Source organism: Papio anubis, chromosome 16 (assembly GCF_008728515.1).
Source record: "Papio anubis isolate 15944 chromosome 16, Panubis1.0, whole genome shotgun sequence".
Classification (NCBI taxonomy): domain Eukaryota; kingdom Metazoa; phylum Chordata; class Mammalia; order Primates; family Cercopithecidae; genus Papio; species Papio anubis.
The window spans coordinates 90686546-90928246 of NC_044991.1; the positions used below are offsets into that span (position 1 = coordinate 90686546).

The 241701-nt window shown below is 54.7% G+C and overlaps 9 protein-coding genes across 37 annotated transcripts; 4 read left to right on the forward strand and 5 right to left on the reverse strand.

Moving 5' to 3' along the window:
• Positions 1-9404: 9404 nt before the first annotated feature.
• PCMTD2 (protein-L-isoaspartate (D-aspartate) O-methyltransferase domain containing 2) lies at positions 9405-30251 on the reverse strand. 4 transcript variants are annotated; one of them, XM_009215695.4, is made up of 6 exons: positions 30224-30251; positions 24764-25094; positions 20569-20671; positions 19621-19792; positions 16666-16789; positions 9405-12232 (listed from the first exon to the last, which is right to left on the reverse strand). In XM_009215695.4, the coding sequence occupies exons 2-6, from the start codon at positions 25068-25070 to the stop codon at positions 11853-11855; spliced, it is 1086 nt and encodes a 361-aa protein (XP_009213959.1). In that variant the 5' UTR covers positions 25071-25094; positions 30224-30251; the 3' UTR covers positions 9405-11852. The 4 variants fall into 4 exon arrangements, with proteins under 4 accessions (XP_009213959.1, XP_003904505.1, XP_009213961.1 ...); XM_003904456.4 differs by lacking the exon at positions 30224-30251 and adding an exon at positions 29503-29669; XM_009215697.3 differs by lacking the exon at positions 30224-30251 and adding an exon at positions 29440-29618.
• A 14011-nt stretch (positions 30252-44262) lies between these two features.
• MYT1 (myelin transcription factor 1) lies at positions 44263-159488 on the reverse strand. Of its 7 annotated transcripts, XM_003904455.5 has the most exons (23): positions 120758-124102; positions 99975-100075; positions 91409-91463; positions 90406-90436; positions 82909-82971; positions 82267-82514; positions 79652-80497; positions 76844-76978; positions 75546-75636; positions 74188-74301; positions 68206-68420; positions 66459-66583; positions 65501-65770; positions 63616-63770; positions 62505-62567; positions 62320-62388; positions 58244-58306; positions 57750-57833; positions 53331-53552; positions 49752-49843; positions 49011-49114; positions 46625-46768; positions 44263-46201 (listed from the first exon to the last, which is right to left on the reverse strand). In XM_003904455.5, the coding sequence occupies exons 3-23, from the start codon at positions 91461-91463 to the stop codon at positions 46061-46063; spliced, it is 3330 nt and encodes a 1109-aa protein (XP_003904504.2). In that variant the 5' UTR covers positions 99975-100075; positions 120758-124102; the 3' UTR covers positions 44263-46060. The 7 variants fall into 7 exon arrangements, with proteins under 7 accessions (XP_003904504.2, XP_031512773.1, XP_031512774.1 ...); XM_031656913.1 differs by lacking the exons at positions 44263-46201; positions 46625-46768; positions 120758-124102 and adding exons at positions 134251-134461; positions 159231-159488 and having other exon boundaries at positions 49055-49843; positions 66459-66664; XM_031656914.1 differs by lacking the exons at positions 44263-46201; positions 46625-46768; positions 120758-124102 and adding exons at positions 134251-134461; positions 158998-159488 and having other exon boundaries at positions 49055-49843; positions 66459-66664.
• A 12027-nt stretch (positions 159489-171515) lies between these two features.
• NPBWR2 (neuropeptides B and W receptor 2) lies at positions 171516-175286 on the forward strand. The gene is made up of 2 exons (XM_009215701.4): positions 171516-171887; positions 172328-175286. The coding sequence occupies exon 2, from the start codon at positions 172419-172421 to the stop codon at positions 173418-173420; it is 1002 nt and encodes a 333-aa protein (XP_009213965.1). The 5' UTR covers positions 171516-171887; positions 172328-172418; the 3' UTR covers positions 173421-175286.
• Positions 175287-178506: 3220 nt separating this feature from the next.
• OPRL1 (opioid related nociceptin receptor 1) lies at positions 178507-196690 on the reverse strand. 11 transcript variants are annotated; one of them, XM_017944621.3, is made up of 10 exons: positions 191922-192036; positions 191485-191637; positions 190674-190723; positions 190396-190533; positions 189922-190016; positions 189559-189671; positions 185766-185938; positions 184951-185216; positions 180992-181347; positions 178507-180888 (listed from the first exon to the last, which is right to left on the reverse strand). In XM_017944621.3, exons 8-10 carry the CDS (start codon positions 185181-185183, stop codon positions 180365-180367), a joined length of 1113 nt encoding a protein of 370 aa, XP_017800110.1. In that variant the 5' UTR covers positions 185184-185216; positions 185766-185938; positions 189559-189671; positions 189922-190016; positions 190396-190533; positions 190674-190723; positions 191485-191637; positions 191922-192036; the 3' UTR covers positions 178507-180364. The 11 variants fall into 11 exon arrangements, with proteins under 11 accessions (XP_017800110.1, XP_017800109.1, XP_021799884.1 ...); XM_017944620.3 differs by having other exon boundaries at positions 190666-190723; XM_021944192.2 differs by lacking the exons at positions 190674-190723; positions 191485-191637; positions 191922-192036 and adding exons at positions 195944-196150; positions 196424-196690.
• LKAAEAR1 (LKAAEAR motif containing 1) lies at positions 192044-193101 on the forward strand. The gene is made up of 3 exons (XM_031656924.1): positions 192044-192668; positions 192771-192893; positions 192983-193101. Exons 1-3 carry the CDS (start codon positions 192060-192062, stop codon positions 193040-193042), a joined length of 792 nt encoding a protein of 263 aa, XP_031512784.1. The 5' UTR covers positions 192044-192059; the 3' UTR covers positions 193043-193101.
• A 94-nt stretch (positions 196691-196784) lies between the features above and the next one.
• Positions 196785-203425, forward strand: RGS19 (regulator of G protein signaling 19). Of its 5 annotated transcripts, none has more exons than XM_009215705.3 (6): positions 196805-196916; positions 199811-199908; positions 200119-200240; positions 202101-202175; positions 202263-202497; positions 202597-203425. In XM_009215705.3, exons 2-6 carry the CDS (start codon positions 199879-199881, stop codon positions 202786-202788), a joined length of 654 nt encoding a protein of 217 aa, XP_009213969.1. In that variant the 5' UTR covers positions 196805-196916; positions 199811-199878; the 3' UTR covers positions 202789-203425. The 5 variants fall into 5 exon arrangements, with proteins under 5 accessions (XP_031512786.1, XP_009213969.1, XP_003904511.1 ...); XM_003904462.4 differs by lacking the exon at positions 196805-196916 and adding an exon at positions 196949-197498; XM_031656925.1 differs by lacking the exon at positions 196805-196916 and adding an exon at positions 197532-199655.
• An 833-nt stretch (positions 203426-204258) lies between these two features.
• TCEA2 (transcription elongation factor A2) lies at positions 204259-218981 on the reverse strand. Of its 6 annotated transcripts, XM_003904464.5 has the most exons (11): positions 217153-218971; positions 213144-214082; positions 210167-210229; positions 209739-209844; positions 208638-208725; positions 207173-207303; positions 206843-206899; positions 206185-206339; positions 205963-206109; positions 204678-204749; positions 204259-204449 (listed from the first exon to the last, which is right to left on the reverse strand). In XM_003904464.5, the coding sequence occupies exons 2-11, from the start codon at positions 213213-213215 to the stop codon at positions 204441-204443; spliced, it is 900 nt and encodes a 299-aa protein (XP_003904513.1). In that variant the 5' UTR covers positions 213216-214082; positions 217153-218971; the 3' UTR covers positions 204259-204440. The 6 variants fall into 6 exon arrangements, with proteins under 6 accessions (XP_003904513.1, XP_031512782.1, XP_009213974.1 ...); XM_031656922.1 differs by having other exon boundaries at positions 204259-204749; positions 209674-209844; positions 210167-210299; positions 217153-218981; XM_009215710.4 differs by having other exon boundaries at positions 204259-204749; positions 217153-218975.
• Positions 218982-225972: 6991 nt separating this feature from the next.
• Positions 225973-227960, forward strand: SOX18 (SRY-box transcription factor 18; the record flags this gene model as incomplete). The annotated part of the gene is made up of 2 exons (XM_003904467.3): positions 225973-226393; positions 226576-227960. Coding segments are annotated over 2 exons (1218 nt in total), but the record flags the coding sequence as incomplete, so codon positions are not given.
• Positions 227961-236600: 8640 nt separating this feature from the next.
• On the reverse strand, positions 236601-241407 carry C16H20orf204 (chromosome 16 C20orf204 homolog). Its single transcript, XM_021944195.2, has 4 exons — positions 238961-241407; positions 237146-237421; positions 236900-237052; positions 236601-236738 (listed from the first exon to the last, which is right to left on the reverse strand). The coding sequence occupies exons 1-4, from the start codon at positions 238961-238963 to the stop codon at positions 236601-236603; spliced, it is 570 nt and encodes a 189-aa protein (XP_021799887.1). The 5' UTR covers positions 238964-241407.
• Between the last annotated feature and the right edge of the window lie 294 nt (positions 241408-241701).

The following is a 241701-nucleotide window of genomic DNA, read 5'->3' on the forward strand; positions in this document are numbered from 1 at the left end:
AGAGGATTTCTAGGGTGTTTCTTTCTGCATAGGTACCTCTTCTCCCTCCTACCCACAATTGACAAGTGCCCATCCACTCCAACATTACAGATGCCACTAATATGTGAGTTTTTGGTGGTCCCTCCAGGTGAGCCTTCCCAGACTTTCCCTTTTCCAGGAGCTCCCCCTCGTGTTCATGTCTAGCTGTCTATCTGCTCTAACAGAGCCCACTATCCTGTGTCTTTTGGATTATTGGAAACCATATGAAATGATATGCATGTAGATGAAAACTTTACAACTTATACAAATAATCACTCAAAATCATCCTTACACTAAAAATGCAAAACTATACAATTTCTAGAAGAAAGCATAGAAGAAAAGCTATGTGCCCTTGGGTTTGCTAATTAATTTTAACAAACGACACAAAAAGTCAATATACACAGAAGAAATAATAATGTGGATTTTTTAATATTAAAAGTTTATACTCTGGGCCGGGTGCAGTGGCTCACACTTGTAATCCCAGCACTTTGGGAGGCCAAGACGGGCGGATCACGAGGTCAGGACGTCAAGACCATCCTGGCCAACATGGTGAAACCCTGTCTTTATAAAAATACAAAAAAAATTAGCTGGGCGTAGTGGTGCATGCCTATAGTCCCAGACACTTGGGAGGCTGAGGCAGGAGAATCGCTTGAACCTGGGAGGCAGAGGTTGCAGTAAGCTGACATCGCGCCACTGCACTCTAGCCTGGTGACAGAGCCGCACTCCATCTCAAAAAAAAAAAAAAGTTTATATTCTGGAAAAGACTTTGTTAAGAGAATAAAAAGACAAGTCACATACTGAAAGAAAATATATGCAAAATACAGATTCAAGAAAGAATTTGCATTCAAAATATACAAAAAAATCTTAAAGCAAAACAATAAGTTAAACAGCCCAATTAAAAATGTACAGAGATCTAAATAGACACCTCACCAAAGAATATCTATATATGGCAAGTAAACATACAAAAACATGCTCAACATAGCAAAGAACTGAAAACCACAATGAGATAGCACAGCTGGTCTATATCTGTTAGAACTGTTAAACTCTTAAAAAATGACAAATTGCTGGAGGAAAGAGAAGAACGATTTTCATTGCTGGTGGAACACAGTGTAGAAGACCAGAATACGCCACCCCAATATATGTCCCTTTGGCATAAGAATTATTCCAAGATTATTATTTTGAAAAAAAAAATGCTAACAAAGGAAGTCCTGAAAACAGAGTAGAAGTTACCCTTGTGTAAGGAAAATTTACATCTATAAAGGAAATCCCCATTTAAAAGCTACCTCTCTCTCCTTCTGCACCAAGAAGAGAAGGATAACTAAATCACTAAAGAGTCTTATCAATAGAGAACGCATGGACTTCATTCTGTATAACAAACGTTACTCTTGTCTAATGTGGCTTTGCTGGTTAACTCCCCACTACTGCATCTCAAATCTTCTTTAAGTTGAAGATAGTATTTACACTTGAATTGAAAGCCACCTGCTGGAGATTTACTCATTTTTCCCTGGGTATCTCCCATGTATCCATAAGGTATACATGTTTTTAAACTTTTCTACATTTTTCTCATTTTAATCTGTCATTTGTTACAGAGGGTCCAATCTAAGAATTCTGAAAAGTTAGAGAGAAAATTATTTTTCCTCCCCCATTACAAGTTGGGTGGTTTTTTCCAAAGCTGAACAAGTCTCACCTTACAATCCAAAAATCACATTCCTAAGTATTTTAACAAATACTTTGATGTTATTTCCAAGCAAAAGCTACCACACAATTATGTACAGAAGCCCTATTCATAATGACCAAAGGAAAAAAAGGAATCAGAAAGTCTTACAATAGATGACTGTGTGGGGACCCACTCAGACATCAACAGTTGTTATAAAGATTGTTTAAATGAAAACATTTGAGATACTGAAGATGTAGAAAGAAATCTTATCAGAACTTACTTTATCCAATTAAAGCAGAGCTCCCAGAAAATACAGCTGCCATTAACCCTATCCAAGGAGTTTCTTGCAAATTCAGCTGCCATGAAGATAGACTGCTTATTCCCATTAGCACTGATAAATGAAAATGAAATCCTAAGCTCCCAACTGACTGAACAGACCCACACTTGGCTGAGGGAATCCCAGAGTAACTTTCAAAACTGAGTTCTCAGCTTGGCCAGGATGGGATGATGGGGGTCAGATACACCTCGTTATACCCCCTCCTTTGCAAACCATGATGAGGCTTTCTTCCCTAAGGGTTTAACAGAAACCAGTCGTTTCAAAGCCTACAACACTGATATCAACCTCTCCTTTCTTGCCTGATAAGAGACCACCCATGACGGAGAGGTTCTGGACAGCACGCAGAGGATGCACAGAGTGAGTTTTCATGTCCTCTGCTTCACCTTTTAACGTCAGAGGGCTGAAAACTCCACCCTGGGATCATGCTAACACCGCCATTTATTGTACATGGGACCCATGAAGGAGCAAAAAACTCAATTGGGCAAGCACGCATTTCTCCTTTCATATTCATGACTCCTTCTAGAGCTTGTTAAATATGTGTATTTGGCCATGGCACTCAGCATAAATTACTGTTTCCTTTACCTCTCCCTTCAAGTGTCTGTTTCTCGCTTCTGGCTGGAGGCTATGCCTCCCAGCCTGTCAGAAGGACTACCCTGCAGGCTGCAACCCTTTACAGGAAATAAATCTCTCACTGGGTGCGGTGCCTGTAATCCCAGCACTTTGGGGGGCCAAGGTGGGTGGATCACCTGAGGTCAGGAGTTCAAGACCAGCCTGGCCAACATGGTGAAACCTCATCTCTACTAAAAATACAAAAATTGGCTCGGTGCAGTGGCTCACGCCTGTAATACCAGCACTTTGGGAGGCCAAGGCGGGCGGATCATGAGGTCAGAAGATCGAGACCATCCTGGCTAACACAGTGAAACCCCGTCTCTACTAAAAATGCAAAAAATTAGCCAGGCGTGACGGCGGGCACCTGTAGTCCCAGCTACTTGGGAGGCTGAGGCAGGAGAATGGCGTGAACTCAGGAGGCGGAGCTTGCAGTGAGCCAAGATCATGCCACTGCACTCCAGCCTGGGCAACTGAGCAAGTCTCCGTCTCAAAAAAATAAATAAATAAATTAGCTGGGCGTAGTGGTGAGAGTCTGTAATCCCAGCTAATCGGGAGGCTGAGGCAAGAGAATAACTTGAACCTGGGAGGTGGAGGTTGCAGTAAGCCAAGATCATGCCATTGCACTCCAGCCTGGACAAGAAGAGTGAAACTCCGTCTCAAAAAAACAAAAATAAACAAAAAACATAGAAATCTCTCCTTTCCATATTTATGAACCTCATCATTCTTCAGTTGACAGCATTAAAAAGTTCAAAAAGACCTTCCATACTCTCCCACAGAAGCCCTAGAAATTGTCATTTTGTTAATCATTTTGGATGCTTGAGAACTGAGAATCTGATAGTGGCCTAGTATCTGGAATATACACAGAACTCTTACAACTCAAGAACAAAAAGACAAACAACCCCCACCGACCTCCCACACAAAATGGGCAGAAGAATTAAAGACACTTTTCTCCAAAGAAGATACACAAATAACACATGAAAAGATATTCAACATCAGGAACCATTAGGGAAATGAAACACAAATCTAACCTACAATAAGATACCACTTCATCCCTATTAGAATGGTTACTACAAAAACCGAAAGAAACAGAAACTAACAAGCACTGGCCGGGAAGTAGAGAAATGCGGACATTGCTGACGGGCACGTAATCTGGTGCAGACACTGTGGAAAACAGTTTGGTGGTTCTGCAAAACGCTGAACATAGAATTACCATAGAACCCAGCAACTTCACTCCTAGATAAATATACACAAAAGAATGGAAAAGAGATATTCAAACAAAAACTTGTATACATATGTTTATAGCGGTGTTATTCACAATTTTAAAAAGTTGGAAACAGGCCAGGCGTGGTGGCTCACACCTGTCATCCCAGCACTTTGGGAGACAGAGGCAGGCGGATAACCTGAGATCAGGAGTTCAAGACCAGCCTGGCCAACATGGTGAAACCCCGTCTCTATGAAAAATTAGCCAGGAGTGGTTGCGGGTGCCTGTAATCCCAGGTACTCAGGAGGCTGAGGCGGGAGAATCACCTGAACCTGGGAGGCGGAGGTTGCAGTGAGCCAAGGGCACACGATTGCACTCCAGCCTGGGTGACAAGAGCAAAACTCCATCTCAAAAAAAATAAATAAATAAAACACACACACACACACACACACACACACACACACACACACAGCCCAAATGTCCACCAACAAATGAACAGGAAAGTCGAATGTGGTATATTCCTTTAACAGCATAATATTCTGCTGTAAAAAGGGTTGAGGTACTGATATTACAATGTGGACGAACCTCAAAACATGCTAAAAGAAAGAAGCTGAACACAAAAGGTCGCATGCTATATGATTCCATTCGTGTAGAATATCCAGAATATGTAAATCTACAGAGACAGAAAGCAGATGAGGGGTTGCCAGGGGTCAGAGAGAGGGCAGATTGGGTAGTAGCTGCTTTATAGGTAGCGGGCTTCCTTCTGGGGTTTTGGAACTAAGAGGTGATGGTTGCACAATATTTTGCAGTTTCACAATGTCACTGAATTTTACATCTTAAAACAGTTAATTTTATATTATGTGGATTTTACCTCAATAAAAAAATAAAATCCCATCCCAGCATTCCCTCACCAGGGTGAGCCCTCTTAGCCTGGGGTTCAAGGTCCTGCACAGCCCAGCGCTGCCTAGGCCTGGCCAACAGCATTCTGGACACATGTCTGCCAGCTCCTAAACCCATGGCCGTTTCATCATTCCAGATCCAGGTCACCTTCTCTCGCCTTCACAGACACCCAAGGATCAGCAACACCACCTCAGGGCTCACAGGGTCTTTTGAACCTTGTCCTGCTGTAATCCAGACCTTGGCACATGCTCTCCGAGGGTTGTCCCATCTCAATAAAAGGAAATCAGAGTATTCTGAGCTCCAACGTGTGCAGGTGTCTTGCTTAGGTGAACTCCCTGCTATCTATAGCTAGTCCCCTGGCCAGGCTCAGGTGGCTGAGTGACTCACCTGACCTGCAATCCCACAGCCTCCAGTGGCTTCACACTCAGGTTCCAGCCCAGAGCCGGGTCTCCAGGTGCCACCCAGGGAGTTTGTGAGTCAGATGAACGTGTGTCCAGCCCACACAGGAGAGGCATCGAAGCTGTGGGGTCATTTTTGTGATCTTGAGGTACTCCAGGCCCCATGAGAAACTTCACGAATTAGGCAGACCCTGTTTCTGTACACCAACCCAAGGCTCCCCAGACGCCAGCTCCAGAAAGTGGATTCACGCTACTATTTGATACTTAGTTAGAGCTGAGGACACCTGAACCTTGCTTCCGTCCACACCCTCCCATTCTCTGGATGCTAAAGATACATTCTCAGGCCTGCCTCAACCCTGCTGACCAGGATCTGGTCTGAGGCTCCCCACAAACCTCAGGGGCTCAGAAGGCACAGAGGGTAGGAAGGATGCTTATCTGGGCCAGAAGGCTTTCGCCTTTGGGGGCCTCGGACTGCAAGTACTTTTTTTTTTTGCCCAAGCCACAGGAGCATGGGAACCCCCAGGAGAGGTGCTCCCTGGAGTTTGGGGTCCAGAGAGGGACCCAGCCTCTATTTTACCCTGCCTTCAAAACTTCAGCACCCCCAACCCCATAATAGTCTCATCCCAGCCCTCACTGGGCAGAGGTTCCCAGCACCAGCCCCATCCCCAGCAGTCACGCCCTCCTGTGATCTGCCTGGGGTACCCTGGAAGGGGATGGAGCACCCTGGAAAGGGCCATGGTGCCTTTGGGGCCAGGAGGAATGTGGAGATCACTGGCACAGGCAGGGACAAGGTTATACGTTGAGTTCCATCCCTAACAATTCATATGTTGAAGTCCTAACACCCAGTACCTACAAATATGGCCTTATATGGAAATAGGGTCTTTGCAAATGATGAAGTTAAGAAGTCATTAGGACCATCCTTCATTCACGATGATTGTGTCCTTATCAAAAGGGGAATGTGGACACAGAAATGCACACAGGGAATAAGGTTTGTGAAGACTGAAGCTTTGCCGTCACAAGCAAAGAAACTACCAGAAGCTGGAGAAAGACCCTGGAACAGATGCCTCCCTCGGGCCGGCCCACCAACACCCTCATTCCAGACTCTGGACTTCAGAACTTCGAGACAACAGATCTCTGTGGACCAGAAGGGATGGGGCTGGGTGGCCTCCCTGAAGCTGTTCCCTGAGTCTCTACCTCACTGTACCCAGAGCTGACCCTAAGCCTGCATCCTGCTGTCACTGGAGCCCAGAAAACCCAGGGCTGCCCAAACCCCACCCCTCACACCTCCCCTGGCTCCTCCTCCAGCTATCAACACTTTGGAACAGCCATTATGTCCCTTTAATGTCTAAGAAAGGTGTCTCAGGAAGGCACAGAAAGAGGCACAAGATGGTGCCTCAACTGTGTCCACTGGGCCCAGGCTGGACCTTTAAGGAGGTGAGGGCAGGCTGTGGGATCACGTCCCTCTTCTCAGAGAGGCCAGGGATAAGGCCAGAAAGGGGAGAAGGGGAAGTGTTGGGGTGGGGGCGGTGCTGTGGGCAGAGGATGCTGAGGGCAGTGGCCCCTCCCCACAGGTGCCGAATGGAGTGGGTGAGGAGGAGCCTTCAGCCTCCATCTGGACCGGACCTCTAACCATTGCATAGGTGCCACTTCTTGGGTGGTCCAGTCCCAGCCAAGGTTCAGCTCCAGAGATTTTATTTTCCCCAAAATGGACATGATGCAACTGGCTAAGTCATGGTTCTAGAACTTTCAGGACTGACCCTGTTACCTGATGAGGATGAGTGGACAACACACCCTGGAGGTCCTCATGTAGCCCGTGCCTCTGGCTGTGACCAGCTAACACCCAGGCACCTCCTCACACAGTCCCTGGGCCCTGCTGGTCCCAGGAAAGGCTACCGGCAAGGGCTGGGATGGGCCCAGGCTCTGCGTGTTTCCTGTGATGGCAGACGGGTGGCCCTCGCCACCTTAGCGGCTCAAGGCACAGTAGTCACTGCTGCTGCCCTCTTAGTCTGTGGGAGCTGGCCAGGTGGGGGATATGGGGCATTAAGACAACCCTTATCTCTGACACAGAACAACAGGCCTGGGGGCAGGGCTCATGCTGTTCTCCCTCTTGACCACCAGAACCACCACCTAACCACCCAGTGCCCAGCTGCCCAGGGCCCTCCTAGATCAAAGGGACTTCCTGATCATGTGGTCTATGACTCTACCCCTGCTTTCTGCTATTTCCTCTTCCTTGCAGAACTTCAGGTGCTAATTTGGACATTCTGGTTCCAACATAGTAGAGTAATGGCTTACATCTCTGTCTCCAAGAGAAAAAGAAGGGAAAAGATATAAGCACAAGGTCCACAGTTGTTCAGAGTCAGGTTGCAAGTGGAGCCCCTGGTGATGGGCATCTGACAGGGAGCTGGGGCACAGCAGGGTTAGGGTTAGGATGGTCTGCAAGGAGCTCGAATGGCGGGAGAGCATCCTGATGCCCAGCAGCAGCAGGGAACCAGAAGGAAGGGATTTCTGCGGACGGATCAAGGCGGCTCACTGATTCCAAGAGACCATTACCCTTCACATGTCCAGGCCCCTGGCTTGAAGACCAGCTCTCCTCATCCCACAATGAGGTTAGCCAATGACTGTCCCTACTCCAGCCTGGTTTGTAATTACAGACGGGCAAACGTGAGTCTCCAACAGTTCAGTTAAAAAAAAAAAAAGAGACACAGCAAGAAATGAAAGATCAATATGATCAAACTGCTAAGTCACCTGTAGGGGAGTAAGTCCCCACATTCCTTCCTTTCTGGCCGTTTCCTTCTCTGTTCAAGGAAGGGCCAGAATCCACATTCCCACCTCTGATGAGGCAAAATTTTAAAAAATTCTAATTAGGATCCTCAAAAAAGTCTAAGATACTGCATCCACTGAAAGTAACAGTATATGCAGGTGTGATGGCTAATACTGAGTGTCAACTGGATTGGCTTGAAGGATGCAAAGTATCATTCCTGGGTGTGTCTGTGAGGGTGTTGCCAAAGGAGATTAACAAGTCAGGGGACTGGGAGAGGTAGACCCACCCTCAATCCGGGTGAGCACCATCTAATCAGCTGCCAGCTCGGCTACGATAAAAGCAGGCAGACGAACACAGAAGGACTAGACTGGCTGAGTCTTCTGGCCTCCATCTTTGTCCCATGCTTTGCTTCCTGCCCTCGGACTCCAAGTTCTTCAGCTTTTGGACTCTTGGATTTACACCAGTGGTTTGAAAGGGGCTCTTTGGCCTGCAGTCACAAACTGAAGGCGGCACTGTCGGCTTCCCTACTTTTCAGGTTTTGGGACTCGGACTGGCTTCCTTGCTCCTCAGGTTGCAGATGCCCTACTGTGGGACTTCACCTTGCGATCCTGTGAGTCAATACTCCTTAATCAACTCCCTTTCATATATATATCTATCCTATTAGTCCTGTCCCTCTGAAGAACCCTGACGAATACAGCAGGAAGGAAAATTCAGAGATCAGTAAAGACAGCATGAAATTATCTTAAAATATATAACTGTCAAAATAAAAAATTAGAAGGCAGAATGTAAAACACATCCCAACAAGCACATACAATAAAAAAGAAAATATGGCCGGGCGCGGTGGCTCATGCCTGTAATCCCAGCACTTTGGGAGGCCGAGACGGACGGATCACGAGGTCAGGAGATCGAGACCATCCTGGCTGACACGGTGAAACCCCGTTTCTACTAAAAAAACAAACAAAAAAAAAACTAGCCGGGCGTGGTGGCGGCGCCTGTAGTCCCAGCTACTTGGGAGGCTGAGGCAGGAGAATGGCGAGAACCCGGGAGACGGAGCTTGCAGTGAGCCGAGATCGCACCACTGCACTCCAGCCTGGGCGACTGCGCAAGACTCCGTCTCAAAAAAAAAAAAAAAGAAAAGAAAAAAGAAAATATAAGCTCTTTGGGAGATTGGTCCCAGAATTTCAAGATATTAAATAACATTTGTGGTCTGAACAGACAACTGAAAACGAAAAAAAAATTTCTGCCCCTTAAAAAGTTGAACGTGGGAAAATTACGCCAAAAACATTAACTGCAATCTTCAAGGCCCTATTCTCTTATGTACTTGGAGCTAGCCACTTCTCCATTTGTCCATTCCAATTTCACATTTATTAATGAAAAATAATGCCTTCTCTACATCTACTGTGAATTTCACAGAATCAAGCAGTAATACAAATATTTGCTGAAAGTAAACACATGTTAATAACGAAAAAAGGTTCTTAAGATTTTGAAAAGAACATACTCAAGAATTGGAATCCCACACAGGATGCAGAAGCAATGCTAAGGATAAAATATCCTGACTACCTTTATTGACATGATTTGTGTTTACCAGCTCATTAAAATCTATGTTGCAAATTCCTTGGATTTTTCCCAAGTTCCAGACTGGTAAAAAGTATTTTTACATACACACTTGATTCTTTCATTACAAACTTAATATCTATAAATTTGAAATTTGTTTTGCACAAGTCTATGGCTATACTACTTTTCAAGACAAAAGTCACATATTAAAATACAAACTACTCAAAAGTAAAGAGTTGTCAAGAATGTGGTTTACGAGATAGATCTTACAGACAATACAGACTATATTATGATTTATCTGTTTGAAAACAGAAAGTAGTGTATTATATTATATTGAATTCTGCTATAAGGTGTACAGGAAACCTTACTTACAATCCTTTATTTTCATAAGGTAAACACCAAACTATTTCTCACATATATTACAACCATATTTTTTTAAACCAAATTCTGGTTTAAAAATCACACACTGACAACACAGAAATACGAAATGCTAGGAAAAGTCTAGCATATGAGGGAAAAACATGTCTTATGCATTGTAATACAATTTTTTTTTTTACAATCTAGCATAAAGGCATATGTGGTTTTTTAAAAAATGCAGTCCATATACAATTATAGAAAAAAACCTGGTCAAGCCACCTAATATAACCAATTTCACAGATACCACTCATTTAATATTATGTCCAAAAATTTCCAAGTAACTGTCTACATGTTAGAATAATGCCCACAAGGATCTCCAAACTACAAAATATTAGCAAGTAAATGTAAATCACATGTTTCTCTTTGAAAGAATGAAGCTTGACTATGAGTTAAAAGGCAACAACTATGAACTAACTTTCTTTAAAATGACTTAAACTGGCCAATCTAGAGCAATACACGTTTCCCAGCTATACATGCAAACTGGATTGTGTGGTAAAAATGACTCAGTTACTTAAAAAAGCAGAAAAGATCCAAAATAACCAGAGCTTAGCTAACATGGCAAAACCACAGAGACACTGAAGCCCAGCAACTCCCAAGAAGCTGAGGATTAAGATTAACAATAAACTCTGGATACCGAATCCTATATCGACACTCTGAATTTATGTTTATTGTTAATAATTTATATTATTCTTTTCTTTGGGTAAAAAAAAAAATGTTTTAAAAAGAATCAATGTTTTGGAATAAGCAATGTAACTCTGATCATTTTGCTATGTGACTACCAAAAACGCTGCTGTTCTTTTAGACCTACCACTTGGTAAGATAGAAAGCTCTCCACACACAAGGCTCAGAGAAGGCTGATACCACAAGTCAGTGCGAGTTACACTGTTCTCATCAATGGAGCTACTAAAATACATACATTTGCTCTTACAAAAAAATTACAAAACTAACAAATCTCTTTTTCTCCAGAATTATAAAAGATAGAATCTATGAATCAGTACTCTAATGTGATCGCAGAAAAATAGCAAACTGAAGTCAAAAAGCACAGGCTGTCCATCATAGAGTCCCCAGTCTAATTCCTTTCTACCTAGAGTCCCAGTCTATTTAACACTTTCTACTTGCTCTGAGGATGGAGGGTGTCAACACCTTAGAAAACCATGATGATCTTTAAAACTGGGTACAGAATCATCCCTATGGTTACGGCACATGTAACTTCGCTTATTGCTCACACACAGAAAAAAATTCACTTCCTTTTCCAGGATATTCTTTTAAAGGTATCAAAACATGTCATTAAAAAAAAAAAAAACCCTCTTTGGAATTCTCCCGGAATTCCAGAAAGATTATTTGGCAGTTCATTCCTCCACCCCATCAAAATTTTTCCTTTGAAAAATTTCAACTGACAACTCACATAAGATTTAATTAACTTACTTAAAATAAGGGAGGGCTTCTCAATAATGTTTCCCCACTAGAAAACTAAGAAATTCAGTGATACTCAGTGCCAGTAACTAAGTGGCACGTATCATAAAAATTCAAACTTGGATGCAGGTGCGTCACACCCAGAAAAGATTTCATACATTTATAAGCTTGTGCTTTCACACTTTATAAGCAACACAGGTTAGTTTCCACTTCGGTTTTCATCTTTAGGGAGTAACGTGCATGTTGTATGAGGGACGGTCGTCAAACAGTCTCTCTTACACACACTTTAGTGTTTCATCAGAGCCGAAAAAGAAACAGCCTTCTCTTTTTCTCTATGAAGATTCTCTCCACTTTGGGAAAACAATCTTCTATGCAATGAAGGTCTTGTGGAATTACGTAAAGAAATCATACAACTGAATACAATTTTAGAGGCCAATCAGGAACTAGAAGAAGAAAACCATGATGTGGATGAGCCCAGCAGTTCCCTTCCCCGCAATGTCTGCCTCCAGGTTCAACAGCACGTAGGCAGCACAAACTTCAGACTCAGCAATCTGCTCTTCCTCATTTCCCCCTTTCAAACAGGAGACTTATTTTTCTCTGTAATAAAGCAAGTAGTATTTCAGGGGATCTGGCAGAGGGAGGCTCAGGACCTTCTGGCGTAGGAAGTTCACTGGGGGGTCTGGCTTTGTTTCAGGCGGGGTCTTCTCTTCTTCTTCCCTCCGTTCCTCTTCCAAGTCTTCACAGCTGTTGTCATCTGAGGGGTTGGAAATCCGACTGGCAAAGACTTCTTTGTCCAAAAAGACAATCGTTTCCATTCGACGGCGGCGAACTCTCCTTCGTTTAAACCTGGGGGTGTTCTTTAGTCCGTTTCCGTTTTTGCTCACAGTTTCCTGATGAATAACCTTTTTAATGGTGCCCCGGATGGCAATGCGAGCCAAGTCCTGGAGGCTGCGAACTGCCACTGGTGCTGCGGCACAAAAGAATGAGACACAGTCAAACTCATCTGAGCAACACGACCACAATGCCTACACATCTAAGACCCGTAACTTCATTTGAATTAACTTGCAAATTTATGAATATGTTGAAAGAATATGAGAGCAGGCTAAGCAAATGTCAATTAGTGCTCTGATTTACAATCATATGGTACTTTTCAAAAGACATTTTCAAATGCATCAGTTCTTAACTTTGAAAGGGAAAGGAAGCAATACTGCTTGGCTACATTAATCAGTGGTGGAACCAACACCTGGGTTACAGTTTGTTTTCCTGACAGCCTAGTTTCATTATTCCATTGTCTGCGCGTTCATGTGTGTATTAATACCCACCTACTAGTAAGAGAGTGAATACGTCTCCAACAGCCTAGTTTCATTATTCTATTGTCTGCACATTCACGTGTGTATTAATACCCACCTACTAGTAATAGAGTGAATACGTCTCCAACAGCCTAGTTTCATTATTCCATTGTCTGCGCGTTCACGTGTGTATTAATACCCACCTACTAGTAATAGAGTGAATATGTCTCCAACATTCTTGTTTTTGAGACAGAGTCTTACTCTGTCACCCAGGCTGGGGTGCAAGGGTGTGATCTCCACTCGCTGCAACCTCCGTCTCCTGGGTTCAAGTGATCCTCCCGCCTCAACCTCCCCAGTAGCTGGGACTACAGGCACGTGCCACCATGCCCAGCTAATTTTTGTATTTTTAGTAGAGGCGAGGTTTCACCATGTTGGTCAGGCCGGTCTTGAACTCCTGACATCAAGTGATCCACCCGCCTCAGCCTCCCAAAGTGCTGAGATTACAGGCGTGAGCCACCGTGCCCAGCCTAATATTCTTTTATCTACTAATATTTTCATAGTTATTCACACATTGAATATTTGTTCCATTTTTATTAAAGTACAGAAATGCAAATCCAAACATTTTTCAGAAAAAGCAAAAACTCTAAAGCACACCAAGGAGAAAGAACATTTGACAATTAAAGCTCACAATTTCATGCAGGCAATATTTCTCAAAGGGAAAATTACATTAAACTTATAGTTTAGTATTAATTATATATCATTAATCAAAGTAAATCAGCACCACTTTTCCCCTCCAGTGCTCCACTTCTCCAAAGAACAACAGTCTGCACTACAGGGAGAGCTCTTGTGTTGCACACATTTATCACCCAAATCAGAAAGGCCTGCAGAGAATCTCTCCACTGCTCTTCGGAAACCCTCAAACAGGCTTGTGTCCCAGGTCCTTGGCAGTAAGTAGCACCTTCTCCCTTCAACCTTTCCTGTTTTTCTGACTCCACGGACAAGAGGTCCCTTCTCCTTTCTCCAGGACAGGCTCTGGCACTTCCTTTGTCTTCAATCCTGTCTCCTCACCAAACAACACGATCATGCCTCTTGCCCCATCTGTGACCCAGCTCCCTCCTCAAGTACAGCCATCCTTCCTTCATCATCTCACATCCAGAAAGATTACTTCCAGAGCACTAGGATCTAGCTGTTGCCCCAAAAGGCTGAAACAACTTCTTCCGAGGCCCTCAGGGTCCCAGCCTTCAGCTCTGGCCTCTCCAGATCGCCAAGGTGTCGGCTTGGGATAAGCAATGTGGCTCACTGCTACCCTGGCCCAAGGCACAGCTGCTCCCTCTGACCTCCACAGCTCTTTTCTCTTGCAGGCTCTTCCTCTTCCATCCAGCCCAGTGATGCTCCCTAAGGTTCCAATTTCCACCATTTCCCCCTCTCGGTATGACTGCTAGTCCTTGGTTTTACATCCATTCTGTGGCTTTAAATAACAGAGGCCAGCCAATAGCTCCCAAGGTTCTAATCCAGTCTTGACCAGGATCCTGAGCCTCCCATAGACCCAGGTCTACAACAAACAATGAACACCCCACATGTCCTTCCTCAGAAGGACTGTATCATTGTATGTATCATTCAATCTTCTCCACTGTAGAAGCCAGTCTCTTAGTTTTCATCTTTATATCTCGCCTGGAAAATTTCAACAGCTTTCCACTGGTTCCTGCTTCCAATGTGACCTGTGTCCATTCAATCTGAAAGCTAACCCATCTACCCCACACCACACATATCTACACTCACGTGATCCCACACCATGCATTTCCGTACTCATGTGACCCCACACCGCACATGCCCGCACTCACATGAACCCCACCGTGCACGCCCGAACTCATCCCACACCGCACACACCCGCACTCACACGACCCCACACCGTGCATGAACATTACCCCACACCGCACACACCTGCACTCACCCATCACGCGTGCCCGCACTCACACGACCCCACGCCGTGCATGCCCGCACTTACATGACCCCACATCACGCGTACCCACTCACACCTCACACCGTGCACGCCCGCACTCATGACCCCACAGCACACGCCCACACTCACAACCCCACATCGTGTGCCCACACTCACATGACCCAATACCATGCATGTCCGCACTCACACCCCACACCGTGCACACCTCAAGTCATGACCCCACACCGTGCACACCTCAAGTCACGACCCCACACCGTGCACGCCCACTCACACAACCCTGCACCGTGCACGCCTGCACCCATGACCCCACACCATGCACGCCCACACTCACGACCCCACACCGTACATTCTCGCACTCTCATCACCCCACACCATGCGTGCCCACACTCACACGACCCCACACCACGCACACCCACACACACGTGACTGCATTTGCACACTGCAAATGTCCACACTCATGACCCCTCATTGTGCACGTCTACGCTCTGACCCCATATCATGCAGGTCTAAACTTACACACCCCACACCACGCATCTACACTCACATGATCCGGTATCACGTATGTCTAGACTCACAGAGTTTTCTATTCCACTGTCTTCACGAACATGACTTTACTAGTCTAGGAAACTCTGGCCCAGGAAAAGAAAAGTTGCAAATAACCCAATGGGTCACTTCAGAAACTCTCAAAGCATCACATTAATATTGATTATCTAACATTCTCTTCAAAACCATCTCCGCAAAACAAGCATCCAAACTGCCCACCACATTGTCATGATTCTTAATCAGGCCAGATGAAGCCCTCACAGGGAAAGACTCATTTTCAACCAGACCCTCAAAAAGTCTCATAAATACCCCACAGATGCCCTTGCCTTCCCAAACTCTGTTAAGGCTCTGGAAGCTGGTGACCTCCCAGCCAAGAGCAGCACTTACTTAAAAAGGTTATTCTGGTGAGATTTTCAGAGCATGCATTTGACAGATTCACCCTCCACCTGACCACCAGGCTTATCCAGGATCTTTTGCTTGAAGCATCTGATAGCTCTGCCCAGCCAACGTAATAAACCCAATTCTAACCTACATACCAGTAGTTTCTCCCACCAGTCCCAACTCTGACTATACGGGGAACATGCATTTTGACTTCTGCCCTACCATTGCTGGCACTTTTCTCCACTTTCTCCTCTTTAGGGAATTGCTTTTTGCCCTTGAAGGCCGAGCACAAACATCATCCTCTGCCAAACCTTCCCTAATTACTCCAACCGTTTTGCATGTCCTATTGTTGCTCATTATCAAATTTCAAGAACCGTGTCTATTTCTTAGAACCTGTACTTAGTAGAGACCAAAGCAAAGTGTAATCATTTAATAGATGATTCCTAATAAACCAAAAAACTTTTCTGGAAGAGATTTGCCAAAATGTATTGTCTCTGAGTGGTGGGACTATGCAAAACTTTTTCCTTCCTATTATTTGCATTTCCCTTCCTAAAATTTGCATTTTCCAAATCTTCTAAATGATCAGAGAGCATCCTGATAGTTTTATTTTAAATAAAATCAATTGGAACTCTCGTTTCTGTGTGAGTTGTTTAAATTTTAAAACATCAGGAGGTTTTGCTATCGTGCTGGCCCTGGTATCAGTTCCTTGCTCAGTTTGCATCCTGAACTAGTGAAACACAAAGGCTCGGCTGTGTAAGGTTCCACGGAAAGTCTCCTATCCACCCCAGCAGATTAGCCGGAATGTGTTCTCTGCCCTCGTCTACTCATGAGGCAGCAGGCGCTTGGTGCCCTGGGGAACAGATGCCCCATGACTCTGCAGGAGCCCTCTCGATGGCTCTCTCTGAAGACCTCACCCAGCGGAAGCGGCAAAGAGGCTCAGTCTCCCACGTGGCAAAATGAGCTCCCTTTTATGTGCGTCCTACGCTTTCAGTGGCGTGACCAGCAACAGCTCTTTGTAGATTTAAAAGACAGCTAAAATAACCTGAAATAGGCTAAAAATAGATTATAACTTTTTTAATGCCTGAAATTGCTTGTAGAATTTTAGTTTCAGCATGGGAGTGGTGCTTTTTAATATCAAAAGGTTCTTTGTAAGCTTTGTTTCCTTTTAAAATCTAACCAGACGAAAAAGATCTAAAAGATAAAATAAGTAAAGACTGGTATACTTACGTAACTGGACAAGTCTTGATTTTCCTGACTCTGAATGGCAGGGCTGGATCAGAGGAGCAAAAGAAACAGCAAGAATCTTTTTGGTTTCCCAAGCTGAAGGACCCGTGCGTGTTATCTTAGTCAACTATCCCAGAGACAAAATGAGAATATTCAAAAGATTTGGCTACTAAATAGCTCATATTTAATCATTCCTATACATACTACAAAAATACATAGATACGCTTACAATAAAATGAAATATCTTGACATACGGACCCCTAATGTGATGTGCCATGAAGTACATCTGTCTTATGAATATTCCTGCAAAAATGCTTAACCTGAATATATTCAGGCCCTAGGCCTAACTTCTGTTTACAGAAATTATATATTATAGAGAAACTAGTTACAGGAGAGCAAGAGGAAACAATCACATAGAGAATGTGAGGATTCTTCTAAGACAATGCTCTAGCACTCTCCAAAAAAGTCAACATTGAGGGTGAAAAGGGGGTCTGTTCTAAAGTATAAAGTAATTAAAGATATGTTAATAACCAACTGAATCCTGACCTGTTGTTACTGGGGGCGGGGGGAGGGGGCGGCGGGGGGAGGGGCGGCGGGGGGAGGGGGCGGCGGGGGGAGGGGGCGGCGGGCGTAACTCCTGATAGGCACTGTAGTCACAGATACTGTTATATAGAATCCCTGTTACTTTTTTAAATGCAAACTTGTCATCTTGGATGCCTGGGCAATTATCCTCATGCTTTGGAGACAAACACCGAAGTGTTTAAGTGAGCCTTGCCCTGACATCACCCCCACGAAAGCACCGGAATCTGGTGGCTTAACATACTCCAGTGTAGGTCATCAAAACATTTCTTTTGAATTCAAGTATTCGGAGCACCAGAGAACACAATCAGACATGACCCTCTGTGTGCTCTGTGTGGCTGGGTCAGTCTCCAAGTGGCCTACACAGGTCACAAAACTATTTTTGGTCAGTTCTTTCATGCTATGATTACATGCTGGCCTTTTCTAAAAATATCTAAGTCAGTAAATCCTCTAAAAACTAAGATTCTATGTCACAAATCTCATAACTTAAAGGATTAAGTAGCCATGTACTAAGTAAACATCAACATTCTTATATAGCAGCAAAACATATGTTTTAAACATTTTTAAAAGAATGTCGTTATAATGAAAAACAAGTATTTCCATATAATCAATAAATGATGTATAAAACCGTAAATAAAACTATAAACCCCTATTTCATATTCTACATAAGCAGACGAAACATTGTAAAGATGTCCACAATCCTCAAACTAATCGAGATGATACAATTTCAATAAAAAATCCAATGCATTTTTGTATAGCAACAAAGACCTGTAATTTCACTTGTATAAGCAAAGACATTTAAAACAATATTCTGCCAGGTGTGATGGCTCATGCCAACAACTCTGGAGGCTGAAGTGAGGCGACTGCTTGAGGCCAGGAGTTTGTGATCAGCCTGGGCAACACAGTGAGAGCCCGTCACTAAAAAAATAAAATTAGGCCAGGCGCAGCGGCTCAGACCTGTAATCCCAGCACTTTGGGAGGCCGACACGGGCGATCACGAGGTCAGGCGCTCCGAGACCAGCCTGACCAACATGGTGAAACCCTGTCTCTACTAAAAATGCAAAAATTAGCTGGGTGTGGCAGCGCGCACCTGTAATCCCAGCTACTCAGGAGGCTGAGGCAGGATAATCGCTTCAACCCAGGAGGCGGAGGTTGCACTGAGCCGAGATTGCACCACTGCACTCCAGCCTGGGCAACAGAGTGAGACTCTGTCTGTAATTAAATAAATTAATTAATTTAATTAAATAAATTTAGCTGGGCATGGCAGCACGTGCCTACAGTGCCAGCTACTTGGATGCTGAGGCAGAAGGTCACTTCAGCCCAGGAGTTTGAAGTTATAGTCAGCTATTATCACGCCACTGTACTCCAGCCTGAATGACAGAGCAAGATCTCATCTCCAAATTTTTTTTTTTTTTTTTTTTTTTTTTGAGGCGGAGTCTTCACTCTGTCGCCCAGGCTGGAGTGCAGTGGCACGATCTCGGCTCACTGCAAGCTCCGCCTCCCGGGTCCGCGCCATTCTCCTGCCTCAGCCTCCCAAGTAGCTGGGACTACAGGCGCCCGCCACCGCGCCCGGCTAATTTTTTTTGTGTTTTAGTAGAGACGGGGTTTCACCGTGTTAGCCAGGATGGTCTCGATCTCCTGACCTCGTGATCCGCCCGCCTCGGCCTCCCAAAGTGCAGGGATTACAGGCGTGAGCCACCGCGCCCGGCCTCATCTCCAAATTTTTATTGAAACAATTAAAACCTCCTAATTTTTACTATTAGTGTTTTCCTAGTTCTTTGTGACTGGGAGACATTCTTCTTGGTGACCAATTCATGTCTGATTAATCTGTTCATTTATTATGAACTATTTTTCACAGTGAAACACAGTAACACAGACAAACATGCATGACCAAATAGCAAACTTGGACAAGACTCCCACTAAGTAAAGGATTCCTGTAAAGTGCATAACATCAAGGCATTTAACAATTAGACTAATGATGAGAATAGAATTACTCTAATAATGTTATATATAATTCTAATAACAGAACAATTATAACAGATTAACAATTAGAATTAAAACTCAGAACAGCTGGGGGGAAGGAGAAGGGGAAGGAAGAGGGAGGTGAGGAGGAAGGGACAGAACAAGGAAAAGGAAAGAGAGAGAGAAGGAAGGGGGAGAAAAAGGGTTTCATGTGTAGGCTCTGAAGTACCCACCTGAGTCAGGTTCTGGCCCCACCTAGGCTATGTGCATGACCTGGCATCTCCCTCACCTGTCCCTGCCTCTGTTTCCTCATTTATGAAATGCAGGAAATTGTTAAAAGAGTAAGTATACATAAACTGCCCAGAACAGACCTTGGCAAACAGTGTGCAAAAATGTCAGTTACGAAGGGAATCTGACCTTCTCCTCCAGTGGCATGACAAGGATCCCCCCCACTTTGAGAAGATTCTTCATGTATTCTTCATGTTCTCTCTGCACACCAGCCCCGCAGTATACACGGTCATACTGAGAACAGTCCGGAGAAATCTCCAAGCAGTTCCCAGTAACAAAGGAAGGTTCACAGAAGTCAAACCTGGAAGTAAAAAATGCTTCTTGCAACTAAAGGTATCACATTGCAACAAGTCTATACAGTAAACCTATGCTGACCACAGGTTAAAATCCCACCGCAATGTAACACAGTTTACAGAGCAAGGAGCTGGAAGAAAAGAATTACAAACGTCCAAGAATTACTTCCAAAAAGAATTATACTATATAACGAGAACTCTAGAAATGCCAAACAAAACAGTATGAAAGTGAGTATCAAACGTATTATCCATATTTAACACAATCTCCAATCACTGTTGTCTGTGTCATCTTCCTATCATCTTATGTGAGATCTATTAACACAATGAGTGAGATGTGGGGGTGGTGAAACTGCACTTGGTGTTTCTAAAAATTTTAATCCCTAAAATAAGAACTTTAACGTCTTATTTTAAAATGGCAAAAGCTAGTTATATATACTGTTTAAAGAAAAATGCAACAATTTCATTGTAGGAAAAATTAGGTGGTAAAAAGTTGTCTTAAATAGGAAACATGAATACTGAGCAAATGAACATTTTCTGTTTTCTTCTATTCTTATATTGGTCAGAAATTACCTTACGTAGGTGTAACAGTTTGAAATACCCTAAAATCCTCAAAAACACAGAATATTTTTTAAAACTTAGGACGGGCACATAGGATCATCCTACCACAGTTTATTTACGTTTGCTACCACTTGAACACTAATAAGCTGATTTCTTTCTATCTGAGCAAAACTTGGTAAAATTATAATTCACATTATCTGAGCCAATGGATAGTATTTCATCTTACTTGTCAAAACTATCACTTGTTCTGATGAAGAAGTCCAGTTTCTGCTTTGCATATTCTATCACATCTGAGTGAAGTTCCACCCCATGGTTCACGCCAAAAGGACCTAAAACGTTTAAGAATAAGAAAACATGTAGAACCAGAGCAAGAGCTCCTGCTCATTTGTTTACTTCTACCAACTGTGACGCATCTGATTTAGCATCCGCAACTGCAGACACTCACCAAGTTTTGAAGTCTCATCACATTATCACGGCTCACCACATCATAAATACTTGGGGCCTGGGCTTCTCTGCTCTCAAACTTTTAAAGAATCTTTGAACATTGAAACAAACCAAGTGTTCAAGTCTTACTAATGAACTACAGAAGAAACATGTATTTGCAAGTGCAACTGACACAGGCCTCACCTGTTTGTCCAGAGGTAACATTTAAGACAATTCTGCTTTCCCTGAAAAGTTTCCCAAAACACTCAGACGTGTGCATTATAATATTCACAAAACAGGGTTCAATCATCATCATTAAGATAAAACTATGCTTCCAAGTCACAATGAAACATTTTTTATATCAAAGGATATTTATCAGTAATTTGAAATAAAACTGAGAAATGTTACAAGTCCACTTAATGATGAAAGCCCTCCTTCCATATAAAACTGCCCCTACGTTAACTGAGAACACAGTACTGACACTCAGTATGAGTCTCTCTGTTATGGGAATCCACTTACACGAAGGTAAAAATCAGGCAAAATTCATCTATACTGACAAAGGCAAAACCGTCACCACCGTTCTGGAAGGTGCAACATTGGGGACCTTTCTAGAAGGAGGAGGGGCATGGGAGCCTTCTGGGGTGCTGCTTCTACTCTGTATCATGCTCCGGGTAGAGTTTATATGGAGGTGGATGCACATGTAAAAGTCCATCAGAATTCACACTTCACACTTGTTCATTTACATGGTAAGTTACACGTCAACTTTTTAAGTCTACATGTAAAAATCAATAGGGCACGTAGGACTTTACTTAGTAGACGCATCTACCACAGTGATCATGCAGCACTGGACCCTACAATCTCACAGAAATGCTGAGAAACGAGCAACCTTCTGTGCCTCCCACACCTTTGCACCATGCGGGCCCTCCTAGGACAAGAGTTACCAGCCCAGGAAAAGGCTTCCCTGGCCCCCATTTGGACAACTGTACCTGCTGCTCTTCCCTCTCAACAGATTTCACACACAGAGCTGCTGCTAAAACATTACCTCATCAGAATACACCCTACCTGAGAGTTCAACTTTTCACTATTTACAACATGAAATCCTGAATTACTCCGAATGTCAAGACCTTCTGACAACTCCCCGACTTCAATTCCCGACTCTGCCACTGTGCCAGAGACCAAAAATAGCTGCTTGATTTTTCCTACTCATCTTATTTTCACTGACCCCTCACCTTCACTATCAAGCACTTAATAAGCAGTTAATTCTAATAACAGATATGAGATATGTGTCCTATTCCCAAGAAGCTTAACACCAAACAGTAGTGACACAAATATCTCAACCCACCTGCTTAACAAAAAGATGACTAGCAGAGGAAGGAGGACACAGGGTGGCTGGGGGGTGTCAGGAACACGGCACCTGGAACACAGCACTGGAACATGGCACTGAAGCCAGACCTGCAAGGCCTCCCCTGGCAGAGTCACTCCCAGCTATGCCCTGCTTCCTAATCACACAGCATTTTTTCAGGTAGGTGACTTATGAGTCAACATCTCTTAGTATCTACTGTATTCTCCCCTGGTTGATGACAAACGAAGGTAAGGACAGCCCTGAGCAAAGGGCAGAGGAGGCCACAGAGCAAGCACAGGAACATGGCTGACCTAGAATGCAGCTCAGACTACGTGAAAGGCAATGAAGGGTCATAGTAAAGAAATCTGTCAGATGAGAGACCCACATTCACAGGCACTGGGAAGCCAATGAGCTTTCACTCTGGAGTGCTTTGCACAAAGTGCTGTGAAGGTTGAATAAGCTGCAGCATCTGGAGACGCAGCCAAGACATGCATCCATGACAGCAAACCCTGAAGTCACTTCCTCCAACTGCATCAAAGCAGCATGTCACATCCATTACAGCAGAAAACAGGCCTGCCTTCCTTCAGACCTCTCTTCTCCCAAAATCCAACGAAATTCCCAGTAAACAGGGGATTCAGAAAAGACAAGCAACAATATCAAGTTGGAAGGCCTTTTCTTATAACTTCTAGGGGATGTCAAGTACAGCAAGGCCATTTCAGGCTTACTTTCCTTTTTTCTTTTTGAGATGGAGTCTCGCTCTTTTACCCAGGCTGGGGTGCAGTGGCGCGATCTCTGTAACCTCACTGTGACCTCCGCCTCCCAGGTTCAAGTGATTCTCCAGCCTCAGCCTCCTGGTTAGTGGGATTATAGGTGCGCACCACCACACCCAGCTAATTTTTTATACTTTTGGTAGAGATCGGGTTTCACCATGTTGGCCAGGTTGGTCTCAAACTCGACCTCAAGCGATCTGCCTGCCTCAGCCTCCCAAAGTGCTGATATTACAGGCGTGAGCCACCACGCCTGGCCATTTCAGGCTTACTTTAAGTCATCTTTTCCTAAGCATTTTGGCTCTTTTCAACAGCATTTCTAATCTAGTCAGCTAGAGCACCTATTTCTCCCCAAGGTTCTACCTTAGCTATAGCTCCAATTTTTCAGCTACATTGGAGGAAATCACAATTCCCAAATTCAAAAATGATAAATAACCTGGGCACCGTGTTCTCTTCTCAAAGCACAAGGATCACAACAGTTTCAATCGAAGAGAAGTTAAAGTCAAAAAGCATTATAAAAATCTACACATTTTTACACCTGAAGGTAGCAATCTATAGCCTAAAGTCAAAATAATCGGTCTCAAAACTTCACCAAATTCCAATTTATACAGACTTAGGAAAAAAAAACAAAATTCTCATTCCATATCCACAAAACTCAATTAGAGACGAGGTCCCGCTCTGTCACCCAGGCTGGAGTGTAGTGGCGCAATCATAGCTCACTGTAGTCTTAAACTCCTGGGTTCAAGCGATCCTCCAGCCTTGGCCTCCCAAAGGGCTGGGATTACAGGCATGAACCACCAAGTCAAGCCACATTCTTGATGTTTCTTTCACAACCATATACAGTCCATCCGTAAATCCTGTCAGTTCTAACAGGATTTAGAAAAAATACAGACTCCAGCTTCTCTGCACTGGTTTCATCCAGTGTCTTAGCCAGCATGCCTCAGCAGCCGGGCCCTGCTTCCTGTTTAGAGCAAGGTTTTACAGTAGAGATCAGCTCCTACCACGCCTCTGGCAAAACTCTTCCACCTTACTGAGTTAAAAACAGATGCCTTCCCCGCCCCCCCGTAGCATTTTGCACCAAGTGATGTTTTTCCTTAGTTATCTGTTTCTTAGTTATCTGGCCAGGCATGGTGGCTCATGCCTGTAATCCCAGCACTTTGGGAGGCTGAGGAAGGTGGAGAGCTGGCGCCCAGGAGTTTGAGACCAGCCTGGGAAACACGGTGAGACCCCGTCTCTAAAAAAAATTTAAAAATTAGCCAGGCATGGTGGTGCACGCCAAGACCCCATCTCCACAAAAAAGTTTTAAAAATTAGCCAGGTGTGGTGGTGCACGCCTGTGGCCCCAGGTACTCAGGAAGACTGCTAGAGCCCAGGAGGTCAAGGCTGTAGTGGGCCGTGTTTGTGTCACGGCACTCCAGCCTAGGCGATGGAGCACGATTCCGTCAAAAAAAAAAAAAAAAAAAAAAAACTGCTTAGAAGTACTCCGAAAGGACTTTAAAGTTAATTACCATCGATTCAGAGAAGGAGTGCCAACGAAGACTGAGTGATAAAATTAAATCAAGAAATCACAGCGGGGTCAAGATTTACACAACTGTCTTTGTCCTCCACTGTCCAGAGGACAGGTGCACAGTACATACAGGCTGTGGCAGTACAGGCAGAGGGGACAGAGAACAGGAGAGGTCCCCCTGGAGAACCCGGGGCCATGAGATGCATGCAGGCCTTCCTCCCTCATCCCTCCATCCACCACCCAGTGATATGTCAACGTCAGATAACTACTGGGAAGGCTGGGGTCTCGACCCAGGCGGGCCATTAGCAGACTACATTTTCTGTCAAAGGAGACGCCTCCTTCCCTGAGACAGATGAGTTTTCAGACTCTCCTTCCACACTTACCTAGAATGAGGCCCACCATGGAGCTCAGGTACCCAGTGCCACTGCCCAGGTTCAGAAATGAGAGTCCAGGCTGCAGATCTAAGGCTTCCATCACCTCTGAATAGATGCATGGGGCTGAGAGGTGAATGTTTCCATGCTTCCATGCCAAGTCTTTATAAGCATTTTCTTTAAATTCTTCAAGATAATAGTCTGCACGATCGATAGCTCGGAAAGCCTGCTCTACCAGCTCAGTCCGGATATACTGTGCTTCTTTCAAATTATCTATCAGCTCATCATTGTCTTCACCAGCACTCACAGCACCGCCCATGTTCAAGATTACACTTAGGCAATACTATAATTAAAAATTTTAAAAAAGAGTGGTTTATGTTAAAAGTAAGAGCAGAACAATAAAAGTTCTAAACAGATACCACTTTCGAATTCTGAATTCTGAAAATAATAGACTATCTTTTGTCAACACCCACCTCATCCCCCGCCCCACCCAGAGATGCTAGATTTAGAAGGAAAAAAAAAATCCCAGTTCCATTGGAAATTCAGGTAAACAACACCACTAAAAATTATTTGAGATTTATTTGAAATTCAAATTTAGGCCGGGTGCGGTGGCTCATGACTGTAATCCCAGCACTTTGGGAGGCTGAGGTGAGCGGATCACCTGAGGTCAGGAGTTCGAGAACAGCCTGGCCAACATGGTAAAACCCCGTCTCTACTAAAAATACAAAAATTAGCCAGGCGTGCTAGTGGATGCCTGTAATCCCAGCTACTTGCAAGGCTGAGAGAGGAGAAAAGCTTGAACCCGGGAGGCAGAGGCTGCAGTGAGCACAGCTCGTGCCACTGCACTCCAGCTTGGGCAACAGAGCAAGACTCTCTCTGTCTCAAAAAAAAAAAAAGAGAAAATAAAAAAGAAAAAAAATTTAGGTGGTGTCCTATATTACATCTGGGAACTCTACATCCCCAACATAACACAAAAATACCCACCCAAGTCAAGCAATCCATTTGACCTGTTGATCTGGATATTTTGATGTTCAAATTTTAGACAAAAAAAGCAAGAAAACACTCTTCCCAAATTGAACACACTGTGACAAACACCTTCTCCTAACAAATGCAAATTCAACTTCCTGGCTAAAGTTTAAGTGTAGGAGGGGCTGCTACCAGAACTTCCTACAGCCTCTTCTTAATTGCATGATATGCAGCTTTCCCAACTCTTTAAAAATAACAACTACTTGTCTTACCTTCTCCCAAGCTGCCTTCAAGAAGAAAAAGCGCAGAATGTGTCACCTCTGAGCCTAACTATTAAAATACAGTGTAGCTTCATCTAACTCACAAGAAAACACTCTTCCATATGGAGAAGTCTTACTCTTCTTAAAACTACAAAAATATCCTTTCCAATTTTATACTTACCCCATGTAACTTTTTCAAAGTAACTGCTTTAACTTCACATAAAATGGTAATGCTTTACAAAACACCAGATACAAATTGTTGGGGGAAAAGACCACCAGACCTCATGAAGACATTTTCTGAAATGAACACAATCTTTTTAACAACCTGTTATAATTATGATGAAGTTTATACTTGCTTTCCTCCTCACATTCCTCTGGTTTTCTAACAGCAGAATGAGGATGGTTAAGAAATACTGCAGGGTGGCGAGGGGCCGGGGGCAGATTTCATACACACCCACGTACACAACAGGCGACAGCGGTGGGAGAGGTTTTCCCAGGAATGAAAACAATCACGTAGTTCCTTACAAGTGAACAAAAAGGGTGCAGGCTATGGCTTAACACAAATTCTCTTCTATTTTTATGGTGGAATACTCAAACTTCATACTCAAGATTTTAGAGCTGAATATTAGGTTTTGCAAATCAATAGGATGGTCCAGTCATTAAATTTTCACACCCTTTTTGAATTTTTTGAATTGTTTCAGAGCCCTTGTTAGATTATGGTCCACAGCCAGTTGACTTAGATGGAATTAAGTCCTAATGAGGTCAAGTTTAATCCTGGATAAGCCACTTAGCTCTGAGGCTGCACCCGTAGCCTGGCACAGTCATCTTAAAATTTAGGTCAGTGGTTAAAAGCAGAATCATGTGTTTGGATGCTTAAGGTTCTATTTAGGAAACGAGCTGGAAATCACATACTCTCCTCAGTCAAAGCCACCTCCTCACCCAGAAGCCTGTATATAATGTTCTGACATTCTGTCTCAATGCCACATCTTTAGAAGGCAACCTCAAACTGTATGCTGGATAGGTTTCATTTTCCATTAAGTAACTATTACTTATTTTGAACTCTGTCCTTAACTGGAAAGTTTGGACAGCTTTTTAGTAAAAACAAGCACCCTTTTCCAGGTACCACCTGCCAGTCATGGCCTCATTTACACTTCACAACATTAAGGAGCAAATTGGAGCTGGCCAGTTAATTTGTTCATGATCACGTCAGCCAATTTGTGAGTAGGGGGCTGGATTCAAACCCAGGACTGTATGGCAACAGGCCTGTGTTTTTAATACCACACCAATGCAGCTTTTAAAAATACTCAAGACGGCAACGTTCTTTACCACACAACACACCGGTAACCTTTTGACTATGGGGCAACCCTATCTATATCTATTGCCACTGGTAGGATCCATGTGAATAGCTGTGGGGTCTGACATTTATTACCATCTTTGTCTGGTAATCTAACACTCCCTTACGCTGGAAACCATCGCTGTTTACAACAGACTGTGGATGTGATCAGTCATGATGTCACCAAAAACACTGACAACTAAGCTCTTTGCCAAACCAAATCCTATCATTTTCACCTAGATTCTACAATCTAGTCAAATCCAAGTTTTCAAAGTGTAGAATCATTTTTAGAATGCTGCACTCGATGATACTGTGCACATTATCTGCTGTAATTAATCCTTACTATAATTCACTACTCTGTAGTAACTAGCAACAGTCCATGACAACCTGGCTGCTCCTTACAATGCCAACTGCCAGGGCACATGAGGGACACTCGCTGGGTGGTGACAGGCATGGGAGGGTCTCAGAACTGACACCTCAGGAGGTTGTGATTGTGGCTGTGTCAACACAAGCATGAAGCATGGTAATGGAGCTTTGGGAGAAGACCACACTCCAACATGGATGTCACTTCTTTTTTTTTTTTTTTTTTTTTTTTTTTTTTTTTTTTTTTTTTTGAGACTGAGTCTGGCTCTGTCCCCCAGGCTGGAGTGCGGTGGCCGGATCTCAGCTCACTGCAAGCTCCGCCTCCCGGGTTTACGCCATTCTCCTGCCTCAGCCTCCCGAGTAGCTGGGACCACAGGCGCCCGCCACTTCGCCCGGCTAGTTTTTTGTATTTTTTAGTAGAGACGGGGTTTCACCTTGTTAGCCAGGATGGTCTCGATCTCCTGACCTCGTGATCCGCCCGTCTCGGCCTCCCAAAGTGCTGGGATTACAGGCTTGAGCCACCGCGCCCGGCCGGATGTCACTTCTTAAGGGTAATATGGACACAGTAATTCATTGTGGAAGATGAGTGGGAAAAAGGACCCAAAGCCACATCTCCTTTGGGCAGAATGATCAAACAAACACACAGATTTCTCACCTTGAAAACCAGAACTCTTACAAGGAATGCAAAGGGACTTTTTTCAAATACAGATGGTCTCCGACTTAGGATGGTTCGACTTCAGGTTTAACGACGTGTTTACTGGGATGCGACCCCATCACAAGTCGAGGAGCATTTGTACCTGAAAGGCTGTCACATGCACACTATTAATGGGCCTAACAAAAGCCAGACCAGTGGTACATGCTGGAGACAATGCCTACTAAATACACAGAGAAGCTTTCTAACAAATGAAGTTGCTATGAATGAAAGGAGCTCTTGACAACCCCAGCCGAGTTCCACCGGAGGTACGAGCTGGGGTGGGACAGGGAGAAAGGCCCTGGACCCATCACCTCTGAGGTCTCCTCTCATCACCTGAGTGTAGGGCTCTATTTCCCCCAAGCACGGCCACAACACTTTCTGAGTTGCTTATAGGCACCTCAACATTACTCATTCTTGAATGACATTCTATCAAATGCCCACATCGGAGCTGCTTAGCCATTCCCTTGAGAAGAAAAACGAAAACTAATCTAGGCACACGAGTAAAGAGGGGGTGGATAAAGAGGGCGTGGATATTTAGGTGACTTATTTGAGGTGCAACGCTGGAGCAAACATTCATTTGGGAGACACAACCCTCTCACAAAAACAAAAGGCACGAAGCTCAGACAAGTTCTTCCTCCAACTAACAAAGATCTCTTTCGATGCGTGAAGGGAAGTCCCAGAGCTCTGCTCCAGTTCTTACTATCTCCAAGGCACGGGGCGGGGGGAACAACTTTTTAAAAAAAATTGTCATCTTCTGAAAGGGTCCAAGGTAGACTTTGTTCTAAACCTTAGTTCTTGGCTTGCCTTGGAATTGCAAACGTTGCCCACTTGGGAAATCAAGGACAAGCTGCAGGTCTGGACTAACCAGACCCAAGAGTGTGAGTGAGCAACGGGCACCGGGAGAGACCGAAGGGAAACCGCGAGCGCTCGGAGAAACGCGGGGCGCCCCGGGGGCCGCTGGAGGGAAGCGAGGGTGCCCGAGGTGGGGAGAAGCGAGGCCCCCAGAGGAGCGCTCCGGGCGCAGCGGTGCCGGGGGTGGGGGAGGAGGAGGGAAGGGGCCGAGGGGACACACCGCCCGCTCGCCGCAGGCCGGACCGAGGAGGGGGGACGGCGGCGGCGGCGGCGGCGGCTCTACCTCCAGGCTCGGCCGGCCGACGGGTTCGGACCGCCTGGGCTGCGACCTGCAGCTCCTCGGGCGCGTCCCTCGTGCGTCCGCTGCCGGCAGCGCGGCTCCAACCTGGGCCGCCGTAAACATCCGCCGCCGCCGCCGCCGCCGCCTCTGCGCCTGCGCACAACGGCCTGACTGCGCATGCGCCGCGGGCCTGGACCTTAAAGGGGTGATGGCGACGCAGGGAGGGCCCCACTCCCGTGGGCTGCCCGCGTCCGCCCGCCCCGCTGAGCCCTAGGCCGGGTCCGAGTCTCGTGGGCGCGCCGTCCGCGCAGTGCTCAGCCAGGACGGACCCCGCACAGGCTGCCTGAGGAGCGTTCCCTGAGGGTCACCTGAGACGCCCTTGCTGACCCACGGCTGGGGGCGTTTCGCATCTCCAGGGTGCCCTGCGCGGCTGACTCGGGGCCGGCGCTGCCCTCGGGCGGCCTCCCAGCACCAAGCACAGCCGCCCTGGGAGCCCCGCCCTGCCACCCGGCCCTGGGGCCCTCCTACCCAGCCGGCTTTGTGAAATCAGCTGTGAAAGGAAAATATCCTGGGCCCCCAAGATCACTGAGGAAAACTCCAGCAGGGAACTGCTTAGGGCAAACCTGCTTCCCATTCCCTTCAAAGTCACTCCTCTCTCTGCTCACTGAGACAGATGTGTATCTGATTTGCCTCCTTTGGAAAGGAGTAACGGTTTGTGTCTCACCTATCCGTGACCTGGACGCTCCCTCCCCGCTTGGAGTCTTCCTGCCTTTGCTTCAAGTCCCGCCTTTCCAGACCGAAGCAATGTACTTCTTACATGTATTGATTGATGTATCATGTCTCCCTAAATGTATAAAACCAAGCCGTGCCCCGACCACGTTGGGCACAGGTCGCCAGGCCTTCTGAGGCTGTGTCACGGGCGCGTCCTCAACCTTGGCAAAATAAACTTTCTAAATTAACTGAGACCAGTCTCACATTTTCAGGGTTCACACAGCCCATTGCCCAAACTTCGCGTGGGGCTTTGCAGATGGGCTTTAGCTGCAGAACCTTTTCTTCAAGTACAGCCATGCAAACCACCCCATATGTGCAGCAAGTGCCAGCGTCGCTGCTGCGGACGAGTGGGCCTGGGTCTCCCGTCCCCGCCTCCCTCCTGCCCCGCATTCCTACCCAGACCCTGGAGCTCCACTTAGGAGCAGAGTTTGAAAACCAAAGGCCGGTGCCTTCAACACGTTATGTGGTCCCAGGGAGACCTCACTTCTCTTGTTGATCCATGGTCCTGGATCCATGGACCTGAGATGGCCCACTACCTCATGACCTTCATGGGGCTCTCAGTAGTGTCCTTCCACCTGAGAGCTTTATGTTTCAAATTACAGAAGCCCTGGAGTCATCCTTGACCCTCTTCCTACTGCCAGGGGACATGTCCTCCATACATCCCTCCTTGCCCTGCCCCAGCTCCCCTCACCTCTCCCCACCCCTCCCACCACTCCCCTGGGCTCTGGCGAGTGGTCCTCCTAAAACAGTGTGATCACATCACTGCTGTCTTCAGACACTCCCTTTGTTCCTGGAACCAACTGACGGTCGGGCGCTACTTCTCCTGGCCCAATAACAAGATGCAGGTAAGCTGGGGAGTAAGGGAGGTTTTATTTCCTTGACCGGTTACAAGGAGAAGGCCTGGAAATTATCACCACACCAACTCAAAATTACAAAGTTTTCTGAAGCTTGTATACCTTCTAAGCTGTATGTCTACGTGTACGTGTGCATTCATCTAAAGACATAGTGATTAACTTCTTCTAATCTATAACTAAGATCTAAGTCCTGAAGACCCTCTCCTGGAGCCTCAGTAAGTTTACTTAATCTAAATGGGTCCAGGTGCCGGGGTGATTACCCTTATCTTATCTCCTGCTAAATCATAATGGTATGGGCAGTTCCTTTAGACCCCCATACACTTATTTGTGGAGGCCTGGGGAGTTTCTTCAGATCCCTAATACAATTTGTTTAATCCTAAAAGGGTCCTGTTAAGAGTTCCTTCATTATCTTGTCATGCTTCAAGGCCCAGGAAAAGCCTAGGCAAAAATCTTGGTGGGCTCTTTGTTACATTCCAACCTTTGTATAAGGGCATTGGCTCAATCAGCTTTTAATGTTTAACCTGGCTACTCAGTCCGTGCTGGGACAGTTGTAATGGACGCCTGTGTTAGTGAAACCTGGCCTGCCACAACTTCAGACTCTTGCTTGGTTTTCCAAGGTGTCTCCTGCATTCCCCTCCATATCAGCTCCCACTACCATCAGCATTCATAACCCTTCACAGGGTACATGCTAAGCACTCTACATAGGTTATTTCCAAGAAATAGGTACTAGTATGACCTCCAAGAAGAAAAGTGGACCATGACATCAGGAACTGGCCTGGCGCTCGGATGGAGGCCATGGGGTCTCCTATTGGACATAAATACTTTTGTAGAGAAGCACCATCATGATCCAAGGCCACATCATAATTTTGTCTAAGCACAAACAAAAATAGGGTCACTGTGTCACCCACAAAATCTAAGACATATCCTCCCCAAGTTAGTAGCAATGACCCCTGCTCCTCTACCAGCTACAGCTGAGCCTCCCTCTGCCCTGGCTGCCTCACAGATAACATCTACTGAGGTGCCCAGAGAACCGCCCTTTCCCCCCATCCACTCCCCCAATTCCTGACAGCATCTGATCCATGAAAAAAATCACCCAACTTAAGCCCATAACCTTTAGTAAGTTTTCCCGACACCTCTTACTGAGATGCCTTGCAGTTCTCCATGATCTGCATCCTTCTCGCAGCAATGAGAGATAATCCCCAACTCATTCAATTACAGGCAGGTTCCTGGTGGCCTTTGGCTTGACGGCACTGATACCTCCATTTTACAGATGAGGGAACTGAAACTACAAGAGGTTAGCTGGCTTCCTGTACTTACCAGCTAGTAGTAAGCACAGGAAGGTGGACAGGAATCCAACTGCTACTCTCAGCCCCCTCCAGGCTTCTCCCACACCCAGCCACAGGGCGCCTTCTGAGTATGTCTTCAGTGTCACCTTGCCTATCCCCTTGCATCTGTCCACTCATCTTTGTCGTATCTGCAGAGGAGCCTCGGGACAGAGGGAAGGTCGTGCAAGGGCCTGAGACGGGTGCGGCCGGGTATCTGGAGTGCAAGTGGCTAGAGCCACATGTGGGAGGTTGTGTTGTTGTCTTCAAAATACACTATTCTTATTATGGTAAAATATACAAAATATTTATCATTTTAACCATTTTTAAGTGTACATGAAATACACTGACATTCTTGTGCAACCTCACTACTATCCAGCTCCACATTTTTTTCATCATGCCCACATGGAACTCCATACCCGTTCATGTTAAAAATTCTCACCCAGCTGGCCAAGCAGGGTGGCTCATGCCTATAATCCCAGCACTATGGGAGGCCGAGGTGGGCAGATCACAAGGTCAGGAGATTGAGACCATCCTGGCCAACATGGTGAAACCCTGTCTCTACTAAAAATACAAAAATTAGCCGGGCATGGTGATGTGTACCTGTAATCCCAGCTACTCGGGAGGGTGAGGCAGGAGAATAGCTTGAACCAGGGAGTTGGCGGTTGCAGTGAGCCGAGATCACACCACTGCACTCCTGCCTGGGCCACAGAGCGAGACCCTGTCTCAAAAAATAAAAATAAAAAATTCTCACCCAGCTAGTAATAGAGGGGCATTTCCTCAACTTGATAAAGAACATCTACAGAAAACCAACAGCTAATATCATACCTAATGGTGAGAAAGTGGACCCTTTCTCCTTAAGTTCAGGAACAAGGCAAGAATGTCCCCTCTCACTACTTCTGTTCAACATCATATAGAAGTCCTAGCTGATGCAATAAGCGTGAAAACAAGGGTTACAAAATTTGGAAAGAAGAAATGAAACTGTCTTTATGCACAGGTGATAAGATTAACTGTGTATTATACTCTGAAGAATCTCCAGTAAAACTCCTAAAACTAAGGAGTTTTAGTTAGTTTTTTAGCTGGATACAGCAGTCCCCCCTTATCCTTAGGGGATACATTCTAAGACACTGTCGGGGATATGTACCAAACCCTATAGTACATATATGAATGCTTGAAACCAGGGATGGAATCAAACCCTATATATATTATGTTTTTTCCTGGATCATCTATGATAAAGTTTAATTTATAAATTAGGCATAGCAAGAGATTAACAACAGTAACTAATAATACAGTTGAACAATTATAACAATATACTGTAATAAAAGTTACATGAATGTGGTCTCTCTGTCACCACAGAGAGATTAATGGGCAAGTAGTGTATATGGCACGGATATGCTGAACAGAAAGGTGGCACATATACTGGGTAGCATAGAGCAGGACGGCACGAGATTTCATCACACTACTCAGAATAGCACACAGTTTAAAATTTATTAATTATTTCTGTAATTTTCCAATTAATATTTTTGAATTGTGGTTGACTGCAGGTAACTGAAACCATGGAAAGCAAAACCACAGATGGGGGACTACTATGTAAGGTTAATAAACAAAAGCCAATTGCTTTCCTATAGACCAGCAATGAACGATTGGAATTTGAAATTAAAAATACAATACTGTTTACAATAGCACCAAAAAATGGGATGCTTAGGCGTAAGCCTAACAAAATAAGTACAAGGTCTATATGTGGAAAACTGCCAAACTCTCATAAAAGAAATCAAATATTTACATAGGCAGATATTCCATATTTATGGAGAGGAAAACTCAGCAGTGCTATCAGTTCTTTCCAACTTAATCTGTAGATTCAATGCAACACCAATCAAAATCTTAGCAAGTTATTTCATGGATATCAACAAACTGATTCTAAAGTGTGTATGGAAAGGCAAAATGCCCAGAATAGCCAACATAATACTAAAGAAGAACAAAGTAGGAGGACTGACACAACCAGATTTCAAGACCTGTAAAGTTACAGTAATCATGACAGTGTGGGGTTGGCAAAAGAAGAGACAAATAGATCAATAGAATAAAATAGTAAGCCCAGAAACAGACCCACACAAATACATTCAACTGTTCTTTGACAAAGGAGCAAAAGCAATTAAATGGATAAAGAATAGACTTTTCAACAAATGATTCTGGGACAACTGAGCATCCACATGCAAACAAAAAACAAAAAAACTAGACATAGATCTCAAACTTTTTATATAAAAGTTCTACAAGATAATATAGGAGAAAATCCTGGTGGTCCTGGGTTTAGTGATGACTTTTTTGACAAGTCAAACATACAATCCATGAAAGTAAAATTTGGCAAGGTGGATCTTGTTAAAATTAAAATGTCTGCTCTGTGAAAGACACAAGTCTTACCTTATGGCTTAGCATTTGCACTCCTAGGTGCTTACTCAACCACTATGTCCATACAAAAAGGTGCACTTAGATTTTTATAACAGCTGCATTCACAGTTTCCAAAAATTGGAAACAACCAAGATGTCCTTCAATAGGTAAATAAATAAACAAACTCATACATGCTAAACAATAGAGTATGAATCGGTGATAAAAAGAATGAGCTCTGAGCCACAAAAAGACAAGGAGGAACCTTGAATGCTTATTGCGAAATGAAAGAAACCAGGATACAAAGGCTACGTATTAACACTATATGATTCCAATGATAAGACATTCAGGAACAGTGAAAACTGTAGAAACTGTGAACAGATCAATGGTTGCCAGGGATTGGGGTTGAGGAGAGGGAGAGATGAACAGGCAGAGCACAGAGGATTTTTAGGGCACTGAAACTATTCTGCATGATGCTGTAACGGTGGATACATGTTATTATGCTTTTGTCAAAACCCATATAACTATCCAGGTGCGGTGGCTCACGCCTGTAATCCTAGCACTTTGGGAGGCTGAGGCAGGAGTATTTCAAGACCAGCCTTGGCAACACAGCGAGACCTCGTCACTACAAAAAAAAAAGAGAAAAAGAAAAAAAAAATTAGCCGGGCATGGTGGCACAGGCCTGTAATCCCAGCTACTCAGGAGGCTGAGGTAGGAAGGATCGCTTGAGGCTGGGAGGTGGAAGCTTCAGTGAGCAGTGATTGTGCCACTGCACTGCAACAGAGCCTGAGCCTGTCTCAAAAAAAAAAAAAAAAAACCCCACAAAACAACAACAACAAAACATGTAACTGCAACACAAAGAGTGAACCCTAATGTGAACTATAGACTAATTAACTATTAACTAATAGTTAAATAGAATAAATAACTATTAACTAATAACTATAGTTAATAGTAATGCATCAATATTGGTGTATTAGTTGTTACAATGTACCATAGTGATTCAAGATGTTAATAATAAGGAAAACTGGGTACGGGAGAGGGGTTTATGGGAACTCTTTGTACTATCTGCTCAAATTTCCTGTAAACCCCAACTGCTCTCAAAAATAAAGTTTGTCATTTATTTTAAACAATGAAAGATTTTTCTCAGACATGCAAAGCTAAAAGAATTCATTAGCAGACCCACACAATGTGAAACGTTAAAGGGAATTTTTCAGGCAGATAGCAAATGAAGCAGATAGAAGAGTAGATCTACATTTGAAAAAGGACACTGGAAATGAGAACTCCATGGGTAAATACGTAAGGTTAATTTCTTTTTTTTTTTTTTTTTTTTTGAGGCGGAGTCTCGCTCTGCCGCCCAGGCTGGAGTGCAGTGGCCGGATCTCAGCTCACTGCAAGCTCCGCCTCCTGGGTTTACGCCATTCTCCTGCCTCAGCCTCCCGAGTAGCTGGGACTACAGGCGCCCGCTACCTCGCCGGGCTATTTTTTTGTATTTTTTTAGTAGAGACGGGGTTTCACCGTGTTAGCCAGGATGGTCTCGATCTCCTGACCTCGTGATCCGCCCGTCTTGGCCTCCCAAAGTGCTGGGATTACAGGCTTGAGCCACTGCACCTGGCTTGTGTTTTGTTTTTTAGAGACAGAGTCTTGCTCTGTTGCCCAGGCTGGAGTGCAGTGGCCGGATCTCAGCTCACTGCAAGCTCCGCCTCCTGGGTTTACGCCATTCTCCTGCCTCAGCCTCCCGAGTAGCTGGGACTACAGGCGCCCGCTACCTCGCCCGGCTAGTTTTTTGTATTTTTTAGTAGAGATGGGGTTTCACTGTGTTAGCCAGGGTGGTCTCGATCTTCCGACCTCGTGATCCGCCCGTCTCGGCCTCCCAAAGTGCTGGGATTACAGGCTTGAGCCACCGTGCCCGGCCTGTAAGGTTAATTTCTTAGCATGTCTCAGCTCTGGCTAAGGAGGCAACTTCTCATTTAATTTACCTCCGTGATGTTTGTTTGTATGATGTACAATGTTGCTTTTGCAATGACAATTTAATTTTTTTTTTTTTAATCCTCTAAGGGTTTTACAAGTGCCCTATTCTTTCTCTCTCTCTTTTTTTTTTTTTTAATGAAGTCTCATTCTGTGACCCAGGCTGGAGTGCAGTAGTACGATCTCTGCAACCTCTGCCTCTCGAGTTCAAGCGATGCTCCTGCCCCAGCCTCCCAAGCAGCTGGGATTACAGGTGCCCGCCACCATGCCTGGCTAATTTTTTTTGTATTTTCAGAAGAGACAGGGTTTCACCATGTTGGCCAGGCTGGTCTCAAACTCCTGACCTCAGTGATCCACCCGCCTTGGCCTCCCAAAGTGCTGGGATTACAGGCGTGAGCCACTGCGCCCGGACAGCACCCTGTTCTTGAGGAGGAGCTCCACTCCTAAGTACCAGACAGTGGCTGCCTTGCCATTTCCCTGCTCGGTACTTGGTGTTGTTCAGGGGTGGCTGAGTCAGGACTGGCTAGATGAAGGGGAGTCAGAATAAGACACTCTGATAGATGATGTGTCAGCGGTTCTCCCCGCCATGCGAGCAGAAAGCAGTTCACAAGGGAAGTGGGTAAATGTGTGGAGAGGCCCCTGCAGCAGCCGCCCTACATCCTCAGCCCCTTCCCTGCCACTCTTCCAACGTCTCCTGGGTGCTTTTTGCAGTCCAGTGAAGGGGCAGGTCTCACACCCACTGTAGGTATCCTGGGCCTCTGAGATACTTACCCACAGTCTCATCAAACACAGGTTGGCTTTGTCAGGGCCACAGGGGCAGGGGCCAGAACTCCTAGGGAATGGCCTTACGCCTGGTCTCTCTTGCCTCTGGTCGGGGATAGGGAGCCGGGGGGGCGCTCATATGAGGAATTTACTGCAAGGTGTCATCGCTGCACAGCTGCTCTCTTGGGAGGAGACAAACTGGGTCATCTGGAAGGGGAAGTCGTTCTTCTCATTTTAAGCCCCGTAGCCAGAGAATGGAATGAGCCAGTCTGTTTTCCGACATCTGTCAAGGCTTTGCTGCGATTCATGCCACACAAGTGACAGCAGTTTGATGCTGATCTGAAAATACCGGTAAACTCAAGTGTATTCACATACATAAAATGGTTGGGAATGATTCTCAAAAATTATTTCTCATCTTAAAATGACCACTTTTTGTGGGCATAGGGAAGAGGTCTGCGATGGCCAATTTTATATCAACTTTGCTGGGCCTATGTAAGAGGTACATATGTATCCCCTATTGGTTCTGTTTCTCTGGGGACCCTGGCTAACACAGGGTCCTCACAGACAAGTGGGGTCAGACCCAGGGCCCAGAGCCCTGTCCACAGGAAACCTGAGGTGGGAGTGCCTTGAGCTGACACCCACACTTCTTAGGATGTGGGACCCAGGGTTCTTGGTGACATTGCTGTCGTAACAGGAACTCCCCTGTGCCAGCTCTTCCTCCACTCCCCACTCCTCACTGCCTCTTGTGAATTGTGAAAGGAAAACCTGGAGGGGAACGTGCGAGTGGGTATTGGCCTTGAAGAAGAAGGGGCTGCCCCAGAAACGTCTTACTGCAACAGGTGGTGGAACAGACTAGTCATGAGGATGAGGTGGTAGCAGAGGATGTTTTCACTCCCTGGGCACCATGTGGGTGGCAGCTGGACCTGGAGGTGCAGACAGGAGGGCCTTGGGTAGCACTCCCGAACCAGGCTGGGCTGTTGTCAGACATCTGGTAGCCAGCAACCCACCAGGGTCAGACCTCGAAGCCAAGAGGGGTGGCTGGTATAGATGGGAGATGCAGAGATGTCCCTGAAGTGTCATAGGTGGGTGATCTGGGACCCAGTGCACCTTTGCAGGATGGCTTTATGTGGCAGGCAGGGGTGCCAGGCACAGGGAGAGGTCCCCAGTTGCCAGCTGTCTGGAGAGTGAGCTCCAAGTCAGCTTCTCCCGGGCAGCCCAGTCCTGAGATCTGGGTGAGGATATGCCATGTGGAGCCCCCTGCCCTGTCTCAGCACTCATCCAGATGTCCCCAGTGACTTGAGGCCAGCCCTAGACTCCCCCTCCCTCCCTCCACTCAGCACTGTTTGCCTGCAAGGGCAGATTGCTCTCTTGACCCTGGGCATCCAGGGTTAGTATGACAAGACCCTCATCTCGGGGATCTTGTAGAGTCAAATAAACCAGAAAACACATCCGCAAGGTCACTCCACTGCCCCAAAGCCCCAGTGTTTGCATCTCACACAGCGTCAAAGTCTGGCCATGGCTGAACTCCCTCATCCCTCATGCCTCCCGCTGCCCCGCCCCTTGGCCAGCCCCACTGGCTGGCACCCTTCCTCCCTCCCACCAGGGTCCCTGCCCCTGTCCCAGACACCCCTAGGGCTGGCCTACGCCTCCCTCAGCTCAAGTGCAAATCCCCTCAGGAGGGGCATCCCTGACCACATTGTGCCCCATTTTTTCTCCATGATTTCTCTGTAGCTCTCTTCACCAAATATGGAGGCAGATGAGGCTGGAGAATCTGACTCCATTTCGAGGAGCCTTAGTGGTCTCCAGCCAGTCCTACCTGCCCTGGGGAATGATCAGATTGTCCCCGGAGGCAATGACATCTACCTGGCCTCCCCTGGCCTCCTCTTCAGGCATCCTGACTGGGGACCCAGATGGTTCCCAACTCTCCTGAGGCTGGAGCAACCCAGCAGTGAGCGCCCATCTTTCCCTGCCCAGGCAGATTCTTCCAGGCGCCTCCTGCCCTTCCCACTGGACTAGGGACCATAGCAGCCCCTTCTCCCTTGGCCCCTTGGATACCCACTGGATCCTACTGTTCTGCGAGGATCTGCTCTTCTCCTCCTGGATATGCTACAGACACCATCATGTGGTTCCCAAGGCACCAGCTCTGGAGTCAGGGGCCTGCAGGCAAACCTGTGTGGCTCTGAGCAGCCTTCTGGGCCTCCCTGGGCCTTGGTTCCTTCACCTGCAATGATGGGGACAGTCCTATTGCCTGTATCACAGGTGGCTGAGAGGTGGAAGGAGCCCATATGTGTAGAAAGGGATAAGATTCAACAATGGGGCCGGGCGCGGTGGCTCAAGCCTGTAATCCCAGCACTTTGGGAGGCCGAGACAGGTGGATCACGAGGTCAGGAGATCGAGACCATCCTGGCTAACACGGTGAAACCCCATCTCTACTAAAAAAAAAATACAAAAAAACTAGCCAGGCGCCGTGGCGGCGCCTGTAGTCCCAGCTACTCGGGAGGCTGAGGCAGGAGAATGGCGTAAACCCGGGAGGCGGAGTTTGCAGTGAGCCGAGATCCGGCCACTGCACTCCAGCCTGGGCGACAGAGCGAGACTCCGTCTCGAAAAGAAAAAAAAAAAAAAAGATTCAACAATGGTCAGTCTTTTTTCTCCTTATCTGCTCAGAGCTGAGCCAAGTAGGCCTTCTACATGGGGTGGGAGTTAGGGCAGTCATCATGGAGCCCTTCTAGATTTGGTGCCTGATGGGTTCTGAGATTATCCACCCCCCAGGGGTCCCAAGCAGTGGCCCAGGGGGATACGGGGTGGAACCTGCAGCACTTCCGGTTGGTCTTTCCTAGGCAGCAGGGCTGGTTCTCACATGGCTCCTCACCATCTTTAGCCATAAACGTTACCAGGTCTGACTTCTGCTATTTTGATAACTTCTACAGAGAGAGCGGTGACAGGATTAAACACAAGGAAAACACTTTTGACAGTGAGTGAAATCAACAGGCAAAGGTGTGTCTAATTTGGCAAAAGGTGCCCCATGAGCAGAGATGAATGTGCCCTATGAAGAGGGTTCGCTGGGTGCTGGAGTGGTGGCTGCGGTTTGCTGCTCAACCTCCTGCTCCTGGGCTCCTGTGGGGGGGGTGGCAAGGCTTCACAGGCACCCCTTCCCCTCCAGCAAGGTTTCTCATCCTGGGGGTGGTGGGTGCTCAGGGATGGTTCTGCAGGGCTGAGACTGTGCCACATCCTTCAACTTCATGGTGCTCCCAGTGAACCCCTCAAGACCTACACTGGCTCACGAGGCTGCCAGGGGTGTGGCCAGCTCTCAGGAGCTACAGTCAGCCCAAGTAGACAGCTCAGCGACACTGTGACGCTAGCTACTGGGAGGGGCTCTCTAGGAGCTCAGGGGAGTCGCTGTGTCCACATGGTGGGCAGGGCACAGACTGTGCTGTTGTACATGTATCCCTGCATGGCTTTCCCCAGGATCCAAAATAACCATCCCTTCTTCCCCCACATCATACACCTGCCCTTGTCAGAGCTGCTCTATGGTTGGCCTCATGCGGTGGCACAGCAGAAGCTGGGTGCTCCCCAGGGCATTTACATTCACGTGGCACATCAGGCAGCTGTGCTTAGGGGCTCTCATGTGGCCATGTGACCTTCAGCTGCGTGAGTGAAGACCAGGGGCTGATGGGGATTGGTGTCTTGCTGGGCCCAGAAAGGACCAGGTGGGAGTAGTGGGCAGGCGGTTGTGTTCACCCAGGCATGTGTCCTGATGCCCCTGGGGCATCCAAGTGCATACCCAGGAGGTACTAGAGCCAGGGAAGAAAGGACTGGGGGACAGTATGGGAGTTCTCTGCACACAGCAGACATCAGCTTTGGGAATGAGGAGAAAGGGGCTGGGACAGCCCCGATGCAGCTGCAGGGTAGGGTGGAAATCAGGAAGGAGGAGAGGCCAGGAGCACATAAGCAGATGGGAGGAAGATACAGTAGAGGGAGAGGAGGAGGGAGCCATAGCAGGTGCCGGAAGAGGAGAGGCCAGGCTTTAGAAAAGTCAGCACACACGGAGACCTGCATGCTGAAGACACTGAGAGGAAAGGAAGAGAGGCAGAGACAATGGGAGCAGCCAGGAGGGGTGGTGGGCTTGGGGTGCAGTGAGGGCCAGAGTGGCTCAGAGCATAGCTCTGCCAAAGGTCAGCTGCCTGGCATCAGCCCAGGCCACCCACGATCATGGATAAGGGTGCCCTTGTGAAGACTTAAGACTATTAGAGAAGTCCACACTCCACCTCCATATTTTAAGAATGGCAAAGGGAATGGCACAGAGGCTATAACCCCTGGGAGCATGGATGGCCTGTGTTGCAGGATTCACAGTCAGGTGATGGTTAGGAAACCCTCCACATCCATGTCTTTAGCAGCCTCTGAGAGGCCACCAGCTTCAGAGAGACAGAGTGGTTAATAGGAAAATCTCGCCTGAACTTGAGGCTTCAATTACTCATGGGGTGTTGTCGACCCAGCACTAAGCTGACTTCCCGTCTGTTCAGACAGACAGTCATGTGCTCATCAGCTTGAAGCATACCCATTCAGGTAAGGAAAGCAGGTGTATATGTGTATTTACCTTTGTTGTCTCTTACACCTGGCTAAAATGACAGATTTTAAGGCATAAATCGGCAGGAGTGAGCAGATGAAATTGCAACAAAGCAATTTAGAAGCCAGAAAATTCACAGATGCAAAATAAATGGGCTAGAAGACCCAAAACACTGAATTCTGGCCAGAGTGTAGAAAGTTCAGAACCAACACTGTCCACACCTCAGAACCCCCCAAGAACTGGTGGTACCAAATTCTGCTGGAGATGGGAGAAGACGACTGGGAGAAAGTGTTTCGGGGGCCAGTAGCCCCCTTCCCCAGAACTCCACCCTGACTCTGAGAGCCAGGCAAACACTCCCCTCCCTCTGGATGAAACCTTGAGCTTTATTCTCTGGATATGGTAAACAGGAGGGTCTGCAGGCTGGTAGAGAAGGCCTAGCTGTGGGGTCCCATACCAAAAATAAATCCTAAGAGAGCACATGCCTGTGACTCTAGACACTTTTTCTCCCAGCTCCCAGTGGGCTGGTGGCCCAGCCAGTGCCTCAAAGCAAAAAGTGAGAGAATCTTGTTGGGGGTGACCAGCTCATGCCATTATCAAACTGTGGGATTGTGCAGCTTTCTAACATCATGGTAACAGCCTGTGGCCCCTAGCAGGAACATCATAGTCCCCATCTCTCCAGCCAACTCTCATGTCCCCCAGAATGATTTTACCTCAGCTTGCTGAGGGGACGCTGCAGACTTGATCTTGCTCACACCCACCCCTGCATCTGCTGTGCTGATGTGAAGGGATACAGCTCCAGGCCACTGGTCTCCCTGTCACAAATGGGGCCTCACCAAAGGGGACCCCCAGGAGCCCTTCCTCATAGTTGAACAGGTTCTGCATAACCCACTAGTAGGCACTGGCACCTGCTCGGGCCCCCAGAGCCAGCAGTTGGAGCCCTGAAGGCAGATCAAATGTCCTCCACAGGTGCTACGGACCCTGTCTGACTACAACAGAGGTTGGAAACTCAGTCCAGAATTTCTAAGAATTTGTCAGTGAAGATGGATCCTTTGTTTGCATATCAGATGAATGCTCCAGGACTACCACCAGGGCCAGATTCCAGGGAGGTCAAAAGCATGTTGACAGTTTAGGCTGAATGTGACTAGAAGCCCCAAGTCCAAGTCTTACTCTAGGAGCACTAGAGCTCCACCTGACACAAAAGTACAAAAATGAAAAAGGGGAGAAGTCACTTTTTTTTTTAAAGCTGGCTTGCATTGGCTTTTTGGCCTTGTATGCCAGCTTGAAAAAAAAAAAAAAAAAAAATCCATTGCCTTACATAACTGGGCAGTTCAAGGGTGGAGTGCCTTCAGACATGGCTGGGTCCATGAGCTCTAAAAAGATCATCAGAGAGCTCTCTTCTCCTCCACATCTACCTCCATTGTCAGCTTTGCCCACCTCCAGAATGTCTGAACTCTCTCCTATTACTGATGGCTTCCTCCTGTGGCCAGGAGAGAGAGCCCAGGCAAACCCCAATTCCACACCCCCAAGCCTAACGACCTCAGCAGGAAAACTTTTTCTCCCTGACCCTAAGAAAAGACTCCTGGGAAAAACTTCAATTTGCAAATGACTGGTCATGTGGGAAGGGGCAAGATAGAGTGACTTAGACCTTCTAGAAACACACATGGAGGCGGTAAGCAAGGGTAGTTTCAAAAGGAGATACTGGCTAAACTGACACAAGGGGGGCCCCACGTGTGGTATCAAGGAGAGACCAGAGATGGATGACTCCCCTCCTGCCCACACGCTCCCAGGAGGGTGCATGATAGAGCCACCAGGAATGACTCCCAGGAGGGTGCATGATAGAGCCACCAGGAAAAGCTCCCAGGAGGGTGCATGATAGAGCCACCAGGAATGACTCCCAGGAGGGTGCATGATAGAGCCACCAGGAATGATTCCCAGGAGGGTGTATGATAGAGCCACCAGGAAAAGCTCCCAGGAGGGTGCATGATAGAGCTACCAGGAAAAGCTCCCAGGATAAAATGATAGAGCTCACCAGGAAAAGCTCCCAGGAGGGTGCACGATAGAGCCACCAGGAATGGCTCCCAGGAGGGTGCATGATAGAGCCACCAGGAATGGAGACAGTGTCCTCCCCACAGACCACAGCACCGACTCACAGTCAGAGTGGACTTTTATTAGGAAATCACCCTGCAAACACACCATGGAGTGCTGTGGGTTCAACGCGTTTCCTGAGGAAGGAGGGTCACAGTATTGGAGCTGTCGGAGGGATGGGCGGCACAGCCTGTGAGCCCAGCGGCGACTCGAGGCTGCCTGCGGCCGGCACCCCCTCACAGCAACAGGACTCCACCGCAAGGGCCGACACGCAAACGCGACACGAGAAACATGCCCAAGCACACACATCTGCGCTACACTTAAATAATAATAAATACAGAATTCCATTTGCTGTGATCCGTGCTTGAAACAAAAGGAACCCAAAAGGGAAAAAGAAAACCAAAACATCTTTCTCTCCACTGGACCAAGGGAAAAAAATCCCCAAATTATCAAAATTCCTCAGTTACAAAATACTTTTTTAAAAAATTCCACTATTAAAAGAATAAATAACAAAATATATAAAAAATAACTTGGTTGCATCAAAATTATAACTAGGAGTTATATCAAGATTTTTTGTGGCCTACATTATAGTCAAATAGTTATTTTTGCTTTGAATTCACTTTTCCCCTCTTAGGGTGCCCTGGTGTGGGGTCTAGTTGAAATAGTATAAAATTAATAAATAAAAATGTTAAATAAATAGCAAACGTTAACATAAGAGGTTGTGAATATAAATACATCTTGACAAAATTAAATAATTTACAGAATAATTAAACTAACTACTTTTTAATTTTTTCCAGGAAGTGCAATTTCTCTACTTTTAAATACTAACTTGGAATTGCAGTCACAACTGACTTGGATTCTATTTACACAGTAGGAACATTGTGTTTTTAACACATTAAATTAAAATGTACCCTTTTTTCACATACTGGATGGATCTAAAAGAAGCGAAACCTTGGTGGTCTCCTGTTAGGAATTTACCCTCTGACCTTGATGATGCCATTGCCACCTCCGTCGCCATGGATGCAGAGGTCAAGCTCGGCCACGACCCGGATAATGTGGCAGTGATGGGTCAGGGGTCCGGGTGGATGCACAGAAGCCAGAGCGGTCCCTGGACGTGGATCCCAGACCCAGGGTCTAAAGGCTGCAGCCCCAACAGGGAGCTGTGACCCAGGGCCACACACATCTCCAGAGCCTCAGCGCGCCAGCTGCCCCCAGACACTAGGCTGATTTTCAGGAGTCTCCCAGGTTAAAATTCCTTGACCTGACAGGGGCTGCGATGCTTGTCAACTGTCCGGAGTGTCCTCTGGGAGGCACATTCCTAACTTTCCCTCTGGGACAGAGCTTTGTTCCACCCTTAACACAAAACTGAATTAAACGAAAACAGAAAACGCACTTGATTCAGCCGCCCTCACTGAGCACAGGCACGCTGCCCCAGGCATGTCCTCCAGGCCAAGATGCCACTCACACCACCCGCCCACCACGCTCACGGCTACCCTCCCAGCCTCGACAGACAAAGGAATACTGTGGTTGCAAACTCCAAAACTTCCCTGAGAACCTTGTCCATGAGCTTCCACTGGAGACTTTGAGCTGCTCTTCAGATTTCTTTCAGAAAACAAAAATAAATCACTTTGTAATTCTTCAGTGCCCCTGTGCGCACAGATGGGGCCGCCACGGCCCCAAGCCTGGAGGGAGCATCGTGGGAGAGGCTGATTTCCAGCCATCCCTTTGGATAAACCCACCCGAGGCCACACCGGGCCGCGAACGGGAAGTCACTGTGAGTTGGGCATCCCCACGGTGTGGGGCAGGGCGGGGGAGGTAAACGGTGTGGTGGGCTGGGACACTCCTGGGTACCACACGGCCTAGACCTGGATGCCCCTCACAGCCTGCTTGATGCTCTCCAGGAGGTCCTTGTTCTCCGGGTTCTGGTAGCACTGCTGGTTGGAGTACATGTCGGTGAGGGTGCTCACATAGGCATCGAAATTCTGTTCGCATATTGGCTCCTAGAGAACAGAACCAGGTTAGCAAGCCCTATCCATGCAGTGGGCCCCACACCAAAGAACCTGATGTGGGAGCATCAAACCTGTGCCCCCGTGTGACCCGAGACAAGCCCATACCAACTCGGGGCAGCACTGGCTGCCCTGCCCTGGTTGCTTTGAGTGTTTCTCTCTGCAGCCATCCCAGCAGTAGCCTCTCTGCTGATGGAATCACCATTTTGCTTCGGATTCATTAGCTACTCAGGAGGGCTAAAGCCACCATAGCCAACCAATGCCCAGGCCATTCGGGGTAGAGAGAATCTCCACCAGGGCACAGGACCCCTAGGGCAGGACCCAGAGGCAGAGGGGGTGGGAGATGCCCTGCCCTCCTGCTTTCCGGAGAGACCCTGGGGGGCAGCTGTGGTGCCGGCAGGTCCGCGTGCTGCCTACCATGTGTGGAAGGCGGATATTGGCGAGACTTTGGATGAGGGCCTGGCTCAGGCCGGACAGCTCCAGAAACAGGGCTTCATTCTGCTCCTCAATGAGCTTGTTCTCCTCCTCGATGTTCTTCAGGTTCTTCTCCATGGAGGAGATCTGTGCCAGAGAGAGGTCTGAAGTGCTGCCTGCCCTTGGCCCCCATCCTCCTGGGAGTCCTCCTGGGCTGCCCCTCACAACCCTCTGGGAGAATACAGAACCCTGGGGTGGGGGAAGGGGCAGGGACCCTGCCTTCCTGTAAGTGTCCTGCCACAGGTGAGGGGCTGCCAGAGGAGAGAAAGGCAAGAGCCCTCTGGAGACATGGCCTGACTCCAGGGAAGCCAGGAAGGGGCTCGTGTGGCACGTCTCCCTGTACCATGCTTTCCAGATGGAACCGAAACCCCTGTGCAGCAGAGGTCCCCCTCCTGGTTTTCTGAGCCCCTCTGTCCTGAGGGGATGGGGTGGGACCACAGATTTCACAGCGCCCTGTCTCAGCTTCAGACTCCACCTGCGTGGTCTTTGCTTCACCATGCTTCCTGCTTCTATCTGTAAGACGGGAATCACTGCACCCACCCTGTGGGGTGTCGGACGGCCTTTGGGTCTTCCCCTCACTAGAAAGACCAACAGAGAGCCTCCTCAGGGCCTTCCCCAGGCCAACCACAGGCAAGTCTTCTCACTTCCCCACCATGGCGGTGAACCTGCCCAGGGCTGCGTTGGCCCTGAGGCCTTTGGTGTCCAGGAACAGCCGCCGGCCATCTGCAGGGAGCCGTGGGGGCAGAGGCTACACTCACAGAAAGACAGTGTGGGTGACACACAAGGCAGGAGTGGTGAGCTCCTTCCTGGGAGGCTGTGGATGGGGTCAAGCATGCTTCTTCTGCCGCCTGGCGACAAGCATGTGGCTCTGAAAGGGTTGCATGGGAGACAGGGACCTGCCTTCCCTTTGCCTTTGCCCTTCTGCAGAGGACACCACTCACCAAACTCCCTCAAAGGGACAGGGGCTTCTGAGTCCTTCCAAAGGGATGCCAGTAAAAGGTAATAATTTGTCTTTAAAAAGATTGGTTTTGGCAAATAAAGAGAAATCAGAGGTGCTACCCCAAGGACACTGACACTGATGAAGGCTCTGAGGACTTTGAGAAGGGGAGGAGCAGGGAGCACAAAGTGGACACCCATACAACAGTGCATCTCCACACTCGGAGACACCAGGAGGGGATGGGGATGGCTCTGCCAGGAGGGCCGTCACCCCTTCTCTGTTGTCACTGCCTATGAACCTGGGGGCACGCAGCATTGACATGTGCATGACAACGAAAATCCTTCCTGATCCCTGTGGGGTGATGCTATTTTTATACAGGCTCTTGAGTAACAAGCGGTCAACGTGAGCCTGTTTGCCAGTAGAGACAAGAGCAGAGTAACGAGACACATGGGGCTGGAGTATGTCACTCATTTTCTGCCGCCTTGGTGGAGGCCGCCGTCTCCCCATCTGTCCCTGCCCAGAGGGCCTCTGCCCAAATTCCCTGTGGGACCTGGTCACTTCCTTGTCCCTTTGTCCCTCCAGCCATTAGAGGCACAGTTATGTGTGCCCACTCCCCCACTGCGGCTGCAGACTCCACTCAGCAGCCACAGGTGAGGCATGCTCTTATTTTCAAAATAAGATCTTTAGTGTTTTTCTTTTATTTTTCTGATTACAAATGCTCATTTTAGGGAAATCAGGAAATATGACACAAACATTTGAAGTAATTTGTAATCCTATTCCTCAGCAACAGCAGCTCTCATTGACCACACTTACTCTGGATCAGGTGCTTATGCTAAATGTTTTCCTCATAGAAATGCGTTCATTGTACAATAACCTGGAGTAGAATCCTGTTCTTACCTCCATTTACGGAGGAAAAGGCTGAAAGGTTTGTCAGGTCCCTCAGCTGGTATGTGGCTGTGCTGGGGAAGAAACCTGGCTCCAGAGGCCTGGCTCTAAGGCATCACACTCATGGACTACTGGTGCTCACAAGACCAGTAAGCCTAACGGGACCACTAGCCTTGACAGGACGAATTCTAATGAGAGTAAGAGACAGTGCTGCTAATCTTAATGGGACTAGTATTATTAGTAGTATTATTAACGCTAACGAGACCACAGCCCTAGTGGGACAACCAGCTCCAGCGACCCGCCGGCACTCACAGTGTGACTTCACAGACACCACAACGTGAGTGGCCAGCACGTCCTAAGTGTGCCTGTGTGCCAGGCACTGCGCTGTCCGTCAGCTCAGCCCTGACGGCAACCTTGATGAGTGCCGACGGATGCCTCACTGTTCCCAGGATGAATGTTTGGGTTGGGAAGGCAAAGAGCCCAGGAGTGGGGGGCGGCACCACCTACCTGGGACTGCAGCTGTACCATGGCGGCCTCCATCTCCGAGTTGGACTCGTTCAGGTCTCGGATCTCCTGGTTCAGCTGCTTGATCTCCTCATCATTCTCCAACACTGACCCAGTGAGAAACCTGAGCTGTGGCTCTGGGCCTCACGCAGGCCTGGGCCAAAGTGCTGTGGGGAAGCCTGCTTTCTAGATGGAACTGCAACCCCCCGTGCAGCAGAGGTCCCCCCTCCTGGTTGTCTGAGCTCATCTCTCTGGGGCTCATACCCCACATTGCGTGCTGGAGAAGTCTGTCTTGAAAATTCTGAGATGAGTGTTTATGGTTTGCCTCCTGAGCTGGGTGGCAGGTGGAAAGGCTTAAATCTCTTTGGGAGATATTAATTGCTACATTAAAGATGGAAGTTTGTTCAGGCGATGCTGAATTTCCTCACCTAAGTGGGAATGAGCCTCACCTCTCCACAAAATCATAGCACGTGGGCTCCACTGGACTCTGATCCCAGTGGTCACCAAAGCCACAGGTTACAGCAGGCATGACCTCCTGAGGGCCAGGGGCCCCAGACACAGGTGTCAAGAGCTGCAGAGCCAAGGTCCAAAAGGCTGTCAGCTCAGGTCAAGGGATCTGCCTCTGCCATGACTCATTCCAGGAGGGGCTTCATCTCTCTGCCTTCTTCCCACCAAAAAGGTGCACAGCTCTCTCTCACCCGGGCACCCAGTCATGAGCAGGGAAATTCAGGAAGCCATCCTTACCATCGCTCGTCTTGAATTTTGGACTGAGGACCTCATCTCCTGAGAATTTTCCCTTCTTTCCAGCAAATGTTGCTCTGGGACAGCCTGACAAACTGGAAGCAGAGGCCACATATCATTCACCAGCACAGGGTCACCCACCACGGCCAGCCCAGAGTCACATACCACGGCCAGCCCAGGGTCACCCACCACGGCCAGCCCAGGGTCACCCACCACGGCCAGCCCAGGGTCACATACCACAGCCAGCCCAGGGTCACCCACCACGGCCAGCCCAGGGTCACCCACCACGGCCAGCCCAGGGTCACCCACCACGACCAGCCCAGGGTCACATACCACAGCCAGCCCAGGGTCACCCACCACGGCCAGCCCAGGGTCACCTACCATGACCAGCCCAGGGTCACCCACCACAGCCAGCCCAGGGTCACCCACCACGGCCAGCCCAGAGTCACCCACCACGGCCAGCCCAGAGTCACCCACCACGGCCAGCCCAGGGTCACCCACCACGGCCAGCCCAGAGTCACCCACCACGGCACGACTGCCAGCCCAGGGTCACCCACCACGGCCAGCCCAGGGTCACCCACCACGGCCAGCCCAGAGTCACCCACCACGCCAGCCCAGGTCACCCACCACGGCCAGCCCAGGGTCACCCACCACGACCAGCCCTGGGTCACCCACCACGGCCAGCCCAGGGCCCACCACGGCCAGCCCAGGGTCACCCACCACGGCCAGCCCAGGGTCACCTACCACGACCAGCCCAGGGTCACATACCACAGCCAGCCCAGGGTCACCCACCACGGCCAGCCCAGGGTCACCTACCATGACCAGCCCAGGGTCACACACACAGCCAGCCCAGGGTCACCCACCACGACCAGCCCTGGGTCACCCACCACGCCAGCCCAGGGTCACCCACCACGGCTGAGCCCAGAGTCACCCACCACTACCTTCAGCCTGTGGTCACCACCACGGACAGCCCTGGGTCACCCACCACGGCCAGCCCTGGGTCACCTACCACGGCCAGCCCAGGGTCACACACCACGGCCAGCCCAGGGTCACATACCATGGCCAGCCCAGGGTCACCCACCACGGCCAGCCCAGGGTCACCCACCACGGCCAGCCCAGGGTCACCCACCACGGACCCAGCCCAGGGTCACCCACCACGGCCAGCCCAGGGTCACCCACCACGGCGAGCCCAGGGTCACCCACCACGGCCAGCCCAGGGTCACCTACCACGCTGCCCAGGGTCAAGACAGACACGGCCAGCCCAGGGTCACCCACCACGGCCAGCCCAGGGTCACCCACCACGACCAGCCCAGAGTCACCCACCACGGACAGCCTCCAGGGCTCCACCACGGCCAGCCCAGGTCACCCACCACGACCAGCCCTCCTGGGTCACTCCACTACCATAGCCCTGGGTCACCCACCACGGCCAGCCCAGGGTCACGCACCATGACAAGGCCAGGGTCACACACTATGGGATAGTCTAGGTCACTACGACTAGTTTGGGGTCAGACACCATGACCAGCCCAGGGTCACACATTATGGGTTAACAGAAGGCATGTCCACCTCACCTAGATGACCCGGAGGGCCTCCCTATGGCCAAACTGGGTTCTACGGGGAAAAAGAAGCTACATCTAGGCAGGGCAGAGGCTGGGAAGGGGACACTCCAGAGCTCACCTCACCTGGCACAGCCATAGCTGGCCCTACCTGATACTCGAGGGGCCGGGGCAGTGGTGCTCTGAGTAAGGCTCCCTCTGGGGTCTGAGGTCCACAGGACCCGCTTGCCCGTGCTTTGCAGCCCGGACCTCCCAGAGGAGCCGGTCCTGGCTGACTCTGCCTCTGAGACACCCTCTAGGATGTGGTGGTAACGACAATCACAGATCACTCCTCGGATACAGACACTCGAGCAGAAAAAGGCATTAAAATTGTACATTCTCAGGCATGATTTCCTTTATGAACTGATTGTATCCACACCATAAGTAAAGGTTGATTGAGGCAAGTGAGACGTCCTTAGGAAGCCCAGCCTGAGTCTCTGCCCACCTGACCCTGGCTGCAGCGGCCTCCTTTAGTGGCCTTCTTGGCCTCTGCGACTGTGACCGTGCCAGCTGCCCGTGCCAGATCTAGTCTCTCCTCTGCCTTCTGCCAGGCCCCTCACTCACAGTGAACACTGAGTCCTTGCCAGCTGGCAGCCGGATAAGCCCTGGCCCAGAACTTTCTACCTCATTTCCTTTCGCTGCCTCTCCCTGGCTCCAGCCCCCCAGCACCTCCAACCTCGTCCAGCGGACCAGGCTGTTCCCAGCTCCAGCCACCTCACTGAGGCCTTGTGCCCCAGACACCTCAGGCCAAGCTGCTACCTCCTTCTCAAAGAGGACTTCCTTGTCCTCTTTGTCATTTACGTATTTATTTGTTTATAGGCTGTCCCACCTACTCTGCCCCAAATGCACTCTACAAGGATAAGGGTTAGTTGTCCTTTTCTTCTCTTCTCTCTCTCCAGGGCTGGGTACATGGTGCAAATGCTTTCGTTGAATGAATGAGTTAATTAATCTTGTAGGGGAGGAAGGAAGGGAAAAGGGAGGGGAGGTGAAGAAAAAGAAGAGAAGGTGAGGAAGGGAGGGAAGGGAAGGGGAAGGTGAGGGGGGAACGGAGGGGAGAGGAAGAAGGGGAGGAGACGGGGTGGGGAGGGGAGGGGAAGAGGAGAGGAGGGGAAGGGGAGGGGAGAGGAGGGAAAAGGGAAGGGGGAGGGGAGAGGAGAGAGGGAGGGAAGGGGAGAGGAAGAAAAGGGGAGGGAGAGGGGAGGGGAGGGAGAGGGGAGGGGAAGGGAGGGGAAAGAAGGAAATGGGGAGGGATAGGGGAAGGGAGAGGGGAAGAAAGGGGAGGGAAAGGGAAGGAGGAAGGGAGGGAGGAGAGGAAAGGAGGGAGAAGGGAGAGGAAGGAGGAGGGCAAAGGGGAGGGGAGGGACAGGGGAGGGAATGAAGAGTCAGCATTGGCCCTAGGCCCAGACACAGGGTTTCTGATGGGACCAGGCACTTATTGTCACCATAGGACACACACAGGAAGTGGGGGCTGGTGAAGCAAGGTCCGTCAGCTCCACAGCAGGTATTGGAGGGCAGGTGAGAGGTGGTGAGTGCTGCCCAGGTCACTGCCAGACAGTGAGGGGTCGCCAGCTCCTTGCAAAGCAGGCAGGGGTCTCTGCCCAGAGTTCAAAGAAGAGGTGTGCATGGGAGAGACAGGGCAAAAGGTGTAGGAGACACACTTTTCCTGAGAAGTTGTCAGCCTGTTAAGAGAACGTGTCAGACCCAGGGCTCTGCTCATGTGTGGCCTCTGTGTCCAGCATAACACCCAGCCTGGAAGAGCTCCATCAGGATGGGGAAGGGTGGCTTATGAGGGAAGACGCATGGTGAAGACATAACCAACAGCATCACCTGGCACAACAGACCCGCTAGCCTCCCCCATCCGCTACCCATGTGGCCTGGCCTTTCCCTTGAGAAACTTTGGTCACACGGAGCCCTGGTCTGGCTTCAGCCCCAGGCCCCAGGCAAGGGTCCCTACTGACTGCAGAGGGGCAGGGCCTGCAGGCACAGTTACCTCCGGTGGGTGAGGAAACTCCCATTGGCGTGGCCAGAGCCATCACAGCCCGGGGTGGGGCAGGTCGGTCCTTCATTCTTCAGGGACTTCCAGGAGAATGACGAGCCATTGAGGGAACCTTCCTTCTGCCTGCGGGCGGCCAGTGGGCAGCCGGACGCGCTCCTGTGAGAGGCGTATTTTCCACTGATGTGACCAAGCCCCACACAGCCTGGAACTGGGCACCTGGGCACAGAAAGGCCAGGGTGAGTACAGGGGCGAAGGGTTGGGAGGAGAAGCCTGGAGACACTCCCAAGCCAGACACGAGGGAGCCCAGCATCACACATTAAAGGACTTCTGAGTGAGGCAGGGAGGGCAGCTGAGGTCCTGGAGCCTCAGGGAAGAACCTGGCCCTTCCCGGCTGCATGTGAAGGCTGCAGGGCCACGCTCCCTCTTCCGCCTCGGCCTCACAGGCCCTGTATGGCTGGAGTCTCCGCAGCCACCTTCTTTCCGTGCCCTCCAGCAGCGATGACCCTGGGCCTGGGGGCTGCCCTCAGGTTCACTCCGAGCCTTGCTGCTGGAGTCACTTCTGTGTCACTCAGCAATGTGGAGCCATGTTGTCAGCTGAGACCACCCAGAGGCTACTCCCTGGGAGCTTGCATCACGCATAGGCCTGGGGGCCTATGGATCCATGAGAATGACAACGTACCTTAAGCAGGGGAGCTCAGGGACAGCAGGGGCCTGTCACCCCACAGCCTCCCAGACTGAGGCCAGTGCAATCGGGGGGCAATGCCCATAGACGTTGCAGCTTTGCCACAACTGAGACCTATGTTCTAGAAGGAGGAACACAGACCTCATGTGGGGGAGACTCACTAGGATTTCCCATAATCACTCGTGCCTGAGGCTGGCCTTAAATGGTGATTTCCTTTCCTTTGTTCTGGGTATTCCAGGAGAGGGATAGAGGCCATTATGAAAATAACATAAATTCAGATTGGCAAATGCCTTGAGCACAGTGTGGGTCAGAGACAAACAGGACAATGACAATGCAGAGGGCCCGGGCCCAAGACCTCTCTGAGTGTCTGTCCCCACTGCCTCAGGGAAGGACCTGGACCAGGATTTGGGGATCTGAGGGACCAAGTCATCCAGGAACCCACTCCAAACCTAGGACAAGATCTTCAGTCTGCAAGGCTCATTCTTATCTCTCCATCAGTGAAACTCATCCAAATTACCATTTGTCACACACTCACAGTGATGATTACCTGGCAACACAAGACCCCAAGAGAGGACATTGCTCCATTTACAAAGAGATCCACGGGGATACAGGGAAGTCACAGTCAGCGCAGGAAGCGCTCCGGAGGACGGTAGCGGGGGGCGGGGGCAGTGGCAGAGGCTCCTGCTGCAGGGGTGAGATGGGGGCACAGAGCTGCGCTACTCGGTGGGAGGTCAACAAGGCCTGGGCAGGGAGGGCAGCATCCGGCTCCTTGCCCCACAGTGGCCTCATCTCTGAAGCTGCCATTTCGGGCACTTCCCAGCCACCTCGGCCAGGGCCCTGCTTTCTCTCTCCACAGGCCCCTCTCTGGATTCTTTTCCTTTTGTTGCTCATCCCACCCACCCAGCCCTCAGAAACTCACAGGACATTCCCTGAGCCAGTCTAAGGCCGTCTCAACCCCATCCAGAGCAGAGACACTGCCAGCGGCCCCTATGGGGGCTTTGGGAAGTTCACATTCAATGTCCAGCCCCCCTCAGACGGGGATGCCTCCCAGCCATGGGGCCCTGGGGGGCACCTGTGCCAGGCACAGCTGACCCTGAGGTGAGGACCTGGGCTGGGAAGAGGCACTGGCCAAATGGGAGGTGGCTCTTCAATTACTCTACATGGTCGAGTCTGAATTATTATTATTATTATTGAGACGGAGTCTCACTCTGTTGCCCCGGCTGGAGTGCAGTGGCATGATCTCGGCTCGCTGCAACCTCCATCTCCTGGCTTCACGCAATCCTCCTGCCTCAGCCTCCCAAGTAGCTGGGATTACAGGCGCCCACCACCACACCCAGTTGATTTTTGTATTGTTAGTACAGATGGGATTTCACCATGTTGGCCAGGCTGGTCTCAAATTCCTGACCTCAGGTGATCTGCCCACCTCGGCCTCCCAAAGTGCTGGGATTACAGGCATGAGCCACAGCACCTGGCCCAAATCTGAATTATTTTTACTCCCTTTCTTGCAAAACACTAGTCCCCTTCATCAAGGGAAACTGTTTTTGTTCCCCTGGGTCACATACATGGAGAGGATTTCAGATTTCAGGTATGTTCTCTTTCTCACAACACCATGTGTGGAGACTTTCAAGCCGTCAGGGACGTCATGTTTGAAACGTGCTGGGGCAGGGGTGCGGGCACTGAGCTGGTGAGGCCTCTGTGCTTCTTGGGTGAGCTAGTGTTTCCTGTCACGTATTGGGGGGCAGAAGCCGTGTGTGCCAGTGACATGAGAAACACGGCCAGGACCAGGAACCAGAGGTGCATTTCATTTGTCGGGTGTCTGTGTGGCCAGGGGCAGCGTGGGCTCCCCTCTAGGGACAATGGGCAGGGCAGGGGACATTTGCCTCTTGACTCCCATGGTGGCGCCTCCGAAGGACTTTTATGACCAGTTATAAAGCTGTGGCAAAGGGATTTACCACCAAGTGCCTGATGTGACTCAGTTTTAAATAGTGCAGGCATGAGATGTCATAAAAAGGACTTGCTCCACCAGGCTCTCCCGATCACAGCTCACGCACGCTGACAAAATCCCGTCCCTCAGCAAGACCTGACACATCCATTCGAGTTTCTGCTTCGATCTGCATCTGTTTAAAGACGTTAGGCAATTATAAATGCAGTTAAAGTTTATGGCTGGGGAGGCAAACCCCTGTAAAACGGAGGCGTTAAGTGGTCAGGTTCCCTCTGCCATGGGGCCATTAGGAACTTCGTCTATCCTGCAAATGCTGAAATGTTTCTCAAAGTCGAGTCTCCACTTGGCTGCAGAACTCTTGTTTTTTTTAAAGCTAAGTTGACAGCACATTAGAAAGGAAAACTGTTTTTCCTGGTTAATTTGAAAAATGCTGATCTTGATTTTAGTCACCTGCAAATGCAGCACGGTTCACTCGTAACATCCCTGCCAAATCCATAAAGGTGTTGCACTTATATGATCATATCAAATTCCTGGATTCTCAGGGGCGAAATGTTTTTTCTGCACCTCAGCATTTAGTGTGCGGCCTTCATAGTACTAACGACCACAAATTCTGCATTGTTAATTTAGCATTCATTGCAGTTTTATTATAAAAAATAAACAAACAAGCCACAGCCTATTACACCAAACAGCTGCTGGGGCCAGCCCTTCCGAAGGATGTGATGTTGGTCAGTTAGGTTCCTCCAGGGGCACAGCTGGAGCGAGCTACCAAGAGGGGCAACCCAATCTCGGACAAGTTGCCCCCTCCCCGGGGGTGAGGTCTGCCTGCCCTTGGCCCAGCAGGTAACACAATCAGGGCAACCTGTTTCCTGTGGACATAGTAGGGCCCTGTCCCGACCAAGCCAGCCCCAAGGCCCTGGGCAACAAAGTGTCCAGAGCCATCATTTCCACCGCTCACCTGCTGGGGAACCCACTGCCCATTTTGCCAGATGTCAGCTCTGAAAGTACCTTGGTCCTGGGCACATTGGCCAGTGGGCCACCCGGTTTGAGTCTGTGGCAAAGCATTGCCCCCACCTACAAGTGGGCAGTGCAGGGGACCCACCCCCTATTGGAAGAATAGGCTTGCGAGGACACAAACCCCCACCGAGTAAGACAACACAGAGGCAGGGTTCACCTGTCAGCCCCACGAAGACAGTCAGCCCCACCCTGCCCCAGTGGGGAGAGCAACAGAGGAGATTCTGTTTGCCTCAAGGACTTTGGGTCACTTAAGGCCAAGGATGTCCTCTCCTTCACCCAACAGTGTCTGGTGTCCAGTTTAGATCATCCCAGCTCTCTCAATCTACCAGCTCTCTGCATAGGTGTGTGGGTGCACGGACACATGGGATTCGAAGCTTCAACGTCTTTCTAACCACCCTCTTCTCCTTGACTTCTGCATCTCACCTTTCCTGCAGACAAAAGTCTGCAGGTTGCAAGGCCCTGGGGCCCATTCCCAGGTGGCCCTAACACATAGGTAGAAGGGTGCTCTGCCTCTCCCAGCCCCGTCAAATACTCCAGACCCAAGAAGCCCGGAGGCTCTGGCACCCATGCCCTCCATACGACACTCAGGGCTCACATCTTCATAGGTGCCAACGTGCAGTATGAGAGCTTCCATAAAAACGAAAGTTGGCATTGATCAGTTAGGTGACCCATTGTATTAATGAAAAGGGACTCTAGTAGGCATTTTTTACATTACAAAACACAGGAAAATCTCAATTCTGCAAAGCAATGAAAGAGCCAGCATGGCCCAACGTACTTCATCAGCTCGGGGTCTTCCTTGTCGTCCTTGGTGGGTGCCACCTTGACTCCACTTTTCTTTGCACGAGGGCAGCCGGACAAGCTGATTTTGAAAGAGGAAAAAAGGCCACCTTAGTGCTAGAACAGCGGCTTCTCACACCCATTCATCTCATCCTCGCCCCTCATGCTCTGTGACCCCAGGTTGGGGTGGGAGAGAGTGAGGGCAACTGATGGATCCATTGTAAGAAGCAGAATCCACAGACACGGAGCCTTCGCACGAGGCAGCAGGGTCAGAAGAAGAAGCATTTCCATGAGCCCCTAACCTGACACTTTGTCTTTTTATCTTACTGCAGAGGGCAATCTAATCAGGTTCTGGAAATGGCAACAATTCAGATTAAAGAGATGGAAATGGACTCCAGCGGTCAGCAACATTAGTGTCTTCCGATCTTCATCTAAGGAAGAGATTCCCTACCCACCCCTGGGGCCCAGGACCTGAGGGCACGGCAGGCTCACCTCCGGTGTGAAGCGTAGTTCCCTGTGATATGGCCGGAGCCGTCACAGCCAGGCGTGGGGCACCTGCAGAGGAAAGCAGAACTGGAACCAGAGCCCGGGAAGACTGGAACCGGCCCAGAGCCCTGGGACTCCCAGAGGAAAGCCTTCCGGGCGCAGCCCTGGAGTGAGCCCACTCACATTCCCTTGTCCACAGAGGAACATCACTGATGTTCACCCTAGCTGCCTACTGCCAGCAACAGAGGTCTGATGAGATCATCTCAGGGCTTCAGTACTTTGCTCCCCTGTCTCCCCAAGGGAGACCAGGAAGTCTGAGAGGACAGCAGCCAACTGCTGCTCCAGCATCGGTTTACACCCAGACACCAAACCTGGGGCACTGGGACAGGCCTACAGGGTCCACAGCAGCCCAAGGACACGAAGGGCTCCCAGCTTGGACTTCTGTAGGGTCTAGGCTGCACTAAAGGCATTCAGAGCATATCTGAGCCATAACTTCAAGCATGAGTTCTCCAGATCCTAAGACCAGTTCATCTTCTTGGACGGGCTGGGAGCTTGCCCTCACAAAGGGTTGCCACTATGGGCTGGTAAATGAACAGAGGCTTTTTTGCACACCTGCTGCATAGCAGATGGCGCTGGCCATGCCAGGCCTGGCTGTTGTGTGGCGTGACTTCAGAGTTCACACAGCCAGTAGCTTACAGCAGACTAAGGAGAAGCACAAAAGTCCAACTTTGTACACCCAAAACTATGTGATGAATGCATCACGTAAGGTGGTACAAAATTCCACTTTAATATTACAAGCATGGATGCTATTTTCTTCCGAATGTCCACTGAGGAAAAATATGTGAGTTCCTGCTGATGTTAGAGTGGGAGGAGGTGACCTGATTGTGCGGGTAGATCCATCCCCCGTCAGGGCTGCTGTCTGTGCCTCACCCCTCACGAGCATCCTGACCCTGCAGGAGCCAGGCAAGAGTTCAGTGCTTGTGTCCAGATCACCTGCTACTCATGGGCACTTTGCTGTGGCGCTCAGACCCCAGGGAGGACGTCTCACTTTCCGTGCTGCCGGCCCTTCCTCACCGGAGTCTTCCACCAGCACATGTGACATCTGGCCACTGGGGCAGGACATCTCCTCGCTTAGAGGAAGATGCGGCCGGGCACAGCCTGGCACCCAAAGGGCTATGGCGGCACAGCAGGGCTGGCCCCACCTCTTGCAACCTTCTCTTCAGCCCCTAGGAGTTTTCTCGGGGTGCCCTCGTGGGGAGTCTCAGGTTCCTTCATCCTTGCCCTGTGGGCCACACGTTGGATACCTTGCTGGCCAGCCCAGAGAACTGAAGATGGCCTGACTCTCCTTCCTGGGTTGGTAGCTGTTCAAGTGGCCACGTGGGGCTCCAGCTCCTTGTCTCAGTGGCAGGAAAGCATCGGGTAGAGCTCCGGTTCAGTGCGGTGGGCAAGTGGCCACTCAGGTGCCAGAGTGACAGACCCACAGCAGCTCCAGGCCTCGACGGGGATAAGCACAGCATTGGGCTGTGAGTGGCATCAGCAGCAGGGCAGATACTCCCCGATGGCATCTGTGAGTGAGTCTCAGGTGGGGGTATAACTCCCAAGGGGCCATCAGGTACCTAACACACAGGTGGGGCCGTCCTGCACTCCTCACTGAGGCCGGATTCAATGGCTTTTCTCAAGAGTTGTGTCCAAGAGAGGAAAGTGCTCACATAGTCAGAGGAGCAGGTGTCCCCTCTGCATGCCCCTTATGGCCCTGTGGACCCCCAGGGTCAGCTGCAGGAATCTGGAGCCACCTCCACCCCTCCCACTGCCTGTTTCTGAGTGTCCCATCTGGGCAGAAGGGAGCACCATGTCTGAGGGACACCCTCTGCCTTGGCAATACACACCAGGTCTCACCTCTCTCAGCCCCATCCCCGTGCTGTGGACAGGCATTCTTCACTCTGCACAAAGCCTGTCATGCCCTGGCAGGTGTGTGTGGCTGTGGCCGGAGGCAACCATGTCCTCTCAGCCCTTGACCACATCAGACACATGGGAGGGGGGAGTGAACACCCTTGGGATTCACTTAAAACACAGAACACACATCATCCGACTGTCACTGCAGCCAGTTGTGCACAGGGAGGTCATGAAAGGAACCTCATTTTTCTCAAGGCCACCTTCACCCATGGCTGCCACAAGGCTGATCAGGAGGAGCCAGTGCCTGATGCCCCCTCACACAGGAGGTGGCAGAGAGCAAGGAGGTTGGTACACCAGGACACGTGGCGGGGCAGGACCACCATCGTCCCAAGCTCGTGCAGTGGTCGGAGTGGGGAGAGGAAGTGGCCTCCCATGGAAAGGACCCTGGGGGAGAGTGGAGCTTCTGAAGGAGCCTGGAGGCCTTGGCTGCCTGCCCACACCTTGCCGATGCTGATGAGTGGTTCACTTTCACACAGGGGAGGCTTTGGGTCGTTATTTCTAAAGAAGTTTGGAGTTAAAGTTCTTCACAGGCTCTTAGTCTTAAAAAAGCACTAACTCTCCCAGACGGCCATGTCTCCAGGCCGGAACCGTGCCAAGCTCCTTTCATCCACCTGGGCATCCACTTAGCAGGACAGAAAGGACACGGTGACATTGGGGCTACTGGGTGCACGCAGCCACATTTCTCGCCCTTCAATTATTCAGGCCCTCAAATGGGAAACACCACGGGAACTAATCATAGAAAAGAAAGCAGAACTGGAAAAAGAAAAAGGAATGCAAGAAAGATGGCAAGAGAAGGAGAGAGGGAGAGAGGACAGTCCCAGAAGCTGCAGGACTGAGTGTTTCCTGGGTTTCTAGGACTAGACAAAGTGAGGGGCAGAATGAATGAATAAGTCAATGTGTGAATCGGCTGTGGTGATCTAAGCCTCAGAAAATGCTTATGTTGAAGCTATTAACTTCCAGGAAGGAAACTGAGATGGTGTGCCCCACCCTGTGGGAACTGAAGGGCCCGATGACACACTCCTCCTGGCTGCTGGGGCCAGGGCAGCCTCCAGAGAGAAACAGAGACAAGGCTGCTGGTGGGGGCTCTGGGAGACTCAGAGCTTTCTGTCCAGCTCTGAGCCAGCTAAGGTCCCAGAAGCCTTCAGCAATTTCATTTCCTCATCTTAGAGGCACCAGTGCCCGCGATCCTGTCTGGCCCCAGAATGGAATGAGACGGGGTGTGTTGACCTGAATTCAGGGCCCCCAACACAGAGGGAGGGACACCCCTGGAGAGGGGTGCCCTGAGGAGACAAGAATGGGACCCCCTTCCTCCAAGGCTTCAACTCAACCCCGGTGCCCAGGAGGTGCTCCCCGTGGCTCAGGGTCACATAGGCTGTGGAGTCACAGCACAACTGGAGGCATGAAAACCAAAGGCAATAACAGTTCCTGACTCCAACCCCAAGAGGACACTGATACCTGGAAACCTCTGGGTGCTTGCGCCTGGTTGTGCGGGACTGTCAAGCAGGCTAGCTGGTGCCTGCAGGGCCTGCCCTGCCCATGTGTTAGGTAGGGGCAGGGAGGTGCAGAAGCAGAAACGGGTGAGCCCAGCAAACAGAAGGCATAAGCATGGAGGAAGGGCATCAGGGCCAAGGCAGAAGCAGCTGGAGCATGACAGGAGAGGGGAGGACAAGGAGCTTTCTCTTCATTATCAGCGTTCAGTTCATTCAGCAAGAGCTGCACAGCCTGTGGCCTGCTGAGCCACGGCAGGGCTTACATTCCCTGGTCGGTTCTGGGCTTTTCCCAGATCTCTAGGGCAGTGAGAAGGCAGGCCCAGACAGCCCTGTCGGGGGTCTTCAGGAGAGGCTGGAGGGTGGGGAATGGGGCAAGAGCAGCACAGGAGCCTGCAGCAGCCCCTAGCACCCAGCAGAGAGGTGAATAGCAGAGCTCAGAGCAGGGGCACACAGGCAGAGCAGCCCCAGCCAAGCGGAATCGGCCCCTCCACGGCCCTGCCCCTCTGCCTGTCTCAGGAGAGCTAGGGCCAGCTGAGGCTTGGCACCTTGGAGAAGGCTGATTTTGGCAGGAGCCTCATGGAAGGAGAGCACAGCGAGGGTGCCGCCCCAGAGACAGGAGGTCAGGGAGCGCAAACATACTTGAGGTCAGCAGAGTGGGCAGCCATGAGGTTTCTGAGGCTCTTGTCAGCAAGAGGGCAACCAGAGAGGCTGAAAGAGAAGAGATGGGATATCGGGGTAAGCCACAGAGGGGAGCAGAGGAGGAGGAGAGGAGGAAGACCCACCAAGAAGCACCCAGGCCAGACAGACCCGAGCGGGAGACAAACCTGCGGTGGGAGGCATAGTTCCCAGTGATGTGGCCGCTGCCGTCACAGCCAGGGGTGGGACAGCTGGACAAAGGAAAAAGAGTGTCAGGCCAGAGAGTGGTGTGTACCTGTCCCTCAGGCTAAGCCTGCTCTGCGAGGGCGACTGATGCCCACTCCTGGCCCGTGGCTCCTCCTCCCCTCAGTCCTTGGAGGACAGCCGGTGCCTCTCAGGCTGGAAGTTTCTCCCACACAACTTAACTCAAGAAGAAAAAGGAACCAAATTAAAGTTGAGCTTAAAGTTAGGGTGGGGGTGATGCACATGTGCTGTGTGTGCCCGTGCATGTGCCCATGAATATTTAGGCAGGGAGCTCCTCCCTTTTCCAGGCCCTGAAGCAGCAAGGCCTTCCCTGGATCCAGCCACTCCCAGGAGGGCAAGCCACAGGTGTGAGGGTACAAGAGGGGTTCAGGGTGAGGAGAAGGCGGACCCCAGAAATGTACTCTGAGCACATGTGAGAGCTGGATCATCTGTGGAGCAGGTGCCAGGCACAGCCTCTCACAGTCCCCTAGGAGAGGTGGCTGAGAATGAAGGCTGACCTGAAGGTCACTGACATCTGACCATTATCCATCAGCAACTTTGACTGTTCCAGCCCTGTGCGGAGCAGCTCAGACACACGGCATCTGGGCCAGCCAGCATGACAGAGTTGAGGGTGGTGAGCCCTAAAGCAGTACATTCCAGGCCTTGGCCACGGAGCCCTGGGCAGAACATGCCCAGCTGCGGCCTAAGGGAGAGGGCTGGGCCTCTGGTTGCCCCGAGGGCTTCCAGTGGAGCTCTCTGAGGAACTCTCCTCCACTCTGCCCTGCTCTGCTCTGTCCTGCTTGGTGAGCTTGGCCAGGGAATTTCTTTGTTCTTAATCACTTTTAGAAGATTGCAGAAAAGCCAACCACAGTGCAGAGGTGTTGGGAAACCCCTGGCTGCTCTGGTTCCTGTCGCAGGCTGCCCGGATCAAGGTGGTCAGGACAGGTCGGAGGAAGCCTGAGCAGACCCACTCGTCATGGGTCAGGACCGGGGCCTGTTCCTCCCCAGGCCACAGAGGGTCTCCTAGGAGCTGTGCCGGCCAAAGCAGGGACTCACGTGAGCAGCTCCTTCTTTATGTCCTTGGAGAGAAACTTCAGCTTAAAGTTGGTCAGGGTGACTTCCCCCGGATACTTCCGCTCCTCAAAATTCTCTTCCGACACTTCCTGGTCATCTGCTTCAGAAGAAGCAAAAGAATGGGCTGCTGGCTCTGACTGCAAAAAACCAGCAGGGAGATGTTTTAACCGGCTGGCGGGGAGGCCTGGGCGCCCAACCCGGTGGGCGAGGGAGAGGAACCCTTCAGGACAGTGCCTGGAGTCTCCCGTCTTCTGGATAAGGGAGGAAGACTTAACTCCCCAGCAACACACAGAAGACAACACGCCCGAGGGGCCGGATCCCTCCCCCACCTCAGCCAGAGCTCCTGGGCTGCCCCAGAAATGAGAAGGCCTGGTGCTGCCCAGTGTGGCAGCTCCTGACACCCTCCCTGGCCTCAGGTGCGTGGGTCCCTTCCACCACGTCACTCCACAGTGTAAACATCAGGATACTGTCCCTTCAGAGCCAGGGATGGCACTCAACAGACAGTAGGCACTAAATAAGTGTTACTGAAATGCCATGAAGATGAGATGGCACAACGAGGGTAATAATATACAAATTACGATCATTGCAGTGGTCTTGAAACCACCTGGCCCGACACGCCCACCAGTGCGATGCCTTGACCATGGCAGGTACTTGATAAAGGCTTCAAACTGAATGCTGGGTATGGAGGCTCAGTGCTGTGGACACAGGTAAGCAGGGCACAGTCCCCCCGACGGAGGGGCCAGGGGTCCATGAAGGGTCAGAAGGCCAACATTCTGCAGGATGCTGTAACCAGAGCTCAAATTCCAGTCCTGACAAGCACTCGCATGTGTCCCAGGCAGGTGGCTCAGGCTCCTAGGGCCCAGGTGCCACTCTTTCAAACTTGAGATAACAGCAGTCCCTCATGGGTTTTTGGGGGTCAAATGAGGAAATGCCCTTGAAGCCCACGGCCCAGCATAGTAACAGTCTTCGGACAATCAGACCTTGTTGTGGGTTCCCAGGCTCCTCCTCTATAAAATGCGGCAACCTGAGGGTGGTGTGGGAGCCAGTGAGGAAGTCTGGCTCCCCACTGAGGCCGGATTATGGAGGGGGCCTGATCCAGCCCGCACCCTTCATAGGGGCCTAGCCCCACCTCCCTCATTCCTCCTTGAGGGTCTGGGCCCTGCTCCTTCCACAGGGACCCCTTCCACCTCCTGAGGGGCTTTAGGGGAGGGGAAGGAGAGGGAGAGAGAGAGGGGCCTGCTAGTCTCACACACGCCGCTGCTGCCACCTGGACCCTGGGCTGCCCTCAGAGCTGGACTTTTCTCTTCAGGACACACACCTCCTCGGGAAAAGCCCAGAATTAGCCTCTGAGGGCTCTTCTTTCACATGTTTTAAGGAATAACTAAAAAGGGAAGGATCCCCTGCTTCCCAGATCACAGTTCTAACAGCCACGCCAGGTTGGTCCTGGTCTCAGGGACCTGGCACCGCCCACCATGGGCGATCCTAAGCCCATGGTGGTGGGAGGCTCAAAACCCAAGAAACCTGAGCTTTTCCCCAGTCAACTCATGGGATCTGAAAGACGCCTTTCTCCTCCCCATGCCTCCAGAGTGCCCACGTTGGTACTGGCCGCCACACTCCACAGGGGTGACAAGACCACCTCCTTCTTGACAGACAAGGGCGCAGCATGGCCCTGCTGCTGAAAATCCCACCCAGAGGGTGGGCCCCTGAGTCCCAGCCGCTCAGAAGATGAAGGACCCTTCACGAAAAGGGATGTCTCCCCCTGAGGCTCTGCCAGAACCTGTGAGGAGGAGCTTCCTTGAAAAGCCAACATTACAACAACCTCAGGCAGGGCAAGCAGCCTCCTGACTGCCCAGGCGCCTGCACCCACCTCCTCAGGCTCCTCCTCTCTCAGGCGGCTAGGCTTGGTGTAGTCCAGGGGCCGGTCCCACTCGTCCTGGCGGGAGGCCTGGCTGGACTGGGGAGAGGTCATGGAGCTGCTGGGGGCGCTGGTGCTGCTCTGGCGCTGGGAGGTGTCAGGAGACTTCACGCCGGGGCTGCTGCTGCAGCTGCTGCTGCTGGGGAAAGCCTGTTCTCGCTTGCGGTGTTTGTGCATGCTCAAGTCCAGGGTTCCATTCTCATCTACCTCAATATCCACAGACTGCAATTGCAAAGGGGAAATCTGTTAGCGATTGCAGCCCCTTCCCGTGTGTGCCTTCTGGTACATTTTAATCAAATGTACAGAGTCCGGAACACTGGTTCCCATAGAAGGAAGCAGAACAATGCGGATAGACAGGCAGCGAGAGCGGAAAAATCCAACTGCCATTTCCTGATTTCCCATGAAGGAGGCCCTGCAATTCCTCTTGCCCCTCAACAGCACAAAAACCAGTCCCTCAGGACATGTCATAAACACGGGTAGGACCAGGTCCTCTGAGCAAGGAGAGTGTGTCAGTAACCACAAGACTCTGCGGAAAACACGTGTGAACAGGGCACGTGCACTGCCCTGGACTCAGAAGGAGACACCTGGGAATGTGTGTGCACCACCCTCAGGCTCAGAGGGAGACACATGGGCGCACCGTGTGTACACAACCTCACAGTCAGAGGGGGAGACACGTGGGAACTTGTGCTCACAGCCCTCGGTCCCCCTTCACTCAGTACACCAGGTTCTCTTGGTGGACCCATCCAAGCTCTGCGGTCCTTGGGGCCATGGCCAGGAGGGAGAAAAAGTAAAGAATGAGAATTGCCAGCTAGACAGGAGCCATTCCTAGAGACATTTTGTGCGGACAGCAGGTGGGCCTGACTGCGAATTCCACCAACTCACCCCTCCCAAGAAAGGCGGACGCACTGACCTTGCTGGGGAGGTCCTGTGGCTTCGTGCTGAGGTTCTCAGGCATCTCCCAGCAGCGTGTGGAGAGGTTCAGGATGGCAGTGGCAGCCATGTGTGCAGCCTCGGCATCGTGTGAGTAGTCAAAGCCTGCAGAAGAGGATGAAGTGCTCCTCACATAACTACTGGAGGGGCTGTGCCTGGGGGAAGAGGCCTTTGGGAAAGGTTTGGCTGCAAAAAGGGAACAACACCAGGCTGATACACAACTTGAAAAGAGGCAGCAATGCAGACAAGTCAGTGGGGAGGGGGGACTTTGGGAGCGATTCGAGGGCCCAGGGCACAGCTATGTCGACGTGGGCCAGGGGCTTGGCCACCCATCCCAGTCCCATGTCCTCACACACCTCATTCCCACCCACCCTCCTCTAGGGGACTGAGGAGACAATCTCGTTTCTGGCTCAGTGAAAATTTGGGCGAAAAGAATAAAAGCCTCCAAGACATTCCAGCAGCCCTGATACTTCAAACAAAAATAACTTGTCTATCAGAAACGGAAGCATTCTGTAAATAGGATGAGTGTGCCGTATCGCCCAAATAGGAAAATTCTGTGACATCATCTCAAAAGGGTGTACCCATATTTAGGCTGACTTGGTGTCCCCAGTAACCATCACTGCCTCAAAAAAGTAACATTACTGCTCAAATGAACATGGCGAATGAAGGCACAGAATGTTATCTTTTCTAGTAATTGTACTGTAGCCGCAAAATCACTCTCATGCACGATGTTCTCAGCAATCGCGATGTCACCAGTATATCCAGAAAGGTCTAGATATATTGGAAAGCTGATCGTGCGGTCCCCTCTCCACTGGTACCGTTGCATTCCCTCATCCAAGCAGGCGTGTGTGCCCGGAGGCAGGAAGTCCTCCACCCTAACGAGCAGGCTCAGCCGAAGTTAGGAGGAGAGGCTCATACCCCACTGGGGCTGCAGCAATCAGTACTTATATTATTCTCATGTAGGAAACCCGTCACTGTCACGTTTCGGGCTGACAGCATCTGCCACAAAACGCCCCTCCCAGTCTCGTGTGCACCGAATGCTTTTCCATTCCACATGCATTTCGGGGCTAATGAGCTTATTCCACAAACTAGGACGTAAGTGACAAGACAAGACAGAAAGGATTGTTCTGAAAGATTTGTAGGAATGATTTTTGTCAGTACAATTACCCAGAAAATTTGTCACTAATGTCACAAATAACACATTGTATCCAGTAACACGGTCCCCACCAGGAGACCAGTGGCTTCCCGCCAGGGCACTGGGCCCAGCCCCGCAGTCATCTGGCCCCACCCAGCCCACAGCCTGACCCTCCCCAGAGGCAGTGCTGGGAAATGGACGCCCGGCTGCATTGGGATTAAACAGGTAGCACGAGGACAGTGGGGAGAGTGGGGTCTCCCAGGGTGAACCATGTTAGTGGAGTTGCTCTGAAGTCTTTGGACACACACACTCATAACGGATCTGGGTTTTGTTTCACAAATAATTAGGAGACACATAAATGTTAATGGTGAACATGAAGGTGGCAGCAGGAGTGAGATGCAGGCCCCAAGAAAGCCACCACAGTGCCCACTGGGACAGCTAAGACCTGCAGCCTGCATCGTGGTCCCCTCACGAGGGTAGAGAGTCCCTCCCTAGTAGCTCCTTGAGACGGTCCCTCCTCCACTGCCCCTTGAATCCTGCCCCTCCCAGGAGCGACACGGAAGAGAAACAACGACAATTCTCCCCAACTTACATTGAAAGGCTTTAGGTGAGGTTTCGCTGGTCTGAATCTTTGGGGCAAGCATGCGTTTGCCAAAAACCTGAGCATCGAAACTTGCGTAGTCAAAGGTGACCTTGGAGAACTTCTCCAGCTCCTTGGCCAAGTTGGCCCTGGGCGTGGTAGGGGCCACGTTGGGCCGGTAGCTCCCATATGGAGGGACCTCGAGCTGCTTCACGAAGCACATAGGCCTGGGGTGCAGTACAGGGATGCACAGCCAGTGAGATGGGACCCGGGGATGCCATGCCGCCCTCCCCAACCCCAATCCACAGCCCAGGCAGGGGCCTCACAGCGTCTGGTGAGGAAGGAGACTCAGGGAGATACTCCCCCTGCATATTCCACCATTAAAGCTGGGCAGTTCCACCTCCCAGGGCCAAGGGCTCCCAGAGCAGGCCCATGAAGAATTGCCTGCAGGAAGGAAGCAATAGGGCCCTCAAATAATCAATGCCTGTTCGGCTGACAGCATCAGCTAGAGGAGGGCCCGAGATTTTCCCCAGAACGTAGGAGACCAGGTTTCAAACAGCTCAGCTACAACTGGAGTGAGTACCGGGCAGAGGGCAAACAGTAGCATAGCCCAGGACAACAACAAGACACTCCAAAGCAGAATAAGCTAGAACTCCCCAGCAAGGAGGAAGTTGAGGAATCTACAGGAGACACTAGTTGTATCAGGTGCATTTCTGAGGAGTGGTCTCAGGGCCAGGCCTGACCCTTCTTCGTTCAGCCAGGGACTCAGCCCTCAGCTGCCCTCTTCTTAAAGCTGTGTTGAGGTGAACCCTCAAGAACTGCTGGAAGCGTTAATAACAGACACGGAAAAGCTACTGTGAGCACTCAGTTCACTGCCACTAATGCTCTTGGAAGACTTCAGGATTTTACATGCACAAAAGATGGCATGAAGAAACTGGCATAGAAGGCACAGCAGGCAGGAAGACTGGTGGTAGACGCCGGTGACCACACAGGCACAGAGGGGTTTCTGAACCTGGCAGCTCAGAGAAGAGGAGGTCCCAGCAAGCAGCCATGGCTTTCTTTGCTCCTGTCTGGACCAAGCAGTGACTTCAGTCTGGAAAATGTGCAATTGGTGGAATTAAGAAGGAGCTGACAATGACAGCCTCCAAGGTGCTGGGTGCTACGAGAACTTAAGTGTGGACTAAGAACAGAGCCCAGCACAGAGGACCGCCAGGCCAGTCCTGCAACTGTGACCAGCTCTGATGGGCCTGGAAGAACTGAACACTACCAGGACCTGGGTGCGTTCTCCTTCTCCAAGAAGGATGGGAGCCACAGGATGGACCCTGGCCCCAGTGGCAGATAGGCAGATAGAAGAGTTACAAGAGTGAGGCCAGGAGGGAAAAAACTAACTTTAAACTTAACATTGGGTCAGGTGTGGTGGCTTATGTCTATAATCCAAGCACTTTGGGAGGCCAAGGCAGGTCTCTTGAAGCCAACAGTAAGAAACCAGCTTAGGCAACGTAGTGAGACCCTCTCTACAAAAAAAATTACATGAAAAAATAGCCAGGCATGGTGGCGCACCTGTATTCCTAGCTACTCAGGAGGCTGAGGTGGGAGGATCACTTGAGACCAGGAGTTTGAGGTTACAGTGAGTTATGATTGAAACCACTGCAGTCCAGCCTGAGCAACAGAGTGAGACTCTGTCGCTAGAAATAATAATAATAATAAAGTTAACATTGGTACCACTGTTGATGGCTTCCTTGGCCAAGGCTTCAGTCAGAATCTGTGCACTTATTGTCCACAATGCCAACAAAGCTTGGCAAAGCCTGTCCTCACACCCCAAAGTTCGACAACCCAAAATGTGGGCTAGACAGAATCAACAGAGCCTGATGGGAGGCCTCCTGCACCCTAGCCACAGTCTCTAGCGTTCAGTGAGTGTTCACAGGGGCTGAGGGCGGCAGAGTCACTTGAGCCTCATGAGCGACTTAGTTTGTTGTCCTACTTTTATAAGCGAACAAACTGAGGTCATAGTCCCAGGGAGCGCAGTCTCCGAAGTTGGAACCTGTTTGACACCCCTGCCTGGCCTCACATGGGGGCCAAATCTGTGGTTTGACATTTTATCGGTGATTTAGATCAAAGAGGGAAAGGATTGAATTAGCAACTGACAGGAAGCTGGAGGGAACAGCAAATAAGATAGAGGAAAAAGCATCTTCAAACCATTGTGAGAGCCAGCTGGTGGAAAAGCAGCCTGCTAGGACCTACAGGGCTGAAGGTGCCTGTGTGTGGGCTGGCAAGCATAGAGCAGGAAGGTGAGTCTCTGTCCTCGGCCCAGAGATCCCCCGTGTGGGAATCGCACCTTCAGAGGAACCCTCTGGAGCAGGCCAGGGAAGGGCCTGGGTATGACACAGCCAAGGTGAGCAGCCAAGATCATCTGGCTGGGACTTTTCCAATTACGTGCCAGGAAGGGCTGGGGTCAGGTGGGCCCCGAAAGGAGGCAGACAGTGGAAGGGGCTATGCAGTCATTCACACTCACCCCAGCCGGGGTCTCCTACACTCTTGTTTGGTGAGAAAGATATGAAACAGGGGTCTGAGAGCTGGGGAGGAGGAGTGTGTGAGTTCTAGTTCCTCAGGGAATGGGGGAGCAGTGTGTCTGCAGGTGAAGACAGGAGCAGTGGAAGTGTCCTCTTCAACAGTGGGTACCACGGTCCAAGGACTCAGCCCCACAGAGGAGAGATTCTGAAGCCAGGCAGGATGGGCAGGGTGGCCTTAGGCAACTCTCTGAGCCTCTGGCCTTATCTGTGGCACTTACTTCTTAGAGCCACATGGAAGGAGGGGACACTAATGGGATGCATTCTGAAAGATCCTTAGTGATGAAAGCCAAATCTACACGTGCACACACACACGGACTCACACGCACGTGTAAACATACTGGCACATATGCAAACACAAACAGGCATGTGAACAGGCACACACACGCTCCACACGCTCACACACACCTACTGCAATCTCAGAACCTCAGGGGCCACAAAGCACTCGGGGGAGCAAAGCCTGCACCCACCCCTCCTCCTTGACTTGGGGTCTATCCCTGGGGTCGGGGAGGGACAGGCAGGATGGCCAAGGGTTAGTGGCTCATGGTGCTTCCTGGACGTCCGTGGTCCTCGGCTGGTGCAGTCTACTCTCTCCAGACAGGACCAGCATCTCCACAAATGAATTCCCAAGGAGCCTCAAGTGGTCACATCAGACGACTCTGAGGAGGCAGAGCACCATGTCCAGGGCAGAGGCAGCTGTGCGGGAGTTTGTGCTTTGGCTGAGGCACTGGCGAACGTGGCAGACATGAGACTCTGTCTTGTGTGGCCCCAAAACTGCCCCACAGTCCTGCTCCTGGGCGGCCTGGGGCATGTGCACACTCCTGCACGTGCAGTCACACACATGCACACACATGCAGGCACACACATGCACTCACACACGTGCACTCACACCCATGCACTCATACACATACACTCACACTCACATGCACTCACACACGTGCACTCCTCACACACATGCACTTGCATGCACTCACACCCACGCACGCACACACATACACTCACACACATGCACTCACACATGTACACTCACAAGCACTCGCACATGTGCACTCAGAAGCACACCCATGTACTCACACATGTACACTCACACACATGCACTCACACACGTGCACTCACACACATGCACTTGCATGCACTCACACCCATGCACTCACACGTACTCACAAGCACTCACACACATGCACTCACACATGTGCACTCACATGCACTCACACACCTACACTCACACGCACACACGTGCATTCACACATGTACACTCACAAGCACTCACACACGTGCACTCACACATACACACACGTACACTCACACACACACATGCACACACATGTGCACTCACACCCGTGCACTCACACGTGCACTCACACACGTACACTCACACATATGCACTCACATGCACTCACACACGTGTACTCACACACATACATTCACAGTACACTCACACACACACATACACTCACACTCACATGCACTCACACACGTGGACTCCTCACACACATGCACTTGCATGCACTCACACCCACGCACGCACACACATACATTCACACATACTCACACACGCATACAACCACTCGCGACACGTGCCATTAGCACACCCATACCACGTACACTCACAATACATGCACTTCACACACGTGCACTTCACATGCACTTTGCATGCACTTCACACCCATCACACATGTACCACAAGCACCACACACATGCACTTCACACATGTGCACTCACGCACTCACACACCTACAATTCCTCACACACACCCCGCCACACGCATTCACACATGTATACTCACAGCACTCCACACATCGCACTCACACGTACACACGCACACCACACACACACACGCACTCACACCCATGCACTCACACACTCACATCGCAGACCACACATCGACACCTCACATCGCACTCACACACATGCACTCACACATGTGCACTCACACATCGCATATCTACAGTGGCTAATTCACCAATAATACATGTACCCCACATCGCGGTGCACCACATGCACTCGCACGTTTCACACCTATGCACCGCCACATGTACACCACGACTTCATTATCGCACTCACGTAATTTCACATGCACTTCCGCCACACGACCACACACATCACATGCACTCACACACGTGCACTTCTCACACGTACACTTCACAAGCACTCACACTCACATGCACTCACACACGTGCACTCACACACATGCACTCTCATGCACTCACACCCATGCACTCACACGTGCACACAGACACACTCACACACTCACACACGTGGACTCACACGTGCACTCACACACATGCACTCACACATGTACACTCACACATGCACTCACACACGCACTCACACATGTACACTCACACACACATGCGTGCACTCACGTACATTCCCAAGCACTCACGTGCACTCACACATGCACTCACACACATGCGCTCACACACGTACACCCACACCTGTGCACTCACGCACTCACACACGTACACTCGCACTCACACACGTGCGCTCACACATGTGCACTCACACACGTACATTCCCAAGCACACAGTGCACTCACACACATGCACTCACACATGTACACTCACAAGCACACACATGCACTCACACACGTACACTCACAGGCACTGACACGCACTTACACACGTACACTCACAGACGTGCACTCACCTACACACAAGCGCTCACACACGTGCACTCACATGCACTCACACACGCACACTCACAAGCACTCACACATGCACACGTACATTACCAAGCACTCACACAGGTGCACTCACACACATGCACTCACACATGTAGACTCACAAGCACTCACACATCGCACTCACACATGTACACTCACAGGCACTGACACACGTGCACTACACACGTACACTCACAGGCACTGATGCACGCACTCACACACGTACACTCACAGACGTGCACTTCACACACACACAAGTGCTCGCACATGTGCACTCACACACATGCACTCACACACGTACACTCAAGCACTCACACACATACACACACACATGCACTCACACCCATGCACTCACAGGCACTCAGCACACACGCATGTGCACTCACACATGTACACTCACAAGCACTCACACACACACATGCACTCACGTGCACTCACATGCACTCACACGTGCACTCACACATGCACTCACACACATACACTCACACGTACACTCACAAGCACTCACACATGCACTCACGTGGCACTCACACACACACTCACACATGCACTCACGTGCACTCACATGCACTCACACACGTACACCTACAAGCACTCACACATGCACTCACGTGCACTCACACACATGCACTCACACATGCACTCACAAGCACTCACACACATGCACTCACACATGTGCGCACACAGCCTGCAGGAGACTAAGAAGCCCCCTGCAGGCATTTGGGAGGCAGCCTCTTCAGTTCTGCGGCTCATCTCACTCACCTGAGGATCCGATCAGAATTGGAGCTGCTCTTGGAAGGATCTCCCGTCTGCGGCTGCTGCTTCTCATGGGATTTGGCTAATTTTTCGGCGGCAGCAATGGGACACCCAGACAAACTAGAGGAAGGAAGAGGAGGGATATCTGAGCCTCCCCCTCCACGCCTGTCCTGTCCTGGGTGACTGCATGTGTGGGCGTCTCACGGCAAGGTCATTCAGATGGGAGAACTCCAGGTGTGCAAGAAGCCAGAGCCGGGAATAATCCTGTCATTCTGCAGGGCAGGGGTTTTCTCTCTGACTCTGTTCTTGAGCCCTCAAAGTACAAGCTGCCTAGTCAGTTTCTGTTTTGGAACATTCTATGCCAATGACACACAAAGATGAAATATACCCTAAAGGCCTTGAAAGCTCTGGGCGAAGCTGCCTCCCCTGCATGGCTCCGGGTGGCCGGCTTTCCCCTCCCCGCGTCCTCTCCCTTCCCAGCTTCCAGGGCGGGGTTCTGCAGCCATCTCTGGCTCTTGTTCCGTTAGCTGCCCTGGGCAGCCCAGGGCCCCACTTGGACCACAACCTGGGCACTGACCCTGGATGGCTCAGGCCCAGGTAAGCCTAAGACACGGAGGCAGCCGCTTCCTCTGTCAGAATTAAGTCAACTGTGAGCGCCAGCGCCAGTCCCGCAGCCAGCCCGGGAGGTGACGTGAGGGGGAATTGGCCTCTCTTCAAATGAAGTGACCTCAAAAGCTCTGGCAGTCCCTTCAGCTGAGCGTATGCTGGGGCAAAGGCATATCCCACCAAGGCCATGGCCACCCATGACACTTTGGGTAAGGCTGGGGGAGTAGACCCCCTTGCCATAGAAGACGCGTCAACAACTATACCTCGAGGGCGGCTGGGAAGCTTCACTTCCACCTGGGCCTCAGAACTGCCACAAAGCAGCCCAGAGTACAGTCCTGACCTGCCGAGGTTACTGTTCCTCTCTGCCCTTTCCACGCAGGAGCAAGAGCCAGTGTGCAGAGGTTTTCTGAATGTGGGCAGGACACAAGCATTCACCTGGCTCTCCACATGGTCACTGTACCTCTCTTCACAGAGGGTGCATTGCTCGCTCCTCCACAGGCTGCCCCCTGCTCTCTTGAGACCCCCAGCTCATAGGGGTCAAGGCAGCAACCCCACGAGGTGACTGCACCTCCAGTTGCTGCTCTGCCCAAAGGGCCCTCACAGCCCAGGTGTGCCCTGACCTTATACCCACTCCTGAGGGCAGCAGGCAGGGAGAAGGGCAGCCCACAGGGCCAGAGGGGGACACACAGGTCTAACCCAGGTGCCCTCCCACACATGGGCCCCCCCGGCCCCACCCTGGCCCAGTTCAGTCCAAGTACCTTCTGTGCGTGTTACGGTTGCTGTTCACGTGGCCCTGGCCTGTGCAGCCGGGAGTGGGGCACTTCAGCACGTTCTCATGCATGGCTAAGACTGTAAGAGAACCGGGGATGGAGGGAGCCAAGGCTGTCAGAGAATCTGGGGAGCACCAGCTGAGTGGGGAGCACAGGCTGAGGAGGAGGCAGGAGCCCTGTCCCAAGGCTGCTGCTTGCTGGGCGGTTGGGGGACACAGCAATTTAGGGCAGCAACGCAGGGCAGCTCCAGCCCCCAAGAGCCTGCAGACGTAACCCCCCACCCTCAGCATGATCAGGGCACACCCCCCACCACTGTGGTCCCTCCTAACCCCCCACCCTCAGCATGATCAGGGCCGCCCCACCACTGTGGTCCTCCCTAACCCCCACCCCCTCAGTGTGATCAGGGCACGCCCCCCCCACCCTCAGTGTGATCAGGGCACGCCCTCCCACCCTCAAGCGTGATCAGGGCACACCCCACCACTGGTCCTCCCTAACCCCCCACCCTCAGCATGATCACTGTGGTCCCCTCCCCTCCAGTGTGATCCATTTCATGGTCCCTCCCCACCCTCCAGTGTGATCCAGACACGCTCCCCACCCTCCAGCGTGATCGGGCACCCCCCACTGTGGTCCCTCCCTTTCAGTGTGATCCAGGGTGCAGCTCCCACCCTCCAGTGTGTGATCAGGGCCGCCCTCCCCACCCTCAGTGTGATCCGGGCCACCCCCACCACTGGTCCCTCCTAACCCCACCCTCCCAGGCCCAGTCCGGGGCCACGCCCCCACCCTCAGTGTGATCAGGGGACGCCCCCACCACACTGGTCCCTCCCTCCTGCGGCAGAAACCAGACTCAGCTTTAAAACCTCTCATTCTGTGGTTTGCTCCTTTAAATTTAATTTTCACAATTACTGCTTCTAGCCTAAAAATTAGAAGAAGTATTTGCTTCCCAAGCCTTCGGAGCACAGAGGTTGCTGCAAGAAGACCTCTCCCTTCCCAGCGTGGCTGGCACTGGCCTGTCCCCTCCCATCGATCTGTGACTGTGGGCTCTGACCCCGACTGGCGTCTCTAGGTAGACAAATGGGCTGGTTGCAGGGCCCCAGCCTCAAAGGGCTCAAGTTTGGGCTAAGGCCGTTTGTGGGGGGAGGCGAGGAGATGTAAGGATGAGCATCTGGACAAACCAAAGGGGCAGGTTATGGCCCTGGGCAGGCCACGCCTCCCCATAGACACCACCCCAAACACCAGAGGCAGCCTGAGTTTCAGAGTTAGGGCTAACACTGCACAGAGCTACTCACTCTCTGGGGGGATCCTATCCTTGTGGGGACAGCCAGAAAGGCTGCGGTGGTGAGGGTACAACCCGGTAACGTGGCCAGTGCCATCACAGCCTGGTGTTGGACACTTGATCTCACGCTTCTCAGCTCTTGAAGGATCTAAAACACACAAGTCACATCAGTTAGAGCCTGGAAGCTGGGTGGTGAGCAGAGAGGGGGCAGGGGTAGCTCAGGACCCCTCTCTCTGGCTGTCCAGAGAGAAGAGAGGCAAGACTGCCCATGAGCTTGGACAGGGACTGGGGCTGGACAGTCAGGTGACCCTGAAGAAACCAGCCCACACTGGCTACCTGTGTGCAAAAGCCCTGATACTGCCCTGACCATCCCAAATAGCGGTTTGTGCAGTGTTTTACGGAGAACCACCCAGACGGCAGCTGGAGTCCTCTTTTCTCTCTCCTCTGACAGTGCGGAGGCCTCATGGGTCAGGCTTCTGCCTAGAGAGGTCAAGGCGTTTGGCAACATTCCTGCCAGGAGATGTCCTTGGAATTTGACAAAACGAGGAGGACGAAGGAGCTAAGAAACTTATCCAAGGCTGCATGGCTAACATACGTCTGGGCGGAAATTTAAACCCACGTCTGTTATTGACCTCATCTAGACTCTGCAGGACCAGGCTGGTCACTACAGAGTGCAGGGACCAGCAGGAGCACAGAGGACCCTCAGAACAGAGCTGACGTCTCAGTGAAACACCTTTGGACGAGCTGCCCCTTTGGGAGGGTGCAGAGGTCACAGAGCCAAACGCAGAACTCCCACTCCAGAGGGGGAGGCCCCGACAGTGGGCTCCAAAGGGAAGGAGCTTTTGCTCTGCTGCCCCCAGCTCAAAGGAGCAGGAAGTCAGACTTCCACCCATGTGGACAGGCAGCGGGGTCCTGAGGGGCTTCCAAACCCGTGCCCAACACCTGCCTCCTGGGCTTGCCGCCCCGTCCCACAGCCTCCATTCAGAATTCTCGCCGCATCTGGGTCCCCACACGAGTCCCTTAGAAGCAGTCCCAGTCTCGTCTCTATCCTACTACACGTTCACATTGCACAGACACTCACAGCCCAGCCCGGCACTGCCTGGTGTTCTCAGGTTGGCCACCTGTGTCACCCGGGGCTGTGTCCCTTTGGGTCCATGCACTGAAAATCTATTCCTGAAGGCAGGACACCTTGCCTCTGGGTCCCCCTGTGTCTGTCCCACAGGTCTGAGACCCTTGAAAACCTGGGCCTGGGGCTGTCACTTGGTGTCTCTGTTCCTCATACGTGTCCCACCCAATTCTGCGCTGATCTGTGTGGCCCAAGCACACCACACCAGGCCCTTAACACCTGTCCCTAAGTCTCACCTTTAGCCTGTGTCTCTTTGTGCCCATGGCCCCACAAGGCTGGAGCATGACGGTGCTGACTTAAATCTGGGTCCCCAAAGAGCTGTCCCGCCATCTGGGTTGCCCTAAAGGGTGTCCCCTCAAAGCCTGGGGTCCATCTCACCCTGAAACCATGTCCCACCTGTGTCCCTTAGTATCTTTCCCCTGGGCTTGTCTCATAAGCCTGGGTGTTCCCAGAAAATATGTCCCTCATGTCTCCACTGACCTGCCTATCATGTCTCTTGAATTATGTCTTGCTCAGGTCTGTCTCTCCCATGAGCCAAGTGCGTCTTCCCAGGGTTGGCCTTGAGTCTGTGTCTCCTGCATTTTTGGTTCCTGGCTCCAGCACCTGAGTCACCTCCCATCCCAGTTCTCTCTCCTTATCTGCCCCTCCCTGGTCTCAGCTAACCCTTCCTGGGGGCACTCATTGGAAGAGTGCCAAGAACTCCCACTGCCCCCGTCCACCTGGAGAAGAGATGCAGGACTAGAGTGGGGAAAAAATAGGCTGAGGTCCGGGCAGGTCCCTAGTCTTAGGAGAAGAGAGGCCAAGTGCCCAGGTGCAGAAGGTTCTCTGCACCAGGCCAGGTGAGCCAAAGCTGACCTGTCCAAGGCCTGGCCTCCCTGGCATGGCTCACTGAGGGAGCAGCCCCTGGCCAGCCCTGCTCCCCAGGCCCCTGTTCCAAGGAGGAATCTGAGATGGGCAGTCAGCAGAGCAGAGCCAGCCTGCTGTCCAGACCCTGACACCCCAGTAACAGTGGAGGCCGCAACCGTTCACTCAGGATTCGTCCTCAGACCTCAGCACTCCAGGCTCCCAGCTGCTCCCCAACCATGTCAGCCCAGTCCCAAGCCCCTCCAAGCAGCCCTCCTTGTCTGTCCTCACCTCAACATCAGCCACTCAGTGCGGTCAGGGGATGCCTCCCCTATACCCTGCACACTTGAGAGCCAAATCCAGAGCAGATGCAGAGCCAGCGGCAGGCTGCTTCCTCTGAGGAGAAGGGCACCCCTCACCTCTGCCTGCTGGGCTCCACCCCACGAGAGGATCAGGATGACCCAGCATGGCTGTAGGAAACAGCGGGTTCTGTCATAGCACAATCCCTGCCACAAGTGTGAGTTGGGGTGGAAGGGACAGGACAGTCCCCACCCTCTCCGGATCCCAGATGCTGCTGTGACCAGTCACTGTGGGTGGGTCACTGTCCCTCCCACCTCCTCTCTCCCACCTGGTTCTTTCTCACACGTCTGTGCTCTACGATTGCTCTGTAAAGCAGTGTGGGAACCCATCTGCTCGGTATCTGACCACAGTCTGTGTCATGTATCTGTCCTTTTGTCTACTTTTCTGCCATCTCCCAGCCTCCTGTCCTAGAAGGGCTCTCAGCCTGCATTTGTACACTGGGGCAGGGGTGAGAGGATGAGTCTGCAGGGCCAGGCCACCCCTGACCCCTACCTTTACTGTAGTAGCTCTTCCGAACAGTGTCCAGGGCCTTTGCTGCCTTCCCTGGCTCTCCCAGGCCCAGCTGGCTCTGCTCGGCAGGCGGGCAGCCCGGCTCACAGACCGTGCGCACCTGTTCCGCCTTCAGGGCAATGGCCTGCTCCAGGAGGCCCAGGTTTCCCCGGGTCATCATGTCGTGCATCTCCGACTCGTCAGTGACTGTTGACTTCTGGGAGTGGGTGTCCTCGTCCTTGTCATCATCCGAGCGGACCTCCACAATGACAGAGTACTCCGGCTTGGGACTGGGTGGTTCTGGGCCCTGGAGCTCAGGTGCCTTCTGGGCAGAGGTGTGAGAGGTATCCTCCTGAAAGATCACATCAGGAGCTGCCTCTTCCTCCTCCTCCTCCTCCTCCTCCTCGTCCTCTTCCTCCTCCTCTTCCTCGTCCTCTTCCTCTTCCTCTTCTTCATCCTCTTCCTCCTCCTCTTCCTCCTCCTCCTCCTCCTCCTCATCCTCCTCTTCGTGACTCAGGATGCCTTTCTGCTTGCTGGACTCCTCACTGGCTGCATCCTCCAGGGACTGGGGACACAGGTCCTGGCAGCGTTCGGTGGTGACTTCTACGACCTCCTCGGCATCCTCTGGCTGGATGAAGAGGCCCTTTTCACCCTCCTCGCTGGCGGCTCCCTCTGTGGCCTCCTGAAGCAGGTGCACGACGCCAGGGCCTGGCTTGGCCGCCAGAGTCTCTTCAGCAATTTGACCCAAGTTCAGCAGAGAAGTGGCGATGATTCCCTGGTAACTGCTATAGCTGCCCTTGGAGGAGCCAGGGGGGTTGGATCCAAAATGGGACTTGATGGGGCTCCTTCCTGCACAAAATCAAAATCAACGTGGGGGCCAGAGAGCATGTGGGAAGACTCCAGGTCTCCAGTCCCCAACACACCCACCACCCCTCCACCTGACCTACCACTCACTCTTTACACGGGAGCCAAGCGGAAACACGAAACTCCCGAAGTGGGGATTCGGTATGGACTTTCTGTCAACCCTTCTGCCTGAATCCAGAAATCACGGTGAACATATTTCAGGAGGCAGGTCATGGGCCACTGATGTATTTTCTAAACTAAGAATTACTTGGATAGTTTTCCTTAATGTTCCTCTCTCATCACGTTTACTTTCCGAATCAGATCAACCTGCACTGTATACAATGGAGCTTAAGCAGCAAGTCAGATTTTAAAAAATAATAATTGTTTCATAATTGAAAAGCAGTAAATAAGAATGGGCGTGGTGGCTCACGCCTGTAATCCCAGCACTTGGGGAGGCCGAGGTAGGCGGATCACCTGAGGTCAGGAGTTCAAGACCAGCCTGGCCAAAATGGCGAAACCTTGTCTCTACTAAAAATACAAAAATGAGCTGGGCATGGTGGTGCACGCCTATAGTCCCAGCTATTCCTTGAACCCGGGAGGAGGAGATTGCAGTAAATCAAGATTGTGCCCCTGCACTCCAGCCTGGGCAACAGAGTGAGACTCTCTCGAAACAAAAACAAAACAAAACTAAGATATGGTAGGTGCTCCCCACACGCAGGCCCCGTAGGGTTGTCAGCAAGGACGCCTGGGCCAGCACGTCCCACAGTGGTAGGAAGAGGCCCTGCCATCCACCCACTTCGGAGGGGAAAGTCCAAGCCCAGGATGATGCCTCAACTCCAGATGCCCTTCTTGATAAGAAAGCAGGAAAATCTGTGTCTCTTCTCCCTGCGGTCTAGGACTATGTTGATTCCTCGGGGCAGCGCACTCACTCCAGGGCCCCCCTAGGGAGCTGGGGTTGAGGACCCTCTCTGGCTTTGCTTCTAAAATCCATCTCAGACCCTTCCCCATTGCAGAAGCTTGGGGAGTGTTGGGTGGGTGGTGGGGATGGCAGGGGGAGCGGACCTTGGGCCTCGTCTGACCCCAGTTCTCTACAGATCTGCCAGGGCTCTCAGGGGTACAGACCCCTCCCTCTGGAACCCAGGGGCCAAAGCACCTGCTTCACCCACTTCCGCCAAGGGCTCGGTGCCCCAACATGGCAGTCCTGGTAGACCCCCCAAGGAAATGGGGGACTCATCTGCTTTCCTCCTTCCCGTCTTGGCTTCCCCGGGCACCCCATTTTCAGAGGCCCCACCTGGTCCTCAATCACCTGAACTCAACCTGAGGTGTTTCCTCTGCATCTGCCTGTGAGTGCCTCAGGGGAAAGCAGACCTCTCACCCATGCCCCCAGGCAGGTCTCCCAGAGGGCCAGTCTAAGACCCTCCCTTCCCCACGTACAGACAGAGACATAGCCTTGTCTGTCTCTCATATACATGCAGACACCTGCCGAAACATGCTACAACTGCACACACACACACACACACACCAGCCGCGTGTCTGTGTCTGCCCTGCCTCCCTCCTACACACACAGTGTTCACACACAAACACACCACAGGCCCCATAAACACCATGGGCAGACCTCTCTCCCAGGAAGCCCAGCACATGTTGGGACAAGACATGCCTTGTTCTCAGGAAGAGCTTTCTCTCGCTCAGAGTGAGCCCCTCCCCGCTCACAGGCTGCAATTCTCCAGGGCCACACTAAGCACCCTTTATTCGGGGAAGAAAGAGCGACAAAGCACCTTCAGCTGGCTCGGGGCGATGAATCTCCTCCTGTCCTGACGTCTCAGCCTCTGCCCCCTCCAGAGTTCCTTCCGATTCATCCGAAACAGAGGCGTCCTTCACCTCGGTGTCCTCACTGCCGTCGCTGTCCACACCATAGCCCTCGTCCAGAGCCAGCTTCAGGGGGTGCGACTTCCTCTTGGACACCAGGTGCTCAGCCTCAACGCCCTCCAGCTTCCTCTTCTTGGCCAGGGGGCAGCTCTGTAAACTGGGAAGGAGGAGTAGGCAGTGGAGAGGGCCAGGCTAGGGCCACGAGAGGCCTCAGCCACCCCATGCGCCCCTCCCGAGGGTCCTCCCTCCCTCCCTCCCCCACAGACTCATCCAGTTCTTGCAGGGGACCCAGACAAGAAAACCACCGTGCAGTGCTGGGAAGTCAGATGGTCTGTCTTTCCCCACAGGGCTTGCCCATGGCCACGCGGGCCTCCAGGCTAGAGTGGGAGGTCGCTGCCTCGCAGAAGGGTCAGCAGCCTGGCCTCAGGAGCCGTGGAAAAAGATGGAAAGTTCTCCATCTGCAAAAGGGCCTAGAACAGAGTTGGGCGGGCGGTGGGGGGCCTCCAAATCTGCTTCCCAGGAAGCTCTGTGAGATCCAAGGGTCCTCTTACCTTCGGTGCCTGGAGTACTTGCCCCGGACGTGTCCTGAGCCAGTGCATCCCGGGGTGGGGCAGCTGAGGGGAAAGAAAAAGGCGAGGTCACATCAGGCGATGGGTTCAGACCTCAGGGCCCATCGCAGACCTTCACCCTGGGGAGCAGACTCTCTCCAAACGATTCATCTCAGAACGGCTGCTTGCAGTTTGCTGAAAATTAATAACTCACCCCATTCAAATAAATGAATGGCTCGTTACAGTTTTACAAGTGTTCAATTAAAGACTGTTTATACGTAAGAGCAAGACTTCCAACACCAGAGTCTCCCAGACGGCTCCCTACAGCAGGCATTCCACCAGCTGCCACCAGGTTTCCAGGAGCTTGGACACAAGATACTCTGAGGTGCCCTGAACACAGTACCCCTCTCTAAAGAGGGCCCAAGTCCAAAGCACAGAAGTTGGCATTCGCTGTGTCCATCACTAATGCTATAAGACCTATGGCCATCGGCGGCAACAGTCTCTGCATTCCCTGCCAGCTGTGACCTTCGTGCCCCAGCAAACTGAGCCAGGTCTGACAGGCAGAAAGGAATCTGTGGCCCAAGCCGAAGGCGGTGGTGAAGATTCCACCAGTGCCTGTAGCTGGTGTGAGTCCCAGCTTCCACGCAGGGAAAAGAAGCCAGGAGGGCCAATGAACCAGGAGCTGACAGGGTCTGCCTTAGTGGAAGACTCGGGCTAAGAAGGGTAGTTTGGGGAGGGGGTGATACTGACCCTCCTGCATCTCTCACCCCAGGGTTGGCAAGCACAAGGCAGGACACCCAGGAGTTCCTCTTCCTTAACCATCATCTGTCTCCCGATATAACCAAACCAGCAGGAAGCTCTGGAAACTTCTGAGCATGAGTACTGACTATGCCAACCACCGTGGCAGCAGGACCACAGCTCCCACAGCAGCCTCGGGGCCAAAGGGGCCGGTGTGGAGTGTGAGGCCAGAGTTCACCACATATCAGGCTCTTGCGGGCTGTCGGATGCATCCACGGCTCAAGGACTACAAGGAGCAGCCATTGTAAGACCCAGATGCCTGCGCCAAGTCGCCTAAGGCAAGTGGGAGGGGCAGGCCTGCGCTCCTTGCGGGAAGACAGAGGCTTTCCTGGCCAAGACGGGAAGACCTGTTTTGTTTTGTTTTGTTTTGTTTTTGTTATTTTATATATATATATATATATATATATACACATTATACTTTAAGTTCTAAGGTACATGTGTAGGTTACATATGTATACATGTGCCATGTTGGTGTGCTGCACCCATCAACTCGTCAGCACCCATCAACTCGTCCTTTACATCAGTTATAACTCCCAATGCCATCCCTCCCCTCACTCCCCATAATATGCCCCAGTGTATGATGTTCCCCTTCCCATGTCCAAGTGATCTCATTGTTCAGTTCCCACCTATGAGTGTGAACATGTGGTGTTTGGTTTTCTGTTCTTCCAATAGTTTGCTGAGAATGATGGTTTCCAGCTGCACCCATGTCCCTAGAAAGGACATGAACTCATCCTTTTTTATGGCTGCATAGTATTCCATGGTGTATATGTGCCACATTTTCTTAATCCAATCTGTCACTGATGGACATTTGGGTTGATTCCAAGTCTTTGCTATTGTGAATAGTGCCACAATAAACATACGTGTGCATGTGTCTTTATAGCAGCATGATTTATAATCCTTTGGGTATATACTCAGTAATGGGATGGCTGGGTCATATGGTACTTCTAGTTCTAGATCCTTGAGGAATCGCCATACTGTTTTCCACAATGGTTGAACTAGTTTACAATCCCACCAACAGTGTAAAAGTGTTCCTATTTCTCCACATCCTCTCCAGCACCTGCTGTTTCCTGACTTTTTAATGATTGCCATTCTAACTGGTGTGAGATGGTATCTCATTGTGGTTTTGATTTGCATTTCTCTGATGGCCAGTGATGATGAGCATTTTTTCATGTTTCTGTTGGCTGTATGCATGTCTTCTTTTGAGAAATGTCTGTTCATATCCTTTGCCCACTTTTTGATGGGGTTGTTTGTTTTTTTCTTGTAAATTTGATTGAGTTCTTTATAGGTTCTGGATATTAGCCTTTTGTCAGATGAGTAGATTGCAAAAATGTTCTCCCATTCTGTAGGTTGCCTGTTCACTCTGATGGTAGTTTCTTTTGCTGTGCAGAAGCTCTTTAGTTTAATTAGATCCCATTTGTCAATTTTGGCTTTTGTTGCCATTGCTTTTGGTGTTTTAAACATGAAGTCCTTGCCCATGCCTATGTCCTGAATGGTATTATCTAGGTTTTCTTCTAGGGTTTTTATGGTATTAGGTCTAACATTTAAGTCTCTAATCCACCTTGAATTAATTTTTGCATAAGGAGTAAGGAAAGGATCCAGTTTCACCTTTCTGCTTATGGCTAGCCAATTTTCCCAGCACTATTTATTAAATAGGGAACCTTTTCCCCATTTCTCGTTTTTGTCAGGTTTGTCAAAGATCAGATGGCTGTAGATGTGTGGTATTATTTCTGAGGGCTCTGTTCTGTTCCATTGGTCTATATCTCTGTTTTGGTACCAGTACCATGCTGTTTTGGTTACTGTAGCCTTGTAGTATAGTTTGAAGTCAGGTAGCGTGATGCCTCCAGTTTTGTTCTTTTGGCTTACGATTGTCTTGGCAATGCGGGCTCTTTTTTGGTTCCATATGAACTTTAAAGCAGTTTTTTCCAATTCTGTGAAGAAAACACTTGGTAGTTTGATGGGGATGGCACTGAATCTATAAATTACCTTGGGCAGTATGGCCATTTGCATGATATTAATTCTTCCTATCCATGAGCATGGTATGTTCTTCCATTTGTTTGCGTCCTCTTTTATTTCACTGAGCAATGGTTGGTAGTTCTCCTCAAAGAGGTCCTTACATCCCTTGTAAGTTAGATTCCTAGGTATTTTATTCTCTTTGAAGCAATTGTGAATGGAAGTTCATTCATAATTTGGCTCTCTGTTTGTCTGTTACTGGTGTATAAGATTGCTTGTGATTTTTGCACATTGATTTTGTATCCTGAGACTTTGTTGAAGTTGCTCATCAGCTTAAGGAGATTTTGGGCTGAGACAATGGGGTTTTCTAAGTATATAATCATATCCTCTGCAAACAGGGACAATTTGACTTCTTCTTCTCCTACCTGAATACTCTTTATTTCTTTCTCTTGCCTGATTGCCCTAGCCAGAACTTCCAACACTATATTGCATAGGAGTGGTGAGAGAGGGCATCCCTGTCTTGTGCCAGTTTTCAAAGGGAATGCTTCTAGTTTTTGCCTATTCAGTATGATATTGGCTGTGGGTTTGTCATAAATAGCTCTCATTATTTTGAGATACGTTCCATCAATACCGAATTTATTGAGAGTTTTTAGCATGAAGGGCTGTTGAATTTTGTCAAAGGCCTTTTCTGCATCTATTGAGATAATCATGTGGTTTTTGTCTTTGGTTCTGTTTATATGCTGGATTACATTTATTGATTTGTGTATACTGAACCAGCCTTGCATCCCAGAGATGAAGCCCACTTGATCATGGTGGATAAGCTTTTTGATGTGCTGCTGGATTCGGTTTGCCAGTATTTTATTGAGGATTTTTGCATCGGAAGACCTTGTTTTTAACAGGATTGACATTGTGAGTCTGAGCTCTTTCCAAAACCCAAGCACATCTTCCAGAGCCTGTGAAGGGAGGAAGGAAAGGGCTGACACCCCCACACCTGGGACCCAGAGAAAAGAACACCATCCCCAGCCTCTATCCAGACACCTCTGATCGTTTCTAATTCGACTGACCACAGGCCTGACTGCAGACAACTGTGGGGCCCAATGGCCTTGCAGGCTACCCTCCCCGACCACCTCAGGGAGAACTGTCAGTAGAATCCAGACCTCACCCTATCACCCAACTCAACAGCAGCCATGAGGTGGGGGAGTGCTCATGGGACGTTCTCTGCAGCCTTCAAGGGTGGTGCTTTCAGTGTGTTAAAAAGAAGACAGAAAGGGAGGGAAGGAAGGAGGGAGGAGGGAAGAAGGAACCCAGGCGGGAAAGGAGGGGAAGAGGGAGGAAGAGGGAGAGAGGGAGGGCACGCCACACTTACTGCGGGTTCCCTTTCCAAACTGAGGGAGTTGCTGCTGCTGCCACCCACCTCTCCCTGCCCCTAGTCTCTTCTAAAATCCAGGCCCACACTTGCTTTCACTCTTCGGAGAACTAGCTTCGAGACTTTTCACAAAAAGCTCCTTGTTACTGGGGACTCGAAGCTAAGGTCCCAGTCAGTCGATGAAATCACTGAGTTAATCAGGTAATTAGGTGACAGCCGCTGTGGGGACCGAACCGCCCCGAACACATCACCCACAGCTCCGAAGAGTCCCGGTCCCCAGAAAGGTGGGCCCGCACCTTCCCGCCCCAGCTCAGAGGCTGTGAGACAGGGCTGTGAGCCAAGTGCGTGGAGCCGACAAGGCCACTCCGGGGCAGGAAGCTGGAAACCCCTTAGATGCCTGTTCCCCACCCCACAGCCGAGGGGACAAGAGACCCAGCCAGGGCCTCCAAGGGTGCCATGCCAGCAGATGCCAGCCCTGCAGTTCACCTGCAAGCACACCCAGCTCTTATTTACTGATGCCCTCTGGGTGCTCAGGGCCAGAGCTGTAGGGAGAGGAAGACGGCCAGGGCTCCAGGACTCCTGAGCCTCTTTTCTCTGGGAGGAGGGAATTCCCCAGCCTTGACTCCTCAGCTCTGACTAGGGCTGGTGCGAGGAAAGGACGCACGTGAGGCTGGGAAGAGGGTGTGGCTCACAGTCACCCCTCGGCTGGCATCCTTCATGAGAGCTCTGAGGGACCGAAACTTGAAAAGTAGGCCTCAAAGAAGACAAGTCGGGAGAGGAGCCGAATCCCAGCCTGGAGCCCCGTGCTTCAGCTACAGCCTTTGAAGACACTGCCTTCCCTGCCTTCCCTCCCTCTCCTGGGGCAGGTAGAAGATCCCCCACTCCCTCCTGTCATCTGGATGGGAGTTGGCCAGTGGCTCAAGGAGCAAGGCTCCAGAAGAGGGAGGGTGAGCTACAGATGTGTTCTCTCTCTGAACGTGGAGATGGTCCTGAACTCTGGGTTGTTGGCGACTTGCTGTCTCAAAGATGCTAACCCCAACCCTAATCTTCCCTAGTCTTCGCCTCCAGCAGAGCCAGTCTGAGGCCATGTGACAACAGATGGACCCAGGCAAAAATACAAGCTGAAATGTCATCTGTTCTTCCACTGGGGTGAGAGGAAAAGTCATCAAACTGCTTCTTCGCTCAGGCACTCAGAGTGTTAAATTCAGGGCACACGGAAACTCCCAGTGGGCTCCAAGGTCGGAAACAGCAGCTCAGGGTCCAACTTGAGCCCAGTCCAACCTCTCCTCAGTTCACCTGGTAAACAACCAATGGAGTGTCTTCCCGGGAGCTCTGCCTGAGCTGGTGGGGAGACGAGCTGGGGTTAGGGGCACTGCAGGCTGTGAAGTTCTGAGTCAATGGGGTGCTAAGTCCCTCATCCACAGAGAAAGTCCTGCACGCAGGGGTTCCCCACAGGTGGCTCTGTGTCCGTGAGTTCATCCAGTGCCATGGTCTGCACACAGGACGTGGTGCTCCTCTCACAGCCCACAACGGTGCGTGTTCTCTGTGGGTCATGCTTCCTGTTCTGGTACCCACAGTGTGGGCCCCACCAGAACAGAGGTCTCATCTGCTCGTCCAGTCAGAGCCCAGGGTGTGCTGGTAAACAGGTCTTTGGGAGGGGGAGACATCATCAGCCCATTTCTGTGGTGTAAACGCTCCCACTATGGCTGGGGCACACAGTCAGCCAGCACGAGCCACAGGCGTGCCCACGTGGGGCGTGTGGCCAACAGATGTTTGAGAACCCAGGAATGCATGGTACCTTCTGTGCAGAGTGTATGGGATTCCTTGGAACATAATCTTTTTTCGATTTTACTCTAAGCATCACTTGTCAGCAATGAAGAATTGGTGAAGAAATTGCTGTTGGAACACGAGACGTCAACATGTTTTCCCCGAGTCTCTCCATTAAAAAGATCAAGGGTCTTACTCTTACCAAGCATGTAGGTTAGACCTCAAGGCTAGTGACGAGGGTGTCAAAATCCAAATGCTCACAGAACCCCTCACTTAGGCTGGACAGGTCCTCTCAGAACGTTCCAAAACAAACAAATCTATTGGAGAGTCATTTTTTCTTCCGCTGTTTCAAATCTACAAGAGAGCACCCAGCCATTTGTATTTGCCTTTTCAACTTCCTCCACACTCCATCTGTTACCAAAAAGCCTGGAATTTCCTCTACTCCTGTGTCCTCGCCTGGGACTATCCTCCATCTTTGTCTCCACCGTGTCCCCGGGTGACTGCCACGTGGCACCTCCTCTTCCCTTTTCTCGGGGCCCCTCTGAGCATCTGGCCATTGCAATCACTGCTTCCTCAGCAGGCTGGCCAAGCAGACAGTGTCTCCCTTCCAGGGAGCCGGCCCCTGTGCTTCGGGGGACTGTGTTCTGGGGAGCACCCGGTGGGTTGCTGAGGACACCTGACCGGAAGTGCTGGCACACGATCTGGTTTGGCTGAGGTTCCACCCCACCCCTCCCACCTGTTACCCAGGGCGGGGCTTCCAGCAGGTAGTGCATGTGATTCAGCGCCTTAGAGGAGGCTTAACCCCTGAGTCTCAGTTTCCGCACTTCACAAACAGGATAATAACATCACAAGGCAGTGCTTCCATGACCTTCCCAGAGATCAAGACTGTGATGTGTGACTGGTGCAGAGCCTGGGGCTTGCAGCACCCCAACTCCCTCCCGTAGCCCTGCCCCGTTCATCTCCAAGTTATGGGGCCTCAAGCAGAGGAGGGACACTGTCTTCCCATCCCACCTCTGCCAAAGGTTTACAAAGTGAACTCTGCAGTCCTCTTGTTTTCCTGATTGGCATCCACTCTTCAATGGTTTGCTGGACAATAAGATGCTCCCTGCCCTGGGAATCTGTATCCCTAAGAAGCAGGAAGAAAACGGTCACAGAGCTCAGCCAGCCAGGTCATCAGCACACAGAACTGCTGTTTGCATCCCGAGCCAATGGAAGACTCGGGACGTAGAAGATCCCCTTCTCTCATCTCATTCCCAAGCTGGGCCTCCAACCATCTGACACGGAAGCTCTTGTGAGAGTCCGCTAAGAGAGCGGCTCGTTTTTGGTTTGGGGGACCCAGTGACAGTCCAGGTCCTCTCGGTGACCAGGTGTGAGCACATTCATGTCCTCGCCATGATGCTGGGACACCACATGATGGGGGCAGGACAGAGGTGAGAACGGACAGAGATGGGGCCAAGACAGCTGGACACGTGGCCAGGAGAAAGGCAGTCTCCTTAGGGAAAGCAGGGGCTCACCGGGGTGTTGGTCAATCCAAGAAGACCCCGTTTGGGACATTTAGGATATCTCCAGGGTCACAGGCACATAGACGATGCTTGGTGCTAACAGGAAGACTTCCTTACCTGAGGTCTGCAGCTGTGGTCTCGGGGGGTCCTGGGAAAAAGAGAGAAACAGGGAAAACATGTGAGAATTGTGATTTTAAAGACTCACTGCCCTAACAGCATAAACTAAGTTAAACAGCCGAGAGGTTTGCCAAGGACAAGTGGAGGCAATCTCAGTGAGACCTGAGCAGTTTTCCCAGGGCCCTCACCCTTTCCTGACCTCCCAGAGAGTCCTCCAAGGTCAACAGAGTGAGCTGCTCCCTCCAGCCCGGTGCTCGCCCCAGAAGCTCCCCTGAGCAGTTTTGCAGAGTGGGACAGACGCTCCACCTCACACAGGCTCTCTGGGACTCAGGGCCAGGGATGGCGTCTCTTTCTCTAATTGCAGATAGAAGTCAGTTTTTGGCAAGAAACACAAACCACCAGATCAAGCTGGACAGAGAAGAGAACAACTGGACCAAGTGGCTGGTCCTTCAGTGGCGGCTGCAAAGGTGCACGGGGCTCTGACCAAGGCAGGAACACCTGAGATGCTTGGGCACAAGAGGAAGCTCCCGCACAGATCAGGGAGGTAAGTCTGGCCAGGGGCTGGGGCTCAGATCCTAGCAGAGTGAGCAAGGCCTTGGCCCCCTCTCCTCCCACTGCACTTCCAGTTCAACCCAACAACCTCCTATTCCCCATCAGCACCAAGACTGATCTCCTGGGAAGGAAGGGGCTGCTGGTGGAAGGCTGGTGGCCTCTCATTTCCAAACAATGGTCTCATAACTGAGCCTTGCTACTCCCACGCCATGGAGCTGAGTCTGCCTCTACATTTCTGCCCTCAAGGCAGGTTCATCCGGGCCAAAGGCCCCTCAGCAGCCCTCTGAGATGCCAGCTTCAAAGCGCAGCAGCCCTGAGGATGAACGAGGCTGAAGAGGCCTGAGGTCCCCAGGCGTCTCTGCACACGTGTGGTTACGGGTTTGTGCTCCCGAGGAAGACCGCGGAGGAAAGTGGCATTTACGGCCCTGGAGGAGGTAAGGGCAGCACTCACCTCGCAGGGCCTTGGATCGGGTGCGAGCTCGCTTGTCTTCATTTTCTAAGCTCATCTGCAAGCAAAAAGCCATGAGGTTAACAAGAAAACCCAGCCAGTGCCTCTGGAGTATAGAACCATCAGGAATGGTCTGTCCATTTTCTGGCTCAAGCTTTGACAGCAAAGGTGATTTTGGGCACAGAACAACAAGGATGGGCTCACAAGACAGGAAAGGCCTGGGGCCAGGAGCAGCAGGTGGGAGGGTGTGGAGAAAGGACCTTCTACGAGACTTGGAAGTGTCCCATCAGTATGTCGCCGCCCTTGGCAAGGAGGGTACAGTGCACCGTGCCCTCCCACTGCCCCCGGATTTGCACCTGCCACCAAGTGCTGAGACGTGGGCCCTGCTCCACTGAAGCCTGATGAGTGTCCGTGTTTTATCCATGAGGGTCTCCTGGCCCGACACAGAGCAGCACCCACTGCTCACCTGGCCAGGCAGGTGCCAAGGCATCAGGGCAGATCGCTCACCACAGACACGGCCACCAGCGGCAGTGCCGGGTCATCCAATGGCTTCTGACCCCAACGTGTCCCTAGAGCACAGCTTCCCATGGGCCTTTTCTTCCCACTACAGCAGAGGCTTTAATGCCCTCACGCACCAGGGTCATTCCGTGAGAAACAGGCAACCTGGAGCGGCCCCAGCCCATATGTTCTCTGGGCCTCAAGGGCCTGGCTGCCTTGCCTGAGCCCATCGGTGTCCCTCCCCACCTGTGATCCCTGAATCTGACCAGCCTCCATGGGGACGCTGCCCACAGCATTGTCCTGCGAGGGAGTCATGGAGGAGCCCCCAGGAGGGTGACAATCACAGAAAGGACATGCCGGGGCAGCGAGGGGGGCGAGGGTCACACACAGAATCCTCGTCCTGTGTCACCCATGACAAATCTGGGCAGGCAGGTAAGTCCCACCCACTCCATGCTATACAAAACGTCCCTTCCCAGGGAGCCGCGCCAGGCCAGGGAGGGCACCTCTAGCTGGACAGGGGATGCTCCATCCCAGGAGGCCCAAGAGGAGAGTGCTGGGCTCCACCACCACCACCTGCGGTCAGGAAGGGGAGGCAGCAAATCCACACCTCCTGTCCCAGGTCACAGATACCAGAGCTGCCAGGGCTCTATGCGTGAGGCAGTCAAAGGGAAAGCAGGGGAGTGGAAAGAAATAGGAGAAGAAAGGAAGGGAGAGGCCGGGCGCGGTGGCTCAAGCCTGTAATCCCAGCACTTTGGGAGGCCGAGGCGAGTAGGATCAGGGTGGGGTTGAGACCATCACAGCTATGCAATTGGCTCCGTCTCTACTAAAAAATACAAAAAAAAAAACTAGCGGGCTGGTGGTGAGGCGCCTGTGGTCCCAGCTCTCGGGGAGGCTGAAGGCAGGAGAATGGCTTAAAACCAGGGAGGCGGGCTGCAATGAGCTGAGATCGGCCACTGCACACACTCCAGCCTAGAGCACAGCGAGACTCCGTCTCAAAAAAAAAAAAAAAAAAAAGAAAGGAAGGGAGGCAGCAGGAGGGGGGCTCAGAAGCCCCCACGTCTTAAATGGGGCTTTGGTTCCTGAAAACCAGCAAGAGACCAATGTCTACAGAACCACCTGGGAAGGAAGAAAAAGGAATTCCCCCAATTAGTAAGACGAAATTTGCAAATTGAACCTCCCCCATGCAGCAGCACTAACATACAATGACGTATGTGATTTGTTAAGGAAGAAAAATCAAAAACCGGGAGGCGGAGCTGGCAGTGAGCTGAGATCCGGCCACTGCACTCCAGCCTGGGCGACAGAGCGAGACTCCGTCTCAAAAAAAAAAAAAAAAAAAAAAAAAAACCTGGGTAATTTATGCAACCTGTGGACTCCGGGCTGTGGAGCACAGTGCTGGGGGCCATGCGTTTATTTCCGCCTTCCAATAGAACAGAAGACAATTACTACAATTTCTATTTTTAAAGCAGAGGTTCCCCATGGACCAATGGCTCACGTTGAAAGTGAAGAGAGGAGCAGGTGTCACAGGGACTTCATTACATTTATGAGCCTTCAAATGTCATCTGCACGGAGCCCGTGCGCAATGCCTCCGATGCAGGTCGCACAATGGAGCTGACGTGTCTGATTGCGCGGTGCCCGCACTCAGCTGAAATGCAATCCACGGCTTTTTGTTTGTTTGTTTGTTTGCCAGTTTTCCCAAGGATATTGGCAAGCATTCTGCTAGCGTGCCTTGGCAATTTGGATTTCCTGCAGATAAATTATTCAAAGAGCAGAGAATAGAGAGACTGCAGGGATGTGTAATGGGTGCTGCTTGAAAACTGTGAGCTCCCATTGATGAAGCTGACAGCTCTGCCTCTCCTTCTGCCAAGCACCTTACCATTTGCAATTTATCTGCATCGACTGGTCAATAAGCGAGAAGTTCTCTTAGGTGCATGTAGCTTTGATTTTTAAAGGGAAAAAACTGACCTACCAAAGAAAAAAAAACAGGCTCTTTAATATGAGAATGAATCCGTAAGAGCTGGGTGACTTGGGACACTGATTTCTGAGCTGTTTGAAATCAGCAGTGCCGGCTGACACGAAAGCATCTGGGCTAGGCCATGACAAAACCAGCACTGCCTGATTTACATTATTTTTCTTTTCGAAAGAACTCAAAGCACTTCAGAGGTGGATTCTCTGCTCTCCTCCTGCAGCAAGATCAGCACCCTGATGTGGTAGATGGAGAGTGGGTGCTGGGGGTGGCCCTGTGCCCAGCACCACCCACGCTCACCTTGGCGATCACTGGGCGGCAGCCCCCCAGACCTTCTGCCCCCACCACACAATGACAGCTGGGCCCCAAAGGGCAGCTCAATGATGCAAAGAAAATTAAACATTTCTCAATTTTTCATTGATTTTTAAAACACACTTCACTTGTTCCAAACACAAACCAACCAGGTTCCTTTTTTTGTGCAACCCACAAATAACCCAGTGCCCTCTCCTCTTGAGGGTGAAAAGGTCCCTTTGTTGAGACAGAATGACCCCATTACCCACTCTCACTGCTGGGCCGGCAATCTCCCTCAAGAACGTCTGCTCTGTTTCTCCAAAGCCAACTTCATTCTGCCACTGCGAGCATGTCTTAGGCTGTAATTAATATTTCAATAGTTCTGCCTTCAGTAGGAAAACCATGAAAACTATGGGGAGGAGAATAATTCATAAATGCAAATACATTGTATACTGCCAAATTAACCCGAGAGAACTGTCTCCTCGTCCATCCATTTAACTTGCTTTCTTAGTGCCATATAAAAGCCGTCTCCTCAAAAGTGTGTTTTTGCTTTGTTCTGTTTTATATTTCTTTTTAGTTAAGTCAGGATTAATCATGTAAGCTCTTTTGAAAATAGACATAGTTCTGGCCAGGCGCGGTGGCTCACGCCTGTAATCCCAGCAATTTGGGAGGCCGAGGCAGGCGGATCACTTGAGGTCAGGAGTTCATGACCAGCCTGGACAACAGGGTGAAACCCTGTGTCTACTAAAAATACAAAAATTAGTTGGGTGTGGTGGCGCGTGCCTGTAGTCTCACCTACTCAGGAGGCTGAGGCAGAAGGATCACTTGAACCTGGGAGGCGGAGGTTGCGGTGAGCCAAGATTGCACCACTGCACTCCAGCCTGGGTGACAGAGTGAGGCTCCGTCTCAAAAAAAGAAAAAAAAAGTATATATATATATACACACACACACATAGTTCTCACCGTGACGTGCGACGAAGACCAGCCCCTTTTCCGGACTCATCTGCATGCTGGCCTTGCTAAAACAGAGTGCCCTGAGTTGGGTGTTTACAAACTCAGGAACCAAAACAAGCAAATGCAGTTAGCAGTCTTGAAACCTGCAGAGGAATCTGGACTCTTAGGCTGCAGCTGTGACAAATACACTCAGAGCCCAGAAACAGGGCTGGGCGTGGTGGCTCACGCCTGTAATCCCAGCACGTCGGGAGGCCAAGGCAGGCACGGTGAAACCTGACTGTACTAAAAATACAAAAATTAGCCAGGTATGGTGGCAGCCACCTGTAGTCCCAGCTACCTGGGAGGCTGAGGCAGGAGAATTGCCTGAACCCGTGAGGCAAAGGTTGAGGTAAGCCGAGATTGCACCACTGCACTCCAGCCTGGGTGACAGAGCAAGACTCCGTCTCAAAAAAAATAAAAAATGAAAAGAAGCCAGAAACAGAGCCAGTAACAAACCACTCATGTCTGACCTCTAAGGGGAAGTGGTAGACTCAGCTTCCAAAGATGTCAGGGTTGGATATTTTCCATGAAGCCCAACAGGCTTTGTGCCAACTTCCACATTTACCCCCAGAGGCTGTGTCTCCCGCTCCATTCCGGGCCCCAGCTCAGGGACACCCATTTCTCCTCGCTCACTCATTCACTCTCTCTCTGTCTCTCTCTGCCTCTTTCATTCCTTTTCCATGCTTCTCCCCAGGCCAGGCCCTGAGACCTGAACAGCTCCCTCCCTCAACCCCCACAACATCCCTTCTGCACCAATGGCCCAGGGCCGGTCAAAGGACAGAATCCTGGCTGAAGCCTGGCCCCAGCAGGAGGGTGTCCTGGCCCTGAGGGGCACCAGCCTGGCATCCCAAGGTTTGTACATCGCTCCAGGGTGGCAGGGAGTGCTCGGGGAGAGCTCAAGAAACAGGGAGCTCTGCTAAGGCTTGAGAGCCAGGTAGGGATGGGGAGGGTGGATGGATCAGTGACCTGCGGACATTTGGGGTGAGAGGCACTCCAGAGGTAGAGCCGGGAGCTTTCTTGGGTGGCCAACACCCTGCCTCTTCCCACCTCCTCTCAGTCTCCACCCTGTGCCTGTTTGTTTCCCTCACAGTCCTCATCTAATCTGAAATGAGCTCATTCATTCATGGTTGTAAGCTCATCGTCTCTCCTCCAGAGAGCTGCTTAGTGCATGTCATTTAAGGATAGGTGGATGGACAGGTGGATGAATGAATAAATGGGGACAGTCAGAAACATCTCTGAACTCCTGGGGCTGGGGTGTGTGGAGAGCCATGGTCAGAGGGCTGCACACAGGCCATATGTGGGAACCCTGAGCTGGGGGGTTCCGGGCGTTCTGACACCACAGGGGCCATTCACCCAGCCCTGGACCAGAGCAGGAGACACGACAGTGTTTCATTTTCTTTAAAATGTGTTCTGACAGCCAGAAAATCTGGAGAATTAGGATGGACTGACAACTATTCTTTAAAAATCCATAAAATTGCAAAGGTTATAGTGTCTCGGTGGGACGGTTGGGCCTCTTGCATAATGGTTTTCCTCCCGGAGACCCATCTGCTGAGTCCCAGGGGACCATAGGCAGCCCCTTCCCGGGAGGAAGGGGCCAATGAAGACTTCGGGGCGAGGAGGTGGCCAGAAACTGGCTATCACCCACCCTGCCTGGCTCCAACAGTGCCTCACACACATTCAGTCTCAATTCTCTGCAGTGAGGGGAGGGGAGAAAGACAGAGCCATGGTCTGGCCTGTTTTCTTCTCTCACTTAGGTACTGAGGGCAGCATCAACTTCCCTGTCACTGCTGTGAAGCCATTAGGGCAGAGAGCATCGTGGAAGACCACGTTCCCACTCAACAATCTAAGAGCAGCATTCAAGCATTTGTCTTGCTCCCCTCCCGATTATCCCAGGAGGATCACCTGCTGCATCCACAGCCCTTCCCTTCCCTTTCTTTGGAGCATGGACCTGCCCACCAGCTCAGCCCACAGAACAGGTACAGAAAGTCGGTGAGCTGGGCACACATCCTGCTTTCCACTCTCTAGATCTCTGAGGCTAAACTATATGCCCTCACCCCTGCACCCCACTGGCAGCCATCACAGTACCCCTGGTTCCTTGCAGAGATAGTTCTATCCCCACATTGGGTGATTCCTGTGGCATGTCTGAAATTCTGAAATTCTCCTGACAAATTCAGCAGAATAGACCAGCCTCCTCCTTAGAATACAGAAAGGACACCTCCATGGGGCATTATTTAACACATGTCTGAGAAGGGGTTCTCTTGACAGCTCTAAGCATGGGATACTGGCTCACTTCACTCCCAAATCAAAAATTAGAGCTACATAATGGATACCCTGATGAAGCAGCCATATCTGCATCCGTCTGTTAAAAACTCCGGCATAAATGGAATTTATACCCACCCAGGGTAGAATCCAACAACATCAAGTGAGGCAAGCCAGAAGGGCCATACCCAGTGGCAGTTCCTTCCCTTGCAGGAGCCTCTATCCAGTAGTCCTTGCCAGAGGCACCCCCTGCCCTGGGTGGCAGGAAGAAGGGTTGGCTGAATGGCTATGCAACTGATCTTTTCCTTGATTCCATATCTCTACAGTCATCCACTGAATAATTTGCAAGAAGGGGGTTGAGGAGCTACCATCAGTGCCTGCACACCCCACTGACACACCACCAACTGACTTTTCTGGCAGCCCCTTCCAACCGGCCCTGAGCTGTCCACATGCCTGGTGCTGAACTCAGAGGCATGCCGCAGGCTGTCACAGTCCCCTGCACAGGGTTTGTGTGTTCACTGCCCTCCCATGCTGGCTCCTCACCTCACCCGTCTCCTGTCCTAAGCCAGCCTCTGGAAGGCTGACCCTGATGCTGCTGTGGCTGTGTGACATTCTCGCACTGTGACCACGGCTCATCCCCTGTACTGCCACCCTCTTCAGCCTCCTTAGGAGATTCCACCTGCACCTGCCTCACTGTCCTCTATCTAGGCAGTCAACCCTTTCTCATCCTCTCACCTTCTCTGGCACACTTTACATCTTAGCTTTTCTATTCAGAGCAGTAACTCAGGCCCTCTCTGCAAGAAATGAAGGGAAATAAGGAAATGACCCTCAAACAGAGAGATGAAAGAGCTGGTGATGCCACAAGAATCTGGGCACAGGCCCCTGGCTTTGTTCACAGAAGCAGCACTTTGAGCAGCCGTGGGTTGTCCATGTAGGTGCCAAACTCTCTGAGTTTGTCATGCCTGGGCCAGGGGGAGACAAAAATCTTCTTACCCACCCCTGGCATGGCACCAGACATTTGCAGATAACACTGCATGTAGAGCCCCTGGCCTCAAATCAAGTAACTCTCATGCTCACATGATCTCAGGCCAGTACAGCTCTATGTGAATCCTCAGGGTTTGGGGTGGGGCAAGGGGAATGAGGCCAAAAACTGAATGACCAAGATAAATAATATTTTAATTCAATATTTAGAAACATCAACATGATGTAAAAAACCATGATAAACAAGATGCCAAAACTTTAAATCAAGACAGGACCAATATTACTGACTCCTCCTTGTGCCTCAGGCTCCAGCGTGGATCAGCAGAGCACTGATAATCCTGTGGGAGCCAAAATACGAGCAGAGGCGCTTAACGAGGCATCTATAACAGACCCATTAAAATGTACATTCTCGTCACCAGATTCAAAAGAAAAAGGTTGGGCTTTGAAAGTAAAATACAAGCACTCCCAAATGAAGTTCCCACCGCAACTGCATAGCCCTCCTTGCCTACACCCTGCGCCATCACCGTCCTTGAGCCGTGCCCTGAGTCACAGCTGGATCCTTGCTGGAAAGCATCTACATGCGAAAAAAAGAGAGGTCAGAAACTGGTATCTGGGAAGTCTTCACCCTAAGCCTGTTGTCAGCCTCTACTTCCAGCTGTGAGGGTCACCTGACCCTGGGACCTGGCTTCACCCAGAGAGTATTGGTGCGCAGTTCTAGAATTAGAGGGTTGGTGGTGGAGAACAGTGGCTGTAAGCACATGTGATGTCACAGTTTGGGAGTGTCCCCGAGGGGAGATCTTATATCCTGGGAAGGCACAAGAAGGGCATGCACCATCTGCCTCCCCTTAGGAAGACTGAAATAAAACAAGGCCAACAGACTTCCTAAGTTCCTGCCAGCAATCTCTGCTGTCAGATCCTGTAGGGATTCTCAGCCTGCCCAGGTAAAAGCAGGATGAACAGGGAACAGTTGCTCAGGCACAACAGAGAGCCCAGATGTGATCATACCTCAAAGCAGGGAAGTGAGACTCGGGTCCACGTTTTCATTTTGGTGGTTTTTGTTTGCTTGCTTGCTTGCTTGTATTTTGAGATGGAGTCTTGCTCTGTCACCCAGGCTGGAGTGCAGTGGCACAATCTTGGGTCACTGCAACCTCTGCCTCCCAGGTTCAAGAGATTCTCCTGCCTCAGCCTCCCGAGTAGCTGGAACTACAGCCCGGCTAATTTTTGTATTTTTAGTAAAGATGGGGTTTCACCATGTTGGCCAGGCTGGTCTGGAACTCTTGACCTCAAGTGATTCACCTGCCTCAGCCTCCCAAAGTGCTGGGATTACAGGTGTGAGCCACCGCGCCCGGCCTGGGGTCACATTTTAGTTTTGATCTACTCAGAGTCGTCGTTTTTCTTCCCTTAATTCTAAAGTGACCAGAGCATTGCTGATCCTAGTCCCCATTTTCCCTTCGCCTAACCTGGACTCTGGTGAGGATCAGACCCAAAGTCGTCTCCACGCTTCACGCCTGCAGCCAACGAGAGGCTTTCTGCAGGCAGCCACGGGGTGGGGCCCCAGGACAGGGGCTGCCCTCTCACGCCTCACCTTGCAGTGTCTGCCAAGAAGGTGTCTTGAGGTCCTGCAGCTGCTGGCCTTGCCTCCGTGTGTCCACCTCTGATTCAGCAGCTCACCCCGGAACTCATTTTCTGAGGGTTTGAAAAGGCACAAGGTCAGAAAAGGAAAGCTTGGTGGGTGCCAGCCATGCTGGTTCAAGGGGAGAAAGTGAGAAACTTGGGGCACTTTTTTAAACATCATATCTTCAACCCCCATTTCCTGGAATCCACCAGAAAAACAGATAAGGTCATGGCTCCGTGGCCGTTTCAGGGACAAGAGACAACTTCTCTCTGACTCGGGAGCCTCCTCGGAGTCTTCCAGCCCCTACAGTCCTCTGCACCGTTGTCCCAGCTCCGGTGCCGTTTCATGGAACATGCCTTGGGTGGGTGTTGGTTCCCACTGACGACCACACCCACCAAAGATTGCTGGGACAAGGCAGCTGAAACCCACCTTGAGAAAAGTTGGCATTTCACCAACCTTGAAAATGAGCTGACTAATGAGTGATTATTCGCCTTACAACCAGATCCTTCTTCCCCTCAAAAGAATGCACAGTACATGTGCATTTGAAAAAGAAGATTGTTTTGCACGACTTCTCTGGAGCCCATTGATTGAAGAAAGTGAGATCCACCCATGGTCTCCAATCAGCTTTGCCTCCTGCAGGATCCCAGGGGCCTCAGCATGCTCTTTGCCCTGGTTTCCAGCATCTTTTCTCACCCTGTGTTTCTGCCTCTCTCCAGGGCAATGCCTCCAGTTAATGTTTAATTCCTCAATAAATTCCCACGTCTAAGCAGAGGCTGAATGCATCAGCTGGACATGACAAAGAAATGCATTGTGTACCTATTCCCTGCACGTCACTCCCCGTTTCCATGACAACCTGCTTTCTACATAACTGCAGCATTTCAAAGGAAGGTCATTAAGTAACCAACAATAAAAACAGGAAATGAATATTCTTGCATTCTGCTCTGGCTTCGCCTTGGAAGTGAGTTTGGATTCTGCCGAAGGCACACTATTCCCACCCATTTTCTTTCTTTTCCTCGTGTTTTTGAGGTGCATCCCCAAACAATTTTTCTCTAGGATTCTGGCCACCCCTGGCCCCAGGCAGCCCTGTGGCTGTGGCCTCAGCATCCTCTTCTTATCTGGAAATGCTTCCATCCCAGTAAGGGGCTTCGGATTACCTTCCGGAGCAGAAACACAGAGGAAAGCCGATTTGGCCGTCAAGGAAAACCACTCAGATTCGGCACCTTCTCTGTGCACCTACTCTGTGCCTCCCCTCACTGAGCTGTAAGTCAGTCGCTGAGATGACAGGGCTCCCACCGCATGCTCCGGTGCCTGGACTAGTGAGGAGGGAGCTGCAGGAGTTTCCCCATAGCCCAAGACCTCTAGGCCCCCTGGGTTCCATCTGCCACTGGTCATCTGCACTGAGCCAGTGTGAGGTGCCTCTAACTGGGACCCAGCCTGCCCACCAGGTAATCCAGTTCTCAACTCTGTGACAGGGATGTGGGGTATCGGGAGGAAAAACACGTTGGAAGGTTCCGTCAGTGAACCAACAAGAATCATGCCAGCGGGGAGAGTGCTTCACACTTTGAAGATGGGGCATGGGGTTCTCCGTGTCTCTTTTTTTATGGTGACAACAGAAGCTGAGAGACAAGGCCCCGAAGTGCACAGGGCTCACTTTTCAAGTATCTGTCCCAGGAGACAAGATGCTGCAGAAACCTGCTCACTGGGCTGATTGGCAAGGCTCAGGCAGAATTTCTTGTTACCGTTACGTATGTAAATATGCAAGACAACCGGGGCCGTCTGGCTGACAGCTGGAGGGAAGGACACAAGGTCTGTGTGTTCCAGAGGAGGTGCTGCCTCTCCCCAGTACGACTCCCCTGAGTTCCGCTCTGAGTCTCTCCTGCTTCTCAGAGAAGCCGCATGGACATGAACTGCAAGAGTCTCTGCAAAGGGACCTCCAGTTTTGTTTGATTGGAGATAACCAGCTCACTGGGGCTTCACCACCCACACACACCCATGGGAGTCTGGAAATAAAGCCCTGGAATTCTTCTTTGCCCACACGCTTACACTCCTGTCCCTAGGTCAGTCAGCCCTGGGCTCTGAAGTCCTGACCCCTGAGGCCCCACATCTACTTAGGCAAAGCACTAGGATCCCGGGGCTCAACTGCTGCTCCAAAGAGCCACTCCTGCCTCCCTGAGGCAGCCAAGCCGCCGAGCTTCTCTGGGCAAAAGAGCAGAATGGCACCTGGTGAAACCCCTGGGATACAGAGCACACAAGTAATCAAAGTACATACCCCCAAGCTTAGAACCTCCTTTATGAGGACTCGAGGACCCGGCTCAACCTTGACATGATTTAGCCTCCCTTTTCCAGGAAATGTCTTGGCAGCAAACGACAATCACTACTAGAAGCCCAGTAAGGTTTGCCAGTTCTTCTCCCAGTGGGGCCTGTGTGTGGCCAAGCCCTGCCCCATGGGCTCAGTAGGCTCCACCCCAGACAAAGCTCTCCTGTCTGCAGGCTCTTACACAATCGGCATCCCAAGCCCCCATGCACCAAAACAACATCCAGGGCCACGTGCTGAGGAAAACTCGCCACAGAAATGTGGAGGGTTCCATAGAGATGCCCCTTCCTTCTAGGAGTCGCGCTGCTCCATGGACACTCTGTGGTGGGAACAGGAACAAGGGTCCCCAGAGCTCACACAGGGCACTGCCGCCAACTCAGGCCTGACCAGCAGGTCCCTACCCTCTCTGAGACTTAAGTTCTTCACCCATAAAGTGAGAGGGAAAGAATTATTTGGAGATGGAGAGACACACATGGACGAGCCTGGAAGTGAACCCAGAGGACGTCAGCACTGCTGCCATCACTGTGGACTTTCTTGTCGGGAATCTGAAGTGAAGTGGAGGTTTTCATCCAGACGAGCCTGTTTTCTTGGGTTATTGAGTTTCTCGTGAGTTAATCTGAATCCCTGCTCATCGATGCAACTGGGAAACGGAACTTCAGAGACTGCACCATCCTGAGCACGGCACCCAGAGGGCAGCACTGGCTGGGACCCCTCTCTGGGGACCCGACATCTTTGCACCTGGAGTCCTGCCTGCTCAAGGTCACCCCATATCTGTCCCCACAGTGGCCCCAGACTCACTTGTGTGGAGCTCCGGTGGGCAGAAAACCCAGTAAACAAACAGGGCCTGCTCAGCTGAGACCGACGCACATGGGTCCAGAGGAGAGGGAACCGCCCTCACTGGCCGGAGACTCCAGCACACGCCAGGGAGATGTGCAGAGCTGAGCTGCAGCCCCTGTCTGTCCCTCTCCTAACGAAGCCCTCTTTTTCCAACTCAGCATCACTGCAAACTGGAGACCAGCCTGACCCAGGCCCCAAACGGACATTTCCACTGAAAGCCAGTACTCTGTTGGGTTCTTCCCAGGCAGTGCTGCTGGCCTACCCCAAGGTTTCCTCCTGTCGTCATGGCAAGGAGAGCCCCCTTGTCCCAGAGCTAACACCCCAGCTGCCCGCTGACCCACTGCCAGCACACACTTCCTCCTGGCACGCACAACCCCACGGGGGACCCCACGCGGGTGACCATGGCTGCTTTCATGCTGGCTGGGTGGCCTGGAATCTGGCCTGAACCCACTGCCCCCATGGTGTATCCCCTGGGCCTCTGGGTGGGAATCCCTGTGGCGGTTAGCTCCGATCCCCTCCAGCCCTGGCAACCCGACCCCCTTCCACTGTGCATAAACCTCCGCACTCTGAAAACAAGAACAAAACAACAGGAAGCCTGAGTGAGAGGCCAGGTGGAAAGTGTGGAATCCAAATGTTTTGGTCTTCACTCGGTTTTGCATCTCCGGTGACTCGGGCTGCCTTTGGGGCCAGGAGCTGTTACTGCCCGCCCCTCAGCATGCAAGGAGGCGAAGGGTAGTCGCTTGAGAGGAGCCCACACCTCCATTCTCCCATGCACCCCTCAGCCCTCCTCCAGCTCCAGCAAACGAGGTGGGGTCTGGCCTCTCTGCTGAGCCGGCTTGTCCCTCTGGACTTTATTCCACCTCCTTCCCACTGTCAATTAAAGTTCCCAGGAAGATCAACTCTTCCCTCCATTCTTCTGGATTACTGAAACACTCTTTCCAACTCTTCAACAGGCTTGAGGCATCCATGTTTAAAAACAGTCTCTCTTGACCACACGTCCCGGCCCGGCCCCCTCTCCATCTCCTCCTGCTTCATAACTACACACCTTGCTGACTCTTCCTCACTCCCCAGCACAGTTGGCCTCCACCCACATCTCTACTGAAACAACAGGCGGCTTCATGTTCACAGGGCATGTGAGGGCCCATACGCATCACCGCAGTGCGTGTCTGTCCCTCCTTCTGTGGCACTCACTCACCCCCAACGTGTCGGTCACCTGTACCGGCGCCTCTCAGCCACCCAGCCACCCCATGTCAGACGCCCTCTCCTTTTTGCTTCCTCTCTGCCCACAATATCTGCTTCTCACGGGACTTGGGGTTTTCCTCTTCCCCTCTTCAGTCACCAGCTCCTAAGCCAGAATCTTGAGGGTCATCCTTGGCCCCAAATCCTGCCAAAGTTATTTTCTAAATCTCACCAGAATCTGACCATTTCTGACCTCTCCAGCTGTGTTGTTTTGTTCTGTTTGCAAAAACTGACAAACTCATTCTAAAATTCATATGGCAATTCAAGAAATATAGACTAGCCAAAACAATTTTGAAAAAGAGAAAAGTTGGAAGACATACTTCTCAATTTCCAGACTTACTACAAAGCTGCAGTAATCAAGGCAATGTGCTACTAGCATGAGGACGGGCATGTAGATAAGTGGGACAGAATTGAGAGTCCAGAAATAACCCCCTCTACTGATGATCAATGGATTTTTGACAATGGCACAAAAACAATTTAATGGGAAAAAACCAGTCTTTTCAACAAATGCACTAGGACAACTAGATATCAAAAAAAAAATGAAGTTGGAACCCTCTCAAAAATTAACTCACACTGGATCACATATCTAAATGTAAGAACCTAAACTCTTAGAAAACACAGGGGTAAATCCTTCTGACTTTGGGTTAAGCAATGGTTTCTTAGCTATGACAACAAAACTACAAGCCATTAAAGAAAAAAAGTAATATACTGGACTTCAACAAGGTTCAAAACTTTTGTAGTTAAAATAACACTGATGGCCAGGCTCGGTGGCTCATGCCTGTAATCCAAATACTTTGGGAGGCCGAAGCAGGCAGATCACTTAAGGTCAGGAATTCAAGACCAGCCTGGCCAACATGGTAAAGCCCCATCTCTACTGAAAATGCAAAATTAACTGGGTGTGGTGGTGTGCGCCTGTAGTCCCAGCTACTTGGGAGGCTGAGGCAGGAGAATCACTTGAATCTGGGAGGCGGAGGTTGCAGTGAGCCAATGTTATGCCACTGCACTCCTGCCTGGGTAACAGAGTGAGACTCTGTCTCAAAACTAACTAACTGGCCAGGCGCAGTGGCTCAAGCCTGTAATCCCAGCACTTTGGGAGGCCGAGACGGGCAGATCAGGAGGTCAGGAGATCGAGACCATCCTGGCTAACACGGTGAAACCCCGTCTCTACTAAAAATATACAAAAAACTAGCCGGGCGAGGTGGCGGGCACCTGTAGTCCCAGCTACTCAGGAGGCTGAGGCAGGAGAATGGTGTAAACCCGGGAGGCAGAGCTTGCAGTGAGCTGAGATCTGGCCACTGCACTCCAGCCTGGGTGACAGAGCGAGACTCTGTCTCAAAAAAAAAAAAAAAAAAAACTAACTAACTAACTAACTAAATAAATAAATAAATAAATAACACTGTCAATAAGGTGAAAAGACAACCCAAAGACTGGGAGAAAATATTTGCAAATCATGTATCTGATAAAGAGCTTGTATTCGGAATAAAGAACTCTGATAACTCATAATAGGATAAATAACCCAATTTTAAAATGAGCAGAGGATTTGAATAGACATTTCTCCAAAGATAACATGGAATGGCCAATAAGCACATGAAGAGATGCCCAACAGCTAGTAATCCAGGAAATGCAAATCAAAACCACACTCAGATACCATTGCACTAAAATGACTGTAATTTTAAAGATAAACAGATAGTAACAAGTGTTGGCGAGAACCCTCATAGAATGCTGATTGGAATGTAAAATAGCACAATCGCTTGGAAAATGGCACGGCAGTTACTCAAAATGTTAAATATAGAGTTATATGACTCAGGAATTCCACTCTAGATATTTGCCCAAGAGAAATAAAAACATATGTCCACATAAAGGCTTGTACACAAGTATTTATATCAGCTTTACTCCTACTAGCCAAAAAGTGGGAAAACCCAAATGTCCATCAACTGCTGACTGGGTGATACGAAATACAGTGGCACTGTCTTTGGCAACAAAAAGGAAGGAAATTGCTTATACTCGCAATGATGTGGGTGAATCTCAGAAACATCGTGTTCAGTGAAAGAGGCCAGGGACAAAAGAGCACATACTGAACAATTCCATATTTATGAAATGTCCAGAACAGGCAAATTCATAGAGATAGAAAGTAGACTCGTGGTTGCCTAGGACTGGTGGAGGAGAAAATGGAGAATGACTGTGAATGGGCATGGGGTTTCTTTCTGGGGTGATCAAAACAGCCTAAAACTGAGCTGTGACGATAGATGCACAACCCTATGCATATGCTAAAACCATTGAGTTGTATACTTTTAATAGGTGAATTCTGTGATGTGCAAATTACATTCCAATAAAGCTGTTTTTAAACAGTGCCATGTGGATGGTCAGTGAGACACTCAAGGGACTCTCGCTTAGGGCAGGAGGTCCCAGCAAGTCCCCCTTGGTTCTCTAGACGGGGTTCTGGGAGCCTGTGTCCTGGGCCAGCCTCTGGACCATTGCGCCTCAACCCCAAGCTGGACCACCTTGGATACCTGTCACTCCTTGCTCCTGGGTCCAGCGATACAGCAGGAGAATGGGTCATGCGAGCGACATGAGACAGGCCATGGAGGTCAGAGTGAGAGCTGTTGGGTCTACTTCACCCTCCCACTCCCCAGAGCAGTCAGCACTGTATTCGTTCAACGAGGCCAAAGGAAGGCGACCTGCCTCTGTGCAGCCAGGAGGCGTCGTGACCGTCGTGACTCAAGCTCACCTCCCACCTTGGCCAGCGCTGTGTCGGGATGTGTCAGCAGCTATCCATGCAGCTGAGCCGATGGCCAGGGCCGATCCCACCTGGTAGCTAACCCAGCAGCAACAGGCCCCTGTTCTGCCTGTGCGTGCGCGTTGGCTGGGCCTGCCACGTCCTGGGACACTGTGGCTGCTCCAGCTGCCACTTCCCCGGAGAGGGCAGGCCTTCGTAGCTTTCATCATACCTCATGCAGAGGAAACTGAAAAGAAGCTGGGCCCCTGGTCGAGTATAAACTTACATATTGCCATTCGAAAGCAAAAAAAACAAAAAAAAAACACCTTTTTCCTACTTCTCCTCTCAATTCCCCATTTATTCCCTTCTTGCTGCTACTTGGGTTTAAATTAAAGCCTTGCAAGGCAGCAAGAAAAGGGTTAGAATAAAAATTTAGAAACAATTTAAGGCCCGCACGAAACCAAGCACAGGTCACAGTAGACTCCTGGGGCACCACAGCCCAGGATTCCGCTCTCTAGACCCAAAGAGCCTCTGACACCCCTGAGGTCCAGGCTGCACCCCCTCAAAGAGCCTCTGACACCCAAGGTGACACCCCGAGGTCCAGGCTGCACCCCCAGACATGGGGAGGTAAGGCCCCAGGAGGCAAACAGACTCACATCCATGTCACATGGCTCCTGGAGGAGGCAGCAGAAGAACTAGGTCCCCGCCCCAGTCTGAGGACTGCCAGGTGCTCAAACACAGCTGTTCCTGGGCCTTTCCTGGCCTGCGGGAGGAACCTGCACCGGGCGAGCAAATCAATGTCTCAGGAGGCTCCTTCAGGGTCCCTCGACCAACGGTGTGGGCAGCGGTTAGAGCAGGAACAAGCACAGACACATGTGGACAGCGCAGATATGGCCCAGCCCAGACAGTGACAGGAGGACTTGTTTGGGAAGGTTTCATACCATTGTGTCTATCTGCCCCAACTTGGAAATAAATTGTAAAACCAAGATGAAAAAATCAGTAGAAGACTTGGGAGATAGAGTCAAAGAAATATACTAGAAAAGAGAACAAAAGGACAAAGAGATAGGAGAGACAGAGGAAACACTGAGTGAGGTCTGACACCCGATTTGGGAGTTCCAGAAAGAAATAATTAAGAAAATGGGAAGGAAAAGCATAAGTTAAATAAAAAAAAAAAAATGCCCCAGGGCCGGGCGCGGTGGCTCAAGCCTGTAATCCCAGCACTTTGGGAGGCCGAGATGGGCGGATCACGAGGTCAGGAGATCGAGACCATCCTGGCTAACACGGTGAAACCCCGTCTCTACTAAGAAATACAAAAAAAAAATAGCTGGGCGAGGTGGCGGCGCCTGTAGTCCCAGCTACTCGGGAGGCTGAGGCCGGAGAATGGCGTGAACCCGGGAGGCGGAGCTTGCAGTGAGCTGAGATCCGGCCACTGCACTCCAGCCTGGGCTACAGAGCGAGACTCCGTCTCAAAAAAAAAAAAAAAAAAAAAAAAAAGCCCCAGAACTAAAGGAAATTATATTTTTAGATTAAAAGGCCCATTAAGTGCCCATAACAGTGAATAAAAAAGACCCACATCCAACCAAGCCCAACTATAAAATTTTAAAACACCAGGAATAGAAAAGACACCCTAAAAGCTTTCAAAGGGGGAAAAAGTCACAAATGAAACAATAACTAGAATAGGATCGCATCGCTTAGGAGCAGTGCGATGTTCACAGACAGCAGAGAAAGCCTCTTCCCGATTTTAAGGGAGTTGACATTCAACTTCAGGGCATACCCTCTACGCCCAGACAAAACATTGATCACGGGCAATAGTAGATAAAAAAAATCCAGATACGCACAGTCTCAAAAACTGCACATTGAATACTGAGTAAGGGGAGTGGGGCCAGGGCGGTGCCTGCGGCAGGAGTGGTGATCACTATCTACAAGAAAAACAAACCACAAAATCTTGTATGAGATGTAACACTGGTAAATACTGCTTGGTCCAGCAGTGAAACGTTGAAGATAATGGAAGATAATGCTCACTGCTACAAAGGAAGCTAGTTCTGGGGCCACAGGGAGGCCAACCAGCCCATTATACTTGGGATCATCCTGTCCCACACCTCATGAACCCCACAGTCCTGGGCAACCGACCAGTGAGGCTCCCTAGCACCAGAGCCCTTCCAGGGCAGAAGGTGTCCCCACCAAGGCCTAAAACAGAGGGTGGGGCTGTCCTGTGGAGAGCCAGAGGTTTGGCCTGCAGAGAGGGGCCCAGTAAGGGGTCAGCACGTGTGTGGGGTGAGGAGGGCGCTGGTATGGGGAAAGAGGTGGATCAAAGAAGTAAACACATTAAAGATAATGGAAACCAGCTTTCTCACTGTTGGAAGAGCAAGTTATGCCTGTGGAAAGGCAGAACTTCGGAACGAACCCTGTGTGGGAACTGGAATCAGAGGTTATCAATGCGAACTTGTGTTTTTCAATATACATCGATAGATGGAGAAGTAAATACAGACCTAGGTGAAAAAGGGTGTGTGTGTAGCATGTGTGTGTAACTGTGTGTAGCATGTAACTGTGCAAGAAGCATGTGTGTGTAACTGTGTGTGGCGTGTGTGTAACTGTGTCTAGCATGTGTGTAATCGTGTGTAGCATGTGTGTAGCATGTATATGCATAACCGTGTGTGTAGCGTGTGTGTAGTGTTGTGTGGCATGTGTAACTGTGTGTCTAGCATGTGTGTGTAACTGTGTGTGTGGCATGTGTGCATAACTGTATAGCATTGTGTAACTGTGTGTAGCGTGTGTGTAGCATGTATGTAACTGTGTGTAGTGTGTGCGTGTAGCATGTGTAACTGTGTGTGGCGTGTGTGTAACTGTGTGTAGCATGTATGTGTGTGTACACACATGCGTCTTCCCAGCCGTGTCCACTAGAGGCACAACACCCAGGTCTCAGGCTAAGCACCATTTTCTAATAAAAAGAACCCGAGTTCCAGGCCCCAAACAAGAAAGGCAAGAATAAGGAAGGACAGTGGAGCTGGACTGAGGCTATGGAAGCCTCTGTACTGAGCTTCCACTGGTCAATCAGGGACAATCTGAGCATCACAAGAAGGCTTTAGCCCGTGGATAAAACAGGAAATAATGAGTCTATAGAGACATTCATCAAAATCAAGTGATGGTTTGTTGAGGATGGAGATATTTCCAGAGTTTCAAAGTACCTTCCCCCCAGATATTTATGAATTGCAAAGGGAAAACGACTGGCATTTCCCTCTGGCATAGAGGTGCCGGGATGCCCCAGCGAATCCAGTGACCGAGTCAACATTATTAGTTCAGGGACAAGTCAGCGTCAGGCGAAGGGAGAACCTCCCACTCGGGTGTCCCTGCATAACCCAAGTCCAACCACAGGCAACACTGGACACACCCACACTGAAGGGCATTCCACCAAATAACGGCTCAGCACCCTTCCAAAAGCACGAGGTTGTGAAAGATAGGGACTGAAAACAACTTCGGACGAACGAGACGCCAGGACCACGCACAACACGCGGTTCCTAACCCACTCCCGAATGGGTCTGAGGACCAGGTGGCTGTGAGGGTGGGGCTGGAGCAGGGGAGGGCGGCCTCTGTGTTGGAAACACCCACCCACATGTCCTGGTGATGGCCTCACATCAGCAACACGCCCTCAACCACTCAGGAGAAACAGCTGGGCCCGTCACCTGAAACATTTCTGTGGCTTTGAGATTGTTTCAAAATGTATTTTTGAAAATAATGGCCGGGCGCGGTGGCTCAAGCCTGTAATCCCAGCACTTTGGGAGGCCGAGACGGGCGGATCACGAGGTCAGGAGATCGAGACCATCCTGGCTAAACCGGGGGAACCCCCGTCTCTATTAAGAAATACAAAAAAAAAAAACTAGCCGGGCGAGGTGGCGGGCGCCTGTAGTCCCAGCTACTCGGGAGGCTGAGGCAGGAGAATGGCGTGAACCTGGGAGGCGGAGCTTGCAGTGAGCTGAGATCTGGCCACTGCACTCCAGCCTGGGCGACAGAGCGAGACTCCGTCTCAACAAAAAAAAAAAAAAAAAAAAAATGAGGATGGGGGATTGTGATTTAAGTAACCAGTGGTCAGTGGAGGCCTCTGTGAGAAGAGAAGCTGGGACCAAGGAGGATCCTGAGATGCCTCGTCCGGGCAGGACGCTCCACCTCCCTCTGTCCCAGGACTGCTGCTGGAAGACCCTAAAGTCCGTGATGTACTCGGCCTGCTTCCAAAGCTGGCTGGACAGGTGCAGGTCCCAGCCCCACCCAGGTTTCTCTCGGGGATGGCCAGCTCTGTTCCTGGGGGCCTCCAGGAAAGCCCAGGGGACCAGGCACCTGGGAAAGTCTGACAAGCTTGGAAATTTCCATAAAGAAGGTGGAACCCATGCCCTAGAAACGACGGGTCCTATGGGGCTGAGAGGAAGGCGGAACAGGACTCCCTCAGCCCACACTGGACCCCCCGCGTTTGCCCCAGCCCCCAGTCTTTCCCAGCAGCGGGTCCTAGCTCCGGAGAGGGTGCCCTCGGCCCCGCCCCCGAGTGCCTCTTCAACTCCACACGCTGGAGGGCCACAGCCGCTGGGGTTCTGCTACGGGGTTTGGGGCACCTGGAGGAAACACTGGCAGGAAACACAAATGGGACCAAGGGGGAAATGAGGGCAAGTTTTGCTCTTTTTCTTTCCTTTTTTTTTAATCTCTGGAATCCAGAGAGAAGTGAAATGAAGACTTGCTGAGTGGCGCAAAGGCAGACCAGCTTTTGCTGAGTTTAGGTGAAAATGAGAGAAGGGAGAGGTGGGGGCAGGGAGCTGGCAGTTCTATAGCTTTGCACATTTCTCTCATTATTTTGCTTCTAAATCAGCCTCGCTGGTACTTTCTCTATTCAATAAAAGCCAAATGCAAGCCATGTCCTCTAATCTCTCCAACAGCAGCTCACTGCTGAGAAAATAATACAGATGTAACTTCCAGCATCACACACTTTCTTTTCCATTTATATGCAAATAGTGACCTTTCACCCAGGCTGTCTCAAAGAAGTGTTTCCTTAAAAATGCAAATAGCATGTTGCAGGCAGTTACTGTGACTGAGTCTTTCTTATATTATTATCATTATTTCTTTTAACCTTACCAACGCTGTAAAAACAACAGCTAAACTGCTCTGCAGTAATAATGACTTTCCAACCAAATCACAGGACGGGCTCTCCAGGCGGCCTGTCATCCCCGGCTGCCAACAAGGGAGGAGTGTGCCCAGCCCGGGGCAGGCAGTGTGCTGGGAGGGACACCAACAGTGTCACATCCATCCCTCCCAGGGGTGCCTGGGAGAGCCGTTCAGCCGTGTGACCAGGCCTCACACCCAGGCCGGGTGCCCGGAACCCAGGCGACACCAAGCAAACCGCTCCACACTGCTCCATGCAGACACACGCAGGATTTTCCTTCTGGGGCAAGAACATCCTCAGCTCCAAGTGGGGTTCAACCCTGTGACCCCAGTCCAGCACATTCGCCCCACACCCAGGACAAGGAACCCAGAGGGGGGACCTCCAGAAATAGGGGGCTCCCAAGAGCCCACCCAGGGCAACAGGAACGATGCTACAGGAGGAGAAGCCAGGGAGCAGGGAAAGGACACAACTACAGGCACTGGGGTAAGGGGCTCCCTCCTGCTCCCCTGACCATCTCTCCTGACTAGGCCAGGCCACAGGCTGGGGAGAAGCCCACAAAAGACACCCACTCTATCAGCCGCACCTGCCCACCAGCCCACCTCTGTCTGTGGCTGCTGCCTCCAAGGGCTGCTCGAGGCCTGACCCACCCATGGTGCTCAGGAGGGGAGGGAAGGTGGCCAGGCTCACCCATGGGCCTTGCCTCACTAGGCCACCATCAGAGACACTTTTTCAGATCAGGCACAACTGGACTCACCTGCCTGAATCCTGGGGTATGGGAGGGGGGAGAACACAGAGAAAACAAAGGCAGTAAGAAGGGGCTGCGATGGAACAGGCCTGGTCCAACCGGTATCCCAGATGCAAGATAAGAATTAAGAGGGTATGAGGCCAGGCACGGTGGCTCAAGCCTGTAATCCTAACACTTTGGGAGGCCAAGGCGGGTGGATCACTCGAGGGCAAGAGTTAAAGACCAGCCTGGCCAACATGGTGAAACCCCATCTCCACTAAAGATACAAAAATTAGCCAGGTGTGGTGGCACAAGCCTGTAATCTCAGCTACTTGGAGGCCAAGGCAGGAGAATTGCTGAACCCGGGAGGCGGAGGTTGCAGGGAGCCAAGATCACGCCACTGCCCTCCAGCCTGGGCAACAGGGTGAGACTCCATCTTTAAAAAAAAAAGAAAAAGAGGGTATGGCCAGAGCCAGTAGGGCTGGGTTGGCCTCGCAGGATCAAGAGGTCCCACTCTGGAATTCTGCTCCAGCATTTTCGTTCCTCTGTCCCAGAAATTTTTCTTAGAACCCTTCAGCTTTCCAGCCCAAAAAGAGAAGAAACTGCCATCTCCTTCTTCCTTAAACCCACATTTTACTGAGGCCTTACTCCCACGAGGACGGGCATCCCACATTCCCTTTCGGGTCTGCCCACACCCTGGCTCATCCCAGTTCAGAAAGGAGAGGGCTCGAGGGAAGCTCCAGGCCTTCACAACAGTTCTGTTTTCCTCCTCTAACCCCAGGCTCTGCCACTGCAGGGCTCCTGCCCACATTCCTGTTTGGGTCGGGTGAGCCCAGGCAGCTGCTCTCTGGTGGCCTCAACTGCAGCCCCAGCTCCGGGCTCAGAGCAGCCCTTCTGCTGCTTTTCAGGCTTAGAAAAATTATGGGGGGCGAGGGGATGTGTATGCTCATTTCCCAGCCTGGATGGACAGTGGTCAGTAAACGACGCCAACACAGAACACATCTGGGGAAAACACACACTTTACAGACACCAGAGGCTGCCTGGGCTCTGAGTGACTGGGCAGGAAGTGGGTGGCCAGCAGGAGGGGCTGGCAGGGGAGAACTCACCAGGTCCAGGAGGTCCCAAGGCCATCAGAGGGCTCTCCAGGAAGAGGAATTGGACTCTAACTCTTAGATCAAAGTGGGTTTGGGTTCCTCCAGATGCCAGAGGCGTAGGGAGTCAGCCAAGCACAAAGGCTCAGACCCTGGGGATGAAGGGAGCTCCACATCCAGTAGCAGGTTCTGACTTAGAAGCTGCATCTGCGATTTGCAGCCAGGCAAGCCCAGGTCGCCAGGTGGATGACGCTCCACAGGGAACCACAGGGAAGGGGTGTAGGGCCCAGAGTCCTGGAGCTGATCCCCGGGATGGGCTCCAGGCAGCCTCCTAGGGATGGCTTCACTTTGTCTTTCCTGTCTGGCTGATGCACCTGGGAAGTCGACTCCCTACTTACAGGACTTACCGCTGGATAAGGGAAGGCAGCAAGCTCACAGCACCTCATAACTCGTAAAAATTGGGCAAATTTAGCCGGGCACCGTGGCTCACGCCTGTGACACCAGCACTTTGGGAGGCTGAGGTGGGCAGATCACCTGAGGTGAGGAGTTCGAGACCAGCCTGGTCAACATGGCAAAACCCCATCTCTACTAAAAAAAAAAAAAAATACAAAAATTAGCCAGGCGTGGTGGCACACACCTGCAGTCCCAGCTACTCGGGAGGCTGAGGCAGACAGAATTCCCTTGAACCTGGAGGCGGAGGTTGCAGCCGAGATGGCGCCACTGCACTCCAGCCTGGGCGACAGAGCAAGACGCCATCTCAAAAAAAAAAAAAAAAAAAAAAAATTGGGCCAATTTGTCTATGTGTGTCATGGGGAGGGAACAAACACCTCACAGCCAACCACTTTGATGCGTTGGTGACATGGCTGGGTCATGGCTCACCAAAGCTAGGGTTGGGCATGGCCTTCGTGGAAATAAAATGAGGAAGCACAAAACTCTACATAAGCCAGCCAGAACAAAATCAGACCACTGAAGAAAAAAAAATGACTGTAAGAGGTATCTCTTTAATGTGCATTCATAGTCTAACATTTTATCTGGGCAGACATGATCTCAAATAACCAGAAGGCAGGGCTCAACCTCAAGAAGGAACAGAGTGGAGGAAAAATTCAGAACCACTCGATTGAGCATTTAAGCAGCTTTTCTTCCCAACACAAGTCTCCTTCCAACCTCAAAGCTAAAATGTGGATCCTCCCCTGGTCCAGACCAGCTTTGAAAACTCCATGTGCCGTGTGGACAAGGGGGCCCCTAGGCAAAATTGGGGTGTCCCCCTCAGGCCCAGCAGGTCCTAGACTTGGGGTGTCCCCCTTGGGCTCAGCAGGTCCTAGACTTGGGGTGGCCTCATTGGGTCCAGCTGCCCCAGACTTGGGGTGGCCTCATTGGGTCCAGCTGCCCCAGACTTGGGATGCTTTCCTCAGGCCCGGCACCCCCAGAGGTGGTTGCCTGCAGGCTCTCCCGGGAGGCAAGCAGGGACACCCATCAGCCTGATGCAATGTCACAGCAGGGACATTACATCCAGAGAGCGGGATTTCAAATGTGAGACACGTGAGAGTAAAGGTAAGTAAAGGGTGGGATTTCAAACGTGAGACACGTGAGAGTAAAGGTAAGTAAAGGAAGGCCCAGGGGTGGCATCTGTACTAAGCCTTGAAAGAGAAGCAAAAATTCAACTGCAGGAGATGAAGGGACATAGGGAGGTACGTTAGGGAATCTTGGGTAACAACCCAGTTTGGGACGGAGAATAAGGTTGGAGGGCAGGCTGGGGACAGGCTCCAGACGTCTCCCAGGCGGTGAGGAAGAGACACAAGGGCAGTAAGGGTCATACTGTGGTCTGCGGGCAGCTTGGGGCACTGGGAAGCTCAGAGCCTGGTGAGCAAGTGTTCGGTCAGCAGTAACCGGGCAGGCCGCTTTGAACCATCCCTGGGATCCCCGGGACGGTAAATACCCTGGGAAAGTCAGAGCCGAGAGGGAGCTTGTCCCCCAGCTCTAAGTCTTGTGAAGAATGGGCAGCACCTTCAGTTAGGAGCCACTTGGGCTGCCGACAGAGCATGACTGCTAAAGCCATTTGATTTTCAGAATTCAAAAAACTCTGTAGGTGTGAAGACCCAAGTCTGGCTTTGACAAGCTCAGCAAGGTGCACACAGGGATTGGGACGCGTCTTGGGACCGGCTCACCGTGGGTTTGTGGGTCTGGCTCACTGGGAGACCACCCCAGGCACCTGCTGCTGTCAGTTTGTGGTCCGAGAGTCTCAGGGACCTTCTAGGGCCTTCTAAAGCAGGCCCTGGGGCACATGGAGCCTCCAAGCTCCCGCTCAGGCAGGGCAGGTCAGCCACTGGCAGCTCTGAGGGTCCCTGGGCTGGGGAGATGTGGGGGGTCCCCCAGGACAAGGTAAGAGGCTCTAACCGCCCTGACCCAGGGCCCCCTCTTCTCACACCCCTCCTCTGATGTGTGGATTGCAGGCAGCAAAATGGGAAAAAAAGAAGAGGACCCAGATGGCTTCTGCCCCAGCCCTCAGACCACTGTTGAACACGATGGAGGTGTGAAGCCAGGCGTGAGAGAGAGGTGGGGCCAGCAAGCTCATCTGTCAGCAGCTCAGGCCATATGGTGCCTCCACTTTTCCTCCCCAGCATCTAGGTCTCAAGTGCTCACCCCCACCTTGCTGGCCACCCTGACTCATGCCGAGCGCTGCAGCCTACTTCCTGAGGACCGTCCAACCTGCACCCTCCTGGCACGGGCCATACTCCCAGGCCACAGTCCCAAACAAACCCCAAGGCACAGCGAATGTATCCAGTCGACTCCGAGCAACTCCAGGACAAACCACACACTCAGTTGCCTGAGCACAAAGTCACCCTCTTGAAGGCTGGGGCTGCTGAGTGGAGGCTCCCGGTGCTGCAGGACGAGGGATGGCAGGAGGGCCACAGACACCCACAGCTGTGTGGACATCCTCTCTCCTCTGCAAGGCCTGGACTCCAATCCTCGCCAAGGCAGATGTACTCAGCCAGGGCAGATTAAAGCATCCTGAGTTGCTTTCATTCCCGATTAAAATAACATTGCATTTTTTAAGTGCAAATTGTAAAACAAAATTTTAAAAAAAGGATGAAGTGATGGGTGAAACCAATCTTCCCACAAGGAAAGCTCCTAATGGCATTAACCGTGGGGAGAAAAGATCACGCTTGTATCGGGTTGGTTCCTCCAACACTGAAGATAAACAGGAAGACATTTTCAAACTATGCTTTCCACTTGCAAGTATCCATTAATCTCTTCTCTCTGAAGCAGGTTCCATGGAAGCCTGAGATCAAAAACATTTTAATTCAGGTGAAATTCCTCTGGCTTATTTTTGTTTTGAGTTTTTTAAAGTGACATTTGGGGAAATTTTGTCTGAAAGACAGAAAAATGCTGGGAACCTCAAGAGGCCATGGAAGCACATTCCACCCCAAGGCCCCCAGCAAACACTCTGGGCTGGACAGTGGGCTGCCCCCAGTGGGGTTGTCCTGAAGCGGGGGTGGGTCCTGTGGTCTCCAAGGAGCAGAAAACCCACAGGGGAGCAGCACAGCAGCCACTGCTCTCTTCTCTTCTGGGAAACACAGCGTTTCTCCGTCTGACTAATCTAATGATGCTGGTTCCCAAAGACCATTTTCCTGTAAACTCACACCACAAAATTCCTGTTAAAATTACATCGTAGACAACTAACTTCTGGTTTATTCATGAGTGAGTTCACAAGGAAAATGCAGAGGGGGAGGATCTAAGATGAGGAGGATGGGAGAGAGGAAGAAAGAGAAGACCCCCCGGTCCCCCGCAGGCACCCTGCTCCACTCTCCCGCCCAGCCTCCTGCAAGAGAACAGGCAACAAAAGAGGGGCTCTGAGATGTGTCTTCCAGCACTGGGACAGGCAGAGCATCCACTCTCCAAGATGCCTGAGTAAAATGAAAGTCTGGCTGACCATCCAGTGCCTGCCTGCCCACAGTACCAGGTGACGGCCAGCAGCCCCCACACCCCACAGCTAATCCCCGACCCCTGCTCCAGCTGGGTCAGTTCTCTACCTCCTCATCCACTCCAGGCCTGGTGCTGGCCAGTGTTCTGGTTGTTCCTGGTCTCGTCCCCACCCTGAGCCCCCACAGAGGGACTGGGTGGCCCCAAGCCCTCCTCAGTCTTTTCCAAAGTAGACGTGCCTTTTGCACGGAGTCCATCCAGAAAGAGCTCAGCCCCCACCAGCCTGCCCAGCGCCACCGAGCAGCTGCTGGAGGCCCCAGGTTTCTCTCTGGCACTTTGTCAGTTTTCAGGAACCTCTCCTGCTCTCTCTGCACAGCACTGGGTTGTGCAAACCGGCCTTCCGAGCAGCGTAGCCATCACCAGACTGAGCAGCACCCTGAAGGCGGTTAGTCAGGCCTCTGACCCCGTCTCCCCAGTGCAGAGGGGTGTGGGTCTCCTCTGCCCCCCACACCACCACGAATGTCATTGTCTGCACATTCAGTGACCCCAGGCCAGAGAGGAAGGGAGTGAGTCTCTGGGCAGCACCAGGGAGAGCACCCACCACGTCCACAGCCAGGGCACAGGCCAAGCGCCAGCCACCATCCAGGCTGTCTGTGGAGCCAGCACTGCCGTTGGTCAGCTGCCAGAGCTGCCCAGAGTGCACCCCATGGCCACATACCCTCTACCAGCCTCTCCCTGACATCTCTGGGCACTAACAGAGCTTCCAAGCAGAGGCTGCTGCAACCCCCAGACCAGAGCAACTTTGCATCCCGCACGGCTAGACGGGGTCATCTCAGAGAGTTTTTCGCGCTCACACACCTGGGGCATTCAAGGCAGTGGGTGATCACTGCCTTTGCCAGAATCTACCAATGGGGGGCCAGAGCTTTGGCTCTGAACAACTGAGGCCACCTCCAGAGCTGTGGGCAACGACTGAGGGTCACACCAGCCCCCGAGTGGCACTGTGGACAGAAGCAGCCCCCCTGCCTTGGGTAAGCTCCCAGGCCCTCGGGCGGCTCCAGAGTGGAAAGGTCTCTTTGTCCACCTCTCCGTGGCTCCTGCACAGGCTGCTGGATCAGAAAACACCCCTGTGAAGTTCGTCACCATCCAGGTGCCCAGGGGGCCAGGGGCCCCTGTAGGAGTCTCAGTCTCTACAGGACAGAAGAATCCAGAAATCTGCCTCCTTCTCTTTGAAAACAAACTGCCCTCTAAGCCCTGACCCAGCCTCCTCTGCACAAGGAACAGCTACCCAGGGAGACAGGGCAGGGTCCTGCCCCCACTGGTAGCAGCACCCGGGCTGGTACCACAGGACTCCAATCCCTGCTCTCGTACTCTTTTGTTTACTGTTAATTAACAGGGCCATATGGAAGGAGGCGATAATCACAGCCAAGGACCAATGGGAGGGGAGCCCTGGGTGGCAGGGAGCCTGGGGGCCGAGGGGAGCCTCCCTCAGTCAGCCCTGGGTGAGGACACAGCACCCCCACTCCCCAGGCCACAGTGAGGCCAAGGCAGGCTCTGCCAGCACCTCAGAGGAGACAGAGCCAGTGCACACCCCTCAGCACCAAGCGGGCCCCCCCAGGCCCGCCCCAACATCCCTCCCACCTTTTGTGCACTCAGCCACTGGCGTTGGAGGTGTCCTCGGGTTTCTGTGATTTAAAAAAAAAAAAAAAAAAAGCTACAAGGGCAAAATTCTCCACCTCCCTCTCCCAAAAGGATAATTATAATCACCGCTGTCATTACCATCGTTATCGTGACAGGACCCAACCCGCCTGCAGCCACAGAACCCCCCGCACCACCGCAGATGTTTTGTTTCCAAAATTAAACACCCAACTTTACCAGCCAATGATGTCCACTGATTCAAAGGTGATGCTGAGACAAGCAAAGCCCCTGGTGACTCAGAGGAGCAGTGAGAGCCCACCACTCCAGCACAAAGCCACCAGCATTTGTTTATTTTCCTGGTTTGTGAATTCGATGGACAGAACCAAAGTCCACGGCCCCACAACTACAGACAATGGCATTAAGGTGCTCAACGCCTAAACCAACTTCTTAGCTAACCCTGATTTTTAGTTTTAAATACAAAAATCCAGTTACACTACCACCATAGCCAACCACACTCCACAGCCTCACGGACACGCAGCGAGAAAAGGGGCTGAGAAGCGGCCGATATTTACTTCTACACGTCTGTCCCACAAACGCATGCACCCTAGATATTGATCCTTAAGTTGAGAAATGAGTGACATGCAGACAAATCGTTCACGTGAGCCCCTCTGCTCAGTACCTTGGGTAGGGGTCACACGTGACACGCCCCAGACTCTGAGACCCTGCTTCAGAGGGGCCAGTGCCCTCCCCAGGTACGGAGCCGCTGGGTCCCACGGCCACAGACATATCCGTTGCTCCTCTTCCAGAAATGCGCATAAAGTTTCTTGTTTTGATATGCACTCCCCCTCCCCTAATGTCTCCTCTGTCAGATGCACAACATGTCCCCTGGAATCTCAGAGGAGCATGAACAACAGAGAGGCAGGAGAAAAACAGCACACGGCAGGCCAGGGAGGAGAAGAAAGCCCCCGTCCTCCAGAGCAGTTTCAAAAAGCCATCCTCAGACCTGCTTTTCCTGCAAAGAGAACCTTCATCTTAGAAATCAACTCTGTCCGCGCACCCTCTCCCTGTCTCTGTCCAAGAGGAAAAGCCAGCATTGGGTATCTGCCTTTGTCAGAAAGAACGTAACATTGACTTACCTTTCCCCACAGCTATTGTCTGTCCTCTTTCAAAATGACATCACGGAAAGCAATCATGAAATTTACATGGGGGGTGCAGGGTGGACTGGGGGAGGAGAGGGAAGGCAGCTGCCTCCCGTACAGCGGTCACATGTGGGGAAGCCTGCGTGCGGGTTTCAATTAAATATCTTCTCCCCTTAGTGTGCGAACTCCTAAGCCAGCTAAAGGCGACGTCTCATTTACTTAATGACTGCTCTCATTAGCAGCGGTGGCACGGGCTGGCGGAGGAGGCTCCTTTGTAAATACGCTACCCATGAACCCTTGGGGCTCCAATATATCTGTTTACTCTCTGAGGTGAAATAAATTTACAGTATAGCATCAGAAAGATGGATCTGCTGAACTGGGGGTGAGAGGTGTCCCAGGCCGGTGGAGCCCTGTCCCCTGCTCTGAGCCTTGGCCAACAGAAGGTGCCTACATTTGTCCACCCTGATTCATAATCAATGTGCAGCATGATTGAGTTTTTTGAAAAAGCAAAATACACAAAAGGGCAGAGAGCATTACAACCACCACATTCACCCCCCTCTGCTTTCTCTGCCAGTGGTTCAGTCCAATAATTCCTAATAGCAGCAACCGGAATGACAGATGCCCGGGGTTAGCATGGCTACAGCGAAAGTACTTGACAATATTTATTGGTGGTTAGGAATATGACCTACCGTCATAAAGAACGGGCTGCAGAATTTATTACTCAGATGAACCGGGAATATTACATACTGGCTCATCTGCATATTCAAGTACCCGTGACTTAAATGGATACGTATTTTTTAACGGCATAAAAGGTAACTATAGCCACAGACCAAAAAACAAAGTCATGCACACAAAGAATAGATCAGGAAAAGACATTTTTCTGTGGTCACACTTTCCCTTTCACTTTAATTTTTACAATAATAAAAACCTTCCCAAAGAGAACTCAGGGATCCCTGAGGCCTGGGTATCCCACCCCCTAAAAAGACTAAGTTTATTCCAACCAGAGCGAAGCCCAAGTTTTCTGCTCTTTTTCTGATTCTTTTACAAATGGCCTGAAAGGAGCTATCCAATGAAAATCAGGAAGAGAAAAACCCATAACACACACAATGGAAGTGCCCACCCACTCTCCATGCAGCCTGACTGTCTGCCTTCTCATCTGCCAGTTTGTGATTTTTTTTTTCCCCACATTCAGGGATAAATGTAGGAATTTCTTAAGTAAGAGTACTCAAGGGCCAGAGTATTCTTGTCTGCGGCCCAAATCTCCTTCTTGTACTGATAAATCAGGCAAACAATTGTCCATTATCATAATCAGAATGTTAGAAACAAAACTGTGAAACACAAGGGTGAAAACTCAATGTGAGACACCTGCAAAGATGCTGCCATCCAAGGCCAGCTGGAGAACAAGAAAATTCACGTCTCAGAAGTTCAGTGCAGAGATTTCAACAGACAGTAAACATCATTTCTTGGTAAATTATGCGAGAACACAATACCCCAATTAATTAGCACCAAAGGGCTCGGGCCACCAAAAGTGTGAATGAGGCAGAACTGAAACATTTAGCCTTCTCTAACAGACCATGTTTTGAAAATCTTAGTGGCTTATTTTTAACATACAATTTGTGCTTTACACATTACATACAAACCAATAAGCTTCACCCCACAGGCAAGTATCTTAGGTTCTTGTACACACACACTATCCTCAACAAATAAAACACAAAATGCACACAGAGCAATTGTTTAGATTGAGCACAAGGAAATAAATGCCAGCCTGCACTGGTCAAACTGAGGATGAAATATTAATTAGTCAAATGAGAACAGTTTGAGGTTTCCACAATGACTGCCTACCATTTTTAAATTCTGTCCTAAACTTCTATCCATCAGTACAAAAGGACACACTCGGCTGAGAGCACTCCTGAAAGCCGTTTCTATCTCCTCTGGACATGCTGTGAGTGCCAGAACGTCTTCCAGCCCAAACCTTCGGCATTCAGAAATTCTATTAAACTCTTATCGGCAGGCTGCAGGCTCCGGGCGGCTTGCGGGCCATTGTTCCGTGATGAAGATAGAATCAAAGGGAGGGCCGTTGCTGAATCAGCCTTATTTCCCAGCAACACCCAAGGTTTCATGAAAGCGACTTAATTCAGATATGCAGCAGTCACACCTAAGAAGCCACAATGAAGCAGAGGTGGCAGCAGGGAGAGATCAACCTGTACACCGCGGGCTTCGTGAGGCCCAAGAGTTTTTTCAGGAAATAGAAATTATATTTGTGAAAACCTAAGTCTTTCGGCATTTCTCACTTCCCCTTTTGCACAATCACAGGCCTCCTGAGGTGCGGCGCTCTGGTGGTCGCGAATGGGCCCCCAGACCCTCTGTGGGCTGCTCAGAATGTGCCTGGAAACTTACAGCTGGTGCCTGCTGGCAGGACCTGGAGGGCCCTGGGAGCTCCCGCCGGGAGGTCAAAGTGGCATGAGCAGTTCAGAAGAGGAGCTGTGATGAGTAAAGGGTCGCACTCGCTACCTGACACGTCAAGAGAACAAAGGAGTCCAGGGGAAAGCGCAGGGCCGAAAAGGGGCCGCCGCCCTGCAGCCGGGGAGGGAGCCTGAGCGGTGGGTGGATCCCAAGTCTGATCAGCACTTCGGACAGCGCTCTCCCCCCAGAGCGCCTCCGTCTTTGTTCTCCGCACAGGGAAGCTCCTGAGCTCGCGCCGGTTTTCAGCCATCGCCAAGCTCGGGGCTCCGGGCTGAGACAGAGAATCCCAAACCCCAGCAGACCCCTGCTTGTGAGTGACAACAGCAAGGTATAGTCTCAAACGTATTTTCTTAGAGAGGGTGAGAATTTGTCAGGATTTTTGAAACCATAAAATATTTTCTCTTGCATAACTAAGCATGGGGTTAGTTCCTTCGGGTTTTATTCCATAAAATCCTGTGGGAAACTCACATGTGACTTTTCCATAATATGTTTGGAAAGATCCACCAGGAAATAACTCCTGTCTGATTGGCGGGTCCTCAGACTCCACACGGGGAGGGAAAGGGGAGATTTGCAAAACCAAACTTGCGCCGCGGCCGCACTCACTGAGAAAGTGCTTTGTGTGAGTGGGGGAGCAGGCTTAATGATCGCTTAGCTGGTAAGATCATTTCAAATAAAGTGTAATTACTTGTGCAAATCTGCACACAGACATTCCAAGTGTCAGTTCATTTGCTTCATAAAAACTCTTTCAAGTAATTTTGGTCTAAACTTTCTGCATCTGTAATTGGCACCACCTTCTCCGGTGACCAGCTGGGGGTGAGGGTTTTCTTGTTTCCTTCTGAAAGCTTCCCCGCAGATGGGCGCCTGCCTTAATGCTGCAGACGACAATTAGGGCCGTTGTGTGAGGCCGAGATGGTGAGCATTAATATTGTATAGAACAGCTGAGGGCGGGGGTGCTGCCCCAGGCCGGCCCTGGCAGATGGAGCAAACAAAACCGGGATCCACTCTCCACCACACTCGGGGCTGACTTTGTGTTTCTGTCTCACACTCACGCAGACACTCACAAACGTTTGGCACCCAGTTTGTGAGACCCTCACACACACATGCACACTCACACACATGCACTCACGCACAGCAACTTTGAGTGTGATGAGGACACAAGCAGCGGCAGCCCCAGCCAAAGCCCCTTAGCTACAGTTAAGTCCCAGGGGACATCTGCCACACACAGATTCTCTCTGCCCACCTTCTCACAGAGCCTGGCTGCCAGGCCAAGGGCTCCTGACACCCACCAGCTATATGGCCTGCTAGGCAGATCTGGGCAGGTAAATCACCAGAAAGAAGGCCTGACTGGCCTCTGCACACACCCTGCCCACCACTCTCCAACCTCCAGCCTTCTGCAGAGCAGCGTTCACAGGGCTCTGTGCCGTCAGCACTTCTGCAAGCCACAGGATCCGCTAGAAGAGGAGGTGGCAGTTTCCCCAGGGGCCCTGGCCATTGTTCAGGAGGGAGCATGTCTGTCACCTCCTCGGCTGCCCAGAAAAGAGCACTGAGCACTGATGGGGGGACACACACAGCTAATTAGTCCCTTTGGCATCTTCGCAGAAACTTGTGAACAGACCAGGGAGGGATGCGAGGGGCTGGGGGTGGTACGCACCCAGGAAGATCCCGCAGAGTGTCATCCTGGCCAGGAGGTGCACCTTCTCTCTGGGAACACACGTCACTTCATGCTGAAAAAAGTTGCTGCACAAACTTGTGTCCCGGGGCCCTGGGGAGACCCCACTGCATCCAGCCAATCAAGACCAGGGAGCAGATAATCACAAATTGATACCCCGGCTGCCTGCCAATGAGACTCTCTTCTCCACACAATGGGCTCAGGCCCCAGACAATCTCTCCCCCCACCCCGCAGGGCCAGGGAAGGGGAGTGAGGGGAGGCAGAGACACAGGGCTTCCCACACAGTAATGGACTCACAGTGAGGGAGGGGAGGGGCCCTTCCTAAAGATGCATCCCTTCCCCCACTTCCTCTCTCGGGTGGGACTGTCAGACCAGGTCCAGGATGAAACCTGGTGGGGAACCAGCCAGGATGGGTGAGTGGGGTCAGGTCTGGCTCCACACAACCCAATCATTGGCTGTTGAGAGGGCAGGCCCCTGAGAGCCCTCAGCTGCCGTGGTTGACTCCCCACCACCAGGTGCCAGGAAGAAGCTATGGTGGGAGGTGCCAGGGGGAGGGGCACTGTAGAAGTCAAGACTCCCTGGACAACCCCAGGCCCTGCAGGCAGAAGCTGGGGTGAGCAGGAAGGAAAGGGCAGGGAGAGAGCGCTGCCCAGAGGGACCTGGATCTTCCAGCGGCCAGAGCCACACAGCGGTAGGGAAGGGCAGGGTGTGTGGATAGGAGTGAAGGTACACACTGCAGAGGCCTCTTCCGGAATGATTCCTAGTCCCTCAAACTGGGTCCACAACCTTTAATGGCCCACAGGGGCCCTTTGAAACGATGAACTTGGCCACAGCATCGAGCCTGGCTGTCCTCTGGGCCAGCTTTCCCTGATGCCGAGGGAAGCTTCCATCACCCCAGGCAGCTCAGGGTCACCTCCTCGTCCTCAGGTGCTGCAGGTGTCTGTCCCTGCAGGGGACAGGTGGAGGCCCAGGTGATGCTGGCTTCTTTCTCCCAACACGTGGCCAAGTCCAGGCTAGTCTCTCCCATCCAGGGCAGCATTGAGGGGGAGACCTGAAGTATGGAGGGTTCAAACCTTTGGAGGAGGCAGATCTGGACTGACCCCTGACTGGCCCCTCCCAGCTGGGTGGCCAAGAGCAAAATGTTTAACATTTACATCTTCGGTGAGGCCTGTGGTGAGCACTACTGGGCGGCAATAGATGGTAAAGGGTGTCCCAAGGGAAGCAACGAATTGCACTTGAGTTGGGACACCCCTCAAGGAATGAGTCGGGTTGCTGAGGGTCTGGGTGAGGTTGGGACAGACACCACAGGAGACTCCAGGGCTGACCAGAGCCATGAGATGAGCGGCAGCACCCCCTGAGGGAGAAGCTGAAGAAGGGCAGATTTGTGGGACTTGCTGGCTCTGCTGGGATGTCTGAGCGCCTGTTAGTCACCAGGTGACACTGTCAACAAGGGTGTCAGTATGGAGGCTGAGGCTCAGGGCAGCGATTGGGCTGGAAATAAATGGTGAGTCATCCCCATACCCAGATGACCGCTGGTTCCAGCGATGCGCATGAACGTGCGTCCTGCGATACCGGCTTATTGTTCAGCGGCTTCATGGAAATTATTCATATGTAAGTTACACGAACAAGGCGATACCTGCGATGGGCCATAAGAAAGTGCGGCGATGATTGTGGCAAAGGCAAGTGATATGCTATGAGCAAAAGACAATGCGGGGAAAAAGATACGCGGGCAATAAAAGCTGGCGTGACATCGAGAAGTGACTGGCGGCGTAAAACTGCGATGTCACTTACCAGCAGACATATGTGCGCTAAATGCCAGATGATGATGATGCGGCATACAGGTGCACGCGAACATATGATCGGTGATCCGGCGCAAAGGCAGGCGTTATGAACCAGCGTACAGCAAGCGGGGTGACCATTGCGATCAGTCAAAGTTACGCGTAAAAATGGCGGTCACTGCGTTTTGCGCCGTTGCCACCATGATGCGCTGGCAAAAGACGGCGCATCATGCGCAAAATAAGTACCGATGACTGCGATCATGGGCGTGACCAGTGCGCCGCGGGCGTCCAAAACATAAGGCGTGATTGCGACCGCGCGGTGACCGCTTAAGTTCAGGCAAATAAGCGTCAAAGACCAACTTTATCAGGCAAAAGGCGACCGCGCGCCATATCACGAAATCAACCCGACTGGCGGGCGTGCGCATCATGACTGGCGCGAATAAGCAACATGACCAACCGACCGCTAAGCGTGCATCATGACCATGCGCATCGCAAATCTCCGATGACCGTAACGCACGCGCGTACGCATCATATCGGCGCGCGTGACCAGGGGTCGATGAACGACCGGCAAGCGCGGGGCATCATGCATCATGCGCATCAAACCGATGACCGCGAACGCGTATCGCGCCGGGCGCGACAGGCGATATTGGCGACATGCCGTACGCGGCAAAAGACCGCGACCGCGGGTGCCATACCGATATCGGTGACCGCAAGTGTACTGCGCTGGCGCGCGTGCATCGCGCGATGACCAACCCACTGGCGCGTGCGTATCGGCGCATCGCGGCAAAATAAGGGATCGATGACCAACGTGGAACAAGCGTGCATCGGCGAACGCGCGACCGCTACCGATGACCGCGACCGCGCGCAGACGGTGCGCCGCGCGCAAGGTCAATGGTCACGCGACGCGCGCATCATAACGCAGCGTAAAATAAGTACCACGACGACGCGATCGCGATGCGTAGTATCGCGACCGGCGCGTGACTGGCATCGATGACCAACGATCAAGGCGCGTGCGCATCGCTTTATCGCAAAGGGACAGGTTGAGGACACGGACAGGTGGGGACAGGGACAGGTGGGACAGGCTGAGGACAGGGACAGGTGGGGACAGGGCAGGTGGAGCAGGTGAGGAGACAGGAGAGGTAAAGGTGGTGGTAGGACAGGAAGACAGGTGGACCGCTGAGACAGGGACAGGTGAGACAGGCAGGTGGGGCAGGTTGGGGACACGGACAGGTGGGGACAGGCCAGGTGTAAGCAGGCTGGAGGACAGGACAGGGGACAGGACAGGTAAAGCAGGCTGAGGACAGGACAGGTGGGGACAGGGCCAGGAACATAGTAAGCAGCAGCAGAATGCGGAAGAGGGCTCTCCGAGTCTCTGGCCCTTCCTCGTCCACAATGATGTCTGTGCTTAGACAGGGGAAGTGACCTGGGGCAGGTTGCCAAACCGCTCTGTGACTCAGTTTCCCGATCTATCAAATGAGGGCAACAGAAATGTCAGAAAGTGCTGGCAGGGGTTGGTGCTGATCCCTCCGCCCACCCATCATGGAGACACCCCTCGCAGTAGCCACGTGGGCCCTCCCAACACCACAGCTATCAAATGCGGTTTGCAGTCCCAACTTGCTCCATCTGATTGGGACTCCCTACCCTTGGGGAAAATACGTTCTTCGGATGGAGTTAATTAAGATTGATTATTTAAAGGAACAATGGTGAGAAATCCAGGAAAAGCTTGTGCTGCTGCCTTTTGGTAGAACCAACCAGCCTGGTAATCCATTACGTGATGAAACGACTTGGACATGTTCAGAATCAGGACAGACAGAGCCAGCGCTCCTCTCTGAAGGTCTGCTCGAGAAAGGCCCTTCAGCCCCCGCACCCCAACTCAACACACACTCAGGGGGCCAGCACCAGGGGAACCTGGCCAGGCTGAGTCAGAACTCACCAGATTGACCAGATGCATTAGGGTTTGAGGGGCATTTGCCATAGGCCAGGCATCCCAGCCTCACCCCACAACTGGGAGAGTCCAGTCCCATGTGTGGGATGCAGCTCTGGCTATCGAAGGTGGCAATACCTCAGCCTCCCTCAGGGCTGCGTGTCAGCACTGTACCTCCCTGCCCTCAACAGGAAGCCAGGCTACAGCTGACCCAGGGGAACACCAGACATCACCCACCATAGCTGGGTTCCCAGCACTCAGCGCCACCTGGACTGGAGTGATGCTGAGCCAGAGCAGGGGTCCCGCCTGCTGGACACACCCCAGGCTCCAGAGGTCACAGGCTGCTGGTCATCGCTGTCTGGACTGGTACTGGTTTCTGCTTTAGTAGGCCCCCCAATACATGTGCACCTCTGAAGCCCCTCTGGTCTGCCCATACGGCTCCTCTGCCTGCTCTGCCCTGACCCAGGGCCATGACCTTGGAAGGAGGCATCCTAGGTGGATGGGCTGTGTGGATGCTGGCTGAAACAGCAGAGTGACCTGGAGGACAGAAGCTGCTCAGAGGAACCAGGTCACCAGGCCCTCAAGCCTCTGAGGGGACCAGCCCAAGGGTCCTGGGGGTCTGTGCATCTCAGAGCAGCCTCAGCAACAGTCCAGCCCAGGAGACAAAGGATGCTGGGACAGAGGAAAGACAGAGGAGAGACAGCTGAGGGTTGGGGGCACCAGCAGGAGAAGGCAAGCAGCTCCCTGCAGCAGCGGCAACCTAGGCCAACCTCAAGAAGAACTGGAAGCAGTTGCCGAGGGGCTTCCTTTCCATCCCCCTGCAAGTCAGACTGGTGTCAAAGTTCTGCAGAGCTCAGAGGGCTCTCTGAGCCTCTCTGCCCCTGTGGGCAGGGGCAGCTGAACAAGGCTGCAAGCTCAATCATGCATAGTTGGGGGAAGCCAGGAGGCTCCATGCTGAGCCCAGGATGCTGCACCTGCCCAGTCCTGTGGAGAGAGGGACACAAGGTCCTGACAGGGAGGCCTGGCCAGGAAGGAGTGTTAGGTGAGGGCACAGCATGAGTGAAGGCCGCATGGCAGGAAAGGGAAGCACATTCAATGAACAGCAGGACTGGGCTCAGAGGGAGGAGCTCAGAGTGAAGGACTTGGAGAGTAAGAAGCTCAGGCTGAAGGCACTACCCTGGTCAATGGGCCCAGGAAGCTAAGAGCAGTATGAGAAAGTACCCCCGTCCCCCCGCCTGCCCACCTCATGACCTGGCCACCCTGAGGTAGAAGAAAGTGGGGAGGAGAGATAGGTGTGCCCAGAGTGGACCAGGAGAACAGTGAGGGACAGGCCCCTGCCTGACTGTTCTAGGAGCATCCAAGAGGGTGAGGCAGGGGTGGAAACCCCCTGATGCCCTAGTCCTACCAGCACAGAATGACAGCCAAAGGCAAAAAGCAGCTGAGCCAGTAGGAGAGATAAGAGGTGGAGACAAAGGCCAAAGAAACAGAGGCAATGGCCAGGGAGGGGGCCCAGGGACCAGGATCAAGGGGATTAAACACAGAGATGGACACAGACAGAGGCAGGAAAGGAGACAAAGGATGTGGGGAAAGAGGTAAGACAAAGGCAGAGAGGTGAGGCAGAAACCAGGCCGGCTCAGACACACAGATGGACAGAGAGGTGAGGAATATAGAGAAAGAGAGGAAGACACAGACTGGCCGACCACCAGGGTGCCCAGGAACCAGCTTGGGGACAGTAGGAAAAGGGAGCAGCCGGTGGGACGCCCTGACTGTCCCTGTCATCGCCTTCCACCTTGCAGGGGTCACACCACATCTGCATGTGCACGTGCGTGTGTATGCCTGAGTGTGTGTACACACACGTGTGAGGACAGAGGGCCCAGCGCCTTGCCCTGCTCCAGGCTCTGTTTAAATGGCTTTGGAATTGTGCTCCCAGAACAGATGGCCTCGGAGATAAAGCTACCGGGTGCCTGGACAGAGAGCGAGACTGCAGGCGGTTGCCATGGCAGGCTGGATTGATGAAGATCACTCATTAGCAGACAGAGAGCAAGGCCCACAAATGTCAAGATGGGCTCATGGGGAGGGGCACCCCCAGCAGAGCCCCAGGAGGGAAAGACCCTGGACTGAATGTCCGGGCCCTGCATTCCCAAGAATGGAGCTTGGCGGAACAGGTAGGCACTGGCCTATTGCTGACTGATGTCCAAGGACAACAGCCATGCTGGCCTGGCCATGTCCGGAGAAACACCCGCCGCCCAGTCTCTGTCCCAAGACGCCTAAGCTGGAGCCCGAGACACACTGACCGCTGGATGGTTCCAGCCGTACCCCACATTGGAGATCAAGAGCCAGTCTGAGGCCAACACCACACTCTGGGATGACAGGACGACTTCCTGAGTGAAGAAGCCCCCATCCTCACATGCATCACTCTGGGGGAGGGGTGGGAGCCAACCACAGGGGCTCTAGAGCCTGTGCCCAAGGCCCTCCCATCCCAGCTGGGAGTGCAGAGAGGGAAGGGGCAGCTGGAGCCCTGGACAGGGTCTAGGAGGCAGACCCTGGAGCCAGCTCCCCCACCATTCCAACAAGCCCACCCTGAGCACCTCCATGGCCAAACCCCACTGAGGAAGCCAGGCTGGACAAACCCCACTGAGGAAGCCAGGCTGGACAAACCCCACTGAGGAAGCCAGGCTGGATGTCCCCACTGCTACTCAAGCCATGGGTCCAGCCCCTGAGGAGGAGGAACGAGGATGCTCCCATTGGTGCCAGCCACAGGGCAGTTTCATCCTTTAGTTCCCTGAGGGTCCACAGTGTTGTTCCCAACTTGTAGGTGGGCTCAGAAGGGTCAAGGGCCCACAGCTCCCAGACAAAGCTGGGACTGACACCCTGGACTGTCTGGCACCAAAGGCTGGATCTGAGCCAAAGAAGGGCCTCACTGATGCCTTCCTCAAATGAGAGCTCAGAAGGGACAGACCCAGGGCCGGAGGAGTCCCTGCTAGGCTTCAAAGGAAGGCAGAGCCAGGACAGGAGGTTTCTGCCCTGGAGTGAGCAGAAGGCATACGGAGGTCCAAAAGCAGAGCCGGGGCACACAGTGTGGGGTCCAGGAGCAGAGCCGGGGCACACAGTGTGGGGGCAGCCAGGACGGCAGAGCCAGGGCACACAGTGGGAAATGGATAGTGAAATACAGTGGGGTATGGACAGGACAGTGGCACAGGGTCAGGAGTGGAAGGAAGGAAACAGTGTGGGGTCCAGGAGCAGAGCCGGGGCACAGAGTGTGGGGTCCAGGAGCAGAACCAGGGCACACAGTGTGGGGGCAGCCAGGATGGCAGAGGGGACCCTGGGCAGGTGCCTAAAGGGCACACCCACCAGGACAACAGGGAACACAGGCCATGGAGCCTGGAAGGCCTTGGGCCTAGTCAGCCTGGGACTGCCCAACTAGCCCATGTGCCTGCACCTGGCCAGGCCCAGGACCTCTGCCTAGAGCCCCAGAACCTTACCCGTGACCCCAGCCTAATATCCCCTCCAGATAACCCCAACTTCCCAGGCCAGACCAGCATGGGCCCTCCAAATCCAAGAGCCCCGGGAGGCCCTTCCACCCCTACCACACACAACAGACCCTACACACACACCACACACACACAACACACACAGACACACAGACACACCATATACACACCATATACACACCACACACAGATACACACATACCACATACACACAACAGACCCCACACACGTAGACACACACACACAACACACACAGACATACACACCATATAGACACTACACACATAGACACACACATACACACACACCACATACATCAAACAGACCCCATAGACCCACAGACACACACACCACACACAGACATACACACCATATACACACCACACACACACAGACATACAAATACACGCATGCCTCACACACCCTCACACATGGGCTAATAATACCAAACACACACACACCATATACACATCACACACATATACACAGACACAAACACACTACATAAACACACACACACACCATATACACATCACACACATATACACAGACACAAACACACTACATAAACACACACACCACACATACACACATGCAGTGTGTGTGCAGTGGATGTGCAGAGACCCACCGGGATGACACCACCTCCTCTGCCAGCACACAGGCCATCAGTTCCCCCTTACACGAGGCCCCAAGCCCTGCAGAGCCCCAATTATGACCAGGAACTAAGGCTCAGACAGTGACTAAACTCAGCAAGTTTCCAGGGAAAGTTAATGGCAGAGCAAGGACACCCCGGAGGTCCCAAACACCATAGCCCACCTCCCCCCACGAATGCAGGAGCAAGGTGTGAGCCCCGAGGAGGTGGCAAGGGAGCGAAGCCATGTTCTGAGTGTCCATTGTCCCACCACCTGTGCCAAGAGCCGCTGGCCCTCCCGGGCGTGGGTTTGCCGACCCCACCCCAACACTTCAGCTGCAAGGGCACCTGTATGCAAATGCCACCAAGGGCGCAGGGGGAGGGGGCTGCCCAGGCCAGAGCACGTAGGGTACTGGGAGAAGGACAGAGGAGGTGACCTGGGTGACAGCTGTGTGCTTGGGGTTGGGGGGCCACAGGCCCCTCCCCCAAGGGATAAGCAAGATCATGAGAGGAGGGGTGTGAGCCCCACCCTGAGCCTGGGAGCCCGAGGCACCAGCCTAAAGAAGGGGCTGTCAGGCCGGGCGCAGTGGCTCACGCCTGTAATCCCGCACTTTGGGAAGCTGAGGTGGGCGGATCACAAGGTCAGGAGTTCAAGACCATCCTGGCAAACGTGGTGAAACCCTGTATCTACTAATGATATAAAAATTAGGATGTGGCAGTGCACGCCTGTAGTCCCAGCTACTCGGGAGGCTGAGGCAGGAGAATTGCTTGAACCCGGGAGGCAGAGGCTGCAGTGAGCCGAGATCCCGCCACTGCACTGCAGCCTGGACGACAGAGTGAGACTCAATCTCAAAAAAAAAAGAAGGTGGAGCTGTCCCACCTGAGGAATAGGGTGCTTGGAGCATAGGCCTGCCTGGGCCCGGGCACATCAGTCACCATATGAAGCAGGTGCGCTGACGCCTCCTCTCATCCAGCTGCAAAGTCTCCTTGGAAACCCTGCCTTGGACCCGCTGAGTCTGCAGGAAGCTGTCCCACCTGGCAGTCCCAGCAGGAGGAAGAGCCCCAGCAAGCGCCCCTCACACACCACGATGGTTCCAGTGAATCATCGCCGCACCTCACAGGAAGATTGAATTTACTTGTTTTACAGGCTCAAATAAATGATAGATCTTTTCTGAGGTCCGTGACAGCATGGCTGAGTCAGGAATGGGGTCCCAGTGGAGCCATGTCACTGGTACACAAAGTCCCAGGCCCTGACCTGCAGCAGCCAACACAGACTTGGAGGCTCAAAACCACCAGATGTCCCACAGCACCACATGAAGAACTGAAGGGCAGGAGCTTCCAACACAGATCCACATGACAGGCAATGTGTGCACACCAGGTACACAGGGGACCAAATACACACAAGCCCTGAGACCATACAAAGCCCGTGGGTCAGATTCAAGGTAGCTGACACCCAGCTGGACCACCGAGATGTGTACCCATCCTGCACCCTCACTGCAGCCACAAGCTTGTCTTGGGCGCCCCCCCGACCTACCTGACTGAAGAGGAGCAGAAACATGGGAACATTCTGCCACTGGTTTCCAAGTCACAGAAGATCCTAGACATTCCACTGGCTCCAAGTTAATGAAGCAGCTTGCAAACTCCTGCTACTCCGCTGTCTCCCTTTGTGCAAGTGTTCCTCAGCCCCATGCTTGCAAAAGCTGGTTTCTTCTAGTGCCACACAAAAGCCCATTGCAATTGGAAACCTGCAGGAGGAAGACTTGTCTGTAATTTGTGCTTTTAGGTTGAAATTGCCAGCTCTGTTTCTGACTTCAGTGCCTCTGACCTGGGCCTGGAAAGATGAGGAGTGGGAACCTCCTGGCAGCCAAGAGCATCCTGTGGACAAAGGAGCTAGGGGAACGCAGGAGCCAAACACACTCCCACACATTGTCCTGGGGTTGGAGGGCTGTGTACCTCTGGAAGATACAAAGGATACACAGCCGACGTTCTCTTCTGAACCCATCCTCTGCCCAGGACAAGATGACCTGGGCACTCCTGATGCAACCACTGAGAACCTTGAGGACCTCGTGCTCCCCTGTGCCCCGCTCCCCCAGGCCTCCTCCACACAGATACTCCTGTGTTTCAACACCCACAACAAGGCTGGTCCTGACTGACCTCCTCCAAGTCCTACTCATATCAGGACCTTTGGACGGCCCTGACACAGCACTTAGCACCCTTGACTTTGCCAGAAAGCTCAAAGAGGTGAACTCTCTCTTCCACTGGGATGTAAGCTCCCCAAGAGTTCCTGGCACACTGACATTGCTCCTTAAATACCTGAATGCTCCAGCTAGTCCCCCGAGTTCTCCACAGGGAAAACCAAGTCACATCCTGTTCAGGGCTCTCCAACACCGACCATGAAGGCCTGACCCCTACTCTCCTTGGGACCTGGCCCAGATATCTAGACTGAGCTTTTCTCATCAAGCACCAGCCTCACGACCCTGTCCTTGCCTCTGTGCACCCAGCCTGGTCTAGTCCCTGCAGTTCCTGTACTGACACCCTCCCCTTCCCATAGCCAGATCCCTGGGTGTACACCTCTTCTCTGAGACGTCACACTGGTCATCCAGACACTCCAGTGTCTTAGGACCTGAGGACTAGTCTGCCCATCACTGACCACCAGCTTCTTCCCCTGGATGCCCGTAGGGGCAGAGAGGCAACTAGACCACTCTCCACAGTAGTAGCCCCTCACCTAGGGAAGGCCTGTCCTTTCCCCACAGTCCTCCACTCCCACAACTTACCATGCACCAGTTCCCAGCTGCTGCTTTAGGGCCCTCATCCCTCCAGTAACGTGAGTAAAACTCCAATATCCTAGTCTACAGACCAGAAACCCGAGGCCCAGAGAAGAGTCAATATTTGAACCTAGGTCTTCTGCCTCCAGAGAGCTGTTCATATTCCCTTGTCTTCATAGCCTCAAGGCAGGAACTTAGAGACAGGGAGAAATGACAGCTTCACCCAGCATGGCCCCAACCTGAGGCAGACAGTAGAGCTGCACAGAGGGGTTGTGTTTGCGTGCATGTGTATGTGTGTGAACATCCATGTGTGTACATCTGTGTGCATGTGCATGCCCATTTCTGTGTGCATATGTGTGTGCATCTCTGTGTACACATCTGCGTGCATGTGTGTGTGCATCTGTGTACACACCTGTGTGTGCATGTGTGCATGCATATCTGTGTACACACCTGTGTGTGCATGTGTGCGTGCATCTCTGTGTACACATCTGTGTGTGCATGTGTGCGTGCATCTGTGTACACACCTGTGTGTGCATGTGTGCGTGCATCTCTGTGTACACATCTGTGTGTGCATGTGTGTGTGCATCTGTGTACACACCTGTGTGTGCATGTGTGTGTGCATCTCTGTGTACACATCTGTGTGTGCATGTGTGTGTGCATCTCTGTGTACACATCTGTGTGTGCATGTGTGCATGCATCTCCGTGTACACACCTGTGTGCATTTGCCTGTCTGTTGTGTGGGCCTATGCATGCACATTTCTATGTGCATGTCTGTGTACAAATGTACATGTCTCTGTGTGTGCATGCACATCTATGAATGCACCATCACACACCATTCCTGCCCCCATGAACGGGACTCGGGCTGAGGAAGCACAAGAGCTTCAGGTCTAGCCCCTCACCTAGGAGAGAGCCCTCTAGACCAGCCCCCATCGGCTGCCATCTAGGGAGTTGAGCCAAGGTGGAGACCCTCACCCCGCTGGTCTCCACCTCCTTCTCAACCCAGGGTCCACGATGCTGCCCTACAACCCCCTCCTCAAACAAAGAAAGCTTCCTCAAACTGGGCTTTATGCAATCCTCAGACTCCAAGGTCCCAGCTCCCTTGGGCCTTTGCAGGTGCTGGCTCCAGCAGGGACACCCTCACTTTGACCATGACTAAAGGGAAATTCTCAGGTCAAGCATCATTCCTCGGAGGACTGCCTGGGCCCCTTGGCTGGTTGGAGTTCTCCATGCTGCACCCCCATGAGCTGTGTCTGTGGATGCTTTCTGTGCCTCCCCCAGCATGGCCTGGCCAGTACCATCACTGAGTGTCTCAACCACAAGCTGCCTGCAGCTATTTTGCCTTCTGCAAATGATGATCCAAAGTGTCTTTATATCTCTGCCTCTATTTGGTGGTTTTCCACATTTAGCCTGCCATGTGGGGCCATTATATAGGAAATTGCTTCATCAGGAAGTGAATACCTGTAATGGGAATAGCATATATCAGGGAGAGAACGTCCTGGCCATTAAGCACCGTTCTGGTGGCCACCTTCCTCTCATCTCATCCTGTGTTTGTTTAGAAGCCCTCAGTGGAGCTGGGGAGGTAGGGGACAAGAAGTAGCCCCACCGGGCGCAGTGGCTCAAGCCTGTAATCCCAGCACTTTGGGAGGCCGAGACGGGCAGATCACGAGGTCAGGAGATCGAGACCATCCTGGCTAACACGGTGAAACCCCGTCTCTACCAAAAAATACAAAAAAAAACTAGCCGGGCGAGGTGGCGGGCGCCTGTAGTCCCAGCTACTCGGGAGGCTGAGGAAGGAGAATGGCGTAAACTCGGGAGGCGGAGCTTGCAGTGAGCTGAGATCTGACCACTGCACTCCAGCCCGGGCGACAGAGCGAGACTCCGTCTCAAAAAAAAAAAAAAAAGAAGTAGCCCCTTCTTTGGGGAGCCCCCCCGCCCAGGAAGGCTGGCACAAAGGGTCAGAAAAGATTTTGATTAAGCTGAATGTCTTCAAGGTGAAGAGTTACCTGAGATCTGAAACAGAGGTCCCCCAAGGTGGGGGGTGTCTGACACTTTCTATTTTGAGCTGCCAGTGATGCGAGCTTGTAGTCCACAGCAGCTGTGTGACCGGTCCCGTGGTTTCTAATGGAATGTTACTTGGGGTTGTGAGATCTCCAAGTCTGAAGCCTGCTACATTGTAACAAGTACTTGGGAAAGGAAAATAAATTTCAGGACCCCAAAATCACTAAGCCAAAGTATGTCAGGCCAACCTGCCTCCCATTTTATTCCTGAATAAGATAGCGACAAAGATAATTTGGAAGGCTACATCCTCCCTCACAATTTCCCCACAAAGAAACTCTTGGGCTTCAAGATCTTTGCCCTAAAACAGTTCTGTTGACTTTCACCCTGGCAACGTAAATTGATAGCTTACCTTCGCAGGTGCGGGACAATGGGCAGGCAGAACGCATCAAAGTCATCCCGCTGCCCATCTGAGACAAATGCAGATCTGATGGCTTCCTCTGCCCTATTTATGTAAAAATGCAGATTGACTGAGTCATAAGTGACTATTTCTCTACCCGCCTCGCATGGAAATTGTGTGCTCAGTGAAACGCTGTTCAAAGACCTAAAAGATTGCAACTGTTTGTCTCTGACCTCCCTACGGCCTGGACGCCCACACCGAGTTGTCCTGCCTTTCCAGATGAAACCAGTGTACATCTTGTACATATTGATTAATGCACAATGTAGATATTGACTAATGGCTCATGTCACCCTTCAAATGTATAAAGCCAGACTGTGTCCCGATCACCTCGGACACATGTCACCAGGACCTCCTGAGGCAGCGCCACGGGCCATGGTCACTCATATTTGGTTCAGGATAAATCTCTTCAAATACTGTACAGAGTTTGACTCTTCTCGTGGACACCCTTGGCTTCCCCTCCTCAGAGGAGCCCCTGGGCCCTGACTTGCACTGCTCAGCGAGGGCACAGAGCGCAGACACCTTCGTGTGCTTGGGCCCCCATGATGGGCCCTGAAGGTTCCCTATGTGGGTTAGGGTTAGGATCACAGGGGGAGCTGCCCCTCCTTGCCCCCACTGACAGCACTCACTCCCTCCTGTGCCCCTATGGCACCAACACTTCGGTATAAAGACTCGGCCTCTAAATCGGCCTCTCTGCTCCAGCCACTCTCTCTTTCCCCAGGGTCTTCCTGCTAAGCCAATCTCTGGGAAGCTTTCGGACTGGGTCACAGCCCTTCTCTGAGCTATTCTGGTGACCCTTGTTGAAGCTGGAATTGCACAAGTACATGTCATCATCTGTTCAGTGTTAGGCCTAGGTGAGGGGCTGCATGGGTCAGCCTTACCTGGTGCTGAGCCCATGGGCTGCTCAGAGAAAGTGCTAGATACATGTGGACACATGCAGAAAAGACATTGGTTAGGACTGCGGACACCCCCCCACACATCTAAGGGAGGCTGCGGCTGGTTGGGGCATCACAGAGGAGGCTCAGAAAACAGACCTTCTTTGAGAAGCTGGGGGAGTAGGGAGGGGCAAGGCCGGAAGACGGGGTCCCCGCACAAAGGGCTCCATCTGCGAAGTCAGCCCTGCACCTGCCCTGGTGCCCCATCCATGCAAGCAAGCACCTGGAGCTCTCCCCGCAGAGCAGAACAAGGGGCACCAGGGAGGGCCCAGGGTCTGCAGCACCCACGGGGCCACCTCCTTCACTACCAGGCAGAGAAGGTGGTGCGGCTCCAGCACTGGCTCAGAAGCAGGGCCTCGCTGCCACCCCACACCTAGAGGCAGAGGCCGGCCCAACCAAAGGCTGCCCTCACCAGAGCTGGGGGCTCCTGGAGGCCACAGGGCCAGAGGCTGGGCCGCAATCTGGTCAGTCCTCCCAATCCATGCTGGGTACCCTCACCCTCACTCAGGGGCTGAGCCTCCAACCAGCACCCATCCCTTCTCTCCTTAGAGCAGGCCCAGGCCTGGGGTCTTGGGGAGAAGTTGGCTCATTTCCTTGGGGCCTGCCCTGCCCTCCCAGTCCCAGGGCCCCTGTCTCTGTGTCTCTCCCCTGGACGGCCCACCCTCCCCTCCTCAGACCCTTGAGAGAAGGAGAGATGTGGGCTGGATCTTTGGAAGAAAGGACAGCACCACCAGAGAAAGGCAGGGCCTAGGCACTCCCCACAGCAGCTGTCAGGTTCGGGGAGGGACGTTGGGGGAGGGGGCATGAGTGTATTCAGCATCTGCCTGCAGCCGCCTGGCCACTAATTCTCCCTAATTGCTTTAAAGTTGTACTAATTGAACTGACTGAAAACAGAGTCTTGAGGGGCTGGGGAGGGCGTTGCCCAAGAAAACAACAGCTCATCTCCCAACCCAAGCAGATCCCCAAAGCTGGCTGAAGATCCTCAGCTGGCCAGGGCCTCAGCCAGGGTGGCTGTTTCTCCCCTGACCCCAGGCCAGCCAAGCCCCCTCTCAGATTTAGGGTCAGGGCTGGTGACCCAGCAAGAAGGGGCCAAGTTCCAACAAGAGCATGTCCAACCCCAGAATAGGACCCAGGATGGGACACAGCAGGGGCTGCTCTGAGACAGGAAGGGCTGTCCGTCTCTCTCACACACGTGGAATCCACGGGCCTGCTGGTCCACTGACACAGTCCACAAACACCAGCCCCACCAGGCCGGGCTAGTGCTGACACTGGGGGTCCTGGGGGTAACAGCAGTGCCCACAGTGCTTGGTGCACCTGCTGCATCTCAATGTGATTATGCCACATCTGTTCCCCCCACCCAGGAGACCCAAAGAGCAGGCCTGGGCAGGACACGGAAGGGAACATTTGGGAAGGAGGAACGGGTATGAATGAATCCTTCCCCATTTAGTGTGCGAGCCTCCAGACCCTGTATTAGCACCAAGTCCATTATTTCCTTCTCAAGTACTCTCCTCCAGCATGCATGCTGATTGTCCAAAAATGCTGGAGGCTTAGTCCAAAGGAGGGCCAGCGCTGCTCCCAAAGACTGTAGGAGGAGCTGCCGGAGAGCCTCTGCATTCCACCGGCAGTGCTGCTGCCATTGCAACCACAAGGTGCCACGGTGGAACACCAGTCTTGTACAGTCCTGTTGGTCTTGCTGGTTTTGCAGCACTTTTGCTGCCCTGATCCCTGCAGGGTGCTGTAGGGCCTCGGGCACCATGACTGACCAGCTTGAGCATGTCAGAGGAAGGCAGAGGCTGAGAGCTTCTAGCATTCATCCCACGGTGTTCAGAGTACAGTTTCCATACCCACAGGCCCACGTTGCACCTCAGTCTTCCCTTTCTCTAGAATGAGTTCCCTGTGCAGGAGGGGCCCAGTGTCTTTTCCTCCCGGCTGACACCTGTCATGACACACACAATCCATTGGCAGGGCTCCAGTCACGCTTGACCCCAAAAGAGAAGGGGCTGGTGGGACAGGCACGGTCTCTCTCCCACTGTGAGTATGTCCTCCTCCCAAGCTTATCACTGGACATTGCTGGATTCCCAGCCTGGAGGGAGGCTTCAAAGGAATGTTAGGAGAGGCTCTGCCCAGAGAAAGCACTAATTTCACTGTACTGAAGAAGCCAAAAGCGGACCCCAGAAGATTACTCAGTTCCTCCCAAATAGATCAGAAACCAAGGGCTGGGCCCTCTCACCATACCTGGGCTCCTAGGGACCTAAGGGACAGAGAAGGGCCCCCAAATATTCCTCTTCCTCTCACCTCACTTCCATGTAGAAAATCTAGGCTGACCCAGGCAGAAAGTCAAGTCCGAGCTCAGACTCCTGTACACCTGCTTCGTCACTGCACCTTTAATGGCCCCAGTGAGTGCCCTGACACCCAAAAATACCCCAAAATCGCTGCCTATGATCACATCCGGACACAGTGCACACCACACATATGCAACACATGAGCACATGTTCACATACGAAAGCACATGCAGCCACTGAAACTCAATACCCCCCACAAGCCAGATGTCCAGGTCTGTGGCTGACCTCAGAAGAGCAGGAGGAGAGCAGGAGAGTGCTGAGCGCATGCCAGACAGACCCACTCAGCTGAAGACAGGGCTTCAGTCCTGTGACCACATTCTCTCCAGAGCTAGCAGGGACCCCCCATCAGACTCAGTCTGAGGCCTCTGTGCACTTACACTCACCACCCACACACATATGCTCATGAAAGCACACATGTGTAGCCTATGCACACAAACATATCACTTGAACACATGCATACACACATGCATTACTTACATGTACACAACACACACATACATTCACTTTTACACATATGCACATGCTGACATATACACATGTACAATGTGCATGTACACACATGAACACAGCTATATGCACACATGCACGTGCACATATATACACACCCTCACGTGCACATGCATGCACACACATGCACATATACACATGTGAACACACCACCCACATGCATATACACACATATACACGCACCCTCACATGTGCACACACATGCACACACAGGCACGTCTACGTGTGAACACACCACCCACATGCATATACACACATATATACACACCCTCACATGTGCACACACATGCACACAAGGCACATCTACGTGTGAACACACCACCCACATGCATATACTCACACATATATACATGCACCCTCACATGTGCACACACATGCACACACATGCCCATATACACGTGTGAACACACTGCCCACATGCATATACACGCATATACACTCACCCCTCACATGTGCACACACATACACACATGCATATACACGTGTGAACACACTGCCCACATGCATATACACACGTGAGAACATACACACCACTCACACACATGCACACATACACACCGCTTATGTGCACATATACACTTGCATATGCACAAAAACCTACATGTACACACACGCACATACCACTTACACATACACACGTGCACACATTTACATATACATTCGCATACCTGCATGAGCATACACGTCACTCACATATGCACACGTTTACACATACATACCTCTGTGCATGTGTGTACATACAGACACCATTCACACGTAGATGTACATGCACACTCACCTAAACATGCATGCACTCACGTGCGCATTCTCACTAATACACATGTCCGCTAATGCTGATGTCTGCAAAGTGGGTGCTGCAGAGCACACAGAGCACACACCCTAAAACTCTTGTCCCCACCCATTTGGGGGCCTATTAGCTCATAGGGGGCAGGTGTCACAGTAACTGGATACAGGGTGGAACTTCCTTCCATCCAGAGGATCTCCCAGCTCAGGCTCACCCTGGAGCCGGCTCTGCAGAGGGAACTCTGCACGGGGGAAGGGGACTCACACGATGACCTGTGTGGAGGTTGCCATGGTCAGGTGAACCAATGCACCAAGGTATGAGTAAGTGTAAGCCCTGTCTCAGTGCTCTGTGGGGTAGCGTGAGCGAGGAGCTGACACTGAATCCAGCAAACAGGTGGAAGGAGTTGACTATTCGGAACATGTTCCCTCTTAAGGAAAGGAAGGACCCTCAGGAACACTGGCTTAAGTTTTATGCAATCCCTGGTCTAGGAGAGAGATGGGTGGTGAGACCTCTGGGCATGCTGAGTGGGGCTGGGATAAAGGCAGGAAAAGAGGGAGGCAAGGATCCCCAGGGGCCGTGAGGGAGCCAGAGAAAAGAGTGGTCAGGAGAGCCCAGCAGGGGCATTGTTCAGGGCCTCAAACACCAGGATGCTGGACAGTCGGGGCTGGCCATGGGCAGCAGCAGAACAGAGCCAAGCCTGGGCAGGCACACCTACCACAGCCTGGGCAGACAGGGCCTCAAACACCAGGAGGCAGGCCAGGCAGCTGGGTGGGGGGACAGTTGCAGAGGGACGCCCTAGAAACAGCAGGATTTGGGAAGCGGGAAGGCAGGAGCAAGGAGAGGTAGCTTCATAATGAGCTGATTGGCAAATGAGTAAACAGCAATTGCCTGATGGAAAGTGTTTATGGTGCAATTAGCAGCTGTGCCATAAATAAAAGTTTAACTGTGTTTATTATAAACTTGTTGAGCCACAGGAAACAGCTCTCCCGAGTGAGCCAGCCTTTAGTGCTCTATTTACTCCCTGAGCCGTCTTTGGCGATGCGTGACTAAGCGTCCTCTCGGCATCCATTCAATTCCAGATCTCCATCCCTCTCCTGACCCCTCCCTCAGCACACACGGCCTCTCCTGCCCAAGCTGTCACCGCCACGGTGGTGTGGCACAAGCACCTGTCCTCACCTGGGCTTCGGGTTCCAGGAAGTACCACCCTGCTTCCAGCCCCTGCGGCCCTCCCACCCTTCTCCCTGGCTCCTTTTCCTACAGAATTCTTACTGGAATCCTCAGAGCCCTCCCTCTGCCCAGCCCACTACCCCAGCTCACTCTCTTCACCACCTGGAAATGGACCCGTTTCAGCACGCTGCCTCCTCATCCTATCTCCCATCATCTCTTGTTGTTTAATTTTTAAGCATGAAAATATTCAAACGCACATTCAAAACACACTGTCAGACAATGAAGAATGCTTGTCCTGTGCCCTCCTCCCCAGCGGGGGCATCTCTGAAATTGCTTTGTATCATCTCCCTGCATGTTTTCATAGTTTTTGTATCTACATACACATCCAAGAACAACACGTATCATTTTTTTTCAGTTTACATTGATGTGATCATACAGAACAAAACCCTTTACAACTTGTTTTTATAGATCGACTTTTTTTTTTTTTTTTTTTTGAGACAGAGTCTCGCTCTGTTGCCCAGGCTGGAGTGCAGTGGCGCGATCTCGGCTCACTGCAAGCTCCGCCTCCCGGGTTCACGCCATTCTCCTGCCTCAGCCTCCCGAGTAGCTGGGACTACAGGCGCCCACAACCGCGCCCGGCTAATTTTTTGTATTTTTTTTAGTAGAGACGGGGTTTCACCGTGGTCTCGATCTCCTGACCTTGTGATCCGCCCGCCTCGGCCTCCCAAAGTGCTGGGATTACAGGCGTGAGCCACCGCGCCCGGCCAGATCGACTTTTTTTTAAAGAGATGGAGTCTCGCTCTGTCACCCAGGCTGGAGTACAGTGACAGTCATAGCTCACTGCAGCCTCGACCTCCCAGACTCAAGCAATCCTCCTGCCTCAGCCTCCCAAGTAGCTGGGACTAAATCCAGGCACGCACCTCGTGCCCTGCCAGTTTCAGCCTTGTTCTTCTTTTTTTTCTTTTTTTTGAGATGGAGTCTCGCTCTGTCACCCAGGCTGGAGTGCAGTGGCATGGTCTCGGCTCACTGCAAGCTCTACCTCCCGGGTTCACGCCATTCTTCTGCCTCAGCCTCCCGAGTAGCTGGGACTACAGGTGCCCGCCACCACGCCCAGCTAATTTTCTGTATTTTTAGTAGAGACGGGGTTTCACCGTGTTAGCCAGGATGGTCTCGATCTCCTGAACTTGTGATCCGCCCACGTCAGCTTCTCAAAGTGCTGGGATTACAGGCGTGAGCCACCGCACCTGGCCTCAGCCTTATTCTTACGGCTTATTCAAGTTGACTGATTTTAATTCCTGTGTAGCATTACTGTCAATCAATAATCAGCTATGGCTCCTCTCCTTCCTTCAGTTATAACCCTTTGCACCTGCTCCCAGAGCCACGTGCCCCAGAGTCTCCCCACCTGCAGCACCTTCCCTGCCCTGCCCGAGCGCCCCCTGGCCTCCTCCCGGGACCCGGGGCCCTAAGAGGGGAGGCATAGCTGATTATTCATTGGAGGTAATCTGTGCAGGGATGAAAACACTTGTTACACACACTTTTTCAACGTTTTGAATGCTTTTAGAGTTACTTTTCCTCATAGAAGAAATAGGGTAGCGTTGCCAACTTGGAAAAAAAAAGGAGAGGAAAGCACCTCTCAGGGCCTGGGCCGGTTCCACACAGCTGTGTCTCGCCCCTCTCTGAAGGCAACCACGTGGCACCTGTGAGCCGTTCATGTTTGTGCTGCCTCTCCCACCAGCCAGGGTGCCTGGGGGTCTGTGTCTCTCTGGGACATGCAGAGGTGGAGAGGAAGGAGGAGGGGGAGACAAGAGGAGACAGAGCAGAGAGCTCTCCAGAACTTGGCTGTGATGGGGCAGAGGCTGAGAGAGCCTTTGGTTTGTTTTTGAACAACAGACTCCTGAGTATGTCTTAAGTTCAAAGAGCAAGACTCCGTGAAGGGAAGAGGGAAGAGCTGCAGCGGGGCTGCCACTGCCCCCGGCCAAGCCACAAGCCTCCAGGCCTCATGCCCCTTGCCTTGGCCTCCCACCTGCTCCCTTCATCTGGGAAGACGTTCCCTGCCTCCTTTCCACCTTGCACCAACCCATTCACACACCCGAGCCCCTTGGTCACTCTCACTTTCTTCCTTCCTCTTCCGGGGCGGCTGTCTGCCTCTGCTTCTGAGTACATAAAACCTCCAGTCCCAAGTGGCTACCTGATCCACAGGCAGCCACCTTCCCCCTCAGTGTGGATATTCTGTGGGGCCTGTGGTGGGGACAGTCTCAGGTGTGGGGAGAGCCACTGCCTAGAAATCCAGCTAGCACCTTGGCCCAGCCCGTGAGTCACGAGTGGGCCCCCAGCGCTGGGTCAGAGGGTGACTAGCCATGGCGCCCACCTGGCCTGAGTGGTGGCAGAAAGGTGAGCTGCCCCTTTAATTTCTTCCCAGGCAAAGCCTCCAGACAACAAAAACAACATTTTAATTTAAATTCTGATTCCGCATTCATTCACAGAACAGCTCTGCGCAGGGATTTCATTAAAGGCTTTAACAGGTTTTATAGGACTTGTCACATCAGGAAAGGTGATGGAGCAAATGCATTTTCTCTGCTTCCAGGATTTTAACAACGGCTTGAAGAAACAAACTTACCATGAAAATGCAGGGCGGTCAGCCTTGTGCAGACAAAGGAGACGTGAGCCTCACTCCGGCAAACAGTGCTGGCGACCCTCTCTCCCTCCCTCCCTCCACCGAGGAAAAGAAAGGAAGGGCAAGGCCCAGAGTGGACAGGGCTTCTTCCCTGGGTCAGGGAAACATGAGGTCTCGGGGCCCAGATCCCAGCACCTCCCAGGGACGGCCTCTGTGTCCACAGCTCCCTTAGTCTGGGGCAGGGAAATCTGTCGTAACTTTGGTTTGGTCTCTTTCCCTGGGCCCTAGGGGACAGCTGCCGGCCCACTTTCCCCCTCAGGAACAGGGACACACCAGCAAGGTGACCAGTGCATCCCAGTTGGCCCAGACTGTGCTGGTTTTAAAACGGAGAGTCCTGGAAACCCTTCACCTGGGCAAAGCAGGATGGTGGAGCACAGGGCAGGACGGGCAGCAGGTCAGCCCTGGGGCCCACTGCTGCTGGAGGTTTCCTGGTCACCATCTGTCCCAAGTGCCTGAACTTACCCCGAACCCTGCCCCTAACCCACATTCAACTCACCACTGGCAGAACTGTCCTCTGTCCTGGACTACCTCTGCCGTGGCCAGGGTGTTCAAGGCCCTATTGGTGGTTGAGGGGTTCCACGGATCCCGGACCCCGGCCTGCCTGAAGGGCGAACAGTGCTTGCCCTAATCGGTGCCCGCCTGGGCCTCTGCCCACCATCTCTCTCTGCTCTGCTGTCAAAGATCACCCCCCACCATGCCTCGCCCGCCTTCTGCCAGGTGCCTCGAGAGAAACATGGATGGCCTCCCTGGGCTCCCTACCCCAGCCACAGGGCTGTGAAGGCCACTCCCTCAAACGCCACAGCCCACACTGCACATGCCCTGCCCACTCCCCCAGCAGCAGAGTTCCTGCAGGATGACGGCCAAGCCCCTCTCACTGGACGAGCTGCTCCCTCTCCATGGGGGCCCCAGCTACCCAGGTACAGAATTTCTAGCGGTCAGAGCAAGTGTTTAGGGAACTATCAAAGCAGGACACCAAAAACAATTGTTTTAAGAATTTGGCATTTTTTTTAAAGTGTCTAAGTTGACCTCAGGAAAATCTGCAATGTTTTAGACTTCCTTATACTGATTTTATGATTTAATATTGTTTTAATGCTTAAAGATTTTATGTCAAAAAGCATCATAACTTGGCCAGCCGCGGTGGCTCATGCCTGTAATCCCAGCACTCTGGGAGGCCGAGGCGGGTGGATCATGAGGTCAGGAGATCGAGACCATCCTGGCTAACATGGTGAAACTGTCTCTACTAAAAATACAAAAAAAATTAGCCAGGTGTGGTGGCGGCGCCTGTAGTCCCAGCTACTCGGGAGGCTGAGGCAGGAGAATGGCGTGAACCCGGGAGGTGGAGCTTGCAGTGAGCTGAGATCCGGCCACTGCACTCCAGCCTGGGCGACAGAGCGAAACTCCGTCTCAAAAAAAAAAAAAAAGGAAAAGCATCATAAGTTTTTGTCAGGGGCTCAACATAGCTGCTTAGTTCCTGGGCCAGAAGAACAGGCGAGCGCAGGACGGCGCACGTGGCTCAGCACGAATCTCCCTGCTGTCCTTATGAGATCACGAGGCCTCTGCCCACCCAGTGGAGGGTGAATTCCCCGAAAGTGGAGACAGGCTGACCCTCATCTCTGTGGGACTCCCCAGAGGCAGCAGCACAGCTCAGCAGGAAGGAGCCTGAGGCCTGGAGTCGGCCAGTCCCGTGTTCGAATCCCAGCTTGGTGTGACCATGGGCAGGTTCCTTAACCTTTCTGAAACCCAGTCTCCTCATTTAGAGGGCAGGGTTGTTGTGAGCATTAAGTGAGCCTGTGAAGGTCAACACAAGGAACCTGCACACGTAAGTGCTCGTTAAAAGCAACCACGAGTGACTGATTCCTCACAGCCTTGTTCCAGGGTGTGGCTAGAGCAGGGCTTCACCCACGTGCACTGGATACATGAATGACAGCATGGGGCCCGGTGCCCACCAACAGCCTCCCCGGCCCTTCCCACCCCCGCAGACCCTGCCCCATCTATCCCAGCATCACCTGACCCCCACCCTCACCCCAAAACACTGACATTGAGAGGTCCATAAGCTCCCCATGGGCAGCCCTGGGGTCACAAAGGCAGATCACAGCCTTGTCCAGAGCAGCTTGTGGTCGGCTCATTCCACACTGGCACTACCCTTTGGCCTCCCCCAGGCCCAGACCTGAGCCCTCCAACATCCAGCCGCACACGGCATCCCGGGGGGCTGAGTCCAAGTGACCTGGGGAGCTCCTGAACATCCAGCCGCACACTGCGTCCCGGGGGGCTGAGTCCAAGTGCCCTGGGGAGCTCCTGAACATCCAGCCGCACACTGCATCCCAGGGGGCTGAGTCCAAGCGCCCTGGGGAGCTCCTGGACATCCAGCCACACACGGCGTCCCGGGGGGCTGAGTCCAAGTGCCCTGGGGAGCTCCTGGACATCCAGCCGCACACGGCATCCTGGGGGCTGAGTCCAAGCGCCCTGGGGAGCTCCTGAACATCCAGCCACACACGGCGTCCCGGGGGCTGAGTCCAAGTGCCCTGGGGAGCTCCTGGAAGTGCCCATTCCCCAAGTCGGTGGCTGTTGGTTCAGAAATGGAGCTGCATCTGGCAGAGCTCATCCCAGCGTCCTGTGCTGCACCTGTCCGGCATCTGGCCCACCCCACATTCCACCTCTGTGACCTGTAGGGCACCTGTGGCTGCCTGAATCTGGGCTGCTGGGTGGGACTGTCCTGCAGGGAGCCAGCTGGGAGTGGGTGTTTGTTCCCCCAACCCTCCCTGTAAGGCCCTGCCCTCGGATCTCCCCACACCCAGGTCTCTGCTCCCACAGGACCACCTCCCTTGCAGCCTCCCTGCCTCCTCCAAGGCCTGAGGGGTCCCACCCAGCATTAGCCTTAGTGGTTTCTCTACCTGCCAACCACATCTTAGTCCCTTTATTCATCTCTCCTCAAATTTCCCAAGCTGAGGGTGACATCTGTCTCCTCCATGGACGCTAACAGACACCAATTCCAACCTTGGCTCTTACAGCAAAATAAGGACTAGGTGGATTTACAAGGATTTAAAAGTTTTTAATGTAAATAGTACTAGAAGAAAGCATGGGGGACGGGGAATATTATGAAAAATATTAATTACCTCATGTAATAAAAAGAAAATTATATATGGCAAAACTCCTTAAGCAAAGACAAAAGTCAAACAACAAACCAGGGGAGGGGGTGCCACACACCTGTGGTCCCAGCTGCTTGAGAGGTTGAGATGGGAGGATCCCTTGAGCTCAGGAGTTTGAGACCAGCCTGGGCAACATAGTGAGACCTCTGTCTCCCAAAAAAAATTTTTTTTAAGAAAAAAATGTAAAAAACAATCTGCAAGTATTTAGGTGTAAGGCCCTTAATATGTAAACACCCTGTACAAATCAATAAGACAAAACCCAACAATGCAATAAGAAAAATGTGTCAAGGGTCTGTAATCCCAGTATGCTGGGAGGCCAAGCTGGGCGGATCACGTGAGGTCAGGAGTTCGAGACCACCCTGGCCAATATGGCAAAACCCTGTCTCTACTAAAAATACAAAAATTAGCCAGGTGTGGTGCACACCTGTAGTTCCAGCTACTTGGTAGGCTGAGGCAGGAGAATCGCTTGAGCCAGGGAGGCAGAGGTTGCAGCGAGCCAAGATCGCGCCACTGCACTCCAGCCTGGGCAGCAGAGCGAGACTCCATCTCGAAAGAAGGAAGGAAGGAAGGAGGGAGGGAGGGAGGGAGGAAGGGAAGGAAGGAAGGAAATAGGTCAAGAATATACATTGTTTACAGAACAGGAGAAAATGACTTTTAAACAAACAAAAGCTTGTTCAACCTGACTCATGGTAGGAGAAACGCAAATCTAAAATGCAAAGAATTTCTCTTTTTAACTCTTAGATTGGAAAGATCCAGTCCAGGCATGGTGGCTTAGGCCTGGAATCCCAGCATCTGGGGAGGCCGAGGCAGGAGGATCGCTTGAGCCCAAGAGTTCAAGACCAGCCTGAGCAACATAGTGAGGCCCTGTCTCTATATTTTAAAAAATTAAAGATAAATAAATTTTTAAAAAGAAAGAACCAGAGACTTCACAACACACGCTTTAGGAAGGCACAGGTAGCACAACACTGCCCCACCTCCGTGGTACAAGCCCTTCTGCCTGGCACATCTGCTTTCAGAAATCTGTCCTAAGATGTGCTCACCCACCGGGAGACGACTCATGTCCAAGGACACCTTTGGCACCACTGTCTGTGAAAAAAACGTTGAAAGTAACCAGGATGTCCCTCAATAATGGCTAAATCGGTCAGGGACCGCCACACCATGGGTAAGGGGGCCCTAACAATGCTGGACCTCTCCAAGCCATGGGGTTTCATGGAAAGGCACAGTTCAAAGTCCCCTGACAACTGAGGGAGCGTGTGTGTTTGTGATGGTCAGAATCACCGTCAAGGACCTGAAAGAGAAGCAGAAACGCTTCCTTTTCACTTTACGCAGTTTTTTTGTTTTGCGCATTTTTTAAACTATTATTTATTTTTAAACTTTTGCTTTTTGAACCATCTGGATGTATAACCAATTTCCCCCCAAAAAAGGAAAACAATTTTTTTAAACATTTTTAAATTCCTAACCCTAGGTTGGCCCCAGAGTAATCCTGAAGTGCTGTGGGGAAGGACTCACTTCGAGACTCGGGCAATGGGCTGCCACCTCCCGTTCCAGGCCGACCCCTCAGGGGCTCTCCCCACTCCCCAAAACGGATGAGGTCGCCCTGGGAAAAACCCTGGATGGGGTCCAGGTGGGCAAACACGAACAGATGCTGCCGCCCCCTGGTGCACAAGGAGGCAGACGCAGTCTAGAGACCCCGGGGTCCCCCAAGAGCCTGTTAAAACCCCATAGAGGTGCTCCGGGGCCATGTTCTGTGTGGCCCAGGGCTCGCTGTGAGGCTCCACTGGGCCACCTCCACATGGTCAGTGTGTTTGCTGTGCTTTGATTAAAAAATAAGTAAATACATAAATAACCAAGTGCCCAGTCCCTCCCTGAGCTGCCTTGGGATAGGGTCGGGTCTGAAGGTTAACTGCTCCCCAGCTGCTGAAGCAAAAAGCAGCCAAGGGCCCTTCCCAAAGCAGCGGTGAACCAAGACCCAAGCTCAAGTTCCAGGAACCCAAGGAGCAAATGCAGAGGGCCACGAGGCTGGACAGTGACGTGGTCTCTACAGGCCACGAGGCTGGACGGTGACGTGGTCTCTCCAGGCCACGAGGCTGGACGGTGACGTGGTCTCTACAGGACATGAGGGTGGACGGTGACGTAGTCTCTACAGGACATGAGGCTGGACACTGAGGATCGCTACAGAACATGAGGCTGGACACTGGGGAGGGTCTCTACAGGACACAAGGGTGAACAGTGACGTGGTCTCTACAGGCCACGAGGCTGGACAGTGACGTGGTCTCTACAGGCCACGAGGCTGGACGGGTGACGGCCCCAGGCCACGCAGGCTGGACGGTGACGGGTCTCCAGGCCAATGCAGGCTGGACGGTGACGCGGGTCTCTACAGGCCACGAGGCTGGACGGGTGGTCGTGGGCCCCACAGACACGAGGCTGGATGGTGACATGGTCTCTACAGGACATGAGGCTGGACACTGAGGGGATCTCTACAGAACATGAGGGTGGACACTGAGAGGGGTCTCTACAGGACACAAGGGTGAACAGTGAGGGGGTCTCTGCAGGATATGAGAGGGGCCAGGACAAGTCTGGGACAGGGGAGGATGTGACCCCCACCAAGTCCCCTAAACCTGGGCTCAGTGTGGAGTCTCAGCCTCACCCTCATGGGCTGCACAGCCCCTCTTGGCCCACCTGCAAGAGCCTGCAGCCCTGCGAACAACTGTCCACAGCCCAGCAGCTGTCCTCATCTTGCCTTGTGCCCAGCCCAGAGCACATGCCCAGCTAAACACAGAGCAGCACAGTGCCAGTGTGGCCACCAGATGGCCCACATCATCTGCTTCCCAGGGTAACATTGCAGGGCATCCACACTGGGCGTGTTCACCCCTAGCGTGTCAATACTCCAGTGCCTCTATGCACACACACACGCCTGGATTCTCCAGTGCCTCTAGGCACACACGAACACGCCTGGATACTCCAGCGCCTGTACACACACACGAACACGCCTGGATACTCAGTGCCTCTATCCACACACACACGCCAGGATTCTCCAGTGCCTGTACACACACACGAACACGCCTGGATACTCCAGTGCCTCCAGGCACACACGAGCACGCCTGGAGACCAGGATTACCAGTGGCCATTGCCATTGCCCTTGTGCTGAACAAGAACGTGTCAGTGGTCCAGGACAAAAGCACCAAAACTCCACCTTTACCATCCAGCATCGTCTTCCACACGACCTCTTGTTCTTCCTGAGCGACCCCTGCCAGGAGGCGCAGAGGCCCCACTGGCCTCCCCAGAAGTGGGCATGCCTCTGTCACACTCACCCGGTTCTCTGTTCTCAGGCCCAGGGGTTAAAATCAACACAAGTTCAATAAAACCTCTGGCATGAGGGTCATAGTGTTGTTTTCAAAACATGTGCTTTAACCTTTTCCAGAATTAGGCCTTTTGTAAAAAGCCTCCCACTGCCTTTAGGAAAATAGTTCAAAGGTTCTCCATGACCCAGCCCCTCGTTCCCCTACCCCCCACTCCTGGGACACCTGCTTGTGTGCTTTCCTCTGTCTGGAGCAACCCCTTCCACGCACACTGCATGGGACTCTCAGGGTTGCCATAATAAAGGACCCCAGACTGGCTTAAACAACAGAAAATTATTCCCTCTTAGTTCTGGAGGCCGGAAGTCTGGAATCAAGTATTGGTGGGGCTGCATTCCCTCCGAAGCCTCCAGAGATGACCCTTCCTCACCTCCTCCAGCTTCTAGCAGTTGCTGGCAATCCTTGATGCTCCCTGGCTCACAGACACATCCCTCCAGCCTCACCACTCCTGTGTCCCCTGCATCTTCTGTGTCTGGGCCCACACTGCCCTCTTCTTGTAAAGACACCCCAGTCCACCATGGCCTCAAATTGACTGATTAAATCTGCAAAGACCCTGCTTCCAAACAAGGTCACACTCACAGGTGCTGGGGGTTGAGACTCCAGTGTATCTTTTTTCTAGACAGAGTCTCACTCTGTCGCCAGGCTGGAGGGCAGTGGCGCGATCACGGCTCATTGCAACCTCTGTCTCCCGGGTTCAAGTGATTCTCCAGCCTCAGCCCCCCGAGTAGCTGGGACTACAGGCAAGTGCCACCACGCCCAGCTAATTTTTGTATTTTTTTAGTAGAGACAGGGTTTCATTATGTTGGCCAGGATGGTCTTGATCTCTTGACCTCATGATCCACCCGCCTTGGCCTCCCAAAGTGCCGGGATTACAGGCGTGAGCCACCGCGCCCGGCCGAGACTCCAACATATCTTTTAGGAGACACAACTCAACCCTCAACACTAACGAACGAAGAAGACTTGAGCGTTAGAGCCCAGTTCCAAGGAGGACCCAAATCACTGTCGACAATCCAGGGTGCTGAAATAGACACAAAACTGGTCAATATCCACAAAATACTTCATTCCTCCGGACAAAACTCCTTTGCAGTCCTATGAACAAGAACTGTTTGCATTACTGTCAGCTTTCCACAACTGTCCCACCGAAAGGGCTGCTCTGGTTCTGGCCCTGGCTGAGCAGCCTCCACCCTCTCCAACCTTTGGCCCCCACGTGTCCCCAAGGCCCCTGGGAGGCTCCCCATCACTGGCTTGGCCAGGCCCCACTGGCCTGGATCTTCCCACACGTGTGGTGATGGAGGAGGCTCAGAGGGGTCTGTGGGACGGGACTTAACAGGTCTCAAGTGTCTCAAACTAATCTGGGCCCCCAAGGAGGCTGACTGAGGCCTCAGCTGCTTCCTAGTGGGACAGGCGGAGCATGAGGCTCTGAGAGCAGCACCGTGGTCTTGCCCTGCGTCTCAAACAGGAGGGGAGATGGTGGAGTGGCATCTGGGCAGGTGCCTGGAGCCAGGAGGGACAGTAGATGAGGGAGGTGTGACACACCAGGCAGGAGCCTGAGGGTGGCCAGAAGGACCAGGACCAAGCAGGGGCCAGTGCAGCACAAGGGGCTCCAGGAATGACAGCCAGAGGGGCTGTGATTTGAGTGAAGGTGTCATTCCTGGAGTGTGGGGAGTTCAAGACCAGCCTGGGCAACACAGTGAGATCCCGTCTCTACTAAAAATTAAAAATTAGCCAGGTGTGGTGGCGCACACTTCTGGTTCCAGCTACTTGGAAGGCTGAGATGTAGGATCACTTTGCCGGAAGCTGAGGCTACAGTGAGCCCTGATGTGACCCACTCCACTCCTACCTGGGCAACAGAGCAAGACTCTGTCTCCAAAAAGAAAAGAATGCCCATTTAACAGAACTCTGAGAAAACTGAAGAAGAGGGACTGTCTCCCAACTCATTCATTGAGGCCGGCATTACTCTGATACCAAACGCATCACAAGAAAAAAAATTACAGACCGATATCCCTTATAAACACAGATGCAAAAAACATTAACAAAATTTTAGTAAATCAAAATCCATCGATATTTTTAAAAATACTATAATATAACCAAGCAGGGTTTATTCCGGAATGCAAGGTTGGTTTAACAAAATCAGTGTGATTCATCATATTAACAAACTAAAGAAGGAAACACATGATTATCATAATACATGCAGAAAAAGCATTTGACAAAATCTAAAACCCGTTCCTCATAAAGACTCTCAGCAAACTAGGAATAGGAAGAATGTGTCAGCCTGATATGAAAAACCCAAGGTAAGTCATACTCCATAATGTCTCCCCTCAGAGCAGGACGCAGACAAGGATGTCCACTTCTACTCAGCATTGGACTGGACATTCCAACCAAACCAATAAGGTAAGAAAAAGAAATAAAAGGTGTCCAGATTAGAAAGAAAAAATTGTCTAATTCACAGACCTGATCATCTATGTAGAAAGTTGGGTATAATCTACAAAAAAAGCTACTAGAACTAATAAGCAACTTCAGCAAAGTTTCAGGATACAAAATCAATACACAAAAATCTATGGGATTTCTATATCCTAGGAACAAACGATCAAATGAAAGTTTTTAAAAATAATGCTATTGGCCAGGCGCGGTGGCTCAAGCCTGTAATCCCAGCACTTTGGGAGGCCGAGACAGGTGGATCACGAGGTCAGGAGATCGAGACCATCCTGGCTAACACGGTGAAACCCCGTCTCTACTAAAAAATACAAAAAAACTAGCCGGGCGAGGTGGCGGGCGCCTGTAGTCCCAGCTACTCGGGAGGCTGAGGCAGGAGAGTGGCGTAAACCCGGGAGGCGGAGCTTGCAGTGAGCTGAGATCGCGCCACTGCACTCCAGCCTGGGCAACAGAGTGAGACTCCGTCTCAAAAAAAAAAAAAAAGCTATTTATAATAGCATCAAAAAATATGAAATACCGGCCGGGCGCGGTGGCTCACGCCTGTAATCCCAGCACTTTGGGAGGCCAAGGTGGGCAGATCACGAGGTCAGGAGATCGAGATCATCCTGGCTGACACGGTGAAACCCCATCTCTACTAAAAATACAAAAAAATTAGCTGGGTATGGTGGTGCACACCTGTAATCCCAGCTACTTGGGAGGCTGAGGCAGGAGAATCGCTTGAACCCGGGAGGTGGAGGTTGCAGTGAGCCGAGATTGCACCACTGCACTCTATCCTGGGCAATAGAGGGAGACTCCATTTCAAAAAAAAAAAAAACTGAAATCCTAAGCCCCCCACCACCTGAACAGACCCCCTCTTGGCCAAGGGGACCCCAGAAAACCTTAAAAACTGAATTCCTGGCCATGATGGGAAGGGAAGTTGGACACATCTCATCATGCACCTCAAGCATTAATGTTAAAATAGATTTCATAAGACAAACAAAACAAACTCTTTGTGACAATATCAAATTACAAACAGGACCTAAGGCCGTGCCAGACAGGAGTTAAGTCACACACCCCTAAGGGTTAAGAGGCTTATATCTTAACTCAAAACGTTCCTTTCTGCTGACTCCAAATTTTTAAATAGAACTTTACTCCTTTAACCAGTTGCAAATTAAAGAATCTCTGAATCCACCTCAAACTGTACTCCCTGCTTCAAGATACCCTGCCATTTGGGGCCAAACCAATGTCTACCTTCTATGTATTGATTTATGTCTTTTCCCATAACTCCTGCCTCTCTGAAATCTATGAAACCAAAGTGTAATCTGACTGCCAGGGGCACACTTTCTCAGGACCTCTCGAAACTGTGTTCTCCAGGCCATGGTCACTCATATTGACTCAGAAAAAACCTCTTTAAAATATTTTACAGAGTGTTTTTCTCCATTAACATTATTGAGTTTTGAGAGTTCTTGATATATTCTCGATACAAGTCCTTTATCAAATATGTGATTTGCAAAAATTTTCTTACAGCCTTGGGCTTGTATTTTCATTTTCTTCATTTTCTTAGCAGTGTCTTTGGAAGAGCAGAAGTTCTTCATTTTGATGAAACAACTTATTTATTTGATGGATTATGTTTTGATATCCTATCTAATAATGCTTTGCCTGATCTAAGTTTGCAAAGGTTTTCTCCTATGTCCTCTTATAGAAGTTTTATAATTTTAGGTTTTACATTTAGGTTTATGATCCATGTTGACTTAATATTTTAATATAGTACAAAGTATGGATCAAAGTTCATTTTTTGCATATGGATATCCAACTGTTTAGCATCATTTACCAATAACAAAACTTGCCTTTATTGAATTGCTTTTGCATCTCTGTTGAAAATCAGTTGCTCACATTTGTGGGTCTATATCTGGTCTCTGTAATTTGTTCTATTGATCTGTCTATCTTGATGCAAATACCACACTGTCTTTTTAAAAAATGTTATTTCTTTTGTCATGATACTTCTTTTTCTTTTTCTTTTTTGACAATGTCTCACTCCATCACCCAGGCTGGAGTGCAGTAGTGAGATCTCAGCTCACTGCAACCTCCTCCTCCCAGGTTCAAGTGATTCTTGTGCCTCAGCCTCCTGGGTAGCTGGAATTACAGGTGTGCGCCACCACGCCCAGCTAATTTTTTTGTATTTTTAGTAGAGACAGGATTTCACCATGTTGGCCAGGCTGGTCTTGAACTCCTGACCTCAACTGATCCACCCGCCTCGGCCTCCCCAGGAGCTGAGAACTCTGGCAGGGAGGCTCTGCGGTGTAGGAACCCCAGGTCTCCAGCCACGTCTGAAAAACAGTATTACCCGTGGCTTCACCCCAGGTTTGAAACACCCGAGTGTTCTTCAAAAACACCTGCTATCGTTTGGATGTTTGTCCCCAAACCTCATGTTGAAACTTGTTCCCTGATGTTGGAGGTGGGGCCTGGTGGGAGGTGTTCGGGTCATGGGGAAGGATCCAGAATGAATGGTTTAGTGCCCTCCTCACGATGATGGGTGAGTTCTTGCTCTATCAGTTCCCATGAGAGCTGGTTGGTTTTTTGGTTTGTTTGTTTTTTGTTTTTTGTTTTTTTTGAGACAGAGTCTCACTCTGTCGCCCAGGCTGGAGTGCAGTGGTGCAATCTTGGCTCACTGCAAGCTCCGCCTCCTGGGTTCACGCCATTCTCCTGCCTCAGCCTTGGGAGTAGCTGGGACTACAGGCGCTCACCACCACACCTGGTTAATTTTTTGTATTTTTAGTAGAGACAGCGTTTCACCGTGTCAGCCAGGATGGTCTCGATCTCCTGACCTTGTGATCCGCCCGCCTCGGCCTCCCAAAGTGCTGGGATTACAGGCGTGAGCCACTGCGCCCAGCCAGGGCTGGTTGTTTTAAAAAAGCCTGGCATCTCCCCTCTCTCTCTCGCCTCTTCTCTTACCCTCAGGCACCTCCCGCCATGAGTGAAAGCTCCCTGAGGCCTCCCCAGAAGCAGATGTCGGCACCATGTTTCCCGTACAGCCTGCAGAACTGTGAGCCAAACAAACCTCTTTTATCATGACCCAGCCTCTATCCTTGCTCCTCACCTAGGAAAAAGAAAAAGAAATTACCCAGCCTCAGATATTCCTTCATAGCAACACAAAACTAGGACAATATTGGTGCCAAGACTGCAACCCAGACCAAGCACATCAGAGCCTGGGCGTGGGGGTGGAGCCAGCTCCAGTGAGCGCCTGAAGTACCCAGGGGATTCTACTGCACATCCAGGGTGGAGAACATGGCCGTAGATAGTCCAGACAAAAATATTCTTTATATGATTAGCACAGAGTTGTTTTTTTGTTGTTGTTTAAACTCAGTGGCAAGAGCAGCACACAAGAGTTTCAACAGGAGTTGTAGTTTTCACCATTAAGAATATTTACCTGCTATTGGAATCCAGGGACACACATTTACCCTGGGTTTAATTTGCTATGTAAAATTGACGTGGTTCTTTTACAAATTGCTGGCAAGTTGAGGTTGGGGCCACCACAAAACAAGTCTCCAGCATGACAAAGGTCACAGTTGCGTGCTTGGGTTCTCAACGCCAGAATGGAGCTCCTCGTGGGCAGGGGCTGGCTTGCCCCTTGTCTTAGTCTGTTTCCTGCTGCTGATAACAGAAACTGGGCAATTTAAAAGGAACAGAATGTATTTATATATCTGAAACTGGGTAATTTAAAAGAAACAAAATATTTCTTACAGGTCTGGGGGCTCCGAAGTCCAAAGTCAATGGGCCACATCTGGTGAGGCTTTCCCGCTGGTGGGAACCCCGGAGTCCCAAGGCAGTGCAGGGCGTCACAGGGTGAGGGGCTGAGCGTGCCGGCTCAGGTCTCTCTCTTCTTACAAAGCCACCAGCCCCACTCCTATGATAACCCATTAATCTATAAATAAATTAATGCATTCATGAGGGCAGAGCTCTTGTGACCCACTCACCTCTTAAAGGCCCCGCCTCTCAATACGGCCGCATTGGGGATGAAATTCCAGCTGGAGTTTGGGAGGGGACCAATACTCCAACCACAGCATCCTTAAACCATCAGAGACCGGCCTGCCTGCCCCCATGCCCACTGGAAAATGAGTGCCAGCCACGGCAGTCCTGTCACCAAGCCCGAAGCTCCAGCACTGGGGCCTCTCTGGGGGGTACCCAGGCTATGCAGCGAGGTGCAGAGAGCCCGGGCAGGTTCCCGGAAGCCGCGCCCGCCCCCGCCCTGCGGACGGTCCTTTTCCCCCGCAGCAGTTCCCCGCGCCGGCCACTGGGGGGCGGGGTCGGGCCGCACCGCGCGGAGCGTGGCTGAGCCGGGAGCCACCGCCCGGCCAAGGGAGAGCCGCGGCCCCTGGTGCAGCAGAGCCGGTCCGGAGCGGGGGGCTGGGAGGTGCTTCCCCTCCATGGCAAAGCCAGCGCCGGCCTGCTGGTCTCCCAAGTCTTTGCCCAGGCTAAGAAGCAAGCGCGCGCTCTCTCTCCCTCCCCCTCTCTCTCTCTCTCCCTCCCTCTCATGTGTATTAAAAATAATATGTCAGCAGTAAAATATGTGTGTAAAATGTGTGCATGTGTGCATGTGTAAAAATATTATGTGTGTAAAAAATGTGTGTGTAAATGTAAAATATTAAATAAGTAATAATGTGTAGTAAATGTATAATTAAAATGTGTGTGTGTTGATAAGTAATAATGGCATGGCCATGTGTGTGTGGTAAATGTGTGAAAATGTAAAATATTAAAATGTGACATTAAAGTAATTAATGTGGTAAATGTGTGTGTGTAAATATTAATGTGTAAAATGTGTGTAAATGTGTGTGTCATATTAAAAATGTGTGAGTAAATGTGTGTGTGTAAAATATTGTGTGTGTGTGTGTGTGGTAAATGTGTGTAATATTAAATAGTAATGTGCATGTGTGTGTAAAATGTGTGTTAAATGTGTGTGTGTGTCCCCTCTCCCCTCTCCCCCCCTCTCTCCCTCTCTCTCTCTCTCTCTCCCTCCTTCCTCCCTCCTCCCTCCCTCCACCCCTCCATTCTCCTTTACATCCAGCCCCTCAGATCCTACTGTGGGCTTGGTCAGTCATTCCCTCCAAGATCCACCTAGACTGCCAGACCCAGGCTGAGAAACCCCCAGACCAGATCCCAGAGCAGCAGACAGGTGGGACCTCAGACGGGGCTCCCTCAGTGCTGCACCCTGGCCCAACACGTGCAAGCCTCCAGCCTGAGACAGGAAAATGATGATCCCCATTTGACAAGTGAGGAAGCGGAGGCTCAGAGAGGTTGGGTAACTCACCCTGGGCCACACAGCAAGGAAAAAGCCAGTCCCAGGCCTGTAGTCCTGACCTCCACCTGGTCTGCTCCCCTCAGGAGACTGTCTAGGCCACGATGGCATCCCTGACTGGCCTGAATCTGGAGCACAGGTCCACAGGGCTCTTTACCCAGGTTCCACTGTAACAGTCCTCAGGCTGTATCCCCATGAGCACAGTTTGGACAGTGGAGCAGTCTCTGGCCTGACCACAGGCAGCACCCCAGGGGCTCCATGTGCCTTTGGGGTGCACTCAAGTGGGCGGGGAAGAGGGGCCTAGAGCCCCACCTCAGTCTCCTTTGTCCTGAGTGAGCAAGGCCCCACTCACCTCCCCTGAGCAGCCAGAGATGCAGACGGAGCCTCTGCGGGCAGAAAACACGTCCCAGGTGATAAGCATGGGTCTCCCTGGTGAGAGTGTGAGCCCCCACATTCGACACTACCGGAGTCCTGGAGAGGACGCCACAGGCTCTGGGGAGCTCCATGCGGAAGCTGAGTGCCCCGCTGCTCTGTGGTTATTAAGCACGCTCCAGGGAAACTCCATCAGAGCCTCCTGTTCTCATCTGCTAAATGGGATGACGGCCGTACTGCTCCCTGGGTCATTGTGGGGACAAAATGAAACACAAATGTGTTTTCAGCTGTCAGCACCCGGCACACAGGAGGTATTCAGAGCCAGAGATAGACCAGGAGGAGGCTCAGATCCCCGGAGTCGGCAAAGGTGGAGATGGAAGGAAGTGAGGTGGGGATGGGGCCCAGCCACGCTGGAGGAACTGGGGCTGTCTTCCGGCTGAGCCCAGGCCCGGCCCCCCACCCATCAGGTGCACTCATGCCCCGCACAGCTTTGCCCAGGCCTGCCCCCCACCCATCAGGGTGCACTCATGCCCCGCACAGCTTTGCCCAGGCCTGGCCCCCACACATCAGGGTGGGCTGATGCCCCGCACAGCTTTGCCCAGGCCTGGCCCCCACACATCAGGGTGGGCTCATGCCCCGCACAGCTTCTCCTGAAGGGACCACTGTCTCATATGTCCCCCAGGTAGACCCTACTGATAAAAGGTTTGTCCAGGACCAAGAAATTTCCTGGGATATGGGGCATTCAGTGCTAAAACCTGGACAGTCCCAGGCCAACCCAGACTGTTGGTCACCTTTCCTGCAGAGGGGACGTAAGAGGTCACAAGGTCACCAGGCTGATGCTTCTGAGAGGGTACAGCCAAGATGGACACCGAGTCCTGTGCTCACAGTATCCTCAGCAGGCTGCTGCGGCTTCTGGAGAGCAAGGCCATGACTTGCCATACATGTGAGCAGTGGGATCTGAGCCGGGGCTGCGACTCCCCTCACCCAGACTGGGCAGGGACACCCCTCCCCCAGTAGAGGAGGCTCCTCAGGCTTCAGGAAGAGGCCCAGGAAGGAGGAACCCCAGGGTCCGGGGCTGGAGACGAAGCTCAAAAGACGCACAGTGCAGACACAGCGCTGCCCAGCTGGCCTGGAGTCCCGGGGGAGGTGGAGAGGGGCCATGATGAAGAGTTTGGAGAGGGCCCTGGGCACAAGAAGTGGGCCCCGACCCGGGCGGGAGGCAACCATTAAGCTGACACCTGGGGCTGAGCTGGCGTCCCCAAGACCCCCTGTGCAGTGGGCTGTGACCGGCCTCCCACACCTCTGTCCACCTCCTCTGTCCCGTCCCTAGGCTTGTCTGGACTTTGGTCTCCTCCAAGACTGAAGCAATGAAGATCCTCATGCCACAGCCCCTGCAGACCCTCATCTGCCCTCAGGCGGCCTCCAGCCTGAGCCCTGGCTCCCCTTGATCCCCACCCGGCCTTTTAGACGGTGCCCTTGCCCAGCCCAGAGCCCTGACTGCCTAGGTCTGGCCCAGACCATGCTTTTGGCTTCTGCATCAAAAGCCATTAAGCTAAACGCCACCACCGCTCTTCTGAGACTGCCGTGTTCTCTTAAATCATCGCATAAACACAAGGTGGATGGTGACGTGGCCCACACCATGCCCAGCTTAGGGTGGGGTCCCGACTCCCTCAGGCTCTCAGAAGGCTCGGCCAGATGAGGGGTGCCATCACCCTGGTGAGCCCAAATTGGCTCAAAATTCCAGAAGCAAAAAGATGACAGCATGGTGTTAGGCATGGTGTTAGAACTGTGAGCACCACAGCTGCAGGACCATCGAGGTGCTGGCGGCAGCCCCATGCCCCCACCTCCATCCCCGGCTCAGGGTGGCAGCCCAAAGGCCACAGGACCCAGCCGAGGGCACAGCCCGGCTTCCCCTACTGACTTGGCCTCGTCCATTGATGACTGAGACCACAGTTGTGGGGGTGGAAAGCGAGGGAGCTGCCCAGTCCTAGATTCAAACCTCTGTCTACCTCCTTGGGTACCAAAAGCTATGGTGACCACGGAGCCTGCACAGCTAGACTCATTGCAGACACGTCTGCTGCAGGACCTGCAGGCCAGCCAGAATCTAGGTCAGCACAGGGGAGGGGCAGATCCAGCTCCTGCCCTTCCCCCCTGCAGACCACATTTTGGAGCTGGATATAGGCTGAGGTCACAGGCAAGGAAAACTGAGCCCTGCAAGGCCACATACACCACCTCACACCTCACCTCACCTGCGTCACTGCACAGCCATGCCACAGCTCACCAACGCCAAGGCACGCCGGTGCCACAGCAGCAGCCTGGAGGCTCCACATGGCTTTCAAACATGCCCACTCCAGCACAGGGACGTCTGCACAGCCACCGAACCTCAGCAGGGATGCAGTTGCTATGACAACCTCAAGACTTTAAAAACCTGCTCCTGCCAGTTCTGCCTCTCCTGGTAAAAGCCTCCTCCACCTGCCATCCCTGGAACATCCCTGGGGATGGAGGAGGGAGGCCATCGAAGACCTGCTGTGATGTGCCAAGCAGTCTCCTCCCTACTGGCCTGGGCTGAGCACACTGGGATGGGGACACGGTAGACCCAGAACCTGGCCCAGGACTCCATGGAGGACCACGCAGGAAAGACAGATGTGTGTGTCCTGCAGGGCATGTGACAAACGGGGCCAGGACAAATGGAGAAACTGAGGCCCCTTCTGACTTCTAAAGGCTTATTTGCTTCTCAGAGCTGAACCATCATTCACATGTCTTTCTAGCTCAGTTCCTCTGACAAAAAACCCACCAGACTCTGGAAGTACAGCCCATCCTCCTGCCTGGCCAAATGTTCTGGACTGGGTAGAGCTGCAGTCCTCGGCTGGTCCCCCCTCCTGGCTGCTGCCAGGGCAGTAAGCAAAAGGGTGCCATCCATAAGCCCTGGACAGAGGTGCTACCCCAACCCCTGCCAGGTCCCAGCCCAGTCTGGGCCCCCAGCACTGAGCCCAGGGCCTGGCATGCAAGGCACATCAGTTACATGGACCAGCAGAGGTGCTGGGAGCAAAGGGGTGGAGATGGGAACCAGGGCAGCCCATCAGCAGGTGGTCCAGGGAGGAGTCATCCCATAGCGGGGTCCCCAGAGCTGAGGGTGCCTCCACTCCTCTCCTTGCTGGTGCAGCAAAACGTCTAGCTGTGCGCAGAGAACGGGAATTCGGAGACAGGATACAACATGCACCAGCCAGATGCCACCTCCCAGCACTGCCCCAGCTGCCTCGCCCGGCAAAGCTCTTCTTCAGGGTCCTCACAGCTGCACAGATTGACCCTCGGCATCCTCCATACCACAGCCTGCCTGAGATTTCACCACAGCAGGATTCCTGCTCACTGGCCACAGAAAGGCGTGAGCAGTGGCCCTTCCAGCCCTGCAGCTGTCGGCTCCTCCTCGATGCTCACCCAGTGACCCTCCCAAGGCTCCTCAAGCAGAGAACAGGGTCAGGAACAGCTTCCCCAAGCGAGAGGTGCCCCTCTGGGCTCTGAACCTTATGAGAGACTCAGGGCATCTCCATGGGACGTGTGAGCAGGAATGTGTGCAGCCAGCACTGAAGCCTGAAGTGGGGCCCAAAAGTGCGTTGAGTCACGCGTGCGGACATGTGCAGGTATGATGTGAGCTTTGCACAAGCGAATGAGACAGGGCGTGTGAACATGACACGTGGGCGCTGGATGCCAGGAACACAGGGAGTGTAACGTGCGTGTGCACCAACACCAGCGCCACGAGGATGCAGGGCAGCGAGCATGTGGCCGTGGGGCTCTGCCCCGGCCCTGGCCACTGCCCCTAATGCTAATATTCCACCCCCTGACCCCTCTCCAGCAGGGTCTGGTCCCACACCACCACGCAGCCGTCCCCAGCCCAGTTTGTCTCACAGCAATCAGCCCAAGAGAGCCCCACCACAAGCAACGGCTCCTGGCCTGGAGATGACCTGGCAGGCAGGACATGGCAGTGCACGGTCCAGAGTTGATCTGGAGAAGTTCATGCAAAAATGGAGTGCAAGTGTGTGACCGTGTGTGGGAGGGCAGGTGTGTTTGTGCTGGCATCTGTGTGCTTGTGTGTACGTGTGCACCAAGGTCTTTGTGTGCTGGAATCTGTGAGCAGGTGTGTGTGTGTGTGTGTGTGTGTGTGTGTGTGTGTACTGAGGTCACAGCACTAGGAGCAGCCAGTCCTCAGGGGGAGCTGAAGCTTCTGCCACATGCTCAGGCCACTATCCATCCTTTGAGGCCAGGGTTGGTGCTAGGCAGGTTAGAAGGGGAACAGAATGGGCAAGGCCAGAAGCTCCCTCACCTCCAATGGGGCCCATCATTCCGACTCTACCAGCTGCCAGCCTGGATCTGTTCTCCCCTGTCCGGAAGTCCCCAAGGTGAAATTTTCCAGAAGGGGTTGGGGGTCTGCCTCACCCAGCCTTTCTCCTCCAACCTTCCCACCCTCCTCATCTGCCCACGACTGACAGTCTGGTCCAAGGTCAACAAATCTAGTCCGTGGAGCATCCCAGAGCTGCAGCCCATACTCCCCAGGCCCAGAAACCAGCCACGTGGCATGGTCCCCCCGTGGAGGGACACAGACTGCCGGCCTGCAGGGTCGTCTCCAGGCCAGGAGCCAACAGGACAGTCAAAAACCTCAAGATCTGGGCCTGCATCAGCCCTTCCCATCTGAGGATCCTTCAGCAAGAATTCATGGCCTGACGAGAAAGCCAGACATACGATCATTCCACATCAGGTCTTGGACATTCCTGGGGCCTCTTTGGGGGCCCAGGGTGCTCTGCCGCTGCAGGCACCAGCGAAGGGTGTCACAGGACATACACACACTCCCGCCCACCCAGATGTGTGGCCACATGCACCGACATGCCTGAGTAACCCACTCCCCCAGAGACTCAGAGGCGCCTGCACCTGCCTGCCCACCCTGCCCACGATCTCTGAGTGGCCACAGCTGCTCCCAGCCCTGAGGACAGGGTGAGACCCCCTCCAGCCCTCTCCTACATCTCCAGCCACACTGAGATCACCCAGGGACACGCCCCTGAGGCCAGGCACAGTGACACCTCCTCAGTGAAGCCCTCTGGGATTGAGCCTCAGAGAGCACCCGGAAGCTTCTGAGCTCAGGGCGGGCCCATTCCAGAGCCTATTCCTGGTTATTAGGGCCTGGGACTGGCCAAGGCAAGGAGAACAGGCAGCAGTCACCACTGGGGAGACTGTCCTGGGGACCCGCCCTCCTGCGCTTGGACTGGGGCCTTTGTGAGTGAGCAGGAGGCTGCAGCCGCTTTGGTAATTGATTTAAGCAGCCCTGCCAGCCCCAGGAGGAGACAGGCCTGGGCCCTAGGGAACAGTCGCCCTCCTTCCTGTCTGCGTGCCTCAGTCACGATGGGAGCTTTGCACCAGGCTCCCTGAGCCTGCCACCTACACGCGCCTGGGGCGGTAGGAGGCACGTGGGTAGGGCAGGCACAGCTTTAGCAGATGAGGTCCAGAGATGAGAGGGAGGCCTCAGTGCCCCAGCCCCAGCAGCCCTGTAAACCCAGGCTGCCGAAGGCCTTGGTCAGGGTGGGGGCTGCCCACAGGCAGCCAGACCTACACGCCACCGTGACCTCCGGCTTCCCCACAGTGGCCTCTTCCCCAACCTGCTCAGGCCTCTGCTCCCCTAACTGTCACCTCCAGAACCTCTGGCTTTAGGACCTGGCCCCAAGGGCCCTCTTCCCCCCAGGGGCCTTGCCCCCACTCACCCAACCTCCCCCACCCCCTCCGGGTTTCAGCACAGGAGGTGCCTTCTCTGAAAGGCCCCGTGGCCTCCTGCTCCCCCCAGAGCTCCCCGTCCTCCTGTTCCACAGTGCACTGCGCACTCTTTCATCCACCATCTGCCTCCCCCACCAAAGGGCCAGCCCACGAGAGCAGGAATTGGCCCTTTGTTCACTGCAGTCCTCCCGGGCACGTATTTGTGCAGTGGACGAACAACTCCGGGCCTAAGGTTGGGTATTCGGGAGGTGGCTGAGGACCCAGTCTGGCTGCCCTGGCCCCTCTCATCTGCCCTGAGCTAAGGTGCCCGGTGGCTATGGCCCTGTCTAACATGACCTCCCCTGGGGACAGTTCATTGCTGACCGGAAGGGGGACGAGAGAGGCAGCGGGTACCCCGAGGCATGGTGGGGAACCCTGAATTTAAACGAGAAATGGTCCCTTCCCAGTTTTATAAATAAAGTGTGTTTTCTCCCAGCTTCCCTGGAGAACTCACCTCCCACTCAGAGAAACCGGCCCTGAATCACTTATCTCTTTTGAGAGAGCTAAGCTGCCCAGTTACCTACTTAGAGAGGGCCAGGCCTGGGCCTCTCGCTGGTCTTCTTTTTTCGTGTGACAGGGTCCCACTCCGTCACCCAGGCTGGGGTGCCGCGGCGCAATCTCGGCTCACTGCAGCCTTGACTTCCTGGGCTCAAGCGATTCTCCCACCTCAGCCTTTCAAGCTGCTGGACTGTAGGCGTGCACCACCATACCCAGCTAATGTTTGTTTTTCTGGGTTTTTTTGAGACAGAGTCTCACTCTGTCCCCCAGGCTGCAGTGCCGTGGCATGATCTCGGCTCAGTGCAACCTCCGCTTCCCGAGTCCAAGTGATTCTCCTGCCTCAGCCTCCGGAGTAGCTGGGATTACAGATTACAGGCACCCACCATGACACCCGGCTAATTTTTGTATTTTTAGTAGAGACAGGGTTTCGCCATGTTGGCCAGGCTGGTCTTAAACTCCTGACCTCAGGTGATCCGCCCACCTCGGCCTCCCAAAGTGCTGGGATTACAGGTGTGAGCCACCACACCTGGCCCTCTCACTAGTCCTAATGGCCTAGGCCTCTTGGGAGCACTTACGCTGCAGGGCCACAGCCACAGCTGAGGCTCATCTTGGAGAGCTGATGGAGGAGAGAGAGCAGGGCAGACAGGCCTGGACTCTGGCCAGCAGGGCAGAATCCACCCCTCCTACCAGGGCCTGCCTGGCTAGAGAGGAGATGGTCAACATGCACACTCGAGTCCGTATGAACCTCTGGGTCTGTATGTCTGCTACATATATGCATGCACATTGAAGATGCGAGTTGTAGCGCTCACTGGGGGACCGACGGAGGGCAGCTGCCACACCTATATGAAGTGGCAATAAGAATAAAGCCAGCACAGCTGTGCTTATATGTTGCTTAGCTGTCTCAGGGTCCTGGCGCTTCTCCCTGGCCCCTGCCCGAGGGGTACAGTGTCACTGTGCTCGGCCGCACAAAAATGTAGGTCTGCTTCTCCTTCGGGTCCCTGCAAGACCCCCACACACAGCCCCACAGAATGCTCAGATGCACACTGACTGGCACCCATCACTCCATCACCCCACATCCCAGACAGATGATGTGCCCTGTCTGGCCCCCACCATCATTCTGCCCGACAGAGCTGAGCACGGCTCCCTCCCTTCCTGGCCTCTCCTCTCTACACCCAAAGGGCCTCACAGGTTCGTTTGAAAAGGCCAATTTATTTCATTTCCACAGAACGATGCTCTCACAAGGTCACAGTTGGCTGGAACAATGCCCAGCCCACAGACAGAGCAAAGGGCCTTTCTGAGCCCTGAGGGCTGGGGGTACAGACAGGGGAGCACCCCTGGCTCAGGCCTGGTGTTGCAGTGGGCACAGGCGAGGTGCCTCTGGGAGGAAGGAGAGGCACCTGGGGTTGCTGCTTTTGTGGCCGGGAGGACCTGACACCTCCAACCGGCCTCCCTGGGGTCCTGATCTCTGCACCCGGCAGTCTCCCCCATCCCCACTGCCCTCAGGGTCCCCATCCCTTCCATCATGCCCACCCCACCTCCAATGTGACCGGCGGGCTGTGGTGCCAGACCAGCCTTCAGGACAGGCTCAGGAGAGCAGAGGTAGAGTCTGGGAGGGGCTCAGATTCCCAGAGTCACCAGACACCGGTGGAGTGAAAAGAGGACCCAGACTCGTGGTTGGCTTCAGAGGAAGCCAGACACACAGTGGGACCTTCGCATGGGAAGATTCTGTACTCTGAGGGATGCCTCTGACACTGGGCTCCCCACTACTGAGGCTTAAGGGAAGATCCTCCTGGAACACCCTGTTCTGAAGAAGGTGCGGGTGGCAGTCGGTGTCCTGCAGGGCAAAGAGCAGGAGGGGTGCCCAGAGCTCAGGCCCCACGGGGGCACTGGGCACGCTGCCAGCCGGCCCTGGAGGGCAGAGGAAGGTATCAGCACTAGCCTGGGCCCCTCCCAAAATGCATGGGAAGGGAGAGGCCCCCAGCAACGCCCCCAGGGAGGCCCAGAATCAGGCCAGTGTGGCCAGCCCCACCCCAGGACAGCAGCTCGGTGACACCAGGCCTGGGACATTCTCCCAGTGCCCAGTGCTGAGGCCATGGTCGGTCGCTCCCCAGCCAAGACCAGTGACCGCCTGGCCCAGCCTACACCCTGGTCAATGCCTGGGCCACCACATGCCAGGCCTGGCCTCTCTGTGTCACGCCTCTGGTTTCCAGGAGCTGTGAACTGACCCCTCCCGACCCCACGAACACCCCGAATCCCAAAATTCATCCCCAATGCAGCCTCTCTTCATGGCTGCTGACCACCATCCCCGACCTTGTGGGCCTCAAGCTCCACGAATGTGACGAACTGTGGCTACCACCAGCCCCAGGCTCCCTCGAGACACACCTGTAGATCCCCCGCCGCCATCCCCAAACTCTGGCTGAAGAGGAGTGTGAGATATCTCAGCAGGGCTCCCTGACCCCAGACTCAACATCCACATGGCACAGCCCATGGAAGGGCAGCTCGGGGCCCATCCACCGTGTACCCTCAGGCTGGCAACATCAAGGTACTCAGGGCGACTGCCCAGGCTCCTGTCCTAACCAAGAGACTTGACAGAGCAACTCTCATGAAAGAAGGCAGACTGTGAGTGTGGGGTGACAGTCTTGCGACCCCACAGGCAGAGGGCACGGTCTCGATGGGCAGCCACATCTCCCCAGACTGAAAACGCACAGTGACCAGGTGCGGTGGCTCACGTCTGTAACCTGAGCACTTTGGGAGGCCGAGGTAGGCTGAAGCTCAGGGGTTCGAGACCAGCCTGGGCAACATGGTGAAACCCGTCTCTACAAAAAAATACAAAAATTAGCCAGGCATGGTGGCACATGCCTGTAGTGCCAGCTACTTGAGAGGCTGAGGTGGGAGGATCACCTGAGCCCAGGGAGGTCACAGCTGCAGTGAGCCATGATAGCACCACTGCACCCCAGCCTGGGCGACAGACAAGACCCCGTCTCAAAAAAGAAAGAAAGGGAAGAAAACACACAGACCCTCTGGCCTGACACGTCTCCGCTGGGGAGCGGCCCTGAGACTGGCGGCTGCTCGCGTCAGCTGTGGCACTGCCTGCAAAGCACGCCCAGAAGCCACCGAGCTGCACACACAGGGGTTGAATAAGCCAGGGTGCGTCCAGCAGGGAAGAAAAGCAGGGAGAAGGGAAGGACTCGAAGACCAACCCAGAGCAGAGCGCGACGCTCACCACCTCTGCAGGACGGCATGAGAGACGCGCGTCAGGATGCGGACGTTTTCTCTGCAGCCTTTCACAGCTTGCCTAGGTTGAGTTCCTCTTTTAGCAAAAGACAAAAAAAGAAGGTGGGTTGCCTGTGGCCAACAAGTTCTGCTTCCACCTGAGAGCATACAGACCCCCAGACCCCCACACTCAGCCAAGGACACGTAGACACACTCAGATACAACGCAGAGCTCACCCACAGAAACCCCCATGCAGGCAGACGCAGGCCCACACACATGTACATGTCCTAACTGGCACCCACACACACACAGGACACAGGCACACACCATGTACATGTCCTACCTGGCACACACACACACACACACAGAGGCACACACATGTACATGTCCTAACTGGCACCTACACACACACAGGCACACACCATGTACATGTCCTAACTAGCACCCACACACACACACACACAGGACACACAGGCACATACCATGTACATGTCTTAACTGGCACCCACACACACACAGGCACACACCATGTACATGTCCTAATGCACACACACAGGCACACACACATGTAAGTGTCCTAACTGGCACACACACACACAGGCACACATACATGTACATGTCCTAACGCGACACACACAGGCACACACACATGTACATGTCGTAACTGGCACACACACACACAGGCGGCACACATATATGTACATGTCCTAACGCACACACACAGGCATACACCATGTACATGTCCTAACTGGCACCCACACACACACAGGCACATACCATGTACATGTCCTAACTGGCACCCACACACACACAGGCACATACCATGTACATGTCCTAACTGGCACCCACACACACACAGGACACACAGGCACATACCATGTACATGTCCTAACTGGCACCCACCCACACACACAAGCACACACCATGTACACGCACAGTGTGGGGCACAAGATCCACCAAGACACCCATGTACGCAGATAAGGGTGCCCAAGTCCATAGTGACTCCCGGACAGAGGCACAGATGCCCTCAGTGCCCTCTGCCCGAAGATCTGGGCACACCCAGAGGCCCCTGTATGGAGTGCCTTCCTGACACACAGGCGCACACGTGCCTCAGCCGCCCACTGAGGAGTCTGCCTGGGTAAGTGAGTGCTGAGGAGACCCTGGGACAGCCGACTGCAGGCGCTACTGCAGCTCAGGGGAAGGTGGGGCCTGCCTTCCAGGCTCCACGTCAGCGAGGGGGATCCGCCTCCCTCCCTCACCAGCATCAGCACAGGCACCAGGCTGGGAACCTCACCGCCGGGGCTGAGGCAGCCAGCGGGGCAGGTCCTGAAAGTGCTGAAACCTCAGCGGGAGGTCTGTGGGCGAAGACCACACCTCCCGCTCCATCCCCGCGACGGCCTGCACTGGCCAAAACCAGGAGCACACCAAGGCTGCCAACTTCTGGACTTGAAGCACTGCACAGGTCAGTGGAGAGAAGAGTAGCTGCACCAGCAGGGTCTGCAGCATCTCTCGGGAGGGTGTGGGGAGGGTGCAGACTCCAAGACCCCTGAGGGAAGGACCTTCAGATTCAAGGGAGCCAGAGACGACCTTGGGAGGTGTGTTTTCAAAGGGACCTCTTGAGTCTGCTTAGCCTGTGCATTTGCGGGTTGCTGGGGCAGGGGCAGATCCACGTCTCCCCTTCCCAGGGGAGAGCCAGCAGCTCTCTCTGCGGGAGAAGGGAACTGATCTGCTACAGTATCGCCAGGAAGAGGCAGGAGGAGGCCCCCACACACCCCACCAGGCTCCCTCTGGCCCCATGTCCTTGACCTGGCAGAGTGGCCGTCGTCTCTGCCAGAGAACTTGGAGTGGCCGTGCTCTAACAGACATCAGATCTCCAAGTTTCTGGTGGTTTTTCTTTCCCAGAATCCAGCCCAAGGAGGCCCCCAACCAGATACCCAACTCCAAGGCACCTCCCACCTGCCCAGGGCACAGATTGTCAACGGTCCCAGCTACAATGCAGGCCGCTGGGCTCCCAGAGCCCCTTGACAGCAGGGGCTCCTTCTCTCTCCCCATGGTGGGTGCCAACATCTCTCAGGACAATGGCACCGGCCACAATGCCACCTTCTCTGAGCCGCTGCCGTTCCTCTATGTGCTCCTGCCCGCCGTGTACTCTGGGATTTGTGCCGTGGGACTGACTGGCAACACGGCCGTCATCCTTGTAATCCTGAGGGCGCCCAAGATGAAGACGGTGACCAACGTGTTCATCCTGAACCTGGCCGTCGCTGATGGGCTCTTCACACTGGTACTGCCTGTCAACATCGCAGAGCACCTGCTGCAGCACTGGCCCTTCGGGGAGCTGCTCTGCAAGCTGGTGCTGGCCATCGACCACTACAACATCTTCTCCAGCATCTACTTCCTAGCGGTGATGAGCGTGGACCGATACCTGGTGGTGCTGGCCACTGTGCGGTCCCACCACATGCCCTGGCGCACCTACCGGGGGGCAAAGGTCGCCAGCCTGTGTGTCTGGCTGGGTGTCACGGTTCTGGTTCTGCCCTTCTTCTCTTTTGCTGGCGTCTACAGCAATGAGCTGCAGGTCCCAAGCTGTGGGCTGAGCTTCCCGCGGCCCGAGCGGGTCTGGTTCAAGGCCAGCCGTGTCTACACGTTGGTCCTGGGCTTCGTGGTTCCTGTGTGCACCATCTGTGTGCTCTACGCAGACCTGCTGCGCAGGCTGCGGGCCGTGCGGCTCTGCTCTGGCGCCAAGGCTCTAGGCAAGGCCAGGCGGAAGGTGACCATCCTGGTCCTCGTTGTGCTGGCCGTGTGCCTCCTCTGCTGGACACCCTTCCACCTGACCTCTGTCGTGGTGCTGACCACAGACCTGCCCCAGACCCCACTGGTCATCAGCATGTCCTACGTCATCACCAGCCTCAGCTACGCCAACTCGTGCCTGAACCCCTTCCTCTACGCCTTTCTAGACGACAACTTCCGGAAGAATTTCCGTACCGTGTTCAGGTGCTGAGGGGCCTGAGCACCCACCATCACCCCCACCACCACCCAGTTCGGGTTGTCTCTTTCAGGGGGTGCCCATCCTGTTCACATCCCAGTGCTGTCTTCTCCACACAGTGAGACACAGACCCTCAAACACTGGCCACCAGACCTACAGAGACAGCTGTGGGCATACACCTTCCATGTCTCTGCTTCCTGGACAGCCCCTGGGTGGACAGCAGCAGGGAGCCAGGTCCTGGCAGAAGGCCCCAACACAGCAAGCATCCTGAGTCCACTTACCCACAAGAGACAGACAGATGGACAAGCCCCTCGGAAGGCTCTGGGCCTCAGGATCCTAATGACAGTGGTCGGGAGGGAAGGGACCTGAACTATGGTCTTGACCTGGGCCAGCGCCACGTTGCACAGTCTCTCCCCAAGACAGGGTTGGGAAGTGGCAAGTGCGGGCGCCTCAGACAGCAGCAATGCTGTGTGGCTGCAAAGGCCAAGGACACCTGCACCGAATGAGACCATGGAGTCCACTCTCATGGCCTGAAACCCCAGTGACATTCCAGCAGGAGGCCCATCCCCACCGTGCCCGCATGCCATGGCCTGTGCTCCTCTGTACCCCCCATGCTGTGGCCGATGGTCCTCTCATATTTTGCTAGAGGGTACAGGGCCCTTTTGCCAGGACCTCTGGGCCACCACAGCCTAGGGACCATCCGTCACTTGGACAGGCTGGCACCTGGAACTCTTTCTCCCTTGGTGTGGCCAGGGGCTTGTAATCAGCCAGCAGGAGCTGCTGAAACTCTGGTGGGGGCAGGGTGAGGGTGGTAATGAAGTGCAGGCAGCTGTCAGGTGGGAGGGGCCAGGGGCTGGTCCCAGGTGTGCTGTGGCCAGGCCCTGACTCTTGGCCCCATGGCTCTCAGCTGGTTCCATGCCTGGCATTCCAGCCTGGCATTCCAGCCTGGCAGTGAGGTGTGAGTGCTCGGGGTTGGTTTCAGTCCTCATGACCCAGAGCTCTGATCAATCTGTCCAGCGGGCACACAGGACCCACCATTCACCAGCCCACGAGGCATCTCACGGTGTACGCCCACCTCCACCCATCCACCAAGTACTCCAGCTCTCCAGGCCACGAGGGCCCTGCCTGTTGAGCCCCCTCAGCTCAGGCCTGCATCAGTGCCCCTCCTCCGTGCTAGCCAGCCAAACACGCCAGGGCTGTCTCCATCCACTTATCCTCCCTGACAACATTGTATTAGTTATCTGTTGCTGCATAACAAATTTCTCCAGAACTCAGCAGCTTAAAACAACTTCTTCTATTTTACAGCTTCTGTGGTTCAAGAATTAAAGTGGCTTTTTGGGTGGTTCTGGCTCAAAGTCTCTCCTGAGGTTGCAGTCAGGACGTTGGCCAAGGCCCTGGGCCTCGGAAGCCTGGGCAGGGGCTGGGGTATCTCCTTCCAAGAAGTCTCCCTCCCGTGGCTACGGGCAGGAGGCCTCTGCTCCTCACCACATGGATGCTTCAGGGGCTGAGTGTCCTCAAAACATGGCATTGGGTCCCCCAGAGCCAGCGACCCAGGGGGGAGCCAGCGACCCAGGAGGGAGCCAAGAGGATGCCTCAACACATTTGAGGCCAAGTGTCCGGAGCCACTTGCCATCCCTTCTACTACATTCTGTGTATTGGAAGCAAGTCACAGGTCCAGCTCACACTCGGGGGCTGTAGACTGTTTATTTTTCTTTCGCTTCAATATTCAATATTTTTTTTAAATCGAGAAGGGGTCTCACTCTGTTGACCAGGCTGCAGTGCCGTGGTGCGGTCACGGCTCACAGCAGATTCGACTTCCTGAGCTCAGGCAATCCTCCCACATCAGCCTCTGGAGTAGCTGGGACCACATGCGTGCCCCACCATGCCAGCCAATTTTTTTTTTTAAAAGACAAGGTCTCACCATGTTGCCCAGGCTGGTCTCAAACTCCTGGGTTCAAGTGATCCTCCTGCCTCAGCCTCCCAAAGTGCTGGGATTACAGGCATGAGCCCAGCCTGTGGACAATTTTTAAGCCACCACCAACACCCACACCGCAGGAAGAACAAGCTGTCCCTGGAGTTGTTTCCTGGCTGCGCTGCAGTAACACCTCGCAAAGCAGCAGCCTGTTACTGTGCCTGCAGCCTGTTACTGTGCCCAAGGCTGTTACTGCCTACAGCCATTGTGCCGTAGCCTGTTACTGTGCCCGCACGCTGTTACTGTGCCCGTGCGCTGTTACTGTGACTGCATGCTGTTACTGTGCCCGCACACTGTTACTGTGACTGCAGCCTGTTACTGTGACTGCATGCTGTTACTGTGCCCGCACGCTGTTACTGTGACTGCAGCCTGTTACTGTGCCCAGGAAGGTTACTCAGACTGCAGCCTGTTACTGTGCCTGGTAGAAGCAGCGCCATTAAGAAGTTTCAGAAGCCTGAAAGACAGTTCAAGATTACATTGTGCTCCGCGGCGCTTTGTTACCAGACTGTATAGCATTGTGTCTGCGACACTGTTACTGTGACTGTGCCTGTGCCATTGTGCCCGACGCTGTTATTGGCCAGATCGTAGCCTGTTACTGTGCCCGTGTGCTGTTACTGTGACTGCAGCCTGTTACTGTGCCCGTGTGCTGTTACTGTGACTGCAGCCTGTTACTGTGCCCGCAGCCCGTTACTGTGCCCGCGCGCTGTTACTGTGCCTGCAGCCTGTTACTGTGCCCGCACGCTGTTACTGTGCCTGCAGCCTGTTACTGTGCCCGCAGCCCGTTACTGTGCCCGCAGCCCGTTACTGTGCCTGCAGCCTGTTACTGTGCCCGCAGCCCGTTACTGTGCCCGCACGCTGTTACTGTGCCCGCACGCTGTTACTGTGCCCGCAGCCTGTTACTGTGCCCGCACGCTGTTACTGTGCCCGCACGCTGTTACTGTGCCCGCAGCCTGTTACTGTGCCCGCAGCCCGTTACTGTGCCCGCACGCTGTTACTGTGCCCGCAGCCCGTTACTGTGCCCCGGAGCCCCTTGAGGAGACAAGTGAGACTGTTTCCCAGACACCCGCTCCAAGCCAGGTGTGAGGCCTAATGAGGAGTGAACAGTGAGGGGCGGGCAGGAGAGGCTGGGGGTGGGAGTGAGCCCCACGGGGTGGGGGAGGGCGGTCAGGGCCGAGGTCTCCCCCCCCCGGCCCCCAGGTTGCCCTCTGGCCCCAGCGGGACGTCTCCGCTGCCGAGAAGGCGCCCAGCAGGATTCCTCCAAAGAACCCAGCCCCCTTCTGACCTCGGCGGCTCCTGTCCCCATCCACAGTCCAGCAATGGGATCCGCAGCTGCTTCTCGGGGACCAGGCAGATCAGGCACAGCCACAGGCTCTGCAGACCACGGCCCGGCAGGGAGCCCCAGAGACCCCCGAGGACGGGGGAGGCCGCAGCCAGCCAGGAGGGAGGGCGCGGGGCAGGGGCCACACCGGGCGGCTCAGCCCGCCACGTCTGCGCGCTCTGGGCTCCTGGTCCCCGGGGCGGCCCGGCCCCGCCACCCACATTCGGACCCCGCTGGTCACCGCGGTTCCCACCGCCGCGCGCTGCGCCCAAGGCCGGGCCCGCCCGAGCCCACAGCGCCCCCTGGCGGGAGGGTCCGACGCCGCCGCCGAACCCCGCCTCCCTGCGGGACAGGACCCGGACCCTCCCGGGCGCCCCAGCCGGTCCCCACAACCCCACAAAGAGGGTTCTGCGGTCCCCTGTGCACAGGGAAGCTAACTGAGGCTCAGAAAAGCCAGGCGACTCGACCAAGCCCAACAGCAGAGGTGGGTTGGGGGAGCCGGGGGCTGGAGAGGAGACCCAGGGTGTGGTCAGAGGGGTGGGGAGAGCGAGGGAGCTGGTCAGCCTCCAACACCCCCCAACTCCTCCTACAGCCCTGGCCCGTCTGGCCGGCTCCTTCTGGAAGACACTAGCTGTGGGCTTAGCCCTGGATCCACTCCCACCCGAGGACAGGACAGCACCACGTGTGAGCCTCTTCCACCAAGCCCACACCATCTCCCGGGCCCAAGGGCACGGTGACTACCCCGGTGCAGCCTGTCCCTCCCAAATTGTCCCTTGATGCTGAATTTTTGCTTTAATGGCAATGTGTTTGTTATGAACTATTTGTGTTCCTCCAAAATTCGTATTTTGAAATCCCACCCCCCAAGCTGATGGTATCAGGAGAAGGGGGCCTTTGGGAGATGACAGGTCATGACGGCAGAGTCCTCCTGAAAGGGATGAGTGCCTTTAGGAACCAGTCGCTCTTGAGCTCTCAAACCCATGTCATGACATAGTGAGAAGACGGCCCTCTACGGCCTGGGGTCTTTCCCAGAACCTGACTGTGCCTGCACCTCATCTCTGATCCCCAGCCTCCAGAACCGTGAGAAATAAACGTCTGTTGTTTCTATTGCCATTGGATCTATGGTGCTTTGCTACAGCAGTCCAGGATAAGACAGTGTCTGTCATTCAAACCTGTATAAAACCCTACAGAACTTGCCCATCTGCCCATGCCCTGGAGACAAGCGCTTGGACTGGAGTGTGCCGGTGCCCACCCTCCAAAGCTGCTCTGTTTTGCAGGTCAGCCTGGGCTGCACTGGGCCAAACAGGAACCAGGAGGCAGATGTCCACGGCAAGAGTGTGCCCAGCCCCAGAGGAGGCTGTCTGCTCATCCTTCACCAAAACTCCCCTCAGATCTGCTCTAGGAAGGGGAAATGAGCAGGAGCAGGGGTTCTTCTGAAATGAAATAGGGGGAAGAAAACCCTGCGGCCTGGGTGGGAGCGGCCTCCTCCCACTGGATCCTCAGGAAACCTCTTTCCAGGGGGCAGGGGAGAGGTGCAGCCATTGGTTATTTAGGGAGAAACAGTGTGTGGTGAAGAAAAGGTAACAGCCCGGCCAACACACCATTAACTGGCTTCAACTCTCCCCAGGGTTGCAGCCTCCTGGAGGACCCTTCACTAAGGACAGAGCCCAGCCTGTTGAGCAGCACAGGACAAGTGCAAGAACTCAGCCTAAACCCCATAGCCTCCTCCCACTCACGTGCCAATCCCAGAAAAGTCACCCAAAGGCAAATCCCCAGGTGGCAGGAGCCAGAAACACCTGTCATGAAGATACCCAGCCAGTGAGCAGGTGTTTATTAGGGTCCTTTTTCATTACCCCAGAGACAGACCCAGGGCTGGCTGCGTGCACAGGAAGTAACGATTGCCACATGCATAAATACGTGAAGATGCACATTACGTCAGCACAGAGTCACAAAACACTTAGCCTTGGCAAGAAAACACTGTAGCTAGGCAGCTCCCGTTCTCAGACTCCTGCCACAGATGTCACGGAGACAGCACGGGCCTCCCCAGGGACAGTCCCCACGGCCTAGACTCCCCAGAGCTGGAGGAGCAGCCCAGGCTCTGTGGTGAGACGGCCATCACTTCCTGTTCTTGGCAGAAGCCTAAGGTTACCTGGCCAAGGTCTTGATGGAAAAAATGAGTTTTTACAATGTTGCAGGTCTTTTAATAGTTCGTCTGTAGGAAGTGCATTTGCAAAGTCACCAACCTGCAGCTGCCATCTGTAGACCAGGAAGGGTGATTCTCTGGTTGACCACAGCAGGGCATCCCCTGAGGTACAGAGACCCCCTCCCACCCCCACAGTGTTCTCACAGCCGCTACAGCGCTTGCAGTTTGGCTCAAGCAAGCCCTGGCAAGCCCCACCCCCATGCTGGCTCTGCTGTGAAGCCATCCTCTCGTTGGGCGGCAAGTTCAGGCCCTACGCAGAGCCATCTTGAGGCTTGTAAATGAAGCAGGCGTCACCAGAGCAGGACTCCGCTGTGGCCACCGGCTTCTCCTTCCGCACAGCTTCCCCCGCAACACAGCTCCCCCAAAACACTGCACGGCCACTGACCTCCGGCTTCAAGCAAAGGAGAGGCTGTGAGGGGAGCCCTGGGAGGATGTGGAGACCCCCCGGGAGGATGTGGAGACCCCCAGAGAATCCTCTCCCACCCTGCTACAAACAGCAGTCGAGACCAGGAAAATGAGGCCTCTACTTTGTGAACAACAGGCTGCCCATGTGGTCACGCGGCGTCTTCCTCCTGAGACACCTGCCACACACCGAGAAGCAGAGCTCGGTTGACGGTCCACAGCATGACAGTTCATTGCACTGCTGGAGGGAATGGGCCAGGCCCTCCCGTGGGTCTCCTGAAGGGAAAGGGGGGTTGGACTCAGAGCCAAGCTCAGTCAGGGATGAGGCCTGCACAGTGCAGCACACAGGAAACCTTCAGAGGTGCGGCTGGCCCAGGACCAGCTCGGGGTCTGCAGCCAGGGACAGCCAGCCCACCTGGACACTCTCCTGGGGTGGCCCTGGCTGCACAGGTGGAGTCAGAACAGGCAAGTCCTCCTGGTGGCGGCTCCAAGCTCAGGGCAAGTCCCACCCCAAAGAAATGCTGCCTGTTGGACTTCCCGGGCAGCGCCAAGCCTGTCCAGCTGCCCTGAGGAGACGTCCCAGGGCTGAAGGCAGCTGGAGCCCTGCCATGCAAACAGCACACAGCATGTAGGGTGCACAGGATGACACAGCCGCTGCTCCTCCTCCGGGTGTGCCCACCCAGGGTTCTGCCAACACAGCAGCGGAGAGGCCAAGAGTCACGTGAAGCACGGGCAGGGAGGGGCACGGGCTCCAGTCGCGGCCGTCCAGCAGCACGGCAGCTGCTTCCAGGTAAGTCTTTGTGTCACCTCAGCCCTGCACCAGGCGGGCAGCTTTAGTCTGTCTGGGGCCATGGAGGTAGCCCTAATGCTCTGACCTGTCCAATGATATCACTAGGTCCTCCTCTGGGACCAAGTGTCCCTGGCCCACAGGGAAAAGCCCATCCAAGGCTCTGGATGCTCAGGGCTCAGGGTGTGTCAGCCTAGAGAGCAGTGACTTGTGTGAGCTCCGTGTTGGGCGTAGATGGGCTCTGCGGGCTGACGGGCACCATAGGCAGGTCCACGCCTAGTCACGCGGGCCGCGGTACCGTCTCAGAGGTCTTGCAGGCCAGGGCCACATCTTTGGCAATGCTGCGCACACGGTCAGACACCTGCACCTCCCGGCGCAGGGCAGAGGCACAGCAGAACTTGCGGAAGCAGGCCTTGAAGTTCTCATCCAGGAAGGCATAGAGGATGGGGTTGAGGCAGCTGTTGACGTAGCCCAGGGCCGTGCAGAAGCGCAGAATGGCCACGGCAGTCTCGCTGCCTGGCTGCACTCCCAGCCCTTGGACCAGCACAAAGACCTGGACAGGCGTCCAGCAGCCCACGAACACAGCCACCACCACCAGCACCAGCCGAGTGATGCGTCGCAGGTTCCGGTCCTTCTCCCGGGAGCCTGAGAGCAGGCGGACTCCACGGAGCCTCCGGATCATGAGGCTGTAGCAGACGGAGATGATGAGAACGGGGACGATGAAGGAGAAGAGGAAGATGCAGACGGCAAACACGGGGCCCCAGTAGTCCTGTGGGGCAGGGATCTCCACCAGGCACTCGATCTCTGCAGGGAGAGAAGTGGGGTCAGAGTGGGCCCAGGAGACGTGGAGGGCAAGTGGGGGAGCCGTGGAGAGCCTGGTGAGGGGAGGAGGGGACACCCCACTGACCTTCATCCTCGACCTGTGCCGAGCCCATGATGGCAACAGGAACACCAACAACAGAGGCCAGGGCCCAGATGGCCACATTGACAGCCTGGGCTTTGCTGGATGTGCGGACGTCGAGGGCGCGGATGGGGTGGCAGATGGCTACGTAGCGATCCACACTCATGGCAGTCAGGGTGAAGGTGCTGGTGAACATGTTGTAGTAGTCAATGGCAATGACTGTCTTGCACAGGGCATTCCCAAACGGCCAGAAGCCCAGGAGGATGTCTGTGCCCTGGAAGGGCAGCGTCAGCAGGACCAGAGTGTCTGCCAGGGCCAGGTTAAAGATGTAAATATTGGTGGCTGTCTTCATTTTGGTGTGCCTGCAGAGTAGAGGGAGAAGAAAGGCTTCACTTGGCTATGCCGGCTGGACCGGGCAGCAAAGGGCAAGGGGCTCGTCTTGGCCACCGCAAGCTACACTGGCCCTGAGTCCCTTAACATCAGAGTTCCCATGGGGGCTTGGTAAGTGACAGCTCCTGGACCCAACCTGAGACTCACTGAGTCAGTCTCAGGGGATGGAACCTGGCATCAGACATCTTCACCAGCTCTTCAAGTGACTCTACACACACAAAAGGATTCCAAGCCTTAAACACGAGTCTGCTTTACAGAGGTCAGGGCATGTAGGGTACCAGAACACACCCCAGACTCTGCACGGGAGCGAAGGGTTAGAGCCCTAAGGGAAAAAGCCTGCTCTCCTTGCTTTTGAGTCCCCTCAGAGACCCTTCACAGACTCAAATGCTGACCCTACAGTTGCCAGAGGTTTCTGAGAGCTCCGGAATCTATAAGAACATACCAAAAGGCTTCCAAGTCCACACTGCTATCTAGCAACGGAGACAGAAAATGGTGACACGGACAGGAGGGATGCTAATAAGGTATGATTGTATCCAAGCACCTGAAAAGGTGCTGGAAAGGGCTGGGAAAGTTGTTGGTGGTTAATAAATTTTTGTTAAATCAGTCAATGGTTGTAATATTTGGGGGGAGATTATGGTGGTGATGGTGGTGACGGTGATGATGGTGTCACGTGATGGTGATGACTGTGATGATGGTGGTGGCGGCGGTATTGGCAGTGGCAGCAGCACCCGAGATGACACTATTCTGTGTCAGTTTAGCTGCCTCGAGGAAATATGGGGCTCAGTTCTGCCTCTTAGAGAGGGATTATGAATAAGCACAAAGAGGCCGCAATTACAAAGAGAAAACAACAATGACGATGATTATGGCAAATACCTGTGCCAAGCTCTTGGGGGAATTTATGTCATTGAAGATTTACAAAAATGCTACTTTGATCCCCACTCTACAGAGGAAGAAACTGAGGCTTAGAGGATCTATGTTGTTTTTTTAAGGCCTTAGAGCTGGTAAAAAGCAGGGCAGGGCTCAGAACGGAGTGTTTCTGACTCCTGGGATGGTCACCCCAGCCCACTGGCTCACAACATGCTGCCTCTTGGGCCAGTGTGGCCACAGCAGCCCCTGAGCATCGCTCTCTCTGGGGACTCTGCCCAGCAACATGACCTTCCCTGCCTGCTCTAATCCAAGAAGTGCCTCTGAGAGGTTGAACCCCTCAGTGTAGAGGAGAAAGACAGTAGAGAAGCGGTAACAGCCGGAAAGGTGCTCAAGCACAGGGACTGCCCCAGGCCGCCGCACTCCTCAGCCGTGACGCGCCAGCCAGCCACGAAGGGACATGCACATCATGGAGCAACCTCCGTGGAGCCTCCCTTAGGAGTCAGCTCTGGGGAGGGGCAGCTGTTCTTCCCACTCTCTCGTCTGACCACGCATCACCTGCACACATGTGCACACACACACACGCGCGCACGCACACACACACGCACACACGCACGCACACACACATGCACACATACACACACACGCACGCGCACCCACGCGCGCACACACACGCGCGCACACACATGCACACACGCATGCGCACACACATGCACACATGCACACATACACACACACGCACACACGCATGCGCACATGCACACACACGCACACACGCACACACATATACACGGGGTTACATGGTCCACCTTGCTCACTTTCCAGATGGGAAAAACAAGGCCCAGAGGGGAACAGCTTTTCTCAGGGACACTAAGAGGACAGGGCTGGGATGGTGGCAGCTTGAACACCCCCACTACCCTGTCCTGCCTCTACCTACATAACACCTCTGGTTGGGACCCTTTGAGGTTATAAGGAGGGAACACTTGCTTTAGAGCCCTGGACACTGTCTTCAGAACTGCCTTTTTCTGGGTCCAGGCAAATATCCTGGACCAATAAGAAACCTCATTCCAGCTGTCAGTCATCTTCCTGCTAAAGCACCACCCATAACCCCCCACTGCCTGAAGAACAGAGTTCCCCCACCCGGGCCTTCAGGATCCCACCTGCTGTCCCCAGGCCCTTCAGTTCTCTCTCCTCTGGATGGATTTGGGGTCCGTCATTTCCTCTGCCCAGAAAACCCTCCCTTTCTGCTTAAGTCACCTCCATCTTCTACCTGCCCAATCCACAATCCATGTGAAGGTTTCCTTGTTCACCCCCACACCGATCCCATGCTGTGCCCATGCTGTCCTCTTTTAGGGGATCTCGATGATTTTGATGATTTTCGAGATTCATGTCTCGATGTTCTTTTTATTTATTTCGATGACGATTTTGTCTCTTTCGATGATCTCTTTTGATGATTTCTTTATTTATTCATGATCTCTTTGATGATTCTTTTATGATTTTTGATGACGATGGAAAGATCTCTTCGGTTCCCGGATTTTCGACGAAACTTCGAGGATCTCGAGATATGGATCCTTTATCTTTTCAGAAACTTCGGTATTCCTTTCGACGATTCTTTCGAGAGCCGGGATCCTTTGATTTGTTTCCTTTCTCCGGAGATTGTTCTCGCGATGATTTTGTTTCTCTTTGTATTTTAAAACTTCTTTGTTTTTATTTTGTTTTGTGATTTGTTTCGATTGTTTCGATTACCCTTTGTGATGAAATGATTGTTTCCTTTATTTGTTTCTTTATTTATCTCTCTTTATACTTTCTGATCTCTTTGTGATTGTGCTTTCTCGGAGATTTGTTCCTTTGTGATTTACTCTCGAGCCTTTATTTTGCCTTTAGATGAAATTCTTTGTGATTTTATTATTGTTTTATTACATTTGCCTTTGTGATTGTTTCTTTTATTTGTTTCTTGAGATTTTTTGTTTCTTTTGACGACCTCTTTAGATTTGTTTTATTGATTATCTCTTTGTGATGATTTTTGTTTCCTTTTTGTCTCGACCAGCCCCCACCGCCCTACCACCCGCTCCCCACCACTCGCCCCCGCCGCGACCGCCCCCACCACCAGCCCCCACCAGCCCCCACACTATCCCCTTGGCTGCCCTCCACTATCCCCCTGCACTGCTTCCCCACACTGTCCCCGCACTGCTCCCTCAACCGCAACTATCCGCTGCCCTCTCTTTGGCCCCCACAAGTTTTCTCCCATCTCTGAGCACCAACAGATCATGGGCTCAGCCACACACACCTGCCATAAGCAGGAACCCTGGAACCTGAGAAGGGGTTTCAGGACTGTCCCAGCACCAGCCCCTGCGCCTCCCTTCACCCATCTGGGGAATGGGCTGAAAAGAGCCTCTCACAGGGCCGCTGTGGGGTCTCATAAGGTCATTGAAGCAGACAGCTTGATACAGAGCCTGGTCCACAGCTCAAACCAGGGGTCGGGGTGGTGACGCCTCTACCTGGACAGAATGGGGTGGGCCAGGGCCAGCCCCTCCCCTCCCCTCCCTGGGGCCTCAGGATTGACCCTGCCTCCTGGACAGGGTCCAACAAATTGAATGGGGGAAGCAGGAAATCAACACCTGCTCAGGCCCGTCCAGAACAGCCTCCGCCTCAGCTTCCCCCTCTGCAGCTGTGTGGGACTCAGCAGACAGGAACCTCGTGGCCCAGCCTACCTGAGGATGACGTACATGACGAGGCAGTTCCCCAGGAGCCCCCCGACACACACGGCCAGGTAGAGCCCCACGATGGTGACCTTGAGCCCGAGAGGCAGGAAGGCGCTGTGACTGGCATTGAGCAGCAGATGCGGAGGCAGCAGACTGTGGTTGGGACTGAGGAGGGACAGGTTGCCCTGAAGGTGGCTGCCGTAGATAACCTCCCAAAATGGGGCGGGGAAGAGAGGCTCCATGCCACTGCCCTGCAAATCCACTCAGTGCAGCACCTGGGACAGAGCACAGACAAGTGGCTGCAGCGCCAGACACACGCCCAGCCGAGGCCTCACAACCCAGCACGTGCAGCCCAGCAGGCACGTGGACCCCCACACTGGGCAGGCACAGGCACGGAGGTACACGGGCACACACAGAACACACAGGCACACATGCACAGGCAGGGGCACATGGAGACACGAGGACACAAAGACACACATGCACCCGCAAGGACACAGTCTCGTTCGGTTTAGAGACTCTCATACAGGCTGCCTGGAGGCAGTTACACCCCAGGACACTGTCCACCCGCAGGCACTCATGAACACACAGCCACTGGGATGCAGGGACACACGTCACACACACAGACACACAGAAATGTCCAAACCTGCCCTCATGCACACGCAGGCACACAAGAGACAGACACACCCAGAAACGCCTGGGACCCAGCCTTCCTCCTGGGAGCACAGCTTCCTCCTGCTCCCCCGCCCTGCTTTGCTGCAGTCTGTCAGCAGGACCCCCACCGGACCTCCAGCTCCCACCCGACCTCCAGCGGCTCGGGTCCTTACCTCTGCAACCTCCTTGGGAGCTGGGACCACCGTGGAGACCCCCACCCTCAGCCAGCCGGCAGTCTGGCACAGGTGCAGAGCAGGGTAGAAGAGGCCCAGCCGCCACTCGCCTCAGTACAGGATCTTCTCAGCAGACGCCAGACCAGACGCAGCAGCAGAGTGAGCCCGGCAGCCTGAAGCAGAGGGGAGGAGGAGGAGGAAGAGGAGGAGGCTGCAGCTCCAGAGGGGGAGGGGCTACGCAGGCTGGAGGAGTGGGGGGGCTGCGGAAAGGTGGGTCACTGTGCCCAGGGCTGCGCCGGCCCCACACTGAAAGGGGACAGACACACAGACAGAGATGAACAAGGAGGCTCGGACCCACAGACCCCAGACAGAGACGCACACACAGCCCAGGATACATGGACAGAGATGCCCACGGGTTCACAGACACAGGAGTAGAGACACAGGACAGAGAGATACACACAAGGACACACAGACTCACACCCAGGGACGGAGTCTCAGGGAGACACACACGGAGACATGTTCACAGACTCGGACACACAAAGACACGGGGCCACGACTCACACAGAGACACAGCCTTGGACAGACTGGCCCGGACCCCGCAGTTGGGCTCCCAGCACCCCAAAATGCCCCCACCTGGCCAGCTCTTGGCAGATCAAAGCTTCATTGTAAACACACAGGCAAGATGCTTGGGTCCAGGACACGGCACTGGCCCGGCACCTACTGTGTGCTCCTGGAGCTCAGTCACCCCACTGTACCCGGCCACTGCTAGAGCATGAAGCCTCAGAGGTGTGAGGCCGCCTGTCAGAGTGTCAGAGACAGGGTTGAAACGCCAAGGGCACCTCTGACACAGCTGGGTCCCAGATCAATGCCTGAGCATCACTCCCTCAGACAGGCCCCTGGCACCCACACAGCTGAACGGTTCCTTTAGAGGTGCCTCCTTCTCAGCTCAGGGTCCCATGCCTGATCCACTGAGATGAAAGGTCACAGGTCAAGGCTGTCTGGGTGACCCCTGAGCTGAATTACCAGCTCCCACCCCGTCATGGGGTCGTACTTCCTGCACGAGCTTTGAAGGAGAACCAGACCTGTCCCCACACAGCTCAGACCCTGCTCAGAGCACCTTCTCCAAGAGTGGGGACCTGGTTGCTAGGCAACTGGCAGCAGGGTTGCTAGGATACCTGGCAAATCAGGAGAGGATGGAACAGGCAGATGCCCCAGGACCCAGCATCCCTCGCTGTCCCCCAGGACTTATCCCTGCATCTTCATGGCAACCAAGACTCAGGGACACGTGTGAAGGCACGGGGCACGTCAACAGAGACACTCAAGGGACACATGGGGACACACATTCCTGCAAACACACAAACAGATGCCCAGACAGGCATACGGGTGAACACACAGAGACATGGTTACACACTCAGAAATGCAGACACTCACAGGGATGCACAAACACATCAAACACACGGGCCACACACGTGCAAGATGACGCCAAGGTGCACACAGGCACATGGGTAGACCTAGAGTGTGCATGGACACCTTCCGGAACAGGCAGACACAGGCCAAGGCCCTCCGACACCCAGAGGACCCACACATGCACAAACACGCTCTCCAGGCAAAGCTCAAGGATGAGCCCCCTAACCTCAGGAGCCGAGAGGGAGCAGAAATCCAGGCAGGATTGGACTCCTGCAGTCCCCAGCGCCAGCTGGGCTCACCAAGGTCTGAGCAGGAGACCCTAGACCCTCCTACCCCAGCTTCCTGAGCCTGCCTCCCAGCCTGGGACCCAGCCTGGGCACTGCAGGCACTGAGGGTGGGCAGAGCTGAGGCCTTGTAAGGGAAGGACAAAGGAGCCCCACCTCATGTTCCCCGCCCAGGAACCAGTGTCAGAGGCCAGGGCAGAGCGCGGGACACAGGCACCTCATCCCTGCTACTGCAGACACCTCTCCCTCAGCATGTCTGCCTGCCACCTGGGTCACCCCCAAAACTTCCTCCCTACAGCCAGAGAGGGGGAGGATGAGGGGTTGAGATGGGGAGGAGGAGGAAAGGGAAAGGAGCGGGGAGGAAGTATGGAGAGATCAAGAGGGAGGATGGGTAAGGAAGGAGGGGAGAAGGGGGAGGAAAACACATTGGGGATAGAAGGAGGACAGGAAGAAAGGAGGGGGGATGAGGTCTGACCTAGCTCCCTGACTCCCACCTCTTTTGACCCCAAGCCTTCTCACCCAGCAATAGCAACCAGCCACCTGCACCCCCACCAAGGCAGCTCCCAGCACTGCCTTGCCTGGCCTTTCAGGAGTCAACAGAGACCTCAACTCCGTTTGTGGGAGCCGTTCAGTGTCCAGCAGAAGGCCGTGGCTTCCCCAGTCCAGGTGTTCACAATCTTATAATGTGTTCCCTTGAACTACCTGTGTGTTCTGTGTCATCCTGCCCTGACATGTTCATAACCACAGAACCTGGGGCAGCTCCTCCCTCCCTTGTGCCTGCTGCAAACCACCTGCACAGACCCTGACACCCTGAACAGCCTAGGCCCCCTGCACAAAACCTGCCCCCCACCCACACAGACCCTGGCCCCCTGGTACAGACCCTGCCCCCTGCATTGACCCTGTGCACCTGCCTGCACACAACCTGTTCCCCCTGCAAAGATCCTGCCCCCTTGCAAAGACGCTGGCCACTCTGCACAGATCTTGGCCACTCTGCGCAGACCCTGGCCTCCCTGCACACATCCTACCCCTTGCGCAGATCCTGACCACACCTGCAAAGATCTAGTCCCCCCGAACTCCGTCACAGACTGTGCCCCCACCCCACACAGATGCTATCCCCCTGCATAGATCTTGGTCCCTCTGTACAGATCCTGCTCTCCCTGGACAGGTCCTGTCTCCCCACTCCCTTGAACAGACACTGACTCCCAATGTAGATCCTACCCACTGCACAGATCCTGGCCCCGCTGCAAAGATTCTGCACCCTGCACAGGTTCTGTCACCTCCTAAAAGTCCTCACTGCAGAGACTCTTGCCCCCATGCAGAGATCCTGGCCTCGATGCACAATCCTGGCCCCTTGCATGGATCCTGCCCCACCCCAGCCAGCTGCAGTCCTACCTCCTCCAAGAAGCCCCAGGACCCCCAGCCCTCGGAACTTTCCTAACTTGGCCATGATTCAGTAATACGGCTGCTAGGCTAGGCCTGTGAGCTCTGATCTCAGCAGGCATCCTCTGAAAGCATGGTCAACGGACCCCGCAGAGACCCACAGGAGACAGGTGCCTGGCCCCTCAGAGGCACAGTCTTAGAGGAAAGGACAGGCCTGGTCACCTGGCCAGGGGAGTGGCCAGGTGTGACACTGACTATGCTCCCTGGGGTTGGCAGGGGTCCAGCCCCAGACCCAGAAAGGCTCCCACAGAGGAGAGCTGGTGGTGCAGATGAAACGGTCCAGGTTTCTCTAGACCCCGAACAGAGACCTGCCCTCCTCCAACCTGCCAAGGATGGGGTGGTCTCTCCAGAAGGGGGAAGGTAGAATCAGGGTCCTATATGGAACATATACGTCATGCAAGAGATAGCAAGAGACATATGTTATATGAGGGAGCAAGACAACCTCAAACACACATGTCCTAAGCAGGCAAAACAACAGGCGAGCATACTAGGGATAGCCCAAGACATGATACAGTGACACATGAATGACAGCACAGAACTTGCGTCCACGAATTACGGTCAAAGCCTGACACAGGCTGCTCTTGGAGCTCCTGGGTATTTGGGCAGGCCTAGGTTCCGGGTGAGATTCACACCTACTCACCAGGCAGATACACACACCTCACCTTCATCCAGTGACTCAGAATCAAACGGCAGCTGGAGCACTGTCCTTCGTCCTCACCACTCCCATCCGCAGGGCAGGCACAGTCTACCCCCTCCTTCCACAGGTTCACCTGGGCTGGCCAAGTACAAGAATCAAAGCAGAGGGTCTGGCAGCCCCACACAGAGCAGCCATCCCGTGGGGAAGCCAGTCACCAGGCCATACATTTGTACTATTTAAAAAGTGAAAGAATTTTAACAATTCTGAGTTTCATCAGAATAAATTACTTTGTGATCTTAACTTTACAAAATTTATATACAATGACAAAAAAATTGAGTTGTAGCTTCTCAATATAATGTTAAACTTTGTAGTCATTAATAAAGCTTACTAATTTGACTTGAAGGTTCATTGTCAGGCCTTGGCAGGAATAAACATGCTTTTAGATCTCAGCATTTCCGTTAGCCCTTGAAAAACACGTGAATCCTGGGGACGGAAACAGATGGGAGGTGTCGGCCTGCTGGGTCCCTCACAGTTCCTGGACCCCAAACACACAGAGAACGCCTCCCTCCCTGAAGAACTGCAAATGTGTGGAGAAACGGCAGGGGTGAGGAATGTGAGACAGGTAGGTCCCGGGAGAACCTGCTGGGAATTATGGACTAGGGGGTGTCAAGGTTTTCCAGTCCTATTAAAACAGAAGAAGGTTACAAGCCCCTTTGTGCAGAACAGAAGAACATTCCCTTACTCCCAGCATTAACTCCCCCACAAACACCAAGAGCCAGAAAGTGTCCCACCCATGTGTCCCCCTGGCCCGGACCCAGGGAAGCTGAGAGGATGGCCCAGGTCCCTGTCTCAAAGGACTCACCCCTATGGGAGGACAAAGGCTGCCCGGAGGAAACAGCTGCTGGGTGAGCATCCCTACGCAGTCACTGCTACTTCCAGAAACCAAGGACCTTCTTCAAGCCAGGCTGGTGCTGCAGCCCAGGCAGGACCCCAAAGGCACCTGCAGGAGGGGAGGGAACAGCACCAGGAAGGGCCTTCTGGGGAGCAGTAAAAGCTTGAGGGCTGGAAGGATGGGCCTAGCCACAGGATGGGGTGCCGGCTCGGGGTCATAGGGCTGAATGTCAAAGTTTACCCTCTTACTGAGAGGTCGGGGCGGTCTCCCGAAAGCAATGGGAACACCCAACAGCCTCCTGCAAAAAGGCCGGAGCCTCAGCTAAGACCCTGCTTCTCAGCTAGGACAGCCCGACTCCCAGACTCCCAGGTTCCCAACTCCCAGCAAGGTGCCCCAGCGGCAGGTCTGTGAATGTAGAGAGAGTACAGACGTCTCATGGAAGTAACAGATACGTAACAGACTGGGCTTTATGCACTAATCTTTGCCTAATTTAAAGTGTGGAATAAGCACGTGAAATTAGTAAATTCTAGAACACACTTATGAAGAAATTATAAAATGATTAGTTAATTGAGAATTAGTTACAAAATAAAGAAATGCACAAATAGATTTCCAAAATCTAGTACCTAGGACCCAAGATCCCAAGACACAGGGTTCAGCAAAACCCAGCTCTGGTCCTGGGGGACACCTGGACCCCTGAGACCCCAAACTTGCCCTAGAAGAGGTGAGGGGTCCTGAGTTCTGCCCCATTATCCCTTTCTGTGAACACCAGTGGCTGGGGCCAGGGCCCCCTGGCCATCAGAAAGGAATGGGCCTGAACCACAAAGGTCTCCTCATGGCCGAGGGCCCCACCCACAAAACTAACCCCAAAGACCCCTCAAGCCAGGAACCTGGGCCCACAACCCCTAGGATGGCGCGTCTGCCGCCGCCTGGAAAGGACGCTCACCCAAGCTGGAGAAGCCGGCTCTATGCCTCTATGCCCCGATGGCCCCTATGAGGAGGCTCTAACTCAGGGCCCTCCGGAGGGGACCCCGCCCCCCGCCACGACCCGACCCGTCCCACCTGGTCGAGGGAGGGGCAGGACTCCAGTTGCTGGGCAACCGCGTCAACAAGCCCCAGAGAGTCTGGGCTACGCGGAGGTTCCACCGACCGGAGAAGGCAGCAAGTAGGAGGTGCGGGGACCAAGAGGTGGGGACTAGGCCTCGGCTGCTGGAGCTAAGGAGGGGCGGGGGCGTTAGCAGCCGCTGGGGCTGGCAGTGGCTCTGCTTCTGGCACAGCGAGCCCGGCCCTGGCTGGACAAGGTGGCAGATGTAGGCTGGGGCCAGGAAGCAAGGAGCCAGCTGGACTTTTGGACCCTCCCTCCTCTGTCACCTGCCCCCTAGGCTCTGCTCCCCACAACCATCTAGGCCCCGAACGGGAAGAGCCAACTGTCTGGTGGGAGACCCTGACTGTCGGGGACCACAGACATAGGGGCACAACGAAGGTCCCCCAGGCGTCACCTAGAGGTCTCCATGTGGGGGGTGGTCTCGGCAGTTTCTCAATTCCAACAGCACAGTCTGTAGGGTAGGAAAGATACTTCCTACAACTGAGTTGATCAGAAAGTTCTAGTTGACTGCAGGACTGAGCAGGATCAGCCGATGGCAGAGCTGCTGGGGACGTGCGCTCGGGAGAGGGAGAGCGCCTGGGCAAAGCTCAGAGGCTGGGGGTGCGGGACTCAAAACCCACTGCGGAGAGCCCAGCGGGCGGGAGCTGGGGCGCACGGTGGGGCCCTGCCGAGGGCGGGAGGGGCCCGGTGCCAGCCCCGGTTCCGACGGGACGCCCTCTTCCCCCCGCAGCGCGGGAGGATGCCGCCGCCAGCGAAGGAGGGCGGGCGCAAGGAACCGCGGGAGCGAAGCGGCAAGAGCGCGCCAGGCGCGGCGCGGGGTGAGGGGCGCGCCAAGTGGGCGCCCGCGACAGAGCCCCCCAAGCCGGGCTGGGCCCTGACGCCGCAGGGGCTGGCGGCCATGCTCCCTGCGCAGCGTCACCGCCATCTGCTCTTCGGCGACCTGCTGGACGACGTGGGCGCGGCGGCCTCCACCTTCCCGTGCGCGTCGGTGGAGCCGGGGTACCGCATGCCCGACCCGCGCACGTGGACGCAGTCGCTGGAGCTGCCCGCTGAGCGCCAGAACCGGCTCCTCGGCGTCCTCAAGGCGGCGGAGGCCCGCGGGCGAGTCCGCGCCCTGCGGCTGCGCTACACCCGCATGCGGGTGAGGCGAGGCGGGGGGCAGGAGTGAGGAGGGGGCGCCCCCGGAGCGTGGAGCCGGGCGGGGCGGGGCGGGGCGCGCGCTCAGCGACCCCGGGCCCGGCAGGCCGAGGAGATCGCGCTGCTCATCCAGCGGCAGAAGTCCGCGCGCGCCGCCATCCGGCTGGAGCTGTTCCTGCCGCCGCAGCTGAAGCCCACGCGGATCCCGGACCCCCTGGACCGCCAAGAGGTGCCGACAAGCCCCGGTAGGGGCGGGAAGGGGAGAGGGGGCCCCGCCCGCCTCCGCACACGCCGGGCCCCAGCCTCTCCTCCCGGCAGCGGAGGCGCGTGGAGACCATCCTGGAGGAGAACGTGGATGGCAGCATCTTCCCGCGGTGACGGCGACCCAAAGTGTGCGACGCGCCGCAGCCTCCCACATAAAGTTATAATTCACCGAAGGCGCTCTGGTCTTTCTGCTGCCGCTCCCCAGGATCCCCGAGGGAAGCGGGGAGTATGGACGCTGCCTCTCCCATGCACCTCACAGACATCAGGGTACAGAGAGTGGGGCCTCTCCCAAAAAAGTGGGGAGACGCAAGTGGGTGAGTGTGAAAGTAACAGGTCAGGGACACGCCTACCCCTAATCCCGACCTGCCCCCATTGGCAACCAGGCGTTCTGTGGGTTAATGGGAGGCCCCCAGTCTTGGGGAGGACGGAGAAAGAGCCTGTTTCAGCAAGTCACACCCCCAGAAGCAAAGGTAGCCTCAGCTGCAGTGGTCCCGAGTGCAGGTCATCCCGCCAGGGGGCCGGGGGAGGGCTGTGCTGTGGGCAGCGGAAGTGACCTAAGCTGGCCTTTGAAGAGGCACCAGCTGTGCCCAGAGGACCAAGAGACTGGGAAAGGGGAACCCCTGCTGCCCCCAGACAAAAAACCCACCCCGTGGCCTTCCTTTCCATCCTGAATAGCCTCCTGTGACCCCCTTAATGCCCCATGCCAGACACCCACCCCCCCACACACCCCCACATCCCCCACACACCCCCACATCCCCCCCACACACCCCCACACCCCCCCCACACACCCACCCCCCCACACACCCCCACATCCCCCCCACACACCCCCACATCCCCCACACACACAAAATTGCGTACCGGATCACTGGCGTGAAAATTTGCCGGATCTTTCGTGGCCATACCAGCGTACTGGATCCTTTAAAATTAAATACGTAATTACCGCTGGCGTGGATCTGCGTATTGCTGGCCTGGATCTGGCAGCCCAGCGGTGTGCCGTAATCCGCCCTGGTTGGCGCCGCGCCCTCAGGATGGCCAGCAGCCATGCATTATTACGCTGGCTCACGGGCAGGAAAGGAAACCACCCCTGTCCCATTCTGACAAACAGGCCCACGGCCTACAAAATCCCTGAACTCTGAAAGCCCCGAGGTTTCTGGGCAGACCTTACTTTTCTCCCTGACATGAGCTCTTTGCAGAACCTGGGGCTTCCCTAGGCCCTGCTTCCTTTTCCTCCCTCCCAGCCCCCTGCCCAGCAGGCTGCACAGAAGCGGGAACTACAGGAACTCAGACAAACCCCTCCTCCTGGCAGGGGGCTCCAGCTGACTGCCTGAAGCCAAGAGCAGATCTGGAAGGAGGGGCAGAGGTCAGAACTGGGGTCCAGAAGGGTAGCTCAATGGCAGCCAGTGTCTCTCCCCAACCGTGGCCAGGGGGTGGAGCCCTGTGCACTCGCCCCTCAGCCAGCCCTTCTCCCCAGGCACCGGGCACTTTACTCTTTCTGGGCTGTTGCTGCCCTTGGCCTTGACCCAAGCCCAGACTGTATACACAGCTCAGAAGTCAGCTGACAAGGGGGGGACAGAGAGATGGCAGGAGGGGTTTCAGGAAGGTTAGGATAGAGAGGGAGGCCAGGGAGAAGGGGCTTGAGCAGGAGCAGACAGACAAGGAAGGGAGGCAGTCTCTGTCCAGGAGTGGCAGTCACTCACACCCTGATGTACTTGTGACATGTGATGACAGCCAGCCCTGGTGTCCTCTGGCCAAACTCCCTGCAGCCTGGACCTCAGGATTCTGTGTCTTGGGGATTGACTGAGTACCTAGAATGAGTTCATCTACTGGGACAATCACGTATTATTTCATCATTTCTCTGAGACTCTGTTTCATCTTGAAGAAGGGTCTTGGTGCCCCACAGCAGCAAGTGCTCTGAAGGGGATGGGTCACTCTGCATCAGACAGGCAAGAGGGAAGAGGGGCAGAGACAGGCCCAGCAGGCCCAGCACCCAGAGAAGGCCAGCAAGACAGTGACCTCAGTGACTGCACCAGGGTCAGGCTGGTACTCAAGCCCTTTGATCCCCATGGAAAGCGGGGCCTCGATGTGCAAAGGAGGCTGGGGAATGGGGCCCAGGACGTTTCTGCATGGCCTGGAGGGATGCCTGCCTGTAGAAAGCTCTATGGGAAGGAAGGCATGTGGTCCAAAGCCCAATATATTGAGGGCTGTGAGGGGGCAGAGGGTCCTGGGTTCAAATCCCACCTCCACCATCAACTGCCCAGCTCACCTGACTCCATCCATGGACTTCAGGGATGCTCTGTGCCGAGGGGCAGAAGCCAGGGGAGTGGAGAGCAGGCCCAAGGGGCCAGAGGAGATGGGGGAATGATTGGGGAGTTGTAGAGTGACCCGAGGGGGCAGGGAGGGCACTGACCTTCACCCACTGCCAACTGCCCACACCTGCATTTTCCCACAGCGGAGACAACAGGCGGGCTCAGCGGGGTCAGGTGGTTGTGTGTGGCCTGGACCAGGTGCTGGCCCATCTTCATTGAGCTTCCCTGACCTCACCTGTGCCCACCTCTCAGGAGTGTTATTTGGGCTGAATAAGCAGCAGCCTGCCTCCTTTGTCCCTATGGACTTCCGGGCCCCTGCCTTTGCTTGCCTGGCCTGATAACATGGCAGTCACAGGGTTCTGCAGTCAAGTCGGCCAGGCCTCTGGGTACAGCTTCGAGAGGCAGTCTGTCCTCCAGGGCCCTCTGACCTCTGACCTCCCCCTTCAGGCCCTCACCCCCCTCAGCAGCGCAACACCCTCCCCTCTCAGCCCTCCCGCCTCTCACTCAGGCCTTCCCTGCCTGCTCCCCACAACTCACTCTACGCCCCTAGCATCAGATCCAGGCCCATCTATGTTGCTGGCTTCTGGTCCCACTGCCTGGCCCACAGGGGCACCCAGATACTGATACTTGTCCATTGAATGAGGAACACAAGTAAAATCTCCCTTTTCACCCCTCAAAGTTCTGTGAAGGTGTAAGGTGTGCACCTGACCTGTGCAATTGGAAGGCATTTGATGAACAGGACCCCGACACTGGGAGCTACCCGGGTCGAGTGCTTGTGCTGGGTAGGACAGGAGCTGCACACAGCTGGGCCCGGGGAGGGGCGGGGGGCACAGATGCTCTGCAGACACTTCCGGAGCAGGGTCAGGACCACGGACACTGGGCCAAAGCATGCTGCGATGAGAAGCCTGACCCACATCTGTACCGAGTCGTAAAGGATGAGAAGAGTCAGCCAAAGGGACAGGGCGTTCATGGCAAAGGGGACAGTGTGGCTTTAAGCTGTAGGACATCTTGGGACACACGGGTCAGCAGGGACTCTGCCAGGCCCCGCAGGAGACATGCGGCATGACTCCGGATGCACGAACCCGCACCCCCAGTTCTCCCCAGCCCCGCAGCACAGGAATCTCCCCCTTCCTTGGGAACCCCCCACAGCACGACAGGCTCTTAACCCAGTTTTACAGACGAAGCTCACGGAGGCGAGGGGTGGGCCGGGCTGGCGTGCCCGCCGATCGGTCCTTTCCAGCAGCCGCCTCTTTCCCAAGCAGGGCAAGCAGCATACGGGGTGTCGTGCAAGTCCCACACGGACAGCAAGGCAGGAACGGCCCCGCCGAGCAGAGTCGGGGCCACGGCCACACCCCCATCTACTACCGTGCAGCTCCGTCGGCCCGGGGGCCAGGGCTCCACTGCGAGCACCTCAACCCTCCGGGCCACCCCCAAGCGACTGTGGGGGCCGAGCGCGGGCGGGGCGGGTGGGGTGTGGAGCCGGCCGAGCGCGGGGCGGGGCGGGGCGCGGCGGGCGGGGCGGGCCCGGCGCCTCCCGGCGCGAGGAAGTCCCGGCCCCTGGCTTTGGGGAAGTGCTGCCGAGGCGCCTGCGCACTGCGCCCCCGCGCCCCCTCCCCGACTGTCGGGCCGGACCTTGGAGCGCGCGGGCTGGCGGCGGCGCGAGTGGCTCGGGAGCGCGGCTGGTGAGTGCGCGCGCGCCGCGCCGGGGACAGCGGCCCTGCCCCTCCCGGCCCGGGCCCGGGGACCGTGCGGGGCGGGAGCTTCGGGAGCCGGCGCGCGGGACTCGAACCCCAAGGACTCCCGCCGCCAGGTCCACGTGGACCCTGGGCCGCCGTGGAACTGGAGCCCGCCCCCCGCGCTTGGGGGAGGGGGCGCTGCAGCCGGGTTCCCCTTTTTGTGGAGCTCAAAGCCTGGGGAAGTGATTGCTTAAAGGTGGGGGCCGGAAGAACCCAGGTTTCCGCGTCTCCCTCCCCCCCGCGCCAGCCCGGTGAGGAGGGGCCGGGGCGGGACACCCTGTCCGCCCCCGCCCCCACCCCGCTGGATCTGGCAGCCACTCAGCCCTTCGAGCTGTAGGGGAGGCGCTGCGCCCCCGGCCCCAGCCGATCGGGGGCTCCTGGCGCTAGCCTCCCTCCAGAGCGCCGCAGGAGTCCCTCCTGCCGTCTGACTTGAGTCCCTGCTGCTGCAGTGCACGCCCCTTCGGCAGCCAGGGTGGGGCCCAGACCCAACCTGGCCCCTCCTGCCCCCACCCCGCCTTTGGGTCGCTGGTGAGTAGGGAGCATTGAGGTAGGGGTGGGGGCGTCAGAGGCTGGAGAAAGAGGCACCTGGAGGAGGACACAGGCTCCTCCAGGCGGGACCCTAACAGCAGCGAGAGGAGCGTGGTGGGTGGGTCACCACCACCATTTCAGAGGTGGGGAGAGCTGGCCTTCCTTGGAGGGGCCAGGCCAGGGCTCGTCCACCAGCCAGATGTGGAGGGTGGCAGATGGGAAAGGCCCTGGGTGGGCGCTAAGAACTGAGAATGGAGCCCCTCTTCAACCCCTCCCAAAGGTTATGACATTTTTTTCTGGGATTGTCACATTTTCTTATTCTTTTTTTGGACTGGGCAGGCTCTGGGACGTTCTTTTTCCTTCTGTGGAGCAAAGCAGCAGCCACTCCCAAGGGAGCCTCTATCCCCAGAGACCAGACGTGCCGCCTGTCCAGCCTCTCCCATCCCAGACTTGGGGGCCAAAGCCTGGGAGGCTGGGGAAGGGGGGTCCCCAATCCCAGGATGACAAGCAGGAGGACCCTAGTTGAGACTCTGTATCCTCCAGGAGAGAAGGGGGTGTAGCCTGGGGACATGAGTTGCCCCAGCTGACCTGAGAAGGGTACAGGAAGCCCAGTCCAGGGACAGGTGACCCGGTCCAGGGCCTGAAGCTGGGAAAGAAGGGGCTGGCTCCCTCCTCTGCAGCAAATGCAGCCCCTAGCACCCCGGCCCGGCACCCCTAAACACGTCCCCTCCTCCAGTTCAGAGCTGGGGTGGACATGGTAGCCCAGGAGGGACAGTCTCCGGGGTGCTAGAGTGTGGGGGAGGACCCTGGGTGGGGACAGAGAGGAGGAAGAACTGCTGCCTGGGGAAGTGATGGACAGCCCCGTCTGGGTACAGCTACCAAACCTCAGGTTGCCACGCCCCTTCCTTTCCCTAGAAACTTGACCCCTGAAAGCAAGCCCAGCTGTGGGGCCACCTTCTGTCTCCTCATCTACTTGCTAGGAACCTGTGGGACCCACAGTCTCAGAGGAAGCTGGGCAGGCGGTGAGGGGCCGAGGTCCCGGGGGATGCTGCACCTGCCCCAGACTTGGGCCAGGGCAGTGGCCTCTGCATGCCCAGGCCTCAGGGGTATTGGGGGCCCTGAGAGTGCAGAACTCCAGCACTGTCTCCTCTGAGCGCCATTCACACACCGTCCCAGAAGGCCAAGAGAGACCAACCAGACAGAAACAAGCATTCAAAGGCCACAAGCTAAGGGAGGCGTGGCGGGGGGGGGATGAAGATTGAGAAAATAAAGTAGAACCAAGTTGTGAGCTTCCTGGCCAGGGAGGAGGGTGGTGGACATGCACGGAGGCCCAGAGGGCAGAGGTGGGTGCAGGTGTTCACAACTGCCTCCGGGGCACTGATTGGCCCCCCTGTGCCGTTGCCCAAGGAGACCTGGGGTTCAAAGTGGTATCTTAGGTGGCACGAGGGCCACCCACAGCTTTGGCGCTCCTGGTGCACCTCCCCTGCAGACGGTGCAACGAAACGCTGGGAGGTACACGCACCACACCACACCCCTCAGGGACTCTGAGGCTTTGACTGGGGAGCAGGGTGCCTCCACCCACTGCCACCCCCACTTCCCTGGCTGGCGCACCCTGTGGTACGGCCTTGGTTCCACAGCGGTTTCACAGCCTAGAGGCAGTGGGCAAGGAGGGAGGGAAGTCTTGGGAGGGAGGTAGCAGGACCAAAGAACCATGTTTGGGGGGCACGTCCCTCCTCACCAGGGCCCTGCCCCCCTCCCCACACCCTCAGAAAGTCCAGCCCTGAGTCCCACTTAAAACCTCACTGCGGCAGGTCTAACCTGCTGCCCCTGGCTGAGACCTCTGGGACCCGCAGACAGACCTGGACTCTTGGTGGGAGCCGCTCTGCCCACTCCCCACCCCAGACGCCCTAGAAGCAAGTCTGGCCACCACCCGCACGCACAGTTGGTAGCCCCAGACTCTCGGGGCCCCTTTGGGAGGGGCTGGGAGCCGGAAACCGAGAAAGAGGAACCCAGGCTTCCGGCTTCCCAGGGAGTAAGCGGATGGGGGTGTCTCGGAACCTTCTGTGGGGGCCTCATCTGGGGCCCAGCCTGGGAGGAGGGGCCAGAAGCTGCTGCAGCCCCCTCCTCAATGACCCCAGACCCCCTCCCAGCCCTGCTGTAAGCTTGGGGTTGGGGTAGAAGCCCTGGGCAGAGCCGGGTCCAGAGGCAGGAGCAGGCCCTGCTAGGGAGACACCCTCTCAGGACCCCTCCTAAGGGACAGGCAGGGGCTGGGGTTTCAAGTTCTCAGTCAGAACCTTGGCCCCTCTCCCCAGACCCCCAGGCTGTGGTGAGGGTCTGAGAGCTGGCACCACGGAGCCTGGGCAACCTCCTCCGCCCACCCATGCCCACCCCGCATGAGGCTGAGAAGCAGGTATGCCACCTCCCCTTCTGCCTCTGCTCCCCTGGGGTAGATGGGGTGGGGCAAGCTGAGGGGCCACAAGGAGTTGGGAGATCCCTGAACACCCGGGAGGCCAGAAGGGTCATGTGCCTGGGAACAGGGCCACCCATGGGAGGGTGGGGGAGAGGTGGAGGGTCTGGTGGGTTCTGACCTGAAGGCTGAGGTAGCCCCATTTTTCCCCAGAACACAGGGCCAGAGGAGGCGGACCGGCCCCCTTCAATGTCCAGTCATGATGCAGCCCCTCCCGCAGCCCCCAGCCGTAACCCCTGCTGCCTATGCTGGTGCTGCTGCTGTAGCTGCTCCTGGTGAGTAGGGCCTGGGTGCCCAGCTGGAGAGGGGCTGGAGGGCCTGGGGCCAAGCAGACCCAGGAGGGGACCCAGTGGTGGCTTCTGAGGAATCCCCGCAGGTAGGGTGCTCCTGCCACCTCGCGGCGTGTCCTGTCTGGGGTCTGTTGGGCCCTGGTGATGAGTGGCCGGTGCCTTGGGCCCAAGGGGCTTATGTGTGGTTCTTGTACTTGTCTTGCCAAGGGTGTGTCGGTGTGCTGTGTACACGCATGTGCCCGTTCACACGGCATGTGCTTATCCATGCTGCTGTGAGCCAGCCCAGGCTGGGCCCTGGGGGCCTGCGATGGAGTAAGACAGGCACAGGCCGGGTGCAGTGGCTCACGCCTGTAATCCCAGCACTTTGGGAGGCCGAGGCGGGCGGATCATCTGAGGTCAGGAGTTCGAAACCAGCCTGACCAACATGGAGAAACCCCGTCTCTACTAAAAATACAAAATTAGCCGGGCGTGGTGACGCATGCCTGTAGTCCCAGCTACTCGGGAGGCTGAGGCAGGAGAATGGCTTGAACCTGGGAGGTGGAGGTTGCAATGAGCCGAGATCACGCCATTGCATTCCAGCCTGGGCAACAAGAGCAAAACTCTGTCTCAGAATAAAAGAAAGAAAGAGAGAGACAGAGAGAAAGAGAGGCACAGGCCCCACAGACTGTGTGGGGTGGAGGGACGTTTGAGCAGAGACCCGAATAAGGCAACTGCTGGCCCTGGGGTGATGGCCAAGAGCTTCCCAGACAGCATGCATCGGGGGAGAAGAGCACAGGGTGGTGGGGGGGTCTTTGGGCATCCCTGTGAGGGTGGGAGTGGGGCTCCCAGATGGTAACAGATTTCCTAGGAGTGTAGGGGAGCTGGTGCATGTTTTCATGCCTTCCGACCCTGGCCGATGAGAGGACAGCGCTTCTGGACCCAACATGGGGTCAGCTGACCCATGGACAAGCTGGGGGTGGCCAGGGGGCAGTCGGGAAAGGGGCTGGGAGGAGCCCAGGGGCCTAGTTCCGTCAGGACGTCTGGGTGCATGATGTCTGCCAGCCGTGCCCTGGAGAAAGATCAGCCGGCTATGGATTTGGGTCCAGCATTGACAGGGTACTAGGAGCCAAGGCAAAGAAGCAGTTTCCCTTGAGAGAACCAGGGATCAGGCTCCAGGACCTAACCAGTGTGGACACATGGGTTTGGGGCTTTCAGTGGTGTCAGCTGACGAGACACACTGCTGACATGCCAGACCTGCAGCGTGTGGCCCCATCAGTGGGACAGGGACAGACCAAGAACAGGCCGAGAAGCAGGGTGGCCATGTTCCCAGGCACACTCATGGGTGTTCCTGTTCCCAGGCACATGACCCTTCTGGCATCCCAGGTGTTCAGGCATCTCCCAGCTCCTTGTGGCCCCTCAGCTTGCCCCAACCCATCTCCCCCAGGGGAGCAGAGGCAGAAGGGGAGGTGGCATACCTGCTTCTCAGCCTCGTGGGGTGGGCATGGGTGGGTGGAGGAGGTTGCCCAGTGGGCCAGGGATGGGGAGGAGCACCAGGAGCCAAAGGGTCCCTCCTGGAGGGCCAGAGACTCACGGGCACTGGGTCAAGGTGCTGGGATGGAAGAGGGCTGAGTCCGTGGGCACTGTGGCAGGGACAGTAACCTGGACTGCAGATTCCGTGGAGAATTCAGGAACGACTGACAGGGAGCATGGACACCCTTTCCCAGGAGATTGTGGGAGGAGCTAGCTGCAGGGGCTGCCCTCCTGCAGTGGGTACACATGTGTCAGATGCCTGCCCATGTGCTGAGGGCCTGTGTGGCCATGGAGGCGTGTGTGCCCACGGCAGTGCCGCTTCCTCTCTGCCACTAGGAACCAAGAGCGGCGGCGCGCATGGCAGGCCTCCCGGGAGAGCAAGCTGCAGCCCCTCCCCAGCTGTGAAGTATGGTGAGTCCAGCCGGCTGGTGTGTGCATGTTGGGGGGCCCCAGGCCGGGAGACTTGAGCCTGACGTAGCCTGGCCCCAATGCCCGCAGTGCCACGCCAAGTCCTGAGGAAGTGCAGAGCTGGGCCCAGTCTTTTGACAAGCTGATGCACAGCCCGGCGGGACGCAGCGTGTTCCGGGCGTTCCTGCGGACAGAGTACAGCGAGGAGAACATGCTCTTCTGGCTGGCCTGTGAGGAGCTGAAGGCCGAGGCCAACCAGCACGTGGTGGACGAGAAGGCGAGGCTCATCTACGAGGACTATGTGTCCATCTTGTCCCCCAAGGAGGTGCGCCGGACACCACAAGGGGCAGGGGGCCGCCTGCTCCGGGCACTAGGTGGGGAAGGCACCTCCCAAGCCCCCTGACCTCAGTGCCTTGTCCTACAGGTGAGCCTGGACTCCCGTGTGCGGGAGGGCATCAACAAGAAGATGCAGGAGCCGTCCGCACACACGTTTGACGACGCACAGCTGCAGATCTACACACTCATGCACCGGGACTCCTACCCACGCTTTCTCAGCTCTCCCACCTACCGTGCCCTGCTGCTGCAGGGGCCGTCACAGTCCTCCTCCGAGGCCTAGGCCGCCCCCAGCAGCACAGACCCCACCGCCTCCTATGGCCGACTCTGGGTTGCCCTCAGGTGTTGGCTGTCGGGGCACACGTCTGCGGGCCCAGCCTGGCCGGCTGGGGTCCCCACCCGTGGAGACGGTCCTAGACCCAGTGGGGAGTGCTGTGCCTCCTGGCTCTGCCCACCCGTGGCCAAGCAGGAACTCCAGGTGCAGGGTGGGCCAGAAGCCTTCTCATCGGCCCGCAGCTGGCTGGCCCAGTGCTCCTGGTGGGGGCTCTTGCATGGTGAGAGTAGGGGCCCCCCCAGGAGCCTCGTTGGGGTCTCTTCCCCAGGCAGCTGACGGGCCCCGGACAGGCCTTGGTGGGGAGCAGAACCTCTGCATCATGTAGTTCTATGACATAAGGAGACCTCCTACTTGAGCTGTCTGTACCCCAGAATCAAACCCAGAACCTCAGAACCAGATGTAGGACCTCAGAATCCTGCACTCAAGGGGGCAGGACCCAATTTCTGTTTTATATGTTCATGAACTTTAAACCTGGAAACATGTCCTTACTAGGCGTTTTATCAAAAAAAAAGTTTTCATATTTATCTCTATCCCTAACCCCCCAAAAATAGGGTGTCTTATTATTGAAGATATTTTTAAAGCACAAGTCTCTACTCATTTTTGTCCAAGTGTGGGAAGAGACTGGACAATGAGTGGCCCCAGACTCAGGGCTGGGGAGCAGTGCCCTTGTCCCAGGGCGGGGGCTCCAGTGCCCCTTGGGAGGGGAGACACAGCCTGTGTGCTCACCTTCTTCCCACGCCCTGGGCTCCACCAGGGCCCGCCTCAGAACAGTGGCCCCAGTGGGTGGCTGTGCTGAACCCTGCCCGGGGCATGAGCTCCTTCGCTGAAAGTGGACCGGAACAGTGCAACCCACAGCACCTCAGAAGTCAAGAGGCAACAGGAAGTGCCGCTCGGGCCCAGCTGGATGGGGTCCCCAGAGGCAGGCTGGCTGGGGCAGGAGGGGCTGCTTGGTGCCAGGCACAGTGCCATCTTTGCCATCTCACAGGCCCTATGAGTTGAGTGCTCACCACCCCATCCCCTACGTTTCTGGGAAGTTAAGTGAGTTGAAGCTGAAATTGGCTCAGGGCCCTGAGACCACAACTCCCACAAGAACAGAGATGGCAGCATGGGGACAAGCTGTCCTGAAGTGCCAGGACCCGGGTCCCAAGCTGCCCATGCCCGAGGCAGTGGGGAGGACAGTGCCCTGCACAGGACGACAGGCTGTCAGCATGCACGCAAGACCCTCTCCCCACCTGCCCTCACAGGCAGAGCCACCCCAGGTGATCTCTGAAGGTCAGCCAAGCTCCTCTCCTGGGGCTGACCCACCAGGGCCAAGCCCAAGCACTGCCTGACCTCAGGGAGGGGCCTTGTGCACAGCAGCGCGAACAGGTCAAACATGGGGACAGGGGCCACCAGGAGTAACAGCTGAGGAGAACAAGATGGCAAAAAGAAACATTTAATAACGAGAGGGAAAGGGCAGAAAGGTGCAATCCAGGCAGGCAGGTTGAGGGCAGGACATGCCGCCTTCTAGGGTCTCCAGAGAAGCTGTATCAACGGAGGACGTGGGCGGGGGAGGCCAGCACTGGCCACGGCCCAAGGCTGCAGCACATCTACACGAGGGCTCAGCAGAACTGCGAAAAAGGGGGTGAGGCCTCCAGCCTTGTGGCCACATGAGACTCCCCAGAGAGAAGGCCGCACAGGCTCACCCAAGGCTGCAGTCTCCACCCACCATGCCCAAGACTCCAGGAGGCTGGCTGGGCAGGGCCATCCCCAGTTCACACCACAGACCCCACAGAGGCTGAGACACCCCACCTGCAGAGAATGGAGCTGGAAGGGGCAGCCTGAGCCCGCTCACCCACCTTCCAGCGGTTTCCACACTCGTTGCAGACAACAAAGGTGGTCATGGGTTCATCAGAGCTGCGGGTCTGCACCTGTAAGGAGGGCTGGGTGAGCCTCCATGCTCTGTTGCAGGGAGTGTCCCCTCAACATGGGCAGAGCTGGCCTTGCAGCCGCTGAGCTCCCATAGGTGACCTGATCTGAGGCCGCCTTGTGACTCCAACTTTCCAGAGCTGAGCCCCCGGGGGAAGGAGACAGTGTCTATTGGGGCAGAGGCCCTTGCGTGGGCTTGAAGCAGCTCACATTGGCTGGGGACCAGCAGGGCCCAGACTTGGCTAGGCAGGAGGGTCCCAATGGTGGGGGGAACTAGCGGGGGTCCCCAGTGCCCGTGGCTGCCTTCTGGAAGGCCCAAGGGTGAGCCTCAGGCCACAGGCAGAGCCTGTTCCGATCAGAGGCTGGGAGCAGGAGAGAGGCAGGCTCTGCACAGACCCAGGCCCCATGCAGCCTTTGAGGGGAAGGAAGGGCTGTCCTTACAGCCCCTCATAAGTCCCATCTGCCAGGCGCAGCGGCCGCCTCAACACACTCCCCCCTTTTTTTTTTTGAGACAGAGTCTTGCTCTGTTGCCCAGGCTGGAGTGCAGTGGCGTGATCTTGGCTCACTGTGCAACCTCCACCTACCGGGTTCAAATGACTCTCCTGCCTCAGCCTCCTGAGTAGCTGGGATTACAGGCGTGTGCCATCACCCCCGGCTAATTTTTGTATTTTAAGTAGAGACGGGGTTTCACCATGTTGGTCAGGCTGGTTTCGAACTCCTGACCTCATGATCCACCTGCCTCGGCCTCCAAAAGTGCTGGGATTACAGACATGAGCCACCGTGCCCAGCCGCACTCCCCTCTTAACAGGGTCCCTGCCATCTCATGGGATCCACAGTCTCCCCGGCACACTCGTGTCCACCTCCATGGCAGGGACTGAGAGTCCTGCGGTCACTGCCAGGCAGCAGGCGGCACAGCCCTCCCACCAGCATCAACACCTCGAGGGCCCTCTGTGCAGCTGGGCCGGGCGGGCCGGGCCCTCCGACTTGAGCACCCGGAACAAGTGGACCCCACCACCCAAGACGCTGCCTCCTGGGGCCCAGGGTCCTGGGTAGAGGGGAGTGGTCCCTGAAGGTGGCCATCATGCCTTAGCCTAGTCAGGGACAGAGAGGCTCGAAAAACTCACAGCAGAGGCGGGAACAGGTATGGGCTCCTAGGAGGGGCACGGGATGGCCTGAAGACACTGGGCCCGGGGGAGGTGCCCAGCGGCCGCTCACCTGCGTGTAGGTGCAGTTCTTCTTTCTGCACTTGCCGCAGGTGAACAGGTCTGTCTGCGTGCCGCCAGTACGGGCCATCTGGTGCTCTCGGATGGCCTCCTTGGTCATGGCCTTACGGATCTCCTTCAGCTCATCGCTGGCCATCTCCTGGAGCACGGGGCCAGTGGCTTAGCCCACCACTCCGAGGGGAGCAGCCCTCCAGCCCCTCCAACAGGGGCTCACCTCTGAGGTCATCACGGCAATCTGCTGGGGTGTTATGGCCCCACACAGCACATTCCGCCGCAGGTCAGGGTTCTTGGCATCCTTCAGGTTGGAGATACGGCTCCGTACACGGTTCTTGTACTTCATGTCTGTGTTTCCAACGTCCCGGAAGATGCGTGCAAGTGTTTAAGGACCCACCCGAGGACAACGTCGCTGCCCTCCACCTACCACCTGCCCCGCTGGGGGCCATGCTGGGGTGCTGGCTGGAAAGGTTCTGCCCAGCCACACAGGGGTCGGTCTGCCCACCCACACCTGGTGGACAGGTGAAGGGCTGCAGGGCTGAGCCTGCCACAGGCCCATTCCTGACTGAGACCCAGCTTCAGGCTACAGCCCCAGGGAACCTAGGCCCCACCAGCAGGCAGAATCAGCCTCTCAGCTGGTCTGGGGGCCTCCTGGAGCGAGACAACCTGACTACCCAGGCAGGTGACCCCCCCCAGGCAGCTGACCCCCCAGGCAGCTGACCCCCCAGGCAGGTGACCCCCCAGGCAGGTGACCCCCCCAGGCAGGTGACCCCTGGACAGCTGGGCAGTGGTATCCAGCAGCCACCAGAGGCCACCAGGCCAGGCAGCCTCCTGACTCCACCAGAAACCCAGGCCCATAGCCCCTGCCCAAAGGATATATTCCTCGATCTGAGCCGACAGGCGCTGGCAGTCTGCACCGATGGCCACGTGGTCGTCTGCAAGAGGGAGCCCTGACTAGCTGCCCCCACTGGTTTCTCCACCTGCCACCCCTTCTGCCTGCAAATCACCCTGGCAGCTTAGCGGGGACATCCGTGTCCCAGGAAGAGGCCCACGATCCAGGCACAGGCCCCACGCCGCTGCCAGGGCTGCAGCAATGGGCTGGGGGAGGAGAGTCGCCCCTCTAGAAGCAGGCCTCCTCAGGCAGGCAGGGGCCTGGGCCGCCCTGAGAATCCCAGCGGGTGTCAGGAGCCAGGGCCGGCCGCACTCACGGGCCGTCTGCAGGGCAGCAGTCAGCATCTCACGGCACTTGTTGCGTACGGCATCACAGGTGACAGGCACCGGAGGAAATGTGGTGATCCTTGGAGTCGACGGTGCCCTGGGCAGCTCCGGCCTCTTGCGGCTGCAGAGAGCCAGGGCCAGCTAGACTCAGACTCAAGGCTGCACCCCAGCAAGACACTGATCCCAGAAGCAGCAGGTGCCACAGCATAATCCCCCTCCAAACCCTGCTTGCTCCACTCTGCCAGAGTCCAACAGTGGCCAGTGGCCCTGCCTATCTTGAGCCCAGATGTCTATGGGGTGTGCCCAGCAGCCAGGAGGAAATGGGCCGTGAGGTCCCCAGTGGGTCAGGATGTTCCCCAGGTGGGAACAGGATCCCAGACCCAGCAGTCCGCATCTGGGCAGCATCTCCAGTGGATCCGAATGAACCTGGCAGTTCCTGCCACCTCTGGGGTGCCCACCTGCGGGGCCGCAACACAAATACTCTGGTGAGGGCAGCTGCAGCTGCTGCCTGGTCAGGGAGAAGGAGAGACCCACAGCTGCCTGGTGGGGAGAGGGAGAGACCCACAGCTGCCTGGTGGGGAGACAAGGCAGAGGTCAGGGAGAGGCAGAGACCCACAGCTGCCTGGTGGGGAGAGGGAGAGAGACCCAAGCTGGCTGGTGGGGAGACAAGGCAGGGCCACCCAAGGCCAGGTTCTACTGTCACAGATGACCCCGCTAGGCACGTACAGAATGGGACAAGGATGCCCCTCAGGGCTGGACCCCAACATGAGGCTGCCCAACGACCAGGCTGCATCCACCTAGCCCTCCCCACATCCCCCTGTGGAAGTTGACAGAAGCAGCCGGCTTCCTGGAGGAAAATCAACTTGCAAAGGTGTCCCTGAGTTCCTGGTGGCCCCGTCACCACAACCCAGTATGGTCAAGGGCAAAGCCATCTCTCGGCCGTAGGCTGCCACCACAAGCACCCCCAGCTCCCAGCTGCAGGCCACAGAGCCCTCATCGCCCCTGGTAGCAGTGATCACACATGCACATGCAGGGCAGGAGAGGGGAGCTGGGCACCCGCCTTTGGTTCTGGGCAGAATTTTGCAGGAAGGAGGGGCCCTCGTTGAGTGAGGCTGAGGTTCGGGAAGCCAGAGTGGGCCAGCAAGAACCAGACCCAGCAGGGGGTCTTGGGGGAAGAGGCCAGGGAGCTCCCACAGGCCCACTCAGGGTATACGGCAGCTCTTGGCAGAGGAAGAGGCCAAGATGGCTGGCTGACAGCCAGGTGGACACAGACCCGCGTCTCAAGTGGTCAGTGCACGCAGGACACACCACGAGGCCAGTGTCCAGCATGAGGTTGACCGACTCTGTGTGCGGCCTCAAAGCAGTGCCTAGGCACACAGAGGTTAGCACCCTTTCTCTGGCAAGGAAACAGGCTGGGAAGCAGGAGTGTGTGCACCTGCCTTCCAGGTGTACTACCTGGGATCCGGGGCCTCTGAGGCATCCCTCGAGGACGTGGGCAGAGGCGTGCCCCTCCCCCGCTCCCTGGCTTTGGCATCTGAAGCATCTGCAGTTGAGGAAAGATCAGAGATGGGCTGATCAGGAGAAGGCAGAGGAGGGACGGGTGCAGACCACCACCAAGGTGCAGCCTCAGCCCAACCACCAACCCTCCCAGCCCCAGCCCCCAGCTCCCCACCCAGCCAGAGGAGCCAGGGGTCAGGAAGGCGCCCAGCCTCAGTGAACAGGCCCTCACCCTCCCCAGCAACCTGTCCGTCTCTGCAGTCCCAAGGCTACCTCCCCAGAACACTTTCCTATACAAGCACCCACTCACAAAGGCCACCTCTGGGGCCTACCCTCCTGCCTGTCCTGGCGGGGGAGACCAAGTATGTCCCCAGCAAAGCTCTTCCTGAAAGCCCAGAGCCAGGCCCAAGGGCTGGGGATGAGGACATGCTTGTGCTGTGTACGGCCTGAGGGTCACACAGGGCTAAAGAGAGACTGTTTCACAAGGGTGTGGACAGAGCTAGGAGGGCTGCCTCCATCCCGGATAGCAGCATCTTTGCAACCCCAGTCACCCCATTGTCTCCAGGAAGAGGCAGCCTTCAGTCCAGCCCAGCCCTTCCCTTCCCTTCCCTCCCCTGGCAGGGGGCTGCCCCTCCGTTCCCTCTGAGTAGCTGAGGCGACCCCAACTTCTCCCTCTCCCTTCCCCTCTCCTGACACTTCCCAGCCTCCTGGCCGTGACCTTCCCCTCTGTGTGACCTCCCAGCTCACCCCAGACTCTCAGTGCTGTCAACTCAAGTCCTGGCCTCAACGCTCCTCTCTCCTTGTTCTACCTGGAACCCTGCCCCCAGCACACACCCTTGCCTCCTAGGCCACCCCTCCCAGCCAATGCTGACAGGCACCCACTGATCCACTGCCAGCCCCAAGCTGGGTGCTTCATGGTCTGGGGTTGCCACTGCCCCACTCCCAGGTGACCTGGCTCAGGGTGGGCACTGCCAAGACCCTACACTGTGCTGACCAGCCAGAGGCAGCACTTCTCGGGGCCCTGGTCCCAGCACTCGGTGGGCACTGCCCAAGCCGCACCCAGGAGCTTCTTCCAGGACTTGATGAGGGACTTGGCCAGTGCAATGACCTCCTCGTCGGAGCTCTGCTTCCGAAGGGCGTTGACAGACATCCCGACTCGGGTGGACTACAAGGCAAGTGGTCTGAGTCGGGTGGAGGCAGGGGCCCACCCTAGGGGTCAGATCCTCCTGGCAGACCCTTGGTGGCTCCCACAGGACAGGAGCCCAGGACCTGCCAAGGAGGTAGATGCCTCTCCCAATATCCTCAGACTCCCTTCCCTGTCCCACTGAGCCCAGAGAAAGGCAGAGACCCTCTCCTCAGGAACAGGCATTTGTGCCAACTAAGGCCCAGTGGGGAGGGTGGGGAAGCCCTGCCAGGTGCCCTCAGAACTGCCATCTCCTGGGCTGTCCCCAGGAGCTGTCCCGGACCTGGGGCAGGCAGGGACCTACCTGGAGCAGGTGCAGCGTGATAGGCATGGCCTTCAGCTCCCGCAGCAGATCCATGGCCCCCTCCTGGAAGGAGAAGGAGGACCTTCATAAAGGACTTTCGATCTCAACGGACAATATCACCTCCTTCTGCCTACTGGAGGGGAACACAAGGCAGTGACAATTTGGAGATTCAACCTGGGGTCAAAAAGAAACCAAAATTCCTCTACCTGGAGACACCCAGGGCTGTTCCTGCACCACAGCAGGGAGCCCTTACTTCTCAATCAAGAAGGCGAGGGGATCTGCAGCCTCAAGCATTCCAGGTTGTAACCCACATCCGTGGCAATGACCTCACTGACTTCACTGTAACCACCTCAGGTCACTGACCCAAACCAGAACAGAAATGCCAGCTCCCCTGGCAAATCAGGAGGCTTCAGAGCCATGGACCCTCCCCAGCAGCCAGGGCCACACCCAGGTGAAGGTGCAGCGCCAGGTTCATTCACTCCCCCGTGCGTTCATGCCCTGATGTGCAGGGCAGCCTCTCCCCAAAGCACACACCCCCCACCAGCTGTGAAGGAGGCCAAACTTTCAGGCACAGCCACAGCCAACACCTACAAGACCCACAGCCCCCTCATCTATCCTCCAGGCCTCTGAGTTGCCCCCAAGCAGGCGAGCACCCCTCACCTGGACAGTTGCAACGCACCCGTTCTCTCTGCCTTGCCTCCCCACCCAAGATCTGCGTTTCCTCCAGGTCCTCACACACTGAGGCCAGGCACAAACCGGCCACTTTTCCACACCAGGTACAGCTCCTCAGTGCTCCCCAAGGGGCCTGAGCCACCACTGAGGCCCTCTGCACCTGCAGCTCCACTGCCTGGGGCAGCCTCCCAGGACATCTTCCTCCCTCCCTACCAGGCTTTATTTAAACAACACCTTCTCAGCAAGGCCTCTCCTATCTAAAACTGCAACTGCGCCCTGCAACACCCCCACCTCCTCTGTAACACGTGCATGTGTTTCCACGTGTGTATCATTCCCTCTGCCCTAAGGTGACCTGATCAGATGTCCCACGACCCAGACCCCGCACAACCCCAGCAATCTGGGTGGCATGTCTGCTCACGCCGCAGCCCCTCCTAAACCCTCCCAGGCCGGCCCTGCCCCTTGGGCTGTACAGAGTCCAGCCTTGAGGCGACAGCCAGAGCCAAGGGCACTGGTTCCCTGAAAGCCCTGCACCAGCTTACGTGGCTCTCAGTGGGCTCAGGACCAGAGGTATAAAATCCCCCAAACCTGGCCCCCAAGTCCCCGAGGGGACCTCAGGCACTGGGACCCCCAGGAGCCCCACTGCACAGTGCCCTCCTCCCCTCCTCATTCTCCCCTGGGGCTTCTACTCAAGCTGTTCTTCCACCAGAAACCCCTCATCAGTTCTGCTAGCCCCACCCAGCCCTCCCCTGGCTCCATGACCCACCTTTGCTTTTCCCACCTACAGCTTTTATCGTTTGTGTTTTGTCTCCTTTAAGAAGGGATACAACTCCACTCTCGGGTCATCTCTGGAAACAGCTATGGATGGTTCACAGACCCCTACTTTGTGCTGACCAGTTTTCCAGGGGTGTGTGTGAACGCAATGATGAGGTGCTGCACCCAGCAGGAATGAGTGGGAGCCCACCCCTTCCCAGTGCAGACCCCAGTCCAGAACCCTGATCACAGGAACCCAGACTCAACCCTGCTCAGCCCAAAAAGCATCCCCCAAACCCCTATTGCAGTCACACAGCCCTGGGGTGGCTGCACAAATCACCCAAAGCCTATGACTCAGCCACCTTCGCCGCCCTGGGCTGGCCTGGCAGACACACAGCTGGCCCTGCCCCAGGAGTTCACAGTCTGGATGGGAAAGCGCAGGTCACGTTTATGGAGCCTGCCAGGAGTTCCACATGACCTGCGGCCAGACCCCTCCCCGTCCCCCAGGAGGCAGGCAGCATCAGCTAAAGATGCTTCTGTGGGAGGGTGCAGAGGTTGCCAAGGTCATGACTCCGGAACTGGACCCCCACTGGCCTGGCCCCTTCAAAGGCCTTACACACAGCCTCCTCCAGTCTTGCTGTGGCCGCAAGACAACAGAGGCCCAGGCCGCAGTGAACAGAGCTGGCCAGAGGCTCCAGCGCCCAGACGCTCCCAGAGGAGGCTTGCCCCATCTCCCGGGTCTTATATAAGCACGCCGGCTCTTTTCGGAGGGTGTCCACATAACTACCCACAACCCAAGTTACTGCGGGCTAAGTCCTGGCTAAAGAAGGGAGAGAATTTATTAGAGAAACCTGGTTCTTGTGGGGTGGGGACAGACAGGGAAGAAAATGGGCCCCACAGGCAAGACAGGTATCTGGCTGGCCCTGAAGGAGGATGACAAGGGCCAGGAAGAGGCAGGGGAGGCACGGCAGCTCCAGAAGAAAAAGGGATCCAACCTCAGACTCCAAACTGTTGCTGGCGACAAATGCTATGGGGGACGGAGCGTGACAAATGCTATAAGGGACGGAGCGTGGGAGAGGGCTGAGTTGGGGGCGGGGCTCGGCCCGTGAGGATGCCCAGGCCGGGATGGAGGAAGGCAAGGGGCTGGGGCGGCCGCAAAGGAGGCCCGAACACCCCGGAGGCTCCCAGAGGCGGGACGGGGCCAAGGAAGGAGTCGACGGGCCAGGCTGGGGGTCTGGAGTTAAGGGACAGGGAAGGGTGCGGAGCCTGTGACTGCGGGCGAGGGGGCTTCTGAGTCCAGAGCGGGTGGCTCTCCCGGGACAAGGTCCAGGCCCGATGGCGGCCTCTGCCGGGGTTGCGGGGGCGAACGGCAGGGCTGGCTCGGGGCAGGGGTCTCGGCCACGGGTGGGGGTCTCCCCTGCGTCCCGGAAGTCTCTGCCGGGGAGGGGTCTCGTCCTGCCCCTCAGGTCGTCTTCCGGCCCTAACGGGGTCGGCGGGCTCGACGGGGTCTCGGCGGGGCGGGGTTCCCGGGGTCCTGGCGGCCCGCGCCCCTCACCGCGCTCTTCTTGGTCACCATCTTGTCCAGCCTCCGGGCGATCCGCGTAATCTCCTCCTCCTTGCCCATCATCGCCTCAGGAGCAGCGACCCCCGCACCCGTCGCGCCCGCCTCCGCAGCCGGGCTGGGACCCCGGCCCCGGTCGTCGCCACCTCCCGCACCCGCCGCAGCCGACGCAGCCCCGCCGCGGACGGCGGACCCTCGGTTCAAACCCTCGGCCCCGCGGCCGCGCGCGGCATCCTAGGACGCGTAGTCCACGCGCCCGCCTGCCCCGCCCGCCGCGCCCGCGCCCGCCGCGCCCTGGACTACAACTCCCAGGCGCCACGCGGCGCGCACAGCCTCCTGGGAAGTGTAGTCTTGACCCGCCGCCGCCAGAGACTCACGGTCCCACTATAACCCGCTCGGGAGGCGCCCCGGGCACGCCCCTCCCGGAGCCCAGACAGCCTGGAGCGACCCGGGCCCAGGAGGCCCGGGAATCCGTTCCTTTCTCTCCTCCTGCTTCGCGCCTTGCTGCGCCCCAGCGTCCTTCAGTGGATGGCTCAGGACCCAGCGCCCTCAGCCCTGCCCCGCTGGGCCCTGCGCGCTCCCGCCTTGGCCTGGAGGGCCGTCCCCAGCCTCCCAGAGCCGAGTTTGGGTCATTCGGACATCTGAGTGGAGGTTATCGCTTCAAGAGGCCCGCGCACACTGGGAGGCCTCTTGTGGGGCCCTGCAGGTGTAAGCGCGGGGTAGCTGGACGTGGCGTCTGGAAGGGGCCACTGCTGGGGTTCGCGAGTTGCGGGGGGCCTCTGCCTCCCAAGTCAGCTACCAGGGAGCAGATTCTGGGCTCTGCACGTTGACCGCTCTGTATCTCAGTCTCCCCACTTGTGAAGCTGGATTGACGACAGTGGCCGCCTCACAGGGCTCCCGTCAAGATGATGTAAGCTGATTGACATCACATGCCTGAGAACAGAGCAGCGGATGGAGCATGACCATTAGTATTCATTGCCCTTGTTGTTGGAGGTCCCTAGGTAGGGCCAGACTGCAGGCAGCCAGAGAGATGGCCCAGGCCTAGGGAGGGTTGAGGACGAGGACAGGTGCGGGGCCAGCATCCCCACCAATGCCTGCCAACTCCTCAGTAATGCAGAGGCTGGGTGGTTTGCTGGAGAGGGCACAATCCTGGGGGAGGGTGTGGACCAAGGAGCCGCTGTCTTTAGTGTTGTGGATCCTATATTCATTCAAGTTCAGGCCAAGGAACTATGAGGCCAGGTGGCCGGTGGAATGGGCTGAGCGTTCCTTGGGCTGTGTGTGGCACTAATCAGATATAACTGAGCTTCCCAGCAGCCAAAATGAAAAAGAAAATATGGTCAGTTAAGAGACTCATCTTGGCCGGGCACAGTGGCTCATGCCTGTAATCCCAGCGCTTTGGGAGGCCGAGGCAGGTGGATCACCTGAGGTCAGGAGTTCAAGACCAGCCTGGCCAACATGGTGAAACCCCTTCTCTACCAAGATTACAAAAATTAGCCAGGTGCGGTGCCAGGCGCCTGTAATCTCAGCTACTTAGGAGGCTGAGGCAGGAGAATTGCTGGAACCCGGAAGGCGGAGGTTGCAGTGAGCCAAGATAGCACCATTGTACTCCAGCCCTGGCCGACAACAGTGAGACTCTGTCTCAAAAGAAAAAGAGAGCGAGAGAGACTCATCTTGGCCAGGTACAGTGGCTCACCCCTGTAATCCCAGCACTTTGGGAGGCTGAAGTGGGCGGATTATCTGAGGTCAGGAGTTCCAGAAGAGCCTGGCCAACATGGCGAAACCCTGTCTCTGCTAAAAGTACAAAAATTAGCCGGGTGTGGTAGCACATGCCTGTAATCCCAGCTACTTGTGAGGCTGAGGCAGGAGAATCGCTTGAACCCAGGAGGTGGAGGTTGCAGTGAGCCCAGATTGTGCCACTGCACTCCAGCCTGGGTGACAGACTGAGACTCTGTCGCAAAAAAAAAAAAGACTCAGGCCAGGCACGGTGGCTCATGCCTGTAATCCTAGCACTTTGGGAGGTGGAGTGCCTGAGCTCAGGAGTTTGAGACCAGCCTGGGCAACATGGTGAAACCCCGTCTCTACTAAAATACCAAAAAAAAAAAAAAAAAAATTAGCCAGGCATGGCGGCATGTGCCTGTAGTCCCAACTACTCAGGAGGCTGAGGCAGAATTGCTTGAATCTGGGAAGCAAAGGTTGCAGTGAGCCGAGATCATGCCACTGCACTCCAGCCTGGCAACAGAGTCAGACTCCATCGAAAAAAAAAAAAAAGGCCGGGCGCGGTGGCTCAAGCCTGTAATCCCAGCACTTTGGGAGGCCGAGGTGGGTGGATCACGAGGTCAGGAGATCGAGACCATCCTGGCTAACATGGTGAAACCCCGTCTCTACTAAAAATACAAAAAACTAGCCGGGTGTGGTGGCGGGCGCCTGTAGTCCCAGCTACTCGGAGGCTGAGGCGGGAGAATGGCGTGAACCCGGGAGGCGGAGCTTGCAGTGAGCCGAGATCGCGCCACTGCACTCCAGCCTGGGCGACACAGCGAGACTCCGTCTCAAAAAAAAAAAAAAAAAAAAAGAAAAAAAAAAAAAAAAACCTCAATCATAAGGAAAAAGCATAGAATTCCTTGTGAGGAGCAAAGCCGTTCTGAGATAGAGGCCCTGTGATATTATATGATTATATTATTATTAATAGATGAACACAGTTTCCATACTGACTGATTCTGTCCTCACTGAGCTGGGGCCATAGCTTCCAGCCTAGAACATCCAAGCAAGTCCTCGTGGCAAGAATTCCATGGTTTGGGCATATAGGAAGACTTGAAGGGTCCAGCCTCATCAGAGGCACACGAGAGGAGGCTGGAGCCACCCACCCTTCAGCCACCCTCTCAATGGCTGGCAACCAGACGAAGGCGCTGGCCAGGGTCCTGTAGAAGCCGCACTGGAACTGCCCTTGTGCAGGAACCAGCAGCAACCCCAGAAATCGTGGCTTCGGAGGTCCGGGTGGCCAGGGTTTCAAAGCTGTTCCCACCATCCATGAAGACACTGGACACATCCATGGAGCCTGCCTGGCCAGACACACAGGCTTCTCCAACAGCCGAGAGTGAGTTGATTTGAAGACCAACGGAAGGAAGCCAGCCCTCAAGCTGGGGGTGGGGGAGACCTTCAAGTATCAGGACTGCAGATTCTGAGATGCTGGCAAGGGCTGGAGCACAGAGAGGCCCCTCCTGGGCAGGAGGTGCAGCCCAGACAGCACGGAGGAGAACTGACCCCAGATAGCTGCAAGTTCCTAAGAGTGGAGGCAGAAAGGAGAGAGGGGCAAGCCCAGTCCTGGTTGAAGTGTTGGTGGGGTGCAAGGTGTCTCAACAATCCAGGGAGTCAGAGGCCAAACCCCTGACAGAAAATAAACTGGTGGGAAGAAACCATCATCTCCTTTTTTTTTTTTTGAGACAGAGTTTCGCTCTTGTTGCCCAGGCTGGAGTGCAGTGGCACGATCTCGGCTCACTGCAACCTCCGCATCCCAAGTTCAAGCAATTCTCTTGTCTCAACCTCCCGAGTAGCTGGGATTACATGCATGCGCCACCACAGCCGGCTGATATGTTTGTATTTTTAGTAGAGACGAAGTTACATAATATTGGTGAGGCTAGTCTCAAACTCCTGACCTCAGGTGATCCGCCCACCTCGGCCTCCTAAAGTGCTGGGATTATAGGCGTGAGCCACTGCGTCCGGCCCATCATCTCCTTTATACCAACCTGTAGCAGAAAGGTGTTGTTCGTTCAGTTATGAACAAGGCCTAGAACCAAATCTGGTCATCTGGGCCCGTGCTGAGCTGGCACAGATGGGAACTGTGTCGTGCCCACACGCTGGCTGCTGCTGGAACTGCAGAGGCTGCCCAGTGGGTCACATCTTGTTCTTGGTAAAGAAGCACTTGGGTTTTGATATCACACTTTAAGAAAGTATTTTCCTAACCGTGTGTTGGTAGAACTGGTTTCCTTTATGATCCCACGAATTCTACCTTGTGCACCGTGGAGCAGGGGCCTCAACAAGGACTCCGGGAACTGGGACTCCCTTGCTGAGCCGGAGCGGAAGTCCCTCTCTGGGCCCTTTTTCCTCCTCCATGAGATGCCGCTGGTCTTCTACTTCCTGGGGCCCTGGGCATGGCCACACAAGACAGAGCTCGTGAGGAGCCTGACATGTTTCAGGGGGTCCTAGTGGAGGCCCGGCCCACAGAGGCTGCAGATAGAGGGAGGTCAAGATGCTGGGGTGTCTGAAGAACAATGGTTGGCAGGTTGGGAATTCCCCAGGAAGGGACGTCAGCTGTGGGCTCAGCCTACGGGGCTACGTCAGGGCACGTGGGGAGCCTGGTCAGACAGGTGTGGATGGGGTCACTGGTTCATGGTTCATGGCAGGGGCAGGTGATGGAGAGAAAGGGGTGGACAGGACAGGCAGGGAAGGGAGTTAGCAAAAGAAGTCGGGTGCCTCTGACCTGCAGGCCACAGCCACTCCCCTATGACAGCAGCCCGAACCCTGACATGCTCCAGTCCTGCGTGGAAGCAGCCGCTGCAGGGGGAGAGGTGTAGGCCCATCCCGGTGATCAGAGAACCTGCAATCCCGTGGGGAGGTCCTGCCCCCCCGGGCGGCAGCAGGTGACTGGCCCCGGAGCCTGTGAGGAACAGTGGCCTCTAGGTGGCGGGAGTGAGCCACAGACGGGTGAGCCTCACTTACCACCCCCAAGCCCCAGGGAGGTTCAGCTGGTTCCCAGCAAGAGCCACAGCTGCCCCCCAGGACTGTGAAGTGGCCGAGGCGAGAAGGTGGCCAGTCCCAGAGAGCAGCCTCACTTGTGAGGGCTGTGGCGGCGACCAACTCTGAAACTCCCCAGTGCCCCTGGTCCCGGATCCCTCAGGAGCTCTGGACTTCCGGGACCTTGCTCAGAGCATTCCCGCCCCCCAGCAGACCCCTCCTGGATCTTACCGACCTCGGGACATCCTCCTCCACGGAGCTTCCCCCAGCAAGCTGCCCAGGGGTGCCAGACGTTCCTGTGCCCTCAGGAAATTGCACCCAGGGGCTGAGAACATCAGAACCGTCGATTTTCCTGTGGAGCGTCCCTGCAGGGTGCTGCTCCAGCCCCTACTCCCATCCTCGGCAGCTGAAAAACTTTCCTTCCCCGTGTGCAGGCACACATGCACACGCACACATGCACACGCACACATGCACACGCACACATGCACACGCACACATGCAGGCGGGAGCCTCACACACACAGGGAGCCACTCGCCCAGAGGGCAAGGCCTGGGTCCCACTCTGCCGCGTTAGGGTTTCGGTTAAACCCTGAGAACAGAGTCGGAAATGCACATAGCCTGAAAGAAGGGTGGCTCATAGCGGAGGTGTCCCTCTCTTTCATCAGGAGAGGGACAAGCCTGTCTCATCAAGCCTGTCTCATCCTGGGAGCCACAGCCACATGACGTGCAGGTGCAGGGGAGAGGCCTGATTAGGAGCTGCCACGGGGTGAGGAGTGCCTCACTCCCCTTCCCAGACCCAGCGGCTGCACGACACCAGGCTAGGTCTCTGTGGTCACCTGTGGCCAGCCTCACCTGGGGCTGAGGCCCAGGAAACAGGAGGGTTCCGTCTCCTCCTCCAGGGTGTCCTCCACACTCGATGTCTTTATGGACAGAGACATATGGATAGGCCTTTAGGAATTCTCTGTAGGCAGCAGGGCCCTGTCCTGAGGGCGCTAAGGAGATGTGTCCCACCTTGGAGGTCTGAGGGGGCAGCTCTGGCCCCAACAGGCGTCTGGGGAGAAACCCCCCAGTCCACCCCACAGAGCCGGCCGCACCTTTGGCCCAAAGGCCTGCCCCTCCCCCATCCTGAGTCCAGGAAACTTCGGAAGCTCAGGCCATTTATTTTTCTATTTGCGTCCCCCGCCCCCTGCCCGCCCAAAGCCGGCCATGACCCCAGTGGCCGCTATCCATGCTTCCCCTCTGGCTAAGGCAGAGCCGCGGTGGGAAGGCTCCTGCTGCCAAACTCACACGGAGCCCCACTTGCTTCCTGCAACCACAGAGCGGGGGCCGGGGAATCCTGCAGCCCCAGGAGCCCCCACCCCCTGCCACCCCATGGGCAGCCCTCCCACAGCCCAAGCACCTAGGCGCCATCTCTGCGCCCCGTTCCATCAGACCCTCCAGCCCACCTTGGGGGCTCTGCCGAGCTGTGTCCCCAGTGGACCCCACCCAGGTCTCCCTTGGATGCCCACCGGCAGGTCAGCGACAGGGCTTAGGTCCAGCAAGTGTTCCCCTGTCCCATGCACCAGCAGATGAAGGCAGGGGATGGGGACTGGGCCCACTGCTCCTGGCTTTGCCATTGCAGCAGCCGGCTCTCTGGACCTCAGTCACCCAGTCTGCAGAATGGGAAGAGCCACCTGCCCAGGGGAGCGTCTCTCGGAAAGTCCCCAGCCCAGCCCATGCCTTGGCCCAGTCCCAGCTCCCTCCCACAGAAGCAACGCTGGGGGAGGCAAGAGGCATCCCCAGAGGCCAGTGGCGGCCCTGGCGGCCTGCTCCAGGCTTGCTCTAACAATGCACTTCCCCCACACAATTCCCAGAAATGCTGCCCTGCCAGCCCGCCAGCCTGGCGGCCACTCCACCCTCCCCCTCCCCAGAGGCCCCAGGCAGCCGTGGGGTCGGGCTATGGGTGAAGCCTGGAGACCCAACTCACAGGGCAGCAAAACCAGGGTTCCCTGAGGCAGCACCTCCCAGGGGCCCACGCCTCTCAGAGAGAGACCAGGCAGACTCCCGGGGCAGCCAGAGCAGGGGCTGAGAGCCAACCTTGGCCAGGCCCCCCTGCAAAAGCAGAGCCTCCTGCCTTCTCCGCTGGCGGTGAGCCCGTCCCTCCTGCCCTGCACAGCCGCATCTTCACGTAGCAGCTGAGCTGAGGCAGATCATGCTTTACTCAGAACCTCCCAAGGTCCCATCTCACTCAGAAAATGCAAGACTCTCCCAGACCCAACTCAGCCCTTGTTCCCTCTGAGCCTCATCCCCTCCTCTCCGCACCCCCTGCTCCGCTCACGCCAGCAGACTTCCCTGCCCCAGGGCCTTGGCACATGCTCCTCCCTCTGTGAAAAGACCCCTCCCATGAACCCCCACGGGCAAAAGCCATGCGTGACCCTGACACAGCCCCCTCCCTACACCTGGTACCCCAAGTTCTGGCTTGTTTGTGGATTTGTTTTTGGTTAGGTTTGTTTTGTTTCATTTTTGTTTTTTGAAACCGTCTTCCTCTGTCGCCCAGGCTGGAGTGCAGTGGTGCCATCTCGGCTTGCTGCAACCTCCACCTCCCAGGCTCAAGCAATTCCTGTGCCTTAGCCTCCCTACTAGCTGGGATTGCAAGCATGTGCCACCACGCCCAGCTAATTTTTGTTTTTTGCTTTTGTTTTTGTTTGGAAACAGAGTCTCACTCTGTCACCTAGGCTGGAGTGCAGTGGTGCGATCTCGGCTCACTGCAACCTCCGCCTCCTGGGTTCAAGCGATTCTCATGCCTCAGCCTCCAGGGTAGCTGGGACTACAGGAGCCCACCACGCCCAGCTAGTTTTTTTTTTTTTTTCAAGTAGAGACGGCGGTTTCACCATATTGACCAGGCTGGTCTCGAACTCCTGACCTCAGGTGATCTGCCCGCCTTAGCCTCCCAAAGTGCTGGGATTACAGGCGTGAGCCACTGGCCTGTTTGTGGATTTGTTGACTGTCTGTCTCTTCAGCAAAATGGAAGCTTCCCACAGGCAGGGACCTGTCTGTTTTGTTCTCTGCCAAATTCCTAACCCCTAATACAGGGTCTGCTACACAGCAGCTGCCCCAGAACAAATGGACATCGGGATAGATGTTGCCAGTCCCTGAGCAAGAAGGGGTGGATGAGCCCCCAGAACACAGGCCTGCCCCCTCTAGCCCATGTGGCAGCCCCAGCTGGCTGTCACCAATGCCAGGACAAGCAACAGAAAGAAACACACAGCTTCAGGCGTCCAGCCCTGCAGTGCCCCTCCGTGGCTGGGAGACAGATGACCCCTGAGGGTGTTCTCCCTCTCCCCATTTCCCAACTTGGCAGGGGAGGAGGAGGCTGGGCCAGCCCAGGACAGGGCAGTCAGAGTGGACACTGCCCTCCAGGGACCCTGGGGACCGGAGTGTGCTAACACATGCCCCACAGTGCAGGGTACACCGAGAGCCCCATTTGGGCCTCTACAGAGCCACAAAGGGACCGGGGCTCACATAAGCACAGGACGAGGTCACCCACAGACCCAAGCCCAAGCCACCAAGGTCTGAATAAAGGCAGCCATACAAGCATGGAGGTGGAGACAAGGGTGGGGCCAGTAGAACTTGGGCAGGAGCTCCCAGCCAGTGGGGGCCGGGGCCGCAGGACAGAATGTCTGGCGCCTGCTCAGCCTAAGCTGGCCCCAGGCTCCCTCCTCCTGCAAGGCCAGCCTTCCTTCCTGAGCTGCAGTTTCCTGGCCCCTCCCTGCTGTTGCCTCAGAAACCCAGAGCAGCCCAGCCCACCAGCCTGCTTCCCATGGAACCCCCCCATCAACAAACAGCACTGGGAAGGCCGCACAACAGGCCGCAGCACCCAGGGACACAAGTGGCCCTGCAGCTGCCCCTAGGGCAGGATACCCCGAGGGCCACACGATGGTCCCTGCAGAGCTCAAGCAGCAGCTCTGACCCCGACTCTTGTCCAGTGCCCCTAAAAGTGGGCACAGCCCTTGATAACACCCTAGGTACATGCCCACCACAGCACAACACCCCAGAATTTGAGAACAGCTTCCACATCACCAGGGCCCCGGGAACACCTAGGAAGCCCCGCTCGCCGCAGGTGACCTAACCCTGACTGTCCGCAGCACATCTGCTGCCCGCAGCCCAGCCCCACCCTGTGCATTCAGCACTCCCACCCTCACCATCCCCCTGTGGCCCTCGACCCAGAGAAGGCCCCACCCCTCTCAGTCCTGCTGGCCCTTAGCACCCGAGTAGAAGAGACCCTGACACCACACTGGCACATCACCCCTCAGACTACAAAAGCACCTCACTTGCACTGCACACCCCAATCTGCAGGCCCCGGCACAGCCCCCCACACCCACACCCTCAGACCCTTCCCCAATCTGCACTGACACCCAGCTCTGCATGCAACTCTCGGGTCCACTGGACTGTGGCAAATCGTCAGGTGAACCCTAACCCCACACCTAACAGTTGAGAGGCGCTGCCAGGTGAGCACGTGTACCTCTCATGCCTGCTCATGCCCAGGAAAGCACAGGCACCTCCTGCCGCCCCACCTGCCCTCTCCCAGAGTTGAGGCCGGCAGCTATCGGAAGCCCAGTGACACTGTGCATACCAGGACTAAGAGCTGGAAGGCACGGAGCCAGGAGAAGCCTCTGTCCCTGGGCAAGGGCCACCTGAACCAGACCTGTCATTGGCCAAGAGGGACATGCACACAACTGTGTCCACCTGGTTCTGAGGCATCGGGCGGCCTCTGCATAGACCCTGACCCCAGCCTCACACTCTCCCTGCCCTGGCCTTTGCCATGTCTCACTAGGCCTGGAGCCGCAACTCCAGGACAAGGCCCACTAAATACAGAGCTCCCAAGGAGCCGGACCTGTCTCAGCGAGTTCCGAAGGAAGCCCACCAAGGCTGCAGACAGGAGACCAAGATGCTGCCGTCTCTCGAGGACAGTGGCTGGAAGGCGGGGGCTCCTTGTGGAAGAGGTGTTCAGCTGTGGGCAGAAGGTAGGATCTGAACTGGAGAGAGCCAAAGTTCGGGAGGCCAGAGAGCCCCCTCCACCTGAAACTGCATCCAACAGGGACCCCCACCTCCACCCTGAGGAGCAGGAGGGTCCAGGCCCCTCGGACTCGGTAATTGGTCCCAGCCTCGCTGCTCTTGCAGCCGCAGGGGCTGGGCTGGCGGGAGCCTGGGAGGTCTGTGCCCAGGCAGTGCCTGGGAGGTCCCGCCATCCCGGCCCGGAGCCGTGCCAAGCCAAGCCCCCACCCAGAGCCACCGAGGGGGACTACCCAGCGTCCTTTGCAGGCCTCACTTGGAGGCCGGGGTTCCTGTCCAGGCTGAGGGAGAGGGGCAGGTGGTAGGCAGGAGAGTGTCCACTCAGTGCCCAGGCCAGTCCCACCCTTGTAGAGAAAGCTTGCCCCCAAACTCTGCCTTTCTGACTGGGGTTTGGGGGCTACAGATAGGCTCCCTCCCAAGGGTGGGCTGTAGCCCACCTGGTCCAGGAGAGACTGAGGTGGGGTTCCAGAGGCAGACGAATGCCCCTAGACTCATGAACTGCCTGCCCTCCTTTGGAGAAAGCTGGGGCCCAAGCTCAGTGGCCAGAGAAGCCTTGGGGACCCTCCAACCTTCACGGAGCAGGACCCCTGGTCCTGGACCTATTATGGGTCTTCATCTCTTCCTGGGAGAGTCCAGCTTGCCTGGCTCCCAAGGCCCTGGGCAGCCTCCAGCACTAGAGTCCCACTCACCCCACACCCAGGCAGACAGACAGACACACATCGGATGCCCCTCCCTCAGCACAGCTGGCCACACCCACACCATCCCCTGTACAGCCCTGGAGAGTCCCCCCAGCCCTGCGACTCCAGATCACGCCACCCTGACTGTGGTCTCTACCCCCACTTTGTCCCATCCGGACACTGGGCCGGGGCTGCCGCCTCCTCCCTGCCATGCGGAGGGAAAGGAGCACCCCAGGAGGCTCCCCACCCAGCCCTGGCTCACAGGACATGACGGCCGGACACCTGAGTCCCACAGCCCAGCCAAGAGGGTGGGTCACTGGCTGGCGCCAGGCAAGGCGGCTGCTGGTGGGTGTTGTAGGGGATGAGGCGGCGATGAGGTCATGCCGGACACTGCCTGCCACTATGTTTAGAGCAGCTCCAGTGACTCTGGGCTCTCAGGGGCGGCAGAGGACCAAGCAGAGCCCCCAGGGAACTGCAAATCTCTCCCAACATGTGAGGGCTGCTGCAGAGGACCCTGAGGACCTCTTTCCCAGGCCCCAGTGACCAGCCACTGCCCAGGCTGAGCCAGGCCCTGGTGACCCCAGACTCCATCCCTAAGGTTGTGAGTAGACGAAGCTTCTGCCAAGTGGCAGCCCTTTGGGGGTCTTCACACAGCTCCCCACCCCCCTGCACCTTCCTGCCAGCTGCCCAGGAGGCCCACCCACACAGACTTGGGCAAGGGTCCAGCCACCCACACTGAGATTGAAGGGGAACTAGCACCACCCGGCAGAGGCCTGTAAGCCCATCCATCCCTGTGGCCACAACTCTGCCTGCCTCCCCAGAAAAGCCAGAGGCCACACCTCCCGGTGCCCCAAGGGCCCCCCATTAGCCAGCACTGGTTCAGTGTCTGTGAACGAGGTGCTAGGCCCGTGGGGCAAACTGGAGTGAGGGGAGACCTGGAGGCCAGACTGGGAGATCCAGCCCCACCTGCTGGGACGATGGGCGTCGAGACAGACTGTGATGTGGGGCTTTGGGGAGGGCTGGACACTGACCGAAACAGCCCTCGGTGGGGGTGCCCCTGTGGGGGGTGCTGGCCTCAGGGCAGGAGCGCCCCTGGGAACAGTTCAGGAACAGCCTCTGAGGAGCATTGCAAGGCCCACATAGGGCCCCCCCATTCACGTCACAGGCTGGATGTGGCCTAGCGAGGCTGGCAGGGACAGAGACCCAAGAGCTGCTGGCCACACAGGCTCAAGGCCACCAAGATCTGTGGCCTCTACCCAGGGGGCTCCCAGCACGGGGGTGGGTGGGGGGCAGTTGCGGAGCCTCCAGGCTATGAGGAGATGTGCTGTGAGGTGGGGGGATTCTGACCCTGCCTGGAGGGCTGCTGGGGACACCTGACACTCCTCCAGCAGAACCACGTGTGGCAGTGGGAGGGGAGGACCTCCAGAGGGAGACCCTCAGCTCTGGAGGCCAGATCCCCTCCTGATGGGGTGGGAAGGGGACAGTGAAAATTCAGGAAGCTGGACGCTCCTCTGGAACCCGGCCCTCCCCAGGTCAGAGGGTCCAGGGAGGGGCCAGCGGGAAGGACCCAGGTCGGCCCTGCCTCTTGCTGCAGCGGTGGCCTGGGCTGGGCAGGGGAGCCGGACAGCCCCTGCGGGTCCCAGCCCCCTCCGCAAGGGCCCTGAGGTGGGCAGGGAGGAGGCCACAGCCTCTGCATCCCTGCTCCCCCTTCTCTTTGTGGGCTCTGTCCAGGGCCTCTGCTCTCTCCCTCCCTGTGTCAGCTTTGCCTTGTGGCAGCGTTGGTTTGGGCGTGAGGACAGAAACACGAAGACCACCTTGTCCCATAAAAGCATTCAAAGGCCCTGGTGCTGACAGGAACGTGGTGCATGGGCGCCCTTGGGTAGTCAGAGCGCCTCCCCAAAGCCGGGGGCTTTTCTGAGGGCGCTGCGCTCCAGGAAGGACTTACCGGCTGTTGGGAAGGCAGCCTCGCAAGAACTTGGTGTGCAAAAGGGCCCTCTCCTCCCCATGGAGCCTCCCAGGGGGGTGCGGGGAACGGCAACGAGCGGGACACTGCCGCCCTCCCCGTTACTGCCCGGGGGTCCGACTCCGTGGGTGGGTGGCAGCTCGCCTCTGAAAGTCTGGCAGCACCGGCCCACATCGGCAGCCCTTTCCTTCCCACCCGGGGGTCTCTCCTTCTGAGGGGGGGGGGGGGGGGGGGGGGGGCTGTGCGCGGGGGAGGCCTCCGCGAAATCCCGCCCGGCCAGAGAAGAAAGGGAGCCCCCGGGGAGGGGGCGGCCCCGACCCGCCCCGGCCCGCCCGCCCCGCCGCCGATTGGCCCCCGAGCCGCTATATCTGGGCGCCCGCCCGGCCCGAGGCCACCGCCGTCCCCACCGCCGTCCGCCCTCCCGGCCTGGCCCGCCCTCGCGCCCGGCTCCGCAGTGCCCGCCGCCCGCCCGCCCGCCGCGCTCCCGCGCTCCGTTCCGCCCAGGCCGCGCCCAGCTGGAATGCAGAGATCGCCGCCCGGCTACGGCGCACAGGACTGACCCGCGCGGCCTCGCCGCCGCCGCCGCCGCCCTCGCCGCGCCCGCCGCGCCCGCCTCGCCGCCCAGCCCGCAGCGCAGTCCGCCGCGCAGCCCCGAGCCGGGGCGCTATGGCCTCAGCCCGGCCGGCCGCGGGGAACGCCAGGCGGCAGACGAGTCGCGCATCCGGCGGCCCATGAACGCCTTCATGGTGTGGGCGAAGGACGAGCGCAAGCGGCTGGCTCAGCAGAACCCGGACCTGCACAACGCGGTGCTCAGCAAGATGCTGGGTGAGCGGCGGGAGGGGGAGCGGGCGGGGGGGCTCGGGCCGGAGCGGGCGGGGGGCGCGGGGGTCCCGGGTCGCGGTGTACGGGGGGCTGCGCCGAACCCTCGCGGGGCGTCCCAGGCGCACGGAGGGCTCGGCGCCCACCCGCCCGACGGCGTTCCACTCACTGGCGCCCGCGGCCCGCAGGCAAAGCGTGGAAGGAGCTGAACGCAGCGGAGAAGCGGCCCTTCGTGGAGGAAGCCGAACGGCTGCGCGTGCAGCACCTGCGCGACCACCCCAACTACAAGTACCGGCCGCGCCGCAAGAAGCAGGCGCGCAAGGCCCGGCGGCTGGAGCCCGGCCTCCTGCTCCCCGGATTAGCGCCCCCGCAGCCACCGCCCGAGCCTTTCCCCGCGGCGCCTGGCTCGGCTCGCGCCTTCCGCGAGCTGCCCCCGCTGGGCGCCGAGTTCGACGGCCTGGGGCTGCCGACGCCCGAGCGCTCGCCTCTGGACGGCCTGGAGCCCGGCGAGGCTGCCTTCTTCCCACCGCCCGCGGCGCCCGAGGACTGCGCGCTGCGAGCCTTCCGCGCGCCCTACGCGCCCACCGAGTTGTCCCGGGACCCCGGCGGTTGCTACGGGGCTCCCCTGGCGGAGGCGCTCAGGACCGCGCCCCCGGTGGCGCCGCTCGCTGGCCTGTACTACGGCACGCTGGGCACGCCCGGCCCGTACCCCGGCCCGCTGTCGCCGCCGCCCGAGGCCCCGCCGCTGGAGAGCGCCGAGCCGCTGGGGCCCGCCGCCGATCTCTGGGCCGACGTGGACCTCACCGAGTTCGACCAGTACCTCAACTGCAGCCGGACTCGGCCCGACGCCCCCGGGCTCCCGTACCACGTGGCGCTGGCCAAACTGGGCCCGCGCGCCATGTCCTGCCCCGAGGAGAGCAGCCTGATCTCCGCGCTGTCGGACGCCAGCAGCGCGGTCTATTACAGCGCGTGCATCTCCGGCTAGGCCGCCGGCGCCGCCCGGGTCCCTGCAGCGCTTCCTCCCGCAGCCCCCGCGACCCATCCGAGCGCGTCGCTGCCCGCTCTACCCTCTCGCACGCGTGTATGTTTGGCTCCATGTCACAGCCCCCTAGGAGCCAGTGATGCTCGGCCCTTGTGCCCGTTCCGCCTCCCAGGCCACCCTTCCTGGGCTTCTGGGCCACCTGCCCTCGGGAGGGCCCCTGCGAGGGTGCCTGGAGTTCCCACGTGTCCTGGGGCCTTTCCAGGAAGCCGGAGCCTAGGACCTGTTGGCAGAGTTGCCAGGGTTACGTTTTTGAGGCACCTGTTCCTTTTCTTGCAGTGTATTTTCTACAACCAGATTGTATTAATATTTTTTACTTTGCCCTTTTAAAAAATTATACCTAATACAATATATTTAATTTTTACTTAAACTCTTAAACTTTTCCTCCAACAAGTGTCAGTGATCAGAGCCGTCACTGCGGCAAAGGCTTTTGAAATGTGAGGACTACAGATGTTTGCTTGCTGTAAAGGAGGAGCCTGGGGCTGGGTCCCCCGGTGGAGAGGCCACAATAAAGCCTCGGGCCTTTCCTCTGCACACTGACATCTGTGGTGTTTGCAGGGAGGGAAGAGCAGTTCCCCAAATAGCCCTGGACGCCCCTTCCCTCCTAATCGCCCCCAGGGAGCCTGACTCCTAGCTTGAACCCCATAGCACTCCTCCCTCCTTCTGTGACACAGCCCAGACAGCATGGGTAGCAGGCATGGGGTCCACACTCCCCCCAACCCTCCACTGCCCTCCTGTCCCACCCTGATGTTAACTCAAGCCTATCAGACATTGGACTACCAGCAATCCCCTCACATCCGTGGCAGGGTTTCATTGCCCTTGCCTCTGCCTTAAAACTTCCATGCCCAAGGGCTGCCCAGTACGGCACCCTTCCTGAGGGAGGCTGGCAGGTTGGCAGCCCACGTGCAGACACAGATTCCAGGGGTCTCTGTCAGCTGTTCTCACTTACCCCAGGGAGGGCAGCACCCTGCTACACCCACAGCACCCCCCACCCGGGTGACCTGTCCAGCTCTGCCCAGAGACAAGGTCAATGACCAAGGCAGGAGAGCCTAGGTTTCACGTCCCAAGACCCCCCAACTCTGGAGCGTATCACACTAGCCCCAGGAGGACTGGACACCCTTTTTTTTTTTTTTTCCTGAGACGGAGTCTTGCTCTGTGGCCCAGGCTGGAGTGCAGTGGCGCAATCTCGGCTCACTGCAAGCTCCGCCTCCTGGGTTCACTCCATTCTCCTGCCTCAGACTCCCAAGTATCTGGGACTACAGGCACCCACCACCACGCCTGGCTAATTTTTTGTATTTTAGTAGAGACAGGGTTTCACTGTTAGCCAGGATGGTCTTGATCTCCTGACCTCATGATCCGCCCGCCTTGGTCTCCCAAAGTGCTGGGATTACAGGCGTGAGCCACCACGCCCAGCCTGGACACCCTCTTTCCGTGCTGACCTCTTGGTCCTCTTGACCTCGAGCCCACGTGTTCAGGGAAGATTGGGGCAATCACCCCCAGAAGTGAACACCCAGACACACTCCCTAGGGCCTGGCAAGTATAAGCCAAGAGGAGGGGCGTATCCTGCCCCAGCACCCCCTCTGCATAGGGGGGCAGTCGGTGGGGAGAGCGAAACTTGACCGCCCTGGTGTGGAAAAAGCCGCTCACGGCTCAGCCTCCCAGGTACAGGGGGCGTGCACGCCTCTGAGTGTGTCTTGTGGTTCTGTGTGTGCGTGAATGAGACTCCCAGTGTGGCCCTTCATGCACGGGACAGCGTGTGGGTGGCACGTGGATATGCAGCCTGGGGTGGGATGGACCTGTGCCTGCTGCCTGAGTGTGTGTGGAGGGGGTGAAATGGGGCTATTTTACAGCTACCCTTCCCTGGAGCAGGGCATGTCACCTCTGTATTAATCAGCATGAGTGCCACCCCTCAGATGGGCCCCCAGTAGGGGCTGCACCTGGGGCCCCTTCCCCACCACATTGGCAGCAGAGCACACAGAACTCAAAGACAAAGGGACAGAGACATGCAGAGGGGACAGAAACAGACAAGGAGAAACAGATGCTGAAGAGGGCAGGAGACAGGCTCGGAGGTAGAGAGCGATGCACCAGGCAGGCACAGGCACAGACACGCCCACAGGACACTGAGGTCACTGCCCATGTCTTCCAAGCACTGCCTGCCAGTACACAGCAGGGAAGCAGAGAAGGTGAGACCCAAAGGGACACAAGCCACATCTGTCTTTCGGTGGGGAGGGGGGGGTCTCTGAGGCACCAACGTGGACTCTTCATGGGCTCACACCATGAGATAAATGCTCACACTGGTGAGTGCAAGCCACACCCAGCTCTCATGGCCACCAACTCCTGCTCTGGCCCACTCCCTGGAGTCCTGGGTCAGCAGGCCCAAGATGCACCCCCTTCCATGGGGATCTCAGCCAGAGGGTGACCCAATAGCCAGAGTCTACAAGTGGCTGAACAAGGCACGAGACCACCTGCCCCTCCCCCAACCCCCAACCAGGGCAGGAGAGAGACCACAGACCCAGCCTGTCCTGCTGAATTCATTCATGTGAACAGCCCCCGCCCTTGGCCTCCAGTGACTCCCTGTTAGGGCTGGGCATCTCCCCAGTAACACCCACGGACACAGACAGACAGCCTGGGGGAGGCCAGAGTGGCAGTCTCACGGCCAGCACGCACCCCCTATTCTGGACTCCTCACCCCCATCGCACCCCCTTCTAGACCAATGGGGTGGAGAGCTTGGAAGACACCTTGGGTGGCAACACAGCCTCATGGTCTGTGTGAGGAAGGGACAGAGTGGGTGCCTGTGAGAAGCCCCTCCTCCAAGTGCCAGGGTGGGGGGCTAGTGGGGGGCTCCAGCTGAAGCAAGTCCCAGCCCAGAGGCTGGAAATGCCCAGGAGAGGGATCAGAAGGGGACATGAAAGAGGTTTCCACTGAGGGCACCTGGTTCCAATTGCGGCCCTCAGCAGCGGTGGGTGGGGTCTCCTTACACGGCCTCTTCCAGGGCCCGGCCCAGGGATCTCCCCTCTACCCGCCAAAGGCTGAACAGCCCTGCTAGGCAGGACCACAGCCCCAGGGCCTGGGTGCTCCAGCTCTGGCACCAGCTGCACACCCCTCCCACGTCTGGCCCTGTCTGCCTTCTTCCCTGAGGCTCCGAGGGAGGTCTCCACCCTCCTCCTGCTGAGTCAGGCCTCAGCTCCTGGTGAGAAGCTCTAGCAGCCCTGCCTGGCGCTGACCACAGCTCCCCTCCCGTCTCCCATGCCCAGGATCCAGTTTGTCCCAGGAGTGAGCTGAGTGAGGTGTTGAACTCTCCCCAGCAGGCAGCCCAGGGGCAGAGTCAGAGAAAATGGGGGCTGGAAGCGGGTATGGTGCACCTCTGTCCCCAGCAGATACAGTCATCACTTTGCACACCCTTGGGAACACCAACACAGACACACACACCCAGCCACACACCAGACGAAGAGCAGACTTGACCCCAGCAAGGTCCTGCTGGGGCAGGCAAGAAAGGCACATGTGGGGACCCGAGCCTCCCACCACTCAGCCCCCACCACTCAGCAGGAAAAGCACCCCAGAAAACTAAACCGCTCCACTTACATTCTACAAAGTCTACATAAAATTTAAGTCTGCAATGGAGTGGTTTTGTTGTAGTCACAAGGCTGGAAACCATCTCCACTGTATTATTTTAGCTTGTTGCTTTGCTGTAGGGACTCCTATGTTTCCCAGGCTGGTCTTGAACACCTGGCTTCCCAAAGTGCTGGAGTTATAGACATGATCTACCACACCTGGCCTTTATTTATTTTTAAGAGACGGGGTCTTGCTATGTTGCCCAGGCTGCTGGAGTGCAGAGGCTATTCACAGAAACGGTCTTAGAACCTGCAGCCTTGAAAAGTGATCCTCCCTACCTCGCTGGAAGTGCAGGTGTGCACCCCCACGCCCAGCTTTAATTTTAGAGCTTTTCATCACCCTCAAGAGAAACCCATTACTCCCTAGTCTTTCCTGCCCCCTGCCCCGATAAACACTAAACTGCTTTTGGTCTCTGTGGATTTGCAGTGTCTGGCCTGGACATTTCTTATAAGTGGGATAACATGTGGCCTTTCGTGTCTGGCTTGGTTCACCCTGCACACTTCCGAGGTTCACCCATGCTGTGGCCTGCCAGCGTTCCAATCCTTTTGTGGCTGAGTATCCTCCTCTCCTTGTATGAATATACCACATTTTGTTTATTCGGCAACTGATGGACACTGATGGTTTTTACTTTTCGGCTATCATGAATAATGATAATGTTATTGATAATGAATAATGTTGCTATGAACATTTGTGTGCGATGTTTGGTGTAGATGTGTTTTTATTAAAATTGCAAAAATGTGTATCTCTAATAACAAAGTCTGAACAATAGGTTAAGTACCTGGAACCCATGTACTGGAACAGCTGCCCCGGAAAGGGGGGTCCAGAGCTGCAAACCTCCAATCCCAAACAGGCCCCTCAAAACTAAGGCCCTACAGGGACTGGCTCACCCTCCATCCGGCCCACCCACCACTTCTGCCCCAAGCCAGGGCGGGAGCCTGAAGAGCCGGCTCCAGTGCTGCAGAAGGAGCAGGGTCTCCCGGAGCACCTAGGTTCATTCGTCTTTTTTGTCTTTTTTTTTTTTTTTTTTGAGACGGAGTCTCGCTCTGTCACCCAGGCTGGGGTGCAGTGGTGCAATCCCGGCTCACTGAAATCTCCGCCTCCCGGGTTCAAGCGATTCTTCCGCCTCAGCCTCCCGAGGAGCTAGGACTACAGGCACCCGCCACCCCGCCCGGCTAATTTTTGTATTATTAAGTAGAGACGGGCGTTTCACCATGTTGGCCAGGCTGGTCTCGAACTCCTGACCTCGTGATCCGCCCGCCTTGGCCTCCCAAAGTGCTGGGATTACAGGCGGGAGCCATCGCGCCGGCCAAGTTCATTCTTACTGAGACTCCTCTGGCCTGCTCCTGCTCCCCGCAACCTCTGTTCCCCGGGACCCCACCCCATCTCCCCGACCCTGCTCCCTCTCCCACGACCCCCGCCCCGTCTACTGCGACCGCGCCCCGTCCCCCGCGACCCCTGTCCCGTGTCCCACGACCCCGTCCCATCCCCCATGACCCGTCCCAACCCCCACTACCCCGCCCCATCTCCCACGACCCCTGTCCCGTCCCCCACGCCCCCGCCCGCCAGCGCGAGAAAACAGGAAGCCGCGCGCGGCGGCGGCGCTGGAAGTGCAGGAAACGGCGGCGGGCGCGGCGCTTATCTCGGGCCGCAGCCCGGACCCCTGGCCTCAAGCCGGGCAGGGGGCGCCAAGGACAGGGCCTGCTCACCTGGTGGGGAGCCCTGGCCGCCTCTGCCCCTGACCGCGGCTGTCACAATCCGGCCAGGCCAGGCGGGGAGGCTGCGAGGACGCCCGTGTCGGGACCTCCCGACGGGAGCGAGGCCGGAAGGCGACCCGGGAACCCGCGTCCAGCCCCGGGGCTGCCCACCTCCCCAGCGCACGCGGCCCTGCCCTGCCCCCAGAGGCCTGACCTCCTCATTTCCCCCAAAACAAGGACTCACTTCCCCCGGCAGGTGCGACCTCCCGCTGGCTCTTCCGGATTTTAATGGGGAGGGGGAAGAGCGGGGAGGAGCCATGGTTGTTTCTGTGTTTACAAAGCTGGGTCTTTTCCTGGGGAGGGGGCAGGATGGCGGCTGTCGCTGGGCCTCCCCTAGGGTCCTGAAGGCACGGGCAGAGACAATGGGCCCCAGCACCTGGCTTCCCCCCACCAGTGAGTGTGTGTTTCCTGGAGCTGGGGGGAACTTGTTTCCGAGTCAGCCACCGCTGGAGCAGGGGGGGCCTCCCTGCACACCTGCAGGGCTCAGAGCCCACACAAGGCCGGGCACCTCCCAGGTCTGGGCGCAGCTGTTTCCTCTGAGGACCACTCACACGCCTCCCCAGCCGTCTCCAGCTGCGGCGTGGTGGTCTGTCCTGTCCGCTCACAGGGCCTGGGTATGGCAGGTACTGAGACAACATCCATCTTTCCCACCACCTCCCTCGGGTCAGCTTCAGCAGAACTCCCAGGCTGGGGTGGGGGCCAGCGGTGGTGGTGGGGGAAGGTGCTTTGGGAGATCATGAGAGGCTGCATCCCCCACCGCTGAAGAAGTGGAGGTGGGGTGGGGAGAGAGAGGAGCTTGGGGGCAGGGGTGGGGAACACACAAGAGGAAAAGTCAGGATTAACTTTTGGTTTTGCAAATCCAGAGACTAGCCAGTTGCCCGAGTTCCAGATGTTCTTTCAAAGGCGCCCAGTCTGGGGAGGCCTCGGGACCCAGGCCCCCTTCAAAGCCTGCCTGGCCCCCTCTTCCCAGCGCTGCACATGGAGGGGTCTGACTCCTGAGCTGTGGGAAGTTGCACAACCCCAGCCAGTGCCCTGCAGGCCCCATCTGTTACCCTGGCACAGCCCCCACCTCCCTGAAGCAGCCAAGCCCTGAGAAGGCATGAGGGTGGGACAGGACAGTACTGTGTGCAGCTCCAACCCAGAAACAGTATTTTACAAAGAACCAGGCTCAGGCCACCTGCCCTGGGCCTCTGCAGGGAAGGCACCACCAGTCGGTCTATGGACATACAGGGCCAGTCCATGGGATCTGCCCTCAGTGGTTCCATGGCCAATGGCTCTGTCCCTATCGGCCGTGGGGCCAGTGAGTCTCTTTCCATCTCTGGGTTGATTCTGGTCAGTTCCAGCCAACAAACATTTGTTGAGCAGCTCATGTGCCAGCCTGGGCCAGGTGCTGGTGTACCACGCCTGTATCCTCAGGGAGCTACAGGGGGGCTACGGTCCCAGCACTGAACCCAAAGAGGACCTGAGCCTCTCAGGTCTGAGCCGGCACCGCGGCTTCTCTCCTAGTCTCTGTGGCTCTCGGTAGCTCTGGGCCTCTTCCTGTAGCTCCACACATGCCCCTACACCTAGTCTGGTTGGGCTGTCGCCACCCTGGACAAGTGAACCTTGTCCCAGAAGCCCAAAGCCCACCTGGCTCCCATTCTGCATGAGGGGAGGAGCCATGGGCCAGGACACAGGGCTTCTCACCCATCCATGTGGTTGTGGTCCAGGACTAGGCACGGACATGTGTCCCCAAAACCCTGAGGCCTCTGTTCCTCCTCCTGCCCCCAAGAGGCTGTGGTTTGTTTGAACCTTTCTCAGTCAGGGTAGAGGGAGCTGTTTCTGTTGCCCACCCACATCCCCAGCCTCTGATTGCTCTGAACAGCGGAACGGGAGCACTGTGGGTGGGCAGGAGCCATGGAGCAGCCCAGGAGGTCATGCATGGACAGGAGAGGAGTGCCCTCCCCATGGCCCAGGGGTTGGGGCAGGTCTAAGCGCAAGAAGTCAGCTGCCCCTGGGGCAGTGTGACAGTGGGAGCCTTCATGGAGGGCCTATCCCCATCCTGTCCCTGAGCCCAGCCCAGAACCCTGGATTCTTTTCTTTCTCCGGGCCCCAAATCAGCTGCCTCCCAGCCACGCTCTGCTGTCCATACCTTATGCTCCACACCCCAGCATAAGTCGCCCACAGTTCCCTAGCTCCCTCAGGGACCTCAAACAGACCCACTCCCCCTTTAGTGCTTCCCATGTTCAGGTTCCCCAAAGACCCACCCACGTACTCCAGCCAGGACCCTGGGCAGCCTGGACCTCTCTTCACCCTTTCATCCTCACCAGCCCTCCACACAAGCCGCGGGGATCTTTCTAGATTCCCAATTCTAACATCCCTCTTTCACCAGAGACCTTCCACTGCCTAGGGATAAGTCCGGGTGCCTCCCTCAAGTGCTTTGGCTCCAGCTGGGGCTCCTGCACCCTGCCTCTCCCCTTCATCCCTCCCACACTTGCCCACGCTGGCCCCCATGGAGCAGGCAATGCAGAACTAGGCCTGGGAACGCTTGCTGGGTGCTTGTGCTCAGAGCATGGCCAGGGACTCTGTCAGAAGTGCTAACTCTGCAGGTGAGTCCAAGATTCTGAAGTCCAGGAAGCTTGGTCCCCAGCCTCCAGGCAGGGGACGTATGGCAGAGCCCATGCCCTGGGCCTGGGTCTGAGGCCAGCTCTTACACTGCTGGCTGTGATTTGGGGCAAGTCTCACAGCCTCCTCGTGCTTCAGTTTCCCCATCTATAAAACAGACAGTAGCTCTTGTTGTACAGACTAAATACATTAACACAGAGTGTGGAGTTGGGTCAGGGTTAGCTTGGGAGGTTACTTCTTTCTTCTGCTGCTGCCCCTGATCCCAAAGAATGCCAGAGGCACAGCCTGCTCGCTGCCTCTCAGGGAAGGGGAGGGAACAGGTGTCAGGGACTTTACCTCCCGTGCTCCTCCATGGGCCGAGATCAGGGAGGGGGTGACAGACTCCCAGACCCGTGCATCAGACGAGGGAACCAGGGGTCAGTCCCCCAGCAAATGCAGGGTGCCAGGGGCCAGAAAGCAGGCCCCAGCCTGGCCAGTCCTGCAGAGGAGGCTGGGCAGTCTCTGAGCCCAGGCCGTGGCCACCCCTCCTGAGGCAGCAGGAAATAGCCTGGCCAAGCTCACAGCCAGGGCCCGCAGCTCCCGCTTCCCTTCGGGCCCGTTTCCTTTATCCGGTTGTTTTGCTCCGAATCCACCAAGTCCAGCCTTCCCCTCCCCTCAATTTCCACCCCCGGCCCCGGTCCAAAGTGGAGCAGGATGGATACGTGACGTTTTAGGGGCCCCAGGAGTCCCCCGCTCTCCCCTCCGCCCAGCCGGGAGCAGCTGACCGAGCCGGAGCGCGCCCAGCGTCCCGCGCCCGCCCTCTGCCGCCCGAGGCTGGGAGCGGCGGCTCCGCCCCGTCCAGGTGCCACAGGAGGTGCCGGTCCCCGCATTCCCCCTCCACCGCCCCCCCGCCATCGAAGCGCAGGTCCCGGGGCGGTCCCAGGCCCACAGAGAGGCAGGCGAAGGGAGTGCCGGACCCGCAGCGCCAGCTCCGTTTATTGAGGCCTTCGGCGCGTGGAGGGCGGGCCTCCTCCGAGACCCAGCGGCGGCCGGGCGCGCCCCCTTCTCCAAGTCCTGGGCCCTGCGGGGAGCGCGGGCTGCGTCGAGCGAGGGGCCGAGGTCACCAACAAGTCGACAAAACGAGGCGCGTCTCCAGGCTCTGCCGCGGCCCCGCTGGTTCTCCTCCCCGCGCAGGGCGCCGGAGGCAGAGCCAGGCCGGGCCGCGCTAGGAGCCCCTGGAGGCCGGGACGTGCAGCGCGAAGAGCTTCTCCCAGCAGGTGGCGACGGCGTCCAGGGCGCGCAGCAGGAGCTGCCTTCGGCCGCCGCGACGCCGGGCAGGGCGCACCTCGGGCCGCCGGCTCCGCTGTCGGGGACAGGGCGGTCAGCGAATGCGCACGGCCCCCGCGCCCAGCCCGGCCCCCGCGCCCAGCCCGGCCTCAGCCTAGGGCCGTGGAGCCCCGGGACGCGCGGCGGCCCTGTGGGGTTAGGGGAGGTCTGGCCCCGGCTGCACTCAGGGACGCACACCTGGGGCAGCGTCCTGCAGTGGCGCCGCATCACCGCCTCGGTGCGCACAGCCACGGTCCACGCAGCTCTCTCCAGGGCACCGCGGCGGCTCCCGGCCACCGCCCCGCGCAGGGTCCGACCCAGGGATGAGATGGACAGGAGGATACTGTGCTCCTGGGGAGGGAAGGGAGGAAGGCGGGGTGGGGGTGGGGGGAGACAGAGAGAGGAGCAGACCGGCGAACTTGGGTAGGGGCGCCTCCTCCATACCTTCTGGGCGCCACAGGAGGCCCGAGGCCGTCCCCGCCGTCCCGAGCTCCCGGCTCTAGTCAGGTTTTTCTGTATGAAATGAAAGTGTCTGGAGCCTGGCCTGGTCTCTTCGGCCCCCGCCCCGCCCCACTTCACGGCAGCCTGCAGATCCTCGAAGATGATGGCGCGATAGTGGCGAAGCACGTCGGGGACGCTGCAGGCCGGGGAATGGGCGCGGCTTGGCGCGGTCCCCAGCAGCGCCAACAGGAGCGCCCAGAGTGCAGGCTTGGGGGATACCTGGAGGAGACAGCAGGTTGGGGTTAGGCCTGGGGGCGGGGGTTCCCAGCACAGGGAGCAGCCAGCCCGCCTGCACTGTGTCTCCGTAGAAGCCCCACCCCACGGGATCTCTGAGCCTTATGAAACGGACATGTCACCAACCAAGAAAGGCTGTAGGCACAGGCCTGGCGGGATAAATCAGGAGAGACAACAGATAAGTCTGCAAACCAGACAGCTCTATGCGCCCTGCAAAGATGTGCAAGGGGTGAGTGATGTGGGTTGGGAGGCCATGTCACTGAGCCCTGAAGAGCCCAGCAGGAGACTGAGGGGGCAGGGCCAGAGGCAGGAGAGCCTGGCTCTGTGGTCCATGTAGGAGGTCCATGTAGGCCCACCTGGCCCTGCACAGCTCGAGTGGGGCTGGTCTGCAGGCTTTTGGGGGCACAGTAGAAAGTTGCTGTCCCACCCATGGCCACGCCCATTCAACTCCACACCTCCCACACTGGAGCCCTCTGGGTTAGCTCACAGAGACATGGGGACTGGGGAACTCCTTGTACCTCCGACCCAACTGGGGCAGGGGCTCAGAGCTCCAAGCCGCACTCTATTGGAAGGGGAAAGCTGGGGGGAATCCCAGAAGCCACAGAGGAAGAAGCAGCCACCACATCCAGCCCCAACCAACAGTTGCAAAAGCCTCCTCTGCCTGTACCAGCCGCCACACGCCATCGCTCCAGGCAGCCTATGCCACAGGCCTCCGCCGACCCAAAGTGGAGGGCCTGCTCCCACAGGGAAAAAGCCCAAACATCAAGGAGACAGCTGATGGCCCCCAGGTTCCCAGCCATTCAAAAGGGGCCAGCTCCAAACCTTCCCCGGGGCCCCCGCATGGAGTCAGACAGCAGATCTAGGGCTGGAAAATTAATCATGCGAACCCGACCGAGATAACAGGACTCGACTCGGCTTCCCAGCCCTGGCAGGGGAGCCTGACCAAGCAGCACCCCAACCCTCGCCTAGAGCTGGGGGCCTGGTGGGGGTGGCAGCTCCTGCTCAGAGCACGAAGCGGCAATGGCTGGAAGAGCAGACGGCTTGCTACGGCCCCTTCTTGAACCTGGCCCCCCAACCACACACGCCACGCGGCCAACTTGGTGGGCTCAGAGTTGCCACGTCATCCCCTCTGCCTGCTCTGGGTCAGAGGTCATAGCGAAAACCAGAGCCTGACTCCTAAGCAGGCCAGCTGGAGCTGCAAGGATGTCCAGCACCTGCTGTGTCCTACCCAGGTGGGGCAGACAGGCTGCCCTGGGAGTCCCACCTGGCCTGTTAGTACCACTTCCTGGCTCAAGCCTCCCCCCAGCTTAGAACAGGGTGGCCCGGCACCCGGGAGCCCCCCTCGCCCAACTACCAGAAGCCAGGGCACATGCACCCACTGCCACCCACAGTGACACAGTGACCAGAACCAACCGGAGATTTCCCGGTGGGACTCAGGGGAACAAGCAGTGTCTCCTGAGCTGTGTGTACCCCCAGCCCCTCCACCCAAGTGAGCCCCTCCCTAGGAGGCCCACAGCTGCTCACCATGGGCCTTTCAGCGGCTTGCCCTCCCTCACTCCCGCCAGCAGGCCACACACATGATCCTGGGGTCCTCGGACGGGGTGTGCACCACCGCACCAGGTCCACCACCAGCCAACGGCTTCCCTGGACAGGCTGCCTGGAGGACTGCAGAGGGGCAGGCCAGGCGGAGGCTTTTGAAGTTGGCTCCTCCAAGCTGAGGGAGGGAGGAGAGGGAAGGAGGCCACGCAATCCCAGCCCTGCCCCCTCCTCCCCACTCCCTATCACTTCAATTAACCTGGCCCTGGAACTGAGTAGCCACCTCTCCCAGGGGATCCAGGGCTAATGTGGGTCTTGGATTAACTTGTCAGTCCCAGAGATACTGTTCTGTCAAGGAGGGGTGGGGCGCTGTGTGGGCTGGGCGGTGCAGGGCCCAGCTGGTGGGGGAGGGGAGCCAGGTGAGACTGGGGCCAACTCTGTGGCCAGCAAGTGCTGCCTCTCCCAGGGAGCTGGCTGATGGGCAGAGCTGGCAGGAGGCCCTCATGCCCGCCCCAGCTGCCGGACCTGCAGCCTGACATCCAGGGGGCCCTGCCCCAGCAGGTCCCAAGACGTGGGGCTTCCCGGGCCCCCGCTGCTGGCCCGGCCTCACTCCTCCTGGGCTGAGGGGTCTTGCTGGGGCTGTGACTCTGCCGTAAAGACACCGGGAGCTGGCGGGTCCCCATCCTTGGCTGCTGTCACTTCTGCTGCCGTCTGGGGCAGGCACTCTGGTTTGCAGCCTGACAGGCCGTGGTGAAGACACCTCAGGACAAGAGCAACCTCCGAGGCACAACTCACCTTTGTGGGCTGAAAAAATCTCCGTTGAAGACAGGTTAAGGTAGTTTCCCAGGGGGAAAAGTCAGTGATTCACACAACAGTCAAGAACAGACCACACAGGTGACAGGAGTCCCCTAGGATTGTAACACTGCATCTTTACGTTTTTGCTTTTTCTGTGTTTGGATGTGATTAAATGCTGTGACAGGCCGTGCGGGTCTGCAGCCCAGGAGCCCCAGGCTCTGGCACACAGCCTGGGGGTGCAGGAGGCCTTGCCTGCCAGCCTTGGGTAAATGCACTCTAATATCTGCAAGACAACATCGCCTAAGGAGGTGTTTCTCAGAATGTGTCCCCACCGTTAAGTGACGCACAACTGTAGCTTGGCCTCAAAGCATCTGAGAAAACCCCACACAGGCAAGAAAGAGGAGACACACATGGACAACGCAAGTGCTCTGGAACTTTCCAGGGGCCCTGCAGGAAGCCTCCCCTGAACACAGCCTCATACATTCTTTTCTGTGTGACCCCTCAATGCCCACCCAGCTGAGGTCAGAGAAGTGCTTCCTTCCTAGACCTGTTTCCACATCTATACAGGGCTGGGCTGACTTTACAAACGTCCTCGGCCTCGGTGTCCACATCTGTACAGGACCGGGCTGGTTTTACAAACTTCCTCGGCCTCGGTGTCCACATCTGTACAGGACCGGGCTGACTTTACAAACTCCAAAAAGCTGCAGCTCTCTCTTCGTCTTCAGAGTAAATGTTGAAGCCTCCCTCATGCTTCCATGTCTCCACGAAAGATCACAGGAAACTCCTCCACAAGTCTGAATGAAAACACTCAGGAAGCTCCAGCAGCTGCTCCTCAGGACGGGGCGAGAGGAAGGACTTCCAGATTTCCACGATTTGAGCTGGACCCCAGGTTGCCTGCCCAGCAGAGACCAACCAGCAGTTCCTGACCCCACACGGATGGCAGGTCCCTTGCCCTGGACTGGCCATGTCCTCGAGGTCCCCAGAACCACAGGGAAGGGGGAGCCACACCCACATTCTGGTCTACCAAGACCACCCCATGTGCAGACAGGGATCCCCCACCCCAGCCATTCTCACTCGTCAGGAGCAGGCAGACCACAAGGCCTAGCACAGGCCCCCACGTGCAGGAGGGCAGAGCTGTGGGTCAGTGACTGACCGCCACCACAGGCCCTGCCACTGGTACCACAAAACAGGTTGGGACCCTCCGGGGCTCCCCTCTCACAAGGAGCGTCCAGGGACAGCTGCTCTCCAGCAGCCTTCTTGGCCCACGTGACAGTGCCCTCCTCCTCCCCTGCAGGGCTTAACAGCTGTCCACCCACACCCTCTGGGCCAGCCACCAGCCCCAGCCAGATGTGTCCAGCCCTGGCCTACACAAGAGCCAGCTGGCTCCCAGCCGGATACACACACACGATCCCAGGCCTGACGATGTCCTTTATCCTTATGCAGCTAAGGCTGAAAAGCAGCCAACTCTCCCAGGTAATGCAACGTTCAACCTAGAGATGAGAACCATCACAGGGCTTTAAGATTAAATGAGCAAAAATAAACTCACGGCCGGGTGCGGTGGCTCACGCCTGTCATCCCAGCACTCTGGGAGGCCGAGGCAGACGGATCACCTGAGGTCAGGGGTTTGGGAGCGGGCGCCTGTAGTACCAGCTACTCGGGAGGCTGAGACAGGAGAACTGCTTGAACCCAGGAGGCAGAGGTTGCAGTGAACCGAGATCGCGCCACTGCACTCCAGCCTGGGCAACAAAGCGAGACTCTGTCTCAAAAATAAATAAATAAATAAACTCACCTCCAAAGGTAAGAACGCCTCTTACTGGTGACACTGTCACTCGGCACAAGCCTGAGGGGCCTGGGAGGCCGTATGGAGAGGCCCTGGGCAGAGCTGAGTTCTGTTTGCACTCAGACTCCAGGGAGGGCCTAGCTGTCCCCTGACC

Bases quoted from the DNA above. Each gene is read 5' to 3' on its own strand.
- RGS19 (XM_009215705.3), top strand. From the start codon at position 199,879: ATGCCCACCCCGCATGAGGCTGAGAAGCAG. The intron at 199,909-200,118 runs GTATGCCACCTC...ATTTTTCCCCAG, and splicing joins CGCATGAGGCTGAGAAGCAG to AACACAGGGCCAGAGGAGGC. The intron at 200,241-202,100 runs GTGAGTAGGGCC...CTCTGCCACTAG, and splicing joins TGCTGCTGTAGCTGCTCCTG to GAACCAAGAGCGGCGGCGCG.
- LKAAEAR1 (XM_031656924.1), top strand. From the start codon at position 192,060: ATGGCAGAGCTGCTGGGGACGTGCGCTCGGGAGAGGGAGAGCGCCTGG. The intron at 192,669-192,770 runs GTGAGGCGAGGC...CGGGCCCGGCAG, and splicing joins TGCGCTACACCCGCATGCGG to GCCGAGGAGATCGCGCTGCT. The intron at 192,894-192,982 runs GTGCCGACAAGC...TCCTCCCGGCAG, and splicing joins ACCCCCTGGACCGCCAAGAG to CGGAGGCGCGTGGAGACCAT.
- MYT1 (XM_003904455.5), bottom strand. From the start codon at position 91,463: ATGAGCTTAGAAAATGAAGACAAGCGAGCTCGCACCCGATCCAAGGCC. The intron at 76,979-79,651 runs GTAGGGGTCAGG...TGTGTGTTTTAG, and splicing joins GAAGAGCTACTACAGTAAAG to ATCCTTCAAGAGCTGAGAAG. The intron at 58,307-62,319 runs GTATGTTTGCGC...TTTCCTCTGCAG, and splicing joins GCCCACTCTGCTGACCTCAA to GTGCCCCACGCCTGGCTGTG.
- NPBWR2 (XM_009215701.4), top strand. From the start codon at position 172,419: ATGCAGGCCGCTGGGCTCCCAGAGCCCCTTGACAGCAGGGGCTCCTTC.
- C16H20orf204 (XM_021944195.2), bottom strand. The intron at 237,053-237,145 runs GTATGGAGGAGG...TTCCCTCCCCAG, and splicing joins CCTCCTGTGGCGCCCAGAAG to GAGCACAGTATCCTCCTGTC. The intron at 236,739-236,899 runs GTGTGCGTCCCT...TGTCCCCGACAG, and splicing joins ACTGCAGGACGCTGCCCCAG to CGGAGCCGGCGGCCCGAGGT.
- TCEA2 (XM_031656922.1), bottom strand. From the start codon at position 210,254: ATGAAGGTCCTCCTTCTCCTTCCAGGAGGGGGCCATGGATCTGCTGCG. The intron at 206,900-207,172 runs GTGAGTGCGGCC...TCCCTCTTGCAG, and splicing joins TGCTGCCCTGCAGACGGCCC to ACGACCACGTGGCCATCGGT. The intron at 206,340-206,842 runs ATATCCTTTGGG...AAACACTTGCAC, and splicing joins GTCGGCTCAGATCGAGGAAT to GCATCTTCCGGGACGTTGGA.
- PCMTD2 (XM_003904456.4), bottom strand. From the start codon at position 29,622: ATGTTTACGGCGGCCCAGGTTGGAGCCGCGCTGCCGGCAGCGGACGCA. The intron at 19,793-20,568 runs GTAAGATGAAAT...TTTTACTTCCAG, and splicing joins ACAAGTGATAGTTTTGACAA to GTTTGACTTCTGTGAACCTT. The intron at 16,790-19,620 runs GTCAGATTCCCT...TCTCTGGGATAG, and splicing joins TCATGCCACTGGAGGAGAAG to TTGACTAAGATAACACGCAC.
- OPRL1 (XM_021944192.2), bottom strand. From the start codon at position 185,183: ATGGAGCCTCTCTTCCCCGCCCCATTTTGGGAGGTTATCTACGGCAGC. The intron at 181,348-184,950 runs GTAGGCTGGGCC...TCTACTCTGCAG, and splicing joins GTCATGTACGTCATCCTCAG to GCACACCAAAATGAAGACAG. The intron at 180,889-180,991 runs GTCAGTGGGGTG...CTCTCCCTGCAG, and splicing joins GGCACAGGTCGAGGATGAAG to AGATCGAGTGCCTGGTGGAG.